The sequence below is a fragment of the Mauremys reevesii genome, linkage group 24, assembly GCF_016161935.1.
Source record: "Mauremys reevesii isolate NIE-2019 linkage group 24, ASM1616193v1, whole genome shotgun sequence".
Lineage (NCBI taxonomy): Eukaryota > Metazoa > Chordata > Testudines > Geoemydidae > Mauremys > Mauremys reevesii.
The window spans coordinates 5,304,753-5,561,819 of NC_052646.1; the positions used below are offsets into that span (position 1 = coordinate 5,304,753).

At 51.8% G+C, this 257,067-nt stretch overlaps 8 protein-coding genes across 14 annotated transcripts; 3 read left to right on the top strand and 5 right to left on the bottom strand.

Annotated features, from left to right (window-relative positions):
* The first annotated feature begins 1,299 nt into the window (after window positions 1–1,299).
* On the top strand, window positions 1,300–40,214 carry PIAS3 (protein inhibitor of activated STAT 3). Of its 4 annotated transcripts, XM_039513115.1 has the most exons (15): window positions 5,353–5,429; window positions 7,685–7,740; window positions 13,355–13,823; window positions 20,410–20,494; window positions 21,265–21,315; window positions 24,035–24,125; window positions 26,172–26,306; window positions 28,708–28,813; window positions 29,458–29,531; window positions 30,032–30,192; window positions 30,561–30,697; window positions 31,155–31,326; window positions 33,477–33,610; window positions 35,605–35,642; window positions 36,579–40,214. In XM_039513115.1, the coding sequence occupies exons 2-15, from the start codon at window positions 7,726–7,728 to the stop codon at window positions 36,840–36,842; spliced, it is 1,932 nt and encodes a 643-aa protein (XP_039369049.1). In that variant the 5' UTR covers window positions 5,353–5,429; window positions 7,685–7,725; the 3' UTR covers window positions 36,843–40,214. The 4 variants fall into 4 exon arrangements, with proteins under 4 accessions (XP_039369050.1, XP_039369049.1, XP_039369048.1 ...); XM_039513116.1 differs by lacking the exons at window positions 5,353–5,429; window positions 7,685–7,740 and adding an exon at window positions 1,300–1,601; XM_039513114.1 differs by lacking the exon at window positions 7,685–7,740 and having other exon boundaries at window positions 5,374–5,429.
* A 502-nt stretch (window positions 40,215–40,716) lies between these two features.
* NUDT17 (nudix hydrolase 17) lies at window positions 40,717–47,776 on the bottom strand. The gene is given in 9 exon segments (XM_039513122.1): window positions 40,717–41,021; window positions 41,912–42,048; window positions 42,581–42,679; window positions 43,785–43,877; window positions 44,429–44,454; window positions 45,248–45,431; window positions 46,142–46,264; window positions 47,703–47,755; window positions 47,758–47,776. Coding segments are annotated over 9 exon segments (897 nt in total). The 3' UTR covers window positions 40,717–40,858.
* A 1,591-nt stretch (window positions 47,777–49,367) lies between these two features.
* Window positions 49,368–63,230, bottom strand: POLR3C (RNA polymerase III subunit C). Of its 3 annotated transcripts, none has more exons than XM_039513119.1 (15): window positions 63,054–63,230; window positions 60,537–60,703; window positions 59,543–59,798; window positions 57,261–57,446; window positions 57,003–57,091; window positions 56,458–56,562; window positions 55,785–55,877; window positions 54,394–54,474; window positions 53,845–53,896; window positions 53,671–53,731; window positions 52,760–52,910; window positions 51,838–51,939; window positions 50,804–50,853; window positions 49,966–50,115; window positions 49,368–49,627 (listed from the first exon to the last, which is right to left on the bottom strand). In XM_039513119.1, exons 2-15 carry the CDS (start codon window positions 60,681–60,683, stop codon window positions 49,546–49,548), a joined length of 1,605 nt encoding a protein of 534 aa, XP_039369053.1. In that variant the 5' UTR covers window positions 60,684–60,703; window positions 63,054–63,230; the 3' UTR covers window positions 49,368–49,545. The 3 variants fall into 3 exon arrangements, with proteins under 3 accessions (XP_039369053.1, XP_039369052.1, XP_039369054.1); XM_039513118.1 differs by lacking the exon at window positions 63,054–63,230 and adding an exon at window positions 61,213–61,536; XM_039513120.1 differs by lacking the exon at window positions 63,054–63,230 and adding an exon at window positions 60,815–60,837.
* On the top strand, window positions 61,464–101,845 carry RNF115 (ring finger protein 115). The gene is made up of 9 exons (XM_039513121.1): window positions 61,464–61,870; window positions 77,654–77,712; window positions 81,136–81,193; window positions 87,421–87,632; window positions 89,527–89,598; window positions 89,870–89,942; window positions 93,303–93,396; window positions 96,072–96,187; window positions 100,445–101,845. The coding sequence occupies exons 1-9, from the start codon at window positions 61,784–61,786 to the stop codon at window positions 100,574–100,576; spliced, it is 903 nt and encodes a 300-aa protein (XP_039369055.1). The 5' UTR covers window positions 61,464–61,783; the 3' UTR covers window positions 100,577–101,845.
* A 10,266-nt stretch (window positions 101,846–112,111) lies between these two features.
* On the bottom strand, window positions 112,112–162,090 carry ITGA10 (integrin subunit alpha 10). The gene is made up of 30 exons (XM_039513613.1): window positions 161,941–162,090; window positions 148,554–148,665; window positions 143,132–143,241; window positions 142,616–142,704; window positions 140,377–140,491; window positions 139,232–139,359; window positions 135,557–135,705; window positions 133,590–133,740; window positions 132,330–132,495; window positions 131,715–131,788; window positions 130,844–130,988; window positions 129,681–129,829; window positions 128,665–128,808; window positions 127,900–128,103; window positions 126,258–126,388; window positions 125,591–125,757; window positions 125,341–125,483; window positions 124,009–124,119; window positions 123,112–123,197; window positions 122,533–122,674; window positions 122,076–122,168; window positions 120,778–120,854; window positions 119,937–120,026; window positions 118,966–119,050; window positions 118,301–118,414; window positions 117,841–117,939; window positions 116,424–116,537; window positions 115,446–115,541; window positions 114,283–114,396; window positions 112,112–113,225 (listed from the first exon to the last, which is right to left on the bottom strand). The coding sequence occupies exons 1-30, from the start codon at window positions 161,990–161,992 to the stop codon at window positions 113,175–113,177; spliced, it is 3,501 nt and encodes a 1,166-aa protein (XP_039369547.1). The 5' UTR covers window positions 161,993–162,090; the 3' UTR covers window positions 112,112–113,174.
* Window positions 162,091–169,323: 7,233 nt separating this feature from the next.
* On the bottom strand, window positions 169,324–179,016 carry LOC120390761 (toll-like receptor 2). 2 transcript variants are annotated; one of them, XM_039513617.1, is made up of 4 exons: window positions 178,385–179,016; window positions 174,959–175,080; window positions 174,624–174,717; window positions 169,324–174,034 (listed from the first exon to the last, which is right to left on the bottom strand). In XM_039513617.1, the coding sequence occupies exon 4, from the start codon at window positions 174,006–174,008 to the stop codon at window positions 171,501–171,503; it is 2,508 nt and encodes an 835-aa protein (XP_039369551.1). In that variant the 5' UTR covers window positions 174,009–174,034; window positions 174,624–174,717; window positions 174,959–175,080; window positions 178,385–179,016; the 3' UTR covers window positions 169,324–171,500. The 2 variants fall into 2 exon arrangements, with proteins under 2 accessions (XP_039369551.1, XP_039369552.1); XM_039513618.1 differs by lacking the exon at window positions 178,385–179,016 and having other exon boundaries at window positions 174,959–175,093.
* An 18,467-nt stretch (window positions 179,017–197,483) lies between these two features.
* LOC120390338 (ras-related and estrogen-regulated growth inhibitor-like protein) lies at window positions 197,484–201,450 on the top strand. The gene is made up of 4 exons (XM_039512926.1): window positions 197,484–197,642; window positions 198,373–198,426; window positions 198,540–198,616; window positions 199,314–201,450. The coding sequence occupies exons 1-4, from the start codon at window positions 197,528–197,530 to the stop codon at window positions 199,731–199,733; spliced, it is 666 nt and encodes a 221-aa protein (XP_039368860.1). The 5' UTR covers window positions 197,484–197,527; the 3' UTR covers window positions 199,734–201,450.
* An 8,406-nt stretch (window positions 201,451–209,856) lies between these two features.
* On the bottom strand, window positions 209,857–252,295 carry LOC120390624 (perilipin-2-like). Its single transcript, XM_039513368.1, has 6 exons — window positions 252,210–252,295; window positions 248,722–248,920; window positions 246,995–247,077; window positions 245,365–245,620; window positions 242,269–242,456; window positions 209,857–210,258 (listed from the first exon to the last, which is right to left on the bottom strand). The coding sequence occupies exons 1-6, from the start codon at window positions 252,222–252,224 to the stop codon at window positions 209,941–209,943; spliced, it is 1,059 nt and encodes a 352-aa protein (XP_039369302.1). The 5' UTR covers window positions 252,225–252,295; the 3' UTR covers window positions 209,857–209,940.
* Between the last annotated feature and the right edge of the window lie 4,772 nt (window positions 252,296–257,067).

The window sequence follows — 257,067 nt, forward strand, 5'->3', positions numbered from 1 at the left end:
CCCCATGGACTGGAGGAGACATGTCCAACGTAAGTCCGAAGGAGGTGGCAGCACTGACTCAGGTTCAGGGGGATGAGTCAAGTCAGAAAACAACTTGAGCTGCTTGGGTCAGATGGACTTAGTTCCGATTCGGGTCTGGTTCGGGCTTAAAAATTAGGCCCTAGCAGACTCCTAGAATGCTCAGTGAACGTCTGGACCTGTGATATGTACATACGTTTGGCCTGCAGAATAACCACAAATGTCACATGCCCGATGTTATATGATACAATTGGCTAGTATAATAATATTAATGATAGCACTTTGCACTTCCATGCCAGGGGCAAACATTCATTAATTCTCTTAGCCCCCAGAGAGCTAGACAATATCCTCATTTCATGGATGGGGAAACTGAGGCATAAGAATGCGTTGGTGGCAGATCTGGGCATAGAAGCCAGGCATTCTGAGGCCCAGTCCCCCTGCTTTATTAATTGGTCACTCCCATTCTCCGCCTGTGGTGTGCAGTTGAGTTTCCAAAAGGCCTGAAACGCTTTGGTATCATTAGAGTCTTTGGGATTAATAGAGGGGTATCTGGGGGAAATGTACTATACAAGAGTCCGACTAGATGGGCTAATGGGCCTTTCTGGCCTTAAAGACCCGGTGATTCCATCTGGCTTTAGAATCTGTGAATTCAGGAAAGACAAATCCATCCTGACAGGTTGGAGCTGGGAAGCGTGGAAATGTCTGTTCAAAGTGGGGGTGGGGGCAGGAGGGGGAGAAAGAAGGTCGGGGTGGAGGGACAGTCCAGGGTGGGGCATAGGTGCTGGAAGTAGTGGGGCTGCCGCACCCCCTGGCTTGAAGTGGTTCCATCATATACGGGGTTTACAGTTTGATGAAATACCTCTCAGCACCCCCACTATCCAAATTGGGTGGGGTAGGGCTGGGACGGGAGGGATTGTGGGGAACTGAAGGACCGAATTAGCCCAGGCGAACCCCACATGCCGAGCATCTTGGGGGTCACCCATCACTGACACGAGGCATTGGGGTGAAAGGGCCCAGTTCTCCACTGCCCTACACCTTGCCGTAGGCATCTGAGGCAGCACTGAGCGGGCGTGAAATGCCACCGGCTCCCAGTGGGGAGCAGATCACACGGCACATGGACCAAGGCACGATGGGACCAGGTCAACAGAGCCGCGTGGCTGAATTGGGGGGGACCAGCAGCAGGGATCCCATGGTGGGAAGGCAGGCGTAGATCTCGGCCCTGTTTTTGCAGCTGCTTTGCGGGAGCTGAGCTCCAGGGGGCAGCAAGGGAGGGTTGGTTATTTATTTAATCATCTGTATTATCCTGAGTTCCTGGAGTTTGCAGCTAAAGAAAGAGTCAGGCAGGCTGGGGTTTGGGAGGAAAGGGTTAGTTGTGGGCTTTCCCTGGCTGGATCCCTTTTCTGCTTGCAGACCCCTGCCCCCCACAAAACACCCTGAAATCAAACACCCTGCCCCCCCAAAACCAAACCAAAACGGACAATAGTAACGGCAAAGCATGGGGCCTGCGGAATCTGCTGCCAGCTGCACCCGGGTTAACCACTCCTGACCTGACCCAGAGGAAGGCCTCGGCCAAAGTGAACTTGGTGAGTAAGGAGACCCTGGTGGGGGGGTTCTGGGCCTCCAATCCGCCCTCCTCCTCCTGCCACTTTGCCAATAGGAGGGGGGAATCCAGCTGGCCCCAAAGTGGGTTTCCTGCTGCAAGAGAAACTTTGCTGCTTCCAGTGTCTAGATCCCACTTCACTCCCCACAAGCCTTCCCTGCTGCCCCCTAAACAGCCCTTGGGCCCCAGCTCTCCCACGTTAACTCCCTGCTGCCCCCTAAACCGCCCTTGGGCCCCAGCTCTCCCACGTTAACTCCCTGCTGCCCCCCAAACCGCCCCAGGGCCCAGCTCTCCCACGTTAACTCCCCGCTGCCCCCCAAACCGCCCCAGGGCCCCAGCTCTCCCACGTTAACTCCCCGCTGCCCCCTAAACCGCCCCAGGGCCCCAGCTCTCCCACGTTAATTCCCCTCTGTCCCCCCAAACTGCCCTTGGGCCCAGCTCTCCCACGTTAACTCCCCGCTGCCCCCCAAACCGCCCTGGGGCCCAGCTCTCCCACGTTAACTCCCCGCTGCCCCCCAAACCGCCCTGGGGCCCAGCTCTCCCACGTTAACTCCCCGCTGCCCCCCAAACCGCCCTGGGGCCCAGCTCTCCCACGTTAACTCCCCTCTGTCCCCCCAAACCGCCCCGGGGCCCAGCTCTCCCACGTTAACTCCCTGCTGCCCCCAAACCGCCCCAGGGCCCCAGCTCTCCCACGTTAACTCCCCTCTGTCCCCCCAAACCGCCCCAGGGCCCCAGCTCTCCCACGTTAACTCCCCGCTGCCCCCAAACCGCCCCAGGGCCCAGCTCTCCCACGTTAACCCCCCGCTGCCCCCAAACCGCCCCAGGGCCCAGCTCTCCCACGTTAACTCCCCTCTGCCCCCAAACCGCCCCAGGGCCCCAGCTCTCCCACGTTAACTCCCCGCTGCCCCTAAACCTCCCTGGGGCCCCAGCTCTCCCACGTTAACTCCCCTCTGTCCCCCCAAACCGCCCTTGGGCCCCAGCTCTCCCACGTTAACTCCCCTCTGCCCCCAAACCGCCCCAGGGCCCCAGCTCTCCCACGTTAAAGCCCCGCCGCCCCCCACACTGCCCCCGGGCCCAGCTCTCCCATGTTAACTCCCCGCTGCCCCCTAAACCGCCCTTGGGCCCCAGCTCTCCCACGTTAACTCCCCTCTGTCCCCCCAAACCGCCTCAGGGCCCCAGCTCTCCCACGTTAACTCCCCTCTGTCCCCCTAAACCGCCCTTGAGCCCCAGCTCTCCCACGTTAACTCCCCGCTGCCCCCCAAATCAGCCCGGGGCCCCAGCTCTCCCACATTAACTCCCTGCTGTCTCCCCAAACTGCCCTTGGGCCCCCAGCTCTCCCACGTTAACTCCCCACTGCCCCCCAAACTACCATGGAGCCCCAGCTCTCCCACATTATCTCCCTGCTGTCCCCCAAACCACCCTTTCTCCACGATTAACCCCCCTGCTCCCAAAACACCCCCTCCCATGATTAACCCTCCTGCCCCCTTCATTCAGATTAACCCCCTACCCCCAAACCACCACCCCGATTAACCCCCTGTCCTCAAACCACCCCCCAGATTAACCCTGCCCTCCAAAATACCAGCCTCTTCTCAAATTAAACCCTCCCCCCCATACCCGCTCCCTGCACCCTCACACCCTTCTTGATTGGAATGGGGAGGGGCTGCTTTGACCGACCCCCTGGCAAGGACACCCTGGGGCTGAGGGCCTGAGCTAGGCTGAGTCAGGCTTGCTACAGTGTGGGGCCCTTTAAAAGGGATGGTGCTGTGCAGCGGTAGCGTGCCTCCATGCTGACAGGATGTGCTGTTCCTGGGAGGGTAGGGTGGCCTAGTGGACAGAGCAATGGATTGGGAGTCTTGGGGTCTATTCTGGGCTCTGGACCTGCCCTGCCGTGTGCCCTTGGATAAGTCATGTCCCTGCTCCGTGCCTCAGTTTCCCCTCAGACCCTTTGTGTTGTATTTATATTGTGAGCTTTCTGGGGAGCAGGAGCTGTATGTTCAGTGTCCAGCCCAATGGGGCCTGGATTTTAGTAGAGCATCTAGGTTACGCTGTCATGCTACTTATGCTCACAATACAGCTACCACTATTATTATTAGGAAGAGTAAGTAATATTACTACAATGAAAATGACTTTTAATTAATACTAGTGATGAATAATATTGCTGTTAAATAATATCTAATAACTGACATTACCACAGCTAATATTAGGATGAAGTATCGCTAATAATGAATACTAAATGATTCTACAAAAGAGTAATACCAAGAAGACTAAATGACTAATAATGAATATCGCTACCTGGCGTGTAATAAAAACGGTGTTAAATTGTAGGCTGTCACTAATTTCAGGGGGTTTTCCTGGTCCTGCTTGCAGGCTAGAGGGCTCTGTAGGGGAGCATGTGATCTGGGTCTAGCAGTAGAAGTCAGCAGCTTTGAGATCGACCCAGCTTTGTTGCTCAGAGGTGTGAAAAATCCACATCCCTGAACAACATGGTTAAGCCAACCTAAGTCCTTGTATAGACAGCACTAGATCAATGGAAGAATTCTTCTGTCGACCAAGCTACCATCTCATGGGTAGGCAGATTAACTACAGCACTGGGGGAACCCCTTCTATCACTTTAGTAAGTGTCTACACTGAAGTGCTACAGCAGCATGCTTAGAGTGTGTAGACATGAGAGGGTGAGTTGTGCCTTGCTTTGTTTAGGGAGCAGCCTGTTTTGTCTTTTTCTGGTTTTAGGGTCGTGTGCGTTACCATTCTAAGCAATAAAGTGGTGGTACACTTCAGCCTTCCAGCAAGAGTAATGATGTTTTTATCTAATTGCTTTGTGTGCATGCTGTGAACATAACGCTACCACCAGTAAAAAGCAGCAAAGAGTCCTGTGGCACCTTATAGACTAACAGGAGTATTGGAGCATAAGCTTTCATGGGTGAATACCCACTTCATCAGATGCAGACATGCGAAAAAATATTAATAGTAATTCCCATACTAATGAGCAATTGTAGCAATTAAGATTGCTATTAATAATCACAGCGACAGGTAGTCCTATAAATATTGAGTGGTAATGTTGGTAAGTAATTATCTAGTAAAATTCAGGGCTAATGCTGATAGTAACTAATACCCTTATTAATACTCAGGCCTAGTGCCTTTAGCAGCCAATTATAGTAGCTAATCCTCAGGGCCGATAACTAATACTGCCATGAATACTCAGGGTCAGTGTTGTTAGCAACTAGCTATTATTCAGGGCTGATAGTAACTGTTACTTCTGTCAGTTCTCAGGACTAGTGCAAATAGCAATCAATACTCAGGGCTGCTGCTGCTTTTAGCTACTAATACTTATGGCTGATGACAACTAATTCTCCTATTAATACTCAGGACTGGTGGTAATAGCAACCAATACTCATGGCTGATAGCAACTTACTGCTGTTAATGCTCAGGGCTCCTGGGAATAGCAACCACTGCTGAGTGCCCATAGTAACTCCTAGTGGGTTTTGCACAACCCCAGTGCTGGTATTAATGCTACTCGGTGCTGCAGTAGCAGGACTCCTGGTGGCCGGCACTGCGTGCTGGTGGTAATTAACGCTGCGGTGTGGTGATCAGCCGGGAAGCATGAGCCAGGCAGCCTGGCTGCGAGCTCCCGGTCCCTGGGGTGGGTGTGTGTCTGCGGCTGAGAGCCGGGTGCGGAGTTTCGCCCCGCTCCCTCCCGCGCGGGGTCTCTGCGGCTCCGGGCCGGGGGCGGAGTTGTCGCCGCTCCCTTGGCCGCTCTCCCCGCTCGGCTCGGCTACGATGTCTCAAGATGGCGGAGGCGGCGGAGCTGAAGGTAACGAGCCCCCCGCCCCCCCCCCCGGCCGGAGCGACGGGGGACTCCGGGGGCAGCAGTTGAAGGGAGACCGAGGGGCAGGGGGTGCGGGGTGGGGGGCACCGAGGGACGGAGGGGGAGCTGGGGCTGCAGGGGTGGGGGCACCGAGGGGTGGGGGGATCTGGGGCTGCGGGGAGCCGGGGTGGGGGCTGCGGGGTGGGGGCATTGAGGACGGGGGATCTGGGGCTGCGGGGGCCGGGGTGGAGGGGGCTGCGGGGTGGGGGCACCGAGGACGGAGGGGATCTGGGGCTGCGGGGCTGGGGTGGAGGGGCTGGGGCTGGGGTGGGGGCACCGAGGACAGGGCGGGGATCTGGGGCTGCGGGGTGGGGAGCACAGAGGGTGGGGAGATCTGGGGCTGCGGGGTGGGGGCACAGAGGGGTGGGGGATCTGGGGCTGGGGGCCGGGGTGGAGGATCTGGGAGAGGGGCTGGGGCTGGGGTCTGCGCGGGGGCAGGAGCAGAGGGAAGTTGGCAGGGGCCCGTGGCACTGGGGGCTGTAGGGGTTCTTGGGGTGGGGAGTAGGGGAGGGATCTGGGGCTGTGGGGGCGGTGGGGTGGAGGGATCTGGGGGTGGGGATACTGAGGGGGCAGGGGAGGCTGGGAGGGGCCGGTCGCACAGGGGTGCTGTGGGGCGGGGGCACCGAGGGGCGGGAGTGTAGGGAGAGGATCTGGGGTTGCAGAGGATGAGAGGGGCTGGGAGGGCCGGTGGCACAGGGGTGCTGTGGGGAGTAGGGGAGGGGCCTGGGGTTGTGGGGATGAATTGGGAGCCTGGAGGGGCCCATGGCACTGGGGGCTGCAGGGGGCTGCAGGGGGCTGGGGGGGGGCACTGAGGACGGGGAGGGATAGAGGAGTAGGGGAGGGGTCTGGGGGCACTGAGAGGTGGGGACCGGGGTGGAGTGGGGGCACCGAGGGGCGGGAGGGTAGGGAGAGGGACCTGGGGTTGCGGAGGAGCAGAGAGAGGATGCGAGGAGGCGGGAGCTGCTGGGGGATACTGGAGGGGTCGGTGGCACAGGGGGTTGCACGGGGGTGCTGTGGGGATGGGGAGCAGGGGAGGGCTGGGTTTGTGGGGGTTGAAATGGGGGAGGCTGGGAGAGGCCCATGGCACTGGGGGCTGCAGGGGAGCTGGGGGCTCTGCAGTGTTGGGGGAGCGGGGGGGAGGGGACTGGCAACGTTGGGGGGCACCATGGGATGAGGGAGGGGTTTGAGGCCTGGGGGAGCAGAGGGATCTGGGGTGGAGGATGGGAGGGGACTGGGGCTGCAGGGGGGCTGTGAGTGGGGCAAAGTGGGGGAGTAGAGGGAGGATGAGTGGAGTCTGGTGGCTGCTGGGAGGGATCAGTGGCGCTGGAGGGGGGCACTGAGGTGCAGGAGCAGGGGGCTCTGTGGGTTTGGGGGAGTAGGGGGTGGGCAAGACGGCTAGGGGTGCAGGAAATCCCTGGGTGGGTTTGTAATGGGGGTGGAGTGAGAGGGGTTTGAGGAGGAGCCTGAGGTGTGGGAGCAGGGAAGCCCTGGAAGGTGGGATGGGTTCAGGGGAGCCCTGATGTGGGCAGGACAAGGGGTTCTTAGGAGGAGCCATAGGATCCTGGGGGAGGCTGTCGTGGGAATCCATGGAGGGGAGTTTTCAAGAGAGTACCAAGAGGGCGACCTGGGTCCTGAGTGGGACAGGACAGGACAGGGAGCAGGCAGAGGGTCTGTGGGGGTCATGATGGAGATACAGAAGCTTGGAGGAAGGGGCACAGGGTTTGGGGGTTCATGTGTGTGGGAGCAGGGATGTGGCTATTGAAGAAAGCAAAGGAGCTTGGGTATGGGGGGGAGCACAGGACCCTGGGGGTTCAATTGTGGGGTGTGGCGGTGAAGGAGGGAGAAGAACAGGAGGCCTCGGGGGAAGTGCAAGGAGGTGGCAGAGAGCTAAGGGGCCGGGGAATTCAGCCCTTACGGGGTGCAGAGACGAGTGTGGGGTCAGAGAGCCCAGGGAATACCAAGGAACAAAGAGGGGCCCTGCTGGGTCAGAAGGGGAGCAATGCGGAGTGGAGGGGCAGAGCTGCCATGGGGGGAAGGGGCATGGCTCCAGGATGTCCCTTGCCCAGAGCCATGGAGGCGTGGGAAGAGGGGGGCACAGAGTTGGAGGTGGCTTTGTTTGTAGACCAGTAGTTCTGCACCAGCACTCACAGCTGGAGGGGGTTTCGTCTCCCTCCACTCTCTTTTCTCTTTCTTGTTTTTAGGAGTCAGAGTGTAACCACCTTTGCCCACCAGACTGTGGAATATGAAATTGCCCCTGGTAACTAATTCCAAAGCTGATTTGTGTCCTCATTGGCGTGTAATATTTTTCCCCACAGGCTAGAATGCAGCTCTTAGCTGGCTAAAGTGGCCTCAGAGTCCTTCCCCCACCCCTGTGTTGTGAATAGCAAGAATTTAGGAACTGGCACCTTTTGGGCAGCCACAATGGGGATATAATTCTCTGGAGCTCGTGTTCCTCTGTAACCTTTCCAGTAGTGACCCATCCTGTTCTGATATTCATGTAGGGCCTGATCCTGCTGCCGGGAGCAAAACTCCCTATGACTTTAATATGAGCAGGACTGGGTTCCTATCTCAGTAAGCACCAAAGTGTTAAAATGTTCATGGAAAAACTGGACCCAAAAATTGTAATCAGAAAGAGTTGCAATTTTGCAGAATTCCTATTGCGAAGAAGCAGTGACTTTTTTTTGTAAAGTTTACCAAAGTTCCATGAGCGTAATAAGCTAGACAATAGTCCCACATCGGCAGACTTGGAGAAATGGCATGTCTTAACATAGGTTTTGATCCTGCATCGATTTATACACATGCTTAACTTTATGCATGTGAGCAGTGCCACTGGGACTCAGTGGGCCTCCTCGTGTGTGAAGTTAAGCACATGCATAAGTCTGCAGGAGTGGAGTCATAGTTAGCACATTGTTAAAGAGCATATACAGAGGGTGAGGTCGGATAGATACAGCGGGGGGTGGAATTTCTCTGACATCTTCTACTATACTCTCTCTCTGCAAATAAATCTCTGCGGAGAAATCATATTGTAAGAGTAGATGTAGCTTAGCACATGGGTTTACATTCTCTGAGGCTTGGTCCACCTCTGAGATTCTCTTATGGTCTCCCAGGCTTCAGACTTTCCTGTGCAGCCTGGCATTATTCATGGCTCTCTGCAGTTTATTTTTAAATCTGTGCTCTCTTCCGGCAACTGAATTCCCTTGTCCATCTCCCCTACCCCCCTTTCTGGCTTCCTCGCTAGGGGTTAGTCTAAGATTTTTACCATCTGTCTTTCATTGTAAAGAAAGAGGAGCCAGCTGAAAGCAAAGTGATTGCTCCCTATGTCTGGAGTGGGCTTGGACACCTTCCGTTATTTAAATGATCAGGGATGACTCCTCTGGAAAGAGAAATGTTGTACACTGTTCAACAATTGTCGGTTCAGGCTATTCAGCGTGGACTCAAGTGTGATGTGGCTCATTCACTAAATAGGCCTTTGGGTGCCTTCTGGGAGCTCTTGATTGTGATCACTTGTGGCAATGAGAGAGTCTTTCCGCTGCTGTGCTGCATTGCGTGAGCAGTAATCGGAGACGCTTCAGGTGTCGATAAGAGTCCAGAGTAGCGGTGACACAGCCGTCTACGAGTACAGGTGTATTTTAAAAAGAAATGTGGTGCTGGTGAACCAAACTCCACTAATCTCCCAGGAAATTAATGGGCTTAGTTCTCAGGACTTGGGTGCTGTTCGGTCTCCGTGAAATAGGCAGCCTTTGCGGGTCTCTGAGATTGTCACGAAGGACGGCTGTCTTTGCAAGATGGGTTTATAATGCACCTATATCCATAACATAATCTTTTGAGTGTTAAAAGGTATTTAAAAGAGACACTGTCAAAGTTTACAGTCTCCAAATTAAAATCTTTCTGATAAATATCTATAGTGCAGTTTTCCTATTTCTGAAAAGCGTTCTCAGTGCTCAAAAAAAAAAAAAAAAAAGGGGTTACAGTAATATTAAAAATTATTCTTCTCTCGAATAACCAGCCAAGAAAGGTGATAGATAAATTCCCTGCAATGTACTATGTGTGGTTTTTTTTCACTTGAGACCCTAACTAGTGGTCCTGTCTGTTCTGCAGCAGAGATCACATGGCACTTTTCATAGTGGTAGAGAGTTTGCCCTGTCTGTCTTAGCCAAAATTTCCCCTTCCTCCTCCTGCCCTGGGAAGTGAAACAGCTGGCATGCTGCTCTCTAGGGATGGTTGCATTTTCGGTGGCGGATAGTGGTCCTCGTATATATGGCTTGTAAACGGCTTTGGGATCTTTTGGCATGTAAGATGCAATAGAGCCTAATAAACTCAACTCTGCATGCTTGCTCGCTCTTGTCAATCTGTGCGATATTGAAATAGACAAGAAGCCTGGTCTGGGAATTCCCAGGAAAAAGAAATATGGGATAGGTCCAATTTTTACCTCTTAAAATAGGGGTGTGGAGAGCAGTAGAAATGTTGCCACATAAGAGAGCATTTTATTACCTCTAATTTTCTTCATGCGTGAAGCATCGGGAACAAGAAAATTTAGAAAACGTTGGCCCTTAGAAGCAAAGTGTACTGCCTGTAGCATTGTTGTTTTTTTTTCAAATGAATACATTGGATTGGGCTCTGCAAATCAACCCAAGTACACAATATTCTTGGTTTGTATACCAAAAGAGAGAGCGAGAGACACACGGGTACGTTTGTTTTTTATTGGGAGGAATGCGAGCTTTCTCGCTTTTGCAGAGTAACAGAATCCTAGCCTTTTCCTTCTGCCCCCTAGTGTCCCACGGCAGTCAGATGATAAAGCACAGAGGAAAAGGCGTGTCTGTGAAATTGAAAGGCCATGCAGACTTAAACCCTTCAATAAATTGTAGCTAATTTGAGAACAATTCTACTATTGTTGAATCTGTTTCGTTTGGTAGCCTGAAGGCAACTGGCTACTTGGTGGTGGTGAAACTCTGTATTCTCTTTCTTCTTTAAAATGGAGAATGTTTAAGGTGATTAGGTTTCAGGTTTAACCCTGTGGAACAGATAAATGTCCAGTATCCAAACATTCTGGAAGGTGTCAGCATCTTAAAGGTAAATATACCTTTTAGTTTAATCATTGGCACGTCTTCTGAGACTGCTAACAAAGTAGTAATGTTCTTTTTATAATGTAGACATGCATCAGCTATGACTGGGCCAGAGATCCACTAACTTATTTTAATCGGCCAGCCATCAGATTTGGTGATTTACTGATTTGGAGATGAAAGGCTATTTGTTCTTCATCCCTTATTACAACAGTATGTGTGTTAATAAACAAAGCATTATAAATATAAATGGGTTTGATTCTTGACTGGTTCTGGTTTCTAACTTTTTACTTGTGTGACTGGAAGGATTTTTTTACATAACCAACAGCCTCCCACAGCATCCGGTGCCATCCCATGAGTGTTTTTCTTTATGCTCTTGTGAGTAGCAAAGTAATCCGGAAAGTCCTATTTTGCATCAGACAGGAACAATGGTCTTGTGGCGAAACCAGTGGACTGAGATTGAAGATTTGGGTTCAGTTCTGGCTCCACCCCTGTCTTTCTTTGTGACCCTGGGCAGGTCGCTGTGCCTCCATTCCCTCTCTGCAGAATGGGAATAATACTTTCTCCTATTCTGTGTGTCATGTCTATTTAGACGGTAAGTCTGTATGGCACAGACCGTCTCTTATTATGTATCTGTGCAGTGTCCAGCACAAAGGGGCCATGATCTGGGATGGGTCATTTAGGTGCTACTGCAGTATACATAAATGATACACATTGCCCAGGCACATTTATAGTTGGTGCACACACAAACTTTGAGCCTGGCTGCGTAGTGGGTGCAGCAAGGAGTAGCCGTGCATAAGAGAGTTCAGAAAATGGAAGGTTTTAATGTGTTGGTTTTTTTTTTTTAAGTGCAAAAGATAATTAGTGTAGGTAAAGCAAATAATCCTTTGCGCTAGTGCCCATCATAGATTTCTGCCTGCTTTACACAGGTGGGTAAAGAAAACTCTGTTTGACAGGTGGAGAAGCTGAGAGCATAGCTGCACTGCACGTGAAAGCGTGGTGGTAGCACGGGCAGGCACACCTGTACTAGCTAGCATGGGAAGTCAGCGTAGATGTGGTGGCATGGGCTACCAACCTGAGTACAGACCCGCTGGGGAGCCTGAGAACACCTTCTGGTTGCTAGCTCATGCTGAAGCCCGTGCTGCCACCAGGTGTAATTTCCAGCTCAGGGAGACGTACACGTGCTAGGTTTGTTTGAGCTTGTGTGCTAAAAATAGCCATGTAGCCGTGGCGGCATGGGCAGCAGCTTGGCGAGCCCTCGGATTACACACCTACAGTCTCAGAAACTAACCTGCTGGTTTTAGCACCCTAGTTCGTGTGTGTGCATCTACCCGAGCTGGAAACTGCCTCTAGCTGCAGTGCAGACGTACCTGTAGTACAATCATACCTTTACTTGCAGTGCCAACATACCCCGAGGCACAGAATAGCCCAAGGCCACAGCAAGTTAATAGCGGGCGAGGGCTAGATCTCACCTGCCTTAGGCTGGTACTCTGTCCCGTGGGCAGACTCTCCCATGGAAACAGCATGACCAATAACTTCCTGTGGTGAAATACCTTGGCGCAGCTGAACAAAGGTAGGCAGGAGGAAGGTATCTCCAGACTGGGGTCACACAGGGCCTTAACGCCCATAGTGAACTGGGAGCCATTCTGAATGATCGATTTGGGAAAAAATAGGGGCAGTTGTCTCGTATGAGGTTTCTGCTTTTGTGCAACCCCTTTTTTTCATGGGAAATGACCCGTATTTTTTGTTAAATCTGTTGAGCTCAAAGATACAGTAGCTCCCACTCGTTTGGGTGGAATAGCAAGCGTGACTTCTTAAAGAGGCTGAGGACAAGGCAATCCAAAAGTATATTTGTGCATTAATTTGACGCGCAGTTTCATTTATGGCAGTACCTCAAACGTATGAATGTGGTGCCATACGTCTTGTTAGTGTTAAGTGCCTTTAATGATGATGCCACCCTGCTGCTCTGTGGAGCTCTTGCTGAGATGTGGGCTGAATCTACTGGCTCCATTTGTGAGAATTATTGGTGACATATGTAGTGAAGAGAAAATTAGCAAGCTGCTTTTAGATACCCTTTAATAGGACAATTATTTAATTCCAGCCTTGGTGTGGCGTTGGTACTTGATGCATGCTTTTTCTTAGACTATTTCTTTTCATTATGTTAACTCCAAACTTCTGACTAATCAATCATCTGTTAAATCTGTTCCAGATTTGGTACCCCGTATGCCAACTTAAAGGAATACTGGGCAGTATAATGCAGGCCCGTAGTTTCTGTATTAGAAGCAAAGTGGGGAGTTCCAGAATTTAAAAACAGTTAATAACCTAGTTCTTTAGTTTATGGGCCAGAGTCTCATTTACAACAAGGCTCTTTTATACCACACTGGTAATATAAAAGAGTCTTCAAGTGAGAATCATTTCACCTGCTTTGAGAGGTGTAAAGAGGCCTTTGTGTAAATGAGAATCTGGCCCAAAGTGTTCTTGTTGTTTAGCCATCCCTTGGCATGGCAGAACCCCCCCCCCCCCCACAACAACATTGTGCTAGTGCAAAAATGAAATTGCCTAGAAACTGGAAGTGGAACTGACCCATTTAGTTCCAAAGTCCAAGCTGAGAAAAATGCAAAGAGGTAAAAGTAAATTAGATGTTTACGGCTCGTTCACCTGTACGTAGATAATCGCGCAGGTAATGGGATTTGTAATTTGACAGTGTCTCTTTTAAGGTCTCTGCCACTTTCATCTAGTGAATTTGTAGCTTGTGTTTGGACTGTGTATTTGGAATTAGCAATGTCAACGTTGTTTTCTGTTTTCTTGCAGCACATGGTTATGAGCTTTAGGGTATCAGAACTGCAGGTTCTCTTGGGTTTTGCTGGCAGAAACAAGAGTGGAAGGAAGCACGAGTTGCTCACAAAGGCGTTACAGCTGCTCAAATCTGGCTGCAGCCCGGCTGTTCAGATGAAAATTAAGGAGCTGTACCGGCGAAGGTTCCCGAGGAAGATCTTAACCCCTTCAGACTTATCCATGCTCCATATTCAGACAGGGCAACTGCCCTCCGCCGCTGCACTGACGCAGGGCAGCACGGTGTGTCATTTGCCCTATGATAACAGTTCGGCAGCTTCTGCAGTGCCAACGGCTATGTTGCCTCCGGTGCCTATGCTGGGACCCAAACATGAGACAGATGTTCAGCACTTATCCCCGCCCATTCATCCGGTCCATCCAGATGTCAAAATGAAGAGGCTGCCCTTCTACGACGTTTATGATGAGCTGATTAAACCCACCACATTAGGTATGTTGAATAAATTAGCTTTGCTTCTCTTTTCTACAGGACGCTATTACTCAAAGCTTACTGGCTTGACAGCCCTTGAAACTGAAAGCTTCCGGTTATTCGCAGACTGGGCATAGCATGAGCAGTGAGGGCTAGTTTCCCAGACTGCTTTGCAAGTGCACATCAGCCTTGATTTGGAAGGACTACATCTGTGGGTGAGGGTGGGAGTCAATCCTGGGAGTCTCTGCTGAGATTGGCTATGATGTGTTTTGTGGTAGAGACACCTGTGAACGAATAACCTTAGATAGTTCTTGTCCAACCAAAAAAATCACCATCTTGGCATTTCTGTACGGTGCATAGTCCAGTGGGGTCTTGATCCCTGACTCAGTCCTTAGGTAATACTGCAATTTGAAATAACCACTGGACTGAGATCTCATTTTTAATAGGATACCGAAGAGGTTTGGTTGCTCCTGTGGTTTTCTGGATTCAGACTAAGGATTGAGTGAAAAGCCTGATATCTTCTTACTAATCCCTTCAGCCAACCAGTCTCCTGCATCTCTTAAGTGGATAATGACCAGTATGTGCCTTTTTTTTTTTTTTTTAATTTGGCCATCTGTATCAGATAGAGCCAGTTTGTCAACTTTGCTGGGAACAGACTGAGTTCTTCATTATAGTCTAAAAATCACCCTCTTTTAGAATTACTATACTGCCTGTGAGTGATTTATGATATTTCAGCATTCGGACTACGAAGCTGAGAGAAGGAATAGCTGCTTAGTATGGGATGGGTTCTCAGAACAATATCTCGAGTGCCAGGTGTGTTAACTGCAAAACTGATAAAGTAAAATTAAAAATTGAACAGTCTCTTGGGTAGCGCCTTTAGAATTCCATGGCACCTTCAGGCCTAGTTCTGCGTCACTAGACTTCAAACTTGTTGGCTGGTTCTTGATTTTTTTTTTCTCCCTTGTTAGGATGATGGTTAACTCAATGAAAGTTAAGAGAAATGAATTGAAAATCATCAATAAAACCCCAATAAATGAAAAAAATATTTTTATTATGAAAGTGCTTAGAAGTCCCAACTGGGATCCGGGCCCCGTTGTGTTACAACAGTGGACAAACATGACGTAAGAGACAGGCTCTTCCAGGCAGGAACTTACTGTCTAAATAGACGAGACGGACAAAGGACAGGAGGGAAAGTGAAGGCATGGAGATTCTAAAGGTGAATAGAAACGGAGGAATAGGGGAAGAGATTCCTTTATGCTACGTGGAACTCGGAGGCCCATTCCATTTATGCTTTGCTGTCCATTGGCTGGCACGTTGGCAGCACCCCTTGGATAAGTGCTGCATATCTGACATGGTACCACTTGATTAATCATGTGACTTGGTGCCTCACAGTGGCCCGCTTGAGCTGGGGGGAAAAGTACGAATTCAACCCGTACAAATCAGCTGGAACAGTCTCTCTTTGCCAATGGTGGGGTGACCACAGTCAGGGTAATTCTGTGGCAGTCTAACTTCAAGACCTTGTGAGGCCTCCTTATAAGTGTAAGGGTGCCAGTAAAAACAACAGTTGGGGGATGGCGCCCAGCTTTTCCCTACAAACCCCTTTGACCCTGCCTGGGATGTCTGTTCCTGGCCCTGCCTCTGAGTAGCTGGGAGACATTAGATAAGTTGCATATTTGTCTCCCGAAGTGCTAGCCATTTTCCATGCATAAAAAAAGATACGTTATCTGTTGGAAAGAACTCACGCTTTCCCCATCTGTAAACTGGGGGGGAGGAGTGGCTGTGTCTCTTCGCTGATATCTGTGAAGTGCTTTAGGATGCTCGATCTAATGCTTACTGAAGTCGGTGGAAAGATCCCCACTGACTTCATGGGGTGTGGATCAGGCCCAGGAAGAGCAGAGTCTTATTGCCTGTTTTGAAGCTGGAAGTTGTGCGACCTGTCCTGTTAACTAAGGTCATGTGTTGACGGCACAGCTTCTCTGCAGACTGGCCTGACCCGGCCTACGCCGTTGGAGTGATTGTAGTTGGGATTCAGGTGTGGGTTTTTCCCCCACATAAATGTGGTAGTGTTTGCTGCAGGGGAGAGAGGTACGTCTGGCTTCATTATTCCTGCTCTTGGCACAGCAAGATCTCAGCAACTTGATGCTTGTTTTTTTTAAAGTATATTTTCTTGACTTTGGCTCCATTATCCCTCCCAGGCAACCTGTGGTTTCCTTAAATGGGATGCTCATGTTGCAAAAGAACTCGTTATTGCTCTGTGCCAAAATCATCTGCTCCCTCCCCCCGGATAAGCCTTCTTACTCAAATATTGATACTTGAATTAAAAATAAACTTGCTGTATGACTGAGGGGCGGGGGGCGTCTCACACTCCTTGCACACACCAGGGGCTTCTTTTTCCTTCCGTTCCCTCCCAGGGGCTCCCTGTGTGAACCCTCCCATCCCCCTCTATTTCAGGGATTCACTGCAACCCCCGCCCTCATGCCAGGAGCTCTGTGCGAGTCCCGTTTCCCCCTCTGCCACATGGCGGAGTTCACAATTTGTCCCTCCAGGCCAGGGGTTCTGTGTGCCCCACCCCCCCAACGCCAGAGTCTCCCATTCTCCTCCAGGTCTCCCTCCCCCATACCTTTTTCTCCCATTCTCCCCACCCTGCATGCTGGGGCTCTGTGCTCCCTCATTCCTTCCTTCCCCTCCATGGCAGGGGCTCTGTGTGTTTCTCCCATTCCCCCTCTGCCACATGCTGGGAGATCTGTGTGCCCCCCTCCTCCCTCCCCATGTTACTGTCCCACGTTTCCCCCGCCCCATGCCAGGAGCTGTGTGTACCCTCCCCATTCCCTCCTCTGCCAAATGTCCCCTTGCCCCTCTCCTCCCATATGAGGGTCCCACGTTCTCCACCTCCATTAGGGCTTGTGCTCCCTTTCCCTTATGCCGGGTGCTCTTTGTGGCTTCCCTTTCCCTTCCACCAATCTGATCTAATTTTCTTTCTGTCTGGGAGGAAAGTCATTCAGGGTGTCAGCGTTTTAAAAATGTTTTGGGATCACGGGCTGAGCTGAGATGGGAGTCAGGGAGACATGCACAAGCAAATGGCTTCCATCAACCAGTTTTTTTGATCTGTAGACAATTAGGGAGGCCGCTGAAGCTGCTGAGTGTGATAGCCAGATGCAAGGGGCTCAGTATCCCCCCCCATTTCCCTCTTTCTGATTCCTATTCTCCCCAAAATCAATAGAGTTCTGCCCTGTGATACCTAAACATTTCAATCAATTCCAAAATTCTGGGAATATGGCATTGAATAGTTATTGCGTTACCGGCAGAGAATTGCCATCAAGTTGAATGTAAGACCTCAATTTGCTTGGCCAGTTCTGAAACATGTGTAGTGCCATACAGGTGTGTTCTCTGCTCCAGTGAGTTGATGTGACTTATTTCTGGAGTATCATGAAACTTCTTGATGCTTTAAACAAATAAACCCTGCGCCAAGGAGGGTACAGTAAAAAACAAATCCGTTTTCTGAATTCTGGTATCTAGCAAACATGACCACCACCCTGAAAATTAGCTGCTGCTTTCTTCTAAACTAAAAATGTTTGCAAAGTTTTGTGTATTTTTATGTAGGGGACTTACTTCCTGCTTTAAGTGGAAACCTCAGTGCAACTTTAGCTATGTAGCTTGTCGGGCACTTTCATAATAAGGTCAGGAAAGGAAGAGTTGTGATAAAAAGAGAGGAGTGATTGAAGAAGTAGTTTTTCAGGAGAGATTTGAAAGAGGGAAGATGGTGGATGAAGTCCCTGAGAGCATCTTGGATGTAGGGGACAGCATGATAGAAGGCACAAAACAGGAGGAATAAGGCAAGAGGATTGAAAGAATGTAGGAAGGGACAGCTTTGTGATTAAGGCATAGGACTAAAGAATCTGGAGAGGTGTGTTCTGCTCCAGGACAAGTCACTTTGCCTCTCTTTGCATGCTGGAGATAATATTGACCAGGGCTTACATTCAACCAGAGCTGTCTGGAGCAGAGCTTGAGTAAATATTTTCAACCCCCCCTGTAGTTTTTATAGCATGTTGGGGGCTCTGGAAAATACTCTAAGAAATTAAGCCCTGATATTGACCTTCCCTTCAGGGGTATTGTGAAGATGAATTCATTCTTGTTTGTGCTCAGATACTAAGGTGATGAATGCTCTAGTAACACCTGTAAATAATGAATTGATGAGACCAGAGACATAGGTGGGGTGAAACTAGTAAGAAAGGCAGTGAGAAGGGTTTTAGCAATGGGGCCATGAGGAAGAGGTGGATTTTGGTGATATTGACAGAGGAGGAAGAAAGGAGATTCAGTGAGGGACTGGAGAAAGGCCTTAAAGATGACACCGGGATTGTCAGAAAGGCTAGCGAGGTTCCGAGCTGGGACAGAGGAAGGAGTCCGAATGCAGCTCTGGCCAGGACAATGGATGCTCAGGCAGTCAGCATTCCTGCCCTGAAGACCTGAGTCTGTTGTATGGCATGGCAGTAAAAAGGCATGGAGATTTTGTTGATGAGATCGGAATAGAAGCCACAGAATCAAGTCAGAAGGACTCCTAGTTCGTTCATTCCTCTTTCCGTGTGCGGAGGTTGCCACCGAGGGTGCCACTTGTGACTCTTTTGTGATAACAAATGTCTGCAAATTGTGTGGCCCAGTGGGCCTGGAAAGCTGCTATTGCGTAACAAAGTTTGAGCACCTCTGTGTTCTAGGAGGGCTCTGAACTGAGCAATTGTATTGGATAGAAAAGGAGTGATAGGGAGACAGACAGTGGTGAAATTCATGGACCTTGGCCTAGACCCTGCTATCACCAAGGTAGCGGTTTTGCCATTGACTTCAGCTGGAGCAGGAGCAGAGCCTTGATCTTGCTCCAGGACTGAGGAGTGGAAGGCTAGGACAGAAAGTGTTAAGACAAGGTCAGAAACCTCTCCAAAGAGCTCGCGTTTGTGCTGCCAGGGCAGTTAGCCTGTTTTTGGAGGCTGGCACAAGTTCTGGCAGGTCATCTGCAGAGGAAAGTTTCTGTGTTTCAGACCTCGCATTCTTCACATTCTTGAACTTCAGGAAATTGGAGAAGCAAGCTCCTAGCCCGATTGTGGAATCCTCTCTAGCAGAATTTAGAGTGGGATTAACTGTGTTCTTGGGGAGGCACGGATGAGGGGGGTGTTGTACCTAGGAATGTGGTCAGAGTCCTTTTTTGGTGCATGTTGCAGTACGTACTAACATCTGCCACAATTCAGTACGGCAGATTTGCCATAACTATCTTGAATTTATGTAATGCCGCTCCTCCTAAATGTGATACCAGTGCTCTTTACAAATCTGTCTGATACCCTGGCCCAGTGAAACCACCTCTTGGTGGGAATAAACAAGCAGCCCAGCTTCCCAACACAAGCAAAGCAGTGCATGGTAGATGTACGTGGGGTTGATTTGTCCTGATCCAGAGGGATGCTGTCCATCTGGGATCACTCCGGTGGGAATTGTGGGATAAACCTAGAGCGAATGCAGCAGAGTGCTTTGTGTTTGAAATGCCTACGAGATCTGCTGTCTTGTAGGTTACCTGAGCTTACGTTCTGCTCCTGGTTATTTTAGAAGCACCAAGTTTGCATTACTGGTGGTCTGCTACATTGAAGGCAACTCTTTTTTTAAAGGCAAATTCCTCACTAGGGTAGATTAAATGAAAATACCTGCACTAGATCAGAAGTGATATCTCCCCTTGAAGGCAGTAGAGTTTAATGCTCAGGAGGACCATGCTTATCCGTAAAATTTGCCTCCGTGTCGGTAACTGCTGCTTAAAGTACTTGATTCACCCCCTACGTATGTTTCTCCTTGTGTTTTGTATTTTAGATAAGTGCACAGCTGTTTTTGTATTTTAGATTTATTTAGGACCTTGTCTGTGCCTTTATGCCTGGGGAAGATAAGGAAAAGGTCTATTTCTTATTAGGGGAGTGTGCTCCTACTATAATTACATAATGACTATAATTTCCAGGGTAGTTAATGACCTCTGGGATTGCCTAGCCGTGTCTTGGCCCACAGACTCCTCCAACCTGATCTCTAACTCCCAGGAAGTGCCATGCACCTTGGTCATTACTGCTTAGTCAGGAAGTTATGTATTGAAGATATTAGATCAGGGAATTGGGAGGTGAGGTCTCATGGATTCTATTTTCAGCTCTGCCACTGACTGACTGACTCTGGGTAAGCTGCTTTGCCTCTCTGTGCCTCAGTTTCCTCTTCTGTAAAATGCTGGTGACAGTACTGTGCTACCTTGCATGGGCGATGTTGTTTGGTGTTTGTGATGTTCTTTGAGAGCCCCTGACTGGAAGGCATGTTAGAAGTGCACTGAAGTAAGAATCAGTGGTGAGGTGTGGACCACAATCCTTGTTTGTGCACAACTACCATTGAAGTCCACGGGAGTTAGGACTAAGGACAGCTCTGTATTTATACTGCACGCGATGTGTTCTTACGTAATCGGAGGTCAGTTTATGTGTGGCAAGGGAGGGAGATTGGTTTTTTTAAGAACGCCTTGCTGATGACCAACCATCCTTCCAGGAGCAGAGAGATCTCAGCCTTGGGTTCAAGATAATCTTTACCTCCTCCTTCTTTTGTTCTCCTACAGCATCTACGAACAGCCAGCGGTTTGAAGAGGCGCACTTCACCTTTGCGCTAACACCTCAGCAAGTTCAACAGATTCTCACCTCTCGGTAAGCAAATGGCTGGCGGTTCAGGATCTGTCTGCCCAATGCGCGTTGCATGTGGCTTTTATGCAGGCTTTTCACTTGGCCTCCAATAGTACTGCCAGGTCAGTGGGGAGGAAAAATTTGGCAAGAGGTTTGGTGGCTGAGACTAACAAAGACAAGGAGGTCAGGTGACATGGGAAAGGGAGCTTGTGCCCCGGAGCACTTTCACTGCAATAACTGGGAATAAAATCCTGGGCCAGATCCTCAGCTGGTGTAAATTGCGTCGCTGCCTTGACCTCAGTGGTGCTGTCCCACTTACAGAAGCTGAAGAGCTGACTCCAAGTCTGTATAATGGGATTGACTTTGTGTACATATCAGAGTTAATGTAGCAACCGGATAAAAACACGTAAAACTGGCCTCAGGATCATGTTTGCATTGCTGGTACTCTAGCTGGCCTGCTTTCTCCCTTTTAGCACATGAAACAGCTCTGCACTAGCAGGGGAATGGATTGGATGATCGAATAAGTCTCTTCTGATTTATTTACTTCCTCTTCTTTCTCCACCGTGTGTCTGTTCTCTCTCTTTCAGTCAGCAGTATTTTGCTGTACGCCCCTGTTTGGGGATTTGGCTGCTAGCGAGAACAGTGACCAAAAGCAGAAAGTAGCATGGGCACTTGTTTTATTAGTACTAAAAGATATAGTATTATATCATGGTTAATGAGATGTTTATAATGATGTAACTATCATTGTGCCTAATAAGCAATGCCAGCCATTTAAGAGATGTTTTCTGTTGCAGAGATCTCTTACCAGGTGCCAAATGTGACTACACTGTACAGGTACAATTAAGGTAAGAGGTAGAACATTTGTATGTCATCTTGATCTGAAAAGTGAATGATCAAATCCCTTTTCTTTGAGCCGCTGTTTTGGCTGTAACATCATAATTTTGGGGAATCGGGCCTTAGCATTCAGTTATTTGGATTTGCATATCTAAAAGCTCGGAGAATTCTGAAACCTTAGGTGCTGTATTGAGACGAAGATCTTTAGATCAACGTGGCTCATCCTGAGAAGAGGCAGCCAGGGTCAGACACTAAACCAGGCAGAGTCATCGTAAGAATCCAGGAGACTGAGTGTATGTTCTCTCTGCTCTTCCTCCTTAATGTTCCACGCTGCAGCCGACTGGCAAAATCGTCATGGACTGCCATGGGAGTTCTGCCTGATGACGATCCAATCCTGCTCTTTTAACCAGCTTTTAAGTTTCTATAGACCTGATCGGCTCCTTTTTTCTTCTTTCCTTTTTTTAAACACTTTTTAAAAGGTTTTTTCTTTCTACAGCATCATTATTAAAAGTGCAGCAGGAAGCAAAACACGTAGCTTACTTTAAAACGTGCAATATTCTGTTCACAACTCCTCCATACTGTTTCTAAACTATCTTGCATTTTTGTAAAGTGCCTGTTATTTTAAATATCCCAAAGAGCTTCACAAACGATACTTTGGAAATTGCGGCAGCCGGCTGTGGGGTGTTGACCCTGCAGTAACAAGCTAGTGAGCGATGTCCCTCTGATTAGAGGCTTTCTAACCTCCTTTTTCCTGCGCTGTTTGCTCCATTCTTGTACATGAAGAGCACTGTGAAACATACTGGCCTCTTGCTCTCTGACATGAGTTAGGGAGAAAGACTCTTGTAAATTTCATCTGTGTGACTGAGACAAGCATTGTATATTGGTGGGTAGAAATCTCACCTGTACTTAACCCACTAGAGCTGGATTATAATTTATGTATTTATTTATTTTGGCCTACCAGTCTCAACCAGCACCCCTCTTCATATTTTTAGGGGTACAATATCTTCCATTAGTGTCGAGAAAGAAGCCTTTGTACAACCTCTGTGGTGTTGGAATGCTTCTCTTCTGCCACAGAGAGAACTATTGCCTTTAGCTGGCAAACTTTAATGTTGGAGTTAGCAATGAGAATATTATCATAGGAGCCCCATCTGGGCCCAACTTTCTCAGACATGCCTCACCTTGAAAACGTCCCATGCCTCAGTACAAGAGAGAGAAGTATCCTTCTCTTTGTCTGGGCTGCAGAGACTGCAGTGGGATAGGTTAGAAAACAACAGGCACAGATTCTGACGTGGTAGTGGCAAGGATCTGCATCGGTGGGACACGCCAGGGCTTGTCCTAACAAAAAGCAGACCAGTGTCGTATTTGACTCAAGACTGTGTGGCAAGTCTCTGGTTTCAGTGTGGGGTGTGGGCTCTCTTTGGCAGTGCAGCCTAATTTGAAACAAAATAAAATGCATGATCATCTGATTCAATGGGATTAGAATTTGAACGTGATCCCATTCTGGGTTTCTCTTGCTGACATCTTTACGCCTGTTGAAGGCAATTGTAAGATATTAAGTGGTGGTGGATGAGCATTGAAAAAATATAAGGGCTGGCCTATGCTGGGAATTTACATCCTCATAGCTATGTCTCTTGGGGGTTTGAAAAATACACGCCCCTGAGAGCAGGGGGTTGGACTAGATGACCTCCTGAGGTCCCGTCCAACCCTGATATTCTATGATTATGCCGATGTAACCTCCAGTGTAGACATTGCTAGGTTGATGGAAGAATTCTTCGTCAGCCTAGCTACCTCCTCTCCGGAAGGTGGATTACCCACACTGATAGGAGAACCCCTCCCATTGGCATAGGTAGCATCTACACTGCAGCACTACAGTGACGCAATTGCAGTGGTTTAAGTGTAGACACACCCTAAGTAATAACTAATCTCTCCTCCTGCTGTAAGATTTACATTCAGATAAAGGTAATTCCATTTTAGTTCCTCAGATGGTTGTAAATTATTTTTAAATGACTTTAAATTCTGTTTCAGAGTAGCAGCCGTGTTAGTCTGTCTCAGCAAAGCTTATGCTCAAACAAATTTGTTAGTCTCTAAGGTGCCACAAGTACTCCTGTCCTTTTTTTAAAATTCTGTAGCTCCTTTCACCCGGAAGCGCCGGGTAATTTACAGATACTGCACCACTGAACGCTCCTCTCTGGGATGGAGGGCAGCAGCCATATGGCACCAAGCATGCTTCATAACAGCTGGTTGTGTGGGAATTTTAACTGTGAGAACAAGGCAAATTCAACTTTCGCTCTTACTAAAGTAGCAGACAGGGCATCTGTTTTTAAGGCCTCATCCAAAATATCCCACCCACATGGGAAACTGAATGGAGCTCCATTCAATCTGCCGTGGAAGGCTGACAGGCTTAAGACAACATGCCTTGCCTTTGAACTTGTGGTTCTGGGGAGTTTTGTTTTTTCAGACCAGATCACTGATTGTCCCCGCCTGGAACATGCATGGTGCACATTAATAATTGGTTTTAGTTGCTGTCATCTATGGAACTTGCATTTGGAACCAATAGATTTTCTGTGTGGAGTGTGTAGAATATATTTGTTGTATGTGTGACATTTTTGTGTACTCACATACAGACATTGATATGCTTGGCTTGAAAAATGTTCTCTAAAGAAAAGTTTTCGCTGCCATTTTGTGTGAATATCACCACTCATATGCCAGTTTCTCTCTCCCGCTTCTTAGGTTTTGCCTGTGTGAAACCAGCTGTCCCCAAGAAGATTATTTCCCTCCTAATTTATTTGTCAAGGTCAATGGAAAGCTCTGCCCTCTGCCTGTGAGTAAACCTTGTTCCTTGCTTATATGGGAGAGGCGGGGCCAAATTCTGCCCTCAATTATGCAACCACAACTCCCGCTATGCTTTGTGGGAGTTATGCATATATGTCAGAGATTCAAAGTTGGCTCTAAGAACCGAATGGTGCCATTAGGATGTCATACTGATCTTGTTACATGCTTGTGAACTGGTTTAGAAGGAATAACTTACCCAAACTTTTGCCTGTTCCTCTCATTGAACACTAAGCTACTTGGTTATAACTTGTACTGTGAAGGCAGAAGTGCCAGAATAGCATAAGAGAAGCTGATCCTGCAGTAATTCAACCTGGCCCAAAATGAGAATTAAAAAATTCTCACTTGAGAACCTGTACTGCGTATGAGAATTCTGGCCGAGTTCAATAGATCCAAGTGGGGATGATGAGCGCTGAGGTCAGGATTTTCAGAGGGGGAGGGTGGTTCGTTGTTTAAGCTCCCATCTTTAGATGCCTTGAATGGGTCTGATTTTCAGAAAGCCCAGAACCACTCGCTTTCTGAAAATCAGGCTCCGTTAAGGAGTTTCAGGTTTGTCCCATAAACCTCTGAACCGAGCCTTTCTGAGGTTAGTCTGTCACCACCCTAATATCCCAGTTTGTTGACCTCCATTAATATTATGGCTTGGAAGTGGCCTCTTCATAATTAAGGTCGAGTCCTTATAAAGCTTTATTTTAGTACCATTATTATTCTGGGCTTGGAAAACTCCTTTGGCCTGGAAGTTGCCAGATTTCCCCCCGCTGCAGTGCTGAAGGTCCAGTGTTCAAAGCCCTCTTGATGATGCAGAATAAGGGAATTCCAGTAACGGAATTTGGTTTTATTTTTTCCTCTTTAAAAAAAAAAACAAACAAAAAAAACCCAAAAGCTAGGAAATTACATACAAAAAGCTCCGTTAAAAGAAGATTATTTCGGTTTCAAAACCAAGCATTTGAAAGGAATGAAATGCTGCCTTTACAGTCACCTGTGAAACCTCAGTTATGTCCTGTGTGTGATTGTATTATGATAGTTATTGCTTATTGACTTACTCCCCCGGATCTCATTCAGTGTACAGAATAGACACACAGTTGTGGCAGAATTAAGGTTATGAGGGCAACCATAACTCTGGCGTTTTCTAACCTTTGAGTGCTTGACTTTGTAACTAAATGACATTCTTTTAATGAAGCGTTTTGTATGTAATAGAGAATAGAAGGTCTCTGACCTGAATAGCGTAGAATCTGAACAAGGCATCATACTCTCATTCACATAAAGGGTCTGTAGCAGCTTTGATGTCCTTCATGACTAAGCTGGAATGGGAAGCAGTGAATGTTCACTAATTTGTATTATATTGTGGTCCATTTTCTCAAACCGTGCTGGAGGTTTTACTTGTGTCTCTGTAGGGCTGTGCTCCCAAGCCCAAGAATGTCCTGGTGGTGAGAGAGACACATGGGAAGAGCAACTCTTACCCCTTAAGGCTTTTTACAGTTAACAAATGGTTACTGGGACAAGTAACCCAGGTATCTTCCTGAGGCAGACACTGACAGGGAAACATTGCTCCAGTCTTTTTGAAGACCCTGTCTTAGTGATTCCTGTTCTATCGTGTACTCTTAAATCTTATAGCACAGGTATAACGTGTGTAGTCTGAATTGCACCTTCAGCTTCCTATGCTGAGACAAGAAACACCTCTTTTTTTGTCCAAAATAAAGAACCTTGCAGAAAGCCTGCAAGAAAGCTGCAGCCAGAACTGTTTGCTTAAAAGAAAACACTTTGTGCACGTCAGCATTGGAGGAGGGCTTGGAGTTGGTTGTGAAATTAAAACGGATCATAGACTATGAAACTGGCTCCAATTCCATGTTGTATTAGCTGCGGTTAAAATTCCATTGTGTTGCCTCCGGGGTTCTGATTGTTCAGCTGTTGCGCTGGTAGGGAGGGGGACCTCAGGATAAAGCCAGCTATAAAAGAGGAGGGTTTGCAGAGCGTCGTACAGGGCATTTACCCTGTAAGGAAACTTGGTTGATCTCAAATAGCTTCCTTGCCTTTGCAGGGCTATCTGCCGCCCACTAAAAATGGTGTGGAGCCAAAGCGACCGAGCCGTCCCATCAACATCACTCCTTTGGTGCGGCTTTCGGCAACTGTTCCCAATACGATCATCGTGAATTGGTCCTCCGAGTTCGGCAGGGTACGTGACGTGAAGCACAGCAGGTGCTACGCCTTTGTAAGCCAAAGGGCGACTAGAACCGGTCGCCTCCTAGGTCTTCATAATTGTCATTGTGCTGCACACCGTAGCAACTCAGAACTGCATGGTGCCTGCAGGGAGAGAAGGCTGGACCTCCTGAAAGCATGGACTCCTACTACTTGAGCTAAGAGAGAATCTCCATTAGCTATTAACAGCAGAAGGCTTGTGACACACAGATCAGCCATTCTGATTACATCCAATAGAGGGCAGTAGTGTGGCACTATGCTAAATGTGGGAATTTTGGTAGTATATGTATTATCCCTGTGCATGCCTCAGTTTCCTTCTGGTCTTTGCATTGCTGTACACCGAGTGTAAAGGGAGGGGATGAGGTGTCTGACTCATGCAGCAGCCTGGCTGGAGACCAGTGTCATTGACAAACTGAATAAAGTACACATGTGAACAAAGGATCCTTAGAGACAATGCAAACCCCAATGGCCAGGACAGTCGCATCTCGTAACCAACAGCCAAGAAGAAGGAGATTTCCCTCTGCCTCTCCGCAGGGAAGCAGAGCAAAGGTCCCAAGCAGGGGAACAAAGTGGAAAGGTCTCAGGTGGCTGGGGTAAGAGCAGAGATAGGGTTCTGACCTGGGACTTTACTATAAGGTTCAGCTAGGTTGATCTAATTTTTAAGTGTTGACCAGGCCTGAGAGAGTGAGTCAGGATGGATTCTACAGGAGCTTGGCTGGGTGAAGTCCTGGCATTGGCCAGTCTGAACTTTTGCTTCTCTGTTACCTCAGGAGTTTCCGATTCTGTAGGCCAGGTGACTAATAAACTGTTATCTTGTTTTGAAAAGGCTCCCTGGTGTCACTGCAATAACTTCCTGAGAGCATGGCACCCTAAGGGGCCGCGCAAGTCTCCCACGGGAGTCTGGCTTGGCTGGGCTGGCTGCAGGGAGCCCCAGAGAGACACAGGGAGTGCTGGCACCCAAAGGCCCAGTTTTGGAGTCATGGAAGCCACAGGCCTGCCCCTGTAGAATTGTGGATCCTTGGGGGGCTGGCACACGAAAGGAGTCACACACAAGAGACTGGTTACAGGCTGGGGCACAGGCCAGACGCTCGATCCATGACAGCGGGTGGGAGAAGGGCAGATTCTGGATGCCAATGAGAGTATTTTGCAATAAGTGACGTGCAGCAGTAAAAACAAGCTTAGTCAAAGAAAACAGCAGAAAATCGCGTATAACCACCTCCCTAGGAAGAACATCACAGAGCTGTGCAGGGAGAGAGGTGAGCATTGGGAAGTTAAACAAGGTCCAGCTGATTGCAGGGCTGGGCAGGATGAGGAGGCCAGGAGCAGAGGTCCAGGCCTAGGCAGGATTCTGAGGGAGTCTGAGGATGGCAGAGGCAGTAGCCACAGCTTCTGCAGCAGCAGTGGACATCTGCAGGGCTCAGTTCCCCAGCTCTGGAGTTGGAGTGGCAGAAGCTAGAGCTGGATGCAAAAAGGCTCCGGATGGAGGAACCGAGGCTGGAGTTTGAGGTCCCTGCAGGGGGCATAGGTGCTAAATTATTGGTCCCATTCCAGGGAGTGGGGGAAGATGTCTACCTCCCCACCTTTGTGAAGGTTTGTGAGTTGAACCAAATTCCCCCTGCAGACTGGTTGCGTAGTGTCACTCCCTTACGGGGTTCCCAAACCACTGAGGCACATAGCCAAGTGGACTGGGCTGACGCTGGGAACTATGAACCGTTCAAGAGAGCCTTATTGCATATGTTTAACTTAACACCTGAGGCCTACGAGAAAAGGTTTCGGGGTGTGCAAAAGAACAAGGGGGTGATGTACATGGAGGTTGGCACCTTGCTAGGCAATTGTTCCCACAGTGGGGTAAAGGGGCCGGTGTCCCCACTCTGGAATCTTTGTAGGAGGAGTTCAGCGCAGTAGTGTGACGTGTCCCCTGGAGCTTGTGTGTGGTTAGCGGATTGAACACCTAGAATTCACGTCGTGCAGGCAAGTTGGCAGATCAAGTTATAGGCAGTAGGCCCAGCTGCCAAAGGGGAGTGGCTGAAAGCATGGGTCCTCTTGTGGAGGCTCCCCAAAAGTTGAATTTGGATAACTCCAAAGGGGCTGGGGGGAGGGACAGCTGATCCCAGTAGACCCCTGCTGAGGGACCCCAAAGATCTGAGGTGCAACTCCTGGAAAGGAGCCAGGCCTCCCCCTGCAGGGCTAGTGTGGGAGGGCCTGTACAGACATTAAGGAAGGTGTTATACAGGTACCAAGTGTCACTAGTAGTTGTTAAAAATCCCTTTTTACAGAACTGTACAGTCACTCCAGGCTTTGCAAACAGAGACGAGCCCTCTTCCCTAGCAGTTTGCTTTGCAGGCTAGAAGGCCTAACCTCAGTCTTTCTGTCCCTAGAACTACTCTCTGTCAGTTTACCTGGTGAAACAGCTGACTTCAGTCACACTGCTACAGAAGCTAAGAGCCAAGGGCATTCGGAACCCAGACCACTCCCGGGCCCTGAGTGAGTAGCTGCTGCTTTACGTTTTTTAACCGTTTGTTACACGATCTCTAGCTGAATAGATCTGAGTCCACAGCAAACTGGGCAAGCCCAAATTCCCATACTCCCTCTTGCAAACACACATACGCCTAAGATTACACATGCAACCAGTCCCATTTTTATGAAAAGCGTGAACTGCCCTCGAAAACAAAGATACCTGAGTTGAGGGAAGGGGGTTATACTGCGTGGCTGCTGGTAACATCATGGGACGAGCTCCACGTAAAAATTCACAAGGCTGCCCTCCTCCTTTCAAGCTCTCCTTAAAACCCCTCTGTGCTGCGATGTCTGTCCAACACTTAACAATGACTAGGCAGCTGGTGGTTGTGCTTGCTGCTTAGTGCACTGATTGTAGGCTGGCTCACCGGTAGCCTGTTCCCTTTGTCTGTCGTTTCCACCGGTTGTTTCCTGTTAAAGATAGGTTGTAAGATCTTTTTTGTTATATGCTCAAGGGAGCCCTGATTGGGGCCTCTAGGATCTAATATAATAGAAATAATGTGTTTGCTACCATAAACACTTCCTAGATAGCTAACTTCGTACTGTAAGATATATATAATCTGAAAAATATCACGAACACTTTTCATAGACCTGAGAAACTTCTTTCCTTTCAGTCAAAGAAAAATTAACAGCTGATCCCGACAGCGAGATAGCGACAACGAGCTTACGGGTTTCTCTCATGTGTCCGGTGGGTTCGATACGAGTTCTCTATGCTTCAGCATCCACTTGGTGTTTGCTTAAAAATGTCATGCGGGATGCTGCTGTTCCGGCTTTATAAAAGGTTCTCCTCCTTGGGAGTCTTATTAAACCAGCCCCTTTTCCCCATGCGTAAAAGTTGGCTGGAAATGCTGATCCAAACTTCTCAGCGTATACACCCATACGTATATAGTATTTTCTGGGCATAGCCCAAACTGTGTGATACTGACTAAGGCTGTGTAAAGTATTCCACTTTCACCAGTTAGGATGCGTGTGTGGGGTGGGAGATCCAAGGAAGTTGAACTTCCCCATCCATGGTGAAGCCTTAGTTGATGCTACATCACATCCCCCTCCCGGCATAAGTTGGCCTCTCTGGGCCCGTTCAGTGAAAGGGCCAAAATAGGACAAAATGGAACTTGTTGGTTTCTCCTGGTGCCCCGTGGAAGCGCTTTGAACCAAACCGTATTAATTTCTCCTTTCTCTGTCTTCCAGCTGGGTAAGATGAGGCTAATAGTGCCCTGCCGAGCCATTACCTGCACCCACCTCCAGTGCTTTGACGCGGCGCTCTACCTTCAGATGAACGAGAAGAAACCTACATGGACCTGCCCTGTGTGTGATAAGAAAGCCCCCTATGACAGCCTGATCATTGATGGGTAAGCTGAGTAGGTGCCTGGGTCCAACACCAGCCTGGAAACTCTTTAGGCTAAGTCCTGAATGTTGGTATGTACAGACAGTCCCGGCCTTGAACAACCTAGTCTAACACTCCCACTCTTTCCACATAGACCAGCCTGACTCCAGGTCAGTACTGGCCTGAGCTGGATTTGAACCCAGGACTTCGAAATGTAATTCTCTATATTTCATTTACCAGTCCCCTGAGCCCATCATGTCTGTACCATGAGCCTCCCTCATGTCTGTACTGTCAGCACCCAAGTGTTCAGGGCCAGGCAGGCTCCCTCCGTGGTGCGGGTCTTTTCATGGATGGCTTTTTTTCAGCGTATGCTTTTGCTCAACTGCATGACAGGTTGTTCATGGAAATCCTCAACTCGTGTACGGACTGTGATGAGATCCAGTTCATGGAAGATGGCTCCTGGTGTCCCATGAAGCCCAAGAAAGAAAACCAGGAGGTGTGCCCGACATCTGCGTACAATGGGATTGAGGGTACGGGAGCTACGGGCACCATCTCTTTAAGAATGTCTTGCTTTTCCATAGGATCTTTCTCTGGAAGGGTCCAAAAGCATTTCAGATACTTGAAATACGATCCATATGTGCGGGGCGCTGCACCACTGAAGTGCAGCCAAGAAACACGGCAGGTGTTTAACAATGCACAGCAGTGCTACATAACCACTCACAATGGGAAAGGAAGAAGAATCCCATGTCCAGTTGAAACTGCAAAGGGTAATTCTAGGTAGGCCGGAAGCAAGTACTAGAGCTGAAATGTAGTTAATACCCTGTCTGTTATAAAAAGGGACGACACTTTTTTTTTTAATGGGGCTTAATGTTATTTGAGATCCTCGGACGGAAGATGCTATAAAAGTGCAAAGCTTCTTTGTGGGGCGATGCTTTGCCTTCAGCTACCTTGGCCAACTGCAGCTTCTTGCGTCCCCTCTCTCTGCAGCCAGCTCCCTTTACACTGTGGGCTCTGACGGAAAACACTCCTTGGAGAGCAAAAAGAAAGTGGAGGTCATCGACCTCACGCTGGACAGCTCATCGGATGAAGAGGAGCCTCCTGTCAAGAAACAGTGCCCTGTCTCCACGGTGGCTATCCCGTCGGCAGTAGGGCCCAAGGGGTAGGACACGTCTTATAAACCTTTTCTGGGTTTTCCTCTTTCCTGCATGCTGCAGGTTGCACAGTAACAAGGAGAAGCAGCTTGTCCCATTCATAGAAAATGTATTGGACCAGGCCAGTGGTCTCAGCAGTCCTGTGTCCTGTCTCTGGAAGTCTATACAGGATGCTCGGGGAAAGCAAACTCTCCACCCTCTCAGTAATACACATTGCCAGTTGTATTGATACCATTGTGTAAGGGAGTGGGAGGCACATCTCAGCTTGACTCTGGGCCGTGATCAGAGTGTTCCCTGAAGCACCGGGATTGATAGCCTGTGTCACTTTCTTGGATGCTGTTTTCATTCATGTGTCTCATTCTTTTTTTAATTCACAAAGTGTGATGTCTCACTGACTCGGTGTAGCCCTCATTGTATTTGAGTTTCACGATGCCTTCGTGTTGAACTGCTGCCCACTCGGGTATAGCAGAGTGTTTGGGGAATTGTACTGATTTCAGAGGCCTGGAATACGTAGTATGGGCATGACAATACGTAGTATGGGTAGTTTATTTGCCGATTTGACTAACGGACAAACATGCAGGAGTTTGTATCAGCTTTTGTGCCTATAATTTCTGTGTAGAGCAGGACAGACCGTGCTTTTCCCTTGTCTGTTTTCCAAATGTCGGACACGATTTAAGAGAGAAATACTTTGGGCATTGTCCTCTCTCCGTGGCACATGTGTTGTGCCCCCTCCTTGGTCAGTCCTTTGTGCCCCTGGGAGGGGTGCATGCCCCACACTTTGGGAAACACTGTCTGATGGGATTGTGGCTTATATTGCTGCTTCAACAGCAGCGGGATCAGCCCCTGTATGATGAAGGGGCCCTTGTGCCTGTCACTTACAGCATGTCTACACTGGTATAAAAAAATAAATATAATTTCCCACAGCACAGAGTCTCAGAGCTCAGGTCAACTGACTGCGGATGGTGCTATGGGGCTACAAATAGCAGTGTAGCCGATCCCGCTTGGGCTGGAGCCCGGGCTCTGAGACCTATCCCCCACCCCCACCCCTTGCTGGGTGACCGAGCCTGGGCCCTACCTGAGCAGGAACATCTACGCTGCTGTATTTGACCTGATAGCACGAACCCCGCAAGTCTGAGTCAGTTGACCCCGGCTCTAAGACTTGCAGCTGTGGTGGTTGGGGGGAATGATGATGATTATTTTTGCAGTGTAGACGTACCTGTAGTCTCTCTAGCCCAGATCCACAAAGGTATTGAAATCAGTGGAAGATCCTTGGCGGATCTGGGCCTCAGTTTCTCCATCATGAAAACAAGGAGGATGATACTGACCGATGAGAGAGACTGGTAACAAGCGATGGATAAGAGCAGGGTGGTGGGATCCTTCTCTGTACAATGGGGATAAATCGCACTTCCCTACCTCACAGGGGAGTTGGGAGGATAAACACTAAAGGTTGTGAGGTGCTCAGGTACTGCCGTAACGGGGACTATATAAGCACTTACCTTAGATCGAAGTCAGATTTTTTTGTGTGTGATATTTTTATTTTAGCCGTGTATCTTTAAACAGGTGACCTCATGTTCTTTCTCTTGGTAGTAGTAATATCTGGCTTTTATATAGCGCTTTCCATCCATAGACTCCAGAGCATGCTTTCCACTAGAGGTCGGTAGCGTTATCCCCATTTGACAGATGGGGAAACAGGCACAGATTGGGGGAGTGATTTGCACTCAGCACCCAGCAGGCCAGAGACAGAGCCGAGTATAGAACCCTGGTCTCCTGAGTCTCAGTCCGGTGCTCTGCCCACTGCATGACACTGGCTCCCCTCCATGCACAAGCTGCAGGCCTGGGTAGGACAGCTGAGAACGGTTCTGGGAACATGCCGTGAACAGGATGGAGGCACCGCACAAGAGTGCGGCTAGTCACTGATCAGCTCTGACACCTGAAGCTGAGGCCTAACGCGGCTGGGCGTTCAGGTCCCATGGTGACGCTGCGTCTGTCTCATTTCCCATGGTGGGGTGGGGCCTGCTGCTTGGTGTCCAGTATTGTCTCTTGGGGTTTCTCCCTGGTGCGTCACTGTCCCTGACTTAAAGGACAGGCTGCTGGTGTGTTTCACACCCGGAGTTATGGTCGCTTTGCTCTGCCTTACTGGGTTCCTGTTCCATTTCAGGGTGTTAAATGTTGATCACCAGCCATCCTCTGTGCTTCGAAGTCCTCCCATGGCAGCTATCGGCAGCGACTATCTCTCCAGCCTCCCAATCCCCGAATACCACCCTTCCTACCAGGTGCCATCAGAGATTCAAGGTAAGGAGAGCAGCACTTTCCAAATCAGCTATTCGGGCAACTGTACCAGTTTACCAGACCAAGACCTCAGCTGTAGCCACCAGCGCCCGTGGCCTCCCAGTCAGTTATGTATGGTCTAACCCACAAAGGCACTGTCGCCCAGCCTTGCGAGGCTTGGAGCAGCCTCATGACGGTTGCAGATCAGAGCACGTATAGTTGAATGGCAGAGTTCTCTTAGCCAGGAAGCAGGAGCCTGAAGTACCAGCCCTGGTGTGAGATTTCTGCAGACCTGCAGGTGAGCTCCTTAGTGAGGCAGAATAAATTGAAAGCTGATTATTAGTAACACAGGATGGAGGAGACCTAGCCATTTGCTGGCCTAGTGGCTAATGCTTTTCATGACCAGAGACTTCCATTCCTGGTCTTGCTGCCGTGGCTGCCATAAGGGGAAATGGAGGCAGCTAGCTCCACCCTGGAAGAGTGGAGAGATTTGTGTCATTCAGTTGCAACCTCCTCAGGCCTGATCTAAGATTGCAAGGCAATAGTTCACTGCTCTAGAAAACAGTTTCCTGTCATCTGAGTCTCTCCAAGTGCTTCACCAAAAATCACTCGCCATGCCCCACTGAAAGAGATTCCAACTTTACAGATGGGGACAGAGAGAGGGAGAAAGTGACTTGCCCTGAGGTCACACAGGCAAATCAGTGGCAGAGACCCGACGAGCGGTGTTCTAATTTCCAGTCCCACACATAGACCACTGAGCATGCTCCCTCCTCCTCGGCTGGTGGAATACTTGCACGGTAACAGGTTGATGGCCTGTTAGGAAGCTTTGATAAACTAGCTGGTTCCTAGCTGTCTGGCATCAGCGCACAGGGCATGGGTGTCCATTTCGGGTTGTACAAAAAGTTTCATTTCATTCTGCTGGAATCAGAGGAGGGATCTGAACCCACGTCAGTTTCCCTCCTGGGTGAGGCCCGACTCCGGCCTAGAGAGTCACTCACTCTCTTTAGCCCAATGAATATTTAACAGTTTATGCAAAGTGGAACAGTTGCAACAGAAAAGAGTGAGCGCAGCCCACCCGAGTAGTCTGTAGCATAGTGGGTGGGGTGTTCACCAGGGAGAGGGTCAGTCTGAGCTCAGATCCCTGCTTCAGAGTCATGGTTCCATCTCCCCCATCCCAGGCAACAGTTTCGGGTTGACCGAAACTACATTTTTTGGCAACAAAAAAAACCCTCTTTGCCCAGCTCCAGCCCTGAGCTTTGTAACACAAAGGACCTAGGGTGCATTTTGCAAGAAAAATGTTGTCAACACCAGCATCTGGGCCATTCCGCATTGGGACGTTGCCTCCCTAAATTCCACTTGTGGCTTCCTTTCCTAAACATGCTTTGCACTTCCCCGTCCTCGGCTGCTCAGTAGCGTTGCTGAGCGCGGTTAAACAGCTGCTGCGTTCCACCCCCGAAATGGCTGCACTTCACTGGTGCATGATGTTAAGGATTCTTATTTAAAGTGAATCCTATAGATAGCTGGCAAATGTGCTAGTAAATTTTGCCCAGTGATGATGGGACACGCACCCACTTTAAGGTTCCCTAATGCTGCCAGACCAGTACACATGAGAATCTGGCCCCCAATGTATTTCAACACCAAGGCTGCATGATGAGTTACAGAGGGCTTTGTAGCCTGCTGGGAGTGTGCACCACAGCTCCCCCCTTTGCCAATCTAGAGAGGATCCTCGTTGTGACAACTGCAGCTACAGAGCCCTGGCTTGTTAGCTCAAGCTGTAGCAGCTTATGCTTTTCGCTCTGGACGTTCCTACTTCTCTCCCCGGTGTTGGCCAAAAAGGCAGCCATCGTAGTCCGTTACTGACCTACAGCAGTGAGGGGGATGGGCTGTAACGGTCTCTAAAGAAGCAATTAGATCCCATCCCATTAGTTGACGTTTAAAATCTAGCACAAATTGGCTCCCTCCCCCTCCCCCATAAATTTATTTACCATTAAGTTATTTTTCCCCTTTTATTTTTCTAGGTCTGGATTTGTTTACCTTCCTTCAAAGTGAAAATCAGGTAAGGTTGTTTGGGGGGCTCTGTGTCTCTCTCTCTTTTCCTCCCTGGCAAATCTGTAGGCCAGTAACCCCGTCCTTTTCCTCTCAGCCAATCCTCCTCCTCCTCCACTGTAGCAGTCTGGGCCTGATATGCGCAACATTCACATGGCCAAGCCCAGCCACATGCCTTCAGGTTCCATTGCTGTTGCCTGGAATGGTCCATGTGCTGTCTGTGGCTTGGAATGCTGGGCTCTCGCTTTCGAGACATGACTCTTCTTTTCCTTATTAGCACCTGTATTCTTCACTCTGCCTCGCCACTCCAGGCCCTGGAAGGGGGTAGGGCGCTGAGCTGAAAATGTGTCACGTACCTGCTAGTGAATCTAGACAAACTTGCAGTGCAGTTTGTTAATCCGGGGCTGCTCTCTGCCTGCCTGGCATTTGATCCTTTCACAGGTGACTCAGGGCGGAGCTGGTGATTGAGCTAGCTAGAAATACCTTCTTCTGACTTAAGGGAGCTTGGAGCGCGCTTTCCTTTCAGAGCTGGTACAATGGGCTCCTTTCTCCTTCCTGGGCCTTGTCTCACCACCACGGCGTGTCTCCTGTTCAGATGGCGCCATGCTAACCTGCCATGGCGTGCCAACTATAGCAAAGCCCACGCTCTCTGCCGGGTTATACCAAATGGGAGGCAGCTGGCTGAGGTGAAGTCTTGGTAAACTGGTACAGTTCCCCCAAATCTCAGGAGCATCACTTGTGCCTCTCAACTCTCTCCTTGCCTGCTGTTCCCTTTCCCCCTCTCTTGGTAGCGCAAGCAGTGAAATCTGTTGCTTTGCAGTGATGCCTGTTCCCCTTGCAGATTGGGCCCCACCAGCGCTCTAAGCATTGAAGGGGGTTTGGGAAGGGGGAGAGGTTTGAATGGGTGCCCAGCCTGGTGATTGATGCCCTGTTCCTTGCCTGGCAGCACTACAGCCCTTCCGTGATCACCTCCCTGGATGAACAGGACGCCCTGAGCCATTTCTTCCAGTACCGAGGCACGTCTACCCATTTCATGAACCCTCTGGGTCCCGTCATGGCAGGATCCCACAACAGCATCAGCCCTGCCAGCGGCCGCATCAGCAGCATTGTCTCCTCCACCACGCTGCGGGAGAGCCATGGGCACAGCGGGACAATGAGTAACAGTGCAGCTCTCCCGGGCTGCAGGTCGGACATCATTTCCTTAGACTAGCCCCAGGCCCAGGCATCTCGTTTCCCCCCAAGGATGGGAGAGAAAAGCAGATTTCAGCAGCTGCTGTTGAGTTGGGATTTTGTCTGGGATGGCCAATACCAGGTCTCCTAAGTGTGTGTCTCGGTCAGGGCAACTCCCCTGTTACGTCCAACCTTGGAGCCTCACAGGCGTGGCTTTCAGTTCTGCACACGCTTGCCTGAGCGTACTGGTACTGCTTGCTGGGGGGTGCCAGTGGCCAGCAGGGAAATGCTAACCTCTGGTTTTCAAGACCATTTTAAAACTGTGTTTTTAACTCTCTTTTTTTGGTAGGATTCTGCACAAAGATCCTACAGTGAGAATCCCCACCTTGGGTGCTGTCCTGCTGGAACAGCACCATCTAGTGGCCAAAGCAGGACTTAGTGGCCATTCACCCCTGGGGATCAGAGAATATCAGGGTTGGAAGGGACCTCAGGAGGTATCTAGTCCAACCCCCTGCTCAAAGCAGGGCCAATCCCCTGACAGATTTTTGCCCCAGATCCCTAAATGCCCCCCTCAAGGATTGAACCCACAACCCTGGGTATAGCAGGCCAATGCTCAAACCACTGAGCTACCCCTGGGAGGTCACCTTCTGCAGCCCTTTGCACCACACCACTACTGACTCCCTGAAGTGGGGTGAAGAGAGACACTTGTCTGAGTCCAGCAAGCCTCTAGGCATGGATGGAAGGTGGGTGGGTGTCTTTCAGGGAGCTGCCCGCTGCTTTTATGCACCAACACAAGCTCTTTGGCAGTAGGGATTGAGCTGGATCTGGGCTCCTATGGCATTCTTGACTCCTTAATCCTCTTCTTTGCTCCCCTCCTTCCCTGGGGAGTCTGCCTTCCCAGCCCTGGGTTAGAGCAAAGAGCTGGTGACTCAGAAAGAGGCTCGCAAACATCTGCTTCCAGCTACCAGGCTGTGCTGAGAACCTCTGCTGTCCCAGGGTTTCAATAACCGAATGGGCAGGAAAACAGATGCTTTAACTGAGCCCTGATTCCAAACCCCATCCAGCAAACCTGGACATTCCCCAGCAGAGACCTAGCCACGGAGGGGAGGCGAATCTGCAGCCTACGGGCACTTCAGTTTTCCCATTAAGCAGGTGAGCAGTTGGGGCTCCCTCCCACCTCGCTCTCGATTGTATGATCCGAAGCAACACCGGTGGGCCCCAAACTCAGCTCTGCTGAGCGAATCCGTTCTTCAACCCCCCCGTGCAAACCTCTCGTGTTTGTAACGGAACGTGCTAGTGGGTGAGAGCCAGAAAGAGAAACTGATCGAGCCGTTTTCAAGGAGGAAAAAAAAGATTTTGTAAATGGTTTTTTTTGATTGAACAACCTGTGGCATTACGAGTAGCGCAGGAAAGGAAACGTTCACTTTTTAATTATGAACGTTCACCACCTTTAAAGTCAGCCGTTTCCTGGCTGCTGTTTTAGTGTTGTCCTCATTACGACGTAACCTTTTTTTTGGTAAGAATCAAGGCAAAAAGAGGCCATTTGAATTGATGTCCTGTCAGTGGCATTTACACGTGGGTTGAGGCAGTTCTTTATTGGGATGCTAGAGGAGGCAAGCGGGGGTGGGGTGGGGAGGGATTCTTGCTTGTGAACCCTCCTGCAGATAGGACAGTATCGAGTGGAGGCGTAGCAGGGTGACTGCCAGGCCTTTTGTCTCCCATCCATCCCCTCGCGGAGGCACTGGGCAGCTCGGCCCAGTCTGTCTTGGTTGTAATTACGATGTATTTTTTTTAAATGTAGATGTTTTCCTCCTCCTAAGTATTTCCAATACAGATCTGTACAGAGAACAAAGCTATATCTATATTTTTAGTTGCAGCTTTTGTACATCCAAAACTCCAAAGACCTCTCTGTGTCTATCTCCTGAGGACTAAATGAAGGTTGTGTTGTCCCCGCTACAGCCCCTTCGCGGGGACAGCGCATCGCCTGTTGCACAATTTATTTATGTATTTAAATGTATCCCTTCGTTTGTAACCTTCACAGCATCACAGCTGCTGCTTCGAGTGTCCTGCGTAACCAAGGTCTCGCTAAACTACCCCAAGTACCTACTGCCAAGCTCATATTTTTATTACTGTAGCAAGATTGGCACATGAGTTCGATGCGTCAAAATGGCATTCAGAAAGGTATAATATGTAGCAATTTTTTGCACCTTTTCTCCCCTCCCAAGTGTCCTCATCAAGAACTTAAAAACAAACCAATTTCCCTGTGGTTCTGGACAAGGCTGCTCTGGGGTAGCTGTGCCCAGACTCCTGCTGTGACTTTAATGGTTCTCGTATCATAGTTGTAGTGAATTTCTGAACGCAGTAAAAGTTGGAAATCCTACTGAGGAATAGTTAAGGTGCAGCTTTACCTTGCGTTCTTCGCCCAGGCTTAGTCGCGCTAATCATTTTCCCTCGGTTTTGGAGAGGGACGAGTCCAGCTGACGCTCCGCATTTAAAGAGCGGTCGGCTGGAAAATGATGAACCAACTACTGCAGTCTCCTTCAAAGTACCAGCCCTCAGAACTAGCTGGCTTGGCTCTTTTCACCTGAAAACCTCCCAAGTGGCAGATGTAGCTCTCTGTAAACCAAGAATTATCCTTCCCCACTTGCGTGAACGGCTTTGAAAGCCTTGGTGGAGAAGTGCTAGGTCGAGGATTTGCTTTTTGGAGAAATGGTGCTTGGAGAGATTACTGGACTTCTGCAAACCCCTTTCTCTCTGCTCATCTTCCCAGCACCAAGCTGAAAAGGGACTTAAGACCAGACCAAATGTACTGTGTACATTGCTGTGGGAACGTAATTGTTTGTGGGGTTTTTCAAGTTCTGATGTGGGGGGGGGAGGGGGGATGGACAGACCCGCTCCCAGTAAAGGCAGATTTCTATACACATTTGTAACCCTCCCCGTCTGTCCTTTGGCCCGTCTCCTACCAAGATCCTGCAGGGCCAGTCACAGGCTGATCAGCCCGTGTGACAATCCAGTGGCTCCACTGTACCCTTTGAGAGGCAGGTACTTTCAGTGTTACGTACAGGGGGTGGTTGAGGTGTAGCTAGATGCTGAGGAGACCGACATGAAGGTATTACGCCTTTACAGGGAGCGCTGGCTGTTTTCAAGGTTTGTACATACAAGTTGTTTGTGTAGAGGGTGTGTGTGTGTGGGGGGGGCGGTTGGGGGGTAGAGGAGCGTCTAGGGTTTTGATACCGTCTCAAGTCCCTTAGTGTTTTATAAGCTCTCACACGGTAAACGTTATCTAGACACCTTTAAAAAGCAGCTAGCCACTTTCTCTGGTTTATTTATTCTGTCCGTTTGATATCCAGCTGTTTATTATTTGCAACACTTCTGTATATGCAAACTACCTTTTAGATAATAAAGTTCAAAGCAGCCCCCTGCTGTGCCGGTGTCAGTTACTGGTGGAGCAGACCCCTCTGTTCAAGCTGGATTTGAGCAGCTGGAGCTGGGGAGAAGGGTGAGTTAGCCCCATTTCCCACAAGGGGAAACTGAGGCAGAGCCATGACGTAGTCAGTAGAAGGTGGAATTGGAACAGAAGTTCCTAGCTTGGAGACCTGAGCTCAAACCGCTGACACACGCTGTCTCTTCAGTGCACCCTTTGGCTAAGCAAGACACTTGGATGGCTAAGGGCAGGGGCGGTTATTCGAATGTTACTGGATGTGTCTCACCACACGCTGGCTTCCAACACAGTGAACGACTCCCCCCCGTCCCAGGCAGCCGGGCTTTGGGCTTAGTGCTGGCACGCCCACCTAGTCCATTCAGGAGTTGCCTTCCCTTCCTGTCGGTCGCTTCCTTCACAGGAGGGAGAGCCAGAGCGCGACCCCACTGCCCGCCTTCCCTTCCTGCTAGGGCTTGGAGCAGTGAGAAGGAACTTGGTTCCGGGCAGGCCTCGGCAGCCGTGCTTGGTAAAGCCAGGTCTGAGGGCAGGAGGTGGTAACAGAGCCGACCTTCGCCGGCAGCTCCGCTCCCCAGCTGTCTGCCCCGCGGGGAGGCCGGGGCCTGGGATTTCGCTGCTCACTTGTCTCGCATGGCTAAGGTGTCCAGCCAGAGCCGAAGGGCAAACCTGGTCCCGGTGCTGACCCGTTCCACATCGTCCCCCGCTGCAGGTGCTGTGTTCAGGAAGGTCGCAGCAGGAAGTTCCGTGGGCCGGGCCGAGCCCCCGCTCAGCTCTGTGGCTCTGGGTAGATGTAATGGAAGTTACTCAGAGGGGTGACTGAGGGGGGAGGGAGAACACTGAGCAGGCCTGATGCACGAAACACCCCGGAATGGCCAGTGAGGGCTGGTTCCTGTTCCCAGCAATGCTCCCCCTGTGGCTTCCAGGCCAGGCTTGCTCCTGTTAGGGTGGCCGGCTCCAGCCTGGGAACAGAGCACAAACCGGCTTCTGTTTCGGAGGCCTGGCCTGGCCTCCCGCACAGCGAGCTGGGGAGTGGGAAATGGGCATTGAGGCTGAATCCTCACTGTGGTTCCAGAGGGCCTGTGCTCCCCACTGAGCCAGGGCTAGCCAGCCCCCTCCCCCCGCAGGCTTTAATCAAAGGCAAAGTTCCACTGTGTTACCTACAGGGCACCCCCCCTCCCCATGACTGCGTTGGAGCCTGGGACCCATAAAGCCCCCCCCACACACTTGTCCCCACCCAGCGGGGCAGGTGCTGACGGCAGTGGGAGCTGTGGCTCCCTGGCCTGGGGGACCATCTAGCCCTGGGTGAAGAGATGAGAGAAGCCGAGGGGAAGTTTTGGGGCGTGGGACATGCTTCCATCAGCAGCGGTCCAGCATGGGGGCAGAAGAGCTGCTGGTGGTCAGAGACACCCAGCATGGGGGCCAATAAAGAGCATTTCCGCCCAGGCGTGTTAACCCCGTGTCCGGTGGTCAAATCCCAACCTAGCCCCTTCCATTCTGCCCTCTGGAGAGTCTTGGTCACTTCCCATGGGGAAGCTGCGATGCTCCTCCCTAGACCTGGATGCATTTCAGAGCGGGGGAGCAGAGTCCTGCCTCTCCAAGGGAAGATCATCATTCCCCCCCCTTCTTAGAGGAAAACAGGCCAGGCTGGGTTGGCAAATCCCGCTCCTTACTCTATGGTTGGGGGGAGGTTGTTGGGCATACGTCCCGTGTTCTCTGCTCCATCCTCGACCGCCGCGACACACTCCAGAACGTGGGGCTCCAGCCAGGCATAGGCGCTCACCTCGCTCTCGTCCGCCTTGATCCTCGTCTGAAATCCAACCCGTGGCTCTGAGTGCCGGGAGCAGGGCTCAGAGCTCTCTGGGGCTTTGGGCATCAGCAGTGGAGACTCCATCGGGCTATGGGCAGGACCGGGCAACAGGCTGGGAGAAAGGCCTCCCAGCCGGCCCGGAAGCACTGCCCAACCTCAGGGGCAGGCGCTGGTTACCTCTGTCGGGTACCGCCTGTCTCAGCAGAGAAGCCAAGGGCTGAACAGGCAGTGGAGGCTGGATTCCTCGAAGGGTCCCTCATGCCCAGGCCTGAGGCCCTGTGCTTGTGGCACTGCACTGCCGGCCACTCCTAAGGCTGCCTTCAAGCTGCTGGGGAGGGTGGGGGCCGGGGACAGCAAGCCCAGGCAACGGACGTACATCAGGACACGTAAGAACAATTCTCTACCTAATCTCTCCTGACCATCTTCTCCAGGGCCGAGCATCCCCTCACTTGGGGGGTGCCAGTCACCCCCAGCAATGCTCCCCTGCAGCCGCCTTAGACCGCCCCCCCCCAACGCTCTTGGGGGTGCTCACCTGCAGCTGCTGGTGGCTCTCGGTGGACAGAAGCAACAGGTACACGACTACATGGTGCCGCCTCGGCAGCCCTCTGCTCAGCATAGGCGGGTACACGGACTGCGCAGACGGAGAACAAGGAGCTAGGAATAGCCAGCCCCGAACAGGGCCGGCTCCAGGGTTTTTGCCACCCCAAGCAGCAGGGGGGAAAAAAAGGAAAAAGCCAAGATCGCGATCGGCGGCAGCTCCACCACCCCGCTATCTTCTTCGGCGGCAGGTCCTTCCCCCCGAGAGGGTCTTGCCACCAAAGAGCCGGCCGTGCCGCCCCTGCCTCTTGGCCGCCCCAAGCACCTGCTCGCTGAGCTGGTGCCTGGCACCGGCCCTGGCACCCAATGCCCGCCCCAGAGACAGAAACCGGGGCTGCAGCCTGAACTCCTCAGCCTGAAGGCCTCTAGCACACGACGTGAAGCAATGGAAACAGCTGCTCATGCCATCAGGGAAATGCAGCTGCCTCTGGGGTAGGGTGCTGCAGCTGTTTAAACAGCAACACTGCACGAGCACTTGGGGCAAGAGAGCAGGGCTGACACCCTGACTTTTGGCCGGGGGGAGGAGGGAACAAGTGTCTTAAATGGCCAAGACCGTTCGTTTGAGCCCTCAGCTTCCCTCTCCAGCAATCCCCATAAGACCGGCCATGCTGGGTCAGGTCACTGGTCCATCCAGCCCAGTGGTCCATGCCAGGTGCTTCACAGGGAACGAACAGAACAGGGCAATCGGTGAGTGATCCAGTCCCAGCTTGCGGCAGTCAGAGGTTTAGGGCCACCCAGAGGCTGGGACTGTGTCCCTGGCCACCCTGGCTAACAGCCATCGATGGGGGACTTTGAACCCAGCAATACCTCCTCCCAACCCGTGGGACGGGGTGGAAGCCACGGCAGGGAATGCTGGTGATTCAGTAGGGGGCGCTCAGCCCCAACCCCGTTCGTTGCAGCGGGTTACGGCTGCGTGTGTGGCTGGCACTAGGGGAGGGTGGGAAGCCATCGCCCCCTAGTGGCTGGTCCGCAGGAGAGGCTTGAGTCAGCCACTGCTGCTGGTTGACGGACATGGTCCCTCAGCCCACCCAGGAGAGGCTCGTGCTTTGAGCATGGACGATCCCAGATTTGCACCTCTCCGGCACCTGGCATGTGCCGAGCGGTTCCACGTGACCCAAGTCAGGAGAGGGGGAAGTTACCTCCCACAGGCCCAGCATCCTCCAGGAGAACCCGCCCGGCTCCAGCCGCAAGCCTGTCTCCTCCTGCAGCTCCCGCAGACCCGCCTCCAGCAACTACGGGCAAGGGACAGTGAGGTGAGAGCCGGCCTGGCCCAGCCTGCCTGCGTCCCACGTTCTGCAGCGCCTGGGGCTCTGGAACCCAGCCTGGTGCCACGCTGCGCCGCAACAGCGCCCCCTAGCCACAGAACCCAAGAACTTCACAAGCCTCTGCATGCTAAGCTGGCAACCCCACTTTACAGATAGGGAAACTGAGGTACTGAGAGGGGAAGTGACTTGTCCAACCCATGCAGCAGCTACGTGGCAGTTAGACCGAGAACCCAGAAGCTCTGATGCGTCCCTGGCTTGAAGCAGCCCTACCCCCGTTCCCCTTTGAAAATCCCAGGGAAAATGACACTACGCTCAGCTTTATCCCCCACTTCCCTTCCCCAAATAGGCACAGAGACACCCCCCCCGCAATTGCTGCTCCCCCCCCACACCCTTCCTTATTCACCTCCCATCCGTCTCGCCCCCGGGGCTCAAACTCCCCTCCGCTCCCCCCCGCCCCAGCACCACTCGCCCATTCAAACCAAGCCCAATGGAATCCGCCCGGCGGGTCGAGGAGGTACCTGTTCATCCGGCTCCATGTGCCCACCTGCAAGGGGAGAGAATTGGGAGGGGTCAGTGGCCCCTGGAGGCAATGGAGATGCTCCCAGCAGCTGTTGCTTCTGGACCACGGTGGTCTCACAGCCCGTGGTGGATTGGAGGGGGAGGGCAGGGGCTCTCTTTGTTCGGGGTCTGTACAGCACCTTGCACCATGGGAACCTGGTCCATGACTGGCCTCCTGGCTGGCACGGATAACACACAACCCTTGCAGAAGAAACACTCCGGCCACGGCAGGGGCCCTCGGCAGCGGCTGATCTCCCGGCAGCAGCATTTTCTCCCCCTACCGGGCTGGTTTAACACAGCGCTGGGCAGTTTCATTTCCTTCCACCTCCCCGCTCGTTAATTCTCTGCACAGCCCTAGCGCCTGTCACCCCTGTCACCGCAGGATCTTGACACGGCTAGTGAATTACCCTCTGATGCATTAGGTAAGGACCGTGGGGCGGGAAGGGGAGGGAGGCCAAGAGAAGGAAATTGACTTGGCAAAAGTCACACAACAAAGTCAGTGGCAAAGCTGAGAATGGAACCCAGGAGTCCTGCCTCCCAATCACTCTCTTTAACCACTAGCCCACACTCCTGTCCTCGACCTGGGAATGTGACTCCAGAGGCTCAGTTCCCAGATTCTGACTCTTCCCTGTAAACAACCCTCTCCCCCTTCCAATGACCACAGAACCCCCCACCCCATTGGGCCGGGCAGACAATGGACAGGAATCCCCAGCTCGATGCATCACCCGGCCCCCACTGCAGTGCCCATTTCTAAGCCAGCCTCGTCCGCGTCCTCTCACCGGGGGGCACCCAGATGTTGGGGAAGATGCTGAGATTCTTGGCCCTTCGCGTGAGCAGGACTCTCCTGTCGACAGACTGCAGGACGACGGCCACCCCCACATCCACCCCGCGGCCTCGGAGCGCCTCTGGCAGCGCGGCAGCCTGGCTCTCCTCCAGGTGCTTGATGGGACAAAAGGACGGTCTCTGGGGAAGGAAAAGGAGCGAGTGTTTGGTAACTCAGCCGGAGTCACGGCAAGAGACCACAGCTTCCCGGATCAGGCCCGTCGGACCTTTCATCCCAAAGAGCTTCACCAAGTTTCTACGCGCAGCAGCTGTGACATGCAGCCACCTCTGGGGCTTATCACAGCAGAGGGGTCATTTTGGGCCCATTCTTCTCACTACGCAAAGAGCATGAGGAGCAGCCAGGATCTGCGGCTGATGCAGGCAGTCGCTAGACACCCCACGGAGTCGTGTTCCACATGCAGCCTCGGAGCTCAGACCCAGCTCGACTTCCCTTGGCAAGGACCCTGGCCTAAGCCCCTTCCTCCTCCCAGAAAACGCCATGGGCTCTTGTCCGTTAGTAAGTTACACAGCACCGACCAGCCGGGGAGCGCTGAGGATTTTAGGTATTACCGGACTGTTCTCAGCTTGCAGGTGGAGAAACTGAGGCACAAATGCTTGCCCCAGGCCATGCAGCAAGTCAGTAACAGAGCCAGAAATAGAACCCAGGAGTCCTGGTGTTCAGCTCTAACTCCTAGAACACGCTACGTCTCAGAGAGGAGTGGAGGACTCAGGCGTTCTGATGCCCAATCCCCTGCTCTAGCCACTCGAGCTCACTGCCCTCAAGCCCGTCGGTTTCGATACAAGTGCCTCCCCCCGCTGCAGACGTCCCCGTCCCACCCCAATATCCTGACCTTCAGGAGGATCCAGGTGGAGCCAGGGAACTCGCTGTCGGAAATGACAAACTGGTTTTGGTCCAAGCCGCAGCAGACCGTCGCCTCATCCTCGTGGGACGCACAGAAGTGCCCGGTGATGCTCTGCGAGAGAGAGAGAGAGCGGGGAAATCACGGGCCTCGTCTTCTCGCCACGCTCCGCGGGAGGCTCCCAGCCCTGTATACACGTTATCCGTGGGCAACAGAGCCCAGCAGCTCGGGCAGGATCCTCCCCGCTCCGGAGGGCAGATGGGACTCAGCCATCTCAGGGGCCAGGTGGACACTAGAGGTCAGGAGTTGCAGAGACCGATCCCCTGCTCTAGCCACTCGACCACGTCCGAGCCCAGAGCTGAGGATAGAGCCCACGTGTACTGACGGCAGCAGGTGGCCCATCCACTAGACTCGGCCCAGGAAACAGACCGGGCCGTCCCCATCGGAGCACAGCGCCCACGGCCCGAACACCTGCTCGGCGCCTGCCTCAGCTCCGGCCTGCCCCTGCAGGGGCGAGAGGTTAACAGGGCTCAGAGCGAGAGATGGCTGCCGGAGAAGGCCATAGGCCAGAGTCCCTCATGGAGGAGGGAGCGCAAAGGGGTCGCTGGGTCCAGGTTAGTGGTTGGAGCAGGGGCCTGGGAGCCAGAACTCCTGGGTTCTATTTCTGGCTCTCTCACTAACCCAAACCACCCCCTTGCACACCCAACCCTCCCACTAAGTTCCCCCTGCACACTCAGCCCCCACCCCACCTCCTGCACACCCACCCCATCCCCCAACCTCCCTGCACACCCAGCCCATCCCCACACCCCCTGCACACCCAGCCCTCCTAACCTCCCTGCACACCCAGCCCATCCCCACCCCTTGCACACCCCGCCCTCCTCCTAACCTCCTGCATACGCAGCCCATCCCCAACCTCCCTGCACACCCAGCCCTCCCAACCTCCTGCACACCCACCCCATCCCCTGCACACCCAGCCTCCCCTAACCTCCCTGCACACCCACCCCATCGCCCTGCACACCCAGCCCTCCCCCTAACCTCCCTGCACACCCACCCCATCCCCATATATCCCCTGCACACCCAGGCCTCCTCCAACCTCCCTGCACCCATCCCATCCCCCACCCCCTTGCACACCCAGCCCTCTCCCTAACCTCCCTGCATACCGAGTCCCCCACGCACTCAGCCCATCCCCCTGCACACTCAGCTCCCCCCCACCGCCTCCGCCCCACATCCTGTATACCCAGCCCTGTGCCCCCCCAGCCTCCCCCCCACCGCCTGCATACCCAGCCCTGTGCCCCCCCAGCCTCCCCCCCACCGCCTGCATACCCAGCCCTGTGCCCCACCCCAGCCTCCCCACCGCCTGCATACCCAGCCCTGTGCCCCCACCCAGCCTCCCCACCGCCTGCATACCCAGCCCTGTGCCCCCCAGCCTCCCCACCGCCTGCATACCCAGCCCTGTGCCCCACCCAGCCTCCCCACCGCCTGCATACCCAGCCCCTGCACACCCCATCCCCACCCCCTGCACACCCAGCCGCTGCCCTGCCCCGCCCCGCACCTGCAGGAACCCGGCGCGCTCGGGCCGGGCGCTGCCCTTGGCCAGGCGCAGCAGCCCCGCGCCAGGCTCTCCATGGGCCCGCCTCGGGGCCTGGCGGCGAGCGCAGGAAGCCCGGGAGCCGGGGCGGCTGCAGGCCGCGGAGAGGGGCGCCCCTGCTGGCTGCTCGCCGCGCTCCCCGCTCAGCCGCTGCAGGACACGCGGGGACCCAGCAGGGGTTGGGCACACGCCGCCCTCCCCCGATCTCTGCAGCCCCCTTGGAGGCGGGGCGCACGGCCGCGGCCTGGGGCGGAGCCCAGCGTCCCAAGGAGCTGGGGGTGTTGCCGTCTGGAAGCGGTAGAGACCCTCCCCCCCCCGGGAGCCCTGTCCTGGACCAGGACCCGTGGCGCCAGGCGCTGTACAGACACAGAACAAACAGCCCGGCCCTGCCCCAAAGAGCGAGCCCCCGTCTAAGTCTAAGCTCCTCCCATCGCACCTTCCTCCCTAGGGCCTTGCCGCTGAGGGCGCCCCGGAAACCTGCCCGCAAGAGGGGCTGTAAAATCAGGGAGGCGGGGCCAGCTGGCTTGGAAGGTTTAGCAAGGGGAAAGTTTCTCCTAGTTTCTTGGTGCATCAAAGTCTCCGGCCTGGAGATTATTCCTCCTGCTAGCAGTGATGGGTGAAACCTTAGGGCTTCGTGCCTCTATCTGCAGCCACTGGAGGGCAGATGTGATTGCACCCAGGGGCAGATCGCCTGTTCCTCCACTGGGGCAGTGGTTCCCAACCTGTGGGCCATGGACCATGGCTAAGGGGGCCGTGAAAGGTTGTTACCATAGGACAGTGGTTTTCAACATGGGGATCCACAGCTGATGGCTAAGATTTCCAAAGGGGTCCGGCCCTCCGTTTGAAATTTTTTAGGAGTCCACCCATGAAAAAAGGTCAAGAACCACTGCACTAGAGGACAGTGAAATAGATGCACTAGGGAGAGATGAACCTAGCAGATAATAAAAACACGCCGGACCAGCGCGCTGTCTGATGTGTTCAGCTGGCACCACGTCATGACTAGATTTCCACTATACTCTGACTTTTCCTCAGCCTCCTGCTATTTTCCACCACTGCGTCAAACCTCTCAGCCATGCTGCGGCTCTGTCTGCACTGCAAGCAACGGGTGCGTTTACACGGAGACCGCGATCTTGCTATGAAATCCTGCTGCAGACCAGGCACAGGTTGTGGTCCCCAGGCTGGGGTCTTTACGGTCAATTCCAGACCTAGAAGCAGCAAAGAGTCCTGTGGCACCTTATAGACTAACAGACGTTTTGCAGCATGAGCTTTTGTGGGTGAATACCCACTTCTTCGGATGCAAGCAGTGGAAATTTCCAGGGGCAGGAAATTTCCACTGCTTGCATCCGAAGAAGTGGGTATTCACCCACGAAAGCTCATGCTGCAAAACGTCTGTTAGTCTATAAGGTGCCACAGGACTCTTTGCTGCTTCTACAGAACCAGACTAACACGGCTACCCCTCTGATACTTTCCAGACCTAGGAGGCTCAGTGGAGAGGTTTTGCAAGGAATCCTGCCCTTCAGACTCAGCGGAGCATCCCGGCAGCTAGCCACGGGGTGGCACTCTCCCCAGAGCGGCCACGGACTGAATGGGTTATATACCATCCCCACCTCCAACAACCCCCTCCAAAGCTAATCAGAACAGTCAGCATTTTATTTCCCCTCCAATCACTGTTAAACATACAGTAAAAATAAATAAAAACTCAGAACAGCTGTCTGAAAACTCCCCCCGCGCAGGAAGCAGACAGTGCCACCCAGAGTGCCATGATGGGCGTGGTGAAAGGGACGCAGCCTGCCAGCAGGGGGTGCCCTCACAGCTTCTTCACTGTGCTTTCGATGTACGACTCCAGCACAAAGATGGTTTCGTCGACTTGATTCTCGCTGGCGTCGATCCTGTGATTTTAAGGACAAGGGGAGGGAGAGCGTCACAGGCCGAGCAGCGCGTGTCAGTGCCACCTTGTGCTTAGCGGGAGTCTCCCAGGTGAGCAGTGCAAAGCTATTTACTAACAGTCATGCGGGCGGAGGGGAAGTGGCCTTGTCCCTGCTAATATGGGGAACCTGACGCAGATGGAGAATGCAACTTGCCCAAGAATAGAACCAGGAGTCCTGACTCCCAGCCCTCACCCTGCTCTGATTAGACCCACACTTCCACAGCCAGGTCTAGTCCCCAGGAATCCTGATTCCCCATCCCCTAGACCAGCCGGCCCAACCCTCGCCACGGCACTGCTCACTTGTTGACGTTGCGTTTGAGGTTCTCCAGCTGCTGGCGCTCCGGGGCTGTGATCATCTCCTCGATCTCCTGCAGCTGCACCTCCTCGGCACCTGTGGCCTGCATGGATGCTAGGATGGCCTCCACCCGCTGAGACTTCTCCAGCAGGCGCCTGGGGGCGAGGCAGACGCTGAAGCCGGTACCCATCACTCAGGTTTGGGCCGACCGCGCTACTCACAAGGGGCCAGACCCAATCTAGGATCCAGGCAGGTTCTTGCCTGTCTTCAAATCCACGTGTCTACCTCCCCACACACTGTCCTCATCAATAACGTCTCCCTTGGCCCTCCCCTTGCCCATTCCCCTGGGGCTTGTCTTTATTCCTCTTCCCCTCCTGCCCTGCAAACTCTGGGGGTAGGGGCTGCATTTGCAAAGCGTCATGTGCACCAGCAATGCCCGCGGCTGTGCCAGACGCGGCAGGGGCTGTTTGTACTGATGCAGCTCCCCAGAAGGGTGAACCAGGATGACCATCCCAGCATGGATGATATTTATCCTTAACCGCCCTCCCTGCAAAACAGTCTTCACTGCCATCCATCTGTCTATCTTTGACGCTTATTGGGCACCAAGACCCAGTTGCTCCAAGTTATTGAGACTTCTAACTCCCAGTGGTAGCTAGGTGCCCAACTCCCTTGGAGGCTCTGGGCCCCATGCCCTAGCAGCCGGGTACCAGCTAAGCCCCAGCTTGTCGACACTTCCCATTGGTGAGCCCCTCTAGTTACGAAGGCCACGCCGGAGGCCTAAGCTCCTTGGCCCCAGCGTGATGACTCGGCCGAGGAGCTTTCGGCCTGCTTAGCGCGACTCACTTGTTCTCCTTGGTTTCGTACTGTCGCCTTTCAATCAGGTTGGCCACACTCTAGGGAAGGGAAAGAGAGGAACAAGAAGCAGGGTTTGGGGGAGGGATACAAAGAAACAGCACCATCTGTTGTGCGTTCAAAGGGGGGGGGGAGGAAGGGGAATACTGGGCCCCAAAACTGGCTCCTGCCGGCTCTCAGCCTGCAGAGAGATCCTCTGCCCCATGAGCCGCGAAGACGGGCAGAATCGGGGTGGGGGATGGGTTTTATGCATCTGCTCCGGCTCTCTGCAGATAATTCTTGCGCCATTTACAGGGCGTGGTGTGGAAATCCGTGTTACCTTCACGCACAGTTGCCGGGGATGGTGTTACAGGTCACAGACGTATCGGAGAGGGTTTATCACCCACCCCGAGCATGAGCCTCTACCATCGTGTGGGAACTGCAGCCTCGTGCTCTGAGCCCCTCTCGTAAGGGAAGCAGGGTCAGGCTAGGTCTATGCTCGGATGACAGCCCTTCAAGGCAAACCTAGACAGAGCAGGGAGCCGTGAACGCGATGCCCAAGCACAGCAGCAGAGGGCACTGTGCTGCGAGCAGTTGCCTCTGTCAGCAGAGATGTAACACTGATCCGCTCTCTGTGGTCAGTAAAGAGGCACTACCATCACCAGCCTCCTGGGCAGGTGTGAATGCGTCCAGTGACATTGTGCCTCCCTACAGTTCTCCCTGCCGATTCAATGGAATGCTGGACTTTCCATTTCCTGTGCAGGGCAGCTGCGCACCATCAACCCAATCAAGGGGGCTGCATTTCAGTGGCTGAGTGAGCCCCGTGTCACTTTTCCCCTCCGTCGGTAAATCGCTATGGGATGAAAGGGGCCAGGATGGTCGGCTCAGTGACTGTGCACCTGGGAATGGTTTTCTCCATATTGCCGGGTCCCTGACGACCCAACTGCTGATGTGGTGACGCGGAATCAGAGAGGGAATAAACCAAAGGAGTACAAGGGGTGCGAAGGACACAGTGTCAGGCGGATGGCCAGGGAATCATCGGGTACCTTATAACACCGGTGCAGCAGCATCCGCGCAGAGGACAGCGTGTTCACTGTGTACAGATAGAAGGTCCTGGAGGGGGCGTGGTCGGGAGTCTTCGGAATCTCCTGTTTGCGGGCAGGAAGGAAGGAAGATTGTAACGTATGTGTCAGCCTTCCGGGGAGAAGGTATCTGTCTGTTCTCTCTGTGCGCTCCTTTCTAGCTTCCCCCAGGGACCCAGCGATCGTCAGTCTTTGCAAAGAGAGAGAGGGCGTGTGGGGGCTAGTGGTGTGACCCTGACCGCTTACATCCTTACCACGGCTCCACCAGTAATTCGCCATGTGATCCTGGGAAAGTCGTTGCACCTTTCCCGGCCTCGGCTCCCCCCGTGGCAAACTGCAGGGAAGGGCACTTGCTAGTGGCAGCCTGAGGACCAGTGCTTGGAAACTTTTCCCGTTACTATTATTCGTTAGCAAACCAGGGGCTAGCCAGGGGACCCAACAGCTAGGGGAGAGCAACTGAGATCACAAAACACTTGACAGATATTAATGAAATCAGCTTTCCACTCTGGGTACAGGGTAACACCCTGAGACAGGGTAACACTGGATCCATTGTCCAGGTCTATGAAAACGGAGGCAGAGAGAGATGAATGACCTAAGAGTTCGGATTCCTTTGTTCTAATGCTAAGCAACACTCCCTCCCAGAATTGGGAATGGAAACTAAGATCCCACCCCACTGCTCTAACCACTAGACCACGCTCCCACAGCTCGGAATGGAAGCCAAGCGTTCTGACTCCCAGCCCCCTGCTCTGATGGGGATGCAACCCCGGATTCCCAGTCCCCCGCTCTAGCCACCTTCTTTCATCTGCATTCATCTCGATGTCCTGTATGCCCTGTTTGTGGCACACTCCGCTCACCTCTGGGTGACAGCGCGAGTAGGAACGCTCACCTGTAAGGACACAAAGTTCTCGGACAACATTTTATACAGCATATCCTTTGCCTCCTTGGCGGGAATCATGGCAAAATCTTCCACTTGTTTCTGTTCCAAATGCTTCTTCCGCAGAAGCAGCCGGAATATCCTCGCGCAACGGGAACCAAATCTAGATGGGGGAGGAACAAACCAACCAACACACAACTCTGGGGAAGAGACACATCATCAAAACCTAGACCCGCTGCACAGGGGCATCGGAGAATTGAGAAGGTTCCTACATTAACGCTGCAGAGGAGAAAAAGCATCTTGTGTGTGTTGGAGATGGAATGAAATCCTGACTTCAGAGCCACAGGCCCAAACCAGGTCACACCGCTGGTGCTTTGAGTCCAGGACCTGGTCTCTGGACCAGTGACTGATGCTTTAGAAATGCAGGAAAATGATACCCGTCTGAGAGATAATCGTGCAGATGTCACTAAATCTTCACTCAGCAATGTTCATTTGCCTAGTTCCTGACATCCAGGCTAGCTAAAGAGGGAGCAGCCAACTCATCACAACTAATGTCACCTTCCTATCTGGTACCACCCAGGAAGCCTTGAAACCATGAATACTTTCAACATCCAGCTGGATAATGTGGGGCCTGATCCTGAGATATATCAGTCACTAAAACTGATGGGAGTTGGGAGGGAGCTTTGCACCTCTCAGGATTGGATCCTTCCTTCCTCCCTCCCTCTTCAATGAAAGGATGGAGACTGTGGGTGATAAAGGACGGTTGTAGCTGAGCGGGTTATGGACAGACCAGGTGGGTGACATCATCTCTTTTACTGGACCAGCAAATATTGGTACTGCCTCACCCACCTTGTCTCTCTGATATCTGTGCCTTGGGCAGAGTAACAAGGGGGCTAACAAGCCGCAATCGAGCGTTGCTTTACCTCTCCTGTACGATGGATTCCAGAGTTGCTGTTGCCAAAGTCGCAAGGGCCTTGTGGAGATCTGAGCCGTACGTGTCAAGGTACCACACGTGAATTACCAGGGATCACACCACGCTCAGTAAGCCCCGTGACCAGCAGTAAACTGCCCATAGTAGATTTCTCAGTAAAGGATACTGATGACATACATGCCGCCCCCACTGTCCCCGGATTTACCAACAAACTCCAGCTACAAGGAAATAAAAGGGTTCAATGTATCCAAAGACTATTATCATTCTGATACAAATTGAATACCATTTGGAGCAGAATGTAAGTTTCTTAAAATTCCCCAACCTTAATGGTTAGAGGATGTTTCCAAAGCCTAATGTTAATAGTAACAGTCTCATGATGTTTAAAGGTTAATGAGAAACATGTTTTTCTTTTGCATTTAAATCTTCCTCCTCCCAGCTGCAGCCATTCTGACCTAGGGCAGGAGAACGCCAAGATGAAATCGACTCGAAACTGACTAGTGCCTGTTTTCGCTGTCCACGCTGAGTGAGGTGAAGAAACCAAAGCCCTGATCCTACCAACGCATAAGCAGGTAAACAGCTTTGCTTATGCAGGTACCACTCACTTTAATGGGGTCCACTCACGTGGAGAGGACTGCAGGATTGGGGCCCTCAATCAGAACTGGACCAAAGGCGGAAACCCTGTTCAAACCCAAATTATACATAATGCATTTCTTACCGGATCATCAGCTAGCAAAGTGAGATACTGATCCAGAATTTGTTTCACAATGTTGTATCCTGCTGGAAGAGATCTGAATATCTGTGGAATAAAAGAACACCCAGAACATACGTGCTATTCGCATTTAAGATGATAAAAATAAACAGTACTTAATTCATTTGGATATCAGAGTGCTTTACAAACATGTGCTCATTGATCCTCAGAGCCCTGCTCCACGGTAAGCATTTTTATCTCCGTTTTACAGAAGGAGAAGCTGCGGCACAGAGAGGTGAAGTAACTTGCCTGAGGTCACACAGTGAGTCAGCAGCAGAGCCAGTCATCAATTCATAGATTCCAAGGCCAAAAGAAGTCACTGTGATCCTCTAGTCTGACCTCCACATAACAGGACACAGAAATTCCTGAAATAATGCCTCTTTGAACTACAGCAGATCATTTAGAAAAACACCCAGTCTTGATTTAAAAACTGCTAGTGATGGAGAATCTGCCACGACCCCTGGTGAGCTGTTCCAATGATGAATTACCCTCACGGTTAACATTTCACACCTGATTTCCAGCCTGAAGTTGTCTAGCTTCAACTTTCAGCCACTGGATTTTGTTAGATCTTTGTCTGCTAGACTGAAGAGACCATTATCAAATGTCTGTTCCCCACGTAGGTGCTTATAGACCACGATCAAGTCACCCGTTCACCTCTTTGTTAAACGAAACACATTGAGCTTGAGTCTATCACTATACAGCATCTTTCCCACCCTTTAGACATTATCGTGGCAATTCTCTGAACTCTCGCCAATTTCGCAACATCCTCCCTGAAGTAGGAACACCAGACCTGGACACAGTATTCCAATACAGATCACATTAGTGCCAAATTCAGAGGTAAACAACCTCTCTACTCCTACTTGAGACTCCCCTGTGTAGGTAGCCAAAGATCGCGTTAGACCTTTTGGACACAGCGTTGCATCGAGAGTTCACGGTCATTTATCCACCCTGACCTCCAAATCTTTTTCAGAGTCTCGGCTTCTCAGGGGAGAGTCCCCTGTTCTGTAAGTATGGCCTACGTTCTTGTTCCTAGATGTATAACTTTACAGTTAAAACCTGGGAGTCCTCCTCTCATCACTAGACAACCCTGCCACAGTGTGGATTTGAGGCTGTCTGCAAACAACAGGAGAGAGTGGGTGACGCTCATGACTGAACCTTGAAGTCTAAAACGAGTGTTCAGCTGGGTTCCTGTGCCATTCAATAATACAGTGTCTGGAGCTTGTTCTGTGTCTAGCACCAAGGGGTCCTGGTCGAGGACAGGGGCTGCTAGCTGCTGCCACAATGCATATAACAGCGAAAGAAATCCAGTTATCCGTGTCCGATTACTATGGAGTGCCCCAAGTTCTGCAGAAACTCACCTCGTTGGAAGACAGTGGCTGCGTATAAGGTGCATTGGAAGATGTAGTAATTTCACTCATCCTCAGCATAGTCCGCACTATTTCACTGCAGGTCTGTTTCAAAAGAAAGGAAACAGCTTTTAGGCCTTGACAGAATCTCTGTTCACATGACAGAAGAAGAAGAAGAAGAAGAAGAAGAACTCCCTTCCCCCGTCAAGAACCAGGGTGCTCCAATTTCAGAAATCAGCCTCCAGTAAGATCTAGGTTGCATTAGCCTCCTTCCACTCATCTTAGGCTGGTCACATGCCCCACTGAACTGCCAGCAAGACCATTCCAGTGCAGGGGAAGTGAAAGATACTCTGGGAGAGCAACATATGGGCTTAGCAGCATGGATAACAGGCGTGTAGGAATTGATATACTGGAGCAAACAGCTGGTGCATCTAGGGCAAAACTCCCATTGAATAAAATGGGAAGAAGCCCTCGGTCCAATTCCTGTCTGCAGCAGCAACCAATGCCCGATATTTCAGAAGAAGGTGAAATATTCCTTCCTGACCCTTGTAACCATCAGCTAGTACCTTGAAGCATGAGATTTGAAGCTTTTAACATGTAACTGCCAAGGTTGCGATCACCCAATTCCCCACTCCTGCTACCTGGAGTAACCCTGCTGAGGAAGTTCCCGATTACGTCTGCGTACCTGGTCCATCCTGTTGGCCACGGCGCTGACTATGGCTTGGTCTCGGAAGTGCTGGTGGAACCGATCGATGTTGGCTTGCCAATAAATGCCGTCATCGGGCGGGGGCTGAGGAGAAACGGGGAAGAGGGAGAAGGAAACGCTGAGGCTGGTTTACTGGCGGCAGAGCTAGATGCTCGTCTGAGGAATGAGCACCGTCAGCAGGGCAAATTCTGAGGGGTGCTGAGCACCTGCAATGTACCCTGGAGCTTGTTGGGAGCTGCAGGTGTCTAGAATCTCAGAAGAGTTGGAACAACGGGAATCGAACCAAGAAGGGGAGGTTACATAGTGGATGACAGGCAGACTGTCCACACCAAACAGCCTCTTGAACAAAGGCTGTAGAGCAGCCTCATTCCCCCTAGGGTAGGCACTGTGGACTCTGTGGTCCCTGCTGGTCTTCACTGGCTATTGTCCCAAAAGGTCAGATACTGGAATAAAGGACTGCTAAGATCGCAGAGATCATCGCTGGCCTGAATGCAAGCCAAGGAGCAGCAGCGGGTTAGCAATACCTCTTTGCTGTCTGCATCGTGTTTCTGCCTTTTTGCCTTGTGTTCACCGTTATCTTCATCGTCAAATGATCTTCTCCTTTTCCCTTTCCCTGCGGGCCAAAGACAGGGTTTGCCTCTGAATACCAGCCCAGCAGTCTTGCGTTCAGGTCAGAAAGCTCCCAAAGCCCTTTGCTGAGTACACAGAGATCACCCCGAGTATTTGATGCCACTCACCCACATTCTAAATGCAAGCTACCCAAGGAGATTGACAGCTCTCACCTATGAGATTCAGGTTGGGGACCACGTACATGTCCTTCTCATTAACCGCCAAAGTGGGCACAGGAGGTGGTGGCGCATCCGAAGTCTCAGTAGTTTCAGGGGCCATTGGGCATCTCTGAATGAAGTGCGTGTCCGCTAGGCGCACAAATGTGTTGGAGACTTCACCATAGTCCATGGTTTTCCCATCTGGGCAAAGGGATACCAAGGAGAACATAATGGATCATGATCCCAAACTCCAGCTGCTCCTACACCCGTGCGGGATCAGGCCGCACCGTTGTCTTTAAGAGACGTACAAGCAGGGCTGCGCAAGAGAAGGCTCAGTATTCGATGTGCATTTAGCACCTTCCACCCACTCACTCCAGCTGACTTCAGACCTTGGGCCAAATCTGCAAAGGCAATGGGTGATTTCGGGTGCCTCAGTTTCTAGGTGGCAACTAGAGACCCCTTAAAGGGGCCTGAGATGGGCCAGGCAGGTCTTTTTAATGTGTCACAACTTGGGCACCCAAAAATCACTAGTCACCTTGAAAAATCTTAACCCGTCTTTCTCCTTTCTCCCCACCATGCTCGTAGCATGAGTCTGCTCTCTGTCCCTTTGCAGATCTCACAACTGCTGGTGCAAGAACCTTCTCCTACGCTGCTTCTACACCTGAAAAATTTCCTGTATATTTCTGCTCCACTCCCCACCTCTAGCAGGGCCCTCTCTCAGCCCCTCTCTTTGCCACCATCCACAGGAGAGTCTTTCTGGCAGCTTTTAGCAAATTCCTGAATCTCCGTCTTATTTCAAATCTCACCGGATAATGCAGTTTGTCTCTGATGCCTCTTAACTTCTCTCATTATCGTCATTTATATTCCAGCAGCACCTGAGATCAGGGCCCCATTGCACTAGGCACTGTATGTAGTGAGACTCTCTGCCCTGAGGAGCTTACAATCTAAATAGACAAGACAGATATGCAGTGCTGTTGTCACTGCAGGCTGCTCTCCCCTCTCTTCCTGTTTAACTCAGTGTTTGTTGAGACACCAGCTTGTACACCAGAGGCTATAAAGCTCCATTGGATTATATAGCATTGGTGTCTTTTAATCAAGTGGAGCCACTAATATAGTTCAGTGAACAACTATGACTCTGGCTGGCCAGTTGAGGTTTTCCCCTTTCATAGAATCTCAGGATTGGAAGGGACGTCAGGAGGTATCTAGTCCAACCCCCTGCTCAAAGCAGGACCAATCCCCAGACAGATTTTTGCCCCAGATCCCTAAATGGCCCCCTCAAGGATTGAACTCACAACCCTGGGTTTAGCAGGCCAAGGGTCAAACCACTGAGCTATCCCCTCCCCCCGAGGGAATCTGGGAATATCTTTCTTCCCAGATATTTAAGGCCTCCCACATTTCTCTTAAGAGAAAGGTGCAGTGGAAACACAAAGATTTCCACCTCTTTGTAGGCTACGAATCAAGGGGAATAGTTAAATGAGCAGAACAAACTTAGGTCTGTTGGAGGGACAGACACGGAGGTAAGGGAAAAACAGATTCAATGACTAATACATGTGTTTTCCATTTTAGTAAAATTCAGCCTTGAGATGAGAAATATGCAGGAAACCAGGACTTACATTCTTTGGAATCTACATAGCACTTGTCATTGGGTAAGTGTTGTTACTCCCATTTTACAGATGGGCAAACTGAGGCACAATGCGGGGCAGTGACTCCCTCCAGGTCATACAGTGAGCCAATGGTAGAGCAGAGAATGGATTCCCAGGTTTCCTACCATGTTGACTCTACACTTGTCTACTGATAGAAGGATAGGGTAAAAGAGACATCGAAATAAATCATAGTCAAATGGTCCAAGCACAGGAGCCAGTTCTGTGCCCAGCTCTGATAGTGACTCACTGTTTGATCTTGGGCAGTCCCCTCCTCTCCCTGTGCCTCAGTTTCCCCATCTACAGAATGTAGATGATGATATTGACCTCTCTCCTGGAGGTGCTTGGGAGTGTCAGTGTTCTGTACAGCCCCTAGAGGATGCTCCATATGGACCTGACCTAAAGCCCACTGAAGTCAATGGAATGATTCCCATTTACTTCAATGGGCTTTGGATCAGGCTCTATGTCCAGAGCCCTCTTCTTCTGCACAGATCCTGGCAGCCATCCAATCCCCTTTCACTGCGTACAGAACCCAGCCACTCTGGTAGCATGAAGTATCGGCCCGGCAGCCCCAAACCTTGCCAGACAGATGATAAGATGCTGCAGCAAAAGGTTTCGGCTCTATTTCTCAGCTATCTCCATACCGCTTTGGCTCACCCTCCATAGTTTCCGTCAGCCTGTTCGCAACCTTTCGCACCACAGCACTCATGGTCATTTTGCCATTCAGCAGCAGCTCCTCCACGATCAGCTCGCCCATGTCGCTGTAGAGGGTCTTGGCAGTGTAGATGTAATGTGGATACCGGAGGATCCTCAGCACCCGACTGCATGAAGCTTCGTACTCCACAAAGCCTCGCTTCTGCAGCTGGTAGGTCACCAGGTTGTGTTGAATGAGGACACAGAGAGCTTTCTTAACCTGCACATGCCAGAGAAAGGAATGAGCCACGTACTTGGAAGCTTAGCAAAGTTTATATGGGGGAAAACAATCATCATGCTTCAGGGCTGATCACCTCAGGGATCAGGAAGGGAATGCCCCTCCGCTTAGGTGCTTTATCTCCATCCATAGTCTCAGGAATGGTCATACGTTCCCCAATTAGCACTGATCATTAACAACCTAAGATAAAGCTATTGAGCTGTTCACCGGATCATCTTTATTGTGGGAGAGGGAAGGGTGATGTTTGAAATTCCCCAGGGGCCCCGGGCTACCATAGAACTAAGAGATGGAAAAACCTACAACATCTCCTCCTACTCGAGGCAGGGCCTGAGAGTCTCAACTGTAGTCCTGACTCACTGTGTGACTCTGGGCCAGTAAGTCTCACCTCCTTATTCTCCAGATGCTGCACTAACTTCAGGGAACTCCATCTCTTGTCCTCTCCACTCTCTATAAAACTAAATTAGACCACTCTCCTTCCCTTTGCCCTTTGGTGGAGACTTAAGAGCTCAGAACCTTTTCTGTTAAAGCCAACGGAAAAACTCCCATGGATTGCAATCTGTACTATTTATGAAACTGATTTGGTTTTAAGGAGACATGTTCAAATTCTGATTTACCTTTTGCAAACACATTTAGAATAACAGAATTCTTCAAAAGCACCAGAAATGGCGACTGACAAGTTGTAATGAGCGAATAATAGTTCAGTCAGTATTCCAGACATACCTGATCTAGTGACATCCCTGTGTCGTTGGCAATCACTCTCAGCGGCTGGCTGCCTGTCTTGATAAGATGAGTCCCTATCTTTTCCACAATCTCGCCAAAATGTTCTTGCAGCAGGAGGGAACAGAGTTTAATTTCTGCCTGAGTCATCTTGCCAGCAACTTAAAATACTAGAAGGATATGGGAAAAGGCATTTATGTTATTAAAGTTCTTATCAGGTGATACAGGCAAGCGCAGGAGATTTGCTGATTGGATGCAACGATTTTCACCTCTCTAGTCACCTGTTTGAATTGGCCTAGATCAGTGGAGACTAAAAGCTGTTACCAATTCATGCCTGAAATGAATCTGGTGGGTTTGAGGCTAAGCCTATATCAAAGCTACCATCACAGCCTGCCCCCTTCTTGGCAATCTAGGCAGGCACACCAGCCAAGGACTGAATGAGCCACAGCATGGGACGGGGGGCCAGGACTCCTGGGTTCTGTTCCCAGCGCTGGGAAGGGAGAGTGGCCGAGGGGTCACAGCATGGGACGGGAGGAGGGGCAGGACTCCTGGGTTCTCTTCCTGTCCAGCTGCCTTCGTGGGACAGCCTCTACAGTTCGATGCCCCCTGGCCAGGGAGACACTCCTCCCCCCCCCGCGCTGGCTGCCTTGGGGGCCCCACCCCCGGTGCCCTCACTCACCTGGGGCCTCAGCCTGAATTGTCTGGGGGGAGGGGGGGTCCCTTAGACCCACGCAGCAACCATAGCAACCCCGTCCCCTTCAACTTCCGCCTCAGCACCGATTACTTCCGGTCACTTCCGATCGCTCCGATCCCCCCTCGGCGGGGGACCCGACAGTCGGAGCTATAGAGACTCTTTCCCTCGTCCGCTAGAGAGCACGGCTATAATGGGGCCGCTCTACGCACACCCCTGCGCGTCTCGGTGGTAAGACTGGCGCGCTAAAGCGCAGGCCATCGGTGGCATTTACCGGGCGACGCTCTAGCCTCACCCTCGTCCAAGTCTCGCTGGCCACGTGGAGGACTTGGGACACGGAAGAACCGAGGGGGGCCGCTCTCCCTTGCAGCCCTCGCGTCTCGCTAGCCTGGTGGAGGACTGAGTCCTCCGGCCCCCTCCCGGCGGAGCACAAGAGAGTAGGCGGAAGTGGGCGGCTAGAGGGGCCTGCCGGTCGCTCTGGGCGCGCGGGCCCTAGTCTCGGCGTTCCCCCGCGGAGGACTGACGGCAGGCAGGGAGCCGGGGGAGGGGGAGAGAGAAGATGGCGGAGGCCTCGGCAGCGGCCGCCGTGTCCCAGCATCGCTTCTTCTGCCACAGCTGCAAGGGGGAGGTCAGCCCCAAGCTGCCGGTAAGGGGCGGGGCCAGGCCCCCGGGCGGGGGGCGCGACCCCCCCGATCCCCCGGGCGGGGGGGGACCAGCAGCCCCCCGTGAAGGGGGGGGGCTAAACCCCGGTCCCCTCCCCCGTGGGGGGCTGGCGGTCAGGGGGGTTAAACCCCAATTCTCCTCCCCCCCCCTGAGGTGGGGGGGGGTTAACCCCCTCCGGCTGGGGAAGCTGCTGGAGTTTAACCTTAAATCCTTGTCCTCAGGGATGGGGGGGGCGCAGGCAGGAGGGGTTGAACCCCCAGCCCCCCCGCGTGAGAAAGGGGGGGGTTAAACCCCAACATGTCACCCAGGGAGAAAGGGGGCCTGGGCGGGGGTGAGGTTTAAACCCCTAAATCTGCCTTTTCCCGAGAACGAGGGTGAGTATGAGGCTAAACCTCAATATTCCTTGGGGGGTTAAACCCCAACATATTCCCTGAAGGGGGGGCAGGCCTGAGGGTTAAGACCAGCTTAAGGGACAGGCTCCTTCTTCCCTCTCCCACCTGAGGGGGTGGGGGCAAGAGGAAGGAGGGTTAAACCCCAGCACATCTCTTGGTGGTGGGGAGGCGGCGGGGGGGTTGAGGGTCCCTCCAGTTGAGCCCTCTAATCTGCACAGCAGAGAACTGGAAGGGGAGGTCCTTGTTCAGCCCCAGATTGTCCTTCAAAGAGATGAAGGCACAAGGGGATAACACCCCGTCCTCCCCGCTTTAGTGTTGGAGAGGCTGCCAGGTTAAACCTCAAGCTTCCCTGATGGGAGGAGCCACTACAGTAGGGGGGTGTGTGGCGGGCGGGAGCTAATCCCAACCATCCCCATGGAGAGAGGGGGGTTCCCTTTGGGAACACAGGGAAGGTTAAGCCCCACTGAGAGTGGCGGTAAACCCCAGTTCACCCTTTACGGTGGCCCCAGGTCTTCTAGAAAGCAAGGGCACCCATTCTCCCTACTCTTGAGAGAGAGCTGCTGGGGGAGAGAGGCAGGTACCCAGTGGCATAGAATTGTAGGACTGGAAGGGATGTTGAGAGGTCATCTAGTGCAGTCCCCCGCGTGGAGGGAGGACTTCCAGTTCTTATGGTGAGAAGGGCAAATTTCAATTCCCTGGACAGAGGATCAGTAGGGCCGCAAGCAAGGGAGCTTCTCCTTCATGCCCTAGGAAAATGGTTCTCCTTTTGAGTACCCTCTCTGGGTGTGCGTATCTCAGTAAAATAGCCCCGTATCTCTTTGAGGTTGACGTTGTATGCGATGTAGTCGGGGGCCGTGTCACAGCTAACACCAGCGGTTCTGCGATAGGGTGGCAGGGTCAGGACAAGTCCAGTCTGTGGTCTCTCCGTTTAGATCCAAAATGGTTAGAGTCAAAGGGTGTCCGTGTTGTGCTGCTGATATTCTAGTGATGTCACAGACCGTATCTTGGTGACCTCCTGTCCTAGGAGGTGTTGTTGGGGAGCATAAGGCTATCTGAGGAGAGGAACAGGCAATGCAGCTTGACCAGATCAGACCAGGCATGTAATACCTTTTTTGCCTGATATATGGGAATGTCTGGAGATTCTTTGCTAAAGGGGTCTGTGCCCCTCCCTCCCCCCCATGCCTAAGTTTCCCTACCTGTAAAATTAGGATAATACCCACCTACCTTCTGAGAGAGCAGGTATAGGAAGATTGTGAGGATCTTAAAGTTTGTGATGCGCCTTACGATTCTCAGAAGAAAGAAGCTAATGAAGACCAGGGTGCTGCAGCAAAATCTCAATGATCTGGACCCCGAAACAGGGTGATGTCCTCCAATTCCTGGGGATTTCGTAGATGGGGGGCACCCTTCAGTTATCCAGACTGATTCAGCATCCCTCTGACATTTAGGTAAACGAGGTAATGCTGCGCTATTGTTCTTCCCCCCTGCACCGTGAAGGGAGGTGAGAGGGGGCTTCAAGGATTTTTTTTTTTTTACTTTAAAAATCATTCATACATGACATTACTGATGATCCCGAAGATTTCTCTGGCTTGCGTCATGGGTAGCTCACACCTCTGCAACTGCATATAGTCCTGTTGAGATTTACGCTTGTCCATCAGAAATGCAAATCAATCATGTATCTTTCTGCTTCCAAACCCACCCTACGGCCCCTCAAGTGTAGCTAGTAGCCCTGCATTCTGGTGTTTTCTCTTCTCTCTCTCCCCCTCCCAAATCATGTTCGGTTCCCTCTTTATACTACTTGCCTCTCTTGCTGACTTATGCAGTTTTCCCTCCCATGTTTCAACTGTCCTTTGTTGTAAAGAAACGCTGCCCTAAATTGCTCACGACCAATTCTTTTCCGTGACTGGGATTCAGGATTTCCTGATGCCATTAGTGCATTTTTTGGTATTGGAACTAAAACTCCAGGCCTAGTATGTCCATGCATTTACATGTCCCGTTGTTGTTCGATTGTTCACCATGTAAACAGCTTAGCATTGGCTCCTTTTTTTTTCTCTTTTGCCTTGATGTATATGTCCTACCCTGGCCTCTTTCTTTCTAAATCAGTGTCTTCAGTTTTGCTCTGTCTGGGCATTAGAGCTTTTGGACTCTTTGTAAGGCTAATGGTTTGACCTGGCTTTTATTATTATAATTAGTAGCACCCAGAACCCTAATTGGGATCAGGGTTGCATTGTGCTGGGAACCTGTCATCTCCCTCTCTGTTTGTGGACACTGTGTTGTGCTCTTGAACATTTTCTGTCTTCCACCCCGCAGGTGGCTGCATGTCAGGTATTCTTGAGGATGATACGTACTCTAGAAATGTGAGATGTTATTACCCAGACTTTATAAATAATATGTTCAGGACTTGTACCTGCCAAACCAACGAATTGTTTCACCTTTTCAACCTCCCCACTACAGGGGTGACAACCTCTTTATCTCTCCCTCTTCTGGTCACACACCTAAGCTGATGGGAACCTGCTTGAGTTAGGGGCCACCCCGCTCTTTCAGTCACCTCCTCAAGTTCTCAAGCAAGGGATCTCCCGTCAGAGTCCCAGGCAGCCACTAAGGAAGGCCCTGACGTGCCTTGTCATGTCATATTTCTGGAGTAGGGCTCTTGCACTCTTCTGAAGGCCAGTCATCATGAATCAACCTGTGTTTTGCAATCTCTGGTTGAGGCAAACTTTCCTTAAGGAGCATGAAACTGGGAGGAGAATTCCTTAGTTCTAATGATGCTCTGATACTGATTTCCTTTGTGTCCTTGGGCAAGTCACTTCCTTTCTTCATGCCTCAGTTTCTCCATCTGTAAAACGTGGCAAACATTGGTCTCATGGGGTGATGGGTTACTGTTTGTAAAGGGCTACATTAGGATTTGCTTTCAGATCTCTGAATTATCCAGTAGAAGTACATGGACCTGTTTACCTCCAGATAGGATGAGATAGCTCAAACCAGTGACTTGGGCCTGGTCTCCACCCAACTTAGGTCGACCTAGCTGCTTCGCTCAGAGCTGTAAAGGGCATCGTGCCCTGAGCACCGTGGTTAGGTTGACGTAAGCCCTGGTGTAGATGAGGCTGAGTCGATGGAAGGATTTTCCCGTTGCCTTAGCTACTGTATCTTACAGAGGTAGATTACCTGCTTTGATGGGAACCCTCCTTCCGTTGCTATAGTCTATGCTGCCCTGCTACAGTGACCCAGCTGCAGCATCCTAGGTGTGCTGCTGTAGCACAGACCTGGCCTAAGCCTGAGAACTAAAGACTGAGAGTCAAGACTTCTGTTCCCAGCTCTGCCAATAACTTTCTCTGAGAGACCTCAGGCAAGTAACTTCCCCTCTCTCTGCCAGTTTCCCCTCGTAAAATGGGAAGTTTTTGTGCTGCTTTGGTGTGATCCTTAGATTAGGATAATGCCATCTTAAAATAAAAATGAACTCTTTTGAGAGAGATTCTGAGATTGCTTACGTAGTGGGGCGAGGAGGTAATCCTTTATACCCGGAGTAACACGCTGCTGAAAAGTGTGAGGCCATCTCCTTTTGAAGCAAGTGTACAACTTCCATTGGTGCTTACTGCATGGACAGGCCTCGGGTAAATCTCCGAGAATGTCAGTGGGACAACAGATCTTGGTGTTATGCTGATCTTCAGTGTAGCTGTGAATTGTCCTCTATTCAACAGCAGCGTTGTTGTGATCGACTGTATATAAAAAATATTTAAAATCCACTATTCCCATCTCTGCCTCCTTCACCAAAAAAGAGCGAGAGAAGGGCAAGCAATCCTTGAAACAAACCACGTCTATACATGGCTGGAGCTGTTCTCCTCCCAGGGTGTCACGTGAAGGCTGGCTGGTCTCTGACAGGCACAGAAAGCGTTAACGCGTGTTGGATCTCAGTAGTAATGTTTCCATAGCTTCTGTAGCATAACTGCTGTGCAAGCCACTATTGGCTGAATGTGGCCTGGTTTCATTTGGAGAGGGAGGTGGGGGGGAATAAACCATGTTCCCTGACTGCCATTTCAAATCACGCTCTCTGCTGTATGCTGCAGGTGCAAGTCATGTTGCAGCTGCAGCCCAGCGGATATGTTTTTATTTTAAGGTAACGGGATAACTCATCTTGATTAAACCCAGCACGAGAGAGAAATCAGGAAGGCTTTACAGAATTCCAAGTTAAATATCTGCGGTGAAGCGAACTGCTGCCATATGCTTTTTAAAAACAGTCTCCCCCCAAATGGCCCACGTTACAATGAATCTGCGGCTTGCCCCTCTCTCGGGTCTTCTGTGATCCTGATCAGTTAATGTCGTCAAAAATCTCATGGTCCTTTTTGTCAGGGATAGGTGGCTGACCCTGGCATCTTGATCATCCCCCAGTTGTAGTCTGAAGATATCAAATCCCTGCAGGTTCATTTATGTTGAAGGGAAGCTCTACACACACACCCCCCACTTAACATTTTTCCACTCTTGTAAAGCACTTTGAACTCATCCAAAGTACGCTAAAGGTTACTGCTAACTTCCCATCCCGAACTGTTGTTTAGGGTTGCAGCGCACTGTTAAATGGCGGCCACATGTCGCCACGGGTTTGACTGCATTTTAGTGATGGATTAAATGATCCTGGTGTACTAATTCTTTTAGTGCTGAGAATGTGATCAGCACTACGCAATTCAAATACACAGAGCGGTCGGTATAAAATGTTGGCCTCATCGATACTACCTCTATAACCAAGTCAAGGGTACAATACGATTGCCCCTTGCATTGGTGACAACACAGTTAACATGTGTAGTGAGGATAGAATCTGCATCCCTCTAAGTCCTTGTATTTGGGTAAAATCCTTGTGAAGACAAGGCAGTCTGTAGTTTTCACTCAAGTTAGCGGGTGAAGTTAAAGACTTATGGAGCAGCCTGGGGTTTACCTTGGCTTGTAAACTCATGTGAAACTGCAAACTGTCTTGTCTTCATTAGGATTTTGCCTCATATTAGCTAACTTGAGTTATGATCACATCCGTTTTACTAGTGAAGACTTACCTCAGCTGGGCTAAAACACTGGAGCGTTCAAGGGTTTAGCTTTGTTCCAGGAATGGAGTCAGATCTTGTGTCCCCTGATTCAGCTATGTTGGTGGAGCAGTGCTCTCTTTTGGGGAGTGAAAGGTGCTGAAGGAATGTAAGCTCGTTACCCCTCATCACATCAGAATTGTAAACTAGGAAACTCTACTTTTTCCAACTTCCCCAAAACTGGCTTCCAATGTCATCGTCAAAGTAGATTTTAATCCCACAGCCTGGAATCCCAGTGTACGGTTAAAAGAAACTTCTGAAATGTTTTCCATGTTAATATTAAATCTGGCTTCTTATCATATGAAAGAATGAAACTTTTTTACTATATGCAGTACATCAAAGTTATAAGGTAAATGCGCTAAGCAAGAGAGGAGAAAGTCCTATCTAATCTCATCCATGTCGGACACAGGAATAAATTGGTTGATTCTCTTTAAAAATCCTGTGACCCATATCCCTTAAATGAATGCAGTCTGTCCTGCACTGGTTGGCGGTAGCTTTGTGTAGGGAAACATTTTCTAATGGCTACCCGAGAGCAGTAAACTTATTAGAGGAAAAAGACTCACAAGCTGTGCAACTTAGTCCATCATGAACTGGCATCTTTCTTTAAGCTGGACTCTCTTGACAGGTTTTTCTTTCTGGTTCTAATGGGTTTTTTTGTTCCAGAAGAATGCCTGTAGTAAAGGCTACGCTAGATGGGAGGCGCGTGTGCCATTTCTGCTGTGCTCCGTTTAGGTTTGAATAAGGAATGCCTGCAGTATTAATTAAAAAGGTTCAACTCATCTCAGGCCATTGGGGCTCAGCCTTTCTGAGAGTGCATTGCAGGCTAAAATTTCTGCAAAATTGTACAGCTCTGAAATATTGATTGGGGTCAGGACACCCTTTTAACAGAAATGATCCCAGGGCACTTTACAAACGTAGGCCCTGATCCTGCCCATGCTTAAAGTGAATTCCCGTTGACGTGAACACGTGAGTAGTGCTATGAAAATGAACCAGCCTGCTTGTGCTTAAAGTTAACCACGTGTGTGTGTTTGCAGGCCTGGAGCCTTGGAGATGGGTCCTGTTGCCCTTTATGCATACAAAATTGTCACAGATCACAGGATCAGTACTCTGAACCATGCAAGATGCAAGCTATATGAGATGCAAGATGTATATGGGGCTTATTTAACCCTTGCCGCCGCCCCCTTCCCCCCATGCAACCTCCTCTTGGGTGAACATGGCCTCAGTTTTAGCAGCGTGAAGTGACGCTGCACAGCAGTTTAAAACAGGAAGTGAATAATACCGTAACCAACTAAAACTAGAGGAGAACTTTTAAGTAGGCAAAAAATACTCACCTGTGTTGCAGGCTGGCCAAGACACTGGGTTAGATCACCCATTACTCTTCTACCTCGAAGATAGTTGGCTCACAATTAAAGGGCAAAATGTACTTCTGTGGTGTCTCTCTCCATAGGAATGAATTTTGCCAGACAGAGCACATCAAGGTATATAAGGGGTAGGAAAACAACTACAGCATTGAACATACGTGTAAAACGTGAAATACATAGGCTAGACTATAAAGTAATAGCAGTTAGCTAATGCCGTGGCTCTAGGGAAAGGTGGTAGGACCCAGCAGGCTCCCGCATTCCCGCAGGTGAATTGCATACGTTTGCATCTTGCTACAAATCTGCAAAGCACTTGGTGCTGCAGGAGGAAGAGAAAAACACCGAGGTATCGAATAACCATTTTGACAAAGTTCAGGTAAATGCAATTGCCCCTTCCTTGCAGTGTAGCTGAAGAGTCAATACAATTTTATATAGTCAGTGAAGCTGTCCCCAAATCCTCTGCAAAATACAGTTACCGAGCTAAATAATAGCAGAAAAAGAAATGAAAGGGTATAGGAACAGCACAAAAGAACTGTGTTCAGGATCCATGCAAGGAGCACAGTTCAGATAGTAGGAGCTACCGAAGGGAAAGATACTAGGTTTTGGTTTTGGTTTTTCTTCTCCCCAACATGAGGAAATTGTTTTGGTTATGGCCAGAAGGGGACATTAGCATCGTCTAGTCTGACTACCTGCGTATCACAGAAATTATATAATGTGTGTATAGATATATAATAGATTAAAAAATTATCTTTAAATTGTTCCATTCTAAGTTGCCTGATAAGTTCTTGGCATAGTGTGAGCAAACAGCTCAAACTGTAAATAGCTAGTATGTCTTACTTAGCTGCTGGCTAAAAATGTTCTTATGCCACGCCTGTTACACTGGTATGTGGGTGCCATGTTACTTCTGAAGTGAACTAACCTGGCTATTTAGTGGTCCACAAAAAATGATTTTGGTGGCTCAACTGAATTCCCAGGGGAAAGGTGCCTACATCACTAGAACTACTGCAGTTGAGGACAGTCCCAACAGACTGGCCAAAGACTGACTAGACCACAGATACTTGGCTACCCTGTAGGGGACTGTGCCGCATGTAAGGATTGAGACACATTGATCATGTGGAAGAAATTAGGGTGCCTGGATCCTTTTGTGGGTGGATGAAGAGTTCAAATATTCATCCAGCATATACCAAAAGAAAATTTAGCTTGAGATTCCCACATAGGACTGTAGCTTGCTGCTTGCCCTGGAAGATAAGGAGAGGAAAAGAAAATAGACTGTCAGTGACCTCAGTAGAATAGTATGGAGGTTGTATATCTGAGCGTCTTACCCTCTGGTTGATGATAACATGGCTAAGAAGCCCTGCACGTGTCATTCCATTGCCGTTTCTCTTGATTTGCCTGCTTCAGATTGAGAATCAAGGCAAAAGGATGAAATACGTATTTGCCCTCCAGTTCTGACTGCTTAAAAATAATTGGGCTTGGACACTTCTGCACAGTTAATGATCGGCTGGAGGGACAGAAGGCTTCTAGCAGACGGGCCACATTGGGAAATGCATGAATCAGAGCTGATTTGGTGTTGACGGAAGATTGGGTGGGTGCTCTGAGCAGTGTGCTGGAGACTTCTAGACTCCTTGGCAAAGTTTGCTCTCCCTATCCCTTCCCCATTGTGGCTCAGTCCTGCCTTGGAGATGGTAGGTACCTTCAACCACCGTCGGAGGTAACAGCGGGGGGTTCAGTTTCCAGGGCCCATGGCTTTCCAGCCAAGACTACCACGAAAGGAGCCAATTGTGATCATGGTTCTTATGATGCAGGGATGGGACTGAGACCCACCGTGATCAGTCCATGTGAGCAACCTCCAGTCACCCCATAGCTAGACACTGAGCAGTAACTTAATGACGAAAGGTTCTGTATCCCTGAGCAATCCAGCGCCTCTTTATTCTTCCAGCTTTCTAGGAGAGTTTTTTTCAAACAATGGATAGTATTAAAAACAAAACCGTTTGTTTAGTGTAAGAAATAATTCTGAAATACCATACACAGCGCCACTCATCTGTTTTGTTCCCATTGCTGATTTCCCCTCTATCTTAGTTATTCAGTCCAAATGCTGTATTTATCTCTGTTTGTATCCTGCAAGTAATAATATATTAGCTTTGGGGCAAAATGCCTGTATTCGTCTCTCCAACTGATTGGATGTAGGAGAGGACTTCCAAAAATGAACAGGGCCACAGGCCTTAAATCTGTAAATCTTAGTCTTTGTGCACGATCATGATATCCCCTGAATCGCTGCATCATGGACTCTGGAACTAATCAGCCTAGTTTTAAAGATGTTCATCCTAGCATCTTCTCTGAGAGGAGCTCACGTCAGCATCAGAATCCTAAGCAGAACTTTATCTTGAGGTCTGTCTTCTGGAAAAGAACCTCTCTGCATGCATGTCCTTCACTTGGACTGCAGTGAACTGCACAGCCAACTGAAACGCATCAGTTCTGCAGGCCTTGGGGAAACAGCAGCGTCGGTGATGACACGGAGTGGTGCTGGTTTAGAAAATCTTTGTAACATGGTGGTTTTAACAGAGAAAACCAAGCAAAGGATTTTAAGCAAAGCCGAATGCTGTGCTGTTGAGCTGGAATTTGGCATTTGTTTAACATGTAGCTGCCTTTCCAAAACTGGCTCTTGTGTTTGGGTCCCTCCATTGTTGGGTGCCCAGCACAGACACAGTGGGCCTGATTTTCTGAGAGTTGCTGAGCATCCGCAGCTCCCAGTGACTTAAGGTGCAGCCCAGCACCTTTTGAAAATCAGACCTCAGGCATCTCAAGTGGGGATGCCTGAAATCTGGGTGTTCTTAGGAAACGTGGCCCTCTCATTCTAGTCACATTTTTCATAAATCAGGGCCGTGAACTCATCCGTTCAGCTGTACAAAAACCACCCCTCTTATCTCACTGCCAACTTAAAGTAAAGTTGGCTTGTTCCTGAAAGATAACAGAGTTGTGGCTTTGTCAGACCACAATAAGGGCTGAGTTCCAGGCTCGAAGAACCCCTCACCATGAACACCCTGCTAGCAGCAACTTCCTGTTAAAATTAGGGGCTTGTCTCAGGTGCACCATGGGAAAGGGAGGAGGAGTGTCTCTTCAGACTCAGTTCAGCACGTGCCCAACTTCAGGGACAGGAGCAGATCCATTAAAGTCAGTCGGATCACTTGAATGCTTAAAGCTAAGCATGTGTTTAAGTACTTCACTAAACGGGGGCTTCATGTAACTTAAAAAGGGATAGCATGGAATCAGGGCTTGCGTCTCTTCCCATTAGATCTTCTAGGCCCCTTGTCTGTTCCCTATGTCACTTGTTCAGCTGCTTAGTCCAATCAAATAATACTCTGTATTTACGCTCATAGAACATCATATTCTTCAGAGCATCCTTGTAACACTCCTGAGTCAACCCCTCTGGTTCTAAATACCAGGAAATTTAGTTAAAATACCCCACAACCGTGACTCCGCCCTCTTTGAGAGACATCATAGCTCTTGGCTGAAGCCCTTTGTAGATCCACTTCCACCCTGAATAACTTCTAAAATATTGTTTCTGCCAAGAGGCAGTGGGTGGGAGACATTAGCTGAGGTCAATCCTGATCTCAGTTTGGGGAGAAACAGAGTCATAGTTTGAACCTGGAGCGTGTGCAAGAAAAGTTATAAGAACCATAAAATGTTAGTTTTCGGGTCGGGGGGGGCTATATCTTAGGAATCCCTTGCTCAAGCAACTTCAGATTTGGACCATAACCCCACAGCAGGGCCCTAGGAGGCACAGCGATTTTCCACCCTAAATAGTTATCTCCCTACTAGTTATTGATGCCTTCAAATACTTACAGATGGTTACATGGTTGTACGTGCTTCCTCCCTCAGTGGTTACTTAGTCTAGCTGTGCATATTGGTATTTCACTCAAATACCTGCTTCTACACAGAACTGAGCAATGCAAGTCTTCTTTCAAATGTATGTGTCTGTTCTCCTTAGCGTCCCCCTATTATTATTATTTTTTAAACTGACCTCAGACTTTCACTGGTGCTGAGCTCCAATAATTCTGGGCTCCTTTGAAAATCCTGCCACTTATTTAGCTACCTAACTGAGACCTGAGCTCTCCATAGAAGCTTGTCCCCTTGTGTCCAAGCAGGAAGGACAAGTCGTAAATGTTCGTAACTGATGCGTCAGTGTAGAAAATAGCAAAACAAGATTAATCTGTGGAGGGCAGAAGGGCTTGTGGTCCTTAATAAGGGCTCCGAGGTGCTATGGTAATACTAATTATAAATAAATATATGTGGGAAATCATTAGAAAGATTCGATCAGAAGGAAGAATGTGGAAAGCAGTTATGCCGACCCAGACACACACAAGACTGTAAACTGGAGTTTGCAGTAGGACGGCAAAAAGACCAGTGCAAATTTTGAGGCTGCACCCATGAAGGCATCACATGACAGAGCAGGGAGGTATTTGTCATCTTCTCTATAGCTCTGATAACATCACTCCTGGAATTTGAGCAGGTATTCGACACCAAAAGGTATCAGGAATTCAGAAGAGAGCTGGATGATGCATTGTAGGGAGTAATCCTTTATTGGATGGACTGGACTAAGTGAGAGGTCTCTTCCATCTCTGACGCTTATTTTTGTGCTTCCTGTAATGCTCTGTCTGATTAGCAGACCTCTTGATACCTTAAAATACTCTCTTGGTTTGCATTTTGTAAAGATTCCTGCTGGGTTGTTGACGGTCTTCCTGGGAGGTGGATGTAGCCGATGGCATTTGTGCTCATAACTTCTCTGATCACTGCAGACCTACCAAGCAGTGTTCTGGCCCGAAGCCTGAATGTTCAAACATGTCCTAAGCATTTAATTTTCTCCAGTATGCGCTCCACCGATAAACTGTCTTCAATATTTTTTTAGAAGCATCTGGAACAAGGGGAAAAATATTAGCGATTCTTGGATTAGATTTCAGCTGTTGCTTATGACTAAACTAGTTCCATGAAACCACTAGTGAGATGTAAAGTAACTTGATCATTTCCCCCCGCCCCTCCTTCTGACCTGTTTCATATCTACCTGGATACACATGGGGCTCAAGAATATGGATGACTAGATGCTGCCAAATTCAAGCTTGAAATTCTATTCCTGAGTCCTGGGAATGTTCCTTATTAAATCACTCTTCAGCATGGTGGGAGCAGAGGAAAAATAATCTTTAGAGACTGTTTTTTATTTTTTTTATTTTGGTGATGTCTGCCATAAATTGAAGCAGATTTATGATGCGGGAGCAGAACTAGGCCACTTTCTAAATAAGCTTTTTAAGACCAGGAATTGGTAGAGGGAATCTCATCAGTATGCTGATGGGGATTGGCGAAAGGAATTCCCCACTACTCTAGTGTAAGAGCAGATCCCAGAATGTTTAAGCTTGCAGCCAAATTTTTACGTCCTGTCATTTAAGGGATAAACAGTAGCTTAGGCTGTTTTATGAGGTCATTTGCCTGTTTTTCCTCAGGGTAAACAGCTGATTAGCTTGCCCTCATGGGAGCCAGGTTTTGCCACAGAGTTGAAATGTTCTCTGTTGATTTTCTAAATTTTAAAACTCACTTTAAAACATTCCAAGGTTGTTCCTTAGCCCATCTGGGGTGAACTTGGAAACTAGAATCCTGGACTATGACCACCAAATGTCTACAGGACAAAAAACGCTGGCACAAACTGGCACCCGAGATTGGGGTATTTAAAGGGCTCTAATGACTTAGATGCTTAGCTTTCCTTGACCATCAACAGAAGCTGGGCGCCTGACTCCCTTAAGCCTTGAAAAGCCCATCCCTAATTGGCAGTCTTGGAGGAGAGGCTAAGAACTGGAAACTGGAAACATGCTCCTACGGGTCAGCATGGAGGAAGCTGCTGTCTGCGCTGGATCTCTGTGTCCATCTCTGGGGCTGTCAATCCAGCACACGTCACGAGTGCTCAGTTCACTTTACAGAACAGTACTTAAATACGTGTTTTTAAAAAAAGTCTGTTCTAATGTCTTTGAAATAGAATAGATTGATTTGTAAAGAGACAGCGATGGAGCTAGCTGCTTTTCATGGAGTGGAGTCTTGCCTCTGCGAGAGAGCCCCATTAACGCCAGTGCCCTTCCACAAGGGCGAAGGGATACACCTGCGTGGGACAGCTTTCAGGATCAGGGCCAAAATGCCAGTCCTGGTTCGTGGACAGTGGCATGCCTCAGCCAAGAGGCTAGATTGTGATATTGTGACAAGCCTTCATCCATCAAATCCGACGGATGTTACAGAGTCGCAAATTGCAGAGTGAGCTGCGTTTAGACTGGCTGAGAGCTCTCTTGGAGTATAATTTATCATAGTAAACTGTTTCAGAACTTCCTCTCCCTTATCCTGGCACAGCAGTTTCCCCCCACCCTCAGTATCTGACATCGCAAACAGAGTCTGGGTATGTTTCCAAGGAGGCTTCAGATTGAAAGTGAATACCAAAGTACAACCACTTGCACAAGGTTTTCAGACTGTGCATACAATGGGCCTTAATGTGTACCAATATTTGATGAAGTCAGCGTTTAGTGGAGGCTGTGTATGTTAGGGGGCATTGCTGTATGTAGGGTCACTGAAATATTTGAAAGATCACATTGTATTAGCATTGACAGATTGCTTCTATTTGCCGACCTCAGCATTTTTTTTAAGTGTTGGGCTTAGGGACCAGATCCTCAGCTGTTATAAATCAGCACAGCTCCATAGCAATGTTGGTTTACACCAGTTGGCATCTTCTGGGCCAGATCCTCATTGTGTTTACTTTCCAGTCACAAATGCATGGGTTGCCATGTATGTTGGTATAGAGTGTGATCTTCTGGCCAGTCACAGATGCTAGCAGGTGTCTTCACGTTCCCAGGGCAGATGCCATCACTGGAAGTAAGGTTTGTTTATAGAGGAGGCAGCTTCTTTGAATCACTTTCCTCAAAGAGCTTTACAAATATTAATGAATTAAACCTCATAACCTCCCCACCCCAGAGAAATAGGGGGCAATATTGTCTGCATTTTACAGATGGGGGACACTGATGCCCAGAGAATGGAAATGTTTTGCTCGGAGTCTCTCAAGCCCATGGCACAGATGGGAACCTAGATTTGCTTCTCCTTTGCATGTGTTAATTACAGGAGCATCCTTCCCTTTAGATCATGCACTCTCCCCAGGGCTCCCAAAATGGGGAGCCCAACCATCCAGTCATTTAGAGGAACTCCAGCTACCTGTATAAACGAAATAAGTTGGGCTTCCTATTTCTTCCAGCACATAAACTAAAACCTGCTTTTTAAAATATCTTTCCTATAACGGATGCATGCATTAACTTTACACTGATATCCTTAGCAGGGCATTTGCCTAAATTCATATGACTGGGGAACCCCAGTTCTTGAAAGTTTTGCAGCTGCGCCACTGGCACCCCCCACCCCCCCTTGCATTGATGGTGACCTCCCAGGAGCTACGTGCTTCTGGTCTTGCAGCTTCCTGCCTTGTGTACAGAGCACTGAGAAGGATGATGTCATGGTTGAGCTTGTGGTAGGAAAGGTGGATGCGTGAGTCTTATGGTTAATATTTTGGGGGTTTAAAGGGGTATAGCTTTGTGTGACCATTCAGGTAAGGGGGCAGGGCAACATGCAACAGGAGACGGACACGAGGCCGTGCATTTAAAAAATGTCCAGTCTGAATAATTCAGGCTTGTAAAGGGACAGCATAGTCGGCGAGAAAACAGAATACCAGGCAGAGCTGGTATCTGGTTGGCGGACTGAGTGAATCCAGCTCATTTCTCTTATCTCCTTCTATGAAAGTGGCTTTAAAAAGAGATGACAAAGCTGTTTATGCTCTGACTTTGATAATTACAGAGTGACTAGCCTGTAAATTCCTGCAGTGCTCGCTACAGGAGGGCCAGCGCAGCGGCAGAGCTGCGTTTGAAATAGCTGCTTTCTGGCACCTCTTTAATTGAAGTGGCTTTTTTTCTGTCACCATCGCTGTCAATTGGCAGTTGAAGCAGTCCTCCTCCGAGGCCTGTTATCAAAGTTCCCAGTGCTTCTCGGTAGGCTTTTAAATGGCACTCTTCTTAAATGGAGTTATCCAGGCTGGTTTGCTGCTGATAGATAAAGACCCGTGTTCAGGCGGGTTGTGACAGAGCATCCGGACGCCACGGAGATACCAATGCTGAGCTGTGGAATTGCTCTGTAAGAAGCAGAAAATCTGCTTTCCAGTTAAACTATCCCAGTGTACATCTCCAACCGATAGCTTCTTATAATCTACTTTGCCCTTCCCTAATGTCGATTAATCTGAGACTGTCTAAGCATTTTACACCCAATCATAGCACCTTTGTGACTTAAATATTCTATTCACTTGATGGATGAATAAAATGGATCACATGAGTGACATAACCAAAGGACCTAAACAAATAAGGACAATCAGTCTAGCTCCTTCCAATTCTTCCTGTTCGAATAGCATACAGTGTGAAGTGATATGGATGTTGAATCTCTTTTTAAATATTGGGGTTTTTTCCCCCTGATCTCACCTGGGAGCTGCTTTTACAAATATAAGGCATAGCTTGTAAAGGACTTCAAGAATGTCAAGCCTAAACCGAAAGGAGGTAGCACGGTCTACTGGTTAGAGCAAGGGGTTGGGAATCAGGAAGCAGAGGGTTTGATTTTTTCCAATTTGCCACTGACTTTGTGTGACCTTGGGAAAGGCACCTCTCGGACCCTCAGTTATAAAACGGGAATAATACCCCCCTTTTTAAAGTGCTTTGAGATCTTCTGATAAAAGATGTCACAGAGGTGCAAAGTCTGTATTTTTATTGCAGGGGAAACAAAAATTCAGAATCCATATCAGAGTCACACATGCAGTGTCTCTGAGCTTCACCTTGGGCACTGTATTTCCTGCCTGCATCTGCAAACTGAGCATAATGTGACTAAAGACTTCCCTTTTCTCTCTTCGCAGGAGTACATTTGCCCCAGATGTGAATCTGGCTTTATTGAAGAAGTGACAGATGATTCCAGGTATTGTACATACTCATGAATGTGTGAGGTCAATTACTAATATATATTTGTAGTCAGTGTGTAAGTTGTGTATTGCAAGGCATTTAAATGCCGTACATAAAATAAGGGGAAATGGATGCAAAATTAAAACAGGACCTACTTATGTCAACTGATAGCAGTGACAATTATAGAACACTCATCTCCCCAGAGTAAAACAAACAAAAACAGTTAGTTATTGTGACACTGGAGTGATATTGATAAGGAGAACTTCAAGGAAGCCCCTTAATAAAGAAGTGGAAGTTGTGAGGTTAGTCTCTGCTTGTGTCCGGTAGATCAGTGATTCTCAACTTTTTTTTTCATTTGTGGACCCCTACAAAAATTTGAATGGAGGTGCAGACCTCTTTGGAAATCTTAGACATGGGTCTCAGACCCCCAGGGCTCCACAGACAACAGGTTGAGAACCACTGTGGTAGATGAGTGTTGTTATGGATTTGGGGGTATAATTGTTAATGCCAATTAGGCAAGTTCACCGAGAGGAGATTTAAACCTTTGTGGTTGCAGGTATGAAGGTTAAAAGTAACTTTTCTCTCCATCTAAGGTACTTTAATTACTGTAGTATCTGAGCACCTCTTATTCTTTAAAGTTCTTTATCCTCCGAACCCCCTGTGAAGTGGGGCAGTGCTGTTATTCCCACACTACAGACAGGGAACTGAGACACAGACACTAAGTGTCTACACTAGCGCTGCGCATCACAGCTACGGTGCTGCAGCTGTGCTCCTGTATCACTGTTGTGTAGACGCTTCCTGCCTCAATGGAAGGGGTTTTTCCATCAGTGTAGTTAGTCCATCTCTCCGACAGGCAGTATGTAGGTCAATGGAAGAATTCTTCCACCTATCTAGTAGTGTCTACACCGGGGGTTAGACCTAAGTGACTTGTCCAGGCCACAAATAGGGAGTCTGTGTCGGAAGAGGGGATTGAACCCTGGTCTTTCAGCTAGCTCCCTAACCGCTAGACCAGGAGTGGGCAAACTTTTTGGCCTGAGGGCCACATTGGGGTTCCAAAACTGTATGGAGGGCCGGGTAGGGAAGGCTGTGCCTCCCCAAACAGCCTGGCCCCCGCCCCTCCCACTTCCCGCCCCCTGACTGGCTCCCTCAGAACCTCTGACCCATCCAACCCCCCTGGTGGTCCCCTGACCACCTCCTCCCGGGATCCCACCCCCTATCTAACCCCCCGTGCTCCCTGTCCCCTGACGGCCCCAACCCCTATCCACACCCCTGCCCCCTGACAGGCGCCCTGGGACTCCCAAGCCTATCCATCCCCCCGTCCCCTGCCCGCCCCCTCGCCCCATCCAACTGCCCCCTGCTCTCTGTCCCCTGACTGCCCCCGGGACCCCTTGCCTGTTATCCAACCCCCCCCATTCCCTGCCCCCTTACCATGCCACTCAGAGCAGCAGGAGCTCGCAGCCTGGCCAGAGCCAGCCATGCCGCTGCGCTGCCTGGCAGGAGCTCGCAGCCCCGCTGCCCAGAGCGCTGGTGACATGGTGAACTGAGGCTGTGGGGGAGGAGAGACAGCAGGGGAGAGGCCGGGAGCTCGCCTCCCCGCTGGGAGCTCAAGGGCCAGGCAGGACAGTCCTGCGGGCCAGATGTGGCCCGCGGACTGTAGTTTGCCCAACTCTGCACTAGATCATCCCTCCTGTCTATTAGCAAAGCTCAGCAGAAGCCATATTGATGCTATAACTTTTCCCACACTACTGCTTCTTTCTTATGGGCTGCTATAATTAAGAGTAACTGTCTAAGTCTGGAACTGGGGGGGTCAGGATTAGAACTCGAGTGCGTTGCTCTGACACAGACTCCCTTTGTGGCCGCAAGAAAGTCACCTCGTGCCTCTGCTTCAAGTTCTCAAACTTTAAAACGGGGATAATATTTAATAGGGTTGTTGGGACTGATTAATATTTGAACATACAGAGCACTATAGAGCTGCTGCTATTTTTTTAATGGAAACTAATTTGGTGGTGGTGGGTAGCATCACTAGGTACTAATTTAGCACTCCTCTGGCAAAAACGTAGGCGAGATGGAACGTTGATTTGCCACATAAATCCTGACCAAGTTTTAGGTGGAGCAAAATCTTGGTCTAATGCCATTATAATATGGCTTGATTTAATATTCCACTTAATAGTAATGATGGTGTAACTCATTATATGGTGCCTATTTCAAAGATGTTTTGTATTGGTGAGCTCTTCGGAGACGGGTAGAACTTTATTTTGTGTGTTAGTTGATTAAACAGGGCTGATTAATCGTGTTTGAACAAGACTCCACCTTTCCTCTGATTGCATAAAGCAGACTATGTATCCTGACACTCTGCTCCTTCTAATGTGCTAGTTGTCAGGATTTAAATGACAATTAGCAGTTTTCATCCATTGATTTCCGCGTCTTATGAAAGAGGAAATTGAGGGACTGTGCCTAAGGAGTCACAGCGATTTGGTAGCAAAGCCAGAAATAGAAGCCAGCTCTCTTGATTCACAGTCCAGTTCTTTATCCAGTCGAACACGCTGCCTACAAACAACTAGGGACTGAAAAATGTGCTAGTCTGGCACTTACTATATTCAGTCCTGAGCCACTGCTGAGAAAGTTGTGCTATTTGGAGTGGGAGTGGTAACTAAAGTCTGATATCTCAGGGCTCCCAAAGCAGGAAAGCCATGTAACATGTTTCACTGGAAAGATGTGAGTCACTGTCCCTTTTGAACGCAGATATTCCTCACAGTTAACAAATGAACATGAAAATGTAACAACTCTCTGAAGCCCAATGTTTTTGCTTGGCTCTGTGGTTAGGAATGTTTGCCTTGGAACCGAGTAGCCCTTTCACCATTCCCTGAACAAACTCTGCAAAATGACATGGTTTGTATTGCAGAGCTAAGCACGGGACGCTTTCAGTTTCAGTTTAGGAGGTGAGGTGAGGGAGTTTTATGGGAGGGGACAAAGTGCCAAATGTCCAAGATAAACCAGTGAGCTGCTCTGAACGGCAAATAAACAGCTACAGTGAAGCACAAATGTTAATCTAGCAACCCGAGGGAAATGTATTTATACCGCTGTTCAGTGACTCTCTTGTGAACTGGCTTCCTCCAAACTGGAGCCTCTCTAAAACATCTTGCATATTTTTTCCATACAAGGGAAACCTAAATTGGTGCGCTGTAGAGTCACGTTATTCTTTCAGCAGGCGCATCAGCTTTACCTGCATTTCCCCTCCGAGCTGACACTGTGTTTTATATATAGATTAATTCCTTCCACAAAGGAACTCATGTACCACGTTTGCCCGCATGGGAGCCTTGTCTTGTTCCTTATAGAGAGTCTGGCTCACACTGGCTTCTGTCTATATTTAACCCCCAGAAGGGGGAGCTTATTTTTGAAAGCAACAACCGGCTCTGACTAGTCTGTTTTTTCTCCTCAGTTTTCTAGATGGTAGTGGCAGTGGAATAGACGACAGTCCATCCACACAGTTTGCAGAGGTGAGTTTGCTTTTAATGCTGACTATTTTTTTTTTTAAGGTTTATATTTTTATACCCTTAGCTGAGCAAAAAATCTAGTTTGGATTTTAGCAATTTTTTTGAATGGAAATTTACATTCAGGGAATGCATGTCTTGAAAGCATGTCTAGGAACACACTGATAGGCGGAGGGGATTGATCTGTGACTGACTTATTTGCTTTCCAGCAGATAGCAGTCTCAAACCCTGAATGTGTTGTCGTAAGCCATGCTAGATGAGAGCTTTTTTGTTTGTTTGTTTGTTGAGTAGAGGCACGCTCCTTTACAGAACAGATGGAATCTCTGCTCTCATCTCAGGCACACACAAGAAGGTACAGTGTGACCTTGGGTGAAATTTTGGTCCCAGTACACGAGAGTTTTGCCATTGACTACGGCTGGGCCAGGATTTCACCTGTAATCTTTAAGGAGCTCTCTGTAGGAGGCTTCATGAACATGGTGGGTTTTGAGGAGGGCTTTGAAGTTGATGGCTTGGCACATGCGAACAGAACAGTTCCAAGTACACAGCATGACAGGACAAAGGCTCAAAGCAGATAATCGTGCAAGGAGAGGGGCAGCAGATGCAGAGGGAGTGAAAGAGGCATGATCTCGGGTGCATCTACCACAATTCCCTTCTTTCCCCCACATGTAGCAACGAACAGCGGTGATGGGACCCAAAAGGGGCCTTGTCCAGTCATCTCTCGCTGGCAGGAGTATTAGGAGACAGAAGAAGATAAAAACATAAGAACAGGCATACTGGGTCTATCTAGTCCAGTATCCTCTCTTCTGACAGTGGCCAGTGCCAGGTGCTTTGGAGGGAATGAACAGAACAGGGGCAATTAGCAAGTGATCCGTCTCCTGTTATCCAGTCCCAGCATCCGGCAGTCAGATGTCTAGGGATACCCAAAGCATGGGGTTGCATCCTTGGCCATCTTGGCTAATAGCCATTGATGGATCTATCCTCCATCAACTTATCTAATTCTTTTTTGAACCCTGTTATAGTTTGGCCTTCACAACATCCCTTGGCAATGAGTTCCACAGGTTGAATGTGCGTTGGGTGAAGAAACACTTCCTTTTGTTTGTTTGAAACCTGCTGCCTGTTAATTTATGGGGTGACCCTGGGATCTTGTGTTATGCAAAGGGGTAAATAACACTTCCCTATTCACTTTCTCCACACTAGTCATGATTTTATAGATCTCTATCCTATCCTCCCTCCCCCTCCCCGCAGTCATCTCTTTTCTAAGCTGAACAGTCCCAGGCCTTTTAATTTCTCCTAATATGGAAACTGTTCCATGCAATTAATCATCTTACAATCAATTAATCAATTACAATCTGCATATCTGAGGCTGTGTCTACACTACCACGTTTGTCAGTGTAACTTATGTCACTCAGAGATGTGAAAGAACACCCCTCTCAGTGACGTAAGTTATGGACAGCGCTCTGTCGGCGGGAGACGCGCTCCCATCGACACAGCTACCGCTGCTCGTCGGAGGTGGTTCAGTTATGTCGGCGGGAGAGCTCTCGCCCACGGCATAGAGCACCTTCACGAGTGATCTAACAGCGACTCTGTTGTGCCACTGTAAGCTCGCATGGCCTCAATTCCCCTCTGCATTTCCGCTGGATATAGCATTCATCTAAATGAAACCATCACTGTGTGCTATTAAACTGCCGTGGTCTACTCCAGCAGTGACGGTGAGCAAAGTGATCTTTGCTTGTATTTTGTGTGACAGTTCACACAGAGCTTTGGGATGTTCAAGATGAAAGACGCGATGGACGTATTAAGATTAGTGTTACTAATGAGCTTTTGCTCTTGGCAGGATTGCAGGCGAGCGTAGCTGCATTCTGTTCAGCAAAAGTTCCTGCTCAGTTCTGATTCTGGGGCGTGTGTTTGGTGAATCACAAAGCAGATCATAATCTTGATTTTATTTTTGTTTCTTCTCCTTCCCCTCGGCCTCTGATGCCGGGTTGAACTAGTAGGCATAAAGATCTTGTACACCGAGCTACTCAGATGCACAAAATAAAGCTGCAGTTTTCCACTCATACCCCAGGCTGATGAGGTGTCAGTAAAATGTGAATAGTAAATATGTTGAGATTATTCTATTTCCGTTGTACGATATGTTCTGTAGCATCTGATTCTTTTGATACATCTCAAAATGCAGCTGTTTCTAATGTCATTTTATAGTGATGTGTCTAGATCACCTGACACTGGTATATCCAGTGTAAATTCCCACTGCTCCCGCTTCATACAGGTAGCTCTGTTGTCTGACACTGCTTGCTTGCGCATTCTGAAATCTTTCATAAAAATCTTATAAAACCTTCTGTGCCCTCATAGTAACAGAGCATCAGTTACTACTGACTGAGCTATTTTGAATCGCAGGCTTGTTTAATCACGAAGAGGCTTTCTAAAAATGCAATAAAACAAAACTGGTTTTGCAGCCTAAGATTGCAAGTTAGCGCTTTCCGTTCTGAACGATGCCGTCAGAGGTCCAGGAGAGGAGAACGGGGAGATTCCCTTGCTTCATGACTGTCTCTATACGCCCCACTTCTTTCCTGCAAGCGGGTGAAAAGGCAAGGAAATCGAGCTGATTGCACTGCATAATTTCATCAACTACCCCGAAAGCTCGTGTCCTATGCAAATAGCACACCTGAGCCGAGCGTCTCGGCTTACCTAAGGGGTTGTCACGGAACCGACAGCTGTTCAGTTTAGTAAAGGAACAGGTGGGTTTCGGCAGCAAAAGCAGCAGGTGTGTGAGCGAATGGAGCATGCACTGGTGGTGGTATAAACAAGTGAGTCCCCTCCTGGGCAGCCCTGCACGTGGCTCCTTGCCTCAGTTTCCCTCTTGGGTAACTCAGAGGACTCCACTTCAGGCTCTTAATTAAACTGGCCCCCAAGCGGGGAGGTATTTTATTACAAAATGGTTGTGCAAATAGTCTGTAACAAATGTCCCGAAATTATAGTCTGTCTCACGCCAGTGCGTCTAGTCCTTGTTCTTATCCTACCCCAGCATCTTCCGTCACAGCTGTCCTTTCCTTCTGTTGGGGCAGAAACCCTGCCCATCCTTTTGGGGTGCAACCCTGCTTTTCCCAGCAGGAACTCCCCCAGCCTCTCTGCTGGGAGCATCCCTCGCTCTCCCAGCCCCGCTCTCCCTTCCTCAGGGTCCAGCTCTCCAGCAAGATGTCAGCGGGTAAGCCGCGCTCCTGCTCCCCCTGCCTTCCGCCCTCTCCGGCCCTTGGCTCTGGCGTAGAGCCAGCAGGTAGCTCCCTCTGCTGCTCCCCCTGCCTTTGGCCCTCTGGCTTGGGAACACCAGCCAGCAAACCCCATGTGCTGCTCCCCTGTCTTAGCTTTCTCCCAGGAACCCCCATCTCCCCAGCAGCTCTCCTCCCCTGCCTGATTCCCCTATTCTGACTTCTCAATGACCTTTTTAGCCCTTCAGGTGCTGCCGCACCCTCTCAGTGGGCCCAACAGGGAGCTCCTGGACCGGATCTGGAGAGCTGAGCCCAGTTTCGCTTAATGAGCCAGCTCACCTGTTGCAGAATGAACAGGCTACTGTTTGTTGTCGGCCAGAAAGCTGGGCTTAAACATATCAGTGGGTCCTACAAAATACGTTGCACTGTCTGACCTAGACGATTGGCCATTATCACCACAGCTGTTGTCTGTGGTCTGAACTCAGCAACCTGTTTCCAAGCCGGTTGTCCTAGCTAAGAGCAAAACGTGCTCTTCTGTTTCTATGGAACCTGGCGTTGGAGGATTTCAGATCTAATGCTAATTAGTCACATGCTGATTCACATCGCCCTCCGCGAGGGAGGCTTAATCCCCATTTTGCAGATGGAGAAATAGAGGCACGGGGAGGCGGTGTGGCTTTCCCAATGTCACACAATGAGCAACAGATGTTATGGAGGCTTAGCTTTTCGTCCTCTGCTCTACCCACCAGAAACCTCTCCTCCCCCATATCCCATCAAGACTTCTTTTTTCATCGGTGTTAAAACAAAATGCTTTAGTTTTACCCATTCGATCAGTAAACCTAGTGCAGTGAAAGGAGCGGAAGCATTGCAGCTCTCCCCTACCGTTGGCAGAAAAGCAAATAAATATTCTGCTGCACGGTCACGAAGGAAAAAGAACAGCTACTTTCTCCCTGGACCTTTGTCAGCTGATGGGAAGAACACATGAGCGACCATTTCTCTGTGAGTCCGTCCAAGGCAATCGTGTTCATTCCGTCTCTTTGATGCACCGAGGTTCCATCTGGAACTGGCTGAACATGAGACTTCCATGGCCTGGTGTTACCTCCCTATGTGTATCCACCACGGCCCCTCTGCAGCTGATTTGAAGGTTAGATGCAAGGCTTAGATTAGTTCTCCCCTAGCCTTTTTCAGCTGTTCCTTCCTTTCCTCACCCCCTCTTTGCCAGAGGCACCTATAATGTTATTACCTGTTTTCCCCCATAGCTGTTAAAGCACTTTAAAAAGAAGGTAAGTACAGATGGGGAAACTGAGGCACAGAGAAGTTAAAGTGACTTGCCCAAGGTCACACACTGAGCCAATGGCAGAGCCAGGATTAGAACCCCTGTCTCCAGAGTCCCAGTCCAGTGCTCTTACCGGCTAGACTATGCTAACACCCACTAGCCCAGGGCTTTGAGAACTGCATTTAGCTCCATTCTGGCTAAGTATGAGGAGTGCTATGTAAGTTACTAAAACAAACATGTAGTCTACTTTGATAGCTGTGCATAAATCTGCCAGGAAAGAATCAACAAATTAGTCTAATTGGGGGTGATGCACCTGATTAGTTTGGGCTAAATTAAGCTGGTTGCCATGGTTCCCAGAGAATGTCTGGCAAACAATCTAAATTTGCGAAATTGCTTTTCTTAGGATGACTTTGTTTCCTCCCCCCGCACCCTGCTCTGCTTGACGTTTTACAAAGTTTTCCCGAAAGGCGGCTCTTAATTAACCAACTCCTTGGTTATAGCAGCCCTGCTGCCTCCTTCTGTCCGGTTCCCCAGGCTTGGCATAACCCTGCTGCCCCATTTTGCAGTACACTGAGGATTTTTCTGTCCCAGCAATTGTAGCTTCAAAGGCACGAACCCAGAGGTAATCTGTAGCCTGCAGCCCACAATAGCCTGCGTAGATGGAGTCCGTTATTTGTCAGTGGGGTCGGCCTTTTCAGACTGCTGACATGCAGAATATCCCCTGCTGGGTAGCAATGGCTTCTGGCCACTGCTGATCTCTGCCGGTTGGGACCTGCTGTGTAGTGAGTCCCTGATTACTTATCAGAGAGGCAGCATGGCCTAGTGGGTAGAGCGCTGGACTGGGACTCAGCAGACCTGCTATATGATCTTGGACAATTCACTTCCCTTCTCTGTGCCTGTTTTCCCGCCAAGCCTTTTGTCTGTCTGCGTAGACAGCATTGCCACAAAGAGCTTACAACACGTGGCGCTTACTGGGTGTCTGTACAGCACCTGGCAGCTGATCTTGTATGGAGTCTCTAGGCACTACGGGGATACAGGTAGGGCAGGGAGCTAGCTGTGTGTGTGAAAACTTGTTCTGCCCTGGCAGTACCTGCTCTGGGAATAGACTGTCAGTCTCCAGGGATGTCAGACTAACACTTGTCACTGCTATACCGTTCATTTCTAAAGGGCCTTTAGAAAACCACAGCTCCTCTGCTGTTTAGCCCTGCATTTACGAGCAGCCGATATTTTCCTCTCTGGGTCCTGTCTCCATTGGAACAGAAGAAGCCTCACCTTTTGGTCTAGAAGTAATCTTAAAATCCATCACACTGGAGAAAGAGTCCAGATTTGCAGCCTCGGAGATTGTAGTCCTCTGTCTAACCCTAGAAGAGATACCAGCAGTGTTGGTGTCCTTATGCTGCTCTCATCCTGAGCCTCTGTTCTGCCCTGGGGGGGTTTCTGTGGCCTAGTCAGTCCTGGCCTCTGCTGAGGCTAGTAACAAGGGGCGTGGTGGGGGTGTCTGTCTCCCTAGGTGTGGTATCCTCCCCTCCCTGCTCATTCCATGGGCTACTGAACGTGAGCCACCATCAAGTGGCAACAGCTTTCAGTCTATCGACCTACGTTAGAATCAAGCCAATGATCAAGAGGAGAGAGATCCCATGTCCGCTACTGATCCCTTGACCCATCCAGTCCCTCTGGAGCTGTATTTAAAGCAGGTCTTCCTTTCCTGCCCTAACAGCCTGGGCGTGTGTGTTGTGCGTGTCTTGGCTTCTCAACAGCTTTGGGACCACCTGGACCACACGATGTTATTCCCAGACTTCCGACCGTTTCTGAGCAGCAGCTCGCTGGATCAAGACAGCCGAGACAACGAAAGGGGCCACCAAGCACATGCGGATCTCTGGGGACCAAGCAGGCCCCCGCGGCTGCCCATGACGCGGAGGTACAGATCCCGGGGCAGCTCACGTCCAGACAGGTCTCCTGCTATTGAAGGGTAAGTGCCGAGACTTTCAGTCTACTTATCGCGGCTTCTCTCGGGCCTCCCTCCTGCTTGAGCCGCCAGGCTTCCCAGACCCTTACCCCTCAGCAGACTCATCCCCCTACCCCCTGTGGATGACTGGGTCCTTTGTAAAGCCTGTTGGGGCCCCTCCAGAATTGGGGTTGCTAAAGAGAGGCGTTGGACCCACTGCTTCTGGGGTGCCCCAGTAGTGCTACCAGTCTGGGAACAAGGACAGAGACGAGTCGTGACCTCCAAACCCCTGCACGGCAGTGTGATGCCCTCCCATTAGATTGTGGCGTTGGGCCCGCAGTCGTCTTAATTCTTAAGGCCTTGGGCATGGGGCGGGTCCTTGAGCGGGAGTATTGGGTCAGAGTGCTTACCTAGACAAAGTCCCAAATTGGCACTGTGTTCATCAGCGGGGAATCCCCCTTCTTATTTCCATCCTAACCCACTCTCCCTGCCGCTCGTTCCTGAGCACAGCCTCAAGCCAGGAACCATTAAGGGGCCATGGGACGTTCGTTAAGGGAAGGGGCTGCCCCTGCGGTCGCGGGGCATGCTGCGGGAGGTACGAGAGCTCTTGTTTGGGGAGGCAGGGAGGACTGGTGCTATGGAGGAGAGAAGGGATTGGAATAATCTCTTTGGCTCCTGACCTCCCGGATGGGAGTGTGCTCGGCCCAGTGGATGCTGAGAGCTAATACAATAAGGGGTCTTGGTCCTGCATCTGGTGCTGCGGCAGGTGCAGGAAGACTGGCTTTGATCTGTTGAGTATCCCTAGAGCAGGGGGTCCCCAACGCAGTGCCCGTGGGCACCATGGTACCCGCCGGGGCGTCTAAGTGCGCCCGCGTACTGGCCGGCGGACAAGAATCCGCTGAAATGCCGCCGACAAGCTGCGTCATCCAGAGGCATCGCCGCTGAAATGCCTCCAATTTTCAGTGGTATTTCAGCAGCGATGCCTCTGGATGACGCAGTTTGTTGACGGCATTTCGGCGGTGATGCCTATCGACGTTGCCACTTGGTGGAATTTCGGCGGATGCTCCGCCGCCGCCACAGTGCTCCGTGGCTCGTCGTCTCGTGCCCGCCAGATGAAAAAGGTTGGGGACCACTGCCCTAGAGACTAGGGCCCAGATTTTTAAAGGTGTTTCTGCATCGCTGGGCTCAGTGTTGCAGTGCCAAACTGATTTAGGAGCCTAAATCTCATTTTCAAAAGGGATTTATTTACACGTAGGAACCAAATCCTGTTGACAGTTGATGGAATTTTTGCTCTTAAGTGTCTAAATCCCCTTTGAAAATGAGATTTAGGCTCTTAAATTAGTTAGGTATTGCAGTGCCTAAAATCCTTTACATGGGTCCAGGTTTTTAACTCTGAGTGTTCATTCATTTGCCATACCTGCAAATCCCATAACTCCTTGGATCCAGGGCATGTCATTTAAAAACCCATATTCTCCTCCAAAATCAGTGAAAACTATTGACTCGGAGTTGAATATTTTTCACTCTCCACTTCCTCCTCCTTTAATCTCCGTCCCCACAGCAATGAGAGCTATCGGGATAGGGGAAAAAGAGTCAGTGCCCTGGAAATCTCAACCCTTTGCTTTCCCTTCTCAACCCCTGGCACCATCTTGGAGAAGTTTGCATTGCTTTAACACGCTTCCTTCCTCCTGCCTGTTGGGCAGTCTTGGCTCACCCTAGGAGGAAAGATATACAACAAACACTCACCAAAAATGTGGCTTTCTGAGGGAGGGACCCAGAGTTGATTTTGGGAGGAGCCAGTGGTTCACTGTCCTTCTCTCACTAAAATGTTGTTGCTTGCCTAGGTTTTTTTCCTAGCCTGTTTGCTCAATTTGGTTTTTTTGTTTTGTTTTTGTTGTTTTTTACCTTTTCTTCTTAACAGAATAATACAGCAGATCTTCGCAGGGTTTTTTGCAAACTCCGCAATCCCCGGCTCACAGCACCCTTTCTCCTGGTGAGTAGCGAGCAGCGTTCAGCACCACCACCTTGGATCAGATCGTTGCAATAAAAGTGTCGTGCTGCAAATCTGTCTATGTGATAAATGGCACTCCAGCTCTGGTGCCGTCAGAGCTGTACCCAACTGAACGGCTTCATCTCTGGGATCCCACAAGATGTTGTGCTATATAAATACTGCTGGTGTTTGTTTGAATTTCAGTGCGAGAAAATGTCTGAGCTGTATTGAGGTTGACAAAATTGCTCCCTTAACTGTTTGCCCCTATCTGCAGGAGTGGAATGCTGCACTCAAATCCAGGTGACTATGCATGGGGACAGAGCGGCCTTGATGCTATTGTGACCCAGGTAAGATTTGCATGTATGCTGATGTGGGGTGAGACCCAGTCATGCTGCCCAAGCTTTCTGATTTCTGCCAGTAAGATTTTTCTATCTTTCACTTCCCTCTCCTGTCAGTCTCACCTCCTTCTAGAGATAATCCCTTTTTCATAGATTTTAAGGCCAGCGAGGACCATTGGATAACAGAGTGGAGCAGATGACAAATTATAAAATTTGCAGATGGCACCACGCTGGGAGGAGTTGCAGCCACTTTTGAGGACAGGATCGCAGTGCAGGATGACACTGACAAATTGGAGAACTGGTCTGAGTTCGACAAGATGAAAATCAATAAAGACAAGTGCAAAATGCTTCACTTAAGAAGGAAAAATCAAATGCATAACTAAAAAATTGGGGATAATTGGCTAGGTGGTTGTACTGCCGAAAAGGACTTGGGGGTTCTAGTGGATCACGCATTAAATATGAGTCAGTAGGGTGAATATCATTATGGGGTGTATTAACAGAAATAGTGTATGTCAGACACAGGAGGAAATTGTTCTGCTCTATTTGACACTGGGGAGGGCTCAGCTGGAGACCTGTGTCCAATTCTGTGTGCCACGCTTCAGGAAAGACATGGACAAATTGGAGAGGGTCTGGAGGGGAGTGACAAAAATGATAAAGGTTTAGAAAACCTGACCTCTAAGGAAAGGTTTTAAAAAAAGGGGAATGTTTCTTCTTGAGAAAAGTAGAGTGTGGGGGCACCTGGTAAGCTTTCAAATATGTTACAGGCTGTTTATAAAGAGGACTGTGACCAATTGTTCTCCATGTTCACTGAAGATAGAAACAGCAGCAATGGGCTTAATCCGCAGCAAGGGAGATTGAGGTTAGATATTAGGGAAAACTTTCTAACCCTAAGGGGAGTTAGGCTCTGGAACAGGCTGCCAAGGGAGGTTGCGTAATCCCCATTGTTGGAGGTTTTTAAGAACAGCTTGGACATACACCTGTCAGGGATGGTCTAGGTTTACATGGTCCTGCCTCATCAGAGGAAGTTGGACTTGATGACTTCTTGATGTTCCTTCCAGCCCTACAGATATATGGTTCTATGATTAGATCATCTGGTTTGACCTCCAGTTTAGCATAGGCTATAACATTTCATCCAGTTACGGCTGTATGGAGCCCAATAACTGGTTTGAGTAAAGCATCTCTTCCAGAAAGGCATCCAGTTGTGATCTGAAGACATCAAGAATCCACCACTTCCCTTGGTGGTTTGTTCCAATTGTTAATTACTCTCACTTAAAAAATTAGGCCTTATTTCTAATTTGAATTTGTCTGGCTTTGGTTCTTGTTACGCCTTTCCCTGCTAGAGCCCTTTAGTATCTGTACCCATGAAGGTATTTAAACTGCATCATCAAGTCCCCTCTGGATCTTCTTTGATAAGCTAAACAGTCTCTCTTAGTCTCTCACTGTAAGGCATTAATTTCAGCCCTTAAATCATTGTTGAGGCTAATGATTTTGAGAGCAGCTGATCCACAGTTCTGCAACCATCAGCCCCACCTCAGGCTCCTCGGTACCTGGTCTGAGAACACACCTCGCTACGGTTGCATGTAGTAATTTGATGCAGCTCTCAGTGCTTCATTCTGACTCCACCACAAATGTCTTGGCACAAGGGGATCCTGATTATGGTAGCAGTGAGGCTGCTAGTGCTTTAAGCTATTTTTAATTATCATCTAGAACACTCACAGGGACGAGAGTAGAGGAGGAGGAATTGGTTTTGATCATTTTTGCTTCATCTCTGCTAAGAACCAGCCCATCTTTACAAGCAAAGAGGATGGGGAGACGGGTCAGGATACTTGGGTTCCCAGCTCTGCTGCTGACTGGCTGTGAGACTTTGAGTGAATCTCTTCTTTCTCTGCTTTATTTTCCCCTGTATAAAACAGGAATATCTGTCTCCTTGTGGGAATGGGGCAGCGTTGAGGCTTAATTACTGGACTGCTAATGCAGAGGCTTTTTGAGGGCTTCATATGAAAGCTGATGTTGAAGTGTATATTATTTTCATCTCCTTGCCTTTTGTGAGAGCAAATTCTAGCTGTGCCGCTATCTGCTAGGAAGGTTGCAAGTTCCTTGCAACAGTCCTGCAAACCTTAACGATAACAAAGCTAACTTCTTATCATTTATTTGTCTGACCGTAGCGCCCAGGTATCGGTTGTGCTAGGTTCTGTACAAACGCACAACAAAAAGACAGTCCCGGCATTGCGTTGAAGATTTCAGTTCTCGGCATGGATCCCTGTTCAGACAGATGCAGCTTTTATGTCTAGAGAGCTACAGAGCCTTCTGAAGCTATGAGTTACCAATTGCCTTCTGCCCACTAGGGTCTGTGCATCTTGGCTGAGGGAGAATAGGGTCAATTCCTTTCCCATCACCACCCCACAAGCTTTTTTTTTTTGGCTAATATGAGGACAGAAGGGGCTGGCTTGGGAGTGGAGCCAAATCTCTGGAGGGCGATGACTCCCCTGTCTTGGAGAAGATGAGCAACTAGAACATTTTGTGGTAGTTAATCTTGCTGTGAACATGGCGGGCAGGCCATCTGTCGTCATTCGCCGCTAGCCACAGCTTTCCAAACTGCCTCACAAACGCATCTTGCTCTCCTTCATCACAGCTTCCTCAAAGGAGCCCACATCCCACATGTCCAGGGGAGGGGGCTTGGAGAGAGTCTCATTATGGTCATCGGGTGCCGTTTGCTGACATCACCTCCCCCTCTATTCCACAAGCAGCAGTCTGGCTTCTGTGTGGACGTACAGCTCCTCTTGACTCTGCCTCCATCCAGTGTCTGGAGGGGGCGAGTGACAGGTGCCGCTCAGGTCGATATCACCTCTGTCATTTTATTGTGGTGTCATTACTGGGCTAGAGTGGGACCACTTTCTCTCTCCTCTCTCTCTTCATGTCCTGTCCAAGCGCAGCAGAACACTGTGTCTTCTCTGTTCTCCCACCACCGGGCTGCACAATTTTTTTTTTCCAACCAGTCCTGAGAGAGACACCTCTGTCAACTCCCTTTCAGTCCAGTATCCTCCTCCCATTCCCTCCAGCCTGTCTCTTGGTTTTTTCTTCTCCTCCCCACCCTGCTCATACAGCACTGGCTCCCTGCTGTGGTCAGAGAGCCTTCTCCTCTGCAGTTTCTGCCAGATGCAGCCTACCTGCATCCATTTAACGTCAGATGCCGTCTGAAAACCTCTCTATCCTGTAGCGAGTGACTAGCATACATTTTATGGTGCAGCTCCGTCCCTGGCCTGGTTAATGTGGTGGAGTAGTGTGGAGGCATAGCTTGAATGAGAAGTATTCCACAAGACAAGGCTGTGTTGTGTTCTAAAACATGGTGTGTTTGTCATTCCCTTGCAGCTTTTAGGACAGTTGGAAAACACAGGACCGCCCCCAGCTGACAAAGAGAAGATCACCTCTCTTCCAACAGTGACAGTAACTCAGGAACAAGTCGGTGGGTTAAATCCACTATCTGGTCGGTCTTCCCATGTCTGATAATGCTTGCCGTCCTGCTGTGTGTCTTCTACCATTTGGATGCATTGCTAGATCCACACTAGTGCTCATCCATAGGTTCCTAAGGCTTTTCTGACTTAAGCTTCCCTATGTTAATGATTAGACTCTTTGCCTCCACCACTGCCTGCTACCTCCCATTCAGTAGTGTGTTGTGTGCACCCTCTAACATCTGGTCCACCATCTAGATGAGTCACTCAGCTCAGGCAATAGAGGATTGTGCTTTTTAGTTCTGGAGGTTCTGCTGACGACTCGGGCTACCCTGACTCCAGAGGTGGGCCTGCTTTGATCCCTTATCTCAGTTGCCCTCCCAAAAGCTAAAATGGTCTGAATTGTATGAGTAGCAGGCATTGGTTGGTAAAGTCAAGCCTTTGGGCTGCGTGGTGCATGTGGTATGTTGCATTTATCCAGTCATCAGAAACACGCCTTTTGCTTATTTGAGCTGTTGCTGCTCTACTTTTAACTTACCTCTTCTATTCATGTTTGATGTTATCGCCTTCTGTTTATCAGATCCAAGGGGGGGTTGCATGTCACTTCTCCTTTCTTAGCTGGTAAATACAACTTTGAACAGATTCCTACCGAACTGCCCCTAAATCCTCTTAAAATGTGGGTGTAAGGATCACAGGTTCCTTTGACATAACTGACAGCAAAGAGTTGTGTGTGTTTCATGAGTACTCACGGTTTCACAGTTGGTTCAGCAACGTGTGGTGTGTTTTTGTGGGTTTTTTCTTTTTTTGTTTTTGTTTAGTGTGTTTGCAGGCGTGTGTGACTCACAAAGTCGCAGTCTGGATTCTTTTCCCCCTATAAGCTAATGTGTTCCCTGAAACTAAAATTGTTTTGAAGACGCATTTACCAAAAAAAAAAAAATCTGTTTCCATGGTATCTGTTTTTGTCTGGATCTTTTTATATGCACGAGTTTTAGTCTCATTTATGGAGACTGAAGAGGAGCGTGTATCTCCATATTATAATATCTCATGCAAAGCAACAGCAGAGTCTGCCCTGTGTCTGTGAGCTCGCTGAGCATCTGTTGTGCTACCAGGCAACTGAGTCGGGAATTAATGTGGCAGGTTCAGTGTCTCTGCTGGCAAAGGACACAAGCTAGGAAATGTGGTTTTGGGGCTGGAGTTGCAGTGTCAGTGCAGCACTAGTGGTGCCGGGAGAGCAGCTCTCAGTGTCAAAATTGGGATTGCCGTGTAGCCAACATGCTCTTTTTCCTGGAGAGGAAGAATCACTAATCCTAATTCCATAGCAGCATTGCAAAATTAACATAAGAACAGCCATAACTGGGTCAGATCAATGGTCCATCTAGCCCATATCCTGTCTTCTAACAGTGGTCAATGCCACTTGCTTCACATGGAATGAACAGAACAGGTAATTGTGAGTGATCCATCCCCATCATCCACTCTCAGCTTTTGGCAGAGACTAGGGACACTGAGAGCATGGAGGTGCATCCCTGACCATCTTGGCTATTAGCCAAGATGGACCTATCCTCCATGAACTTACCTCGTTCTTTTTTTTGAACTGCGTTATAGTTTCGGCCTTCACAACATCCCCTGGCAGTGAGTTCCACAGGTTGACTGTGCGTTGGGTGAAGAAGTACTTTCTTATGTTTGTTTTTGATTTCGTTGGGTGACCCCCTAGTTCTTGTGTTGGTGGTGTTGGCACTGTCCTACGCGAGTGAGTTTATTAGACAAGTAAAATGCCCTTAGTTTGATTTTCATTATCGGTCATCTTTTGTGCCAGCCTGGTAAATGTTAGCATCCACTAGAGGCTGTGTAGTCCCCAAGGCCCTATATTGGAAGGTCTTTAATAGCACTTTGCAGAGCATTAACTATGTAAAAAAGTCCATTGCGGCCCCAACATCAAATATAAAGCAGACTGCGAGCCATTAAAGTCACTGAATGTTCTCCCCTCCCATGTATGTATTGGAGTCCAGCCATCAGGAAACAGTAACTATAAAAACAAAAGTTATAATAAAAATAAAATTTGAAAATGGACTCGCCAAGGCCATAAAAAGTCAATAAAATAATGGCAAAGGCATTTGAGAAATTTACTGCTCTAGGGCTCGATCCTACACTGTGTAACTTCACCCCTGTGAGTAATCCCATTGACAGAACTAGAAACCACTATCCAGCTCAGACCCTCCTTCCTTAGTTCTAAACTCCTCCTCCCCATCTATAGGACCTTTCCTCTCCCCTTTCCTGTGCTGAATCGCCCCCCCCCCCCATTTATTCTCTGTTTATCAGTGCGGGGTGTCCGGTACCTGTTCTCAGTTACTGTCGGCAATGGGTAGGGCACTCTGGATAAAATATCTCCCAATTGTGCCATGCACGGGAGACCTAAACAAAAAACCAATCCATCCTCCATCATTTCCTCACATCTGCAAACTCAGCCATGCATCTCTTCAACAACTGATCACTGTTCCCCAGCTTGAGTTCTCCTGTCTGCATCCCTCTGGGAGAAATCAGCTGAGATCAGTAAGTGAATGTGGCATTTGATGGCCCGTTTTGGTAAGGGTTTGGCTGTTGTAATTGGGCCCAGTGTGGATTAAGGCCGTGCAAACAGGTCTCTGCTGTGTCCAGCGTGCTAACCCATTCCCTGTATGAATCTGTCCTGCAGATACAGGTTTGGAGTGTCCTGTGTGTAAAGAAGACTATACAGTAGCAGAGCAGGTTCGACAGTTACCGTGCAATCACTTCTTCCACAGCAACTGCATCGTGCCATGGTTAGAACTGGTAAGTGTGTGTGAGAGAGAGAATGACACTGTGCTAATACTGACTGCTCCTCACTGTCTCTTACCTCAGTCTTGAGCTACTAGTGCGTGTGGTACATTGACCACACTATCTGCCACTTAAATCCCAAGCTCTTTCGTTTCATGACGCCATAATATTAATCATCCAGCCTTTGAGACGTGTCTGGTCTAAAGCCGTCCTTCAGGCTGAAGTAAAGTGGAGACTTGGAGAAATTGCTAATGGATTTATGATGCTTTTTATCTCTAAGTCACCCGGTCAGATCCTGCTGGAGTTCGCAGTAGCCCAACTTGTGCCATCTGGCGGTTGGTTGTTACGTGTGAAACAAGCTGGGGTCTCTGCCCTAGTGGGAAGTGTCGACTTGAAAACTCCCCCACCGCTTGTTATCATCCTGATATCATGGAATGAATGAATCATGTCGATTGACCTTCCTGCACCCCTCCTGGCAGGCCTGAGGGTGCATAGGCAGAGAGTGGGGGAAGCTTGCAGAACAGCACAGTGCCTGCCTAATGCACAGAATATCCCTGTCTCCACCACCTCTGATCCAACCCTAAGAAGATACTGTAGAAGGAAGCATGGCTTAGGCCATTTGTTCCTCTGTGAGCAGAGCTTAGTCCCTGCACCTTTCTGCCTCAGTTTCCCCACCTGCCAAATGGAGAGAAATTAGCTCATAGATTTTAAGGTCCGAAGGGACCATCATGATCATCTAGTTTGACCTCCTGCACATAGCAGGCCACAGAACCTGACCCACCCACTCCTGTAATAGACCCCTAACCTCTGGCTGAGTCACTGAAGCCCACAAATCACAATTTAAAGACTTTAAGTTACGGAGAACCCACCACTTACACTAATTTAAACCTGCAAGTGACCCGTGCCCCACGTTGCAGAGGAAGGCAAAAAAAACCCAGGGTCTCTGCCTTCCAATCTGACCTGGGGGGAATTTCCTTCCTGACTCCAAATCTGGCGATCAGTTAGAGCCTGAGCATGTGGGCAAGACCCATCAGCCAGACACCTGGGAAAGAATTTTCGGTAGTAACTCAGAGCCCTCCCCATCTAGTGTCCTATCACCAGTTACTGAAGATGGCTGTTGATAGCAGTCATAGACTGGCTACATGCCATTCTAGGCAGTCTCCTCATACCATCCCCTCCATAAACTTCTCCAGATCAGACTTGAAGCCAGGTAAGTTTCCCCCCCCGCCTCCTGCTCCCCTTGGGAGGCTGTTCCAGAGCTTCATTCCTCTGATGGTTAGAAACCTTCATCTAAGTTCAAGCCTAAACTTGTTGATGGCCGGTTTATATCCATTTGTTCTTGTGTCAGCGTTGGCGCTTAACTTAGATAACTCCTCTCCCTCCTTGGTATTTATCCCTCTGATGTGTTTATAGAGAGCAATGGTATCTCCACTCAGCCTTCTTTTGGTTAGACTGAACAAGCCAAGCTCTTGGAGTCTCCTCTCATAAGGCAGGTTTTCCATTCCTCAGATCATCCTAGTCTCCCTTCTCTGCACCTGCTCCAGCTTGAATTAATCTTTCTTAAACATGAGAGACCAGAACTGCACACGCTATTCCAGATGAGGTCTCCTTGTGGCCTTGTTTAATGGTACTAACACTTCCCTGTCTCTACTGGAAATACCTCGCCTGATACTTCCTAGGGCTGCATTAGCCCTTTTCACAGCCGCATCACATTGCTGGCTCCTAGTCATCCTGTGATCAACCAATACACTCACGTCTTTCCCCTCCTCTGTTGCCTCCAACTGATAAGTCTTCAGCTTACAGCAAAACTTTTTCTTGTTAGTCCCTAAATGCAAGACCTTGCACTTTGCACTATTAAATTTCATCCCATTTCTATTACTCCAGTTTACAAGGTCATCCCGATCATCTTGTAGGTTATTCTGGCCCTCCTGCATCTTGCCTAGACCTCCCAACTTTGTGTCATCCGCACATTTTATTTTTGTGCCAAGGTCAGCAATAAAAATGTTAAGTAAGATTGGTCCCCAGACCAGTCGCTGAGGAACGCCGCTAGGAGCCTCCCTCCAGCTTGACAGTTCACCTTTCAGTATGATCTGTTGTAGTCTCCCCTTTAACCAGTTCCTTATCCACTGTTCAGTTCTCATATTAATCCCCAAACTGCAAGCTCAGAAGCCTTTATTGTGCTCAGTGGAGCACTTGAAGGTAAGTATTCCCACCATTTGGATTTAAATTGGTTTGTGAATTCATCCCTTCTTTGTGTTGTCGATGTATCTGTTTTAGTGACTGGGGACCCCCTTATGGTAATATCAGAGCTCCTCGGAGTCTTTAATATTTAGACTGACGACACCCTGAGGCATTTGCCTAAAGTCGCACAGGGAAGCTGTGGCAGAACAGGGATCTGAAATGGAATCAATCGAAGAGAGCTTCAAATACTGCATTGGTAGCAAATGGTGGTTCGTTGCTGCCATGTTTTCCCATGAAATCTTTCCATTGTCGCTGTTGTCCACTCATCTTTCCTGTCTTCTTTCCTATGTAGCCAAGTTGTTAAAGCACCTGATTACAAGATAGTTACGTATAATCTGCTTTTAGAAAGCACCGAGTAACTTCTATTAAAAAACCCTTCTCTTTAGAAACGTACGGCTACTTTTCTACCATGTCATTCTCGTGCTGTGCCAAATAACGTGTCACCAATTAATTTCGGATCTATTCATCAGTCCCTTGTAATCCATTATCAAAATAGCAAACAAAGATGATGGTAGCTACTGGTTAATAGTTACATTACATTGGCCAAACAACTGGCAGTCCTGCCATCATAGACTGTGATCTCAACAGCTCTGAGCTAAGCAGGGGTGTATTGGGTTAGCCCTCGGCTGGGAGACTGCCAGGGCGGAATGAAATGGTGTTGGTTAGAAGGGGGTCTTTCATCTGAGTCAGTGTTAAAAACTTGCCCCAGCATATTGTTCGGGGCTCTTTGCAGTGTCGTTCGGATAAGGCCCTAATCGCTTCTTTTCACGTAGACTCAGCAGCGCTGTTCACAAGAGTAGGAGCGTTAACCCGTGTGCTCTCTCCACATTCTGCTGTGTGTCACCACATTCCACTTGCGTACTAGGTAGAATCCCTGGCTCTTACTGAGCACTTCTCATCCATAGCTCTCCAAAAAGCCCTTCGCAACAGTCAACGGTGTAAATTCCCCCCACCCTACCTCCTGCCATTTCAACTGGCTGCTGAGTCTTTCCTCCCTTTTCTAAACTACTGTATAACTAGGATTGGCAGAATTTGATTTTTTTTCTAATTATTTTATTCTTAGTATTTTTTCTGTTTTTAGCTGCTGTTGTTTTGATAGTTTTGGGGCTAGGGTTAGGGTTTGGGCAGCACAGACAGCGGGGAGCTGGGGAAGGTCCTGGGCTGCCAAAGGGCTTGAGAGACCAGGGCACAAGGTGTGGGGGAGGCTGCAGTCCTCCTGGCCTGGCAGAGCAGAGATCCCCACCCAGGACTGTAAGGAGGAAGACGAACCCCCAGCCCTGGGGGAGGCCTGCTGCTGAACAGATCCTGCCCTGAATCGGCTCCTGGCTGGTGAGTGAGCGAGCGGGGCTGTAACATTGGAGCTGTGGGCTGGAGACATTGCAGCCCAGGGTGCAGGGAAAGCTGCAGTCCTGGCAGGGCAGAGTAGAGACCCACAGCGCTCCTGGTTGGTGAGTGCGGAGGTGGGGGTGGATCCTTGACAACACGGCTTCAGAGGGCTCCCTGCACTGCCACAGGAGCCATTCAGCAGTGGGGTCACCTCCCGTCTGCAGCTGGGTGCTCGTTGTCCTGCTTGCAGTCCTGGCGTGTCTGATCCGCTGTGAGGCGGCTTGGGGAGACCGCTGCAGCTCTGCTGTCACAGACCTGCGTGTTCACTCTTGTGACAGCAGTGCTGCAGGGGGTTCCTAGCAAGGCCGGTGACAACGGATCCCTGCAGGCACGCTGACTTATCTGTTGGGGTTGGTTTTTTTCATCAACTTAAGTGTGTCGGTTGAAATCGACATTTATCAACAGTTATCCATTTAAAATCAGATCCTGCCAAGCCTCTATATAACGTTGCTTGGCACTGCTAAATCAGCTGTCGTGCACTAACCCAGAGGTGGCTGCATTTTGATGGTAGGTGAAGGGAATTCCTCCAAGTAGTGCACATAAAACACTTGTGGGGTGGACAGTTGCTATATAAGCAACAGTTACTAACTGGTTACCAAGGTGCTGGGGATGGGCTTTCACTGTACATTCCTGTTTCCATGTCAGCACGACACGTGTCCAGTCTGCAGGAAGAGCTTAAACGGCGAGGATTCCACTCGGCAAACACAGAACCCGGAGGCCTCAGCAAGTAACAGCTTTAGCAGCGAAAGCCAGTTACACGATCGATGGACTTTCTGAAGCTTGAGGGCTTCGCGGGGGCTTTGGCCGTAGTATTCTTACTACAGTTGTAAATTGTATTATAATTAAAACCGACAAAAAAAGAGTAGCAGGAAATATAGGGGAGGGAACCCAACCAGTGATATTTCTGCAACGAGTACTGTCCCTTTCCAAAACTTAAACTAGCATCTCCGAGTGAATTGCATCTCCATCAGAATTGCCTCTTTAGTCCTGAATTCAGAGTCTTTGAGTGATTGATTTTGATTTTTATACTTGTGAAACCTTAATTAACGTGGTTCTTTCAAAGCATGTGAGGAAGGGAGCATTTCCATCTCCAGGCTCCCTGGAGTCCTGAGCGCTGTCATGCAGCATTCAACATTGAGATGGAATTCCCCCCACCTCACCCTCAGTGTTCCTAGATAAAATACCATGGAGAGGTGTGGGGCTGGGGGGAATACTCCCTCTTGATCAGATGGGAGCGGCTGCTAAGAGATGCAAACAAGGATTTTGACACATCTCCCTCACTCCATTCCGCTCTCCTAAAACAGAGTGGGTGAAATTGAATCCATCAGTGTTTACCTCTTGAATTCAAGTGAAATATACACAGTGTTCTAGGTTACTTATGGAGGTGTGAGTGAGAATTTATAAGATAAAAGGGGATGGAGAATCTCTTTGGATCAAAACGTCTTGCCCATGGCTTTTTTTGTGGGGGGTGATCTTTGGCCAGGAGATGCAGTGTTATCCAGAATTCTGGGGAGCAGGCATGCGCAGAACGTTTGTCTCATGACCTGATTTTTCTAGTCTTTATCCATGTGCCGATGTTCCCAGGTTTGTCCAAAACGGGTTGTTTGGAATTTTTTTTTTTTTTAAACCCATCTGGACAGTAATTCATATAGGATCCTTAACTGACTTGTATCATATGGACCACTTTAAGGCATCCTTCAGGTAAACAAACTTAACTGTGCATAACTGTTTTAATGGCTGGTTCTTCAGTGTTTAACATGAAATCTTAATTCTCCTAGACCGATAACATTAAGAGAATCTTTTTTTTATTTTTCACTTCTGTAACATTTCATCTTGTTTTTATCGTCCAAATCATGTTTGAGCATAGAATGCCCACTAACCCACCTGTGGCAGTGTTAAATCAGTGGATCAGCCCGGAGGAAAGGAGAGGGTAGGTCGCATCTAAAATTGTTGCCACTTCATTGCTGTAACAGTGTACCAGGTACACTTGATTTAAACTAGTGTTTCGTTTGCTATAAAGTCAAATAAAGGCCTTTCTAAAGAAGATCAAATGTTGAGAGGATTGCTGGGGGGCTTGCAGGGGTGGATAAGGGATTTTGAAAGGTACCAAAAGAATCACTGGAGACAAAACAGGCAGGAGTGTTGCATCTTCTCTATTAAAGAACATAGGGTCTAGCTTAAAGGGGCCCTTTATGTTAAGGGCTCAATGCAGGACCATTGGGAGTCAGGAGAAAGACTCCTGTGGGCTTTGGAAACTGACCTATATTCTGAATTGCCAAGTACCAGACTGAGGGTAAAATTATAAAAGCACCTAAATCTTGTTATCCATGGGACCTCATGGATAAGGTTTTGCAGGGTTGCTAGTGGCTTTGGGTGGCCAACTTGAAGGCACCGTAAAGGAGGCTGATTTTTCAGAGAGTCGGTCCGTAGCACTTTCTGAAAATTGGGCCCCCTTCAGGCGTTGCGAGTGGCACTCCCTGCAGTTGAGGCACCCGGAGTTACTAGTCGCTTCTGAAAATTTTGACCTGTCCTATTGAAAGTCAGCGGGACTTCAGCTCTGAGGCACCTAGGTCACTGGTGAGAATGACGCTCGGGCACTTGATTGTGTTGGTTAGAAAGCTGTGCCCTGGGTGCGGCCCAGCAGAACAATCCCAGCGGACACTTGTTAAGCCTGGCTCCGGAATAGCATTGCAGAGTGCACTGAATCGAGATTTGAGGCACGGAAGTCGACGGGGGTGGAACAGGATGGGAGTGGGACTCCCGGCAGGGTGTTCTTGTGGAAGGGACTCTGCTCTGGAGCTTCCATCCTGGTCAGGGTTTAATTTCTAACAAAAGAGGTAACAAGGCTCAAGGAATCCTTTCACTTTTGTAACTTGACGCAGCAAGGCCGGAGGTACCAGGGCTATGACCTGCCGAGCCTGGAGTTGCGGGGCTCATCTCTGGCACGAATGAATCACTGATCTTGGTCCAGCAGAGTCCAATGAATGCCGGGGAGCATCTGATTCCCCCTGGTTAAGATTGAGACCGTCTTGCTGCGCCCACACCTAGATCTATGTTAAAAGGTCAGGATGCAGTAGAATTTTCCTAAGTGTTGCCTGCTCTAGGAAGCCCCGCCCGCAGCACAGGCTGACCTCAGCACCCCTCTTCCCACCCCCCACCCCCCCGATCCAGAGAAGGTGCCACACAGCTCAGTCTGGAGAGTCTAGTGCACTGCCCATAATGTGCATTGAATTCTTCGGCGCCATCCACACCAGGGATCTGCTGGGCGAGGATGGTTTATCTTCCTGGCTATAAACAAGGCTGATTATGAAGCATACTGAAGTCAATGGGAGCCTCCAGGGGGCCTCAAAATGGGGAACTGGGAGCTGCAAAATCCCCTTTTAGAGCCTCTCGGGAGAAGCTGAAGCTGCAGCACTAGTGGGAGTTGTTAGCAGGATTGGAACACCCCTTCCCTGGCCAGCGAGGATTGTGTGTGCACACTCGAGAGCTGTGTTAGGCCCTTAAAGCGATGAACTCCATAAGGGACAAGTGTGTGCGGACTGGGTCTCAGACACACAGCCCCTGTGCCACTGCTCAGGGAAATGCAATTGGCACTGCTAGTGGTTCTTATCCTAGTGTGCTCGGGGCTTACATTGGTGGGGGGAGAATGGCTGGGTTACAGGAGGGTTTCTATGAGCGATCTGAATGGCCCATGAGGGCCTTTAATGAATAAACTTCCATTCTGGGAGGTAGCAGAGACGAACATTTGGTTTATTATTATTTAACTGTTTTATTGTGCTAATACCTAGGGTCCAGCTAGATTGGGACCCAATTGTTCTAGGCATTGTATAAACCCACCACGTGCCCTATTTGCAATCTAAAAGTATATTGGTGGTGGGAGGAAGCATCAGGAAATTCATGCTGTGGAGTCTATCCTGTTCTATTCTCTGCATTCTTAGACCGCCCTCATCATCACTGTCGCTTCCGAGCGCCTTCCAGTCACGCATTAAGGGACGTGACTAATATCTGCCACAGGAGGCTTGGTTTGGCTTTTGCAAAGGCATTTCTGAGTCTCCCGTTGTGTGGTGGGACCTGATCTCTCACTTGATGGTGCTGTATGCTAAAGTATAATCACCTGCAAATACATCTCACTGCCAACTGCACACCCTCTAGACTTGATATTCAGTCTCTCTCATTCCTGAAACCCTCAGTCACTGGAAATGGGTGGGTATTCTGTTGAAATCAAACTCTGATTTTAAAATAAGAAATGAATCCACAGCCAGGCAGACCGATGCTGTTTAACCCAGTGCTTCTCCGGCTGCTGGTCCGCGGTGAGTTTCCTCATAAGAGCATTGAATAGGATGATAATATGGCACATTGGGGGGGCGGAGGGAATTGCCGGTCCCCTACATCAGATGGCTTGAGAAGCACTCGTTTAACCTCTTGCAACCTACCCAGATGGTATCTTAATATTTTCTCCAATCTTTCTCACATTGTTTGCTACGTCACAGTCCCCTAGAATTAAAAACCCTGTTTGCACAGCAGCTCTAATTCTGCACCTTGATCATGGTGGCTGCTAATTGCGCGGGGTGGATTTCCGATGCTCACGCAGCTTAATGGCAATATTGTGGCGTATTCTTTTAATGTGTGTTTTCCTGGTTCAGTTCTGATTTCACAGAAAGGTCACCCATATTTTTTTTTTTTTTGCCCAATTAGCTGCCACGTGGCCGTGTCACAACCGACGCAAGTGATGTGCTAAGTGTTTTCAGTTAAGACTCGACTCCCCTTGACTGGGGATCTGACTAGGCCAGACTTACGAGGCCAAATTTTCAAAAGGTTTGGCACCCAATGCACAAAGTCCTACTGAGCGCCTGGCCACTTATTTCGGTGCTTACACGGGAGGTGAGCTCTTCTGTATATCTGGCTGTTTAGTACATGCAGTTCTCCTGTGACACAATGGACAGAGGTTAAGTCTGTAAGGGGCACCAGTGCTGCTCTTTGTATGGCTGTTCACCGTAGGGTTGTGTGGGCAACGGCACCTGTTGGTTTTGACTGGGAGTATTTGCTGAAGGGGGATAATTGCATCTCTGCTGCTGAGTGTTTGTCAAAGACACACAGGCACTTCAAAATGTTTTGCTTCCCATTTCACCTTGACTGCAGATCTACCTGTCAATGCTGCTTCATTTACAGAAATCTGCTTGGATTGTTCCACCCACTCCCTTGTCTTCAGTGGGGTTTTTTTTAAGTGCGGCGGGCCTGCATCCTCACACAGGTGACACGAAAGGCCGCAGGGTTTAAATGATCTGTGTTGTGCTGAGTAGAATTGGTCCGTTCTGTGGCACCGAAAGGCCAAATTGTATCCTTAGATACAGGGGTGTAAAGACAGGCTAATTCTGCTGACTTCGATTGAATTATTAGCTTTGTTCGGCTGCGACTGAGAGCAGAATGACGCTCTGGGCTCACCGAATTCCATAGCAGGATTACGAGTGTGAATCGTTTGGCTCATCCTGACCATTTATTTCTCCATTCCTCCCCCTGCTCACTGATGAATTTCACAGGCCTCCGGACGCAGCTGTTCAAGAAAGAGACAGACGTTTGCTTCCTTGGAGCATTGACATTGAATAATTGAAAAGGGAAAGGAGAGAGCCAGACGGAGCTTATCCACAAGCTGTTTAGATAGTGGCGGTTCTAACACACTAAATGCAAAGGAAATCGGGTGGAAGGGGGCACGTGGACTGCGTGGTGTATGTGTGTTGGAAGGGATGGGATAATGGAAGGATGATTAATTGATCCATCCTACCGCTAATTCGGAGAGTAAAGTTATTGGAGGTAGGGGCAGAGAATGAGCCTGTTTGATCTGTAATTAACGACTCCCTGGTGGGGAAGTGGGCTATATTGGGAAGACCTTTTTATGACCAAGGTCATGTCCACACTAGGGGGCTGTAGCACCATCATAGCTATGTTGCTATAGCCTCCATAGTATAGACACACCCTCAAGCCACGGCAGGGGGGTTTCCCTCAGCATGGGAGTGCCACCTCCCTGAGCAGTGGTTGGTGGAAATATTCTTCCATCCAGGGGTGGAAGGGACAGCTCAGTGGTTTGAGCATTGGCCTGCTAAACCCAGGGTTGTAAGTTCAATCCTTGAGGGGGCCACTTAGGGATCTGGGGCAAAAATTGGTCCTGCTAGTGAAGGCAGGGGGCTGGACTCAATGACCTTTCAAGGTCCCTTCCAGTTCTAGGAGATTGGCATATCTCCAATTATTACCTATTACCTGCATCTACACGTAAAACCTAGATCAGTTGACCGAAGTTTTAAGTGGAGACCAGGCCCAAGATCTAAATCCCACTGCAAAAGAAACACAGGCTTCATTAAATGTTGCAGCATAGTTTGTAATACAGAAATCAAACGTGACTAGTAATGTGGGGTGCCTCCATTTTTGGGGGGCCTCACCTTAGCCGCCTTAAAAAGAGCCCTAATTTTCAGAAAGCGCAGAACCTCCTCCCCATCTCCCTTAAAATCAGGGCTCCTTTCAGGCATCTCAAATTGAGAACCCCGAAATAGAAGTGCCCCCAGATCGCTACTGACTTGAGAAAATCTTGACTGTCAATTTTTTAAGGCTAGAAGGGACCAGTATAATCATCTAGACCAGTGGTGCTGAGACTGAGGCTCGGGAGCCTCTGCGGCACATGATATTAAAACACTGTGATTGGTTAATAACTTGCATTTAATTATTAACCAATCAGGATGCTTTTCCTATGTTAACCAGTTGTAGTTGATAAAATAATACTTTGGTCAATCATTTTGCTTTGAGACTAATCTATAAAAATAATAAAACCTACTCAAATGAAACAATCAATTCACACTACTGGGGCTCTGTTGGGTACTGTTGATTGCTAGTTTGGCTCCTGGACCAATGAGGTCTGAGTATCACTGATCTAGACTGACCTCCCGAATAACAAAAATGCTAAACGATTTAGAAAAGCTAGCCTAGGAGGGAAGACTAAAAAAAAATCTGGGCATGTTTCGGCTTGAGAAAAGAAGACTGAGGGGGAATCTGATAAGTCTTCAAATGTGTTAAGGGCTGTTATAAAGAGAACAGGGAATCTGTTCTCCATCTCCGTTGAAGGTAGAACAAGAAGTAATGGGCTTAATTTACGGCAAGGGAGATTCAGGTTAGATATTAAGGAAAACTTTCTAACTCGTAAGTGTAGTTAAGGCTTCCAAGAGAACTGGAATCCCTTCATTGGAGGCTTTTAAGAACAGGTTGGACAAAGTCCTGTCAGCTTCTAGCTTGACATTTCTATGATCCTATAACACAGGCTGTAGAATTTCCCTCTGTTTCCTGCGCTGAGCCCAATAACTTCTAGTTGAACTAGAACATCTGTGTATCAATACTGGAAATCTCAGGCTGACTCCAAGTGATGGAGAATCCACCATGGCGCTTGAGAAACTTCCAATAGTCAATTACTCTCATGTGCATCTTGTTTCCTGTTCGAATTTTGTTGACTTCAGCTTTCAGTTTGGAACTGATCTATGGAGCCATCAGACGGCTGCTTTGGGTTATATTCCCCACTTGGGTTTCACCTGAAACCACGGTATAAAATGATGGCAAAGCCCAGTGTTGCCAACTTTAGAAGCCTCTGTGAAAGAGGAAACCCTGGTCTGGTAACTTTTGGTTTATGTGGTACCCAAAAGGGTAGAGACAGAATCTTGAGAAATGCTGTCAATTAGGGGGTTTGCCTTGTCTTTATTTAAGGATTTAAAATGTGTAATCATTGAGATCAGTTAGTTGTGTGACCATGTTTACACTCCACAGAAGAGCTTGTTCATTCTTACCGACTTCCCCATATTAAAACATGGGACTGACAAAGAGCGGTGAGAAACCAGAGTAGGAGGCAGTGTTAAAATGCACTTGGGAGCCAACTTGGCCTGGTTCTGTTGTTGTCGTCTGTGCATTTGTAATAAACAGCCATCTTACGTGATCGCCTTGTCTAGACTTTGTGTTACCATGGCTGCTTTTTGTGGGGGTGCACGGTCAAAAAATCAGAAGACTGGCTTAAAAATCCATGGAAACCAACTGTCCAAAAGTGTTGGGTTCTTTGATTTGGGAGCCTTCAGGGTTTCCATTCTTAAGCATTCCTTTACACCTTTTTTTTAATTTTTATTATTATTATTATTATTATTATTTTATTTTAAGGACAGCTGAAATTCTCGTGTCATCACATGACTCCAGGAGCTGGACTTTAAGAACCAAAACATGAACTATCACAAGAATTGCGGTTGAATCCATAGGCATTGGCAGCACTGCGTTAAGAGGGTTCTGCTGGTGGTGTTTGCCCACCAGAGAATAAGAGGTGAGATTATTATCCCACCAAACAAACAATTTGCCTTTAGTAGGGAAGTTGTGGCTTGTGCATTTGCCCATTTTTTATTGATGTAGACGGTCGTGCTGAATTTGACTCCTGCTGCTATTTCAGGGAGACAGAAGTCCCGGGGTGTAGTCTTAACTGTGCCACTGACTTGTATGTCACTTCCCCTCTCTGTGCCCATGTCACCAGTTGTAAAATCGGATATAATAATGTTGACCTCCTTTGGAAAGTGCTTTGACGTCTATGGATGAGAAGTGTATCTGCCCGAGAAAATATGTCTTAAAACTTTCCTACTTGTTGCTCATTGCAAGAACCTCCGAAGACGACTCTGAACAGACTGCAGACAAAAAGCCTCTGGGCCTGCTTCTCGTTTGCACTGGGGCCCTTTTATACGGCTGTGGCAGTGTCCAGGGGCCTTCAAGTGGAATTAATTCCATTAGTAACTCACTAGTATTAGAGTCAAGGGTTAAACGTTGGATTACTCTGTGCGGCTGACAGCCCAAAACGTCAGTTTCTCTCTTCTCCTTGGGCAGTCTGTTTCCTCTGGTGTGGGAGGGTCTCCCTCTCCCCCCGCCCTTTAGCTGCATAAAAATAGGAAAATTAATGCTTCAGTCCTGCCGTGGGGCCCAGATGCAGGGATCTGCCATTGCAGGAACCTGTGGCTGAGAGACCACAAAATTGGCAGGGGGATGTAGAGCTGGTTATGGGACCTGAAACTACTCTAATGCCTTTTATTTAACTGATTGCTTCCAAGCTGAGGGTGTTGCTTTAATTGTAAAACCTCCATTCGTCTGGAGGTCGCAAAGCGCTGTACAAAGGCGGTCCAGTGTCATCCCTCTTTTACAGAGAAACTGAGGCACGCAGGCATAAAGTGACTTGCCCAAGGTCACCCACCAGGCCAGTGGCAGAGTAGAATCCAGGTCTCCTGAGTCCTAGCCCAGTGCGCTGTCCGCTACGCTATGCTGCCTGCCTGTTGAGAGTTGGGATCCGGTCCCCTCTCCCCCACCCCCGAGTTGCTGCTAATGATTGTCGTCTTAAACCTGTGGGAAGAATTGCACAAGCCAAAACAAAAACTACATTCAAAGGAGCCTTTTGGCAGCCAGCATCATAGAATCTCAGAGTTGGAAGGGACCTCAGGAGGTATCTAGTCCAACCCCCTGCTCAAAGCAGAACCAATCCCCTGACAGATTTTTTGCCCCAGATTCCTAAGTGGCCCCCTCAAGGCTTGAACTCACAACCCTGCGTTTAGCAGGCCAATGCTCAAACCACTGAGCTAAGAAGCGGGCACTGTTTGATTTCACAGAAGCTGGGAAGATGGATTTGCTAACTACACAGGCAGGAGCCTGCAGCCTGGAGGTTAGTGGTGGATTTTAGACCATGTTTAGAGAGACTCTTTGGAGCTTGTTTGCATGGGCCACTTTTCAAAGGGAAGCCACGAGAATACATCCTCTTTTCATGAATACATTTTATTTGCTCCAGCAGCAGAGTCACGGATTTGCTTGGTTTTGTATTCAGTGCAGACGGAAGGGGTCAGATTTTTCTTGTGAGGCACAACCAGAGGGAGGGGGAAACGAGAAGTGGGTTGTTAAACAACGGAACTTCTCCACTGCACATGTGTGAGTGGGAGTCCTAGGGCAAGCAACTGAAATTTGTGAATTGGTTCTTTGCGTGTCCTGTGTGTGTTCGGCACCCAGCACGACGCTGCTGTGTGCCACAAATAAATCAAGGCTGCGACTTCACCAAATGTTCCCTCTTCTCTCCTTTGGACAGATGTAGATGCCCTTGTTTGTAAAGGGCTTTACATGTCAAGTATTAATGGTTGAGTCTGTAATTAGTAGGAATACTTCGTACGCCTGTTAGCAAAGTACAACATAATAGAGAGTTGAAACATAATGGATCCTTAGCCATAGGCGCTGTCGTTGGCGTGCCGGGTCGGCTTTGAAAGCTTTGAGTGGATGGATTAGCGTGCAAGCTCCTTTTTCGGGTACGTGGGTTTGTGAATTAGTAAAAATGAACGACTGAGATAGAAGGGCTCTTTTCCAGAATCTTTAGGCCAGGAGCAAGGTTATTTCGTTGACCAATTCCAATTGTCCAATTCCTATAAAGGTGGGAGAAGGTTAACTACACATCAGAAGGATCCTGCTGCCTTCCTGTTGTTGCCTTTCTCCTTGGGTAACTGCTTAACTCCCTTTCTAGCGACAGTCGTCCTCTCTTTTCTCTCTGCTTGTTCCTTTGTTATAAATCATGTCCCAGCAACTGCAGGACCTAACCGCATTAAGGCTTTAATCTACTGTCGGGACTAGCCTGGATTCAGCTGCCCTGAAATGGAGACCAGGACATGCAGGGGGTTTGCTTCGGGTTCAGTTAGTGCGAACAGCTGCATAATTTAGTCTACACTTTGGGGACAGGTTCCTGGGGGTTATACAGGTTGCTGAAGCCCGGATGTTATTGTGTGTAGAAGGCCTTGGAGATTTTCGTAGTCATTCCCCTTACGCAGACAGCAGCTGACGTCCTCAGGCTAGAGAGAGGCTGCTCTTCAGCTTTCATAGACATGGCGGGCTGGAAGGGACCTCAAGAGGTCATCTAGTCCTGTGCTGAGACAGGGCCAAGTGTACCTAGACCATCCCAAACAGGGATTTGTCTCACCTGTTCTTATGCCTCCCCAGTGCTGATACACATGCAAAATGGGAAAGGACTACCTCGGAAGGAGTACTGCAGAAACAGATCCAGGGGTCGTAGTGGATCACAGGCTAAATCAGTCAACAGAGTAACGCTGTTGCAAAAAAAGCAAACATCACTCTGGGATGTATTAGCAGGAGTGTTGTGAGCAAGACACGAGAAATGATTCTTCCGCTCTACTCTGCGCTGATTAAGCCTCAGCTGGAGTATTGTGTCCAGGTCTGAGCGCTACGTTTCAGGAAAGATGTGGACAAAGTCCAGAGAAGAGCAACAAAAATGACTAAAGAAAACATGACCTATGAGGGAAGATTGAAAACATTGGGTTTGTTTAGTGTGGAAAAGAGCAGACTGAGAGGGGACATGACAGCTTTGAAGTACATAAAAAGTTGTTACGAGGAGAGAAAAGTTAAGAAGAACAATTTTTCTGAGGATGGGACAAGAACCAATGGGCTTAAATTGCAGCAAGGGCGTTTTAGGTTGGACATTACAAAAAACTTCCTGTCTGGGTGGTTAAGCACTGGAATAAATTGCCTAGGGAGGTTGTGGAATCTCCATCCTTAGAAATTTTTAAGAGCAGGCTAGACAAACCCGTCAGGGATGGTCTAGATTAGTCCTGCCATGAGTGCAGGGGACTGGACTAGATACCTCTCGAGGTCCCTTCCAGTCCTATGATTCTAGCACCAAATGATAGGAGGATCTCTCTGAACTCTACTGTCTGTATCAGTGTCCACCACATTCATCCCACTCTAAAACCGTCTCCGCTCCGGCTGGCCATGGACTGCGGAGCTTGAATACCTGCTTAGAGTAGGAGCTGGTGACACTTTGCCATGGATACCTTCTATTTGTCCAGGCTCGAGTCAAGAAAAAATCAGTGTCTATTTCAGTGCTGGAGCAGACTCTGCAGTCCAGGGGATGCCCTAGGAACTTCCCATCCTTGAGGTTTTAAGGGGGTTGAGCAGATACACACACGAGGCTGCAGCTCTTTTTAACCCTGCTGCTTTGGCTTTTGTGGCCTCTGCCTTTGGAGAAACATGCAGCAGGTGCAAAGCAGCTCAAGCTTCAGGCTTGTTCCAGGGGAATGAGTCACATCCTGCTCCACCTGGGACAGGGCAGAGGCAGCGACACTACGGAGCAGTAGCTGGGGATGTGATGCTTTCTTACCTGGCCTCCTCCAGCCGGAGGATTTTCTAGCCCCAGACTACATGCTGTCGCCCCACCCTTACCTTTATGCCCAGGCCATTGTTGCGTTACCTGGACCTGCATCTGAGTGCTCTGTGGTTCCTATTAGTCATTCCTGAAAGGGGAAAAAGCAGTGGAGCAAGAGGTGCTCTCTGAGCTGTCGGGTGTCCCTTCCCTAATTCCAGCTGTCCTGTTCACGCAGACAGTTCCTCTAATTCCTCACCCTGCAGCCTCTGTGGTGCTGGCTGCTCACTCCGCCCCCGCTAAGCCGGCTCCGTTTCGAGTGACTAACGTCAGCCCCACTCTTGCAGCAGGAATGCCCTGAGCCCCCATTGCACCACCCCAAGGGAAGCCCCAAGCGGGATGGAGCAGACATGGCCGAGTGACGGGACTTTGCACCCTCTTAAAACAGCATCTGCCGTAGGACCGTGTGGAGTGAGGTTTGTTAACTCTTTACAGTCCCGTATAAGAAGGAGAAAGGACATAGCAAACCGCGCTGCAACCTTTATTGACAAGCCCCGGCTGGCTACGCCACGGTGCAATGACTACATTGCTCAAAGTGCAGTGGGAACGCCGCGACCGCCTGTGGCCGCAGCTGGAGAGGTGGAAAGAGGTTCTGTGAGACAGCATCCGACGGCTGCTGCTGTCTTTCTAATCTCAGCTGGCCTGGGCTGATGAGGTCGAGTGGCTGATTTGGAGATCCACCCTGGCTTATGGGTGTGGGTTTTTTGTGCCTGCTTTGGTAGCCAGTAAGGTTCCCTGTAGTCCCTTTGGGCTCAAAATACTTGGGAACCTAGCTGCATCCTTCATGCAGCTTAGCTTAGGAGCACTAGCAGGGTTATGGGATGAGCGTGCTCCCCCCCCCCCACAACCCTGGCACACCATCTTTTGAGTTGTGAGCCCAAGCAGGAGGGGGTCCATCTTCCGCTGGTTCTACTGCTGGCCCCCATGTGGCACCAGCGAGAGAGGAAGGTGGTAAGGTCCTCGGAGCCATGGGCGTGCCAAAGGAAATGTTCATGGGCTGACCGAGTAAGGGTCCCTTCTGCCCCTCAGCCCAGCCCCTGCTGCTCTTCCTCTGAGGCAGGTGGGATCGGCTGGAGCAAGGTGGGGCTTGAGAGACAGTGAATTTGTTGTAGCAAGGAACGGAGCAGGGCGGCCCCCGCAGTGTCACTGCTCCTTCTCCTCTTCCTGGATCTTCTTGTGAGTAAAGAATCCAAGCTGCCGAGAGAGGGGAGAGGAGATTGACAGGTCAGTGTGAATTTTGCCAGGGAGGTGGTGATTAGGCCTCATGGACCTGCAATAGACCAGGGGTGGGGCTAGAAAATAAACAGGTCAAATAACAATCCCCCCACCCCACCCCCCACTGCTCCCTGCCAAAGGAGTATAACCCTGACCAGCCTGCTCGTCTCCCTCCAGGAAGCCAAGACCTGTAGTCTGCAGCCAAAGGAAAGGAGGGGGGGTCCCCCCGGCAGACAGACAACAAGAGGCAGCCCGAAGATGCTCATCAATATGCGGCATGTCAGGACGTTTGTCCACCCAGCAGCATGCTGTCACTAAAGGCCTGGTGCACTGTGGGAAGGTATCCCAGAATCCTCCACAGCACCTGCAGGTTCACTGCATTTTGGGGCATCGCTGCAGGCAGGGTGGGGTCAAACTCCCCCAGCCTTCCCTTTGCTGTATCTATCGTTAAATAGGCTCAAGCCCCTGACCTTGTTCCAGCTGGATCCTGGGACTTCGCGGCTGTGAGGACTTGGCCACCCAGGGCCCTCAGACAAATTAATATGAATGAACTACAGCTGTGAATTTCTGAAGTGGACTAGTGGAACCCCATAACATCCCTGTGCATCTGTGCTCGTTCAGAATTACAGTGGCCTTAATTGGGTTTAGCTTAATTCACTTTGGAAACGCAGTCTAATTTAACTCACTCCGAAGTGAATTAAGCTAAACCCAATTAAGGCCACTATAATTCTGAATGAGAGCATCGTTTGAGGGATTTAATGGGGTATCGCTAGTTTAATTAATGAGGTTTAACTTTCTTTGGGGTCCCTGTGTAAACCTGAGCATTTGAAGCCTGAAGGCTCCGTAACTTTCCAACTGGCACCTTTTGACCTCGCTCTGCCAGCATAAGCAGCTGTGGTGGGCAGGGCTGTAACACAGGGCGCAGTCCCTGGGGCAACATTTCCCCACACACCCCCACGTTGAAGTCCTGACAGCTGTTAGCAGGACAGCACCTGGTGTACCAAAGTTCGTGCTACATTTCTACACGGCCGCCTACCTTCCACAGACAGAATATGATCAGCGCCAGTAGCAGGAGGCCTCCGATGCTGCTGCCGATCAGGATCCATAAGGAGATGGGGATGCGCTTGGGCTGGATGATCTCCAGGACTGTCTGCAAAGAGCTGCTGATGTTAGAAGCAAAGCCGGACGTTCCCTGCCCCTGCCCGAGTTGGGTATTGAGACCTTAGTGCGGGTTAGCTGCCACGGTGAGGGGGGTGGTATAAGACCCAAACAAACCAACCACACCTTGTAAGGACTGTTTGCCTAGTGTGCCATACTGCCCACTCTGGGGTGGAGCACGCTAGCTGTTCACCACTACACAGGACAAGTGCAGAATAGCACAGCCAGAGTTGGGCCAGCTCATTCCAGCTAGGTAGGGGTGTGTGTGTGTGTGTGTGTGTGTGTGTGTCCGTGTGTCCGTCCGTCCGTCCCCAAGGCATTTGTAAAGTGGCGGTGACTGAATTTACACAGGCAGTGCTGTATAAGGCTTGTCTCCATTGAGCAGGGGGGCTTAGCAGAAATGAGAATCGTGCCCTTAGGATTTAACCCTTTCTCCTTCCCCAAACCTACCTATGAACGGACCAGCTTATGAAGGAGTGTTAGAAGCAGTGCCTGGCTTCTCCTAGCCAGCTCCTGCCTACACCAGGTAATGAGCCTGGACAGCAGACACGCCACCCAAGCGGTGAGACGACGCCAGGGTGATTTCCCTCCTACTAATTGCAGGGCTCAAGGACTCAACCCGCTGTCTTTTGCCACCAACGGTCTTGACCAAATCTCGGCTTGTGGGAACGTCTAACGCAGCAGCTGCCACTTGGGCAAATTCACCTTTCATTCACACAGCTGCTCCGTTCCACCCGGCCAGCACCTGCCATTCCCCAACGGTATAAACGTGACCCCAACCAAGGCAGAAATCAGGCAGGGGCAGCCTGTTGTTTTTGCCACCTTGACTTTGGCCGTATCTGAACGAGAAAATAAGGCTTCAGGCCCAGCTTGTCCCAGGTATTTAGGTGCCTAAATCCCCCATCCCTTTGAGGATCTGGACCCAGACCAAGGTGGGCTGCAGGGGTGGGAACTAGAATCCCAAACCATGGCTCTGTAGGAATGTCCCGCTCTGGCCCATTGGAGGGCTAGAAACCCCACCCCCATCCCCCCACCCGCTACCTCTCGCCGGTGCGCTGACTCCGCGAGGAACAGGAAGCTGTTCTCTGCGGCGACAATTGCAAACGTGCTGACGACTTTCACGGTTTTGAATTTTGCCTGTTGGGAAGAGTCACAAGGGCCAGGGATGAGCCTGGCCTGGTGCAGAGTGGAAGCAGGGGGCTGCAGGTCCAGCCTGAGGCCTGGTTTATGCTAGAAACGTAGGTCGACAGGGCTACAACCCTCAGGGGTGTGAAAAATCCACACCTGGGGGCTGCAACTCTGCCAGCCTAACCCCCCATGTAGCCACGGCTCAGGCGCCAGGAGAATGCGGACATCAGCCTGACCACTCCCGGCGTTTGGGGCGGTGGCACGACTATCGTACGGGGTTACAGCAGCCCGGGTGCTGCTCTAGGCCTGTGCTGGAGCCAAGCCAGCGAATAGGAGGCACCGTCGTGGTCGGCTAGTCGGAGCTCCTTTAGGGACGGCCCTGGTTTAATCAGAGCACGTCTTTTAAAGGGAACTTGCACGAGGCTACAGGGCGGTGCCGAAAAGCACACTGCCGGCGGTGGGAAACAAAGGGCCGGCTTTTATCCCCACAGCACCTCCGGGCTCTGCTCTGATGCCTCTTAGCACAGCAGAAGCCTCAGCCAAGATTGAGACTTCCCTGTGCTAAGCGCTGCAGCCACAGGGGGAGAAACTGTCCTTGCCCCCTACCCGGAGCATCCAGTCTAGACAAGATAAAGGATGGGAGGGGAGAGGGGAAGTAACTTTGCCCAAGCTCACTGGCAGAGCCAGGAACAGAACCCGGCTCTCCCACATCCACTCGACCACGCGGCTGCTCCCAAAAACGACTACAGTAATGGAGCCAGCGACCCTTGCTGTGAGTCTGGGGTGCCGCCGGTATGATGCAGCCGTACATGTTACAGATTGAGAGGTGGATGGGACACTGGCCATTGTAGCTCCCCCCATACCACACACACAACATCTGGGCGCACTCACCCTCCTGAAGAAGTCATTGTGGATCACCCTCAGCAGGTGGATGGACACCTCCGTGTTCTTCTCCAGCTGCTCCAGCTCACACCTGACCACCTGGCACCAGGCGTTGCTGCAGTTCTGTGAGGGGAGCAGAGGCGGGGCCATGAGCGCCGCACTCCGAACTCACGCCAGCCGACCCCCACCCTCACCTTAGGCAAGGGCAGGTGGGGGGTGAGGCTGGTGGTACAGGTGGGGATGTCTCTGCCAGCACTAGGACATAGCTGGTTGGATGGCAAAGAGATCACTGGGGGGGGAACCCGTCCCAGTGCATTTGACTCAAGCCAGTCTCACCAGCTGCTTGATGCTTCACAAAAGAATTTGCAAAATTTGTCCCAAGCAAACATGTTTTTGCCAATACATTGTCTTTCAACTATGTCACTGCTGGGTGGGTTCCGGGCGGGATATTTTTTCCTTCTTTTCCCATCCCCCTCGCGCTCCCCACCCAGGTCATTTTCAAAAATAACCAGGGGGTGGAGAGGAAATGGAAAAATCAAGCAAAGGAGCACACTGAAAAATAGAACAAGTTTGTAAAGAAAAACCCAACCACTTCACCCAGCTGTAGGGTAACATTTTCCAAAGTGCAGCTGGGACTGGCTCCTGAATCCCCTTTCTCAGGAGAGACGCAGGCACCTGTCTCCCACTCACCGGCACTGGTGCTTAAGCTTGTAGGGCCTAGAGCCTCATATTGGAGCTGCAACACCTTGGCGGCTCTGCGTCCTAAGTACCCAAGACCTTCTATAGCATTTTAGCCAGCGCTGCAGTGTAGACGCAGTTATCCTGTGCCAGAGGAGCGTTCTACTGGTCTAGCTGTTCCCGTGCGGGAAGGGGAATAAGTTATATGGCACCTTTATACCAGCATCACTACAGCCACTCTAGAGGTTGGCCTGGCATAGCTAAATCACTATGGCCACGTCTCTACGGACAGCGCTGCATGGCCCAGCTGTACCGAGCCCGCTGTGCCACTGCAGCATGTCTGGTCATGGCAGGGCATAGCAACAGCAGGGGGAATTTAAAGAGGCCCAAAGAAATGACCTGAGCTGGAATTCAGGCAGGACACCAATATTCAGGCTCTCTTTGCCAGGGTGTTGGTGGCAGCGGTGGTGTCCACCAGCTCTTCAGATGAGCACAAGCTGCCACTTTGGCTTGGTTGAACTGGACGGCACCTCCCATGTTGCGCAGCAACCAGCTTTGGCTCTGCCGACCTCCCCCCCAGGGAGAGCGCCCCCTTCTGAATGGACTCCCCCAGTTTTGGCACACCCAAGCTTTATTTGGGGGAGAGGTCCCCTCCAAGCGTGGATTGAGCCCGTCTCTGCTTTGTTTGAGGTCCCTGTGTGAAGGCACTAGGGTCGCTGGCGCTGCCTGATGGTGCCGTGCCACTCACCAGTCTGTCTGCGTGCAAGAGATCTTCAGGGTGAATAGGAATCACTCCATCCTGGCTCCGTAGCGTTGCCTCCGTCAGGTTTTGCACGACACAGGTAACCTTGAACGAGACAGCACATGACAGTGTGGTCGCTACAGGGCCTGGTAGGAGTAGGGCCTAGAGGGGGGATTTGAGGGCTGGCGCGGCACAGCCAGCCAGGCCTTTGCAGGGCAGGGGATCCTACCAGATCTGCCCCCTTCTCTCTCTTCCATTATTTCAGGTGCAGAAGCACCAATGATGGAGAGCAGCAGAGAACTTAGACCTGACTTCCACTCCTGTGCTTGAGCCATGAGCCCATTCAGCCCATGCTCCCAGCTGGAGCTGAGCGGGTCTAGCAGCTGTGAGCACATGGGGAAGGGCTGAGGGCTGGCCCGGGGTGAGAAGCCTGCTCCTGCTCCTGTCTCGCAGGCCAAGGACTCACGTTGTCGGCGATGATGTGTGTGACGGACAGGAAGTAGCTTCGCCGGAAGGCCATGGCGGGGAGGTACATTATGACGGAGAGATTCCTGACCGTGTAGCAGCCGAGGTTCTGGACCTGCACGGAGACAGGAGCGATGCCGTTCGACAGCTGGCAAAGGGCAGGGGCCAGCTCCTAGCAGTGCCAGCCTCAAGCAGCCATCCAGCCTAGGCGTGAGGTCTATGCACCAGCTGTCCAGGAAAGATCCTGGAATGGCCCAGAGGAGGTCGCCTTCGATGGTTTGCTCTTGGGGGGGCAGGGCCAGTTGGCTTCTGTATTTGTACAGCACCTAGCACCTCCTCCATGACTGCTTGGCGCTACGACTCTCCATGCATCCTGCTGGACAAAGCCTCCATTGGAGCCCTGGGCTTGGTTCATTAAGGGGATGCTTCGGATTGGTGACCCCTGGAGTTCAAAGACCCCCGAGCTCTCCAAGGGGCCACGGTTCACTCCTAAGGGGTTTTCCCAGAGGCATGGCCGGAAGAGGAGCCGACGTGATCTAACCCCAGCCCCGAGAGTTGTAGGGCCCCCTCTATTCCAACCAAGCCCAGGAGCTGCAGGAGGCATCCCCCGCTGCCCCCTGTCTCTTGGGAGGAGCTGCCCGTCCCTCCCCCCTGCATTGCTGGTACCTTGATGGTGGTCTTGAACTCCGGCCCGACGCTGCTGGTGAAGGTGCCCGCCGGGTGCACTTCGTAGCGGTTCAGGGCGGCCTCGCTGCGGGGACATGGCATGACTTGGGGGGGGGTGACGTGGTGCAGAGCAGATCGTCCCCTAGCGCCCCGACCCTGCTGTCTCCAGACACCTCTAGCCCCCAGATCACAGGGCCTGCCGGGGACTGGGGGAGCCTGGACTAATTTGGGGGCAGGGAGCACTGTCAGAACAGTCCCTACTCAGGTGGTTTGTGGGGCCGGGAGCCCGATTTATCCCCCGGGAATGGGCAGGAGCTGCAATGTGTCCCCCAGCGGGGATTGGCCAGGTGCGAACAGGCAGGTCTGGGGCTGGGGCTCAAGCATCTAACTGGCCAGGAGGCCAAGTCTGCTGGAATCTCTTGGCCATGTTTTCCCCAGGCCTTGGCCCTGGCCCAAGCAATTTGGAGACTGCTCGGGATTCTGGGAGGCCCTAGTGCTGGCCTAGTGGGGGGATGGATTTCCCTACGGCCACCTGCAGCAGGGCCAGACTGGGGAGGCGGCGCAGGGTCTATTAGCCCCCCCCACCCCCATGCAAATCAACTCAGACTCAGCATCGGGGTCCCCTCCCCGCCTGCAGGAGAGGGGTGCCCCAGTTTAACTTCCAGTGCACCCTCAAACCGGTTTCGTTCTACCAGTGCCAACAGCTGCGGTGGGAACGCTCATTGGGGTTCAAATCAGGATCAAGTTAATTCAGAGCAGGTCTAAACTCAACCATGCTCTTAAACCAGATTGAGAGCCTCCACAGACACAGGCGTAACTAAACCGGGTTGACTTCACCTCTAAAGCTGTGCAGGTTTCTCGTGTGGACAAGGTCGCGGTTCTGGCTGCTTTAATCCCATGCCAACACTCGGGCATCCACCGCTATCCGTCCCCTCCCCCAGTGTGGATCGGCTTCCCCCAGCCGGCCTCACCTGGAGAGGAAGAGGTCGGGCTCGTAGGTGACGTAGGCGAAGGGCTGCACGGTGTTATCGTGCAGGGTCTCGTTCGGTTCGATGCTGTCGCTGGAAGGAACAAGAGCGGATCGTTACAGCGGCCGGCTCACATACCCCGCCCGTCCCAGTTCCCAGCAGCTGCCCAGCCTTGGTGAAAGGCCCTGATCCTGGTCGGATCTCTCCCACTCAGAGGTCTAAGGCAAACGCCCCCTCCGCACTCCTGAATCAGATGCTTGGCCCATCAGGGCCAGCCAGGGCTGAGGCGGGAGGAACAAAGGGGGACAATTGTACCAGGGGACCAAGCTCCTCCCCCCTCCACGCCCCCAAACATCTGTGCAAAGAAAGACATGGGAGGGGGTGAGCCCCAGGCAACATGATGTCCCGGGAGCCCCAGATTTCTCTCCTCCAGCCTGGGGCCGGCACCTGGCCTCCAGCAGCCCCGGGCCGGATGAGGAGCGGCGGTTCTCCTCACCACCGCCCCTCACAATCTTCACTCTCCAAGCCCCTCTGCGAGGCAGGGCCGGGATCCCCACTGGGGCGCTGCGGCCCAGATCCACACTGGCTTTTCGGTGCCGAACATCCATTGCAGAGGTTCCAGTGAAATCCGTGGGCGCTGGGACCTTTGCTACTTCTGTGGAGCCGGGCCCGAAGTGACCTGCTCTAGGAGCCTGTGAATTGAAACCAGCTGTCCCACGGCCCCGGCTAGCGTCCTGTCCGCTCCTTGGTGGGGATCAGCAGACCCATGGAGGTGTGATTGCCCCCCGCCCCAATCTGTTAGCCCAGCGGGCCGGGGAGGGTCAGTTCGGCCGGCCGCTCTTACCTGCTGGCTGTGAGTTTCAGCTGCGCGCGGTCGAGAAGGAAGGAGCAGCTGAACTCGAACTCGAGCAGGAACGCCACCTGGGGAAAAGCAGAGCTTTCAGCCCAGCCCCCTGCCCGGCTCTGCGGCAACCCGGCGTGGGCCATGGCCAGCGCTGGGGTGGACGTGGAGACAGAGCACTGGGTGCATGAGGGGACAGGCAGGAGGGGTCCCCAAGGCTCCGGTTCGCTGTCCAGCGGCCTTGCAATGGTGTCAGTGACGGTGGTAGCAGGGGGCAGAGCTAGCGGGTTAGGTCTAATTATTTCCTCTGCCCTCCTGTGTGCCAGCTGCTTCTCCTGCCAGGTGTGTGCCGCTGCATCCCACTGGCCCCAGCTGCTTTCCTTCCTGCCCCCGCCTGGCTGCTGCCAGATCAACTGCCATGCCCAGGAGCGCCTGGGCCACAATGGGTTAATAAATCTGAGGGGGGCTCAGAGGACAGCTTCACATCCCACCCTGCCAGCAGCCTGCCACAGGTGGGAGGTGGATTCCAGGGCTGGAAGAGCAGGGGCGGTGGGGTGGGATTGAGGGGCATCGGCAGAGGCGGGAGGTGGTACCCAGGGCTGGAAGAGCAGGGGGCCGTGGGGTGGGATTGAGGGGCATCGGCAGAGGTGGGAGGTGGAACCCAGGGCTGGAAGAGCAGGGGCGGTGGGGTGGGATTGAGGGGCATCGTCAGAGCTGGAGGTGAAACCCAGGGCTGGAAGAGCGGGGGAGTGGGTGGGATGGAGGGGCATCGGCAGAGGTGGAACCCAGGGCTGGAAGAGCAGGGGCCGTGGGGTGGGATTGAGGGGCATCGGCAGAGGCGGGAGGTGGTACCCAGGGCTGGAAGAGCAGGGGGCCGTGGGGTGGGATTGAGGGGCATCGGCAGAGGCGGGAGGTGGTACCCAGGGCTGGAAGAGCAGGGGCCGTGGGGTGGGATTGAGGGGCATTGGCAGAGGCGGGAGGTGGAACCCAGGGCTGGAAGAGCAGGGGGGATGGGGGGGGGGCATTGGCAGAGGTAGGACCCAGGGCTGGACGAGCAGGGGGCCATGGGGTGGGATGGAGGGGCATCGGCAGAGGCGGGAGGTGGAACCCAGGGCTGGAAGAGCAGGGGGGGGTGGAGGGGCATCGGCAGCTCTCAGGTTGAATGCGGGGAGGGGGCCAGGACTGGAGCTACACACCAGGAAAGCAGCCGAGGGGGCGGGCACGAGCCAGGCTCCCGGCCCTTTAACCAGCAGTACGAATTCACTCAGAGCCAGGACACTAAGGGCTTCGGCCGGACTCACCTTTGCCAGGGACCTGAAGACGGGGTAGCTCACGCTGCAGGCGCGGGCGTGCGGGGAGGGGGCCGCGCATTCAACCTTCACCTGGGTTTCCCCCTGCGGGAGCAGATGAGCCCGTCACCAGCCCTGCTCACCCCCATCCAGCAACGGGGCCGGGGGGCTTCACCCTGCCTGGCAGGAGAGGCAGGTCGCGGCCCCTTTCCCCCATGCGCTAAACAGCTTTAGCCAACGCCTCTGTCGCATCCCAGTCACATGGGGCGGCGTGAGGCTGGCTCCGGGGTCCAGGCACCTAGATGGGCCCATCCCACTGACCTCACACGGGCAGGAGGCGCGTACCGGACTGGGAGGACCAGTGCTCCAGTCCAGCCCAGCCTCATGCCTGTGCACTGCCCTCTGCAAGGTGCCAGCCCTTCCCCGCAGCTCCCCCGCCTCCAGCCCTGGCTCCCAGCGAGCGACCCACCTTGAGCGAGAGGCTGGAGAAGTGGAGGTTTTTGGAGAACCAGAACTTCAGGCTGGCGTTGTAGGCGTTTTCCTTCTTGTTCTCCAGGACCACGTCCACCAGAACCTTCCTCTTCCCCTTGCGGATAACGTGAGGCTTCTGCCTGCAACGGGAAAGGAGGCGACGATTCAGCGTCAGACTGGGGGCAGCTTCGGGTGCGCGGCTGCTGCACCGTCCTTCCAGGGGCAGTGAGACACGCCTGGGGCAAGGCCTGAACCCGCAACCTCGGGATCTAAAGCCCCTGCTACCTTAGCTAGACAGCGCATCCGCTGGCTGAGCCTGACCACACGCTATACACAGACTGGCATCTAGAGGGGGACAAAGCGTCATCCAGAGGCGTCGCCGCCGAAATGCCACCGAATTTCGGCGGCATCTTGGCGGATGCTCGTCCACCACCACGGTCCTTCGTCCGGCGGGTGCTTTAGGGCTTGCGAAGTTCCCTGCGTCTCGGGGGAAGCCAGGCTCAGAGCAGACAGTGGCTAGGCCAAGGGCAGAGCGGGGAACAGACTCCAGGCCGCTCTGTTCCCAGGGCTGCCATACCTGGAGCCGGCGAGATCCGTGCTAGCCTGGAGCACCAGGTCCGTGACGCACTCATTGTCCTCTCCGCAGTCCTTGAAGAAGGGGATCTGAAAGCAACGGAGAGGGGTCATTGTTGGCTACGGCTCAGCGGGAAGCGCTGGGCTGTTATCCGAAGTCAGTGGAGGGTGGGGAAACTGTCTGCAAGGCGGCCGGCTCGCACCTGTGGCCGGAGCAGATGAAGAGGATTCCAGCTCATGCATTTTGCCCCACCCAGCTCAGACTCCCCCACCCATCCTCTTCCTCCCACAGAGCCTTCAGCGGCAAGGCAGTTGGGAGACACACGGGGAACGCTCTGAGCCGTAGAGTTTAAGGTCAGAAGGGATCATCTTGTCTGAGCTCCTCTGTGTCACCGGACGGACCCGCCCAGCACCCGCATGTAGACCCAAGTATTACAGCCAGATGACAGGCTTTCAAACCACACCAAGACACAGCCAGAGTCTAGAACTGTGCCCCTCCACCCCAACAGAGTCTAGAACCACCCATCCACCCAGTCTAGAACCACAAACACCAACAGAGAGTCTAGAACCACCCATCCACCCAGTCTAGAACCACAGACACAAGTCTAGAAGAGCCCACGGGTTACTGGGATCCATTTCCCAAGGGCACCGTCCCACGTTAGTTTCATCCTCCACATCTCTCCTTGTTTTTGGAGGCAACCCCCGCCCCTTTCTGCTGTCTGCAGGAGGTGCTATCCAGCCCCCAAGGCAGGTGCAACTGCAGAGAAGGGGGCCAAATGGAAGCAAGTGGCCGTATCCAAAGCCTTGCCCAGCTCCCAATCCCAGGGGGTGGGATCCCGGCCGCCCAGGAACACCGCGGCTTGTTAATGACCCGGAGCAAAAGGACAGGCCGAACGCTCACCAGCTTCTTAACAGTGGTGGATGATCTCTCGTCCAGCACGGGGCCCGGGTCGGCATCGCTCAGGGCAAACTTCACCGTCATGCTGACCGGCCTCAGGTAGTCAGTCGTGTCCTGCCGGGAGGAAGGAACCTAGGCTGGCTTCCGAGACGGGATTCCTTAGCCACCCCCCGGCCCCCGGGAAGGATGCCAGCTTTGCTTGAGAGCCGCTGGACCCCATGCTTCGGCAAGAGGGTACGGGAACACTTCCCCTGGGGCATTAAGGGATTGAAGGGGTCACCTTCCTCCGAAGCATCCAATATTAGCCAGAGCTGGAGGCAGGGTAGCTTAGCGAGGCCAAAGGTGGGATCCCTATAACTGGAGGTGACGTGACTTACAGATCCCTAAGTGGCCTCGGACTGGCCCTTCTCTCCACGGGCCGCACTCTCCAACCTGGGTCCCCCTTGTCATAAAAGAGGGGGCTGCCGGCCGGGCATTCCCTGGGAGCCTGGAATTTGCTCCTGCTTTGGTCCAAAATAACCCACATTGGTGATGCTGCCAAAGCCCCTGTTGGAGCGGCGTTCTGGAGCGGGCTGGAGGCTTGGTGGCTGGCTGAGCCCCCGCGACACGGACGATTTCTGGGCTGCTGAGGCTTACGTTTCATTGTATTTATTGCATAATTCGTTATGCTCACGGACCTGGAGCCTAAGCTGGGCCTCGTGATTATTTTAAGTCTAAATCAAGAACAAGTCAATAAACAATTATTAAATAACCCCCGGGCCAGATAGCTCAAAAATGGGATCAGTCGCGGGGGAAACCCAAATAGGACGACAAATGCTTTGATCCCGGGCGGCAGGACAGTGCCCCCCTCATTGGGCAATGGCACATACAGCAAGAAGGATCAGGCAGCCCTAAGGGAGACAGTGTGGTCTAGTGGGTAGAGTACCGGGCTAGGACTCAGGAGACCTGGAGCAAGATGCTTCCCCGCTCTGTGCCTCTGTTTCCCCTCCCACTCTTTCGACCGCCAGCTCTTAAAAGGGCAGGGACCATCTCTTGCTATGGGTCTGTCTACACTGCACTCAGTGGCGTGATGCAGCACGGGCAGACAGATCGGGACCGTAGCCGGCTCGGGTACCAACAGCAAAGAAGCCGCCGCCAGGTCCCTGGGCACGCGCTTGACCCGCTAGCCCGTGTCTGCCGGCAGATAACACCTCCGCCTGCCGTGCAGCGCAGCCTCAGGGTCCGGGTTCAGCGGCGGGGCCGCTGGGTGCTGTCGTAAGACTGACGCTGCACAGCCGGAGGCAGGATGCTCCATCTCTCCCCTCCGACCCCTCCCAGGGCGCCCCCCGTACTCACGATCACGTGGAAGGGGAGCGGCTCGCAGGCTGCCCTCCCCACGCTGGCTCGGAGCCGCCTCTGCACCAGCTTCTGGGAGGTGTCGTCGAACACGGCCCTGGTGCCGAACTTCCTGTCGTCCAGAGACACGCTGTACTTGAGCTCTGCGCCGACAAGGGGGAGGAGTCACGCCGGAGCCTCGGCACTTGCCGCGGGCCCACGGCACCGCGTACCAAGCCGGGGGCGGGCGCCGGGGCCCCACAGCACTCACCGAAATGCCTGTGCCCCCGGCCCGGGGACCTGGAGGTGGCACGGAAGCAGACGGTGGCCGTGACGCACAGGGAGTCCTTGCCGTGCCTCTGGCAGTTCTTCTGGAGCACGTTGATGGAGGCGGGGTTGACGGCCAGCGAGGCGTTGACCTGGACGATCCTCCGCGACCTGGCCCCCCGGGGACCACACGTTCAAGACACTGGTTCCCTAGGGCGCCCCGGCCTCCCACCGGGGCCGGCTCAGCCCTCCCTCTGCAGCCGTTTGTCCGGCCGCGGGGGAAACTAGTGCCCAGGGAAGCTAGAACCGGACACTCGATACGTTGTGCCCAGCTCCTCTAGGGTACTCAGCCCCCCCTAACGAGGCCTGAAGGCGGGTCGAACTGCCCCCCCCGAGACTCACCCCTGCACTGGGGACATCCCTCCACCCTCCATGCCTCCTGCCCTGCATTAGCTAAGGCAGTGCTGCCTAGTGGTTAGCGCACTAGATGGGGCCTCAAGAGCCGCGACCTCAGGCAAGTGACTTCCCCCTCTCTGTGCCTCAGTTTCCCCATCTGTACAATGGGGATAATGACCCTGAGCTCCTTTGGAAAGCGCCACGGCCATCGGCTGGTCCGACACACTCGCCACCTGTCCCGCTCGGCCCCTCCGCAGCGGGAGGGAGCGACTCACCGCAACACCACGGCGGCTCCCTGGGCCCCGACGGCCAAGTCCACCAGCTCGTCCCCGTCCAGGTCCATCTGCCCGTCCACGCTGCGGCCGAAGTAGCTCAGACTCGGGTGGAGGGACGAGGCTTCAATCCGCTGGTGGGTAAGTGGGAAGTTAGTCACCGGTGGAACAACGAGCAGAGCCAGGTTTAACTCAGTCCCCCAAGAGGCAGTGTGGCCTAGTGGTTAGCGCATCGGCTGGGGACTCAGGGAGCCTGGATTCTATTCCCAGCTCTGTCACTAACCTACTGGGTGATCTGGGGCAAGCCACTGTCCCGTTCTGTGCCTCAGTTTCTCCACCCATGCTTTGTCTGGCAGGCTGTTTGGGGCCGGGAGCATCTCATACTAGGTGTCCATGCAGCGCCCAGCACAATGAGCCCCGACCTTCTGGGTGTGCCAGTGTAGTAATAACAACACCCCCCAAGGCCCATTAGCACCAGCCCCCTGGGGAGCCAGCAAGGCGTTCAGGGAGATCCAGGCTGCTCTGGACCAGCACCCAGAGGACCCCGAAGGTAGCTTCCCTCCTGCCCCAGGAGCTCCAGCGGGGACATCCCAAAGTCTCCGCCTGGCCAGTGGGGAAGAATCCCTGTTGGTGTTTCTAACCCTGGAGCCCTGTCTCTTCCCCAGCATGAGGGGACACGGTCACCTCCTGGGACACCCAAAAACTGCCCTTGCTGGACCAGACAGGCGTCTGCGTGATGGGCAACCCCCCAACCCGCCTCTGCGCTGAATCTGAGCACAGGAAAATCCTTCGGCCCCTCAAGGGGTCTAGCCACAGGGCAAGCGAGAGAGTCGAGAGGATTTCGGTGCCATCTGCCACCAGGGGGCAGCCCAGCCACAGACAAAACCCCACCCTCATGCCTAAGGGTGTTGAGGCTGGCGAATTCCTCCCCTATAGGCCCCCCCAAGCGGTGGGTGCCAGAGAGGGACCCCTACAGCCAGGGCCCAGATCCTCGTCTATGGAAATCAAGAAGCGTTAGGCGCCTAAATACCCTGGAGCATCTGGGCCCAGCTATTGACCACGGGATGGTTTGTTGGGGCTGGCGGTGGAGGAAGGGTGCTTGGTGAGGGGCACTGAGGCAGGTGGGTGGCGGGAGGGTCTAGTGGTTGGAGCTGGTGGGGGTGGGGGCTGGGAGTCAGGACTCTTGGATTCTGTTCCCAGCACCAGGAGGGCAGTAGAGGGGGGCGGGTGCCAGGAGTCAGAGCTCCTGCGTTCTGTTCCCAACCCTGCCACTGACTCAGGCTATGACTTGGGGCATGTCACTGCCCCGCCCCGTGCCTCAGTTTCCCCATCTGGAAAATAGGGGTGAACATTACCCAGCTCACTTGGCGATAAGGGGCAAAAAGACTTTAATGAGTGAACGTTAACAAAGCACTTTGAGCTCCTCAGGGGCGAGCGAGAGCTGTAAACCTGGCATTACATTATCCATCCATTATTAACAGCGGTTAAACCACTTGTTTACAGTAGGTCCTAGTGTAATGGAAGGATTGGTTTTAGGATCCATACAAGTCTCTGGATCTAAATCCTCCTTATCAAGGCTGGGCTATTTCTATAGGCCAGACATGCCGTGTTCTCGGACACCTTCCGTCCCGCCCGAGTCACTGACCTGCTGGTACTGCGGCAGGATGGTGCCCCGGGAGCCATGGTAAACGTACACGGCCCCCCGGTGGCCGTCCTCCAGGGGCGCTCCCACCACCACGTCGTTAAAGCCGTCGTGGTTGAGGTCGGGCACGGCCGCCAGGGAGTAACCGAAGCGGGAGTCCTGGGGCTTCTTGTCAGCACGCAGGGTCCCGTTGAACGTCAGGAGCAGCTGGGATGCAGGGAAGGGAGTGAAAGGGCCTTAACGTCCTCCAAGCCAGATTCAGCCTCTCTCTGCACCTGCCAGGTCCGCGGCCATGTCTACTGGGAGCCTTTGATCATGTCGCCCTCCTGTGGCTAGCCCTAGCAATTACAACAGCCTACTACTTTCCCGCAGCCAAGAGTTAGCCACATCTACTCTGTCCTGCCCTCTCCTGCTCCACCACATCTAGAGGCCGATGAGCCTGCTACCAGAGCTGGTCTCTTAGATCAGGATGTAGAAACTCATACTTTAAAATCCCAAGGCCCCAGGTTCAATCCCCCCTGCTGACATCCTGGGATATGGTGTTAAAATGGCAGGAGCAGAACTTCAGCAGCGAGAGTGTTTGTTTGAGGGGTGAAGGGTGGGGTCTGTCAGCCCCAGGAACCAGACGCACGGCTTCTCTTTCCCCTCTGCAGGCTTGCAATCCCGTTCCTCCCCGTTGCCAGCCTGACAGCATGCTCCTTATATGCACAACCCTGGAAAATACCCCACCCACCCACGGAGCAAGGTAGGGCAGGCACTGTAATTTACCTGGCCGACTTTGTAGATATAGACCCGGCCTGTTTCTTTGCTCTGACCTCCCAGGTACATTGGGGCGGCGACCAGCAGGACGTCTGTGATGCCGTCCCCGTTCACGTCCACAGGGCACACTTCGCTGCCGAAGTACGAGCCGATCTGCAAAGAGGGTAGATTGGGGGAGGGGGCACTTCAGGAGGCAGCGAGCCCTCATTTTCCTGCCTCCCCAGCATGCTCAGTGCCAGCCTTGCTATCTGCACCGTGACGTGGCCTCAATTTAATAATTGGCGCTGAATTAACTGAAGCTGGAACCGGTGCCAGAGGCCATGTAGACGCTCTGTTAAGCCAGACATAAACTGGTTTAACTTCTGTTGATTCTGAGCCAAAATGGGTTCACACAGATTTAGCTGAAATCGGCTTAAAACAAATCAGTTAAACCGGTTCCACTTCCTCATGTAGACAAAACCCCAAACTAAACCACCCTCTTCGGGAGATAACGGGTGGTGGAATGGAATGGAAAACTGCATTATACTGTTCTGCCACTGGGTGACACTGTGTAACTTTACCAGAGCCAGGACTAGCCAGAGCAGCTGTAACTATCCTCAGGAGAAATCATCTCCATGTATCTGGCCTTAACGGGGGCAGGAAGGGGAGAATACTTCAGAGTGATGCGACACCCCGGGTGGAACTTCCCCCCTTTTTTACACGCTCGCACGTGCAATTGTGCACGGTGGGAATTTTCCACCGAATGCTTTTTTCCTGGAAAAATGCAGATTCACCCAACCCCAAACCTGATCCCGAAGCAGGGTCCGGCTTGAGGAAATCTGACTCAAAAAAACTGTTGTGGGGAGGGTCAGCATTCGCCCGGCCAGACGCTGGCCTTTTCCAGCTTTCCAATGCCAAGTGGCTTTTCAGTTTGACATTTACGCTGATTAGAGTGGAAAAAAGACAGGGCGGAGGGCACACGTGAAAGGAAAAAAGTTTGGATGGCCCCGGAAGGAGGGAAATGGCAGGCTCAGCCCAACCCCTACCTGCTCCCCAGTGAGGGCCTGGGATATGACCACGCGCCCGCTATTGCTCATCTCGAACAGGATAACCTTCCCCTTGTGCTTAAAACGCGGTGCCCCCGCCACGTAGAGACACTTCCTGTTCCGGAGCCGGACCGAGGAGACAGCGTAACCTGTCGCGGAGAGAGGGGACCCCCGTCAGCTCTGCCTCTGGCACCCTGAGACGCTCTACACTGCAGAGAACATCAGAGCTGTTCTCTGGGGTGGGCTGTGGGTTCCTGGGATGGGGGGCAGGCAGCTGGCCAGCTTTGGGGTTCGGTTGGCTGACACAGAGAAGTGGGTTTTACTGATCTGTGGCGCTGCCTCCAGGGGTGTTGGTCTGAAGACGACCCTTCCAGAGAGAGAAGAATGGGGCAGGGACTGTTTCTTTGGTCTGTGTGCAGCGCCTTGCACTGTGGGGGGCGGAAAGGTGCCACCACAATACAAATGAAAAGAAATTAACAATACAGTGACTAAAGACACAGAGTTGTTCCCTGGCCTAGTCTTCTAGAGCCAGCCAGTTCTCCTTTTCCTTCAGGGCCCAGGCAGAGATGTGTTTCCCGTGCATTGTTCCCCCCAGCCCAGATTTTCCTGGGCCATCCTGATTTGGACAGAACTGGGGTACGGGCAGCCATGCCTATCAGGGCTGGTACCTCACCCACTCGTGTCACAGAAGCCAGCTGGCAGCTAACACTGGCTTCCAGACCCAGCAGGGATAGTCCTTTTGTTCCGTTTGTACAGAACCCAGCACCCTGCCCCATGACTGGGGCTCCCAGGCGCATCCACAATACAAGTAATAAATCCCACCGGCTTAGGGCCAGGTTTTCAAAGCCATTTAGGCACCTAAAGATGCAGGTCGGTGCAGAGAGGGATTTGCAAGAGCATCTACGTGAGTCAGGCACCTAACCCCCTTGGGAAATCTGGCCCTTGTCTTGAGCCGGGCGACCTAGAGGAGACGGGATCTACAGCCCGGTATTGATCCCTCGAGACATTCCACGCCCTGCAGCCCAGGAGACATTTCCAACCCATGTGCCCTGGGCGCTTGGCTCCGCCCCCAAAGATCACATGATGACGAGAGGCGGGACAATAGAATCCCAAGGTTGCTCAGTCCTGGGAGAAGAGGGCTCGGGCCGATGGCGCCACCTCACCTAGGTAGGCAGCGTGGTTCTTCAGCTCCAGCGGAAACTCCTTCTCGAAGGCTTTCCTGGGCGGGATGACTCGGCCGTGTCTGCTCTCCTTGAGGACGGCACCATCCCAGTCGTACGCCCCCACGGTGCCAAAGAGGATCCCGTCCTGGCAGGGGCATGGAGGAGAGAAGATGGGAAACCGTGATGTTTCTGTTACGCCAATCCCTTGGCCACGAGCCCAATCTACTTTCCCCTTTGCCGGTCCCCCTGGAAGACAGTCAGTTCCTTGTGCTGTTCCTCAGTGGAAAGGGGATTCTGATGCACAGAGAGGAGAGGCTATTAGGATAACTTTCCACTTCTGCAATTGCTTTCTAGAGAAGTCCCTCGTAACAGAAGCAGGCAGTGACGGATATAAGGAGACAACATGCTCCAGTAGTTGGGACACCTGACTAGGCCTCAGGTGGCCTGGGTTCTCTGGGTGACCTTGGGGAGGTCCCTTCCCCTCTCTCTGCTCCTGTTTTGCCTTTGTCTCGTCTATTTAGATGGCAAAGCCTCCAAGGACAGGGATAGCCTTTGTATGTACAGCGCCAAGCACAGTGGGAGGTTAATTTAATCTGCCTCATCGCAAAGGGATGGATGATATGATTTTGAGCCCCCTTCTAGCCCTACATGTGGGGGAGAGGGATAGCTCAGTGGTTTGAGCATTGGCCTGCTAAACCCATGGTTGTGAGTTCAAGCCTTAAAGGGGTCATTTTGGGATCTGGGGCAAAAATCTGTCAGGGTGCTGTGAAAGCAGGGGACTGGACTCAATGACCTTTCAAGGTCCCTTCCAGCTCCATGAGATAGGTATATCTCCCTATTAAATTAAGCCAACCAGCAGCAGCAGCCTTACCTCCAGCAGGTGGGTTGAGAAGCCAATCTGGGACATCTCCAGTTCAAAGGAGCTTTCGTTATATCCATGAGTCCCTGGCGGGGAGGGGGAGAGAGAGAAAAAAATCAGCATCATTTCAGGGAACACAGCACAGGAAGATGGCCAGGGACATTCAGCTATATGAACTCTCACATTTGTCCTGGATCTTCTACCAGGATGCAGGGCCAGGAATGGCCGCTTAATGCTGTAGAATGCTAAGGGGGAACTGGAGAAAGAGGGTCCATGTTTCAAGGAGGACCTAGCTTGGTGTGGGAGAAGGAGGTCAGGAAAGGCTCAGATGTGACACTGGCCTCTCAGCACACAGTATAAAGTTGTGTTTTCTCCTACACTGCTGGCAGCATCTCTGATTGCTAACGAAACAGACCCCACAAGCATAGGCATGGAAACTAGGGGTGCAGGAGGTGCTGCAGCACCCCCACATTTTGTGCAGGATCCTGGCTGCCAGCCCCACTGTACCAGCTGCCGGCCCCACACCTGGGGGGCTCTGCTGCTGGGCCCAGCCCCAGCTGCCAGCCCAGGTCCTGGCCGCTGGCCCCTGGGACTCCGTTGCTGCCCCGATCAGCCAAACGCAGTTACCTTCAAGGCTGAAGATCCTGTCCCCTAAGGCATCCACAATGTCATTCAGGGCCGCCTCGTCGCTCACGTTGAAGAAGTATTTCTCATCGGGGTCGCTGGCGATGTATTTGATTTCGCTGATGAAGGAGTGGGGATCCTGCTGTCGGCGCATGTAGTGACCTAGGACCTGAGAAGCCAGGGCTGTTGAGAACTGTGTCACCTGCACCTGGTTACTCACTGTCTAACATGGCACACTCTAAAGGACCCCTCAACTTGAGCTGGTTGGAAAAATATGTTTTTCCCCCTCTCCCAGTGGAAAATTTCAATTTGGAAATTGCCACCACAGTGCCTCATGGGAATTATAGTTCAGCTGCCTCTTGCTCCCATTCTCCTCTATAGGCCAGGGTCACTGGTTGGACTACATCTCCCAAGATGCACCAGTCTACCCTCATCAAGGAAGCAGTTGCACCATGGGAGTCTTTGGCCATGGTGCAACATGGGAAATGTAGTTTGGCTGCCTCCTGCTCCTCTATAGGCAGGTTTGGAAGGATTAGCTTTTTAGTGGGTAAATGTTGTTAAACATTGACTTCCCCAAACACACACAAACCAAGACAAAAATATTTCCATTGATGATAATTGAAATTTACAGCTGGGTAAAGTAAGAAAAATGTTGCTTGAGAACTTATTAGAATTAAATTTAGGGCTATTTACTTTGTATCGTTTGAGATGTGATGGTGACAATTTGTGTTTTAATCTTTATAAAGCTGTCACTTTTTCAATCTCCAGGTCATTAAATAATTATCGCCTGACCCCCGTGTTGTCTGACCCCTCCCAATGTCCCACAACTGTGAACATTTAAATGGCTAAAAATTGAAAAAGTGCTTCAAAACAAACATTGTTATTATCCGTCGAAAGTATAAAAATTAAAAATTGATTTTGGCCAAACCCATTAATTGGCTGGCAGCCGCTGAGTGGACTACATCTCCCATGATGCACCACAGTCTTTCCTCTCCTAGGCAGAAGTTGCATCATGGAAGTCCCTGGTCATAGTGCAACATGGGAAATGTAGTTCAGGTGCCTCATGTCCCCGACCTCCTCCATGGGCCAGGCTCCCATAGTGAGAAGAGTTGACACAGGAAAAGGAGGGAGGTTTCCCCGGATAAAATTCCCCATCACCATCAACCAGTCCAGAGCATGAGAATCAGACAAGCCGGACTGGCGCATTCACACGCACTAGCCCATGCCGCAGCCACATCGAGTCCCTGGGCGCTGCTCACTCACCGCAATAGCATAACGCGTAATGTTGCGTTTCTCACATTCAGCCAGGGCCTCTGGCAGCTCATCCCCGTCGTGGGACTCGCCGTCGGTCACCACGATCATGAGTTTGGTGGCTCCTTCCCGGCCCCCCCTCTCCGGGCTGAAGGCCTCCGAGCTGCCACAACAGCAGGAGAAGACACAGAATGAGGTTCTAGCTCTGGCTGAGGCAGGGTCACACGCTGTGAGAGGCCCAGTTCCTAACCCTGCCCTATAAGGCGCAGGGCCCATTCAGGCTGCCAGAGAGTGGACCGATTGTGGTGGTGGACCCCACCGTGCTAGGGGCTGTACAAACCCCCAGTGAGTGCCCTGCGCTGACAAGCTTACAATCCAAAAAGAACAGTCAAAAGGAGAGAGGGGAAACTGAGGCACGGAGACAGGAAGCAACTCACCCAGGGGCCTCCATCTGGTCAGTGGCAGAGCTGGGCATAAAGCCTAAATCTCCGGAGCCCCAGTCCGATGCCTTCTGTGCCATGCTTGAACTGGGCTGAGACCCAGATTTCATTTCCACTTAGCAGCATGCAGCTCTTCTTCTGCAAACCCACCTTCAGGCCAGCTCTGCACTGCAGACGGGGCTTGGTCGGTCTGGAGGTGTGATCCCTGACTGACCCAAGTACCCTCGCGGCAGGCACAGCTTACGCCAGCAAAACTGCACTTTGGCCACGGCAGTTTGCTCCGTTCAGAGGATGTGGAATAATAACCAGGCCGAGAGAAATTTGGGGGCCTGGTAAGTCATGTTCGCTGGAGCCCCACCCCAGTTATTTCTGGAGAGCTCAGTAGTTAATTTACTCAGACATTACTGATGTTTTGGGGTCCCCCTGGTCTCGGGGAGCTGGTACAATTGCCGCCTATTAGCCCTGATAACAATGATACAGCTTTACCGATACAAGCCATGTCTACACTAGGAGAGCGTTGGTGGTATAAGATACTGATCTAGCTACCCAGGGCAAAGTGCTCCTGGCACGCATGTGGCTTCAGTCATGTCTCGTCCTAGAGGATGGGGTAAGAGTGCGTTTTCATAGGCTGATCCCTGGGAATCTGTAGCAAAGGTCCTGCTACACCCCCGCCCCCCCATCCTATAATCATAATACCTGATCCCCTCCCAATCTTTAACAGATTCATTCTCCCCAGCCTCCTGGGAGGCAGAGCAGGGCTATTATCTCCACTTTACAGTGGGGGAAACTGAGGTACAGAGCTGCTAAGTAACTTTCCCAAGGTCACGCAGGGAACCGAGCAGGGGCTTGAACCTGGGTCTCCCCCATCCTAAGGGAGTCGAACTCTTCCTCTCAGTAGCCACAGTCTCCTCTCCAGATGGGAACAGCGCTCCCGTTACTAGCCTCCCACCAGGGTCAGTCTCAGCTCCCAAGAGGCCTGGCACTGTAGCCCAGCAAAAAAGACCTCAGAGGATGCACAGGGTTAGCTTTTGGGCTGGAAGAGAGCTCTGTGAGCCGTCCAAAGGCCACGCACTTGAGATGCCCGAGGTTCAGTGTGTTGGCGTCTGCGAGGAGTCTTAAAAACTAAATTCCCTTCTTAACAAACCTAAGGCACTTAAGACATGAGTGAGGACTTGCCCTTCCTGGGCTGCGTTTCTCCTTCCCCACACTGTTGTGCTGGGTTGTTAACAGTTGTTCTCCACCCCTGAGCTGGCTGCATTTCGGTGGCGTCAGGCACACACAGTTTGTGCCGGGTGTTGGGATCCCAGAGCCGTATAAGCACCAAGATACTTTGCCATCATCTCCCTGCAAGAGGCCCCCTTTTCTCTGGTCCTGCCAGGGGAGGAAATACCATGAGAACAGGGTATCTAGGAACTTTCTGCTCCTGGAAATTCACCGCAGAATGGATATGGCACTTAAGCAGCTAAGAAGTGTGGAGGCCACAGTTAAAAATCCTCACACCCAGCTCTCATGAGAAATCCCTCCCGCCACTCCCCGTACCAGGCCTTGTGGATAGCGAACGCCGTGCGAGTCTCCCGGCCCTCCTGCCGGCTGATGTTCTTCGCCGCCTCCACCACTTCTTCCGCCGTCTGGTAATCCTGGAGGGTCCATTCGTGGACAGCTTTCTCCCCGTACTGCAGCACCCCCACCTATAATGGGGGAGGCACGTTCAGTGGTGCTACAGGCAGCTCAGTGCTAAGTTATCCCTTATCCCTGCATGCAGAGGCTGGGGTAGGAAGGGGAGGGCAGTGGATTGGGATTCGAGAGACAAGGGCTCAGTCCATGGCCTTCAGCAAGTCAGTTGACCTTCCCTTTGCAGGTGTATTGAGGACTGTGTTGGAATTGCAAGCTATCACTTTAAGAGCGGCCGGGGGGGCGGGGGGGGGGGTGTTCCTGCTTGCACGCTAGAGGGCTGTGTAGCAAAGTGTGGGAGCAGAGTCAGTCAGCACAGCAGGCAGCCAATTTGAAAAGAGCCCACTTACAGCAAGGTGGGGTCAGTCATTTGTCACTGCATTAGGGAGCAGCCTGTTTTGTCTCTCTCTGTTTTGGGGCTATTGTTCTGAATTCTAAGCAATACAATCAAGTTATATTGCAACCTTCCAGCAGGAATACGTATGTTTTTATCTAACTTTGTGTGTGTGGGCACAGAGCTCGCTGGAGGGGCAGACGTGGCATTGTCCGAGCAAGGAAACTGCCTGCTGTTTGTTTCTGCCATGCTTGGGAACGGAAGGCAGGACTCTGTGCACACATTTTTGTGAAGAAACAAGGATAGCTCTGACTCGTAGCACTGAGTGACAGAACCCACCCTGCACGGCCCAGAACACTGGCTAACTGCACAGGCCAAAGGGCAAACATCTCATCAGTCTGATTAGTTCAGGTGCAAGGTTGCAGACCGGTCTGGGTGTGTATCCCAGACGGGATGCTGCATTGTTTGCCTCTCTCGTGAGCATCGAATCCTCCAGCCAGAGGAAATCCTCTCTCCTTTGGCTAATGTACTAGAGCAGCGAAGAGCAAAGGGGGCAGAGGGGACACGCAGTCAGACTCCAAGTGCTCGCTAGAGGCGGATTGGGATGTAAGATCTGTACGCAGGGAGTTAACACAGCCCAGGGAGGGCAGGCGTCGTCCAACACACCAACGGGAGGGGGGGAAATCCGTGGCATCGCGGTCCCTTCCATCGGTTGGTGGGAGCTAAGCTAGCAATAACAAAGCTGGCTTTCGCTTGGGTGACTCCAGGCCACCCGGCCTGGAATGAGGTTTTGCGTTTCAGCCCTGGCCTGTGCCGACTCAGCAGAGCGGGCCTTCTCCACCCCCCAACCCCTCAAACACACACGACAAAGCTCGGAGGTCAGGCTCTCTTTCCGCCTCTTTTCTTTACGTTTCCTGTTTCCTATGGGGTGGGATTTCTTGTCTCCCCCCCCGAGTGGACACAAACCCTGGGGAGTGGAAAAAAACCAGACGCCAACCAGAGTGTCAGTGCAAGGCATTCTGGGACCAGGCCAGCTGGTGCCAGCCGCAGGGCATGATGGGACTGGGCTAACGCCAGGGCCAGAGCGAGGAAAGGCATTTTGGGAATACAGCAGAGGGTATGAGCAAGGCATTCTGGGAAGGCGCCGCTTGCAGAGCCAGAGCGAGACTGGACGTTTGGGGAGCAACGTGGGGCCAAAGGCAGGCAAGGCATCCTGAAGAGAGGGGCTGGGTGCAAGGAATTCTGGGAGCCGGTTGGGACCAGAGCAAAGCAGGGCATTCAGGGGGCAGCAGGGCAGGGTCAGAGGCCCGTTTGCATGGTCTGTCTGGGCTCTGCAAAGGGGGAGGACAGACAGATACCCCAGGGGGCTGGGAGCACCTCCGCCCAGCCATGGCTGCTGATGGCTCAGGTCAGAAGGGGCCCCCCTTGCAGAGGCTCCTGAGTTTGGCCTGCAGAGTATCACAGCCACCGGCCCCGCTGCTGGGAGGAGCTGAGCCCCAGGGCCCGTGGGAGCAGCGTGGGTGTGCCACTCCTCTCAGGATCAGGCCCTTGGAAGGGAATCGGGACCCGTGGGAGGGTGGGGGAAGGGGAGGCAGTTAGCCACCACCGCGGCCCTGAGTCAAGCCCGGTTGCCCCCTGTGAGTCAGCCCTGTCCCACGGCAAGCCAGCCAGACTCACCGTTTCCTTCTTTACTCATCCTGAGGATGTGGGGAAGGGGGCGGGCGGCTGGCGTTTGCGGGGGAAGCCTGTTTCCTTTGATCTCCTTGGGGGGGCCGGAGGGAGGGGGCTTTAGCCTCGCCAAGATGCCAACTCCCTGCTTCACTTCAGCCTCAACGCACTCCTGCCCTCCTTACTCCCCTCCCTCCACCTTCTCTGCCCTGCCCCCCCACCTCCCTTCCTTACGCCCCCTCTCCTTCCCTCAGCTGGCTAATCCCCACCCCAAGATTTATGGGGGTGGTGGATCAGCCCTCCCTCTGCTCGCTCTGGCCTTTCCCCTTGTCTGTCTTGTCTATTTCAGCTGTAAACTTTCTGAGGCAGGGACGGTCTCTGAACAGCGCCTGGCCCAAAGGCGCCATGTTCTCACCGCTACGGGAACACAAATCTGCAGAAGTGAGGCCTTCTCTACACTGGGACGTTACCAGCTGCATCGGTGCCCCCCTACAATAGACACCGGTTCCACAATTTTGCACCAGCGTGCAGTTTATCCCAGTCCGCACCCGCATAAATTAGACGAATGATTCTCAGCCACGGATACGCATACCCCATGGGGTACGCAGACGTCTTCCGGGGGTACATCAACTCAACTAGAGATTTGCCTAGTTTTACAACAGGCCACATCAAAAGCGCCAGCGAAGTCGGTACAAACTCAAATTTCATACAGACAATGACTTGTTTACGCTGCTCTGTATACACTGAAATGTAAGGACAATATTTATATTCCGATTGAGTTATTTTATAATGCTATGGTAAAAATGAGAACGTCAGCAATTTTGCAGTACTAGTGCGCTGTGTATTTTTATGTCGGATTTTGTAAGCAAGTTGTTTTTAAGTGAGGTGAAACTTGGGGGTACTCAAGACAAATCAGGCTCCTGAAAGGGGTGCAGTAGCCTGGAAAGGTTGAGAACCACTGAATTAAACCATCTAGGTTATGTCTAGGCGTGGATTTTTATCGGTGAATGTCGTGGAACGTCGATTTCTCCCCACGACGAAAACCTATTTCCATTGATCACAATTGAAATGTTCAGATAGGCCAAGGACGGAAAATGCCACTTGAGGACTTAACGTTCGAGATTAACTTTCTTGTATTTTGACACGTCACGTCGACAATTTGTGTTTTAAGGGTTATAAAGCTTTAACTTGTTGGATCTCAACATCTGTCTTGAAATAATTATTGTCTGACACACACACCCCGGGGCAACCCCTCCAGAATTTCCCACCACCGTGAAAATTTAAATAGTTTAAAAATCTAAAAAAATGCTTAAAAATAAATATCTATTAGCCACAGAAATTATTAAAAAAATAAAAAAACCGAATCCTGCCAAGCCTAGTTACATCTGTCAGGGGCTTGCCCTCCTGCAGCTATGTTGGCTGCTCAGATCCTGGTGTAGGCAATATTTACAAGATCCCAATATCAAGCCAGAGTCACTCCGCTGAGTTCCACATGACTGCTCCGGATTGAGTCCCCAACTGAATCTGATGGATACACTCACCTGGATCTGGTTCGGGTCGATGAAAAACTTGCTGAGGATGTTGCTGAGGAAGTTCTGTACCTCGTACCAGGGGTAGATGCTGTTGGAGCCATCCAGAACAATCACTATGTCCATGTAGGTAGAACACCCTGAAACACACATGCACACATGGCAGGTGAGTCATCAGATGGGAGCTGAGATGGGGGAATGGGGATCATGGCCGTTGCGGCTTTGCTGTACAGACCTGGGGCTAGCGAGTGTGTCCTGCTGTTGGAATTAGGGAGGATCTTGATTGGGTGGCTGATTTTTACAGAGGCAGTGCGGTGTAGTGGTTAGAGCAGCCAGGAGTGTGCTGGGGTTCGGAGGGTGGGGAGTAGAGGGAGCCAGGACTCCAGGGTTCTATCCCCAGTCCTGGCAGAGGCAGGAGCCTTGTGGTTAGAGCAGAGACTATTTGTGACTCTGAGAGGACAGAGATCTACCAAGTGTAAGAGTCAAGGCAGATTTTGGCCTCTCAGATCCAATTTCTATCCCCGGTGCTTAAATGAAGGGCCCCCAGTTGCACAGCAGGACACTCAGATGAACACGTTTTGGCCCTGCAAGGTGGGTGGCAGAGTGTAAGAAAAGCCCTCAGACTCCATGTTGTATGGAAAAGCGCTAACAGCTTCCTGAATGCCTCTCCCGGCAGCAGGTCACCACAGAGCTAGCTGCTGCACAAGTCTGGTCCTAACACCTGGATGCAGTGCATTCTGGGAACAGCCGGAGGCTGGCGCATTCTGGTGCCAGAGGCAGGGCATTCTGGGACCGGCCTGGTGCCAGAGGCAGGGCATTGTGGGAAGGGCTTGGTGCCGGTTAATCCCGGACAGGAGCACGGAGGAGACCTTTCCGGGGCATTGCATTAAGGCTGGACACAGCTGAACGGGTGACCTCTCCTTTCTGGCATTGCCCCAGGACTTGCAGACCCAAGAGGCCAGCAAGCCGCCCCCTCCCTGCCCCCAAAGCTGCTGCGATACGAATGCCACAAGTCCACACAAAAGGGGTTGAGGAGGGGAAGCCAGTTGGCTGCATTGCTGGCATGCTTGTAACGCAAAACAGTCTCAGGCCCAGGCAGCTTCTGTGGCCTGGCCCGGCTCCATTTCCACGCACGCAGCAGCCGGCTCGCCACCTACTCTGAGCCGTGGGGGCGATGGTTTCGGTCGGCTGGAAGCTGCCATCCACCCTGGTGCAGATGCCCGTGCTGAACATGGAGGTGCCGCACTCCTGGGACCAGAGAGGGGCGCAGGCCTGCCGAGGAGAGGAAGATGCAGGTTAAGCCTGTCCCTGAGGGATGGCGCGTCCCCATCATTCTGTCCGCGGAGCTTAAAGCTCCCCCTCACCCCTTTACTAAAACAGGAGGCATTTGCCATGCCAGCGCAGAGCGGTGGTTCATCCGGACGCGCCTCCCCTGGCACAGCCCAGGGGTCTGGCTAGCCCATTACTCCAGCCGCAGGCACCCTGGACTAGGCCAACGTCCCATCTCCTGGTGCATGGGCAGGGATTAGATGGATCGTGAGTGTCTCTCCCACCTCGGACGTGTCTCCCACCCTGCTGTACTAGGATAGCCCAGCCAGCCCGCTGTCCTTTCCCTGACGTGATATGCGTGACGTTAAGTCCTGGCCCTAGAGAACAGCATCCCTGGGTCTCAGCGCCTCCGTCTCCCCCTGGGCTGGGCACGATTGCTGCCAGGTGCGGAGGGGAATTCCTCGCTCTGCCCCGATCAGCCCTTGGCGCTGAAGCTGTCAGTCGAGGGGGTGGTTTCTGAGAGACGGACGCTTGTCTGTTGGGAACTGGCCTGAGACCTACCAAGCTCGTGTCATGCAGGAGCCGGCAGCCGGGGAGCACACAATGCCCGGCGTTATGCTTTACCGCGCCACCCGAGGTGGGGTGTACGTGGAATTATTTCAGTCGAATTAGGCGCCTAGCCCCCATTGATTTCAAAGGGAGTTGAGCACCTAAATACCTTTAAGAATCTGGCCTTTAGGGTATGTCTCCACTGCAATCAAAGACCCACCCGGAACGGTGACACTGCTATTCGTACCCCCGGCAGCCTGAGCCCCGCGAGCAGGCGGCCATTGACCCGGGCTCTGAGACTTGCTGCTGCGGGTATTCGATTGTACCTTGGCCTCTCTGTGTGTGACGCAGGGATAACCCGTGTCCCTACCCCACAGGGGTGTCATGGTGCTAAACCGCTAACCACTGGGAAGTTCTCAGCCACTCCGGTCTCGAGAGCCAGCTAAGGACCTTCGAACAGATGGCTACTCCAGGGAGTGTGCCGTGTCCAGAGCAGGGAAGCTGCGGGGGAAACTGATCCCCAGTGACAAAGGCAGCGGGGCTGGGGGAGAACCCAGCACGGCCGCCCCACTGCCCATGGTGGTCTGACCGGCTCTGAGCAGACGCTGACTCAGTGAGCAAACAAGCACGAGACCACAGAGATGCAGGGCGGCAGCTGGCAGGGAGCGAAAAGCGACACAGGGCTATATTCATTCCTCCTCCCTCCCAGCTGAATGACAGAGCCAGGCCCGGTTGCCTTCCTCATGCTGCAGGACTGGCAAAGGGGAAGAGGCCCTGGCTGGGTGCTCCGAGCGCAGCCGGACCCGAGGCAGGCTGAGAGCACCTCGGGTATTTCCTCGCTCTAGTTTAACGCCACTCGAATGTCGCTCCTCTCCCGCCCCACCCCATCCACCCTTCTGCCCCTTCCCAGCTCTGCCCTCCTTCAAATCTTCTCTGTCCACCCCTGTCTCTCCCCACCATCCCCCAGGATCTACTTTCCACCCCTCAGCAGGACTCTCCCAAAAAGCCCAAGGGATTTAGGCACACCCCCCCCACTGGGCTCTCGGCAGGATTTGTGCTTCTCCCTCCCTCAGAGCACGTTGGCAAGTCCTCTCCGCCATGCTGGGGAAATTTACAAAACGATAACGTCTCCCAGTGTTAAAATGCAGCTTGCGCCAGCGACACTGGACACACACTGAAAATATTCCTTTTATCCAAGCCTAGCACAGCTCAAGAGGGAGTGTGGCCCAGTGGGTAGGGCCCTGGACCAGTGGTCAAGAATTCTGGGTTCTATTTCCAGCTCTTACTTGCCATGTGACCTTGGGCAAGTCTCTGGGCCTCAGTTTCCCCTCCCACTCTTTGTCTTACACTGCCTTAGATTGTAAATTCTTTGGGGACGGGACTGTCTCATTATGGGTATGTACAGCTCCTAGCACAACGGGATCCTGATCTCAATAGGAGTCCCGAGATGCCACCACAATAGGAAGTTTTTGGGTCTAAGTTTGCGACTGTGAGGCTCACACACAGGATGGTAAAGGCAGCTCACAGAAATGCGGCACGTGGGACTTTTTTCTGCCCGTTCGTAAGAAATCTGCTCACCACAAAGCCATCCTCTTTGTTGTCCAGGAGCGTCATTCCAAAGTGCATGTTTCTGATTTGCGTGGAGACGTTCCTCAGGGCCATGTCACCTGAATAAAGTGCCAGGAGGCGGAAGGAAAAGCAAACGGCATTTTAGTGCCCATCTCCGAGGCTCAGACTGAGGTTTTCAGAGGAACTGGGCATTTCAATCAGAGTTTGGCATCTGATTCCCGTGAGATCCTTTGTAAACCCTGCCCTTTACATTTACTTTCGAAAGGCTGAGAGGTTTCAAAACCACCCGGGGTGGGGAGGGGGCAGATTTAGACACCCAGTTTTCAGGAATGAAAATGCCAGTACAATTACGAAGGGTACATTCTCATTAGGGTTTGCTGGTGCTTGGCAGATTGGGCGCCAGGGCTCCTGGGTCTGGATGCCAGCACTCCAGTCACCATCAAGTTCCAAATCCCTCAGGGCAGGTTTGAAAATTTCAACCCAAACGGATCCGTTTTTCAAGGCGGCGCCTTCAGATGGCGTTACCTAGGTTGACCTTGGCACACGCAGAGCTGTTTCTTGCACCCATAACACACTTGTACACGTCCCCTTTCCGGTTGTCGGCTGTCCCATCCCAGGGCGCCCCCACCAACATCCTGGAGAGGAAACACCAACAACGCAGTCAGCAACCACAGTCAAGGGGGGCAGAGATGGGACCTTCCGCCTCAGACCATAAAGAAATAAATCGTCAGCAGAGTGAGCATCCTGAGGTTCTGATGCGACAGGGAGAGGTTTGCAGGGAAGTTTTATAGTTAGTTTTTAAAAGTGTTATATGTCAACCCTTCACGGTGCATGGCATAAACCTGAGGCGAGTAAGAAACTGCCCCTAAGGGTCTGTTATTCCATAAGTGTCCACTAGGAGGGATTCTTGCACCTTCCTCGAAAGTTGCGGTGATTGGCTATCCTCAGAGACAGGTGACTGCAGATCACCTTGATCCAATAGGTAGCATCTATGTTCCTAATTAACAATAATTGGCACTTTGTACAGCATAAGCCAGTCTAAAATCGCAATGCATTTCACAGCAGGGCAGAGCATCATTAGCCCCACTGTACAGATGGGAAAACTGAGGCACACGGAAGGGGACATGACATGCCCAGGCAAGTCACTGGCGGAATTTGGACTAGAGATCACACTGCAACTGCCAGGGTCCTACTCTAGATGCTAGACCAGGGGTAGGCAACCTATGGCAAGCTGATTTTCAGTGGCACTCACGCTGCCCAGGTCCTGGCCACCGGTCTGGGGGGCTCTGCATTTTAATTTAATTTTAAATGAAGCTTCTTAAACATTTTTAAAACCTTATTTACTTTACATACAACAATAGTTTAGTTATATATATAGACATAGAAAGAGACCTTCTAAAAAGGTTACAATGTATGACTGGCACGTGAAACCTTAAATTAGAGTGAATAAATGAAGACTCGGCACCCCACTTCTGAAAGGTTGCCTACCTCTGGGCTAGACAAACTCCCTCACAGAGCTGGGCATCGCAGAGCAACAGAATAGGCCTGCACCCCTTTAAATAGTCCAGAAGACCTCCAGTTCTGTGTTTTAGACACACCTCCCCAGAAACCAGCCGGCACAGCAGCATGTGCGCAGCGAGGCCGGGCGTGTTTGCGTGTCCTTAGCAAATACGGTTCTTTGGGGCTGACCGTGCCTGGTTTAATCGAGCTTTTCCCAATCCTTCAGCCTCCTGGAATCCTCATCACACCAGCCCCCTGCTTGCCTCTGGTCTGGTAACGTAATGAAAATACCTTCGGGGAGACGAGTTCTGGCTCTCTGCTTTAGCTAAAACGCTGCCTAAGTTTATGGCTCCGTGAGTTCCTCTTGGTTCACACGCCTCCGGGTGAAAACACATGTGGAGGAAATTCTCTGCACAGATGGATCGGGAAGGGAAGGACGTACCAGGCCAAAACCTCAGCTGGTCCAGTGGTTGGGGTGATGCCTTAGGACTAGGGGGATGGGAGGTCAATGCCTTGTTCTTACAAAAACTTGGGCAAGTCACCAGTGCTCCACTGATGCCCAGGAACTACAGAGCTCTGGCCCTATTCCCACCCAGAAAACAACCCCTCGGTGTTTTAACTGCCTGCCAGTGCTTTTAAAACACCCCAGGGAAAAAAGATCGAGTCAAACGAAGAAGGGAGAAAATAGACACCATGAAACCGGTCCGGGGAGGCTCTCTGTACTCCCAGCCCTGAGGACAGAGCACTGGTGACGAGAATGAGCCTGAGGAGGAGTGAATGGAGAAAGCAGCTCTCGGGCTGAGGATGGGTGAGAGGAAAAGGCGGGGGGGGAAAAGGCACTTGGATGCAGACTTGGGATTGTTCGGCCAAACTCTGCAACCCTCCTCGCGCTGTCTGTGGTTGTTGAGCGCGGCCGACAGAGCTGCAGAGGAACAATGGATTCAGTTGCCAGATCCTCAAAGATGTTCAGCACCTAACTCCTCAGGCGCCAGGTGCTTATCTACATGCTTAACTTTAGTCTTGTGACATGTCCTGTTACTCCGAGCCTCCGTTTCCCAACTGGGAAACAGCGACAATAGCACTGCCCTCCCGCGCAGCGTAAGTGGATTCACAATGGTGAGGCACTCTAAGTACTTCAGACAGGTTGGTCTTTTCTTGGTGTATCTCCCATCCAGGCCAGCGGCTTTTGACTTCCCAGCACTCATCACAGTTTGTTTCATTTTTTTAAAAAAGCCAGTGCCTGCTTAGACAGCCGATATGCTGGCAGCCCGTCAGGATCTTGGCATTGGCCCGAGATTGTTTTATTAGGGCTGATCGAAAATTTTCCATCAAAACTTTTTTTTTGGTGGGGGGGGAGGGAGGGGAGGCTGGGATGGAAAACTGGGGTTTTGACGAAACCAAAATATTTACTGGATGCGTCAGCTTTCCTTGAAAGGTTTTGATTTTTTTTTTTTCAGTCAGAAAACTGAAAAAATGTGGGTGGAAAAGCCAGATGGTTTTGAGTTTGGGGCCAACGTTTTTGATTTGGTCCCCCCCTGTAACGAGGAGTTCACTTGCTCTCGCAACACGTCAGCCAGAGATGACTTCTGAGTGCAGTCACCAGTGCTTTTTATTTTCAGTCTCATTCCCAGCACCTTCCATTTACAGTCTGCCCCAAACCAGCCACCTGAGGGACAACTCACTTCTCCAGCCTGGGGCTCCTCCCGTCCCTTTCTCTTCCCCCCTCACTTCCTTCCTGCCAGCCTTATATAGCCCCCTGGCTAATGAGGCCCGCAGGTGCTTCTCTTCTAGCAATTAGGCCTGGCATACTCAGGCAGCCCCAATTAATGCTTCTTAATTGGAGCTGAGCTGACGGGCCTGACTCAGGACCTCCTGGCCAGCACCCTGTTACACCCCCTCAACAAAAAGTCAACATTGTCCACTGGACGGCTTGACAAAACGACAGGATGGATTTTTGGGTTTTGTCAAAATTTTCCATGGAGCGCCCCTCCCCCCCCATTTCCCAACAAGCTCTATGTTTTCCCGCCCGCTTCCCGCACTTTAAAGTGGCGGAGAGTGTGGGGGACCAGTTCGAAACCCGGGCGGAGGTACTGCCTTTTCCATCCTGGGTGGCTGCTCAGAACACCATCGCCAATCTTAGGCCCCAAATTTAGCCCAGGAGGGAAACCAGTTAAGGTCTGGAGGTGGTTTTGTCCGTCAGCTGGACCTGCCTTAGCTGTAGAACACGGAGTTGGAGACACACGTTTTCTTGGGGGTGGGCAGAGGTGCCGTCGGGAAAGACCCACGCAGCATCCACAGAGGAGTGGCAATAGATGCTTTTCATGGGGACAGCCTCCCTTTAGCCTACTGACACATGCTATCTTGCCAATTTTGGGAGGGACTGTACCTCAGGAGCCCCTTGGTCAAATGACCCCATATTTGGGTCACTAACCCTCCCCAGTGATCCCATGAGGCCCAGCAAAATTAAGAACATAAGAACGACCAAAGGTCCATCTAGCCCGATATCCTGTCTTCTGACAGAGGCCAATGTCAGGTGCTTCAGAGGGAATGAACAGAACAGGGAATCATCAAGTGATCCATCCCCTCTCACCCATTCCCAGCTTCTGGAAAATGGAGGCTAGAGACACCATCCCTGCCCACCCTGGCTAATAGCCATTGCTGGACCTAGCCTCCATGAATCTATCCAGTTCTTTTTTGAACCCTGTTATAGTCTTGGCCTTCACAACATCCTCTGGCAAGGAGTTCCACAGGTGGACTATGCGTTGTGTGAAGAAACACTTCCTTCTTTGTTTTAAGGCAATCCGAGTGACTATGCAGACTGTAGAGCTTTAGAAGAGTTGAGCTTTACAGAGAAAGCTGGTCTAAGCCTTAATACGAATATCATCCCTCCTCATTGCAGCTAAGAGAGAGGACTTGATTCCCTACGGCCTGTTCTCACTTGGGCATCTCTTGCTGAGACTGGCAGCCCAGGGGGCCAGTTAGCGCCAAGGAAGATGTGGTCGCCAGTCCACTGGGAATGGCTCGGTGACCCACCCACTCCTACATTGGTCACCTAATGGATGGCAATTTTGGGTCACCCTCTGAGCTCATATTCAAGCCATACAATAACACTAGCTCCCAGCTCCACACAGAGATGGCTACAGATCCAAGACTTTGCTCCAAACACCCACGGACAGCTGTTGGCCTGCTACTTCACTCCCTATCCCCCTCCAGAACCCCCCACCCCCCATACTATGCAGTGCTTGTTTCCTGTATTCAGCCGACCTTCGTGTCAAACAATTACGACGCACAGTCCCGGCCGCCGCTGGCTCCTCTCGGCAGCTGGATTTCCTGAGTGCAGAAGATTTTTTATTTTTCCCCCCTTCTCCTTCTGTGAATCATTTTCAAACAGCAGCTGAGTCAGGGCGGCTAGTCATTTCCTTGTATTTTTTTTATAAACTGCTGCTGCGCGCTTGGGGAAATCAGGGAGCCGGTTCAGACTCCTTGGTCCCCTGCTCCCGCACATGGCCGCAGTACAGATGCTCAAACTAAAGCCAGGGGAACCTCATCTGTTTCAACAGTGCGGGGGGGGGGGGAGGGGGAGGGGGGGGTTCTCCAGTTTTTGTCCCTTTGGTACCTCCGAGCCCTGGCCATGCAGTGCAGTGAGTTTAACCAGTTTCTCCCAGCTTTGAAGGTTCCCCATGTTCAAGAGAGGCAGCATGGCCCAGTTGTTAGAGCACTGGCCTAAGACTCAGGAAGTCTAGCTCCCCGGCCCAACTCTGCCACTGACCTTGGGAAAGTCACCTCCCTGCTCCCTGCCTCAGTTTCCCCTCGCACCCTTTGTCTGTCTTATCTGTTTAGATCAGTGGTCCCCAAACTTTGAGGTCCCCCCCCCCCCCCCCTGCCCCCCCCCCCACCTGGAGCTACAACAGGAGGACTGACTCGGGGGGGGGGGACATATGGATGGGGGGGAAGGCTGGGAGGACTGGGGGGGGGTGGGGGGGGGGGGAAGCGGGGCTGGGGAAAGAGCTGCTGCCAGGGCACTCCCTCCCCACCCCATGGGGGCTGGCCTGGGCCCCTCCAAAGGTTCCTCTATGTCCCCCTAGGGGGTGCGTGCCCCCCAGATTGGGGACCTCTGGTTTAGATTGTAAGTTCTGTAGGGACGAGCACAACAGGGGCCTGATTTTGGCTGGGGCACCTAGATGCTTCTGGAATGCAAATAAATAATATTCGCTCTCCCTCACCAAAGGCACTGGAACTATGTCAGACCGGAGTCAAACCGGTTTCCAGTGATGGCCCGAAAATGGATTTGAATTAGGAATGCAGCTGTGCAAAGCACATGCAGCTATTGGCTCGCCTCGGCTCACTCCATCTCACAAGCCCCTGTAAAATTCTCAATGTCCGCGGTGGCACGAAGGGCGGCCCCCCCGGGAACTGCTGTGGTAGGTGTAATGCTTTCCAGACTCACCATTTCTCCCCTCCGGCCTCGTGCTGCAGGACTTTGTAACCGAACTGAGCCTCCGGCGGACCCTGGAAGATCTGGGGTCTCTTGACATCAATGTTGAATGACCTGCATAGCCCTAAAGAGACACAGAGCAGAGTGTTAGTCTAACTCAGAGACCCCCAAAGTTGGGGGAGGTGCAAAGACGTAGAGGAGGAGTGGGAGGACAGAGACAAAACTCTCAACCATTCTCCAGAATCTCAGCTTTCATTTAAAACAAGAGTCAAGTCTCCAGATGTTACGGCTGCAAAGAAAAGCCTAAAAATATGACCCAAATAGTAAGTTAGCTGGAAACTTCATTTTGTGCGGCACTGAAACCACTGGCCAATTCGGCGAATAGCTTGGGCCGAAAAAGGAACCAAACACAAAAATTTCAGACACATTTCGATCCGAAAGGTCGTTCGGAATTGACATTGAAACTGTTTCATGCGGCCCAAATGGAACATTTTCTCTCTTTTTTTTTTTGTTTTGTTGAGGGGTGGGGGAAATGGAAAAAAATCAGTTTCAGTTGAAACGAAACCGCCTGTCGTGGGGGATTTTTCAGTTCGGTGGCCGAAGCTGACGCTGCATCACTTACACTTGGGTCATACTTTTTAGCTTTTAATCAACGAGTCGCCCTTTTTGCCTTTCAAAACAGGGCCAGTAGGAGCAGAATCAAGCCAACACTTTCAAAAAACCCTCCCTCTGTGTACATCTTTCCTGCACTTAAGCAAACTCCAGAAAATTCAGACTAGTGTGTTACTTTAGCATCCCTGATCAGAGCCCCATTGCAGCAGGCACGCCGCAGGAGAAAAAACTTGTGTTAATCCTAGTGTAGACAGGACAGTGGGAGTTTTAACGTGTGTTATTAGTCAGTTACCTGGACCAGGGCCCAACTGCATCAGAATTTTAACTTGGTAAAACCACATCTTTTTTCTCAGCAAAGATCAAGCTGTAGTAAAACTGCCCCTCTCCCAAATTACTTACAGTCTAAGTAGGTGAAACAAAAATATGTGAGGGGAAACTGAGGCCCAGAGAGGCAGAGAGCCAGATCTTTAAAGGTAACTCCATTGGGAGTTAGGTGCCTAAATAACTTTGAGGATCTGGGCCAAAGTGATTTGCCCAAGGTTGGTGTCTCAAATTACATGGTTCAAAACAAATCCATCAGGTGATGCAGGACTCGGATTTTAGAGCCTAGGTACGCAGGAGGTCAGACTGGATGATCACAACGATCCCTGCTGGCCTTGGAATCTGAAAATCTCTGTATCGTGAGCTGCTAGGGGAACGGAAATATTTGTGCAGCCTGCGACCAGGTGCTAAAACAACCCCCCCGACCCGCCCAGGCAGTCCACGCCCTCGATGAGACTTTCAGACTCTTCTCAGATCGGGTTCTTTCAGGTTACCGGCCGCAAGGAGGACAGGCAAACCGCAGCCGGCAGCACACGTGGCCTGGGTTAAGTTTGTGCAGCTGAGTCCCCCCGGCCACAGGAAATGTCGTCGCCCCATCATGTGGTGGATTTTGTTAGCCGGCTGCCCCTAGAACTCACTGCCGGCACTTGCGTTTTGACTCCCCGCTGGAGTCACAGATTCCAAGGCCAGAAGGGACAACTACGACCATCTAGCCTGCCCCCTGTGTAACACGGGCCAGGGGCTATCCAACCGCCTTGGGCTGCGGGACCCGCAGGCCCATGCTGCCCTGGAATGGTCAGCGTAGCTACCCCTGGAGCTTTTAGGACAAAGGGTCAGGGGAGTGAGCGACACAGGTGTTTACGCACCACCCCTGGGAAGTATGAGCCTTAGGATGCAGATAGGGAAACTGAGGCACAGAAGGGTTGGGGGAAGTGACTTATTCAAAGCTGATAGAGGAGCTGGGGCCTTGCGGGAGTAGCCAGCACCAGGATGTGAACCTGCGACCTCTTGGCCTAGAGGCACAGGAGATAAAGACCCACCTCTGCTAGCTGAAGGCTGTTGCACCCCTGGGCTGAGCCCTAGATGGAGACAGAGCCGCACTGCAGAAGGGTGGGCGAGCGGAGCCAGGCCAGGCATTGCGTGAGTGTGGATTGGAGGTAGAGAGACAGGCCACCGGGAGCAGTGCCGGTAATTCAATAGCGTAGTCAGCGTGGCTAGCTCCGGAAACCCTTTGCCTGCGAAAGCCTGATGCTACGTCTGCACTGCAGCTAGCAGCCCCTGGGCCTGGGTAGACAGCCACGCGCTAGCTCTGCTCAGGCTCGCGCGCTAAGGGCTGGCCACCCGAGTGCAGATCCAGGAGGTCGCATGGGCTTGTACCAGGGCGGCTAGCCCAGGGTGCTACAAGATCTTGAGCAGCTACCTGCATACATGGGCTGGGTGGCATGGTGCCTGATACCGTGTAGACATACCCAGAGAGAACAGCAGGGTGTCTGGCTGTGTCCATGGAATCCCCTGTCTACTATTCGCACTTGACCTGGTCAACAAAAATATAAACCCAGCTGGTTTCCATTGCAAAAAGCGGTTTCGGCAAAAATCAAAATATTTCCTGGGAACGTGCTCATTTTGCAACGGGAGGAAGTCAAAAATCCATCGAAATGACGCTATCCAGCTGAAACGTTTTGATTTCTGTTCATGTTTAAAATATCATTCAGATTTTATCTTTCACATTAATGGAGAACAAACGTCAAAGGAAAAAGTGGCCGCGCTACTGAAGCAAAACATTCAAAGGGTCCCAGATCAAAATTTCAGCATTTTCATTTCACGGGACGTTTTGGATTTTCATTTCATTGGGAACAACCACCACCACATTTCTACATCTCAGGGAACAGAAATTTGGGTTCCCAACCAGCTCTTATAACCCCCAGTCCAGTGTCTTCTCGGGTCCAAGAAGCAAACTTTGTTCTCAAGTTGGCGCTAGGAGGTGCTGTGCTGCTGGCCTCCTTGCAAGATGGATGTTCTGGGTCTTTTAGTGTCCCAGGCAGCCCGGAGCACGTTTTAGAAACAGGGGATGAGCCCTAGTGAGCTGGGCTTCTCCCAAAGTGATAATTTAGTACCATCTCCTTAAAAACACCTCATAGTCCAGGGGCTCCTCCCTGCGCCTGCTGATCTCAGTGATACCTTGCGTCACACCCCAATCCCAAAGCACTTTAGGATCACAATTAACCCTCAGGCTTGCGTAGGGAAGAATCAGTCCTGCCTTCCTGCAGCTGCACGGTGAAGGGAAGAAAGGCGCCCAGTGGTACAGAATCCCAACTCACAGCCTCTTCCTCTGATCCCACAGCCCACGTCCCCCCCGCCTCCCAGAACTGGGGCCTAGAACCCAGAAGCCCCTGAGTCCACTGCACGACTAGACCGTTTCAGCGAAGCACCTTAAAACCAAATCCAGGAGGAGGAGGAAGCGAAACTGACCATGAACCTTCAGGTGAAAGTGACTGAATTTATTGCACCAGCCAAAGGGCTAAACAGGAGCAGTGAAAGCAGTGAGCGGAGGTCCGTGTGAAACCCAGGGAGGGCGCATTATTTTGAAATATACAGGGTCTGATTTCCATGCACAGCCAGGAACTGGCAATCTAGGGGTCCTCCCGAGGTGTGGGGGGAGTTAACTTGTAATTGACACTTGTTTTTAAGGATGTTTTACACTGTCCTTGGTGGAACTATAAAATCAAGCCCATGACGCGGCCAATCTTAAGAGCATCTGATGCATTTCGTGCATGGGTGTCAGTGAGGATCGAGACTGGAGGAGTTGTCCTGAAATTATACTTTCCAAGCTGAGATCATAACAACCTCCCAGCGACAGGCTCCAGCTTGGCAGGGCAGAGCGGGGCAGTGTTATTTCCTGCCTCTCTGAGGATATGTAAGGAGAGGGCGGAGGCTGTGCCCCTTGCACAGTGACTCCTCTGTCTCGGGAGCCGACCGTGCCCCAGATTCGCAGCAAACCTCAGGAAGAAAACAGCCTAGCAATTACGCAGGGTGTAGTTTGAAAATAGAGCGCCTTCGCCCCAGAACGGATCACACGCACACGCTGCAAATTCCTTGCGTGGCTGGCTAGCTAATTACCAGCAGCACCGAGAAGCCAGCTTCGGAAATTAGCCCGCACGGGTATTTTAGGAAACTCAAATTAAAGAGAGAAAAAATTCTCGTTGTCTTGAAATATTTTGAGAATTGCACCAGCCCAGAGCCAAGAGCCTTATTCGTCCCAGCCTGGACCTGCCAGTTAACCTCATATGTTATTGCTGACTTTAAAACTGTCGTACAGTTAGATCCAGAAGGCAGCGGCATGATTGTCCGGTCTGACCTCTTGCGTAAAACAGGCCAGAGAAGCTCACCCGGGCACCCTTGCACTGAGCAATGGTTCTCAACCTTTTCTGGGCTCAGGAGCCATTTGTAAATGGTTACGGCCCATCGCAACCCAGTAAATAGCCTGAGGGTGGAATAGGGGTTAGCACCTGGCTGGTATTTGATCGGCCTGGCTGGGTTTTTGTTACGGATTTGCCAGTTGCCAGAAAAATAATTTAATCTGCCAGGTTTTTTTTTTTTTATGTGGGTCTGAAGATTTGCATGATTATCACAATACATGGGGACATCTACTGTTAAAAGTTTCTGTGTCCAGCTAAAGATGCTGCAGCGTTCCCACTTCCCCAGTTTAAGTACGAAAATGATGTTATCAGTCTTATCTATACGTAGGGTGACCAAACAGCACGTGTGAAAAAGCGGGACGGAGGAGTGGGGGGTAATAGGACTCTATATAAGACAAAGCCCCAAATATCGGGACTGTCCCTATAAAATCGGGACCTCTGATCACCTATCCATATGTTACCTGCGTGTGTAGCTACACGCAGCCGTGAAAGTCTTTAGCAGAGGGGAAGGCAGCGGGAAAAAGCTCCAGCAGCTCCCTGAGGCAGGAAAAGGCTCCAGCAGGGGGCACTACACGTGGGAGGCGCTGGTTGGGTGTGTAGAGAGCGGTGTATATAGACCCTAGGGTTCTGGCATGTCTTTGCTTGCTTTACTCACGCTAGAGGAGCATGCAGTGTGGGCACCCTACATGCCACCATCGATGTAGACATCTGAAAGAGGCAGCCCCCGTTGAAAGGTTTCAAGTAGCGCCAGCGAAAAAATTAGGCAGAACAGTTTTCCATTGAAAAATGCAGTTTCGTGGAAACCTAAGTGTCTCACGTTGACAGGCTGATTTCAACTCGCTCTGTTAATGGGAAAGGTCGAAACATTTACCTTGGATTCATTTTATTTAGTGAAATGATATTTAAAATATTAATTTGAGATGTATTAGGCATATATAGCGTACAAAATATGAATGTTATAAATGTCTAAAGAGAGTGTTTCAATATTAGCCAAATTAGATGTTTTGATGGTCCCAAATTGAAATTTTCTGGATTTTTCAGTCATTTTTGGTATGAATTTGAACCATTTTTTCCCCCAAAATGTCAGTGGGATGTAACTGGCCAAGGTGCAGAGCAACAGGGAACGTGGCCACACAGCCACAAGGATTTTCAGCCCAAGTTTCTTAGAAATAACATCCTGCATCAGGGCTGTCTGAGTCTCCAGTACTTCTCAGGGGACACGTGAACAGCCCTGATCTGTTTCCACATGGTGTTCACCCTGAAATCTAGTGATGCCCATTTTAAAGTGTGGCCGAAATTGGCCGCACTGGGAGTTAGACCTGGGTTTTAGTCCCAGCTCTGTCACTGGCTCCCAGGGATACTTTGGCCAAATTCCTGCCTTTCCGTGCCTCAGTTTACCCACCTACAAGATGAAGACACCTATTCTTGCACAGCATTTTGAGAGTTACGAGCGGAAAAGGCTACTGCAATGGTGCCAAGTAGTGTCTTTTCTGGTTAAAACAACGAGGAGTCCTTGTGGCACCTTAGAGACTAGCAAATTTATTTGGGCATAAGCTTTCGTGGGCTAAAACCCACTTCATCAGATGCATCTGATGAAGTGGGTCCAAATAAATTTGTTAGTCTCTAAGGTGCCACAAGGAGTCCTCATTGTTTTTGCTGATACAGACCACTCTGAAACCTGTCTTCTGGTTAAGTCTCCTTGTTAACTATTTCCATGCCAATTATTTCAGCAAAAGCATGACAGCTATCCAGGCACTGTGGGTGGAGCTTGGCATCATGGGCGGAGCTTAGCAAGAATACCACCTCTTCCTTCCCTCCTCTACTCAAGCTCCCCTCCTCCATATACACACGCACACCAAGGAAGGGGAGTTTATATGTAAATTAAATGGACTAGCCTGGAACCAATTAGACATGTAAAGAAAAGAGGAACTCCTCCCTATTCCGCTGGATGGAAGAGACCCTCCAACTGTGTGTTAAGTACAGTATTGTCAGCCACAAGCATTCCAATATCCCCAAAATCATGAGATTGGACCAAAAACCTTACGTTTTTTAAACTACTAAATTAAGTTCAAGCGTCTTTACTTGGAACGTTGCCAGATCCTGCTGTTTTATCACGAGTTCCAAGACATTGGTATGTTTTCCCCAGAAAACCCAGCTGCTGGAGTCATGCGAGAATCTTATTAAAAAAGTACGTTTCTAGTAAGTTATAAAGAAAAGCTCAGAAATGTGACCTCGGTCTCAGAAAGCAGAAGACACAATTAGATTTACCAAAAAAAAAAAAAAATCACTGCATTTTTTGAAGTCTAGATTTTTGAGAGGCCTGACTCAGGATTTTGTCAAGTATCAGAGGGGTAGCCGTGTTAGTCTGGATCTGTAAAAGCAGCAAAGAGACTTGTGGCACCTTATAGACTAACAGACGTTGTGGAGCATGAGCTTTTGTGGGTGAATACCCACATCGTCGGATGCAGGATTTTTGAATGCTTGGGGTTGCGGTTTGCCATGAGGGTTGTGAGCCTTCATGACCAAACTCGGGTCAGACTTTTCTTTGCAAGCATGAGGGCCAGAAACCATTAAAAAAAAAAAAAGCTGTGATTTTCACTTAATCACATGACTCCAGAAGCTGCGGCTTTCAGAAACAGAAACACCAAATACAGCAAGACTTCCCTTCTTGTGCCTCAGTTTCCCCCTCTATAAAGCACAAGCTCAAGGTACGTCTTAGACTGGATTCCACCTGGAGAGAAGAAAAGGTGTAGAGGACGAAGAACGACCTATTGTAGGAAAAGGATGCTACAGTCATGGAGACATCTCACGGCAGAGTTACATCACTCTGGACAGACAGCGGTGGGGAAAAGTGCGCCGCTTCTAGACATAGGAGAGTCTAAATCTAAGTCTCTATAAAAGAGAGATACTTCTATCTACAACAAAATTATGAGCTGGCTCTGCCGTGAGCAAGTGGCAGGCTTAGGGGCTGTGAGGAAGCCCGAGAAAATCTCCCTCATTTGCCAAAATATTTCCCTCTTTGAGAAAAAATATCCTCCGGGAATTTCTCAACCACCACAGCTAATGCCTGCCAATCCCCTGGAGCGGGACGGGGAGGGTATGATGGGACGAGTCAAAGCAGTTCCAGATGTGCGGTGATTTATGCCATCGCTTGCCGGGGGGCAGGGGGGAGACGGCCAACCTGCTGCTCAGAGATGAGTAGAGCTGGTGGGATGTTCCCCCTCCCCCCGCCCCACAAAAAAAAATCCAGATGTAATTTTCATGCAAAGCTGTTTTTCATCAAAATTTTTAAAAGAGCCACTGAAACGTTTGACTGAGTTTTGATTTTCCAGCTCCACCTCCCAATTGTTTCAGCTTCTGCTTTTGCTTTTTCCTCCCAAAACCTCACTACAAAACACCAAAGTTGTTCCTGGGGAAATTCTGATTAAAGCAAAAAAGTAAAATAAAAGTTGCATCCACGTTTCCATACAAAACCATGGCATTTTCCAGCTGGTTTTCGCCGAGCTTTGTCTGCCCAGCTCAGAGCAACGAAGATGTCCCGGTGCTTAGAGGCTACAGCTGACTGCAGAGTCGCGGCTTGAGTAGACATACCCGAGCTAGCGTCGATCTAGCTAGCTCCGCTACCACTAGCAGGAAAGCCGTGTTTTTAGCACAGGCCAGCCTGAGTGATCACCCTGGATCCAGGCAGTCTGGCCCATGCGTCCACGACTTCATTGCTATGGGGACCTTAGCTAGCCTGATTAAAGCCAGCGGGGATCCATGCACCCCGTAGCTGCAGTGCAGAAATACCCTGCCAAGGGGATGAGAGAGAAGGTCAGTCTGGCTGCCTGGAAAGCATTTTGCTCTGAATAGAAGCTGCCACACTCTGATCTGATCCCGGAAGGGTGAGAGGCTATTTGGATCAATGAGTTTGGGTTAGTCCATTAGGAACCAGCCATGAAGTTCACACCTAAAGCTCCCGAGTGTCGGGAACGGCATTTGGGCCCAGTCTCCAGCTTTTGAATTTGGGAGAGGAGGGTTCAAACTGCCAAGCTCCTCCGGAATTGCTAAGTTTGGGATCTATCTGACGCTCCCCTGCAGTCCAACCAGGCTCCGGGGCCTGGGCTGGCCTAAAAAGGCCGGGACTTTCCAAAAAAGGCCAGCATCACCTGATCTCAAGAGCGTCTACAGCTTGGTAGGGAGCCCCAAGGAGCCCAGAGGAAGGGCAAGGTGCTCCCCTATTCCTCACCTCTGCTCTCCCCTGCTAAAACCCTGTGCAGATTCCTGCAGAGTCTCTTGGAGCACAGGAGCTGGCAGACGGGATCAGACCCAAGGTCCATCTGCTCCAGTGTCCTGCCGCTGACAGTCACCAACTGCTTCAGAGGAAGGTGTAAGAACCCCGCAGAAGGCAGATGTGGGCTAATCTGATCTCAGCAGGAGATGGGCTGAAGCCCAGAAGCGTGAGATTTAAAATCCCTTCCAAACATGAGTTAGCATCAGTCACAGCAACTATTCTTGTTATGCCTATAAGTGTCCAATCCCTGTTTGAATCTTGTGAAGTCCTTATCCTTGACAGCACCCAGTGGCAATGAGTTCCACAGTCTAATCACACCTTTTATGGGTTTGAATTTGCTACCTTTCATTTCCAGTGAATGTCCATTCACGCTACAAGACAGGAAGAACAGAGTCTAGCGAAGCTAGCTCAGGAACTTTGATTTGTTAATTGAAAGAATTATGCCCCCACATATCCATCTTTTTTTTAAGGTAACAATCCCAATCTTTCCAATTTCTTAATGGGAGAGGTTTTGCAGATCTGAAGAAGAGCTCTGTGTAGCTCGAAAGCTTCTTTCTTTCACCCACAGAAGTTGGTCCAATAAAAGATATTACCTCGCCCACCTTGTCTCCTTAATAAACTTTGTCATCTGCAAGGTTTTCCTCCTCATGCCTCACCCACCCTTTTCCAGATCAGCCAATATATTTAACGCTGGACCTCAAATGGAGCCACGAGGTGCTGCCTTGTTAACTTATTGCCACGATTACAATTTGCCATTTATTCCTAATCTGTTTCTTGTCTTCCAGCCAGTTTCTGATCCATGAAAAAATTTCCGTCTTATCCCATGACGACTTAGTTTCTTGAGTAACTTCTTGTCAAAGGTCTTTGGAGTTATGCCACCCTGTTCTCCTTTATCCACTCGACCGCGACATTCAGAAAAGTCTAATAGATTAGAGACACGCGGTTTTCCTTTGTGTGCTAACCTGATCGTCTCGTGCTCTTCCAGGCTTCATTCTATGTAACTGTTCCAACCAATTTCCTAGGTAGAGATGTGTAGCTTACTGGTCTGTAATTCCCTGGATCTCCCCTAGAGCCTCCTTTCCATACAGGTAAAACATTTGCTACCCTTCAAACCTCCAGTATAGCAGCTGTTTTTAAAAGACGGTGTATTTCTCGCCAGCAACTCAGCCACTGCACATTTGAGCTCCTTCCGTATGCTGGGCCAGAGACCATCCGAGCCCGGGACTCATTGCTTCCTGAAGTTACCAGTTCGTTCCAGCACTTCCGTCTCAGATGGAACTGGTGCAAAGGGGCCAGGAGGCACATTTGAAGAGCAGCTATCAATCAGTGGCAGAACGGGAGGGTGGCAGGGCTGGGAGCTTCTGGTATAGCTGCTCGGGTGAGAGTGTATCCCGTGGTTAGAGCAAGGAGCCTGGGCTCCTGGGTTCCAATCCCAGATCGGGCCCTGCAATTTGGTGGCATGTCGGACAAGTGGCCACCCCTCTCCCTGCTCCACTGGCCCTGTCCGATTCCCCAAGGCAGAGCCTGGCCGCAGATGTGGGGACAAACAGCTCACGACAGATCATCCTCCAGTGCCAGTGGGCTACGTGCCAGCCCTGCGCCCACCGACCCGCAGCCCCTCAGGGCTTCGCTGACTCGGGCCTCAGCGTGGCGGAGCCCAGACCGGCTGGGCTTTGGGCCAAGGAGCAGTTGCGTGTGCGGGGGATGCTCGATGGAAGTTTGCTTTGGAACATGATCCTCCGCACCTCCTTCACTTTCCAGCATTGGAGGGGGGGAGATTCAGCAGACAGCTGCCCCCCCCTTCCCCCAGGGGCACAGAGAGGCCAGCTGCAGAAGCGAGTATTGTGCCCCTTTCGCCAGGTAATGAAAAGCCCAGGAGTTGTCCAGGACTGCAGGGGGAACTGCCCGTAGGAAGTGTCTGCTGTCCTCAGCCCAGGGGATAAGGAACCCGATCGCTTCTCCTGGGCAGCATCTGTCAGATGGATGTTGGGACAATCGTCTGTCCCAGCATGGCCGGCCCCACCAGGGCGCTTCCCCAGCCCAGCTCCTGGCCCCGGTGCTGAGCAGGCTGCTCTGGCAGTGGGTAGCAGCTGAAGGATGCACTGAGTGCCCTTGGGTTGCCTACCCCTCCCTCGCCACCACCTGGGCCAGTGCCCGGGGGACCGGGGCTCCCCTCCCGTTAGTGGTGATGAGCACGGTACCCACGGCCCTCAAAGCACCTCCCTCAGCCTGCTTGCCAGGGGGAGGAAATGACTCAGCAAGGGTCAGGCGGTGACTCAGTGGAAGAGCTGGGAAAAGACCTCAGGAGTCCTGCGTCCCATCAGCTCCAACCACTAGACCCCACTCCCTTCCCGAGCCCACCGCAGAACCCAGCCTGCTCACCTCCCACGCCTGCCCGCTGCTGTAACCATTGGGCATCGCTCCCCACCCCGAGCCGGGACAGAACTCGGGAGTCCTACATCCCAGCCCCTGGGCTTCACTCCTCAGCCCTCCGACTCGCTGATGCTCAGATGCGCCTGTGGGGGAGACGCAGCCTGTAGGGGGAATGTGGCTCTGCCCGATTCCAGCTGAACCCAGGAATCCGAGAGCATCTGCTGAAGCTCTGAGCCGGTTCTTTAATCCCTGACACTTCGCTCATGCTGGAAATACACCAGCTCCCCCAGGCTCTAGCCACATGCTCCCCCCTGGCCACCTCCCGCCCCCCCACAGTGACAGCAGGCTCCAGCCAGCGCTGGGCGTGCAGCCCCCGGCAGAGTCTGCACGGCGCGCACACGGGGCCTGTACATTGCAAAGCCAGCTGGGCCTGCATTTCCGTGACACACTTTTCCTCTGCAACTCCCTGGTTCTGACTCTGCACTGCCCGGGAATGCAGCGGTGGCACCCTCTCCCCTCCCGCAGACCATGTGCAGCCTCCAGAAAGCAGAGTAATCAACGTTTAGCCCAGGAAAGCAAGACTGGCCTTGTGGTTATGACGCAGAGCTGGGGCACTGGAGAGCTGGTTCTGCCACCGAGTCCCTGTGTGATGTGGGGCAGCTCGCTCCATGGCTGGGCCTCAGTTTCCCTCTTCTATAGGAGTGGGGGGATGCCTCCTCCCCCTGACCTTTCTAGACTGTAAGTTTCCAGGGGTCAGAGACTGTCTACGGATTTGCACCCAGTATGACGGAATCCGCATCCCAGCTGAGTGTCTGGTTGCAGCGATAAGACAAAGACCCCAGCGTCCGCGCTCACCCACCCCCAGAACCCGGGGGTGCAGGCTCTCACCCGTGCACAGACTGGCTACAACCCCATCCTTGCTCGGGAGCGGGGGGTAAGATTTACAAGAAGAACCACCCCAAATCGTTTTGTGCCCCGCGTCCTGGGTTCAGCTCTGGGCGTGGCTTGCCGGACACCACGGCAGAACGATTTCGCTGTGGCCAATCAGAGGCGTGGAGTCAGGGTGGTTCTACAAAACCCAGGTGCAACCCTGCAGGTTCCTGAGCGCCGTCCCTCCACCCATGTACAGACCCCGAGCCCTGGGCCTTCTCAGCACACGAGCACTTTGGGGGAAGTGAAGGCACCAGCGCAGTTCTTTTTATACGGCAGTAGCCCCCGCGGTGGCACCAACTGGTTTTTGGACCCAGTTGTGCTAGACACTGGAGAAACCCAGAGCAAGATGGTCCCTTCCCCAAAGGGCTTTCTACCACCGGTGTCGATAGGACAGTGGCGCGTTAGCCACCAGGTGGTGTGTGGACCTGCTCTGAGAAGAGTCAGGCAGGGTACTTAACCCCTGGAGCCTCATCTATCCTACCGCTGCCACCAGTGCTACCTGCTGTGAAGTTACACCAGAAAGCACAACAGTGAGAAGTTTTCCAGGAGAGAGGCTGGTGTCAACACCCCCCTAACAAGACCATTATGTACAGCAAAGCTTCATTCTAGAGCAAGTACTCCTTGTTTTCCATCTCACCCGGCCCCCCCATACCGTGGATCTGACCAGGCGTTCACATACACTTAGCAATATCGGAAGAGCGGGGAGGGGGCTCAATCCCTGACACCCATTTGCAACCCCCCTCCCCCCAGCTGAGACTGCAGAGGGAGCACATCGGTATGCAGAGGGACCATCCACTTTCTTTCTACTTCGTGTCAGCCAGGGGTTCATTAGAAGCAGGCGCACTGGAGCAGTGGCACGTTCGCTCGGCGGGTTTATACAGACCAGCAATCAACGGTCTGTAGATGACAAGAATCGCCCACCCGGTGCCAATTTCCCATTCCCCAGGTTGTCCGCCCGACGAGGCAGAATCTCTCTCCCACTCAACGGCTTCTGCATTTGAAGTAGTTTATGCCCACCAGCGACGCCCGGAGCCCGTGCGATTCTCCCATGGCACTCGGAGAGCCACGTTATCCCTTACCCACAAAAACCCGGCATTTTCCTCCAGCCCGCCAGCAACACAACAGAAAAACTAGAGCAACGTTTGCATTCCAACCCACTGTTAACTCCGCAAAGCCCACGGTCTGGGCAGCTGTGACGTCCCAGGCTGGGCAGGGCACAAGGCGAGGGCTCTACGCGTTAATTTCGCCAGCAGCACTTTTTAATAAAGTGGGTGCTGATTAGGAGGGGAAGCTGCCAAAGACACAATGGGCGTTAGGTGGCCAGTTAGGCTGCCTGCTGGATGCCCACCGGTGACTTGGAAAATATCTCCTGCTGAAGTAAGACTCAATTCAGTCCTGGATTTTAGAGTCCTGCTGGGTTCTGTTTTTCCTTCCCTTTTTAAATACAGAAATTAAGAACCAGCTTCTTTACCTCTAAGCAGCAGCAGAACGCAGAGGACACAGAGACGGGGGACCGGCTCCATCGCCCGGTTAGAGTCCAGCCGGAGAGTTTGTTCCGGGAGTGCAGATAGCCAGACTGGGCATAGTGCGAGCGTATGTGAGCACTGCTCGCTCCCGCTGCCTCAAAGGTTACTCTGTCTTCTGCTGCTTTATTACACGCCACTCATATTTTTTCCTCCTTCATCTCCCAGACATTTCAATTGGCTGCTAAAAATAAATGGCAGGGTAGGGATTTTTTTTTTTTTTTTAAAAAGCCAAAACAGCAGAAACAATGAAGGAGCAGCAGGAGGGAATAGCAAACTAGGAACCACCCAGGCAACAGATGCAGGGAGCTAGCTGGGGAAAGCGCAAGTCTGTAGCATGGCTTTTTGAGGCACGCTTTTCACGCAGCCTGTTCTGAGTGTTTGCACAAAGTAGGGGTGGAAAGCGTGCAAAGATGCTCCCCCTTGACCCTGCCCTGGATTTTTACCCAACCCCCCCCCCCACATACTTGTGCAAAAATACAGGGTTGGATGAGTCAAATAATCCTGTACATTTGCCCTCAGGGCCAGGACGGAGTGTGCAGAAAAGTGCAAACACCTAGCAGTGGTGTTTCCATCCCCTGTTGTTCACTCCCAGCTTCTGGCAATCAGAGACAAGGGCCACCCAGAGCATGGGGTTGTCCCTGACCATCTTGGCTAATAGCCATTGATGGACCTGTCCTCCATGAACTAATCTCATTCTTTTTGGAACCCTGTTAAAGTTTTTCCCTCCACAACATCCCCTGGCAAGGAGTTCCACAGGTTGTCTGTCCATTGTATGAAGAAATACTTCCTTTTGTTTTAAACCTGCTGCCTGTTAATTTCATTGGGTGACCCTTTTTTTGTTATTATGTAAAGGACAAAATAACGCTTCCTTATTCACTTCCACATCATCCTTATTCACTTCCATGTTTGTTTTTTTAACCTACTCCATTCTTGCATCTTTGCACACCCTACAGAAAAAGCTGAATAAATATTGCTGCTCTTTGGGGACTCTTGTTAACACTTTCTTCCGCGCTTCTTTTGAAGGTTTGTGCCCTGAACCATTTCAAAGTAACACTGAAGTCCCCCTGCCCCACCCATTAGCATCCTTATGGTTTGTAGGAGTCTGTGTTGTGTGTGGGGTGCAGTCTAGAGAAATGTCCCATAGTTCCACACCTCCATCCCTTAGCAACTTTGCCCCCGGCCAAGGCAGGGCTGGAAGTGACAAGGACCATGAATTCAGCCCCTGATCAGCCCCCGCAGGTTTTCCACTTAACCTCACTTGCACGCAGTGTCAGCGATTCAACAGAGAATGTACCAAGAGGAATCGCACTGAGGCAGGGAGCAGCCAGCCAGACCACGTAACATTTCGTAATTCCTAGCTAGGCACGGCTGGCTCTGAGGAGTGAGCCAGTGCGGGTCTAACCATCGGCCAGCAGGGGGTGCTGCAGTGTCATCTTTGACATGAGCACCATGTTTCCAGGACCTGAGTCTTTGACGTCACTTTCCAAGAGGATTCTGGATCAGGCCGCACTACCCATGGCTAGCTGGGGACGCCTGGGATCGCAAGCCTGATCATACACAAAAACACAGGGCCTGTGTAATAGTTTTCCAACCCCTCCAACTAGAACTGAAAGTCCTCTGGCCAGAGCGGGGCCAGCCCCAAGGAGAACCCCTCTACGGGTAGTAAATGGGATCCAGTCCCCAGAACGGCCCATTCGGCGCTTGGCCTCCTAGCTGAGGCTGCCAGCAAAAGGGGACGGCTAGTGCAGCGCCAATCCCTCCTGCAGTGTGGCCAGCTGGTGAGACTCATTCCACATGGGCCACCAGCTAGTAGCAGCTGCCTGGACTCTCCAGCAGAGATGGGCACTCTGGCATGCACCCTGTTGGTGCAGACTGGGTCAGAATAGAGGCCCTGGCACCTCAGCCACACATGGCATGGGTAATCCCTCTGCTCCCCAGGGGTAGCCACAACTGCAAGGGTGGTGACTACTGCCTTGGTCACAACCCAGGATTGAACCCCTGACTTCCAGAGCTAAGAGCAGCTGCTACTACAGCTTGAGCTACAGGACAGATCCCTCAGTGGATCAGGGATTGGGGTGGGGGAAGGGACACACAACACCCTGGACAGAGGTTTACAGAGGCTGTGGCCCCGCCAGGGTTGAGACCCCCTCAAAGCAAGAGGCCTCATATTTAACCCAGCCCCCCTCTTCACCGTTAAGAGAACTGCAGCTGGGGCTTTAAAGGTACCTCCTGGTGTCTCGATATTGAAGTTCCCATAATGGCCAGGGACACCGGGCCGCTCCCGGCTCCAATTCTGCAAAGCCTCGGCCTGGTTCTGATCCCTGTCTTGGCCACTCACCCAGGGCCTGGCACAGCGGCCGCAGCTCCCCGTCGGAAATCCTCGCTGTTGGGTTGCCCTGGAGATGGTGGTAAGAAATTAGAAGGTCTGGATGGAAAACAGCTACAGAAAAAGCCCACGACAGCTCCCCAAGCCCTGAATGAGGCCTGACACAGACACGTGTGTGGGGGCCGGGGAAGGGCACCTGATCACTGAGCAGCGTCAGGCTACAGAGGTGTTATTCCACCCCCGCCAGCTTTTAAAACACAGCTCAACACAGGCGTTCCCGTCCCCCAAAGGGAGCCCGACTGGAATGGCTCTTCCTGTATAACACCAGCCTGGACCCTCTATTCCACAAAAACGCGATTCCTGGATTACTCTGTTTTGGAAATGCACTAAGCCTTCCCGAGCAGAGCGACTTATTCCGGAACAGAGAGCTCCCCAAGAGGAACGGTTCCGGAATCGCTTTTCTGGTCAATTTCCACGTGCAAATGAGCCCCGGACAAAAAGGGGTGTGTTCTTAAACAGGTTGAAATCTTAAAAGCCTGTCTTCACTGGGGGGGGAGGAGGGCTCTGAACTCGAGCTAACACGAGGTAAAACCCTAGTGAAGACAAGGCCGGCTGGAGGCTTTCACAGGTGGAGGTAAAGTTTATGGGGGATGTGGGGTTTATCTTGACCTGCCAACACATGTTAACAACGACAAACTGCCTCCTCAGGAGTCCTGATTCCCAGCCACCCCCCTCTAACCCACTAGACCCCCACTGCCCTCCCAGAGCTCGGGCTAGAACCCAGGAGTCCTGATTCCCAGCCACCCCCCACTTGACCCCATTACCCGAAATTGGGCCAGCTAGTAAGCTTAGGGAGGACTAACGACCCACCAGGGTTTGGCAGAAAGCAGCACGTTTATTATACTGATAGCTAAGCTCAAAAGAAAAGGGGGGGTTGTCACATTCACACGCGCATACTCACGCTCCCAGGACAGGCGCAGCACTGGAGATGTCAGGATCCTTCAAGGTAAGTGTCCCACAGCGCAGCGATGGACGGGGCGATGAAGGTAGGTCTTCCTGAGGCGCGATGAAATGCGACGCGGCGAACTACTGGCCACGTGGTCCGGGCGAAGGGCCTTCACGGGAGGTACAATCGGTGAGTGCACTGCCGAGCACATGGCCCCGTCCCCTTTTAAGGACCTGCTCCTAGAGATGACTTGGCCGTGTCTGGTTGGTCACACTCCACCTCGGACGGTGTCCACGCATTGGGTGTGTGATCGCTGCCTAATCAGAGTCCCAGACACCTTGTCTACCTGGGAGCTCTTCTGATCTTCCAGCTGCTCAAGCAGCCCATTCATCCCACAAGCACGTGTGTGTGTGGGGGGGGGGGGGGAGCCACTTCACAGGTATTCAAAGAGGGAGAGGAGAGGAAGGCGTAACAGACCATTTGAGCATGCAGGTTATACACAGCATACAGCTCACTGCTGCTCCTACAACAGACCCCACCGCCCTCCCAGAGCTGGGGCTTGAACCAGGCGTCCCCACTGCAACAGCCACACGTGGTCCAGCCCCTGAACGAAGCCCAGCCGGTGTTAGGGGAAGGCACCCGCCGCCTGCTGCGACTTCTGGAGCTGTAAGGTCAGTTCAGGACCATGGTAGCTTTAAAGGGCAGGACTCGAGGGTACCCCTGTCCCGACGGGGAATCAAGCCAGCAGCCCTGGGGGCCTCCCTCCTGGGCTGCTACCAGCACTGGCCACCCGAGCACAGGGCCAGATAGGACGCTGAGCAAGTGTCGGGAGGAGTCTGGGCCGCCGACTTGGAGCCACGCAAAGGAAACCCAGGTTGCTATTTACTGGGCTCAAGCACCGGGGTTTGCAGGCAGTGTCTGTCTCTGGGGATTCCCCTGTGGGGCGCCATTCACCTTTCGGTACCCCGCAAGCAGAGACAGCCCCAGAATCATACTGTCCCCCAGATCATGGGACAGACCTGGGGAAACCAGACCTCTGCAGGTTGGGAGCCGGCCCCACCCAAAACACCCCCCTTTTGGAGCCAGCCGAGTTGATTAGCTTGGAAGCGCTATGGGCAGGGACCATCATTTTCTTCTGTTTGTACAGCACCTAGCACGCTGGCGTCCTACTTGCAATGATAATATCCATAAAACAGCAGAGATCCCACGGGGCGCTTTGCCTAAGAATAGGGGGGCAGTGCGCCCTCCCCCCCTCGAGATTTCTCCTCTGCGGCACAATTGTGCAGCATGCTGTGTCCTAGCTAGTCTCCACCCCAGAGCCAGCTGCATTTCAGCAGCGTCATGTTGCCTTGTAAAAGAATCTGTGGCCTTCTACAGCAGGCCTGGGTGATGGGGGGGCAGCGGAGAGAGATGGAGCAGGGGGACAGAGCTTAGCGATGGGCGTTTGCGCTGATCAGTCACGTTGATCACATCCTGGCCCTGCTGCTGCCCCAGGGCCTCCTCACGGGAGCAGACCCCCCACCTCCCCCAGGCAAGATGAAAAGTTTAGATTCAGTTTCTTAGCTGCCCTCAAAATCAACCTACTCCCACGCTGCAGAAAGGGGGGTGCGTGGGTGGGTGCGTCTGCCACCTGCTGGCCACACCAGATACTGCAGCCTGAGTTTAACCAGCCGCCCCAATTCCATCGACACTGGGCCTGTCCTGCTAAAGGCAGTGAGTGGGCGCTGCAGGGGGGCAGGGCAGCACGCAGCACCCTCTGCCCAAAGCCGTCAGGTTGCCACCCTGTCCAGCTGTGCACAATGGCTCCCTTCCGGCTCCAAATCAGCCATCAATTGCCATTAAACAGGCATTCAGGGTAGAGGCCCAGAGGGCATTCGGTGCCAAGATCCCACCGCTGTTCAGTAAACTAGGGACGCCTCACGCTCAAGCCCCTTCCAAACTCCCAACCCACTCTGCTGAGACCCCCCGAGAGCGCCCGACTACACCCACCTGCCGGTGGCCGCGCTGCGGAGAGACGAGCGCCGTGGGAAACCAGAGATCGCTTGACAGACGCAGCCTCAAACTCGACGGGCCTGGGCGTTATTCGCAGGGGACAGGCAGAGCAGAGGAGGGAGAAAAGAGACGTGAAGGGAAATTAGATCCACCCAGCCTCCTGCTTCAGGGCATAAGCCAGGCAGCAGATTGGGGGGGCGGGGAAGAGGCTTGCACCAGCAAGTGCATTAGCAAGGATTTCCCCAAACCCTGGGGCCACTGCCTGATGGACGTGGGCAGTAAGTGCTCCGGGGAAAAAGTGAGGTTGTGCGTGTGTGTGTGGGGGGGGTCTATCATAATCTAATAGCAGCAGCTTTAGAAGACAGTGCTTAAAGTGCACCCGCTTGGCACCCCCTTCTACCTCCCCCCAGCACTGCGCTAGGGGCTCGCTCCCTGGAGTCGCAAAGAGGTGGGAGCGTCTCCAGGAGCAGAGAATCTGAGCTGCAAATGAGCGATTGGGATTGTTCCAGGGGGGCTGTTTCCTCTTTTCCTACTGGAGCAGGGGAGGATTTCCCTCTTCTGGGGTGGGGTGGGGGGAAGAGGACCTGAGGGAGACAGTAAAGTGGTAGCACAGGGGATCACATCTGTGTACAAAGGCACTTGAGAGGACTTTCTGCAAGAGAATGGCAGCCTTGCAGCTGGAAGGAGACTATACACCCTTCGTTCCAGGGAGGCCTGGATTCTGGCTGCCTCTTATGGGCTGTGCCCCCACCTTTGCTCCCCTCTAGTCCAGTCCCACTCCGGCCGGAGCTACGGCCCCACTCTCCGTCCCCAGCCCTGCTTGGCTTTTAGCTCACTGCAGCCTGGTGCAGAGAGGGTGATGCAATGTTGCCCCCTCGTGGCGGACTGGAGCCTATGGCAGTAGCTACTGCTCTTCCCCCAGGGAGGAGTCGGGGTTATTTTCCCAACATGCGAAGGTTTTTTCCCAGCCAAGTTGGCAGCCTGCTCGGAACAGACACCTGGGTAAACAGGATCCCAAGCCACACGAGGCAGCTCACGCGCTCCCTGCAAACCCAGCATTGACGCAGCAGGGCGACAGACAGGCTGCTGCTTTGAGGGGATCTGTGTAGGTCGAGCGGCCCCCATGCCCTTCCCGGCTGCCTCTCTCCACCACATCCCACACAGGGCGCACGCTTCCTCTCCTGTTCCAACCTACCTGAAAACCACTCAGCGCAGGGTACTGCCAGCCTGGCTCTGCTGCCAAACTCTCGCCACCCAGGCACCCGCAAGTCGGGCATCAGGCTGACGTTTAAACACTGAACCTTTAATTAGTGCTACCACCCCCTCGGCTTTAAAAGAGGCACAACCTGTACGGGGGGAGAAGGAATTGCTCCTGTCCCCACATTCGCCTGCAGTGTTGCATAGCCATAAGAACAGCCAGACTGGGTCAGACCAAAGATCCATCAAGCCCAGTGTCCTGTCCTCTGACAGTGCCACGTGCCCCAGAGGGAAGGAACAGAACAGGGGATCATCAAGTGATCCATCTCTGTCACTCATTCCCAGCTTCTGGCAAACAGAGGCTAAGGACACCGTCCCTGCCCACCCTGGCTAATAGCCATTGATGGACCTGTCCTCCAGGAATCTATCTAGCTCCCTTTTGAACCCCTTTCCTTCAAGATGTTAAGACGACATATTAACACGTACCCCATCCATGTGCACACACGCTCCTGTCAGAGAGGAGAGGGACCTGGAGAGGTCATCTAGTCCAGTCTCCTGCATCCCCCTATATTCGCCCCCTCCATCTCGATCTCCATCCTCACTCGGTGCCCTGCATGTCAGGCATCTCCTCCAGACAAATGCACAGGTCCTGTACTCCCCAAGTCTCTCTCACACACCCCTCACCATCCCACTTTGCCTCCAGCTCGGTTGAGGCCGGCTGAAAGCGTCCCACTTAAACACTGTGCAGCACACTAGGGAAAAGCCACCACTCTTTTATTAAATATCAAAAGTCAGCAACATGCTGTACGTCACTTCGAAGGCCGGTGCCTACGTTTGTTGGCCCAGACAACGGAGGGAGGCTCCTGCGTGGAGCCAGGCTCCGAGCCCCATCGGCCTTTTGAGACCTTTACATTGAAAAAACAAGCCCACAAAACCCCACAATGACTTCAGTTTTAAAGAAGGTGCATTCAAGCAAGGGAGAAAGTATTTGAAGTCAGAGGCAGCCTGAACGCGGGGACAGCTGGTTCGAAACATTAGCACCTTATATACACTTGTTCTCACAAGTAGTTATTCCGCCCCCTCCTCGCCCCCCCCCAAATCTGTAAAAATGGGGAAACAGAAGCACCCAGAGAGGATCAGACCCACAAACAGAACTCTGGAGTCGGGCTTCCCACTTTAGACAGCGCAGCTTCTTGTAGGGAGGCCAACCCCTAATGAAGTCAATGGGGGGGGGGGGGAGACAGAACCTCGATTTCAGATTCTGAGTGTAAGTTGGAAGAGAGACCCCTGCCTCCCCCACGGGATCAGAACTGACTTCCCAGGTATATTCCCAGCAGCCCCATTCCACTGGGCCCTCTGCCCCACATTTCAGAGGGGCCGGCCTATCTCCTCAGGAGCTCAGTCATGCAGGATCGCGCTACGGGAACCCCTCTGCTTTCCATGAGTCGCGATGCAACGTCGGCGAGGCTCACAGGAGACGACTCGACCCCGTGGCAAAGATCCCCAAAGGGGCAGGGTGGATTAGTCCTGCGGCGTCGACTCAGTGGGCCGAAATGAAACAAGTCACCTCCAACGGGTCCTTGCGGTTAAAAATACGGCATAAATACATCACGTAAACTAGGGCTGCCAAGCGATTAAAAAATGAATCGCGCTGGTAAACAATACTAGAATACTATTTATATCGTTGTTTTGGGATATTCGTAATAAAAATAATATGAAGTGAGCCCTGTACATTTTGTTTTCTGTGTTGTAATTGAAATCAATATATTTAAAAAAGTAGAAAACATCCAAAATAAATGTGTTAGTCTCTAAGGTGCCACAAGTGCTCCTGTTCTTTTTGCGGATACAGACTAACACGGCTGCTCCTCTGAAACCAAAACATTTAATACATTTCAATTGGGATTCTAGTGTTTAACTGTGCAATTAAACCTGTGACTCATTTTTTAAATCACGATTAATTTTTTGGACTGCGTTAACGGCGATTAAAATCGACCGCCCTAAAAGAAACACAACAGAAATACGTTCTTCCCCTCTCTGGCTCCACGAATCCCGCTCCGACGGGCTCAGTTTGCAGTTTCAAGCACAAATTCTCGCTTCCCCTCCCCACTAGGGACCTCATCTATCCAGCCACATCACCGGGGAGATGGAAGAATTTGCCACCGGAACTCTGCTGGCAGTTTTGTCCATGGTACGAGACTCCAGCTCGGTGTGCCGTAACCCAGCCGGAGCCGATGCAGCTGAGAGTTGGAGGTCAGTACAATAAGCAGATTTTTGGCACAGGCATACCTGGAGCAGATAAAGGGACCTATCTCGGTCACTTGTAGTGGTCAGAAATGCAGAGAGCTCAGGTGATGACTGCTGTGGGGACTGATCCCGACAGCCACGGGTCTAGACAACTGGAGCGTAGAAACTTCAGTCAACGTCTCCTACGCAGAGGGTGCCGCTCACTCAGGCAAAGGGTCAGCACAAGCTGCTCGCGGCACTGACGTCCTCGAGCGGGTAACAGCTGGGACGTAAGCGGCTTGTGCGGCAAAGGGATGGATTTTACTCAGACGCTAAAGTGCACGAGCCCTAGCAAAGTTGTATCCTTCCATTACGTGGCAATACTGTCGCTGGTTAAACCTTCAGGAGAAACAAGAGGTGGCAGGATCAAGCAGTGGCTTTGTTCTCAGAGTTTGACCTGGAATAGGGGGGCTCCTTACTCCCAGTCCAGGAGCATAGGGTGTCCCATTGGCTGGTGGGTAAATACGACGCATTAGGTAGTACTTAGGTGCCTTGATTTTCAAGTGCCTCCAACTTTCAGAAGGCAGGTGCTCAGCACTCTCTAACAAGGAGGCCCCTTTAAGAGGGGTCTCAAGTTGGGCCAATAAGATCATTGCTCCCTTCCAAAAAATCTGGGTCTGGAGTTTAGCAGCTAAGACCTGGAGCAATGTTCTTCCCACCACATCTGCAAAGCAGGATGTCGGCGTGCGAACGCACAATGCACTGTGCAAGGCGTGTAAATCAGGAGCAGAGGCAGCGCGGAGCTGGAGCCCAAGCGAGCGCTAACTCGCAGGGCCAGCCACGGCGTCGATGGCAGTTTCCTCTTCAGACGGACTACCCACAACCGCATCTGAGCCCAACTCCACGCTGGCCAGAGAGACCCGATCCTGGCTGGGCTCGGCTGCTCCCGGTTTCCCCAGCACATTCCTGAGCTGTATCCAGAAGAAAGGCTGCCGGCTGGGCTCCGAAGGCCATTCCAGGTAGGTTTTGGTGCTCAGCATCTTCCGGAGCTTGCAGAACTTGTTGGGCAGGCTCTGGGGATCGATGGCCTCCTTCACCACGAGGATGACGTCCTCGTAGCCCAGCCCGACGGCCCGCTGGTGGGCGAAGTAGAGCTCGTAGTTGCACCACTCGCTGTCAACGAAGCTGCGGGAGAGGATGAAGATGACCTTGTAGCTGTTCTCGATGTTTTCGATGATGTTGTCGATGATCCACTTGCCTGGCGTGAAGTCCCTCTCGTGGATGCAGATGCGGTACGGGGGGCTGGAGCTCTCCAGCCGCCGGAGCAGCTCCTGCCTCACCCAGTCGGCATCTGAGCAGCTGTAGGAGATGAAGGCGTGGTAGGCGTAGGCCCGAGCGGGGTGAGCGTGGCGGGCACGATACTTCGACCGGACGATGCGGTAGGTGGCTTGCAGATACCACAACACGTCGAACCTCCAGCACAGCACCATGGTTGCAATGATCACAGCGGCTGTGACTGAGACAGAGATGGCCACCACCACCCTCACGTCGCACTCCGTCAGCCCCGGGGTGTAGGCAGCCACGCCCATGTCCAGCAGGGACTCCGGGTGGTAGCACGTCCAGTCCCCAGGCCAGTCCAGCAGGGTTAGCTTACCCTTCCTCCGAGTCTCCTGCAGGAAGCCGTAGAGGTCGCAGGTGCAGTGGTAGGGGTTGTTCCCAGCCTTGAGGCTGGTCAGCTCTGGCATGTTGACGAAGGAGCCCTTGCTGATGACACCAAAGGAGTTGCCATCCATGGCCAGTATTCGCAGGCTGGGGCATCTCCACTCTGAGGGAATGAACTTGATCTTGTTCCCACTAAGCTTCAGCTCCTGGAGGTCTTGGCAGCGGACAAAGTAGCTCATCTCCAGCCGGTCCAGCTCGGAGTAGGAGAGGTCCAGGTAGTGAAGGGTGATGGGCAGGCACTTGAAGATCTCCATGGTAACAGTGTTGTGGTCCAGGGCCAGCCAGACCAGGCCGGGATTCCACTGGCACGCCGTCTCCTTCAGGCCCCCGATGTGGTTGTGGCTGGCGTTGATATGGGTCAGGCGAGGCCAACTGGCCGTGAACTTAGCCACTACGCCCAGGCTGGTCAGCTCGTTTTTGGCCACGAGGAACCGCTCCAGTTTGGGCATGACGCCCTGGTAGTTGCAGCCCTGGTTGTAGATGTAGGCGTCCTTCAGTCGGTTGTTGGAGACGTCCAGGGTCACCACGTTGCGCATCTCATCCCAAGTGTCGCAAGGCACGAAGTTGAAGTTGACATTGAGAATGGAGAGGTTGGCCACACCGCTGAACCAAGTGAAGGTCCAGTCGAAACGCAGGATGTCGGGGTTGCTGATGTCCTGCAGCAACAAGCTGTCCAGGGTCAGGTTGGCGATGCCCGCTTCCGAGCGGTTCCCCGGGGAAGAGCGGGCGAAGTCAATGGCCATCAGGGAGAGGTCGCGGATGCGGGACTTCTGGATGTTCAGCAGGGCCAGCCGTAGCAGGTTCTCGTTGAACTTCCCCCGGTAGAAGACCAGCTTGCTGGCTCGCACCTCGGCCAAGCCAGAGAAGACATCTGCGGACTCGGTGTAGTAGGTGAACTCAAAGAGGTTGCGGAAGCGGAGATACTGCAGCGGCTTACCCCTCAGGTCCCGCAGAATCACGGGCAAGGCCTTGGGATTCTTGTCCAGGGCTATGTCACACCACAGGGCTGTGGTGTTGAGCACCGAGAAGGCCCCTTTTTGATACTCCAGTAGGCTGGACGCCGTCTTCAGGGCAAACTTCTGCAAGGCTATATCCTTCAGCGGGAGGAAGTCCCGCTTGCCGACCGTCTGGATCAGAGACCCGCCCATGGACAACTCCTGCAGGCTCCTCAGAGTGCTGAAGACCTCGTCCAGAGTTGAACGGAGGTACAAGTTGTTGGACATCTCCAGCCGCCTCAGTTTCCTCAGAGGCTTCAGGGCCGGCGAGGGGATCCGGCGCAGGGAGTTGTTGAATAGGCTGAGTTCCTCCAGCAGGACGTTGGAGGCGAAGGCATCCGCCGCGACGTGCGAGATGTTGTTGTAGCCCAGGTCCATGCTCTGCAGCTGGGTCAGCGCTGAGAAGTCCCCTGCAGTGATCTCTTTGAGCCTGTTATACGAGAGATCCAGCCTGAGCAGGGTGCGGGGAAGGTGCTGGGGAACGCGGTTCAGGTTCTGACCTTTGCACGTGGCGACTTTTTTGTCGGGGGTGAAAAGACATGGGTCGTCCCCCTCTGCCAGTCCCACGATCACCACGCACAAAGCTACGCATATCCCAGCCAGTGGGCGCATGGTCTTCTCTTCACATCTTTGTTCACCTGAAAGATCGAGAGAGAGTAGGACATCCTGTGAAATGCCCTCGAACGTCACTTTCAGAGACCTGCCCACACGCTAACGTTAACCTATAGAGCAGAGACCTCTACCGCCCCACCGTACAGTTGTTCAACTGGCTGAGGCAAACGCTGCACCGCTGAATTACCGACGGTACGCTTTGCGGATGGGACATGTACAGCAGCACTACCCCCAGCCCATTGAGACATCCAGTCCAGCATCCTGGAACAAATCATCCGCCTGTAGTCCCGCCCCCCCGGACCCCACCCCCTATCCACCTGCCCTACCAGATCCAGCTATTAACCCACTTTATTCCCTCCACCTCCCTGCCATGCAGGACAAGCCAACGGTGCCTCTACCCCCATCTCTCTGCTGCCTCAGAGACAGGTCCATCTAGTTCAATATCCCCCACCGCCTACCATTCTCCATTAGGGCACCGTGATCCTGGCCAGAGGTTAGACGTTGGCCACTCCCATCCGACACTTCCCTTCCCACAATCCCATGGGGCCAGTGATCGTGTTCACTTCACACACAGACACGCACCCCGGCTCCACAACGGGAGAGAAAGCGACTTACAGAGCAAGAGGCGCTGCCCCTTAGGTGACAGATGCGGAGAAGAGCACAGCACTGCAGGAGGCAGCTGTCCCTTCCATGCCAGCCCCAGACAGTCCTAGATCAAGAGAGAAGCAGCATTTTACTGGACGCAGGTAGCACCACAAGATGAATCAACTGGGCTCACCAGCCACCCATGCTAGACACCCGTCGGGGAGACACACTCACTCAGACTTGCTTCCCAGACCAACCCCCACCCACGTCTTCTGCGCAAAGCTAGAGGAACATGGCAGCCAGAGGGAGACTTTCAGAAAGTACAAATGGGAGAAAGATAAACCTCAAGGAAGCCAGGTCAATACCTGGATACTCGCGATGGAAAATGCTGCCGCCGGTGTTCTGTGTCCCCACCGCTCAGTGACATGGGAAGAGGCTATGCCAGAAAGAAAGGCCTGGCTTCTCCATCACTCGGGACGCGTCTTCACTGCAACAGATAACATGAATTAGTCCACTTGATCTTCCCTAGCTCAGGGCAGAATGCTTCCCATCCGAGCTAAACCACGAATCCTACATCTGGGCAGGGGTTCGGGTCCCTTCTAACCCCATGGCTTCTAAACTCAAGCTGCCATAACCCTCCTGCATTCGTCACTTGAGCGCCAACCTCCTCGCTCCTCCCACGCCAGCCCATGGGCCGCCGAGCTCACATCTAACGCACCTCCTTACAACTCAAGTGAGTGATTTGTGTGCGGATGGGAGTCGGGTTAGGGCAAACCCCCAGTTATAGCTCAAAGTGACAACGCGTTGCAGACAAACCCTTGGCGTCATTACAGCGAGACAGGATGTCTCTAGGAGACCCGCTCGAGTGGCTCCAGAAGTTGCGGTGTTTGATTGGAACAGGTTGACGTGTTTCGTTCAAGATTTGTTTTGGTAAAAGCGATGGGAAACCGAGCAGACAACACTTCCCCTCCCCTGCCCTCACACCCCCGACCTTGAAAACTTCATTTTGGCCAAAAACTTGGCTATTTTTTTTTAAATTAAAACCCAAAATTGGGTCAAGAAGAACTGACTGAAAACAAAGTTAAAAGATTTCCTGACCATCTGCAGGTTGAAAAATCACAGGGGAGATTTTCTGGTCTGCGCTATGCTACAGAACCATATACTGATCCTCTCTGGCCTTGAAATCCAGCTGCCCTGTCTGCTTTTACAAGTATGGAGACGGCTTTCACCTTAGAGTTTCTATTGCAACTTTCTTCCCAGAGGACGGCAAGTTGTAAGCACTCCCAGAGAGCCCAGCTCCCTGACACATTAACTAGGACTGATTCCTGAATAACTCCATGCCCTGAATCTTATTCCAGAATAAGTGTTTTGTCCCTGTTTAGCTTAACCTCTGGGTTTAGCTACACAGGAACAAGGCACTCTTGTTCTGGAACAGGAGTATCCAGCACCTGGCACTCTTCAGGAACAGCTGTATCATGTGTATGCAAGCCCTTAAACCACCACTGAAATGCAGCCATCTCTGGAGTGGAATGAGAAGGGTGGGGGAAAACAGCTATAGAAATCACCTGTGTAATTGTCCAAGCTTGCCCTTCTCCTGTATCCCTCACCTGCCCTACTGTTTGTTCTACATTGGTACATGCTTTTAGAGCAGGGGTGGCAAACTACGGCCCAGGGGCCGCATCCTGCCCTCTAGACATTTTAATCTGGCCCTCAAGCTGCTGCTGGGGAGCGGGGTCGGGGGCTTGCCCCGCTCCCCAAATGCTGTGGCTCCATGCGGTTCCCCGAAGACACGGCATGTCCCCCCTCTGGCGCCTACGCATAGGGGCAGCCTGGGGACTCCACATGCTGCCCTCAAGCCAAGCACCACCCTCACAGCTCCCATTGGCCAGCAACCACAGCCAACGGGAGCTCTGAGGGCAGCGCCTGCGGATGGGGCAGTGCGCAGAACCGCCTGGCCGCGCCTCTCCATAGGAGCTGAAGGAGAGCCATGGCGCTGCTTCCGGGAGCTGCTTGAGATAAGTGCCGCCCGGAGCCTGCACCCTGACCCCCTCCCATGCTCCAATCCCCTGCCCCAGCCCTGATCCCCCTCCTGCCCTCTGAACCCCTCAGTGCCAGCCTGGAGCACCCTCCTATACCCCCAACCCCTCATCCTCAGCCCCACCCCAGAGCCCTCCCCTCCCCACCCCAGAGCCCTCCCCTCCCCCACCCCAACCCCCAATTTCCTGAGCATTCATGGCCTGCCATACAATTTCCATACCCAGATGTGGCCCTCGAGCCAAAAGGTTTGCCCACCCCTGTTTTTGAGGGTAAGCAGTTTGGGGCAGGGATGAGCCACGTGCTAGCTACTGCACATATACATTGGGGTCCCTCCCAAAATGCTGATAGCATCTGATAGGGAAAAGGGGGCACTCTGCTTAAAGGCTTAGAAATAAGCATGCATGCTTGTTCGGTTCATAGGCCCAAGGCCTGCAGTTAACACAATTTGCTATATGAGGGCAAAGGTTTAACTTTTGCTAAATTTGTTCATTTGTGCCAAGGGCCTGACAAGCTGGAAACAGGAACAGGGGAACAATTAAGAAAGATAAGGAAGGCCCATGTGTGCCAATGCAGCTTGTGACAGTTTGAGTGTGTCAAGAACTTTTGCAAAAGGTAACCGCAGAGTAGGGGTCGTCAGGACGGGCAGACCACCACCGTGACTGCCAAGGGACAACAACAGGAAAAACCGAAAATGGAAATAAAATGAGATAGCTTGTTTGTTAGCAAATACTGTATCCCAAATAAGGCAATATCTGTGTGATATGCGTGCTATGTTTTGCAGTTTTAACCTTTAAAAACGTAGGAAAATTCATAACAGGAGGGCAGTTAACCCCTTGCATGGGGACAGGCTGTCTTTCCCTGCATGCATGCTTGTATGAAAATAAAGGCGCCTCAGGCTGTCTGATCCAAAATCAACAGTGTGGTCAATTTTCCACAACACATCCCAATGCCCCTAGTCACAGTATCAGGTAGCTTTACTTCAGCTTCAGTTTCATTAATTTAGATCGCAACACCCGTTCACACCATCATAGTAAATTACGCGGGGCAATGACGTTGGGGCGGAGTCTTGCTTCAGTATCTTACAGTGCTGCCATAGTTTCACAATAGTTCAGAAGGCCCTGGCTAAAATCCAATGCCAGTAACTCTAGTAAGCCCATAAATCTTTCTGCAGTCCTAGGCAATGAAAGCCACTAGACACGATTATGTTATGAGTAAAAAAAATGCCAAGGAAGAGTTCACTTCCATTCGATTCGACTTTCACACCTAAAACCCTGCGTTACCTTTCTAAAACTAGTCCCTCCCCCATGTGATTTTTTTTGTAAATCACACCAAAAACATCAGCCGTGTCTGCATAAAGCAGACACTTTTTGCTAAAGCTATTTAGTCAAAAACCCAGTTTCTGGGGGCAGGAGGGGGAAGCCGTTGAGGTGGAAAATGTTATTAGCACCAATATTTCTATATCACAAGGGTTAGGAGATGAGGAGATTTTTCACCCCAGCTCTCAAGCCATGTGGATACAATTGTTGTCAATTAGATCATTACACAACAGTTGAGGATTCTAGTAAACATGCATAATTTGTCTAGAGAGGCCATCCAGCAGGGAACGTGATTTCAGTTTACCCCCACCCCCCCGTCCGGATTTTTCACACTTGCTGTCTGGTCACCCTAGTCAGGAGACAGGCTTCTATTCCCAGATCCGGCACCTGGGGCAAGGCACTTCCTCCGTGCCTCAGTTTCCCCATCTCAGGACTCACCTGTGCAAAGCGCTTCGCGGTCTCCGGAGAAAAGTCTGGGGGTTTTTCTTACATAATTCACTCTTGGAAAGGTGCTGCAGGCAGGGATCTTCTATTGGCAGGGAACTGGCCGGAACAATCCCCCCCCCCCTTGCCCGGTTTTCAAGGCACCTTTATCTCCTGGAGTCAGGATCCAGTGGGACCAGCGTGCCAATGCGGCGTGGGAACAGGCGCTGGCATGTAAACGCTTCCCCACCACGCCCCCCACTTCATCTCCAGCGGCTGGGGCCCGGGGCGCACACGCCGGCTCCCCCTTCAGCAACGCCAGGGCGCTCCCAACCCCCCCGCGATGAGCCCCACTGCGGGTCCCACACCGAGACCAGAATCCGTCCAGGGGGGTGGTCCCGAAACCCCACCGCAGCTTAAACCCGGGTGGCTGCAGCGGGCAGGGCGAAGGGGCGCAGCCGGCAGGTCCCCGCCGATCCTAGGTGATCACACGGGGCTGGGGGGACTTGTCTTGGGTCCTTCTTGGGGTACTTTCCTGTAGCCCCCCCCATGCAGCCCGGGGGGCTTGGCTGGTCTCTCTCACCCCTTGGCTAGGTCCCGGGGGGCCACCAGCCGGGGCTCCCCTCTGGCCCCGCCGCGCCACTCATGCTACCTGGCCCGGCCCTCGGAGCGACTGAGCTGGCTCGTATACGAGGAAGATTTCCAGGCTGGGGCGCCACCTCCCTCTTAAAGAAACAGCGCGCCTCGAGGATTTGTTTTCTCTTCCCTTCTCCCAGACACCCCCCAAACCCAAACAGGGAATTAACTAACCACCCTGGCTGCAAACCGGGGTGATATTTCTCTGCTTCGCAGGGGGCTGCAACTCAGGGCCCCACTGTGCTCGGTGCTGTACAGAGAGAGGAGTCCTGAGGCGCTCGGGATGGAAATAGGGAGGCCAGAGGGGAACAGGCACAGAGAGGGGAGGTGCCCAGCCGAACAGAACTCAGCTCTCCTGTGTCCCAGCTCAGTGCACTAGCTACTAGGCCGTTCTACCCAACGGTCATTTCCCTTCCCCACTTACAAGAGAGAGATTAGGGTGTATTTCTGGCCCACTAAATCACTGGATTAATGGCCCAGTATCCCATCTCTCCAGCGCTGGCTGCTTTGAAAGAAGGAGGAAGATCCCCAAGACAGGCTCACCTGCCCCCCCAGGGAAGTTTATTCCTGGCTCCCTTCCAGTTAGTGGTTAGCTTGTGCCCGGGAGCATGGGGGCGGGGGTTGCCGCTGGCACAGGGCAACTGACCCCTTTCAGGGGAGATGGACCCAGACCAGGTGGGGCTGGCCCATCAGGCTGGGGTGACATCGATCCTTTCGTGAGCAGGTGAGCCAGGCCTGCAGCTCACAGTAAGTTTTATTAAAAAGGGCATCCCTCTAATGATGGGAGAGTGTTTATATGAATAATCCTTTAAAATCTCCTAAAGTCCTGACCTGAACCATATCCTGCAGCAGGGTGTTCCACAGATGAATCATGCACTGTGCATACTAATTCCTTTTCATCCAGAGCCCTCGGTAAAACACTCTGGGCTCTACTGCTGGAGAGGGCGCTGTTAAGAGCTGGGTGTTATGACTTTGCTTGTGACCTCCCTGGAGCAAGTTCTGTCTCTTTGCTCTCTGTTTGCACAGCACCTGGCACTAAGGGGCAGGGTCCGTGGCACCACCACAATCCAGATTAAAAATCCCTGGGTAAATTGTTCCACTGGCCGATTACACTCGCTGTTGAAGATCTGCATGGCGAATTAGCAGTGAGCTCAGGGTTAAGAGGCTGCAAAACCTACACTCCGCACTGAGAGCCATAAAGAACTGTTTACCCAGGGTAGCCTGGAGACCCCAGGACTGGACAGAAACCATAACAGCCATAGGGATTTAGCAGGCAGCTGCCTCCACTCCCAGGAGGAACAAACAAATTAATTCATTACCGGAACCGAGACTGCCAAGCAGCAGCCAATAGCTGCTGTCAGAAAACGATGTAAGCAGTGAATGCCTGCTGGATTCACCCCGGCCCTTTCCGGGTCTAAATGCCCGACATTCCTGACCTGCATGGTGGCGTGACAGAGCACAATGCCCAGCGCCCAACCCGTATTTAGACCAACTGTTTCAGCTTGCCCAGACCAAGGTGTCGGGCCTGCCCATTGGAGCCCCCTGTCTCTTGTTTAACGGGGCGTTATGCTTTTCTGACCCCGTCTTGCTGTAAAAGACAGCCTGGGAAGCTGGGTCTTCCAGCCCCAAATCCAGAGGGCTCCCTAGTGTCCCACACGGTCATCAGCCACGGCTAGGTAGTGTCCAGCTTTGTGATGCGCCAGGGGAGGGAGAGGTTCAGAGCAAACAGAGCTAAATCTGTCCCACCCAGGTGTGTTTACCGTCACTCCCCAGGCTGAGTCAGCCCCCAAAGGCAGCCCGCAGCCAGTGAAGGGTTAAACCCATGGTGCATGTCAGCCAGGGCTGGGCAGTGGCCTAGATGGAATGAGTTTGGCAGGACTCAGCCTGGCCACCCACGGCACACAAACCCCAACACTAGGACTGGCACCAACTGGCTCTCCTTGTGGCCAGCGCCAGCAGAGGCCAAGGACTGGATGGGCCACAGAGGCCAAGCCATTCCCTGCTCCGGGGCAAGGGCACCTCCCCTCGGCGGACGCTTGCTGCGATCCCGCTGCGTCTGTTGCCACATCTTGTGCCACCGCGAGCCGCGAACCAGCATCCCCCCAGCGCTGGAGCCACGTACGCACGCAGGAACAGACTGAATCACCTGAGAAGAAGGAGCCGGCTCTGAACTAGCACAAAGACCCAGCCAGCAACTGAAGCGGGACAGATTCAGACGAGAACTGATGCTGCGTTTTAATTGCTAACCCTTGGAAGAGCTAACCTGGGGGCCGGGGGACACTGGAAGTCTTTAAATCAAGACCGGATGGGATGTCTTTAAGAGACACGCTTGAGTGCAATCAGACATTGCGGCTGGATGCAGGAGTTGCAGTGTGACATTCTCTGGCCTGAGCTACACAGGGGGTCAGACTACGGGCTTGTCTACACTTGGAAATTAACCGAAAGAGCTATTCTGGAATAGTTATCAGCTCCTGCATGCACCCTCATTCCAGAGTAAATTATACCAAACTAGTACAGTGCTCTGTCACAATAGTCCTGTCTGGCGTTAACACCTATGAATCTGAGAGGGAGGGGACAAGGGGCTACAAGCTTTCATTGTTGGCTAGCCTGGCTGGAGGTCGGGCATTCCTTTCCTTTAACGTTACCATCCTGAGCCTGGATTTATGGTCCATGGTTTCTCCAAGGAAGGCGCCCAAACACTCCTGTATGTGTGTGTCCACCACACCTCAGCCACAGCAGCTTAGCACTCACAGCTAATGTAGCCCTTTAGCTTGGGCTGCTAGGGCTTGATTTTTGAGGGCGTTTAGGCACCCAACGCTGCAGATGGGCAACCCGACTCCCACTGAAATATATACGCCATCATGTGCCAGCAATGCCCCTCTGCCACGTACATTGGCCAAACCGGACAGTCTCTACGCAAAAGAATAAATGGACACAAATCTGACATCAGGCATCATAACATTCAGAAACCAGTGGGAGAACACTTCAACCTCTCTAACCACTCAGTGACAGACTTGAAGGTGGCAATTTTGCACCAAAAAAACTTCAAAAACAGACTCCAAAGAGAGACTGCTGAACTCGAATTAATATGCAACTTCGATACAATTAACTTAGGTTTAAACAGAGACTGGGAATGGTTGGGTCATTACACTAATTGAATCTATTTCCCTGTGTTAAGTTCTCCTTACACCTTCTGTGGATCATCCTGATTATCACTTCAAAGGGTTTCTTTCTCCTGCTGATGATAGCTCATCTCAATTGATTGGCCTCTTCCAGTTGGTATGCGTACTGCCACCCTTTCATGTTCTCTGTGTGTATAAATATCTCCTGTCTGCGTGTTCCAGTCTATGCATCCGATGAAGTGGGCTGTAGCCCACGAAAGCTTATGCTGAAATAAATGTGTTAGTCTCTAAGGTGCCACAAGTGCTCCTGTCCTTTTTTCTAGGTGCCTAAAGAAATTTTAAGGCCCAGCCCTTGGTGCGGATGGTCCTTTTTCAATCCCCGCTGTTGCTAGAGCGGGCACACGTGTTAACGTGGTCATGATATGTTGGCAATTCTTGGCCAGCTAAACAGAGCAGCCTGGCACCGACTGGCATCGTCCCCTAGGGAGAGAGAAAAGGGTGAGGATTCGCTTTCTCCTGCAGGACCAGAGCCATTTAAGACAGCAACCTAACTGTGTCTCTTCAAATTCCAGCCAGGGTGGGATACAGCCCCGGGGAGGGGGCAACCATCAGAGGGCTGGTCCCAGTTTCTCCTGGCTATCCCACAAGCTAATTTCTGGCGTGCTGGGCACAGAAATCCCCACCACGCTGGGTAAAGCATTGCGGTGAGAAAGTGTTTTGGTTACGGATGGGACTCCAGACTTGGACAACCCAAGCTGTGGGAAAGTTCAGAATCAGAGCCCTGGACTCCTCTCCGGCGCCACGCGCCAGTCGTGTGGGGACAGGACATTGGCTCATCTTGCTAGTGGGAAGCTGTTTCTGCCACTGGACAAACTTCAATCAAGTAGCAGCTAGCAGGGTTTTTTTGTTTTGTTTTTGGACACACTCAGTGCCCAGAGAGACTGCGGGACTGCCCCAGGGAGCTGTTGGGAATGCCAGTCCCGCATTCCCAGTGTCATAGCTACAGCGCACCAGCACCGCAGTCTTGTCTCTTGGTGCTGGCAGAAGTGGCTAATTGAGAGTGGACGAGGGGAAGGAGGAGTTCTGAGGAGAACAGGCTTTGCACAACTCCTCATTCACAAAAACCCTCCAATCTCACCCACCTCCCAAAGCCAAGCTATACGAAGAACATCTATCTGCTAGGGAGATTTGTCCAGTGCAATTCACGCCCCCCCCCCCCCGGCTCCCAAAATTCTGTTCCCAGAACTGCCACCAACTAGCTATGGGCCCTTCGGGGCCAGCTCTAACTTTTTTGCCACCCCAAGCAAAAAAAAAAGAGCGCCACCCCGCCGTAACACCCCCCCCCCCGCGAGCGCCACGCCGCCGAACCCCCCTCAGCGCCGTGCCACCATAGCCCCGCCCCCGAACGCCACACCGCCGAAGCCCCCCCCAGCGCCGTGCCACCAGCCCCACCCCCGAGTGCCATGCCGCCCAAGCCCCTGCCCCCCCAGCACCGCGCCGCTGAAACGCCCCCCCTCCGAGCGCCGCCCAGCAGAAAAACAAAACCAAAACCTCCTCCAGCGCTGCCCCGCCGAACCAAACACAAAAACAAAAAAACCCGAGCACCGCCCCACCCCAAGGTGCCGCCCCAAGCACGTGCTTGGTCGGCTGGTGCCTGGAGCCGGCCCTGGTGCCCTTGATCAAGTTGTGGCACCTCTCTGCCTCAGTTTCCCCACCTGCTAAAATGGGGATGTCACAATTTTGGGTTTCATCCAAAGCTTCAGTCGCCAAGGTTCATCTAGTCTAGTTACTCCCTTATCTTAGCTGGGTTTCACTATCCCCGAGGTGTTTCAGAAAACAAAGACAGGCAAGACCAAAGATAAACTACTTTACAGAGGGAGATTCTAACCTGGCAATAATTAACTTGTGGAACAGCTTAATGTTTATTTGCCGTCTTACCAAAAAATATGCCATTGTGCTTTGACCTCTGCAATCAATCCAGGCCATTGCAAGGGTGGAGGGAAGGGTGAAAATGGGCCAGGTCTTGGATAAACACATCCTTTACCAATGGGCTTGCATTTACCAGATTTTTTCCATGCCACATACAAGAAGAAAAACAACACTGAGCTGTTTAAGGGTGGAATGGAACTATTGATCTGTGCACATGGCTGGACCAGGTAGCCATGAGATAGAAGGGGGAAAGCAGGTGCCAGTGACCTTGGGCAAATCAGAGCCAGGAATGGAACCAGGTCGGACTCCTAATCTTCTCCGTTCCACCCAGGCATGGGACTGATGTTTTCAGTGGGTAGGTGAGAGTCCCGCCCTGACCCACCTACACCCCCATTGTCCAATAAACCCCCTAAAGATCTTGGTAATAAGACACACATGGCTGCCTCCCCACAACACAGCCTGGAACTGGGCCAGTTCACCAATAATTGTGAACACACTTCCAGATCAGTGATATGCACAAGTCTAAGCAATTCACACAACACGCCCTGGGGAAGGGGAAGAATGCTGGCCAAGCTATTCTAGGTACTTAACTGACTCCTTCATCCCCATCGTATCTCCCAGTCTTTAGTGTATTTATCCTCACAACCTGCAGGGCTGTGCCATTATCCCCATTGTACAGACGGGAAAACTGAGGGACCAAGAGACTGAGTGACTTGCCCACATTCACAGAACAGGTACTTAGACCCAGGTCTTCAATGGGCCAGGTGAGGGCCTTTACCGCTAAGCCGTCCTTCTCCCTAATCATCCGCAGCTCCTGGCAATCTGGAAACGGGACAAACAGAGCAGGCCTGTTTTGTTCAGGGACATTTGACTTCCCTCCTTGGCTCCATCTCCTGGGAGCCAGGGCCAAGATAAACACGTATCTGAAAGAACCTATACACGCTGTATTTGAAAACACCCATGTTAATGGATCATGGAAACCCAGACAACAAATTAAAGACGACAGAGGATTTGACTCATTGTCTCCGGCCGCTAATTCAGCCTTCAGCGTACCTGGAAGATTCAGCATCGGAACGTAGCCTGGCACATCTTGGGGCAGCTGCAGGTTTCAGTAAATAACTCGCCTTCAAACAGCCAGCCAGATTCCAGTTGGCTCCAGGTCTTCAGAGCATTTGAGACCAGTGCTGAATGCAACCAATACTGCAGCTCGGGTCGCTGCTAATTTTGCCTGGGAAAAACGTCAGTAAGATTTCTTAAGTCAAGCCACTGTTTTGGGATGATCCCCAGTGCTGCCTTGTAACAGGACAGGAGACAAATACCCAGAGGTAAAGAGTTACTTACATTAGTCATTGAAAACACCACACTGCAAGGGGCTAATAGAACGAGTGACTGTTCTAACACTGATCACTTCCTAAGTGTGCAAGTGCCATGTTCCAGCCCAGGAGCTCTTAACCACCCTTAAAGGTAGGGAAATACTTAGCCCATTTTACAGCTGGGGAAATGGAGGCCTCGGGAGTGAGGAGAGTGATTTGACCACAGTGAGAGCAAGTCAGGAAGAGAACAGAAATCTCGACTCCCAGCTCCACCACTGACCTGTTGTATGGCTCTGGGCAAGTCCCTTCTCCCTCTCTGGGCCTCCATTTCTCCTCCCATCCCTCGTCTGTGCAGACGCTAACCGGGATGGCAACCGGCGTCTCAGGCCCAGCACCTTGCCCCATGTGGCTGCATAGTTTCAGGCAGTCAACTGTAATTCAGGTGCTGGTCTGTAAAAGGCTGATCTGTAAAAAGCACTGAGCACCTGCTTTGCACAGGGGTGAGGGCTCGCCCAAGGAGCAGAGCAATGGAAATCACAGCCCTGTCCACCCCCAGACTCACACCTGTTCAAGGTTGTGCCGACCCATGTGGACGCCTGCATTTCAGCCTGAGCGGCTTGTTTCGGCAGGACCACTCCAGCTGGACCCCCTCTCGTTATGAAAGCGGGGGTGGATGCTCTTAGACTCCACGCTCCCCTTCCTGGTCCCCCCACCTAATCTAGTGACCTTCCAGACACACTGTAAGACACCGGCTTGTGCAGGGTTTTGCAGAGAGCTGCGCGAGAGCCTCCTGGGGATGGAGTGGCAGGAAGGGGTGTTCGTAGGTAGGTGGCCAGCTGGGTGTACATTCCCGCTGCTGTTACTTAGCTACATTGCTAGGAGGACTGCGGTAATGAGTCACTAGTTATTTAAAGCATTTTGGTTTAGCTTCCACCGGTTCCTAAGCCACTAGAACAAGACCGAAGTCAGCCTGGTTCAAAGAGAAAAAGGCGCACTCATACAGCCTTTTGCATCAGTTTAACCCAATAGGTTTAACCATCTCCCCCGCACATACACCCCTCACGTATCATAAACCTGGTGCAACGCGTCATGGAAAAGCCCTGTCCGATTTTGACTAGCTTAGCAGGAAGTGAGCAATCTCCGAGTCAGGGCTGAACATATACATCCAGGAAGGCTCATTCGGTCAAGGAAGTCAGATCCAAAGTAAAAACAAAGGATGACAATTAATGGTCAGATAAGAGGATATCTGAAAGCCCTATTGCAAGCACTGGTTGCACATGCAGATTAGGGTAAACTCTGTTTCACTGCGAAATCAGAACCCTCCATCGCCAGGCCAAAGAATGGCACCTACCACCGCCATGGCCTGGTCTGCCCATGCAAGCTGGATGGCTGTAGCTCTGCCCATCTACTTAACGTATCACCACTTCCTGCTGCCTCACTGTTCCCTTGTGCACCCATCTGTCTGTAGCCACCTGCTAGCCCCTGTCTGCTTAGATAGGCAGCTCTTTGGGGGCGGGAGACCATCTGTTGGTTCGTTCAGTGCCTAGAACTGGTGGGTGGCCTCTGGCTTTCGGCACCACCGTGATACACAGAAATGAGTAACCGGGAACCAGAATTTGGGCTGCATCTAGCCTTGCCTGGACACCTAGAATCATAGATTATCAGGGTTGAAAGGGACCTCAGGAGGTATCTAGTTCCAACTTGCTGCTCAAAGCAGGACCAATCCCTAAATGGTCCCCTTAAGGATTGAACTCACAACTCTGGGTTTAACAGGCCAATGCTCAAACCACTGAGCTACCCCTCCCATCTCATAGCTACCCTGAGAGTTAATTAGCAGTAGGAGTGGAGCCAGACCTAGAGACACCTTAAGTGCCCCTGATTCCCCGAGCCTGGAGACTCAGCTCAAGGGTCTCAGATTCGCAGGCCCCGTTTGAAAGTCTTGGGCTCCATTTATTTACTTTGTTCCAAAACAAAGGCTCCATTTATTGTGCAACTTTTCCCTTCAGCTGGTGCAGCCTCACGCTTCCAGCACCTGAGTCCCACCCACTGCACAACACCACCCCCCACCCCACACCCCACCCCACCCCACCCCTGGCACTGCAGCAGGAGTCTATAAAGACACTCAATGTGTAAATAAGACTGTAGATAAGATATGGGATGGGCGGGGAGGAGAATATTTCTGGGGCCCCTGCAGTCCTGCTCCTTGAAGCACAGACATCCATCCCTGACCGAGCACCTGCAGAGCCAGTGGAAGGAACGTGCTGGACTCCTGCATCAGTCATGGGAGGGAAAGGAAGGAAGAGACAGAGCAAGCACGAATGCCAAGCCGCAGGGGGTGACAATGAGGTTAAACAGGCCCTGGATCAGACCCAGCAAGGAACAACTTCTGCTCAAAGTTTACCTGCTTGCCAATGCTTTATTGCTCAAATACAGCCTGGCCCCGCCTCCATCTCACTAGGCCCCTCTCTCTAGGCCAATGTTACACGTGTAGAGGGGGCTGCTAGACTATCCTGACCTCAGGATCCTGTAAGAGGGTCCCCGGCGAGGGTGCTGAGGGAGCGCCAGGCTTTTCTCGGCACTGAACGCAGCGGGTGCAGTGGGCGATGGGAAAAGCCAGGCGGGCCTAAGGCTGGAGTGTGGGTGAAGGTCATGGGCAGAGTGGGACTCTAACCCCTCCCAGGATGGAGGACAGTGGCAATTTGGCCATGGGATGTCATCCGGTAAGTCTCTGCCATGCCTGGAACTGCTCTGAGAACAGCCCCGGGTCTTCCTCTCACCCAAGTCTCCGGACTGAGCGCACTTAGCAAATACATCAGAGGCTGCTTGTGTGCTACTGGCCATCGATAACTCCGTAGGGCCCCCCACCCTCATGCCTGAGCACCCTCCAGACACTGAGTTAACAGTCCAGGCAGACTAGCCCTGTGTTATAGATGGCGGGGGATGGAGACAGAGGAAGTGATTTGCCCAAGGTCATGGGAAGGAATCTGTAGCAGAGCCAGGAATTGGGCCAGGGGAGCGAAGCTGGCAAACTAGGTCTTCAGATCTGACAGGGGCCAGGATCTGCATGTGCGGTCCCATGGGGCTCCCGCAAGTGAAAGTGAGGGTGAATCTGGCCAGCGGAATCGCTACCGCTGGTGGTGATGGTATATGAGTCACGAGTCAGACGTAACCTGGGGCTGGGGGGAGTTGGAATGGAGGGAAGGGTGGAGTTACGAGGCCTTGTGGTTAAGGCGGCTGGACTGGGACTAATCTGCTCAGGGAAGCAGCGGCAGCCGGTCAAGGAGAGACAGCAAAGACTATTAAGCAATCTGCGGGGCTGGCCGTAACCCAAGGGACAGTTTAAAGGCAGGATGGGGACATGGCCACCTGCCCCCGCCCCGTTCCAGTGCCCCAGCTTTCCACCTCCTGCACACAGCCTGTGCCTAGCGCTGTCCTACAGGCACCGAGTCAACCAGATTACACGGCGCAATAAGGGGCGTATTTCCGACAACTCTTCAGCCCTAGGGGCAGCACCCCGTGGAATTTTGCTGCTAATCTGAGCCCTGCATATAACCTCCCGTGTCAGAGATGGGAATTCGCTCTTCTAGCCTGGTCCCCATGTCCCTCCCGGACTCCGGTGCCCTTTAACCTGGGGTTCTGCCCCAGCAGTAACCCCACAATCTGGGTCTCCCCACCCCAGGGAACCCCCAACCCCCTATCCCCACCTTGCCTCAGTGGCTACTGCCAGTCTCCATTTAGCCCCCGCTCACTGGGGCAGACGGCAGTCTGTGAACCCCTCATCATCAGCAAGGGGGGTAGGACCAGCTGCCTCTGCAGCCCCAGTGCCTTTTCTGTGGGCCTTAACTCGGCCTGCAGCCTGGGGCTTAGCTAGGCTGGAGCTCCCCAGCTCCCTCTGCCCTTCCCCAGCACTGCTCCACCCTAGGTACCCTCCTTGGCTTCCCAGGCAGCCAGGTCCTTCTCTCCCTAAAGCTAGAGAGGCAGATTGTCTTCCAGCCTCTGGCCCTCAGCCCTCTTATAGGGCCAGCTGTGGTCTGATTGGGGCTTGGCCCCACCACCTGTGGCGGCTTCTCCCAATCAGCCTGGCTTCCCCCCCCAGCCCTCTCCCAGGGCTGTTATAAGCCCTTCAGGGCAGGAGCGGGGTGACCACACCGCTACACTCCCGTTATAAGAATCATAGAATCATAGACTTTAAGGTCAGAAGGGACCATTATGACCACCTAGTCCAGGGTAGGCAACCTATGACACGCGTGCCAAAGGCAGCACACGAGCTGATTTTCAGTGACGCTCACACTGCCTGGGGGGCTCTGCATTTTAATTTAATTTTAAATGAAGCTTCTTAAACATTTTTAAAACCTTATTTACTTTACACACAACACTAGTTTAGTTATATATTATAGACTTAGAGAAAGAGACCTTCTAAAAATGTTAAAATGTATTACTGGCACGTGAAACCTTAAATTAGAGTGACTAAATGAAGACTCGGCACAGCACTTCTGAAAGATTGCCCACCCCTGATCTAGTCTGACCTCCTGCACAACGCAGGCCACAGAATCTCACCCACCCACTCCTGTAACAAACCCCTGACCTCTGTTTGAGCTACTGAAGTCCTAAATCATGGTATAAAGTTCCCACACTGCCCTTTCTAAGCAAGCACTTTTATTCTTAAGGTAACAGCATATTTAAAATGATCAAAGAACCTCCATGCATGCTACTAAACTCACCGGAGTTCACACCCTCACTCCAGCAAGGGCTCGGGTTGGTGGGAAGTCCTTCAAAGCCCACCACAGGGGTTTCGCCTGTGGTCGTCCGTTCATACCCCTTTCACTCAGAACTTGGAACTGAGCCTCTCTCCCTTTCATCCAGTGGGGCTTCCAAGCCACCATGACTAGATCATCAGCCAGACAATGGGTTTCTACTCAAGGCACAACTTCAAAAGAATGGCTCCAGAGGTGGGTCGTTTGCATGCCCTGCCTCCCACGGACCTCCCGGGAATCCCGCTACTTTGTTTGTCTAACACAATGGAGCCGCAAACGGCTCTTCAATGCGTCTCCTGCGGCCCTTTGCAGCACATGATATTAAAACCCGGTGTGATTTAGTTATTAACCAATCTGAGTTATTAGCCAATCGGGATGCTTTGACTATATTATTAACCAATTAAGCCGTCAACTTGCACTAAGTTATTAACTTATTTGCTGTGAGAATAATACATATATTAAATATGTCCCTGGTCATTCCCCCTCCTGGGGCTATTTTGGGTCACACTGATCACTAATTTGGATCCTGAATCACAGAGCAGTGAGTATCACTGGTCTAACCCCTTGTTTCAAAGCATCCTTTGAAGGACATAACACATCCCAGGGTTTCCATTAGCCAAGACTTCTCCTTAAAGAAGGTACAGACAATCCCATGTAACACACAAACATTTGCATTTTTAATGCAGTGAACTCCGAAAACACTCAATAAAGTTTGTCGCTTGCAGCAAATTGCCAGAACAATCACACCTTCCGATTTACGAGAGTGGAAGAGCACATCCAGTCTGCAAACTCAGGTGTGATTGTAGTGCAGACAAGTATAACCACGCTCGCTTTATCCAACTAGCATGGGTAACAATAATGGCAAAGAAATGGTCGGACGGACGACAATGTAGGTCGGCAACAAGGGTCTGGACCTGGGGTCCCTGGTTGCAAGCTCATAGTGAAGCCTCGGCTGTCACATCTTCACTACTCGCCCAGTGGAGCCTACTAGATTGAAGCTAATCTGGGAATGGCCACCTGAGCTGGAATCAGACCTTCCCTTGCAGTACAGACATAGCCTGAGTGAGAAGCGAATCGGGCCCTAGATTTGAATGAGATTAGAAAGATTTATGCACTGGTTCGCCTAGATGAGAAAGGCGCCGATATGGTGAATGGAATTTATGGGAGAGGCTGCAGTACATTAAGTCTACGGCCTCCCTGGTAGGACGCAATCATTCTCGGGTGGTGCACTTCGCAGCTCACACACTGACACAACACTAACAGCCAGCCCGGGGCAGGAGGGCTATTCGGGGATTGCTGCCACATCCGGCAGCTCCTCAGGCAGAGATTCAGCGTTCCAAAAGCGAGGGCAGCCTGTGCCAGGACTAAGTCCTTCCCACGAGCCGGGTTATGCCAAACCATGGGGTGGAGCTGCGTTCTACAGAGAGAGCAGGTGGCAGGACATCAGACGTTCTCCACGCCAAGGCAGCAGAGATGGTCCCATCTAGGCCTCTCATCCCATCTAGGCTGCTCAGACCCCGTTGTTGTTGTTGTATTTCAGTAGGGCCTAGAGGAGGGTCCCTTTGTACCGGGCACTGTATGTGATCTAAATCCAGGGCACCCTGCGTAATGGAGCGAGCGACTCCGGCTTCGCCCTGAGATGAGAATCTGGCCTCGGGGGGGAATCAGAGGAGGAGCTGGGGCTAGTCACAGAGCACTCACTGTACAGCTGGTTCGACTTGTTCAAACATTTGAGAGTTTGTATGTTCCCCGATGCCACAGCAACCAGCTGAGGAATGAGAGTGAGAGATAAGCATCGTGTGCTCCCACGGGAACCCATCCACCCGCCAGACGGCTGCCTCACTCCCCTGTCTGCAGATTTCTCCCTTTAATGGCTGCTCCCGCCGCTGGTAGCTGCTACCCTGCTGCCAGTCATTAAGGTAGGGGGAGCCTGGGCTAGCCAACAGCACGAGGGTAGGGGTCCTACCTGGCGGGCGCCTGGTACGTTCATCCCCAGGGATCATATTGGGCCCTTCGCACAGGGGTGAGTTGCAATCCCAGAGCCGACCTAGGACCGCTAGCAGGAGGCTAGAAGGCCTCCAATTGCAACACCTGCCCAATGCTCGATGTGCCAATAATCAACCCAGTGCGTGAGCTGCACAACGGCTCCCGCCGATGCCAAGAATAATGATAAACGATGTGGCTTTGCTGTGCAAAACATTCCTTGGCTGAGTGCAGCCTCCCCGCCCTGCCAGCACCTGATTTTCGGTGCAAGGCAGATACAGGCACCTCCTGGATCTAGCCATCTCTCGCTTGTCTGTTGCTACAGCTACAAATCTGACCCTTGGGTAATACCCTGTGGCTGTCTTTTGCCCAGGGTCTCTGATACCAAAGGGAACAAATTCCTTGGCTACTGTGCTCTGGGCTTTCCTGCAGTTCTGTCGTCACCTGCTGGCTCCTCGAGGCTGAGAGCTCTGATCGCTACACCACTGTAAGTTACAGCCAGAGGCCTCCAGACCATGTTAATGTCCCTAGAGGAAAATGGGGCATGTGGGATGCCCGCTGTAGGGTTCCACATGAAAATGATGCCGAAAGGATGTTTACAGTGTTGTTAGGGTGACCAGATGTCCTGATTTTACTGGGACCATCCTGATATTAGGGGCTTTTTCTCATATAGGCAACTATACCCCTTCCCGGGGGAAAAAGTGTCCCAATTTTTCACACTTGCTATCAGGTCACCCCAAGTGATGTAACTATGCTGGTCCCAGGATATTAGAGAGACAAGGCGGGTGAGGTAATATCTTGTATTGGACCAACCTGTGGAACTCCTTGCCAGAGGATGTTGTGAAGGCCAAGACTATAACAGGGTTCAAAAAAGAGCTAGATAAGTTCCTGGAGGATCGGTGCATCAATGGCTATTAGCCAGGCTGGGCAGGGATGGTGTCCCTGGCCTCTGTTTGCCAGAAGCTGGGAATGGGCAACAGGGGATGGATCACTTGATGATCACCTGTTCTGTTCACTCCCTCTGGGGCACCTGGCACTGGCCACTGTCTGAAGACAGGACACTGGGCTGGATGGACCCTTGGTCTGACCCAGTAGAGCCACTCTTATGTCCTCATATTCAACTTCTGTTGGTGGAAGAGACAAGCTTTTGCGCTACACGGAGCTCTTCTTCGGGTCTGTGGAAAGAAATCCGCATGTCCGAGCTAAATTCAAGCTGGGGCAGATAGTTGAGCACAAGGGGTAACATGCCGTGGGAGGTCCCCCGGAGAGGGAGTGGAGGCTGTTAAGGTTGTAAAGAGAAGAATGGAAAAAGTAAATGCCAAAGTTAAGGCTGCACAATAAGCTTAACCCTGCCCCCTTGTGGCTGTAATCCGTGATCCCGGACTATTTCTCATATACTATATAAATTTGGCTACAGCCTTAGACACACCTGTCATCCCCCGCCCCACTTCAGACCCGCGGAGCCATTCACATAGGCCATCCACACACTCAGCCACAAACACACACACAACCACAGTCATGTACAAAGATCTACACAAACACATATAGACTACACACGCACCTAACCACATAGACACACTAACACACAGTCTCCCACACACTCTAACCCAACCTGTGCATACACTCAAACGCCTACACACACACTGTCTCCCACACACTCTAACACAACCTGTGCATACACTCACAAACACCTACACACACACTAACTGTTAACACACAGTCTTCCATACACTCTAACACAACCTGTGCATACACTCAAACGCCTACACACAAACACACAGTCTCCCATACACTCTAACACAACCTGTGCATACACTCACAAACACCTACACACACACTTACACACAGTCTCCCATACACTCTAACACAACCTGTGCATACACTCACAAACACCTACACACACACTTACACACAGTCTCCCATACACTCTAACACAACCTGTGCATACACTCACAAACACCTACACACACACACAAACATACTCGTTCACACACATTCTAACACAACTTTACAAACACATGAACGCACACAGACCCATCCAAACACAGACAGACACACGTGCAGCGAGCCAGATACACACACACTGAGCCAAATGTGCAACCACACACACACTGAGCCCCATCCACACAAAGCCACGTACGCAGACACATGCACACACTTACACACCGCGCTGTCGCTCTCTGCACAGCACATGTGCCCTGCACACACCGACCAGGAGCCGGGCACACAGGCACCAGAGGCACCGAGCATTTGTCACCAGCCAGAAGCAGCTCCCCACCCCCAGACCTAATTAGCACACGCAGCAGAGAGCGCAGGCGACACAAAGGGCAGCACTTGCCCGAGCTGAGCATCACATGCCGAGCGGCGTGGAAGGCACGAGAAGGCAAAGGACGGGAGACGCCAACCCAAATTCGGCAAAGCTTGAACCGCTCGCGACACCGTCCCCCGCACCCAGCACCTGCTCCCAGCTCCCCAGCTCACATGCACTTGTCTGGAGCTAGGTATTTGGCAGGCGTGTGAGAAACAGCTGCAGGGGCTGGTGGTCTCATCCCCAGCACTGAGACCGGCCTTTATAAACACGAGCTTCGCAGCCTCCCCTAGGAGGCAGGTCAGGATCTTTATCCTTATTTTCAAAGTGGGGAAACTGAGGCACGGAGCTGGGCAGGGCCATGCCGCAAATCAATGGCAGAGTGGGGAATAAAACCCAGGAGCCCTGGCTCACACTAGCCCACAGTTTCCTCCCGGAATAGGCATAGAAGAACCCAGGAGTCCTGACTCCCCATCCCAGCACACATCTCGCCACACACAACTACAGAGATGGGGCAGGAATCCCGCCTCCATTGTGTTATCCCAAAGGCCTGGGCCTGATTCTCAGTCCCACTCTGGCCCCCTTGTGCCACTCCGGCAGGGTCACGGGGTCTTCAAGTGGCTGGGAACGGCTCCCCGAGGGCTCCCCTCCCCTGCAAAGGCCTCCCCAGCTCCCGGCTTAGGGGAAGGCTCGGGGTGCTGGCCAGAGCGCACTGCGTGGTGACTCTTCTCCGCTCCCTGGGGGCCATGAGGCGCACAGCATCAATCAGAGCAGCCCGGCTAATACTAATTGGCTAGAAATCACTTTAAGCTTGTTTATTTCCTGGCCCCGAGATGGCAGCAGCATTCCTGCCTTTACCAGGCGCTCAGTGTCTGCTGTGGAGCCCAGCTTGCCAAGGCTTCTACAATGAAAGAAAAAAGGCCAGGAAAACTGTTGTGTAGTAAAGACGCATTTCTCTCTCTCCATCTGCACCCCGGCTCTCTATCCCCCCACACCCCATCTACTTATCTAGCTCTTCCAGTGCCTCTGATCTATCCCCACCTCACTCAGCAGCAGGGCATCTCTGTCCAGCTGTCGTCTAACCCGCCCAGCACGGGGTTCAGAGATGGGTGGTGGAATGAGGAAGAAAATTCCCCAATGGGCAGTTAATTCCATCATTGTCCCCTAGAAACTTATTTGCACCTGCCTCTGAAGCAGGGCCATTGGGAGTCAGAGACCTGGCTTCTGTCCCTAGCTCTGCCACCAACCCGCTGGAGGACCATGGGCAAATCCCTTCCCCACTGTGCCTCAGTTTCCCCCTATGTCCCAGGTCTCCTGGGCACTGCCTGGGACAGGCTCTAGCCATTCCTAATCCCCCTAGACCAGTGGTTCTCAAACTTTTTTACAGGTGACCCCTTTCACATAGCAAGCCTCTGAGTGCGACCCCTCCCCCTATAAATTAAAAATACTTTAATATATTTAACACCATTATAAATGCTGGAGGCAAAGCAGGATTTGGGGTGGAGGCTGACAGCTCACGACCCCCCATGTAGTAACCTCACGACCCCTTGAGGGGTCCCGACCCCCAGGTTGAGAACCCCCGCCCTAGACTATGCCTCTTATTGTGGTGCCTGCTACTGGTATGCAATTGACACCTGGGGTTCAGCTGTGGAGTATCCCCAGACTTCAGTCAGGGGATTGGCTCTCGGTTTTTGGCTCAGATCTGACTTCAATGGGCATTAGGCACCTAAATACCTTTGAGGAGCTGAGTGCCCCTGGCTGTGCAGCAGAGCTGAAGGCGCTGGGGCTTCTGGCTGGGAAAAGGCAGTTGCCCAACCTGCTACATCCTTACAGGCCTTCACCCCGTCTTCAGCCAGGGGAGCACGGGGTGTGAAAAGGACTCTTGCAGGCCCAGGCATGACATGGCTTCCTGGCTAGGCTGAACTGGGAGGAACCATTCCCGATGGGAAGCAGGGAGTCCTGAGCGAAGGTGGAGAGGGAAAGGAGTTTCCATTCAGCTCAGTGTGTGTGTGTGTGTGAGAGAGAGAGAGAGTCGGTGTGTGAAACTGTGCGTGACAGAGATTGTGTGTGTGTTTGTGCACACAAGATTCTGTGAGCAGGTGTGAGATTCTCTGCGTGTGCATGTGTGTGAGCACATGAGCATCTGTGTGTGTGTGTGTGCACATGAGCATCTGTGTGTGTGAGACTGTGTGCAGGTGTGTGCAAGAGATTGTCAGTGTGCACACACCCAAGGGAAAGAGTGCGTGTACAAGGGAAAGCGGGTACCTGTGTGAGAGCGTCGGTGTGTGTTTAAGTGTCAGTGTGCCAGGGAAAGTGGGTGTGTGTATGAGTAGGCATGCAAAGGAAAGAGTGAGTGTGTGCATGCAAGGGAAAGTGTGCATGTGTGTGTGAGCGTGTCTCTGTGTTTCAGTGTGTGTGCAAGGGAGAGGGTGTGATAGGATAGTGTATGAGCACTGTGGGTTTGCCAACTGCTTGTGCATGTGTACGGGTGTGTGAGGAACAATTTGTGTAATTTTGTGTCTGTGTGAATATAAGTGTACCTGAATGTGTACATGTGACTACATCTCTGTATGTGTGAGCCTACCAGTGTGTGTGTCTGTGTGGAACTGTGTTGTGTGTAACTCTGGGTGAACTTCTGTGGGGGGAGGTGTGGGGAGGGTTATACCTGGGGCGGCTGCGTGTCTGAGAAAACTCAATAGTTGTGTGAGCGTGTGCGTGTGAATAGCTCTGTGTGAATGCGAGTCTGTGTATTTGTGTGCCTCTGTGTGTAAGGATGCCCTGGGCTGTGTGTGTGTTGTGCATCTGTGAAAATGAGTGTATGTATGCGTGCCTCCAGAGCCGGGTGTGTGTTGTAAACCTGTATTCGTGTGTCTCCCTGTGAAAATAAAGTGTGCATGTGTGTGTGCACCCTGGATTGTGTGTCTGTGTGCGTGTGTCTGTGTGTGTGTGCGCGCGCCAGAGGTTGGGGGGGGGGGTAGCGAGCTGTCCGTCACTCAAACCCCGGCTCCGCCTCCCCCCTATAAACCCGGCTCCGGCGCTGTCCCGGCTCAGAGCGCAGAGCAGCAGCGCCCGCCCCGCTGGCCCCGATCCTGTCCCGCGCCCCGGGTTTACAAATGGTCGTTCAGCTCCGCCCCGCGCCCCAGCTGCCCGGCAGGATGTCCGAAGGGAGCCAGCCCAAAGTGGAAGCCAATATCCTGGTGCTGGGAGCGGAGAAAGTGGGGAAATCCGGTGAGTGTTGGGCACCCCACAGCCCCCCCCCACCCTCCCGTCCGATCCCTGCCCCCTTCCCTCTCACTGCCCCCTTCCCCCCACAGCCCCCCCACCGTCCCGTCCGATCCCTGCCCCCTTCCCCCCACAACCCCCCACCGTCCCGTCCGATCCCTGCCCCCTTCCCTCCATCCCCCCACAGCCCCCCACCTTTCCGTCCGATCCCTGCCCCCTTCCCTCCATCTTCCCACTGCCCCTTCCCTCCTCCATCCCCCACAGCCCCCACCTTCCCGTCCGATCCCTGCCCCTTCCCTCCATCCTCCCACTGCCCTCCCGTCCGCTCGCTGCCCCTTCCCTCCCACTGCCCCTTCCCTCCACCCCCACAGTCCCCACCGTCCCGTCCGATCCCTGCCCCCTTCCCTCCACCCTCCCACTGCCCTCTTCCCTCTACCCCCCGCAGCCTCCCCAACCTCCCGTCTGATCCCTTCCCTCCAGCCTCCCGTCCGATCGCTGCCCCCTTCCCTCCACCCTCCCGTCCTCCCACGGCTGGGAACAAGCCGCGCTGTACCCCGTGCGTGTGGACAGCTGTTCTGAGTTCTCACTCCGGCTTCGCCCACCACCCTGATCCCACTGGGACCGCGCAGGGGTGAGGGGACGCGCTGGGGGGACCAGGAATGGCTTGCAGCCCTGCCGGGCGATCTGGGTTCAGCTTGGTGCCAGCCTGAGTAACGCTGGGTCTCTTTTGTTCTAGCTCTGACAGTCCGATTCCTCACCCGGAGGTTTATTGGTGAATACGGAGATATTGGTGAGTAGCTTTGGGTTATGATCTTTTTCTTTCTTTCTTTCTTTCTTTCTTTCTTTCTTTCTTCCACACTCTTAACGGCTCCCTCTTTTTTCCCGCTCCCCGTGCGGCTCCAGAATCCGTTTACACGCACAACGTGATGGTCGGAGGCAGAGACGTTTGCTTCAGCATCTGGGACTCCAGCTGCCCCCAGGTGAGAAATCACAGCCCGCAGCTTCCAACCCAACCAAATGGGCTTTGGGGACCGAATGGATGGAATGAGTTTGTTGGGACTCAGGCCGGCTCCTAACAGGACCGGTGTCCTCCCAGCTGATGGAGCCAAGGCAGCTCATCCCCACCCCCTGTCTCCCCTTAGAAGGGCACATGGGCAAGGACAAACTTGCTTTGGTTCTGCAGAGCCTTTAGGAAACCCCTCTGCCCTCAACAAACATGGTCCCCTTGGCTTCCACCTGCAGCTGAGAAATGGCACCCAATTCCTTTAATAATGGAATTACTTTTTGGGGGAGGGAGGCTGAATAAAGACCAAGGGGGGAGGGCGAGAGCGTTGCTGACAGAACTGACCCTCTCCAATGCCCTGGCACTACGGCTGCAGCAACCAATGTCAGGCACTCACCAGCGTCTCCACGTGCCCACAACAAAGATGGCTGCTTCAGCTCGTCCCCAGTAATGGCCAGGCCTGTCCCCTCCTAGCTGGGCAGTTGTGCCATGCGGCACCTGGAGGGAAAATCCTTTCCTGACCCCCCTCCCCCCTTCTCCCCAGCTGGGCTGAGGTAAGAGAGGGGGTGGGTTGATCTGATCACTGTGGCGACGTGATGGCCTCTTCGCCTCAGCTAATTCCTGGGTTTTTTTGTCCCGCTCTCTCTAACCTGCTCCCACTGCCTCCTCTCCAGGCCGCCGAGCTCCAGGGCTGGGTGAGTGAGAAGCAGCTGCGCTGGGCGGACGGCTTCGTCGTGGTCTACAGCATCTGCGACCGCTCCAGTTTCCACCTGGCCCGCCAGCAGCTCCAGCGCATCCGGCAGCTGAAGCGACGGAGCAGTTCCGAGAAAGTGCCCGTCATCCTGGTGGGCAACAAGCGGGACCTGCAGCACCGGCGGGCCGTCTCCAGCGAGGAAGGGCGACTCCTGGCCCTCTCCACGAACTCGGGCTTCTTTGAGATCTCAGCCGCCGAGACATACCACGGTGCCCTGGTGGTCTTCCATGAGCTCCTTGACCTGGTGCGGGACTCCAGGAGCTCCGGCAAGAAGGCCGTGGGCATCCGCGGCATCGTCCGCACCATGTCGGCCGTCTTTGGGAGGAGGAGGACAGAATAAGCGAGGAGGGGTCCCGCAAAGAGAGCTCAGATCCTGGGGACAACCTAACGTAGCTGGAACCACGTGGCAGTGGCTTGGGTGTCGCCGGTTCCTCGGCCTGGCATGGAGTGTGGCACCGGATGAGCCCCTTGGCGAGGGTCCGTGGCGAGAGCCAGGGGGAAGCAGTTCTCTGTGTGTGCCGCCGGCCTTCTCTGGTGGGAGCTCTGGCTGGGGTCTGTGATATAATCGGGGTGGTAATTACATTCCACCTCCCTACCTGTGCCCGCTGGCAGTTTCCGCTGGAGGAACGATTCTCCACCTGCCCCTTCCTTAAAATTGTGACCGTGTGGCTGTTAAAGAGCTGCTGCGCTCTGCCCCAGAGGTGGGTGCATGTCATGGGGTGGGGGAACGAGCGATGTTTACAGTGAACCGAGTTTGTCAAGTGGCCATTGGGTGCCCAGGTCTCCCCTGACGCCTGTGCAGAGTGGGCGTGTAACACTAGCAACCCCGAATGGCAGCATTTTATGGGCACTTTGACTCCAGAGGGCCAAAATCCCTGCTGGAGGAAATTTACACTGCTCCATGGAAGTGCACCAAATCTGGAACACAAGGCAGCAGAGAAGCTGTCACCCAGATCCCATATTTGGATGATACGGTCAGTATATGGGACCTGAGCCTGAATTCAGGCTGAACTCCCATCGAGAATCAGATACCACAGAGGTTCAAGCTTTGGGCCCCCTTAACCAAAGGCACGACTGTCTGCAGCAGCCTAAAACCCTGAAGCACAAAGTTTACATACTTTTAAGGGGCCCATATTTGAAAACTGTGCTCTAAACCCTTGGGTAGTAGAGAAGACTACAATTGTGGTGATGAAATAATGGGGCTTACTGGAGTTTGAGTAGGTTGCACTGGGCTGCACTGGTTTTTCTGCTGGGTTTCCAAATTACTTTTCCTGCTAAAAGTAATCGGGCCAGGTTCTGATCTCGGTTATGCTGGTCTGAACCCACGGACTTTAACAGAGTCACTCTGGATTTAGATTCTGCTCTGAGTTACAGCAAGTGTAACACATTGCGTGACTCATCAGCTACACCAGTGTAAATCCACGTCATTCATTAGTCAGTGGAGTGACTCTGAATTTATTTCAGTGTAACTGATGGAGGAAATCTGGTCCTTTCATTGCACCCTGTAAGCAACAATGGTGGCATTTGTCATGGCATGCAGTGAAGGCTAGTGACAGAAGTAAGGCTCAGGACTCTGGGGTTCAATTCCTGGCTCTGCCCCTGATTCGCTGTGCGACTTTGGGCAAATCATGTCCCGCCCCGTGCCTCAGTTTCTTCATCTGTAAGATGGGGATAATAATGCCTACCTCACAGTTTGTGTGGTGTGAGGCTTCATTAGTTGCGAAGTGTAAACTATTATTGATTTTTTTTTCCAAAGCCAAATTCTCAACCTAGAATATTAGAAACATGGAGCTGCTGAGAGACAGGGCTTTCGCTATGTAAGGCAGGGTCATTTTAAATGCCACCTGTCCCAGGGTGAGTGGAAGATGTTATGGTCTCCAGCAGCTGGAATACAAATTCTCCCAAAATAAAATGTGAACTGTTGTATATTTGTGAATAACATAAATATTTAACTTATTGGAGCAAATGTTTACATCTGGAAATTTTTTTTCCGGTTAAAATATTCTACTTGCACATTAGAAAAAATAAATGATTGTGAAAAAATGTTATTTTTGGAGGGGCAATAAACATTTGTATGTTATAAAATAAAATAGTTGGATGCTTTCACTATGACTCTTCACCCTCGAGCTGGATTTGGTTCCTGGCATTGCCACAGACGCCCTGGGTGATCTGGGCAAGTTACTCAGGCCCAGCTATTACAACAGGAAAAAAAAAAGGGTGGGGGGGTCATCAGATTTCTAAGTAATGAACAGACAATACGGGGGCTCTGGCACTGATCTGGATAGAGAACTGGACGGGGGACTCAGGAGACCTGGATTCTATTCCCAGTGCTGCTGTGTGCCTCAGTTTCCCCATCTGTAAAATGAGGATAATGATACCTCCTTTGGAAAGTGCTGTGAGACCTGCTGCTGATAAGAGCGAGGGGTTATTATTATTTAACCCACATTACAAAGCCAAAGGGATGAGCAGCGAATGGAGTGGCAGGTACTTTCTGCACAGATGCAGGCAGCAGGCTGGTGAGGTCTGTCCTGAGGTCAGAGCAGGCCACAGAGTTGTGCCCTGGGACACTTTTCACAGCACACAGACATAGCAAGAGGGGTTTCTTTGCAGGTTGGGTTCTAGTGGGCAGAGTAAGGGGACTCCTGGGACCCATGTCTAGGAGGGAGTGTTATCTGGGGGGTTAGAGCAGGAGCCAGGACTCCTGGGTTCTCTCCCTGTGATTGACCTCAGAGGAGTCACTCCTGCTCCAGGTGTCTCACTGCAGTCAGTTTTCTCTTCCTCCCTGCACTGGGTGGAGCCAGGCAGAGAAGCGCTCACACTGTCACAGACACCAAACAGAGGGAGCCGGTTGATCTGCAGCCATGCAGATGGGGACGGAATCTACACAGCACTTGGGAACATCCTGTCCCCTCCCCAACCATGGGGCAGAAGCTGCAGCTGGGAAGCAGACGGCGGAGGGAGGCTGGCGGTGCTATTTGTGAAGTGGGATGGGGGCACGGAACCGACGTCCACGTGCCATGACAGTCACTATCCAGGGGTTCTTGGGACGCAGCTCCCCCACAGATGGGTTACCCAGCGTCCAAGCAGAGCGGGTTCGGCCAGAGGCTGCCTGCAGCACTGACTCACATGGGGACGTCTGTGGGGCAAATTCTGGGGTGGTGTAAATGACACATGGGGCCTGAGCCTCAGTCACCCCACCCAGGTGGGGGAAGAAGGCATTTAGTCCTTTATTCTGCCCAGCCTCCAGTATAAATCAGAGTGGCCTCAGGGCTGCTCTAACTTACGCTCTGCTCCCTACAGGCCCTCGGCAGCAGAGAACAGTCACAGTGCAGTGTGCTCTGGTCATGCTCTGATTCACCCCCTTGCTCTTATTATCAACCACTCACAGACATGAGTTGAGGAATCCACTGTGGACTGAAGGGAGGATGAAGTCCTAAGTTTATATCCCAGTCCAGGAACCACAATAACCCTGGAATCCAGCCCTCTCTACTAAACCAATTGGTTCAGTCATAGAGCGCTGGGCTGGGGCTCTGCTACAGCCTCACTGTGTGACCCTGGGCAAGTCACTTGAGCTCGCTCTGTGCCTCGGTTTCCCCATGTGCCAAATGGAGATAAAGACCATTTGCAATTGTATGCTGATAAAGGACATTATAAGAACCAAGCAGAGAGTTAACCCCCTGTTTGCCAGTGCACAAGGGGCTCTGCACTCAGACACTGAAGGTGGAAACTGATCTATTCTCCCTGGGACCCACATGGCTACAGCAACCCTGCAAACAACTAGTCTTCTCTCTGGGACAGTGCAGGTGTGAAGCTTGCCCTGCTGCTACCTGTTCTGGGTGGATAAACAACAGGCTCTAGCACCTGGGATTCCTCACACCAGCCCTGATGTGTGTTTGGTTTTACACCGGAGTCCATACACTGAAGCAAATGCCCTGGAATAGCATTTACCCCTCTGTGTGGCAGCCCACATGTTCTCCCCTGAGCCCGCAGGCTACAGTGTGACCCAGAGCTCTGGGAACTGAGTGAGGGCAGAGACCATGCCCCCTTAGTCAGCATTATCTCAGGAATCTGCGAACCTTCCAGCTGGCTGAGCAGTCACAGAGATGCGGTCACTTCCCCTTGCTGGGGGCAACACAGCAGAACAAAGCTCAGCTCCCAGCATTTCCAGGATGTTACAGAAAGGCTCTGGATTTGGGAGAGCGCAGTAGCAGCTACGGGCCAGGCTCTGATCTCTCCTATACTGGTGTAAATCCAATGCAGAGAGTGACTCTGGGTTTGCCGCAGGGATCAGAATCTGGCCCAGTCTCCTAATCCAATAGGGACCGGGGTGTGTGAGAGCTGAGGCTGTCTCTAAACGAGGACTGTGCAAAGAACATTATAAAAAATAACATGCAGGGAAAGATAGACCTTAAAAGCAGCTCAGATCAAATAAAAAATGTAGGGTCCCATCCTGGTGCTGATGGACATATATTTGACATCCCTGTTCACCAATCCCCCCAAAGCTGCCATATCAAGAAACAATGGGCCCTTTTGGATCATGGGAGGTGAATCAAAGGATCTGTTCTATCTGATTTAGGGCATTAAATAGGAACCTTGTATGGAGGTGCAGAGCTACTCTACTGACTCACCCTTTCAGCCAGACCAGGTGGGGCCTGATTAAGCCTGTTCAACAACATAAAGGCTGAGAGTCTGGGAGTGAAGGGAGCGCTAGAAGAGGGCCTACAGGGAAGAGATGTAATGATCCTGCTCAGGATGGAGCTTAGGAGGGAGGGGGCTAAGGTTTATCATGATAAGCGCAGTCCTGTCTGAGGGCCTTGTTGCCTTAATGAAAGCAGATGGCCAGCAGTGGGGAAGGGTGATCTTGGACAATGTCCATCATGCATGTGTTGTGTTAGGAGCCAAGCACAGAGGGCCACTGACCACATATCGTGCCCAATAAGTATCTACTGACCTATCAGGAGTTACAGTGGAATGCAACTCTGGGGAAACAGCTGGGTGCATGGGACTCTGGCTTCCCAGTTACAAAGGGGCCCCAGGCTCTCCAGACACTGCCCTGTCTAGCAGCAGGCGTTACCTCCCATACACCAGGGGCCTGAGTCTCTGCACCAGCGGCTGTCGTTTATACCACGCAGAGCAGGTGTGAAATGCCCCGGGCTCAGAACGGCAGCGTTCGACACGCACACTGCGCTGGTGTAAATGACAGCACCGCGGGCAGCGGGATGGAGCTGGGGCCTGGAGTCAAACACCTCCAGGCTGCTTGGAAGTTCAGTTCAACTCCAGAACGGGCTGAAACCCAACCCTGGGGGGAGTCTGGATTTGGATCTGAATTCTGCAGCTCCGGTTCACCTCTAACTCCACTGTAACATTAATGGGCTGGGGTCACCTTCACCTGGCCCTACCAGGAAGGGTCGAGCAGCCTCTGAACAAGGAGATAGAGAAGAGGCCTGGGGCTTGCTCTTCAGAGGGGCTGGGCACCGACAAATGCAGCTGAAGTCAACAGCCACTGTGGGGGATTGAGGATCTTGGAAAATCAGCTCCATAAGGCAGATCTCTGGAAGACTCCAGACAAATTAATTGATCAAAACGCCCCCTGCAGTACGGAGGTAACACCAGTCCTGTGTCTGCAGAGACACCAATAAGCATCGGCTTCTGTGCGCTCTCGGCAAGGCGGTGATTGAAGGAGGCTCGAAGAACTGAAAAGGAAGAACAGGAGGGTGAGGAATAGAACAGAAGACTCATTTAACAGCAGGCGAGGGGACGCCAGACTCGGCAATCAATTGCCTCACTACAGAGACACAGGGCTGGATTCTCCACTCGCTTTCCCCAGTGTCAAAAAGGAGCAGCTCTGCTGCAATCGATGGGGCTATGCCGGTGTGAAACCGGAGTGAGATCAGATTCTGGCCCTTGTGCTGCACCCGCTGGCTGCGGGGCAAGTTAAATGTACGTGCGCGAGCTAACTGATGGGCAAGGTCCCCTGGGAGAATAACATGACGGGGAAAGGAGTCGAGGAAAGCTGGCTGTATTTTAAAGAAACCTTATTGAGGTTGCAGGAACAAACCATCCCGATGTGTAGGAAGAAAAGTAAATATGGCAGGCGACCAGCTTGGCTCAACAGTGAAATCCTTGCTCGTCTTAAACACAAAAAAACAGCTTATAAGAAGTGGAAGATTGGACAAATAACCAGGGAGGAGTATAAAAGTATTGCTCAGGCATGCAGGAGTGAAATTAGGAAGGCCAAATCACACTTGGAGTTGCAGCTAGCCGGAGATGTTAGGAGTAACAAGAAGGGTTTCTTCAGGTATGTTAGCAACAAGAAGAAAGTCAAGGAAAGTGTGGGCCCCTTGCTGAATGAGGGAGGGGACCTAGTGACAGAGGATGTGGAGAAAGCTAGTGTACTCAGTGCTTTTTTTGCCTCTGTCTTCACAGACAAGGTCAGCTCCCAGACAGCTGCACTCTGCAGCACGGTATGGGGAGGAGGTGACCAGCTCTCTGTGGAGAAAGAAGTAGTTCGGGACTATTTAGAAAAGCTGGACGAGCATAAGTCCATGGGGCCGGATGCGCTGCATCCGAGGGTGCTAAAGGAGTTGGCCGATGAGATTGCAGAACCATTGGCCATTATCTTTGAAAAATCATGGCGATTGGGGGAGGTCCCAGATGACTGGAAAAAGGCTAATGTAGTGCCCATCTTTAAAAAAGGGAAGAAGGAAGATCCAGGGAACTACAGGCCAGTCAGTCTCACCTCAGTCCCTGGAAAAATCATGGAACAGGTCCTCAAGGAATCAATTCTGAACCACTTAAAGGAGGGGAAAGTGATCAGGAACAGTCAGCATGGATTCACCAAGGGCAAGTCATGCCTGACTAACCTAATTGCCTTCTATGATGAGATAACCGGCTCTGTGGATGAGGGGAAAGCAGTGAATGTGCTATTTCTGGACTTTAGCAAAGCTTTTGATACAGTTTCCCACAGTATTCTTGCCAGCAAGTTAAATAAGTCTGGGCTGGATGAATGGATGGTAAGGTGGATAGAAAACTGGCTAGATGGTTGGGCTCAACGGGTAGTGATCAATGGTTCCATGTCTAGTTGGCAGCCGGTATCAAGTGGAGTGCCCCAAGGGTCGGTGCTGGGGCCAGTTTTGTTCAATATCTTCATTAACGATCTGGAGGATGGTGTGGACTGCACCCTTAGCAAGTTTGCAGATGACACTAAACTGGGAGGAGTGGTTGATATGCTGGAGGGTAGGGATAGGATACAGAGGGACCTAGACAAATTAGAGGATTGGGCCAAAAGAAATATGATGAGGTTCAACAAGGACAAGTGCAGAGTCCTGCACTTAGGACGGAAGAATCCCATTCACTGCTACAGACTAGGGACCGAATGGCTGGGCAGCAGTTCTGCAGAAAAGGACCTAGGGGTTACGGTGGACGAAAAGCTGAATATGAGTCAACAGTGTGCCCTTGTTGCCAAGAAGGCTAATGGCATTTTGGGTTGTATAAGTAGGGGCATTTCCAGCAGATCGAAGGATGTGATCATTCCCCTCTACTCAGCACTGGTGAGGCCTCATTTGGAGTACTGTGTCCAGTTTTGGGCCCCACACTACAAGAAGGATGTGGATAAATTGGAGAGAGTGCAGCGGAGGGCAACAAAAATGATTAGGGGGATGGAGCACATGACTTATGAGGAGAGGCTGAGGGAACTGGGATTGTTTAGTCTGCAGAAGAGAAGAATGAGGGGGGATTTGATAGCTGCTTTCAACTACCTGAAAGGGGGTTCCAAAGAGGATGGATCTAGGCTGTTCTCAGTGATAGAAGATGACAGAACAAGGAGTAATGGTCTCAAGTTGCAGAGGGGGAGGTTTAGGTTGGATATTAGGAAAAACTTTTTCACTAGGAGGGTGGTGAAGCACTGGAATGGGTTACCTAGGGAGGTGGTGGAATCTCCTTCCTTAGAGGTTTTTAAGGTCAGGCTTGACAAAGCCCTGGCTGGGATGATTTAGTTGGGTTTGGTCCTGCTTTGAGCAGGGGGTTGGACTAGATACCTCCTGAGGTCCCTTCCAACCCTGAGATTCTATGATTCTAAGGGAGGGCCGGAGCAATTCCACAGTGGTCTCGCAGGGCCCGATTCGCACCTCAAACTGGTGTAAGGCAGGGGAACGCACACGGGAATCACTGGACTTGTCCCTGAGGGGAGAATCAAGCTGAAGAGGGATACATATTTCGCAAAGCCACAGTCTGAGGGCGCATGCCGTGCACACGGCATGCGTATCGCCGCTCGCATGGGCCCGGAGCCTGCAGCCACTCAGCCTTCTTCTGGAACTGCAATGGAAGGGAGGAGAGACAAGGCCGTAAGCCAGCCTGACTGGGAATGGCAGGTTACTTGAGACAGGTGCACCTGTTTAGAGACAATCCAAAGTGTCCCCCCACCACAATCTATTGTTTAAACACAGACATGGGGAACTAGCTGCAGGATGCTCACAGCAGGAGGATGCAAGTTCCTGGCCCTGGGGGGAACATGGTCTAGTGATTGAAACCGGGGGCTGAGAAACAGGACATTCTATGTCTGGCTCTGGGAAGAGAGCGGGGTCTAGCAGTTAGAACTAGGGGGCTGGGAGACAGGACTCCGGGATTCCATTCCCAACACTGGGGCGGGGAGTGTTGTGTAGGACTGGGACTTAGGATTCCTGGAGTCTATTCCCAGCTCTGCCACTAACGTGCCCCGTGACGAGTCACATAGTCTCTCTGTGCCTCAGTTTCCCCACCTGTAAAGTGGAGGATAACACCCATGTGCGTAGCATGTTCTGAGAGTCTGCGCTAGTGATGCAAGAACCAAGGATTGCTCTTTCTGAGTGAGCTGTGCCCGTTTGCAGACCCAAGAGAATGGTAGGGGGACGCAGCCCTGGCTCCAGTGAACGTGGCTGGGTTCATGTATTTATTCTTTTTAGTACATTTTACAGAACACAAGCACAGGAAGGGAAATGCGAGAGGGAGGGGAACCTAGCCTCATAGCGAAACTATTCACGAGGGCCCTGGATTGAGGGAGCCTGTCCTGCTGCAGTGTCTTTGGAGGTGACGACTCGGTCATGCGAGAACCATAAAGGGTACTTGTGCAGCAGCTGCCACTGGAACCGCCTCCCTGTAATGCATCTCTTCTCTCTTCCTGGCTTCTCTAGGTCCACCCTTACACGCAGGCCGGCTTTCTCGACGCAAGAGCCTTCTCCAGTGCAGCTTCGCTCCCCTGGGGCAGCCGTCCTGCATCTCTCCTCCCCTGCCAGTGTCTCTCGGCAGATCCAGGCCCTCTCTGCTCTCTATGATTTATCTTCCTAACTCCATAAAGCCACTTCGGATGCACCTCACATGGAAGGACAGGATACAAAAGCGAGGGCCCCCTTTTGCACACTGCTCCTGCGTATTTGAAGCCAGAGGGAGCGATGGGTGCTCTGCAGCTGGCAGGACTGGGTGCTAATGCTAAACTGGAGGCATGTAGCCAGCTATTTGGTAACCCCGGCACTTGCACTGCATTGGGGGTGTTTTGCACGTGAGAGTTAGCTCTGGCCCATCTCCTCTATGTCACAGCAAGCTGCTTGGAAGAGCTGGAAATGCACGAGACCCAAGACTGCGTTCAGTAAGCGCCACTCAGCTGCGGGGACCGTTACTGCCCAGGGGAAAGAGGGGTCTCTTTGGAAGCACAGTTGTGGTAGTTGGGGAAGATGTGAAGGGGTGTCTGTTAATAGGGGAGGGAAGGCTTGGCAGCTGCCAGCGATGGGTTAGGCTGGCGCACTTGTCACTGGAGAAGATGCCTTCCCTGGGGGGTGGCTGTCGGCATAGTTACCACTGGGCGTGTTAGGGGGATTAACCTGCAGAACTCCCAGCTATGGGATATTAACTGAGGTTATCCTGTGGAACTCTCTGCTGCAGGATGATATCTGAGGCTACCCTGTGGAACACACTGGCACAGGATATTAACTGAGGAACTTCCTGCTACAGAACAATGTCTCAGGTTAACTTACAGAGCCCCCTGCTGCAGGGTATTAACTCGTTCTGCTCAGCCCCCCCCCCCAATTTGATTCCTGGCCTAAAGCTTCCCAGCCCAGAACCAGAGACGTTTCATTTCGCCCTTATCATTTTGACTTTATAATATAGTAAATATGCTATTAACCTACCGCTTATATAGCATGTTTCATCCATAGACTTCTAGGTGCTTCATTTCCCCCATGTTACAGATGGGGAAACTGGCACACAGAGAGGGAAGTCTCCCAGCAGACCATTGGCAGAGCTTGGAATGAGCCCAGATCTCCTGCGCTAGCCACTAGGCCATTCTGCCTCCCTATATAATAGGTGAAATGATAAAGTCGAAATGAAACAATTTCAATAAGGTCATCACGCATTGATTTCATATTATTTTGTTTTCCGAGATTTTGATTTTCTGCCCAGATCTGGGAGAAAATGAAATTTCAAAATCCCAGAATGCCCTGCAGGATGCAAATCCCACTTCCCGCCCCGCTCCCGGCGGTTGTGGCAGAGAAGGGGGGGCGGATGTCCTGGCTGCATGCTCACATCTCTTTGCCCAAGGAGGAGAGGTCCCTGCCCTCCCAGAGCTGGCTGGCCACAGGGGGTGGAGAGTGAGTCTTCTTGGCAAGGGGATCCCGATTCAGGGTGGCGGGGAGCCCTCTCTGGGTTGGCGACGGGGTGGACCTGTGACCGCTCCCATCCTGGACGCTGTGCTTGCTGCTTGTGCCTCCCGAGCTTGATTGCCTCCTTTGGACGAGCTGGACGGGGGTGGGATGCTGGGGGAAGCCAGGCTGGGGGCTTGGATCTGAGCCACTCGACTCAGTCAGAGCAACCAGAGCGTGGTGGAGTCGACGTCTCAGCTGGATGGGAACAAGAAGAAGAACCTGGAGAGGTCACCGGCAGGGAATCACACACATACACCCCACCCCCCCCGCAATGCCCATCCCTCCTAACGTCCTGATGTGAGTCTATTTTCGTCCCCGCCTATACGAGCCATTAACAGCTCTTATGTAAGACCCGGAAAGCACAGGGTCACTTTGCTCAGCTGTGATTAGAAAGCGCTGCTGGGAACAGTCCCTTCTGGAAGCTGCTGCCTTCAAGCCAGTCAGGCCCTGTACAGATACCTGGCACAGCTGGTCTTACCGGGCTGGCCTCCTGGTCCGGTGAGACCCCAGCTCCCCCCTGGACTGGTTCCGGGCCGGTCAGTGGGGCTGGGGAGAAGACCGGGCTGTAATGAATGGAAAAGGGGCTCTCACTGAGTCTGGTGGACACAGACAGACCCTGTGGTTCTCTAGCTCCCAGCCTGTGCTGCCTTGGGTCCAGGGGCGGCTCTAGGTATTTTGCCGCCCCAAGCACGGCAGGCAGGCTGCCTTCGGCGGCTTGCCTGCGGGAGATCCCTGGTCCCGCGGATTCGGTGGCACGTCTGTGGGAGGTCCGCCAAAGCCGCGGGACCAGCGGACCCTCCGCAGGCAAGCCGCCGAAGGCAACCTGCCTGCCGCCCTCGCGGCGACCAGCAGAGCGCCCCCCGTGGCTTGCCGCCCCAGGCACGCGCTTGGCGTGCTGGTGCCTGGAGCTGCCCCTGCTTGGATCACTGCACAGGGTCTGCCTAGGCTGACCCCTCCATAGGGAGCACCCGTGCTCTGTCTATGAGAAGCTGGATCTTCATTGCGGGGGGAAACAGAGGGACTTACACAGGCATACGGGGAGAGTTTACAAAGGGTTAACCGCCCCTCTGCATCTTCAGCCAAATCTCCCCCGTGGCTACCATCAGCTAAGATTTTGATACTACATGAGGGAGCTACCCCAGATGGAAACATTCACCGTTCACTGCACGAGTGGCTGTTTGAAAAGAACAAGGAGTCCGGTGGCACCTTCAAGACGAACAGATTTATTTGGGCATAAGCTTTCGTGCGTAAAAAATCAGACTCCTTGTTGTTGTCTGGATACAGACTAACACGGCTACCTCCTGATGTTTGAAAAGAAACGTTTTCAGGGCTGGATCTGTGCTTTCAGAGCTCCTTGAGCTCCCAGGAACTTCACAGGTTTTACCTCAGTTAATAGCCTGCAGCCGTGCGCTCTGTAGGTTAACCTCCATTACTGTCACACTGGGATGGCTGTAACGGGGGCTGGAAGCACTCGGCACTAGAGCTGGCCAAAAAACAGCAGAATTCCCATCTCCCGGGAAATGCAGAACTTTGAAATGTTGTCTACACTCGTTTGGGACCCCAGGCTAAGGAAACCAGAGCTCCAGTGTCTACACTGCATTATGCGGGCACACGGCCAACCACCATATCCCAGACTTTCTAGTGACCTCCCAAAACGTGGCCGCTCCTGTCCTTCGTTCGTGATGCAATGCGGGAAATCTCGACTGTCCACCTGACCGTCCAGAGGACAAAGAATGTGGGGCAGCGGGATTATGGGATATTTTTGGTGGACTCCCAGAGCATGAATCCAGCGTGGCTGTGTCTACACTACAAAGCAATAAGGCGTGGACCCTGAATCCTGACTTGACTCAGGCTCAGACCCTCCACCCCTGGGAGGTGGGGGTGGGGAGGGGTCCTGAGGCCTGGGTTAGCGCGATTTGTGTGTAGACAGAAGCGGGGTTCGGTGTGAGGCTGAGTCAGCACCCTGGGCGTACACTACAGTGTAGAAATGCCCTTGGGGTACCTTTCCCAGACCCGAAGAAGAGCTCTGTGTAGTCCAAAAGCTCATCTTTCGCTTGCCAACAGCAGCTGGTCCAAGAAAAGATATTACCTCACCCACCCACCCTCCCCCAGGGTGACCAGATGTCCTGATTTTATAGGGACAGGCCCGATTTTGGGGGCTTTTTCTTATATAGGCTCCTATTACCTCCCACCTCCTGTCCTGATTTTTCACACTTGCCGTCTGGTCATCCTCCCCCCGCGCCTCTCTTACAAATAATTAAATAGCCCTTGGGCCAAAGAGACAGGCCAACTCTCCAGCCCAGTGGTTCGGGCACTTGCATTCAAGTCCTTGCTCTGACGCAGAGAGAGAAGGGACCCAAACCTGGGCCTCCCACGTGCCCGTCCTAACCAACAGGCTGTTGGCTATTTTGGGGCAGGTCTCTCTCCCTCTAGGCACAAATTCCATCCTGGGCCTAAGCAACCTTCCCGGCAACATTTTCATCTAAACCAGCGTACTGTCGGGCACCGTTCCCTGGAAACCGACACATTCCCCTCGAAACAGCATTTTGCAACAGAAAATTTTTTTGCCTGAAACTTTTTTGCCCAGTTACAACCCCACCCCCACCCTGAACCAGCCGTTCGGCTCAGGCCTCCGCAGCTCGGGAGTTACTGACATTGGATCTCTCTGCTGCCCTGCTGATGACAGACAGCAGAGAGCTGCTGAGTCCCAGACCTGCCCCACTCCCCAGTGACCCCTGGCTGCTGTACATCCTGCAGGCCTCACACATGAGCTCATTGTCTTTCCAGAAGGTATTTGCTAGCTCTGTTCTAGGAGGCGGCTTACGGGACGGCACCCGGCTGTCTGGAGAAGCCGGACGAAGCGAGTGTCTGGTATGTAACGGTGACTTTCACCCAAGCCACAAGAATCATGGCCCCTGGAGCAGGCTTATGGTCCAGCTAGAGTGCGGTACCCACCCAACGACAGTCAGACAGTAGCTCCCCCTGCTCACACATGCCCGGGCCATGCTATACGGGAGGGAGTCTGGTGACTGGATGGAGCCCTGCAGCATGAAGTTGGAGACCCCTTCCTTTAGGGTCCTAGCAGGTGCAATCCTTATTGATATAAACATCTAATTCTTTTCTGAATCTCACTAAGCTCCTTGGCAGGGTGATACAGAGAGAGGCAAATCTCACTAATACACAGCAGCTGTGAGTCCCACAGGTTTACCTCACTAATATCCTGTAGCAGAGAGTTCCACAGGTGAACCACATTAAAACCCAACAGCAGTGTGTCCTGCAGGTTAACCACAGCAATAGCCCGTTGTAAAGGGTGGGTCTCAAAGCTCGGCTCACACTTTGTTGGGTTTATTTTCTGTCTATCAGAGACTGTGAGACAGGGAGCAGAGTGGGAGCAAGACAGAAATAGAATATCTTTGGGGCAGGACCTGTCTCTTTGTTCTATGGCTGTACAGCTCCTAACACCATGGGGTCATTACTGGGGCTCCGAGGTGCTACCATCAGGCAAATATAATAAAACCAGTAAAACATCTACTAAATAGAAGAAATTAGTGGATCTCGTGTGACTCCTGACAATTCTGGGCCATCCAAACTGGATCTACTCAGCACTTTTGTTCATGATCCAGAACCAAGTGCCAAACTGACAAAAGGCTTTGCAAAAATCAACTCCGTGAGCTAGGTACCTAACTCCCATTGACTTTCAATAGGAGTTAGGCACTTGACCGCCATAGGCACCTTTGTAAATCTCACTAAATGCACCTCTAGGTACTTAACTATCGCCGTGAATCTGCTCTCAAATCTAGCAGAAGGGTTTTGCTATTTGATTCTGGTCTGGTTCTTATACAGCCCTCACCACTGTGCCATCTGAGCACCTCCCAGCCAACACAACGAGCACTTGTAGCATGCGATTCCACCCAAGGGGAAAATCACAAGAGGGTTTTTTGTTTCAGTCGGATGTACCCATTCTATGGCTGTGTTCTGTGCTCGTTATTATAGGCGGCGGGTCAAAGACGCGCACCTCGCACTCGGAACAGAAAGTAGTAGTGTCTGAGGCACTGCAGCTTTTATCCTGGCCCCAAATTAAAGGGCTGAGTTAGGAGTTGAGGTTCTGACCCGTGTCCCAGCCTCTAATCGGAGCCCTCCCCGGTCCTTCTCCAGACTGAAACACAAGGCCAGGAGATGAAAGTAATATTATTTTCAAGGACATAAGTGCTGAAGACTGAAATGTAGGGGGGGGAATTAGATGATGGGAGAATTCAGGCCAGATTCTGATGCAGGGCACCCTTTCTGGAGTTACTGGAGCTAGGGGTGGGTTCTGATCTCCATGAGACTGATGTGAATCTGGAGTCACTCCATTGTAGTCAATAGAATCGTGGGCTGATTCTGATCCCCATTATACCAGTGTAAGCCCAGAGTAACCCCACTGGAGTCAATGGAGGTAGGGTCAGATTCCCCAGTTACACTGGTGTATACATCCATGGAAGTCAAGGGATTCACTCTGGATTTGCACTGGTGTACCTGAGATCAGAGTCTGGCCTTCAGGCTTCTGGGAACAGAACATGCTTTCAGGAAGACATATGAATCATGCCCTGTTGTCAATTCCCCCCTTTGCTTGCTACACAAACTGCCCTCCCGGCGCTTCAGACACCCCCTTAACGGTCTCGGAGACGCAGCTGCAGCTCGGCTCATTGACTCGAGCAGGGCGAAAACGCTTTAGCGCTTTGATTTGTCAGGGTAATGGATGCTCCACTGACAAAGCAGAGAAGGAGCCTGGGGAGGGGGGAGAGAAATCACATCTAGTTCTTCTACCCTCCTTGGTTCCCAGCAGAGGTCGGCGTGAAGGGAACATGGCGATTGCATTAAGTCACGAGTGGTTCACGAGGCCCTGAGGTGCTTTGGAAGAGAGTGACCTGGCCATTCGTCTTCAGGTGGGGCCCATGGCTTCAAAGAGAGGCCGTCCGGAACTGAAGGTCTTACGCCGCGGATACACAGAGACACAGGCATCGCCAGCCTGGATCAGACCCAGTGTCTGCCTAGTCCAGTGTCCCGTCTCTAGCCCTGACCAGCACCAGATTCTTCGGTGGAAGAGGGAAGGAACCCACACCCCAGAAGCTGGGGCAGCTGCCAGAATGAAACTTCTAGCTTTGTACAGCAGTAACATCGCAGGGGCCCAAGTGAGATTGGGGCCTATTGTGCCAGGCGCTGCCCAGGAATCCATAATAGCAATCCTGCCCCAAAGAGCTTGCAATCACCACAGACAAGCGACACAGAGGAAGGACTGTTCTCACCAGCTTACAGGTGAGGAAACTGAGGCACGGTGATTGACTTGTCACTCACAGGGAGCCTGGGGCCAGGAATTGTCCCTTGAATCACACTGCAATGTTTTAACCACAAAACCATCCATCCTATTTAAATCCCCTGCCCTCAAACGGAGCTATCGGGAGGGTTGGGGGCGGGAAACAAGATGCAAAGTAGAATCAGGTCCTTGCAGCCGAAACCCACAGCTGCCGTCTGACACCCTTAGCCACATGGACACAAGGTCACTTTAAACCCCCAGCCTGGCCTGACTTCAGCTGTGCCAGGAGCTTTGCTTCAATAGGCACAAGAGCTGGCGGTCAGGGATAGCAGCTGACCTCACGCAGCACAAGCGTGTGTGAACAAGTACCATGGGGACCCAGAGGATTAAGGGGTCTTTGACTGCACGCCCGTTGGGACGATGGCGAAACGGGGCAGAACGTCCTGTGCAATAAAAGCTCACGGGGGACCCTTAGCCCAGGAAGCTAATTAACCAGAGGGGAAATGAGACACCCCGGGCCCCTTCCTGCTTCATTAACTTCTCACACCTCGGGCCTCCCGTCAGGAGCTGGGGTTCGTTAGCGCACGGCCTCTGCCCGTGAGCCAGCTCCAACCTGAGCTCTCTGCAGATCCCGGTCCTGTTCTCTCATTCCCCCGCCCCTTTTCCTCGCCCTCCCCTTCCTCACAGCCCGGCATCTGCCTTGCTAGTGCCACCGGCTGTGGATGGAGGCGTCCAACCCTGGATTTTTACTGATTATTTGGATTGCCCTAGCGCAGGGGTAGGCGACCTATGGCGCGGGTGCCGAAGGCGGCACGCGAGCTGATTTTCAGTGGCGCTCACACTGCCCAGGTCCTGGCCACCGGTCCGGGGGGCTCTGCATTTTAATTTAATTTTAAATGAAGCTTCTTAAACATTTTAAAAACCTTATTTACTTTACATACAACAATAGTTTAGTTCTATATTATAGACTTATAGAAAGAGACCTTCTAAAAACGTTAACATGTATGACTGGCACGAGAAACCTTAAACCAAAGTGAATAAATGAAGACTCGGCACAGCGCTTCTGACAGGTTGCCCACCCCTGCCCTAGCACCTGGCAACCTCAGTCACAGACAGTGGCCCACAGAGCTGCAGGACACTGCTCACTGCTATAGGAGACAGGATTCTTGCTGAGGGTATCGTGACAATCAATACACTAAAGAGCGTGAGGTGCTCTCAGACACTGCAGCGATGAGGCCAGCTAAGTACCACTGAGGGACAGACAGTATCCCATTGTATAGATGGGAGACCGAGGCACAGAGACACTAAAAATCACACAGAGAGTGTGCAGCAGAACAAAGAACTGAACTGAGGTCTACAGCATCCCCCAGGCCAGCACTTTAACAACCTGCTACCCAATCTGTACTGACTGAATTTCTAAGAGCAGCTGTCTCTGGCCCATTGAAGCCAGCATGGCTCCAGGGTAGAAACCAGGGCTGCCCAGATGTGTGTGTGTGTGTGGGGGGGGGCAAGTGGGGCAATTTGCCCCAGGCCCCACAGGGGGCCCAGTGAGCCCTGGCCCAGCAGCGGTCCGAGTCTTTGATGGCATTTTGGCGGCGGGGGGCCCTTCAGTGCTGCCGAAAACGCGGAGTGACTGAAGGGCCCCCCGCCGCTGAAATGCCGCCGAAGACCCAGACCGCCGCCGGGTGAGTACAAGCGCCGCAGCTCCCCTGCTTTGCCCCAGGAGCCCTGAGTCCTCTGGGCGGCCCTGGTAGAAGCTGGAGCCCAGCAAGAGAAGGTGGATCCAAGTGCCACGTGATGGAACTAGCTCAAAGACACTCGGTTTCCCTAATGAGCTGAAAGGGCTCTTTGCCTCTCTTACAATTAGCCTCTTCCCGGAATAAGCACCTGGAGGAGGGTGAGACGACCCTCTGAGTCACTGACTCATTAAGGCGCTGAAGGCTGCCAGCCTGGGCCTCCATCTAATTCATGCGGGGGAAACCTTCGGTCACTTGGAAGATGCTGTTACCGTCAGCTTTCCCTCCTGTCCTCCTCCCATTTCGGGGCAGCAGGAGACCTGAGATTCTCTCAGACTCAGTAGAAGTTGGTGGACACAGAAACTACCAGCCTGAGTCAGAACCATGGTCCATCTAGCCCTGTTTCAGAGAGCGGCCAGCCTCAGCTGCTCCTGAGGAAAGTGCCAGAACCCTGCAGAGATGAGAGAACCTGCTTCCCGGGGACATTTCTTCCTGGCCCCATCAGAGGCCAGAGCTATACCCTGAACATGAGGTTATCTATCTCATGGTCCCACTACCCATAGTATCGGAGCACCTCATGACTTTCAATGTGTTTACCCTCACAACACCCTCTGTGGAGCGGGGCAGGGCTGTTAGAAATGAGGAAACTGAGGCACAGAGAGACAAAGTTCCCAGATCCTCAATGGGAATTAGGAGTCTAAATACTAAGTGAGTTGCCCAAGGGCACACAGAGTCAGTAGCACAGCAGGGAACTGAACCTGGCTCCCAAAGTCTCAGGCTAGCATCCTAGCCCCTGGACCCTCCTTGAGCAACCACAGATGCCTGTGAAGTTTACCTCGTTATAAGCTTGTCCTGTCACCATGGTATCTGAGCACCTCCTGAACATTAATGCATTTACCCAGGAGGAAGGGAAATATTGTCCTCCCCATTTCACAGATGGGAAAACTGAGGCACAAAGGTTTTGGGGTTTTTTTTTTTACTGTCTCACCCAAGGACATGCAGGAAGCCTGCAGCACAGCAGGGAAATACACCCAAGTCTCCTGCACCCCAAACTTATGCGCTATCCACTAGGTCATGCTGTCTGCATTATTACTACTAGTAAACTGCTTCGATATTAACAGACTCCAAGATTGTGGCTCAGGCTGCTCACGGCTAACAGCTGTGGGGAATTTACTTGGCGGTGGGTATGTGGGATAATGCTACTCTAGCATGAGCAGCTCAGCCAGTGTGCAGAAGGTGCACCCCACCTGCTGAGACAGAGCATTTTGGGGGGGGTCAGGCTGTTAATATTGCAGCCCACCTCCAGCACTACCTGCAAAATCACCCCTCATGCCAGTGGACCTGCTGGATGCAGGTGTGACAGAGACCACAGCTTCATGCAGCGTGGCGCGGGGGAGGCGGGGCCTATTAAATGTATGAGCGGCTTATGTCTGATTGGTTTCTGCTTCGCAGGGGGGGCTTCCCACAGCCCCTCTGGGAACTAAAACAATGCGGGAGGGACCACCCCGAGGATTGGAAAGGGCTTTGGATAATTGCACCCCCTGGCCTCGTTTGCACATACTGAGACTGAGGCTGCGTTTCTCAGCGACTAGGAAACAAAGCGAGGGCTTGAGCTCGAACGGACTGGCAGGCTGCCTTTGACTTCAACAACCTGCCAGGACCTTAGGGGACCCCAGAGTGGGGAGACAGGGACAGTTGCCATGTGCCAGGGGACTCAACAGCAGCCCCACAAGGAATTGCTCCCCAGACACATGGCTCCTGTCACTTCAGCTCTGGCAAGAAGACAATGAGCAGGTGGATAACACGATTAGCGGGAGCCGCTGAGAACAGAGAGGCCTTTGCTTCCTTAATGATCCGGCTATGCCAGGAAGGTAGCTGAGATCAGCGGCTCATGCCCTGCTGTTCAGCAGAGGGCCATGCTAATAATAAACTGTTCATCACAGGCAAGGATGGAGGAGCAGGTTAGGTAACACGGTGGTGGTGGTGGTGACGGTGGGGAATAATAATGAGCTCTTATAAAAGACGCAGCTCTCAAAGTATTTTGCAAAGAGGGGTGTCGTTACCCTGCTGACGATGGGGAAACTGAGGCACCGGGCGGGACTGGCCCCCCCAACGTCTACACTGCATCTTGGAGCGAGCCTCCCAGCCTGGGTTCGCCAGCAATGCTAAAAATAGCCTTGGAGATGTCGCGGCTGGGGCTGGAGCTGGCGCTCTCAGGCCTGGGGTTAGGGTGACCAGACGTCCAGACTTTATAGGGACAGTCCTGATTTTTGGGGCTTTTTCTTATATAGGCTCCTATTACCCCCCCACCCCCGACCTGATTTTTCACATCTGCTGTCTGGTCACCCTACCTCGGGTGGGGTCTCGAAAGCCAGAGCCTGAGCATCAACGCGACGTCTAGACAGCTGCCAGATGCGCTGCAGACGGACCCTAGGCCTGATGAACAGTGACTGAAGCACACGCCTGTCTGGAAATGGGGTGAAGAATACGGATGCTGTCCCCGAACTGAGGCCCTAACTGAGGGCCACATTTTCCAAAGGGCTCCAAGCTCCCGCTGCGACTCCGAGGAGCAGATTTTCCAAGGAGTTTAGTGCCGGGGGCTTTGGAAAAGCATCACAAGTACGGCAGCTGCTTGGAACCGAGCGCCTTTGGCAACCTGGTCCCTTTGCAAAATCTAGTGCCACGGACAACTAGCGACTCTAAGCCCATACCTGCAACTGGAATCTGGAGCTGCGACCCCCTCGTGCAGACATAGTTTGCACGGGTGCAATGTGATTTTGCACTGGTGCAGCTTCTCCCCAGTGTAAACAGTGCTTAGAGGTTTGCACCAACATCCATTGCCAACAAGGCCCAAGGGCTTTCTATAATGACGATCACCGTAGCATGTAAGTGTGCCTGGTACCTATGCAGCTATCACAGTCTCTCTCTCTCTCTCTCTCTCTCTACCTCCCCATGGACATCCTAAAGAGAGAGACTCTCACAAACTTGGCTGGGGTTTTCCTAGGAGCCAGCTTTGCAGCCCTAATTTGGAGGCTCCCTGCAGGATCAGGCCCCGTCGCCTTTTCCATCCCCAAAAACTTGGGAAGGGAGAAATGCAGCCAGAGCAAACGCTGCCCCCATCCTCACCCTCCAGGAAGTACAGGATGCATCTGGTCAACTACCCATTTCCTTTCCAATATCCCCTTCCCTTCGCTCTTACGCAGGGAGCGCTCAGTCCTGCAGGGCTCATCTCCGGCGGCAACACGTTATTTCCTTGTGCCACCCACTGCCTGATTCTCCTGTAGGGATTAAGAGCGTGGCAGGAAGCTGACTCCTGAGAGATCAGACCTGCAACCTGACCCTGGTCCCATTACCTGCCCACACCCCACCCATCTCCTCTGGGAAGTGCTCTGGCCATCAGGACAGCTGATGGAACAACTTCGTGGCTACTTAGGGCTGCACGTCTGACACTGTACAACATCCCATGGCTGCTTGGAACACCACAGCACATGGGTAAATGTAACTCAAGTGCTCTTGCTCCAAAAACACAGGCTTCTGCCGTCTGAGGGAGGGGAAAATCTCCTCCAGCTATTAGCAACACAGGGCCTATGACACACATGATATTATGACCACTGGGCTATGTTTCTTCTCAGTTCAAAGCTTCTGCTCTCTGAGCTATGGGAGAATCTCCACTAGCTTTTAGCAGTATAGGGCCTATGACACAGAGACCATGTGACCACTAGGCTAGGCGTCCATAGTTCCAAAGTGACATTCTTGTATGTCTCTCTCTTTCCATATTTTTTTTTCTGACAACAGCTGATGTGCTGTAACCATTCACTGTGCCTATGAAATGCAGAGTCGGATGGGATGGGATGAGGGTGTGTGTCACAGATGGATTTAATTTTAAAGATATCTTGCAAGATGTTGCCAAAGGAGCTAGTTGCTAGACAGGTTAGACAGACACACCCAGCAAGCTACGAATGCAGGATAAAGCATTCAGCTGATAGATTAGACAGTCCTTGTCTAAATGCAAGAAATTAATTTAAACCACTTTAAAAAGATTGAGTTAACCTGGCACAAATCCCCCATGTGGATGCTCTTAATCTGGTTTAGGAACAGGTTTAAGCTAAACTGAAGTGGCCCTTAATTGACAAACTGAACCGAAATAAACCCAGTTTCAATCCAAAATAAAAGCCTGCACACAAAGGTTAAGGAAATCTTTTTTTTTTTTTTAAATCACCCTGGCATCGTTTTCTTGTGTGGACACCCTTAGATGAGGTTACATAAATCCTAGTAGGCTACGTGAAGGGAAGCAGTAGCTAGATCAAACAGATGACGCAGCTCATTGTGATCTGCAGAATATAGCTAGTGAAGGAGGTTAGCATGACCAGCTGCCTCAAGCCACTTCATACATTGCTGATGCTGCCACCGACTCAGGCTACGTGAAAACTCCCACTGGAGCATTCCCTCGCCTGGCCCCTCAGCCCTTCTCGACACGGCTCTTCCGAGCTGCCGGGACTCGTAACAACCTCCATCAAGCATCCAGCGCCGATTCGTTGGTCCTTCAGAAGAACGACCTCGCGCCACCTGACGTTATCCCCAATCTATCAGCTCTTCAGCGGCAAGCTCGCCGCTAAGCTCTGTTCCCCTGCGAGAACGGGATGGGCAAACTGAACTCCCCAGCCTGAACTGGCCTCCAGACAAAGCCCGCGGCTGATCTAGCCGTTCCCTCTGCTCGGCTCTCTTCCCTGAATGATGGAGCTGGCTTGGGATTTATTTATTCAATCCCTCGTTTTAATCCCTTTTCTCGTCCCTGCCGGGATGCTGTGCTGTCAGCAAGGGCAGCAGGCCCGTGTCTTTTGATCTGGGCGGTCGCCCTTTCATCGCAGCCCTTTGCCCTTCCAACCTACCTCGCCGCCCCTTCCAGGGAGCTACGCTTCTTTGTACAGAGCTAGCCGGCAAAATTCCTTTCAGTCCCCTGTCTGTGGGGCCGAAACCGCCCGGCAATCGTTAACCAGCTCGGCTCTCCTTCCTGCCCAACCCCTGCCAGCTCAAGTGGCACTCATTAACTCAGCCTGGTAAATAGAGTTGTATTAGGATTGCTTCACAGGGCGATCTGCCTGCCTCCCAAACGAATTTTAGGTATGCTGCCTCCGCCATGGTCAGTGTGCCAGTCTCTGGCAGTGAGTTCAGGAGGAGGACGTTGCACTCTATATGATTTTATGAAAGTATGCTGATGAGTGTGAATATAATGTAACTAAAATCTGCTTCATGCAAAAGGTCTCTTGTAAGGTATCATTACAAAGCTTATAATCTACTGAGTGTGATCATCCTATTTGTATAAATGTATCACTCTCGTACAGATGCTCCTGGGTTATGCAAGACCCGACTTATGCAAATCCGGACTTACGGAAAAAGTTCCATACGCTTTTTTTTTTTAAGGCATAATTGTTGGGTATACGTTCCTGACTTATGCAAAATTCGACTTACGCAAGGCATTCCGGAATGGAACGCGTGCATAAATTGGGGAGCGTCTGTATCTGAAACTAAAAATATTTCCTAGCATAGCTTCAGTACCATGGCTTGGTGGTTGGGTCTAGTGGTTGGATCTCCATAGACTATAATGGGCACCATAGACCAATGGTTCTCAGCCAGGGGTGTATATACCCCTGGGGGTACACAGAGGTCTTTGCGGGGATGCATCAACTCATCTAGATATCTGCCTGGTTAAAACGCCCTAGCCAAGTCAGTACCAACTAAAATTTCATACCATGACTTGTTTATACTGCTCTATAGGCTATACACTGACATGTAAGTGAAAGAGTTCTATTGCGATTGATTTCTTTTATAATTATACAGTAGAGGAGAAAGTCAGCGAGTTTTCCGTAATGGCGTTTGTGACACTTGCGTAGTTTTAGGTTGGATTTTGTAAGCAAGTCGTTTTGAAGTGAGGTGAAACTTAGGGGTGCGCAAGACAAATCAGACTCCGGAAAGGGGGACAGGAGTCTGGAAAGGTTGAGAGCCACTGCCCTGGAGGATAAAGGGCATATTACTAGCGCCACCCGGGGGAGCGCTCCTTTACCTCGAAACGGTAGACGGCCACATCTAAGCAGCAAGGTTCTAGCCCTGGTTCTGCAGGAGTGTGGGTCTGTGAGTTGCAACGCAACGGGGTGTGTGGGTGTGGGGTGGGTGTGCATTACAGCCTCTTTGTTAAGCCGGCAAAGTACCTTAGCGAGCTCATGTCCGCCCAGCACCTGGTTTGGGTCACATCTACAGGGTCACCTTAATATCAGGTTACATGGCAGCTCCTGTCTGGCTTCTCCCAACCCTCCCTTCTTTGGAGTAGGAGGAGCAGCTCTGTATTTTTCCAGAACATGAAACCTGAGTGTTTGCATTCCCATTCCTCCTGGGTGGGTCAATATTTAACCACTAGGAACCCAGCCAAGAACCCCCGGCAGGGCTGCTGCGGTGCTTTTAATCTCTCGGGGAGGCAGCTAATAGTACAAGGATCCTGTTTGGTTTATACTTGCCTTGGATTGCACAAAGGGCATTTAAATTCCCTCCCCTGCTGGGTTTACTGCCCCTGCCTGGTGAGAAGAGTCAGCTGGAGTCACACCTTCCCTACTGTCTCCCACACGGTGTACGTGCAGCACCTTGCACAACGGGAACCTGATTGCGATTGGCATCATACAGGGAGTCAGGCTTTAGAGCTCTATGCACTACTGTCATACTAATTAACAGACCAGGAATAAGGTCCTACTTAATTTGCGATACTGCGGAAATTGCGGATCCTGTAATATTAGGCTTCCGCTGCAATTTTGATTTTAATTGGCTTACTTTGCACAGTCCGCAATTTTGTGCACGTTTTGAGGTTTGCAACACACACTTCCCCCCCCCCACCCCCATTAGTACAGTAGAACCCCACAGCAGCTGGGGCTCGGACTGTCAGCCCTGTGTATTGACTAATCTAGTTGCAGCAAAATGTCTAGTTATCAAAAAAAAATTAGCAGGCATAACATAGTACTTGAGTGTTCAAGAAAAATTTGCTGGAACAATATAAACAAATAGGTCTTCTCTGGCTTTTTCAAATTGCCACAATTAAAAAAGGTCAATTATTACTTTTCTGTTATTTTCTATATGTTGTCTGCAACTCAGATGCAATTATTGGACAATCATCTCGCGATTCAAGTAGGGCCTTAATAATGAGTAGCAATCATTGCATAAGTCTGTGATTACAACTGGGACATTATTAGGAGGACTTTCAAATCCTCTTATTTCAGGGCATGAACTGATCTGTATTTTCCATATGCAACCATGTGTCCTTCAGTGCAACTGACATTTTAGATTCAGAGCAAAGGAAGAAAGAACCAAAATAAAGTCCCTACCCCCACCCCGCCACTCCCATAACTGCTGGACTCCGCCTCCCAAAACAGCTGCCTGTCTCTGCAGGCTGGTAAATTCTAGAGATTTAAAGGGGCAGGACACAGAAAATGGAATTACACCAGCGACACACTCGTTGCACAGGTTGGGGGGCCAGCCAGAAATCTCCCCACATGACACAGTATTGCAGAGGAGCGGCCATCCCAGATCAGACCAATGGTCCATCTAGGCCACACGCCTATCTCAGGTAGTGGCCAGAACCAGTTGTTTCAGAGGAAGGTGCATTTTGGAAGCGGGGCTATTAAATCAAATCCTCCCAGCTGTCAGAGACAGGCCATTGGACTGCCACTCCGGCAGTTCTTAGGAGCTGCATATTTCAGTCTCAGCTTATAAATTATTTTAACACAGAAAAGAAACACTGGAGAAATAACCCCTGGCTGCCTGGAAGGAGAAATAGCTTGGCTTCATCACATCCACCTACGCTTATGAGCAAATTTTCAATAAGGTAACAAGTTTTTTCCCCAAATGCCAGCAAAGGCAGTCTTAACATGGGAGCAATGGGAATGGAGGCCAGAGATGCCATGGTGAAGAGGAGACCTGCCTACTAAAGGAGAAGGGGAATTCAGGGTTTCAAGCATTCAGAGAGACAGGGCGAAGATAAAATGCTTCCTATTGCCTTTGGCGTGCAATAGAATTCGGTCCCCGGTGCCTTGCTTAGTCTTGCAGAGAGCGGGTTGGAAAAATTTCAACAGCAACTAGCAGTTTTGACAAAATCTAACCATCTTGCCAGATTGTGATGAATTTTGTTGACACACCAAAGTTGAAGTGTTGTGTTAGCGTCATTTTGATTCATTTTGACTTTCATAGATTCATAGACTCTAGGACTGGAAGGGACCTCGCGAGGTCATCGAGTCCAGTCCCCTGCCCTCATGGCAGGACCAAATACTGTCTAGACCATCCCGGATAGACATTTCTCTAACCTACTCTTAAATATCTCCAGAGGTGGAGATTTCACAACCTCCCTAGGCAATTTATTCCAGTGTTTAACCACCCTGACAGTTAGGAACTTTTTCCTAATGTCCAACCTAAACCTCCCTTGCTGCAGTTTAAGCCCATTGCTTCTTGTTCTATCCTTAGAGGCTGAGGTGAACAAGTTTTCTCCCTCCTCCTTATGACACCCTTTCAGATACCTGAAAACTGCTGTCATGTCCCCTCTCAGTCTTCTCTTTTCCAAACTAAACAAACCCAATTCTTTCAGCCTCCTTCCTAGGTCATGTTCTCCAGACCTTTAATCACTCTTGTTGCTCTTCTCTGGACCCTCTCCAATTTCTCCACATCTTTCTTGAAATGCGGTGCCCAGAACTGGACACAATTCTCCAGCTGAGGCCTGACCAGCGCAGAGTAGAGCGGAAGAATCACTTCTCGTGTCTTGCTCACAACACACCTGTTACTGCATCCCAGAATCATGTTTGCTTTTTTTTGCAACAGCATCACACTGTTGACTCATATTTAGCTTGTGGTCCACTATAACCCCGAGATCCCTTTCTGCCGTACTCCTTCCTAGACAGTCTCTTCCCATTCCGTATGTGTGAAACTGACTGTTCCTTCCTAAGTGGAGCACTTTGCATTTGTCTTTGTTAAACTTCATCCTGTTTACCTCAGACCATTTCTCCAATTTGTCCAGATCATTTTGAATTGTGACCCCGTCCTCCAAAGCAGTTGCAACCCCCCCAGTTTGGTATCATCTGCAAACTTAATAAGCATCCTTTCTATGCCAATATCTAAGTCGCTGATGACATAGTCTATTAGCGTATTACAATAATGCAGTCTATTTTTGTTACCTCTAATGTGATGTTTAGGCTAGTTGATATTTGAAATGCAAACCAAAATGAGCTGAAATGACACGGGTGAAAGGAAATGCTCCAACGATCCCGAATCAACAATTTTCAGAATTTTTGTTGGGTTGAAAATTCCTACAGTTCTGCTTTTTGTTCCAAATGGAAGCAGATTTCCCCCCCCCAAAAAAATGCTGGATTGTCCCCTGCAAGGGAAATGCCAGTTCCCGACCAGCACTGGTTTCCCAGACTTGCTCTAAAAGCTTTGGCCAAACCCAGTGTTGAGCCATCGCTCTTCAGCAGCAGCCCAGGGAGGGAGTTATTCCAGAAATGCCTTCCCAAGGCAAGCAGTCAAGATCAGAGCATCAGCATTGCACCTGCTTAATGGCCCAGAGAGGGAGCAGGGGCTTTATCTCCCTCATCGACCCCCCTTGGGCATTGCTGCAGCCTGACTGTGCATAGCACCAGTGCGGTGGGAGAGCAGGGGGTTGCTTCCTGTTGTTGTATCTCCACGTTGGGTTGCTATTGAGAGAAGGGGAGGGGACTGGATGTGACCGTTCACACCTTCCCTGCCCTGTCATCAGTTGCTTAGCTTTGCAGGGGGCTCCTCAGGAAGGATGCTGAACACGCCCTGCTGCGTGTGAACAACCGTGGAGAGTGATGCTGTTTGACTTAGCAACCCTATCCCCGCTCGGCCCTCATCAGCAACCCTACAATAACGATCCAGCCACTGCAGCCCAGCCCCTGCTAGCAACCTACAAAAACAGTCCACCACTGTGTGCAGCCCAGCTCCCTCTAGCAACCCCGCAGTAACAAGCCAGTGCACACCATCATAGGACCTAATCACATCAGCCACGCCATCAGGGGCTCGTTCACCTGCACATCTACCCATGTGATATATGCCATCATGTGCCAGCAGTGCCCCTCTGCCGTGTACATCGGCCAAACCGGACAGTCTCTACGCAAAAGAATAAATGGACACAAATCTGACATCAGGAATCGTAACATTCAGAAACCAGCAGGAGAACACTTCAACCTCTCTAACCACGCAGTGACAGACTTGAAGGTGGCAATTTTGCAACAAAAAAACTTCAAAAACAGACTCCAAAGAGAGACTGCTGAACTCAAATTAATATGCAAATTTGATACAATTAACTTAGGTTTAAACAGAGACTGGGAATGGTTGGGTCATTACACTAATTGAGTATCAGAGGGGTAGCCGTGTTAGTCTGGTTCTGTAGAAGCAGCAAAGAATCCTGTGGCACCTTATAGACTAACAGATGTTTTGCAGCATGAGCTTTCGTGGGTGAATACCCACTTCTTCGGATGCAAGCAGTGCAGACACTAATTGAATCTATTTCCCCATGTTACGTTCTCCTCACACCTTCTGTGGGTCATCTCGATTATCACTTCAAAAGGTTTTCTTTCTCCTGCTGATGATAGCTCATCTCAATTGATTGGCCTCTTCCAGTTGGTATGTGTACTTCCACGCTTTCATGTTCTCTGTGTGTATAAATATCTCCTGTCTGTGTGTTCCATTCTATGCATCCGAAGAAGTGAGCTGTAGCTCACGAAAGCTCATGCTGAAATACGTTTGTTAGTCTCTAAGGTGCCACAAGTGCTCCTGTCCTTTTTAAGCCAGTGCATGCCTCCCAGCCCCTACTAGCAACCCTACAATAACAATCCGGGGCATGCAGCCCTCGCTAGCAACACGACACTAAGACAGCGGTTGCGGTTTCACTGCTCTGGGACCTGCGCTAGGCCCATTAAAGCGGTGCTCATACCCCACGAGTGCAGTCTAGCCATACCCCCCAATCGCTCGGTGTCGTCGCTGCAGTGAAGACTAGCCTCCAGAGCAGTGGTCCCCAACCTTTTCCATGTGGCGGGCGCCGGACGACTAGCCGCCGAGGACGTGGCCGCTGGACAAGCAGCCGCCGAGAAGCAGTGTCCTCAAGAGGCGTCGCCGCTGAAAATCAGCGGCATTTCGGCAGCGACGCTTCTTGACGTTGCTGCTTCTCGGCGGCATTTCGGCGGCTGCTTGCCCGGCCAGTAGGCAGGCGCACACAGATGCCCGGCGGGCACCGCGTTGGGGAGCACTGCTCTAGAGCAACGGTTCTCAGCTGTCCTCTCCCCACTCCCCCGGGCATCAAACTTTCAGGGAGTGGGGCGGGAGCCTTCCCACTCAGTCATGGGGTTGCAACCCCGCTCCTGAAATTTGGGGCAGCTGCCCCCTGTCATGACGGAGGGGTGGCCAGGCCGAATTTAATCGAGTGGCGTTTGCGACCCACCCAGCGCATGGGCTCACCTCCATGCCCACTAGCACCCTCTGATCATGCTGAAACTGAGAAACAACCCCCTGACAACCGTGTGGCTATTAAGGTTCGTGGTTCATAGACGGTTTCCTAGCCTGGGCACGGTTAGACAGCAGGCTCAAAGGCCTGATTGATTCCAATCAAAGGGCATTTCAATCAGTGTATTAATGGTCCTAGCTCCATCTAGATTATACCGGAAAATCCCATTTTGTAAAGGGGCAGTGATGAAAACCTTAAAAAAAACAAAAACCCACCTCCAGCTTTATGAACCCTCCCACCTCCCCCGAGGTTAAGACCGCACTAAGGCAGTTCACAGTTTACCCTACGCTCCGGTGCAAAGGCTGCCTACCCAACAAGCCGCCCTGTTTGTTTACCAGCCTCAGGAAGCAGGAAACAAAAATTAAAATATTCCCCCCTGCTGAACGGGGCATCCGGTTTGCTCAGCAGTAAGGCAGCCGGATTCCTGGCCGTGGGGCAGCGTCTACCTGGACATTCCTAACATTCCTTGGCCAAGGCCGCTGGTGGCGAGGGGGGAAAGGGCTCATTACATCAATGACCCTACAAAGCCAGGACCGAGGAATGTGTCTACTGTGCAGCACTGGAATTACAGGTACCAGAGCAGCAAGGAAGCCTGGCCCAGAGTTAGGATGCTCTGGAGACCTGCGTTCAATTCACTCCTCTGCCACAAATTCCTTGGCCAAACCACTCTGGGCCTCATTTTCCCCATCTGTAAAATGGGAATAGCAGCCCTGCATGGGTGTGTGTGTGTGTGTGAAATGCTGAGATCACGGGGACCATATCAATACCCGATAGACTGTTGGTTAAGAACAAACGGATTAAAACCATGAGATTTAAAAAAAAAACCAAACAAATAAAATTGTTTGGTCTCATCTCATCTAAGATCCTTAAGCACATGCAAAATTGGTCCCTACAGAATGCTGCTCAGTGCTCAGATCCATAACGAACATGAGCACTAATTGAAATTCTGCCGTCACTGGCACAAATAGAGAGCCATGGGAAATCAGAGCAGAATTCCCTTTGTATATAAAGAGCTTCACAGGCTGAGGCCGATAGAGTGAACATTGTCTGCTGTATGGACGCCGGATGGATGGGGAAACTGAGGGACTGAGCGGGAGAGTGATTTGCCCAATGTCACCCAGGAAATCTACTTGCAAAGCCAAGAATAGAACCCAGGAGTTTTAAACTCCTAGTCTCCTTTATTCTGGACACCACTTCTCCTCCCAAGCCAGGAATAGAACCCAGGGCCTAACATTTTCAAAGACAGCTAGTGATTGTGGATGCCTCTGTTTTTGGAGGTCCCACTCTGAGATGCCTTATAAGGGGCCTGATTCCCAGAGGATGAGCACTCAGCACTCGCTGACAAATCAAGCCCCTTTAGAGTCTCTGCCCAAATCACTGGTTACTTTTGCAAATCTTGGCCTGTATCTATAGAGACAGCTGAAATTGCAGCCACCTCTGGGGTGGAGCACAGCAGCTGGTTCGATAACCGCACGGTAACCATACTGACCACAGCAGGATTCTGCATAGCTTGTGAAATCCAAGAGGATCTCCAGCCCAAGGAGAGACTGATTATTAAGCATTATTAAAAATATATAGATTTTTTTTTCAGCGGAAAGATATTAATGCCTCCTATCCAGCGATCGCAGCGCAGGCTCAGCAAGGATGCATGCCACACCCATCTGAGCTAAGCCAGGTAGCCACGGCGCTCCATATTTGACACAATATTTCTCCAGCCCTAAGAACAACTGACCTTTCTCTGGAAGCAGTGATCCCATTACACAATATTCTAGGTCACTGCTGCAGTACTCACGGTGGGATCTGTACCCACGTGTTACGGGGAGATATATGACATGTGCTATCATTTCTCCTCGGCGAGCTGCAAGACAACGCGGCATTGGGAAAGCAATGAGCCAACTTCCCCTGGTATAATCCCACTAAAAACAATGGGGCCTGAGCGCAGGCTTCACAGCAGTTCTACTCTGACTTCACTGAAGTTACTTCAGATTTACAGGGGGGATGTGAAAAGAGAATCAAGCCAGGGGAGTCTAGTAATTACAGCAAGCTCAGCTGGGAGTCAAGACGCCTGGGTTCTACCTCTGCCACTGACTTGGTAAAGCTACCTCTGCTTGGCTATAAAATAGAGGTAACACCTGTTTTGGGGGAGAAGGTTGTGATTAGCCTGGGTCAAAAATGTGGGGCTGAAAAACAGGCTGGCACCCCGGCTGCTGTAAAACAGCTCAGCTCCATTGACGTCCACGGGCCAGATCCACAGCTGGTGTGAATCGTCTGTAGCTCCACTCCTGTGCTATTTATACCATCCGAGGAGCTGGCCCTATAAGGATCTTGATCCACGGGGGCTCAGTGCTTTGTTAAAATGCCTTTGAGTATTAATATCCTAACCGGCCCAAGATGCAGCTGGGACTAAAAGCTCAGCACAAAGGCAGCTCTTTTCATTGCTCCGAAAAACACGTTTCAATTTCTCTTTCCTGCTGCCTTTAATGGCTCTTGCTCCTTCGCTTTGTGCAGCGGGGTAGGAAGCGGGGGGGACGTGGGGGCTTCTCTTTTTAGTCTTTGCAAGCTACAGCTCCACCAGGGACGTTGTTTGTTCTCCTGAATGCCTCAAATTGCAGCAAAGAGCCCTCATGCTCCCAGCAGCGCCTTCCCACGCTAGCGTGTCAATTTCTCAGCAGAGAGCGAGCGTTTGCTAACTTAGAGTAATGTCCATGGGCAGATTGCTCCCTCCTTTTCCTCCTCTACATCCCTGATCCGGACTTTGGAACACCCTTAAAACCAAGATAACCCACCCTGCCTGCTCCTTCTGGGGTTTTTACACCAACCCCTCTGCATGCTGGGAGAAGGCTTTTGGGGGACAGATCCTTGCTGTAGAGATGCTCATGTGTAATTGACCATATTTAGGTTGACAGCAGGATTAGAACCCTAGACTTTCCACACTCTCAGCATGAGCGACCACCGTTTGAGCTAACAAACTGAAGCCTGCTAGATAGCAGCCTCAAACCTTTTATGTGGACCTGCCACGAGTGGAGGACGAAGAATCTCCCAGCATTGGTTGTGCATATATAATCCATTGAGCGCTACTAGTCTCCCTGCACCTGCTCCAAGAAAGGGCATCTCTTATGGGACTTGCTTGTTAGTTCACGCTGTAGCAGCACATGCCTTTAGCTCTGGAGGTTCACCAGTTCAATCCCAGGTGTGTTGGCCAAGGCAGCAGCCATCCCAAATACCGTGCTGACCTGATCAAAGAACATCAGGGTTGGAAGGGACCTCAGGAGATCATCTAGTCCAACCCCCTGCTCAAAGCAGGACCAATCCCAATTAAATCATCCAACAGATTTTTGCCCCATATCCCTAAACGGCCCCCTCAAGGATTGAGCTCACAACCCTGGGTTTAGCAGGCCAATGCTCAAACCACGGAGCTATCCCTCCCCCAGAATGATACACCTCAGTGGGACTCCCAGTAGCTTGGGAAGCAGCTAGGAAAGATTCCTTCCTGACCCATTGCCATCGGCCACTGAAGCATGACCATGAGAGGTGACAGTGTTGCTGCTCTGCCAGCCTGAAATCCTTTTCAGGGCAGTTTATCAGCCATGTTTGTACCATGTGGCACAGAATCAGGGCTTGTCCTGCAGAAATGGACTGGATAGGTGAGTGCCCGCCCGCCCCACACACACTATTTGGGTGTAACCCACATTCCATCTCAGTCTGGATCCAGCATTGCTAGGCATAGAGAGGCCTGGTCCACACTAAAGAATTCCGCTTCCCAGCCAGTTTTAATCCACCATCGCCTTAGGCTCCCAGAATCCTTTTCCCACAAGCTGCTTTGCTGGTCCGGGAAGCTCAGACAGGGACTGCAGGAGGGCCCTGCAACACTTGACTAGAGCGCCTCATGTGGATGCGAGGTGTAACTGCCACCAGGACAGCGAGAGCGTACACTGCACCACGGCTAGTCACGCTGCTCCCAGCATCGCTCCAGTTAACTATGGAGCAGGCAGACACAGCAACCGCTTGCACTCCTCCTCCCCCAGCTGAACCCTCCCCCACAAGCCAACCCTCCCTCCCTCATGTCCTCCAATATCTACACGGCTCTGCGACGGACCAACCACCTTGGCAACGTGGCATAGCCACACAGGGGCCGGTATGTCTTTTACCAACCATTGCGCCGCTAAGCAGGATTAATGAGCACCCGTCACACCCCGACCTGGCTCGAGAGATTCCATGCAAACCTCATTAGAGCGAGACACACGCCCCAATTACAGCCGGTCCCGCTTGGCTGACCGCGTCCCCTTTGACCTCCTCGCAGTCGTGCTGACGCAGGCCACGTCAGGACCGTTTCGGGGACCGAGATGGGATTAAGCTGGGAAGGAGCAATTCATCAAAGGGGCCGAACAGAGCAAAGAACAAGCACCGCGGGGGTCATTGATGGGGGAAGCCTGCTTGGAATCAACTCGCAAGGTCAGCAGCTGTTGAAAATTAAATTCGAAGGCACAGTTCTAGTCCTCTCTCAGTCCGATCACAGTGGGAGCATTGCGCCGCTAAGAACGAAGAACTAATAATTATTTAAACTGCGGCAGCACCCAGAGGTCCTACTCAGGTTCAGGCCCTTGCCTGCTAGGTGCTATACAAACACCTAGGCCTGCTCTACACTAGCATTTTTAAGATTGGCAGGGTTTATTATAGGTGGGATTGGTATTAAGGTCGCCCGACACTTCTCATTACAAGCCCCTGTTTTCAGTCGCTTACAGCTTCACCAAACTTCAACCCTTTGGGGGGGAATTTTCCTTGCTGGGTGTCTGCTTCAAGCTGACCTGTTGTGGAAAGTGTCAGCCAAAACATTTCAGCTGTTTCTGATAATGAGACTAGGGAAAAATATATTGTTTTGCCCACGTTAATAAAAATCTGGCAACCTTTTCCTTGAGAGAGCTCACGGCTTTTGGAGTAGGGTCCTGAAATTTGGCAAGAGGCGGGGTGGCCTTTGTGTCAGGGATGTGCCTTTTGCTGTGCCAGTGGAAATCCACTCAAGTTTGGTCAAATTATGAGCCTTTTAAAAATGGCCGGTTGCAGGTGCTCAGTAGAGATTTTTTAGCTTTTAAGCAGCTAAATTCCCCAAGATTTGGTCCATGTAGAGCCAGCCTGGCACTGAGCAAGACTTTCCTTGCAATTGCAGCTCTGGATTGCTGCAGTTCGTGCCAGGTCCAGGCACCTGGTCTGAGAGCAGGGAAACTCTCTCTCCTGTGCTCTCAAAGACCCCCTGCTAGACCTCCAGAAGAGGAAGCTGCCTGATTTGAATGCAGGGGGACAAGAGTCAGACCTTTAACTGCATGTCCACACATTATGCGTTCCACAGGACCCCTTCCACCTTCGTTGCCCAGCATGGACAATGAGGCAGGACACTGCAGCAAGAGAAGAGACAGTTTCATGGTTAAGGCAGCTGAATGCTCCTCTGGAGGGCAGGATTCTGCCCTTGCCTTTGCCACAGAGTTCCTGTGAGAGGCGGGGGCAAGTCACTGGCACCACACTTTTCCCACTAATTGCACGTTCCTCGTTTCCTGGGTGCCCGACCTGAGAGCTTGGGATCTGACGTGCAGAAGCGCTGAGGGCTCCCAGCTGCAACTGAAGTCGTGGCAGCTGGAGCTGCGAACAGAGGAGAAGCAAATGGAGGGAATTTGCCGGGGAACCGTCCGAGAGAAGCTGTGGTGAGTGCGGCACTGGGGGGCTGTGTTGTGAGCTGGTGGGGTAAATATCCGAGTGTCTGTCTGCTCATGCTCCAATACGTCTGTTAGTCGATAAGGTGCCACAGAACTCTTTGCAGCATCTGAAGAGGCTCTTAGAAGGAAGACAATATGGATAGTGAGCGATCAGCTGTTGTGACCTGTATGGGATGTGCCATGTTTGTCTTGCTCCCAGAGGATAGAGGCGACTTCGTCTGTACGAAGTGCAAGCTGGTCTCCATATTGGAAGAGACAGTTAAAGGACTAGACACCCAAGTGTGACAGTGTAGCCCATAAGGCTTTATGGAAATATGCTTATGAATGTATATATATGACATAACTGGATTGTTTCATGCTACATATGCCATGTAACATATCTCTGTAAAGGTCATGATCTACTGAATCTATTCCTCCTATTTGTTTGCACGTGTCATTGTTGGATTCCAAGTTATGAATATTGGCTATGTACTTGCTTGATTTCTTAAAGTATTTGGTCAGCTTCGTGAGAAAGGAATGTGCAAATTAAATGCCCAATCAAGAAACATTTAAAGGACAATAGTATGGGAGGGGGGGAGCTGTGTCAGTCTGTATCCACAAAAAACAACAAGGAGTCTGGTGGCACATTAAAGACGAACAGATTTATTTGCCCAAATAACTCTGTTAGTCCAGTGGTTCTCAAACTTTTGCACTGGGGACCTTTCACTTAGCAAGCCTCTGAGTGTGACCCCCTCTTATGAATTAAAAACACTTTTTTATATATTTAACACCATTATAAATGTTGGAGGCAAAGCAGGGTTTGGGGTGGAGGCTGACAACTTGTGACCCCCATGTAATAACTTTATGACCCCCCTGAGGGGTCCCGACCCCCAGTTTGAGAAGCCCTATGTTAGTCTTTATGGTGCCACCAGACTCCTTGTTGTTTTTTAAAGTACAATGAATCTTGGAAGGCTCCAATCCACATAAGAAGTCTACCTGAGGACATTCAGGGTAGCGGGTAAACAATGGCTGCTGCCGGTAAAGACTGAGTCATGCATGGACATGTGACTTGCCCATGTGACTCCAAAACTCCATCTTGGAGCTGGACTTTGCATAGGAAAGAGGAGGGGGTCTCCACCCACAAGAGAAAGTCTATTTAAACCTCTGGGAGACCCCTTCCATTTTGTCTTCAGCTGGCTAAAGAAGGAGCCTCTCCACCCCCAGGATACCTGAAAGAAACTGGAACAAAGGACAGTAACTGCAGTGGGAGGGGTGTGTGTGTGAGTGATTGCTGGACCCAGACTAGAAGGAGACTAGTCTGTAAAAGGAAGCTTACTGGAACACCTCTGAGGGCGAGATTGTATCTATATTCAGTTTTGTTACTTTGTTAGACATAGACTTGCATGTTCTATTTTATTTTGCTTGGTAATTCACTTTGTTCTGTCTGCTACTAATTGGAACCACTTAAATCCTACTTTCTGTATTTAATAAAAATCACTTTTTGCTTATTAATTAACCCAGAGTATGTATTAATACCGGGGGGGGAGGGACAGCTCTGCATATCTCTCTATCAGTGTTATAGAGGGTGAACAATTTATGAGTTTACCCTGTATAAGCTTTATACAGGGTAAAACAGATCTATTTGGGGTTTGGACCCCATTGCGAGTTGGGCCTCTGAGTGTTAAAGACAGGAACACTTCTTACGTTGCTTTCAGTTAAGTCTGCAGCTTTGGGGCACGTGGTTCAGACCCTGGGTCAGTGTTGGAGCAGACGGGCGTGTCTGGCTCAACAAGACAGGGTGCTGGAGCCCCAGGCTGGCAGGGAAAGCAGGGGCAGAAGTAGTCTTGGCACATCAGTTGGCAGCCCCCAGGGTGTTTCTGTGATCCAACCTGTCACACCAAGTATCAACCCTGCATTGCATCAGAGAAAACGAAGGCTTTCTGGATAGAAGTCAGTGTTTGGTCCTGCAGGCACAGCATGCTGAAGAATCAGAGAGAGCAGTGCAGAACAGGGAAGAAAATTGGCAGCATGTGACCTCCAGAAGGCGAAAGAGGAGAACCCATGTACCCCCAATGTAGACAGAGGTAAGAAACCGTTTTCAGGCTCTCTGCACAGATACTATGGCGGAGAATGGTTTGGAAGCGTCATCTGAGGGAAGGAATCAGGAGGAGATGAAGGCATGGGATGCATTGTCCTAGGGAGGGGGGTTCCATGACCACCACTCCCAAGAGGAGATGGGTAGTGGTGGTCGGTGACTCCCTCCTAAGGGAAACTCGAGAAGTGTGCTGCTTGCCTGGAGCTAGAATTCGGGATGTGACAGAGTGTCTGCCGAGACCAAGCAAGCCCTCGGACAGCTACCCCTTCCTACTTCTCCACGTGGGCACCAAGGATACTGCCAAGAATGACCTTGAGTGGGTCACTGCAGAGTACGTGGCTCTGGGAAGGAGGATAAAGGAGTTTGAGGTGCAAGTCGTGCTCCCTGTTGAAGGAAAAGGCCAGGTAGGGACCATCGAATTGTGGAGGTAAATGTGTGGTTACGCAGGTGGTGTCGGAGAGAGGGCTTTTTTTTGGCCTCGGTCTTCACAGACAAGGACAGCGCCCAGACTGGGCAGCACAGTATGGGGAAAAGGTGAGCAGCCCTCAGTGGTGAAAGAACAGGTTAAGGACCATTTAGAAAAGCTGAACATGCACAAGTCCATGGGGCCAGATCTAATGCATCCGAGGGTGCTGAGGGAGTTCGCTGACGTGATTGCAGAGCCATTGGCCGTTTTCTCTGAAAACTCATGGCTATCAGGGGAGTATAATGCTATGTACTCTGAAAACAAACCAGCATCTCAGATCAGGCACCCAACATTAGCGGCTACGAACGTTCTGTGCCTCGGTTTCCCCTCTGTAAAATGGGGATAATACCATCCCCTTGCCTCACAGGAGTGTGGGAAAAATAAACTCGTCTGGGAATGCTACAGGGGTGAGTGCCCTGGAGAAGCCCATGAGGAAATGAATCATTCCCTCTTCAGCGCAGGTTTTGAAGAGCGTGAAATAAATAAAGCCTGCAGCCACCTACTGAACAATCAGCAGAATAGAGATAATTAAATAGCCGCTCTGTAAGTGACCCACTCCACGTGTGCACTGAACGGGGCCAGGCTTCGTTAGGGGGGGAAAAAGGAAAGACCGTCTCCATGCATAGGCACAAAGGGGTGGAATTAAGGATGCGCCGGCAGCTTTCCTTCCGGCATCTCCTGACCTCCGTGTGCTTGACTTTGCAACCTTCATAGTGTTCTTTGGACATGGTTTTTTGTGCGCAATTAGTTATATTGCAACAGCACCCAGAAATCCCATGCAGGATTAGGCCGCTGGTGCGTTAGGGGCTGTACAAGCACCCGGATCTGCTCCGCACTAGCACGGTTGGTAGCAATAAGCGGGAGCGCTCGTCTGGACAGAGCTAATTTACGGAGCGGCAGGGTGGCCCTACCAGCGTAGGGGCTGTCCCCGGGTTCACTCTCACTGCATGATTCGAACCTGCAGCCCGCTGCCCAGCTGCCTAAGGCAAATCTCTAGTCAACACAGAGGGCACCGTCAGTCCTCCCCAGCACACATGGGGCGAAGGGGTCAGAGAGGCCTAATGAAGCAGGGAGGGTCTGTGTTTTAAAGAACACACAAACACACCCCTGCCAGGAAAACACAAGCACCCAAAGATGACATACAATGCACACGCCTATACCCCCACATACTGCAAGTGCACACACACACACTATACATTCACCACACGCAGACACCTGATTCCACACACACACACACACCCCTCTGCCTGCCTGCCTGCAGGCCAGCTGACACACACACAAAGCTCTGAATGCAGGTACATCAATGGGATATACACACAGCCCCGTAAAATACCCACATGCAGGATCAACGGCACCACTGCTAGAGGGTTAACAGTTGAGGTTGGGCTGAGATTTGCAGTTATAGCTGTGTGTGCATCCCCCCGAACCAACACACAGGTGTGCCTGCACATGTATGTACGTTTTCCTCTGCACAGACACGGTGACGCACATGCAGACAGGTGGAAATACCCGTGTGTCGTCCCCCCGCAGCCTGTCCCTTCTGGCCGCCAGGGAGCCACAACAAAGGCAGCTTTTCTCCCAGCTCGGCAACCCGCGCCAACCTCACAACCCACTGTGCCAAATTACAGGCAGCGGGGCTGTCGTCAAGAGCAGGAACATTATCTGTCATCATCGCTGCCGCTCAGGGGCTGCACATGGCAGAGCACGGGGCCCCACCCCCGTTCTTCTCCCCCAGCTCCTGGCTACAAGGGCCAGATCCTGAACTTAACAAGGGTGGATCTTTGCTGTCACTTGATTGCTGCCTTTCAAAGCGCCGTGCGCTCAGTCCAGGCCCCTGGAGGCGGCAGGGGATGAAAGCGGCTAATCCTTGAGGGGAAATTGCAGGGGAGAGGTATGAGATTTGTTATTATTTTCAGGGGGGGGAAATACCATGTGCATTAAGTGGGAGGGGGCCGGGTTGAGACCCCTGTGGGCTGACATCCTTCATGCTGCATTTCTCGGCAGAGCAGGAAGGACGGCCCAATGGTTAGGGCGCTAGCCTGCGAGTTAGGAGACCCGGTGTCAATCCTGTCCTCTGACACAGGCTTCCTGTGTGACCTTGGGCTAGTCGCTTAGCCGCTCTGGGCCTTGGCTCCCCATTGGTGCAATGAGGATAAAGCACTGCCCCATAACGGGTGGGGTGGGAGGATAAATTCATTCAAGAAGGTGCTTAGTTATTAGGGAGCTGGGGGGCCAGTGAAGGCCCTGCCTGACTCAATCTACACAGGCTGAGGCCCTGCAACACCCTCATGCAGCGCCCCACCTGGGCTGGATTGGAACCAGTGACCAGGAGGACTGGATCGGAGCTGTGGTCGCTCTCGCTCGCACCAGCTGCTCCGGGCTGAGCTGACTTCAGGCGAGTGGAGCGGGACTCGTGCCCAGAAGCCGCAGAGCTCACAATGCTGGCTGGTATTTACGAGTCTCGCTCTGGGTGGCCTTGTGGATGTGGATATCCTAGTCCCAAGCTCTCAGGACGTCAGGTCTGCTTCGTATGAAAGGTGGTCTAGTCCCGGGGCCAGATCCCCACCTGGTGGAAATCAGTCATAGCTCCAGTGGAATCCACCCGGACGTCCTCGACCCTCACAGCAGGTACAGCCTGGCCCGCAGCAGCGTAAGCTCCTCTCCAGCCACACACGTACGCGCTGCTCCCTGAACAATCTCGCTGCTCCTATGCCCCGCTCACCCCAGTGTCCGAGCACCTTACAGACCGGTGCCAGGTCGCAGCGCCGCTCGGGTTTGGCCCGGCTGCTCGTCTGCCAGGCCCAGGGGACGGGGGGAAGTCGGGGCCAAATCTGAGCGCGTGGCGTTGCGACCTGGTGCACGGGGTCACAGCCCTGCTCAGGTTTGACCTGGCCGCTCCTGTCGCCGTCGGCAGAATCTGTGGCCCCAGGCAGCTGCCTAGTTTGCCTATAGCTGGACAGGCCGCAGAGCAGGTTCTTGGACAGACCAAATCTATGCCCCCCCTCAGCTTTAAATGGCGCCCTGCAGCCCCAGCTCACAGACATTAACGAATTCACCATCCCTGGGAGCTACGGTGCATCATCCCCACTTTGCAGATGGGCAACTGAGGCCCAGGGACTATCAAGACAAATTCAGATTAGAACTAAGTCACAAATCGTTAGCCTGGAGGGGAAGTAACCACTGGAACCAGGTGCCAGGGAAGTGGCGGATTCCCCATCTCTTGGTGTTTTCAGATCCAGCCTGGATTCCTTTCCGGACAGGATGCTTGAGTCACACACGAGTTCTTGGGCTCCCTAACTGGATGTAATTCTCTGCTCCGCGTTACACAGGGTGATCTCAGGGTCCCTGCTGGCTTTAAAAACTGACGCAGCTAGAAGTGACTCGTGCAAGGTCAGCCGGGGCAGACCCAGGAACTGAACCAATCCCACACCCCCTTCTGCCCACAACGTCACTCGGTCAGTCTGTGTCCCAGGGCCATTCTATGGTGGGAGGGGTCCCCCTCCCTCCCCGGATCTGGGCTGAGAACCTGCTAACTCATTTCCCCGCTTGCCAGAGGATGTGAAACAGCCGAGGCCCGTGGGGTGGATGAGACAAAGCCAACCTGCTTTTGCAAGTGCAGAACGTTCAAAGCCCCGCAGAGGAATGTACAGAAGCGGTTGGAATAATGGCAGGCGTCCTAGCAGGGCAGACAAAGGCTTGAAGGCCGATCAAATTGCATTCAGAAAGGGGTTCATTACAGCCCTTGTAAACACTCAATGGCATATTTCCCTCATTAGATCCCCCAGCGAGACGTGCAAGTAATAGCATTATATACAGCCAGCCTGCCAGCGCTGCCTTGAAAGCCCAGCTGCCATGGGGCTGTCTCTCTCCCTACCCCAAGACAAAAGCACTCGAGATCGCAGCACGGGTGCGGGAGAGCAGGACTCAGGTTAGCTCATGCTGGGCACAGAGCAAAGAACCTGCCCCCCCCAGATTCAAGCGATTTCTTTGTGAGCCCCCGGGCCAGAACAGACTCTGCACAGCTCTGCTGCATGGAACAGGTTGACGGTAGAGAAGCGCTGGATTTTTTGGGGGGGACCTGGCACATTCAGGAGCTTTGGTGCAGCCACAAAATGAGCCCCATCAAACCCAGTGGCACATGCGCCGGGAAGGAGTCAAAGCCTGATTGTGTCAGATCCACATTAGGAGCAATGAGATCCAGCAGCTGTCCAACCATCCAGCCTCGTTAGTAGGCTCCGCGCTAATCCAAAGCAACACCCTGGCAGATGCGAAGGGACTGACCTGAAAGAGGTCTATAAAATCATGCCTGGTGTGAAGAAAGTAAATCAGGAAGTGTTATTTACTGCTTCCCGTAACACAGGAACTAGGGTCACCAAATGAAATTAATAGGCAGCAGGTTTAAAACAAACAAAAGGAAGTGTTTTTTCACACAACGCACAGTCAACCTGTGGAACTCCTTGCCAGAGGATGTTGTGAAGGCCAAGACCATAACACGGTTCAAAAAAAGAGCTAGATAAGTTCATGGAGGATAGATCCATCAATGGCTATTAGCTGGGATGGGCAGGGATGGTATCCCTAGCCTCTGTTTGTCAGAAGCTGGGAATGGGCGACAGGGGATGGATCACTTGATGATCACCTGTTCTGTTCATCCCTCTGGGGCACCTGGCATTAGCCACTGTCGGTAGACAGGATACTGGGCTAGACGGACCTTTGGTTTGACCCAGTCTGGCCGTTCTTATGTTCTTAAAGAGTCAAGGGACTGGCTTTTCCCTCCTCATCCTCATCCTCCAGTTGGGGACACCCCCTTCCCAATGCCAGAAGCTGTAAAGCAGCTTGGATCTCTTTCAGTTCCTCACCCCCACGCCTTGCATCTCACCAATGGCAAGGCCAGAAACCTGGGTCACAGCACCCGAGAGGCAGCCGGGCAAGCTGGGAAGGGCACTGAACTGGGAGCCAGGAGACCTGGCTTCTACTCATGGCTCTGCCACTGAGCTACTGGATGACCTTGGGCAAGTCCATGTCCCTTCTCCGTGCCTCGGTTTCCCCTTCCACCCTTTGTCTGTCTGGTCTACTTACAGTGTATGCTCCATGGGGCAGGGACCCTTACTATATGCCTGCACAGCACAGGGCTTCCGATCGCTAAGTGCAGCCCTAAGACAAATACCCCTGGCTCTGTCGTCAGAAGCCGAGAGGTTCCCAGGGGCCTGTTTTGCTAGCAGCTCACTTGCTGGCTTTTTCGGGTCACAAACCTAACCCACCATGTTCAGCGCCACAACAGATGATGGGAAGCAGCACAAAAGGGGCCGTGGCAGAACTGGGGTTCCCGTGTGTCCTGCAGCCATTGGGGATCCCATAGCTAACCCTAAGTAATAAATCCATACCGTACCTCGGCAGCAAACTCCAGCAGCTGGTTCAGGGCCCAGAGCATCAAACGCCATAGTTCTTCCGCATATGACCACGCTCTCCGGTTCGCTCGCCGGGCAGAGGTAGCAATCACAAGCTGCAGCCGCCTGGCATAGGTCTGCTCGCTTTCCGGGCTCTGCCTCACGCCTCTGAGGCTTGGCACCTGCCTTCCTGTTTTTGGGGGGGAGGGTACAGGGACGGACGGTGAGATTGGGTGGAGGGGGCTGGGCAAAAGTCCCAAAAGAGGATTGTGCCCCTGAAAATGAGGTACAATCTGCATGGGGAGGGGAGCACGTGCACCACTGCCCTCTACTGGATGGAATCAAAACTGCTCAACTGTTTGTCCGAGAGCTTCACGTCTCATGAAGATTCTCCAATAGATCAGGTGACAGGGGCTTAACTTCAGTGTGTTTCTCCTGCTCCCTCCCCCTCCCCACAGGTTAGGCTGGCAGATTTGGCTCATCTCCCTCATGGCAGAGGTGGGCCAAGTGGGTCTCAAATTTTTTTACTGGCGACTCCTTTTCACATCGCAAGCCTCCGAGTGCGACGCCCCCCCCCCCCAATATATTAAACACCCTTTTAAAATATATTTAACACCATTATAAATGCTGGAGGCAAGCGGGGTTTGGGGTGGAGGCTGACAGCTCTCGACCCCCTTGTAATGACATTGCAACACCCCCAACCCCCAGTTTGAGAACCCCTGTCCTACCCAAACTCCTGATCCAACTGGAAGCTGCATGTAACAGCTGGCCCTTCTGTCTACAAGCCTAAACCCTAGATCCAGATCCCCCTCCCAGTTGGTTAGGGTTGAAAGTCAGGATCCAGAGCCCGCTCCTCAAATCCCCAGCTTGAGCTAATCTCTACATTGGGGCAACCCCTGAAGATCTATCCTGCACAGGCAGCGAGCGAGGGGTTTCCGAGGGACTGCGGAGATCCCTGTAGGACCTCGAGCAGGGCTGCCAAGGGGCCTGGCTAACGTGAGTTTGCACAGGGAGATTCCCTGACCCCCAGCGTCACCGTGGGTTTGAGAACTCAGCTCAGGGGCAGCGGGAGCTCACCGCAGAGCGACAGCAGGCTTAGGGGAGGCACCGGGCGGGGAGGCCCAGGGACGGGATGTTTAGACAGAGCCGAATGTTGGAGAAACGCTGAGAAGCAGAATTCTGCTCCAGGTCATTGAGCAGCAAAGGCCCAGTGGCGCTGGGGGAGCTCGGGGCAGCAAACGGCCTTTCTCTGCTCAAATCCCTGTGCAAAGCGTCGCAGGGTTTTGTAGAGGCTTTTGGTCAGCGCAACGGGTTTAACAGTCCAGGCGTGCAGCTCAGTACTTGTGTGCAGCCCTGCAGGGGCAAAGCAGCGTGTGCAAAACAGTGCCCATGGGCAACCCTACAATAACAGACCAGGGTGTGCAACCCTACAATAACAAACCAGGGTGTGCAGCCTAGCCCCCATGGGCAACCCTACAATAACAGACCAGGGTGTGCAACCCTACAATAACATACCAGTGTTTGCAGCCTAGCCCCCATGGGCAACCCTACAATAACAAACCAGGGTGTGCAACCCTACAATAACAAACCAAGGTGTGCAGCCTAGCCCCCATGGGCAACCCTACAATAACAAACCAGGGTGTGCAGTGTATTGCTTACAGACATCTGTGCAGTAACGAAGGCTACGCAGCCCACCACTCACAAGCAACCCTGGAACAGCAAACCCTGTCACAGCGACCCCCCGTTAACAAGCCAGTGCGTGCCGCCCGGCGTTCACCCACCCCCCAACTCGTGCTTGTACCTCTGGAGGTTCAATCCCAGGTGTGCCACACTCGCATGGAAGGAGTGAGGCCTGGCGGCTGGATTCCACCGCGAGTGCCGTGGTGGTGAGCTAAGGGATATCCACCTGCCCGCCAGCACTCCCCCTCTCTGGAGGCCTGGAGCGCCACATGTCACACACGCAGATACAGCCAGACCACCAGGCCTGGCAGGCAGTCTACGTGCCAGAGCCCCTGTAGCCTCCGAGGGAGTGTGGGTGACACAGCAGCCGGGGTGTTTGCAGAGCGTCACCAAGCCCAGGGGAAATTGGGAATGACAGTGGTTGGGCAGAGAGCAGCCCCCTGTCTGCCCCCAACCGGCACATCAGCACCGGGGTCACCTGCAGCTCAACCGACAGGCAGGAGGAGGCTGGGGTGCATGGGGGGAGGGTTGAGAGGTTAGAGCTGGGGGCTGGGAGTCAGGATGCCTGGGCTCCACTCCCAGCACCAGCAGGGGAGCGTGGGCTAGTGGTTAGCGCTCCAAGTACCTCCTGAATTGGCTCTGTCTAAAGCCGTGCCGCACGCAGCGGGTGGGCTGCCTCTGGGAATCTGGGCTTTGCCATCCCCTCCCACTTCTGAACACTGGCAGAACCGTGAGTCATGCTGGCCGACGGGCAGCTTGCCTGCTGCTAGCGTCCACCTGGGACTGAGGAGGTGGTGGGGGAGTGTGAGAGCGGGAACAGGGCTGACATCATTCCTCTGGGGACCCCAACAATGAAGCTGCCAGAGAAGGGGGTCTGCTGGGAACCCCAATATCTCAGCTAAATGCCAAAGGAAGTTGCTCTATTTTGGCTCATCCCTTTCTGGCACTGCTTCAGTCAACTGTTGCTGTGGGGCAGTTCAAAATCTGCCATGCTCCACTCCAGAGCTGGCTGCATTTCAGCACCGGGTGAGAGATCCCTGTGCAAAGTTGCTAGGTGGCTGTTAACCAGCTGCCACGTTCCACCCCAGAGGTGGCTGCATGTTGGTGGCACGTGAAGGAATTCCTTCTTGTGTTTTGAGATGAGCAGCACTAAAGAAACGTGAGATACTATTATCTACACTCCTATTGGGGGAGTTGGGGTCAGGACTCCTGGGTTCTATTCCAGGAGGGAGTATGGCCTAGAAGTTAACACAGGGGACTGGGAGTCGGGACTCCTGGGTTCTAGTCCTTACTCTGCCACTGGCTCATGGGAGGACCATGGGCAAGTCACTTTCCTTGAGTTCCGTGCCTCAGTTTCCCCAGCTGGGGTCTGCCTGGTATGGCCCTGCTGGCAGACTGAGGGTATCGCTGTTACTCACTGGTTTCTTCCTCTGTGGCAGGGAGATAGTGGTTCGCGATCTGCTCCATGCGGCTCAGCGCTGCCTCGGCCCTGGGCTCCAGCACTTGGCCGATGACGCTGGCGTTCAGGACGATGCTCACCCCCAAGGCCGCAACGCCCATCACGTCCTCCACCACCCCACTGGCCCGCTCCGTCAGCCGGCCCACTCGCTCGGCGGTGCGGGCCTGCAGCTGCTCCAGGCCGGCAGCCAGGCTGCCTCGCAAATTCCCGAGGACCTGGGGGCGACAGGGGTGAATTCACATCAAAGGGGGGGGGCATTGACTCGCAGGTGGCACCGTTACATGGCGGGGAGGGGGCAGGCGGAGGGTTAAGTGTTGGGCTGTATAGGGAGAAGAGTCCATCAAAGCCCCCAGTAGCATAAGGGGGAACAAGGAAGAATAAGATTAAGGTGTGGCTAAGTGTGAGGGGAAGGTAAATTGTGCAGTAAGTTGGGGGGGGGTACAGGTAAATTTGGGGTGTAAGTTTGTGGGGAGGATAAAATGTGCAGGTAAATTTGGAGGGCTGGTTGGCATGAGTTTCAGGGGCAGGGAGTGGTCTGAGGAGGGTGAATTGGAGAGCAGGGGGTGGTATGTGGGGCTAGGGGGTCACAGTGGAAGGCTGGTGGGGGAGGAGTTACCCGGCTCAGTGGCGGTTGCTGGGGGACATGGCACACGGGCACAGTGGCCTGCTCAGAGCAGAGCTACGGGCAATGCAGACTGGTGCAGCCAGGCCAAGGGCCAGGGGAACCAAGCGCTCTGCTCCGCCTGCAAGGCCCGGCCTCTCCCTTTCTCCCAGGGCAGCCAGAGGGAAAGGAGATCTCCGACCGGCAGCTGCATCCTTTGCCTCTGGGGCCCTGGCAATGGCTTTCAGCTGCAAAGAGCTGTCTGCTGGCGCCCTCTGGTGTCAATGCCATGCATGGCAGGTGTGCATGCCACCTGGATACAGGCTTTTGGGAAAATAACCTGGCACAGTTCCTCCCCCATCGCGGCCAGGGCGGTCTGTATGGCAGCAGGCCGGCCTGCTGCTTATCTGTAATGATGATGCCCACACACTCAAGTCTATCATCCGGCTTGCATCCGAAGAAGTGGGTATTCACCCACGAAAGCTCATGCTGCAAAACGTCTGTTAGTCTATAAGGTGCCACAGGATTCTTTGCTAAGTCTATCAAGAACTTTTTTACGTACATCCAAACCAGGGTGCCAACAAGGATGAAATTGGCAGCTTCTCCCTCCAATATTTGACAATGGGGCGGGGGGCTTCTCTTAGAGCTCCCAGAGCACTTTACCAGCACGAACGAACTGAGGATCATCAGCTCCCTACAGGGCAGAAGAGATTATCGCCCTTTTGCAGGTGGGGAAACTGAGTCACGGCTCTGGGACGTGAGTCGCCCAAGGCTACACAGCTGGGAATAGAAACCAGGAGTCTTGACTTTCAGCCTCCCCATTCTCTAACCACTAGACCCTACTCCCCCCTCCCAGAGTCCAGAATAGAACCCACGAGTTATGACAAGGAAAACGGGATGGTTTTGCGATTGTTTTCTTAGTCACAGCATCCATGGCACCTCTGTCAGATCTCAAAGCATAACCCCGCCCGAGCCACGGGCCTTTTACCTCGTCCGCTGACTGATCCAGAATGGGGAATCTCGCCTCCAGCTCGGCCACGCCTCTCAGTGTGTAGCTATTAACTGCAGCTACTGGGCAAGAGAAAGCCATAAATGAGCACGCAGATCTCGGACTCAGTAGGGTGCCAGCCTACAGGGGACGGGTTGGGGACGTCTGTGAAATCTGGATCCAAATCTGGGTTCGAGTTGCAAGTTAGGGCTGTTGAAAACTTTCTTTCAAGCCTGGTTTTCAATGGAACCTTGAGTTACTGAGTAAACTACATTTTTCACAAAAATTGTTTCCCTCTGGCAGAAACTTCAATTCTCTGCCAAAAAACCAAACGCCCCCAAGCCAAAATATTGCAGTTCTGAAATGCTGCAAGGCAGGGCCAGTGCTGAAATGTTGCAAGGCAGGGCCAGTGCGCCTTGCGCCCCCACCCTGAGCCCCCCCCCGTGGCAGCTCCCCCCCTCTGCCCTGAGGTGCCCCCCTTGCGGCAGCTCCACCCTGAGGCACCCCTCCCTGCCCCAGCTCATCCCTGCCCCGTGCACGAGCACCCTGAGCACACCGTCACTGCTTCACTTCTCCTGCCTCCCAGGCTTGCGGCGCCAATCAGCTTAGGCGCCGCAAGCCTGGGAGGCAGGAGAAGTGAAGCAGCCACGGCGTTCACGGGTACGAGGCAGGGAAGGGGTGAGCTGGGGCGGGGAGTTCCCCTGCATGCCGCCCGCCCCCCCCCCCCTTACTTGCTGCAGGCGCCCGTCCCCATGCTTCCCTGCCCCAGCTCCCTCTGTCTAAATGCCGGAGGCGACTGGGGCAGCCGAAGATCCGGCCGCCGCGGTTGCTGCCGAAGAAAATGGCGCCCCCCAAATCCCAGCACCCTAGGCGACTGCCTAGGTCGCCTAAATGGTTGCACCGGCCCTGCTGCAAGGGGATCCCATGGGAGTTGTAGTCCTGGTGCTCCAAGCTTCCATTCTCCTATAAGAGACGGGCTCCCCTGTTGGACTTCATCTCCTATGAAGCACTGCCTCTCCTCGCCCAAGAAGGGATGCCGTGGTGCATCATGGGAGCTGTAATCAGGCCAGGGAGCCCCACCTAAAAGGAGAATGGAGGCACGTCGCATCCGAACATTCACTTAAAATTTGCTGATTCCATAAATATTCCTGCCACTAAAAGCTCATCCTGGACAGTATTTGCAGGAAGTGAACACAAAAGGGGCATGGGATCAGGGTAGCTGGGTTGACCTGAAGCACGTCACCTTGGTAGCAGGGTTCTAGTCTGTTATGAAAGTGTTAAGGGCATTTGCTGAGTTGCTGGTGCAGGTCGCTCATTACCCTACTTGGACAGAAGGGAGCTGGGAGTGGCTTTCTGGGGAGAGAGGATCTAGGGTGTGGGCTGAGTAGTCCTGTGGGAGGAACCTTAGGAGCCACCAAGCCTGGGGAGAAGATTTGAGCTGAACTTGGCTATCTTGCTGCTGTTTGGTTTGCGACAGAAGGCCAAGCCCGGTGAGGGGGATGGGTTTGGATGCCGAGTGGAGCGTAGACTTCCTTTGTAGAGCAGGTTGGGAATGGTGGCTGGACTCTTGCATCAATGCTTTGGTGCCATTCTGCCTTCACTCCAGAAGTGGAAATATTAAGGTAGGGCAAAGAAAGGGCCATTCCCGTGCCGTGGCCAGTCTGACCAGTCCTAGCAACGTCACACAGAAAGCCTCGCCCCCTCCCCACCCCGCCAGTCATACTCACTTGGCACCTCCAGCCTCTGCACGACGGGAGTGGCTGCCATCACAGCCACCCCCACCACGGTGCTCACGCTGCGCTCTGCCATGCCACAGAAGAAACCCACCACGGGGTGGGTACCTTTTATGTCCGTGTAGGTGAACACAGCGATCTGATAAGCCGAGTTGAACAGAGGGATACTAGCGATGCGCCCCAAGGTGCTGTCCTAGAGAGGAGGAGGAAAATGGGACTCGCGTGAGTCTGGCTTGCTGGCGAGCATCTTTACAGAAGCACGTCCGTGTCGTTGCCTTCAGGCCTGAACGGCAGCTACCCAACCGCATGATGGCACCTGCTAAGCACAGCCCTTAAAGTCACCCTGCCAGCCTGGAAACCCTTTGCTGGCTTCTAGTGCATCAAACACAAAGCCATTGTCCTCCCTTTCAAAGCCCCGTAGTCTCCCTCCCCACCCACCTAATACAACGTAACATTATTGGGAAGTTGCAGGCAGTCGTTAACAAGTTCTAGTTAACGGAATGTATCGGCAGTTAGATCCTGGAGGAAATGCTGTGTTGATAGCTGTGGTGCAGCTCTTTTTTGATCTCTGCCTCCTGCCTACGTCTCTAGGACCAACCCACCTGCCCTATAAATGCCATTTAACTGAATGGACAGGCAGCAAGATCTTGGAGGAAACACTATGTTAATATTTGTGGTCGTGTTTTGGTTTTAAACCTCTTCCTTGTCTGAGTCTCTACGACGGACTCCTTTGTAGGTACAGAGCCAGGCCTGCACGTTCCACCCACTCCAGCAGCTGCCCCAGGATTACACCCATTGGTGAAGACATTCTTTGCACGGGTTTCCTCTCTGCTGCCTGCGTTCTTCCCATTCCTGTCTCCTCGCTGCTCCCGTTGAGCCCTTAATCAGGAAAGGCTCCCACTGGCTTAGTACCTCAGATCATTAGGGTGAGGCGATAAAAATCGCAGCCGCCGCCTCAGCCTGCTCAAACTCCTGCTTCGCCGCAAGATTTTTTGCTCTTTTTGTTGTTTGCAGCCAGGGCTGCGCGGAGCCTCATCCCCAGCTGCCCTTCGGTGAAGCCGTCTTATCCAGGCCTGCAGTGCATCAGCCCCCTAAACGCCGCATCCTCCAGGCCACCGCAGGCCCTGCTCCCGCTACAGTTTAGCAAAAGGCTCATGCCAACCCCGGTGCCCTCCGAGCGTTCCCTGTCGTGTCCAGCCCCTGAGCCAGGGGCCACGCGGACTATCCAGGCGTGCTGTGCCCAAAGGAACAAAGAGTGACGCAGTGCAATCACAACGTGCTTCCCAGAGCCTAACCTTAACAAATAGCTTAACCCCCCCCGTCTAAAGATGTTTCTCTCGCCCAGCGTTCTCAGCCAGGCCTGCTGAGACCGGCTTTGCACAAAGGCCACTCGCTGTCCATTTTCTTCCTCAGTGAAGGGCGCTGGGGGGCTTCTCCCTCCCACACACAAACACAGCAGCGCAAACCTTTGAAGTGCACCTCAAGTTCTCCTCCCCCACCACACCCACCCCTGCTGTTTTCCCTCTTCCTGAAATTCTCACAGTCGTTCTTCTGCATTCAGTTCAGACTGGTGGCAGGTGACCCGTCGTGAACCAGACCACACTCCGGTTACACGGACATAGGTGGTGGGATGAAGATCTCAACCTGGTTTTCGCCCACCCGCCCCAGACACAGACGATGCAAACAGGTTTTGCGGTATAGAGATGTGACCTCTCCCCTCGCACGTTTCACAACGACACGGGTGACCTGCGTGAGACCGGCTTTCATTTGAGACATTCTCTGGTGAACAAAACGTACATGCCAGACTCAGGAGATTCCTGTAACGCACCTGCAGTTCTCTATGCCCGTTCCACGTGGCAGTGAGACGCTCCTGGTCACACACTGATTCTTCCCATTAAAACAAAAGGGGTTTTCTCCTCCCCCCATCCCAAGTAGAGACAGAAACAGAAAACGTGAAACCAGGAGATCTGCCCCAGTCTTTGCGGTCAAATCGTGCACTCTCTGCTCCAGAGCTAGCTCCTTATCTAGGGCCCGATCCTGCCCACATAACTCCACTCCCATGACTAATCCCCTTGCTTTTCATGGCGCTCCTCAAAGGAGTCAAGGCTCAGGACCCACGCTTGCAACTCTACAGGTTAAAAGCGATGTGATAACTGCTCTTTTTTCAAACCCGTCAGTAACACCGGCCCTTTAAACCTCGCCACAACCGCATGAGTCAGTAGGGCACTTTATGTGGTAGGGGGGGAGGTTAAAACCATACTGCAGCCTTCGTCCAGACTTGTGCAGCGCTATAGAAAGCCCCAGGGCCTATGGCGGGCGGGAAGTCTGACTCCATTACAGCAGTTCCTTTGGGCTTTATCATCTATGAATGCAACGGCCCCACATTTGTGTGACTGAGCTGGTGCCTATTATAAGCACATGTTGTCATTACGGCTACTACTGAGCTTTCTTTCCTAACAGATTCAGGGCGGGGGGGGGGGAGAGCGGGGGAATACACAAAACACAGCCATGGAGTATCTTCCTCTGCAAAGTTCTCAGAGCACTACAAAAGGGGACTGCACACAGACCACACCTAGCCTTAGGACTGTTACCTACTGCTATAAAGCCGGCATGGAAAATGACAGCAGGTCAGTGGCAGGCAGGTACAGAACCCGGGAATCCTGATGCCTGGCATCCTGCTCTAACCTTACCATGCTCCTTACGGCATAGTCGTGACGGGCACTGAAGAGTTGCTGACACCTTCTGAAAAGCTTCCCAGCGACGTGTCTGTTGTTTCCGACAACACCCAACCGGGAGACGCAGCGCGGCTACATTTTGTCCTCACTTACACCCATCCCCAAGCATAAATGAGGGCAAAAATTGCCCTTGTGACACTGTGTGTGAGAGTGTGTGTGCGCGAATAATGAGCAGCACAGATAGCAGCTTGTTGGCCAGTCTCCATGGAGATGTGTCCAGGGGTCCGTACAGACTGCGCAGGATGGGATGGGCATACAGGCAGAATGGGGTTGATCCTCCGCTGGCGTACACTGGGGGATGGCCACTGAAGCCATTTCAGCTGTGGTCATTTATACCCACTGAGGTTCTGGCCCAAAGTCTGAACAAATTGCTCTGCAGACAGGGTGACCAGATGTCCCGATTTTATAGGGACAGTCCCGATATTTGGGCCTTTGTCTTACATAGTCGCCTATTACCCCCCACCCCCGTCCTGATTTTTCACACTTGCTGTCTGGTCACCCTATCTGCAGAACTTGGGGGTTTGTCTGTATATACCACCTAGCACAACAGAGTCCTGGGCCATGCATGGTGCTCCTGGGTACTCCCATAATGCACCTAGTAATAATTCCACGGGGAGCATCCATGCAATCTTTCGATTTAACATAACCAAAGGCAGAAATGTATTGTCTATGCGGCATGGCCTCCCGTGTGCCTGCCGGAATCTGATGGGCAGGGATAAGAGAATGAACACGATGAAATCTACTTACATTCTTTAAAGCCATGCTTCCCGCTCAGCAAGTACGGGGGAAATGGAGAACGCTGGAATCAGCTGTCCTGCGGTACCACGAGGCTGCTCTTCTCCCTAGAAACCAACCAGTGGGGGAAAAAAGTTTCCACTGAGCAGCTTTTATGTTGGAGACGTCTCCACCCCTTTGCCTTTGATGGCTTTAATTGTTTGTTTGTTTGAAAAGGGAGATGAGCCCTGACACACGTTCATGTGAACTCGATGCGTTCCGGTGGTTAGTGCTTGCCCCCGTGTCAAATCTCTCTCTGAGATCATCTGCAGAGATGTCGCTGCTATGGGAAGTCTGCAAAACTGCCTAATTAGGAACGGATTCAGGGTGATGCCCGGAGGGACGCTGGGAAGATGGGTTTGTTATTTTGCGGGCCCCTTCGCCTATCCACCAATCATTTTTGAACCGTACCCCTACATATCTGCGGATAAAGCTTGACTGCTCTGGGTCCTTTTGCCAACACATCGAGAAGACACGAATTAAAATCCAGTCAAGAGTCGTACCTCTCCTCAGCTTGCCGGCCACTCGTGCAGTGCTGGTGCTCCAACCTCATGGATATCTACCCAAGTGCTAAATATTGCACCTGCCGAATGCAGTGCGGCAGCTTGGAGCTCCAGTCATCATTGTGGCAAGTTGGACTCCATAACCAACACTTTCCAGGTGGGACACGGACAACACCAATCTCCAACCTTCCACTCCTGGCTGGTATCGACCCTCCTATGACTAGGCTTGAAGGCAGGGCCCTGGACGCATGACTGCACAGAACCACCTCTCAGAACGGCTTATTTCACGTCATCTCAAAGCCGCCTCAAAAATGCTGGCAAAAATCAAAACGCCCCTTTGCTGAATGAGTTGAGCCTCTCAGACGGTACATCAGACGCAACTTTTCTAAGGAACAGTGGCAACAGGTGGTGAATGCCATGCCCAGTCCAGTGCCCTACTCACTGGGTATGCTCTGCCACTGACTTGCTGCAGCTGTGAACAAGTCACTTCCCTTCTCTTTGCCTCATTTTCCTCTCTCTAGTTCTGAGTGCCAGTCCAGTGGCCAATCTGCTGGACCACACCAGCTTTGCAACGTAAGTGCCATGGGAAGACTTTTATCCATAGCTCACATAAGAGCTATGAATAGCCAATGTTTTGCCTTTGGAATGGACTCAGCTGTATGCATGAGGAGAGATTAGTAAGACTGGGACTTTTCACCATGGAAAAAAGATGACTAAGGTGGGGGGGATATACAGATGTCTATAAAATCATGACTGTTGTGGAGAAAGTAAACAAGGAAGTGTTATTTACTCCTTCTCATAACACAAGAACTAGGGGATCACCAAATGAAATGAATAGGCAGCGGGTTTAAAACAAACAAAAGGAAGTGTTTCTTCACACAACGCAGAGTCAGTTAGTGGAACTCTTTGCAAGAGGATGTTGTGAAGGCCAAGACTCTAACAGGGTTCAAAAAAAAAGAACTAGATAAGTTCATGGAGGACAGGTCCATCAATGGCTATTAGCCAGGATGGGCAGGAATGGTGTTCCTAGCCTCTGTTTGCCAGAAGCTGGGAATGGACAACAGGGGGATGGATCACTTGATGATCACCTGTTCTGTTCATTCCCTCTGGGGCACCTGGCATTGGCCACTGTCGGAAGACAGGACACTGGGCTAGATGGACCTTTGGTCTGACCCACTATGTCCGTTCTTATGTCCAAACCGTGTTCCCAACTGGAACTCCGCTGTAATGGCTCCAATCCTCCTTGTCCTTGTAAGTTACCATATGAATGCTGCCTGCTCCAAAAGAAACATCTGTTGCAAATTAAGAGACACAAGATGACAGGAAAATAGTAGCAGCTTTGCTTTTTAATTCATTAGTTTGCAAACTGCCCTGTGTCGTCTTAAACCTGAGGAAGAGCTTGGTGTAAGCATGAAAGCTTCTCTCTTTCACCAAAAGTTGGTCCAATAAAAGATATTACCTCTCCCACCTTGTCTCTCTTTTTAAACTATTTACAAGTTAATTGTACCATATTTACATCAATCTGACAACGTGATTGTTAGAGACACTTTGTGGCTGTCTATTGTACATTTTAAGCTTCAAGAAACTTAACAATATTGCTCTAAAATGTCAAAACCTTCATGTTAACCGTATAAAGAAGCTGCTAGCGGCTGGGTTTGCTAGTGGCAGAGTGTGTGTTAATAAATAGACTGAAAATTTAGTGATATTTTTACTTAGCATAACCCCAACCCATTTAACTGATTCATGTTCGAGCTACTCTCTCCTTCACCAACGTTAGGAAGTGTCAGAGCGACGTCTAACATTATGCAACAATGGCACTTAACAGCTAAATTATTCTTACTGATATGTGATCTTCTACGGGCTCTGTACTCAGCCTGAGATTAGCACCTGCATAATGCATACAGGTCACAGATAACCACAAAGACACAACTCTACTTACATTTTACCTTGACAATTTAAAACATCTTCATTTCGCAGGCGGTGGCAGAGCTGTGACCCAACTGAAAGTCTGGAGCCCAGTTCCTCTTATAACCCCCTTGCTATCTGTTTGGCTAACAAGCCATCACTTTTCTCTTGCTATAGCTTATCATAGTGCAAGGCAGCTAAAATCCGAGTTACCCAGGGTGAATGAATATTTGTGTATGTACAGCCAGGGTTTTTTTTCACCAGGGCAGGCAGTGGTTCTCAATCTTTTCCATATTGGGATCCATCCATTCCATCCCTTTTAGCACCAGGGGAGGGCAGCATGGCCACAACCCCTTGACATCTGCTCACAAACTCCAGGTTGAGAAGCCCTGAGATAAGGTAAACAGCTGGGGTTCTAGAATACAGAGACTACGCATTAAAAATGAGACAATTAAGGAGCAGTTCCTGCTGAAAGGGTGTCTACATAAAAATGGCCGCCAGTTACTCAGATCTCTGCTTCCTGAACGTCTGGAGTTCCCATTGCTGATGAAAAGAAAGATCTCCCTTCTGCTAGCTTAGCCGGAGCTAATACAGCTGTAGGAGAGCGAGCTGGAGTCCATTCTGACTCATGTAGCACCAACAAAATGGTCAGCTAAGAACCTCCTATAGCAGCGATTAGGTCAGAAGCTGACCAAACAGCTGGGTTTTCACATCTCGACTGGGAGTCTCTGGCACCAGCAATTGGAGGAACCGTCTTGACTTGCGAACTAACAAAACTTGATCTACTTTGATCTGTTAAAATGACCACTTTGTTCCATTCAGAGAAATTAGGTTTTGCAAACGATGGGTCATTAGATATTTGATGGATCATTCTATAAGGTATCTTTGTCAGGATGCACAGATGGTAGAAAGGGTTATTTAGTGGCTTAACTAAAGGGCTGGGAGTCAGGACTCCTGGGTTCTAGTTCCAACTTTGCCACTGCCTTGCTGGGTACTTCGGGGAAAGTCGCATCATCTTTCTGTGCCTCAGTTTACCCATATGAAAAACGGAGATATCAGCTGCCTCCAAAGGTGGTTTCATACCCTCGTGGACTAATTTTTAAAGGTGCTGAGCAGCTGCAGATTTCACTACAAGTTGAGAGTGCTTGGCAATTGTTGAAACAATGAAGGGGGGAGATGAGTTTAATAAGGTACAACAACTGCTCAGGGTACTTCTGGGGGTCACTAGCTCTTGATCCCCCAAGGTTCAATTTTCCCTCAGGGTGCCCTTTTCTGGGTACCAGACCTCTTTTCCCACAGGGATCTTTTCCTGCAGTCCGCCCCCAGGGCCTTCAACACCGTGGCCTGCAAGGGCCCTCAGCTTCAAGGAGGGATCCTTCTGCTACTCAGTCTGGAATTCAGCTGCTTGAGGGGTGCAGCCCTTGTTGGCTGTGCCTCAGTTTCCCCACCACAGGGCAAAGCCTCAGCCCTCTTAAACCCTGTTCCTGGTGTAACACTCTCCCCACTAGAGTTTTCCACGTCCTCTGCTGGACAGACTCAGTTGGACTGCGCTGTGACTGTCTAGGCTTGAGGGCCCTCAGAACAGACACACAATAAACCCGTCTCTTTTATGCTGGCTGAGAGCCACTGAGCACAATGGACGTATGGCTTCACGGATTGATAGCAAGCTTGTTATGTCGGACAGCAGATGACCGAGCTCTGTGCCACTCAGGAAATACTGGGCTGGATTCTCATTTAACCTTAAGGCCCCTTTACAGGGCTCTGGCTGTGTATAAGCTCCTTAAAGTAGGCCATTCACACTCACTTTAAGGGCCCTTTATACCACTGCCCCAGTGGTGTGAAGGGCAATGAGAATCAGGTTCAGCAAATTACTCTTGATCCATACATTCCACGATGACAGCCAGAGCGCAAGTTTTCAAACCCTCTGACTCGAAGAAGTGGTCTCTCTCCTAGCAGGCTCTGGCCACAGGGATTTTGGTGGGGTTGTAGTTGGCACGTGCTGCACACGAGGCCTTGCACACACAAACTGTTGAATATGAGTCAACAGTGTGCCCTTGTTGCCAAGAAGGCTAATGGCATTTTGGGGTGTATAAGTAGGGGCATTTCCAGCAGATTGAGGGATGTGATCATTCCCCTCTATTCAGCATTGGTGAGGCCTCATTTGGAGTCCTGTGTCCAGTTTTGGGCCCCACACTACAAGAAGGATGTGGATAAATTGGAGAGAGTCCAGCGGAGGGGGCTGGAGCACATGACTTATGAGGAGAGAATGAGGGAACTGAGATTGTTTAGCCTGCAGAAGAGAAGAATGAGGGGGCATTTGATACCTGAAAGAGGGTTCCAAAGAGGATGGATCTAGCCTGTTCTCAGTGGTAGAAGATGACAGAACAAGGAGTAATGGTCTCAAGTTGCAGAGGGGGAAGTTT

Bases quoted from the DNA above. Each gene is read 5' to 3' on its own strand.
- PIAS3 (XM_039513114.1), top strand. From the start codon at position 5,406: ATGGCGGAGGCGGCGGAGCTGAAG. The intron at 20,495-21,264 runs GTAAGCAAATGG...TTTCTGTTGCAG, and splicing joins CAACAGATTCTCACCTCTCG to AGATCTCTTACCAGGTGCCA. The intron at 30,698-31,154 runs GTACGGGAGCTA...CTCTCTCTGCAG, and splicing joins TGCGTACAATGGGATTGAGG to CCAGCTCCCTTTACACTGTG.
- POLR3C (XM_039513119.1), bottom strand. From the start codon at position 60,683: ATGACTCAGGCAGAAATTAAACTCTGTTCCCTCCTGCTGCAAGAACAT. The intron at 57,092-57,260 runs GTGAGAGCTGTC...TTTGGCCCGCAG, and splicing joins CCCCAACCTGAATCTCATAG to GGAAAGGGAAAAGGAGAAGA. The intron at 54,475-55,784 runs GTGAGTTTCTGC...TTTATTCCACAG, and splicing joins AGCCACTGTCTTCCAACGAG to ATATTCAGATCTCTTCCAGC.
- RNF115 (XM_039513121.1), top strand. From the start codon at position 61,784: ATGGCGGAGGCCTCGGCAGCGGCCGCCGTGTCCCAGCATCGCTTCTTC. The intron at 77,713-81,135 runs GTATTGTACATA...TTTTCTCCTCAG, and splicing joins GAAGTGACAGATGATTCCAG to TTTTCTAGATGGTAGTGGCA. The intron at 81,194-87,420 runs GTGAGTTTGCTT...GCTTCTCAACAG, and splicing joins CATCCACACAGTTTGCAGAG to CTTTGGGACCACCTGGACCA.
- ITGA10 (XM_039513613.1), bottom strand. From the start codon at position 161,992: ATGGAGCCGGTCCCCCGTCTCTGTGTCCTCTGCGTTCTGCTGCTGCTT. The intron at 130,989-131,714 runs GTAAGGCTGCTG...TGCCCCTGCCAG, and splicing joins TCTCAACCCACCTGCTGGAG to GACGGGATCCTCTTTGGCAC. The intron at 122,169-122,532 runs GTGGGTCGCTCG...CTGCTCCCGCAG, and splicing joins TCTCCAGCCTCTCGCTCAAG to GGGGAAACCCAGGTGAAGGT.
- LOC120390761 (XM_039513617.1), bottom strand. From the start codon at position 174,008: ATGCGCCCACTGGCTGGGATATGCGTAGCTTTGTGCGTGGTGATCGTG.
- LOC120390338 (XM_039512926.1), top strand. From the start codon at position 197,528: ATGGTCGTTCAGCTCCGCCCCGCGCCCCAGCTGCCCGGCAGGATGTCC. The intron at 197,643-198,372 runs GTGAGTGTTGGG...CTTTTGTTCTAG, and splicing joins GGAGAAAGTGGGGAAATCCG to CTCTGACAGTCCGATTCCTC. The intron at 198,617-199,313 runs GTGAGAAATCAC...CCTCCTCTCCAG, and splicing joins GGGACTCCAGCTGCCCCCAG to GCCGCCGAGCTCCAGGGCTG.
- LOC120390624 (XM_039513368.1), bottom strand. The intron at 247,078-248,721 runs GTGAGTATGACT...TCTCTTGCCCAG, and splicing joins GCAGAGGCTGGAGGTGCCAA to TAGCTGCAGTTAATAGCTAC. The intron at 245,621-246,994 runs GTAAAAGGCCCG...TGTCGCCCCCAG, and splicing joins TGGATCAGTCAGCGGACGAG to GTCCTCGGGAATTTGCGAGG.